Source organism: Acipenser ruthenus, chromosome 10 (genome assembly GCF_902713425.1).
Source record: "Acipenser ruthenus chromosome 10, fAciRut3.2 maternal haplotype, whole genome shotgun sequence".
In the NCBI taxonomy this organism is placed as follows: domain Eukaryota; kingdom Metazoa; phylum Chordata; class Actinopteri; order Acipenseriformes; family Acipenseridae; genus Acipenser; species Acipenser ruthenus.
In genome coordinates this window covers 13,920,228-14,167,662 of record NC_081198.1, presented here as the reverse complement: position 1 = coordinate 14,167,662, position 247,435 = coordinate 13,920,228, and the positions used below count along the sequence as shown (strand labels likewise).

At 37.1% G+C, this 247,435-nt stretch overlaps 5 protein-coding genes across 13 annotated transcripts; 1 reads left to right on the top strand and 4 right to left on the bottom strand.

Moving 5' to 3' along the window:
- Positions 1 to 9,546: 9,546 nt before the first annotated feature.
- LOC117413695 (carboxyl-terminal PDZ ligand of neuronal nitric oxide synthase protein-like) lies at positions 9,547 to 118,932 on the bottom strand. 7 transcript variants are annotated; one of them, XM_059031827.1, is made up of 12 exons: positions 118,320 to 118,931; positions 117,871 to 117,942; positions 77,166 to 77,273; positions 70,184 to 70,242; positions 46,689 to 46,797; positions 41,723 to 41,864; positions 41,424 to 41,581; positions 26,164 to 26,325; positions 21,531 to 21,696; positions 21,173 to 21,322; positions 12,036 to 12,360; positions 9,547 to 11,472 (listed from the first exon to the last, which is right to left on the bottom strand). In XM_059031827.1, the coding sequence occupies exons 1-12, from the start codon at positions 118,422 to 118,424 to the stop codon at positions 10,926 to 10,928; spliced, it is 2,103 nt and encodes a 700-aa protein (XP_058887810.1). In that variant the 5' UTR covers positions 118,425 to 118,931; the 3' UTR covers positions 9,547 to 10,925. The 7 variants fall into 7 exon arrangements, 6 of the variants coding, with proteins under 6 accessions (XP_058887810.1, XP_058887809.1, XP_058887812.1 ...); XM_059031826.1 differs by having other exon boundaries at positions 70,184 to 70,260; positions 77,181 to 77,273; XM_059031829.1 differs by having other exon boundaries at positions 77,181 to 77,273; positions 118,320 to 118,930.
- A 38,561-nt stretch (positions 118,933 to 157,493) lies between these two features.
- Positions 157,494 to 163,642, top strand: LOC117403050 (regulator of G-protein signaling 4). The gene is made up of 5 exons (XM_034004911.3): positions 157,494 to 157,635; positions 159,460 to 159,564; positions 160,437 to 160,498; positions 161,546 to 161,712; positions 161,996 to 163,642. Exons 1-5 carry the CDS (start codon positions 157,592 to 157,594, stop codon positions 162,245 to 162,247), a joined length of 630 nt encoding a protein of 209 aa, XP_033860802.1. The 5' UTR covers positions 157,494 to 157,591; the 3' UTR covers positions 162,248 to 163,642.
- A 10,264-nt stretch (positions 163,643 to 173,906) lies between these two features.
- LOC131738138 (regulator of G-protein signaling 5-like) lies at positions 173,907 to 193,701 on the bottom strand. Its single transcript, XM_059031825.1, has 5 exons — positions 193,508 to 193,701; positions 188,251 to 188,364; positions 187,032 to 187,093; positions 177,384 to 177,550; positions 173,907 to 177,085 (listed from the first exon to the last, which is right to left on the bottom strand). The coding sequence occupies exons 1-5, from the start codon at positions 193,549 to 193,551 to the stop codon at positions 176,927 to 176,929; spliced, it is 546 nt and encodes a 181-aa protein (XP_058887808.1). The 5' UTR covers positions 193,552 to 193,701; the 3' UTR covers positions 173,907 to 176,926.
- Positions 193,702 to 209,278: 15,577 nt separating this feature from the next.
- LOC131738137 (regulator of G-protein signaling 5-like) lies at positions 209,279 to 212,260 on the bottom strand. Its single transcript, XM_059031824.1, has 5 exons — positions 212,148 to 212,260; positions 211,511 to 211,603; positions 211,064 to 211,125; positions 210,330 to 210,496; positions 209,279 to 210,046 (listed from the first exon to the last, which is right to left on the bottom strand). Exons 1-5 carry the CDS (start codon positions 212,195 to 212,197, stop codon positions 209,831 to 209,833), a joined length of 588 nt encoding a protein of 195 aa, XP_058887807.1. The 5' UTR covers positions 212,198 to 212,260; the 3' UTR covers positions 209,279 to 209,830.
- A 20,261-nt stretch (positions 212,261 to 232,521) lies between these two features.
- Positions 232,522 to 245,387, bottom strand: LOC117404288 (regulator of G-protein signaling 8-like). 3 transcript variants are annotated; one of them, XM_034007127.3, is made up of 7 exons: positions 245,119 to 245,387; positions 242,259 to 242,341; positions 239,887 to 239,975; positions 236,809 to 236,919; positions 234,858 to 234,919; positions 233,476 to 233,642; positions 232,522 to 233,283 (listed from the first exon to the last, which is right to left on the bottom strand). In XM_034007127.3, exons 4-7 carry the CDS (start codon positions 236,907 to 236,909, stop codon positions 233,089 to 233,091), a joined length of 525 nt encoding a protein of 174 aa, XP_033863018.1. In that variant the 5' UTR covers positions 236,910 to 236,919; positions 239,887 to 239,975; positions 242,259 to 242,341; positions 245,119 to 245,387; the 3' UTR covers positions 232,522 to 233,088. The 3 variants fall into 3 exon arrangements, with proteins under 3 accessions (XP_033863018.1, XP_033863012.1, XP_033863027.1); XM_034007121.3 differs by lacking the exon at positions 242,259 to 242,341; XM_034007136.3 differs by lacking the exon at positions 242,259 to 242,341 and having other exon boundaries at positions 245,130 to 245,387.
- Positions 245,388 to 247,435: the final 2,048 nt, after the last annotated feature.

Below are 247,435 nucleotides of genomic sequence, written 5' to 3'. Positions count from 1 at the left end.
AAAGGCACAGTCTTTCAAGCTCTATCATTGTCTCCTGTCACTATGCTTCTGGTAGAGCTCCCTCTTGAGTTGTAAAAGCTTCAGACAGCCCGAGAACGGGTGGTTTAACCTGTTGATACTGAGAAAATACAAATGAAGAAGCTTCAAATGTAGAGGGGACAACAGAACTCAGGGTAGTGTTGAAGCGTTTTACATTAATTAATTAATTATTTCTTAGCAGACGCCCTTATCCAGGGCGACTTACAATTGTTACAAGATATCACATTATACATTATTTCAGATTATACAGATATCACATTATTTTTACATACAATTACCCATTTATACAGTTGGGTTTTAATTGGAGCAATCTAGGTAAAGTACCTTGCTCAAGGGTACAACAGCAGTGTCCTCCACTGGGGATTGAACCCATAACCCTCCGGTCAAGAGTCCAGAGCCCTAACCACTACTCCACACTGCTGCCCATGTTGTAATTGGTTTAATTCATGTTTATGGCTGTGGATGTAAATACTATTACAGCTAAAAACAAACAACAAAACACGTCCTTGCTTGTAACCAAAACCATTTTCTAGAGCTGGGCTGACAAAACCATTTTCTAGAGCTGGGCTGACAAAATGTTTTGTCTTGGCTGGAAGCCATTTTTACATGATGTTTACATGCTAACCTGAACTTAAGTCAGTGTCACAGAGATTTGTATGCCATTCTACTAGAATATGTATCAACATATGTATGGATTCATATAACGTTTCAATGTAATGAGGATTGCTGCAAACACTTATGTATTTATCATAGTGACTGATAAGGGATTTTCCTCAACAACATTTGGCAAGACTATTACTCAAGATTATAGTAACACAATTGCTAATTGAATGCTGGGCTTTCTTGAAGATGATGTTATAATGCAGTTGAGGTAGTCAAAGTAAGTAGCTTCAATTATCTTTTCAATGTTTTTTTAATATTGCCTTTTTATGATTTGCAATCATCCTGAGTGCTTCTTATGGCTACTTTGTTAAGGTGCTTTGGCTTGAGTTCAGGAGATCTAGTTGTTCTATTCTAGTTGCCTACTACAGACATAGCCCAGTTCAATGCACACTTTTGTCACAATTAATCAATTATGTTGTACACACTTTCGTATTACTGTTCTACATGCATAGAGTAAGTTCGCTTTGGCATGGTGAAGATGCTGTGTAGATGAAGCTGCTGTCTCCTTCAAGAGGCTTTCAAAACTGACATTCCATTGATATGCCATTTCAATGCTTACAATGCAGTTAGGTACTTTCTAAACAATGATACTGTTATTTAATAATTAGACGCTACACATACCACAAAGTGGTGCTGGCCAACATGTAATTGCCAGGTCAAAGTCCTGCATAAAAATACAAAAGTGACATCTGGCATGGGGCTTGTAAATGACATACGGGTTGGCAAACCTTATTTGAAACTCACAAATATAGGCTGTTTTACCAACTTCAGAATTATCTAAACACTTGAAGGATTTACACTTTCTGATATAAAATACAGGTCTACACTGCAATTCCTTTAATAGCCACAACTGCTTTCTGTTTGGTGCTCACGGAGATCAATTAGGATATCTTATATTAGAGAACTGTTAAATACCTACTTCAAGCATTATCTGTGCTATGTTTGTATTATTATTTTTTATTGGCATTTTGAGATTTGACTATGTGTAGAAGGAGCCAAACGGTTGGCCTTGTTAGTGTGATGTACCTGTCACATTGCTGCCGTTTTGAGAAGTTTGAGCTCTGAGTGATTTTCATTGGTAGCTGGCTGTCTTTCTACATATTGTACAACTGTGTGTGTGTTAGTAAGGTACATAATAGGTACACAAGCAGTCTTTTGCACTGTTTTTGTATATTATGGAGTTGGAGAATAACATACATGTTTTTAATTGCAGACAGGATTTAAACATGCCTTGCTGGTACTGAAACATATAATACGCATATTGTAGAACATTTAAACAATATAGTTTGGAAACTACTTTTGTATGTAGAAGTAAAGCACACATGAATCTTAGTTCAAATCATGAGACCATTATTATGTGAAGGAATGACTCCCTACTGGAGAAAAAGGCATACTGATGCATAATCCAATGCTAGAGGTTTGCATTCTGAATCACACCGGACATGCTATTGGACTAGTTTACTGCACAACTTTGCGCTCCATGTTTTACCTCTCATGTACAGTGCTGGGCCTCTCAGTTTAGTAATAGAGTTGTTGTTTTATCATTCTGAAAAACTGGCATTGATATCAAACCCTGTTTGTGACTGATTTATAAACAAGTTTCCTACACACTGCATCATCATTGTAAAGCTACCTGTTAATAATATAACTCTGAACGGAGGTTACTGAACCTGGAAATTCCCCTTTTTTATAATGCATGACTACTACCAAATGGAGGCTGAAATGCAGTCCAATGCATAACAACATTCTCCATGATTAAACAACAAATGAATCAGGTTTAAAAAAATGGCTCAGCAAAGCTGTTTTGCAGGTTCTGGGTTTTACATCAACTGCTGTACCAGAATAGTCTGTGAAGCAAGTAAGTTACAATAGACTCTTGCTACTCTGACCCCAGCTAGTTTTAACTGACCTCTATTTCAAACCACACTAGCACACAGCTGTAAAAAAAACAAAACAAACATCACAATGGTACAGGTTACAATCTGAAGGGGATTCAGTCTGCTGTATATAATAATATTCAATTACTGTACACAATGTATTGTTTAGAAGGCTTGCTGTGCCTTTACTTGTTAGTACTATCTTAGTAATTGTAAATATGCTTACTATTGACCAAAAATTGTCTGACCGCTCTTTAAAACCAACGAACAGAAGGTCCCAAAGTCGTGGCCATGACTTCATTTAGTTATGAAACATACTTTGATTCTATTTTGTATTTCAGGTGTTTCCCAATTATACTGTCTGCAGTCTAAAAATGTCTTATGGAGGCTGTGTGGTCCAGTGTTTAAAGAAAAGGGCTTGTAACCAGGAGGTACCCGGTTCAAATCCCACCTCAGCCACTGACTCATTGTGTGACCCTGAGCAAGTCACTTAACCTCCTTGTGCTCCGTCTTTCGGGTGAGACGTAGTTGTGACTCTGCAGCTGATGCATAGTTCTATTTGTACTAGTCTCTGTAAGTCGCCTTGGATAAAGGCGTCTGCTAAATACATACATCTTATTTGTTTATTTAATACATTCTGTTCTGCTGTCGGAAATATTAGTTTTTTTTTTTTTTTTGTAAAAACAAAAGTAAGCTTTCTAATACTGCTGTTCTGTTGTAAATCTGAGCATTTATTTGGAGAAAACTGAAGTGGTGAAACCCCTTTAATTCCAGGGAGCATTGCTTTAGAAATATGATGTGATCAAATATGTGAAGGGCACAAACAAGAAGACAGAAGTGGTCTGAATCGTTTTCTACGGATATTCAGGTGGATCTAGAACGTTTGCACTGTGACTCAGTTACAGTTAGATTTATCAAACATTTATCAAAGTATTAATGTTTGTCTGTTTTTCATGTACCCCATGCAAACTAAACAGCATCTATTTATTCATTCAGTTATACACAGACATTCTTTCATGATGAATGCTGATTAAAATCCAATCTGGAATTCTGTTCACAATGTACAATTCACAAACGAACCTCAATAATATGACATGTATGCCAACTAGTATCTCTCAGTGTTTTTTACACTTGAAAAGTAGCTTCATTATTCTCCAATCGCTTTTTAATAAGAATTAAATTGACTGGAAACAGAATGATGGAGTCTGATGCTGAATAGAAGATCATTTCACCCATAAGATCTTTGAATGCTTGTTGATTAGAACTGTACATTTTCTCTTGTTTCCCTAGCAATCAGCAGAGGGCAATGGGGTGAAGCAGAAAAGTTCACAATAGTTTCTTTGTACTCTGTTTTTTATTTTGCATAAAACTTGTGAAGTGCAAATGAAGGGAACACCAAATACTTATAAGAATAGTTGTAACAAGTACAGAAGAAACCTATATAACTAAAAACACTGGTATCCAGTTTTCCATTCACGAAAAATGCTCGTATCCTTGGCAGTCTGAAATAAATATTGCTAGAAATGGAATTATATCAAGTTGTCTTTGGCTAAAATTAGGGAATGTATACATCAGTGGAGTGTGCTGTGGTGACAAGCAAAGAATCAATGAGAACACATTATTTCATTATAAACAAGATTTATTTAATTACACCAAAAGACACATACAGTACTTTGAAGACATACTGTGCCGTACATTTCTATTTATTAACAATGTAGTAGTGTAATAGAACCACTAGAGGGCAGCAAAAGCAAACTGTATGTTGTCATACATATAGATACACATACTGACATTTATATTGGGGACTGGAGGTCCAATTCTATAAGTGGAAAACGTTCTATGCAAACAAGCAGCTATAGCCACAGTACACCTTTATTACATGCTTAATTTATTCTATTTACCACCACTTAACTCACACATCCATAGATGGTCTAAGGACCCAATTCAATGAACTTTTAGTTCAGAAAAAGCGGTAAGTGAAAATATAAATGCACACATTGTACAGAAATAACGTGGAGCATTGTTTTTATTGTCACATCATCACAAAAGCATAAATATCCAAAACATTCTACCTCCACTTATTGCATGAATCCAAATTTTCCTAAAGAGCTTGTTCCTAGCTAAAAGTTAACTGAAATGGGCACTTTGATGATATTTGGTTGTACAAGTTTGAAAGAAGTAAAGGAAAAGGCAAGCTGTGCTCCACTAAGACACCCCTTCACTGGAAAACAGTAAAGTGCTTGTGCTGTGACACAGAGACTCGTGTCAGTATTGTCCACTGAGCAGCGATGATTGGCCTAACTTAGTGTTCAAGTTTAAAGAGGTCACAATTTCCAGAAATGGCAACAATGCAAGCCTTGTCATAGGCCTCACCACTTGTTTTTTATTGTGTGAATAGATTGAGATCCAGGTGGTAAAGGAGGACAATTGTCTTTCAGAGCTGCTGGGGCTGTGTATAATTATTGTCTTTGAAACATCTTAGTTATTAAAGGAATGTAAAGACAATTTCGTTTTGTTTTATCCTTGACATTATAGAACAAGTTCTTATCCATTTTTGGTTAGCTGCAAGTAAAATATGCCACTATCCACATTTCTTGTATTCCTCTTGCTCTTTGTTGTATAGTTTGCAGTGCTGCGCCAGAGGGCTTGCAGGTTAACCTTTTGCAGCTGAACTCTCCCACACCAAATCATCCCACATATCTGATTTTTCTTAAATTGGTCAGATCGTAAACTCCTTTGAGACACATTCTGAATCAGGGTCTACCTGAGTGAGCAAGATGACTACTGCCACCTGATTTGTGGTCACTGGCCACAGAGGTTCATGGTACATCGGAGCGTGACATTGTTTCCGGGCTTCTAACCCACTCATTTTTATTTCTGTCCTTCAGACCAGCATTTTGGATGATGTTAGTCGTTATTGTCTTTACGAGACATATTTCAGTTACAGGGTACTTTCATACATTGTTACCAGACATCACCAGGTAATGACCATATTAGAATTGTACTTATTATAATTAATAAAACACACATGGTAGTGATTATAAAGGTGATGCCAACTAATACTACAATAATTGCCCAATGGGTACAATGATACTATTATTACAATGTCCTTTCCAAACTATTACTCTGTAAGTACTATGCTATGTACTGTATGCTCTCAGGTGCCTTTTCCACTTCTGCTTGGCTCTTCACAGAAAGTCTGTTATGTTGAACATCAGCCCTTCTCACTAACCCTGTAGATGTGGATCCTGGCTCCTGGAGACCTAATTATTATCTAAACCTGCCCATACAAAGTACTAAATTATTAACAAATATTACACATATTGTTGGTAGCTTTAGGTACACTGCTTTTGCAACTGATAAAGTTCACTTGCTGTTACAGGGTTACTGAAACGGACCTGACACTGTTCTGTATTACTGTCCTCCCGTTGCCAACAAGTCACCTTTGGAGTACAAATGTCTGACAAAACTAACATATCTTCCTGCTGCAATACCACTAAAATAGTATTTGTTACGTTCCTCTGTGCTAATGTTCAAAATGATAGAAAGCCACACACCATTGTCTGTACCTTGTATTAAGCCAATCGCCTCTCTACAACGCATCCTCCGTAAAGCAGGGGTTTTTACCAATATTTAGAACCTGCATCTTGGATAATGGCTCCTTGGCCCTCAAGGGGCAATAGCCTAGCATTTTAATATTTAATGTATATTGCAGAAATGATAGCTCCAGAATGTAAAGTGGTCAGTGAGTTGTGTGTATGGTTTAAAATGCATATTCTCAAACAGATCCAAGCTCCAGACACATAATTTAACATCAGTACTTTATCCGATAATCTTTTCCAACTTTTATTTAAGATACATTGCACCAACATTTTTTACAGAGATTTTAGACACTCCGTAATATGATTTAATGTTAAAAGTAGACCAATTTAAGTATAATTCATATACCGATCCATTAAAACCAGTTTCACATTAAGATGTCAATTAATTCTACAGCATTTCCTTTATTTTTATATTTTAGATAATAATATAATCAAATATTAAACAAAGGCTGCTTAAAATATATTTTGTATAAAAATGCACATTAAAATTACATCACTGGGTCAAATGTGATACCTTTATCTTCAAATAAAATTATATTAAAAAGATTTTTGGAATCATACTGGCTCATATATTTTTTATATTTTAAGTAGTTTTTCTTCAGGATACTACATATAGTTATTAAAAACATTTTTTCGCCTACTCTGGCTACTACTATGTAATTAAGTATGCTTTTGAATAATTTGGATGAAAAAAGGTTATTTCTTGTGGCTCTGTAAAAACATTCTATTCTAGTCAGCAGCTGCATCAATAGAATCAACTGCTAATGTTTTCTTGTATTGAGAATAAAGTTAATTTTAAAGCACCTTTAAAAGATAAACAATAGAATAAAGACTTTAAAGGACACCACAGGTAAGTAAAAAGAAAAACACATATACACCTTCCACCCTCAAAATAAAAGCCAAGGCTGCATGATTCAGCACAGTGGACTGTTAAAGTTTATTGATTCATAAGATTCGAATGTGTCTATTCAAAGGTTAGCAGCAAGGTAGTGAGTCAATCACAGTGAGTCTGGAACACTGGAATAGAAGTTTCCTTGTTTACAAGCTAGTCATCCGGAACACTATAGAAAATAAATAAATGAATCCATTTACATGTGCATAATTTCATCTGGTTTACAAACTGCGCAGTGAGCTGGAACACTCTTTACAAATCTGCTGTGGAATGTGACAGAAATGCAAAATAATTCAAATATCTCCTGCCGATTTGAAACCGAAACCCGAGGATTAGAAGCTGCACTGACAGAAGAATGCCAGTATTGTTCCTGACTCTATTGGAAGCCTGGGGCCGACTCAACTTGTGGTTCCAGCCAATGCTTTCTTAATGGAAAATTATCCATCTTTCCAAAGCAAAACGTCATTTACTAGTACCTGGTCACGAAACAAACTTCATGATTACCTTTTACAAAGTATTATCAAAAGCCTGTTTAAATCCCATTTAATCAGGTAGAGCTCAGAAAAGCTCACGATGCAGGTGGTCAGTTCAGTAGCTTTCTCCTACCAGACTTTTTTTTTTTGTTTGTTTCCTAAAGTAATTGTTCATTCTTTAGGGTTTTAAAAGGAACAGTTCTACAGACAGGTGGTCTGCAGGTCTGTCTAAATTCAGCACTTCCCTTTTTAATCTATGTGTTTGGAATTCAAATGTAATAAAGTACAATATGAATACACCTGTTCATGTGCTGTATACTAGAGCCACAACAAGCATCCAGCAGAACTGGAATGGGATTTGTAATGCCAGATTTAATAAACACAATGAGGAAGCAGGTCTGTTCCTGGCTTGTTTACACTGTCTGAAGCCCTTTTATTACTCAGCATTCATAATTTACAAAATAAATGCGTGCACACAACTGTGCATTTGTATAATACATATGAATGGGGCAAGGCTTGCAAGTTGCAACGTCAAACAATACTGTGCAATGAGGAACGAATACTAATGCATTCCATGGACGCAGAGGTAAAAGTAGCGTGTCCATATTTTATACCACCAGATGCTGTCTACAGGTGCCAAACAGGATTTGGTGTGATGTCAGCTGCCATGGTACTGGCTATTACCCAACAAGACAATACATTCTTCTCTTATTGTGGATAATTAATTTTAGACCCCTTTTCTCCCCAGTTCAAAATGTAGATAAATTGGTTCTCTCTGATCCAACTGCCAAGCTATTTGCAGAGACTCATTGCGGATGTGGGTGAGATACCAGTCCCTGCAACAGTACTGCAGGTGTCTGCTTGAGATCACCAGATACTGGGCTGGTAAGGGCGTTGTAGCAGTGAGGTGACACAGTCTGTTAGAAGTTGTATCCCCAACCAAGAGAACTTGGCACAGCCTGGACACAAACCCGCCCTCTCCTGACTGCATGACTCAACCCTGGGTCATGCCTTTACTAGGTGAGCCCCTCCGTGACGACTGTTTGCTATCACCATGGCAGTGCACCTTTGCAAACAGACACTAACACTAATCAAGTCAACTCTTGTTTTTAGTAAACAAGGTGAACTACATTTTACAGCATCAAAACATCAAGAAATACTCTTTTATTTAACAATACTTCATATACAATATTTCAAATTCTTCATCAACTTCAGTATTAAAATACTAAACACAATGTTATACTTCATTTCAAAGGAATTCCACATTCAGACTTTTCTGTCTCTAATTAGCAACCTGTAAAATGTATGAAAGAATTGCTCAATTTATATATTTAAGAAATGTTTAAACTGGTCTTCCCTTAAGGCATTTTTGTTAAGCTTTTGTTCCAGTATATTTTGGTCTATAAGAAATAATCGGCTCCTGTTCAAAGTGGTTTAGACTACTTTGCACTTGAGCAAAAGCTTAGTAAGGCTGGACACACAAATTAAGGGCGAAACAAAACAAAAAAATCTTACACAAGTTAAACGCCATTTACATGTAATAGTGTCATTCATGTAACAATAAGAATGGTTCCTGTGGGGCTTGTGCACATCATTCATTTTGTTGGCCCAGTAAAATGTACACTTTCCATTAGTTGTTGTTGTTTCTTATGCTACATGCTATGTTGTGTATTTGTATTAAACAAAATCCACATTTCACTTGCTTGCAAAACACTATCATAAAAAGTGACCCTTAAAAAAAAAAAGTCTTGTAATGTTTGATTTCCAGCATTACATTCTCGCATAAAACAATTTTTCAAATTCAGATAAAAAAAAAGATATATTCTAAATTTTATAGATAACAAATATTAAATTTAAACAGTGTTGTAGTGTTAATATATCTAAAATAGTATTTATTTCTAAAAACTAAATTCTCAATTATATATATATATATATATATATATATATATATATATATATATATATATATATATATATATATATATATAACAAATGTTGTCTGTATGCACTCTCCCTTCATATAAAAGATGCAGTATGCATTTTTGGGGTTAACACACACAATGCTGCTGCAAGATCAGTGTAATTGACAAAGTGATTGTACTGGACATACTGATGCACATAGTGCAAAATCAATATAGCACACAGAGGAGACAAATAATTAGTGCTCTGTATGTAGGACAGTACATTATGCATATCCAAAATGATAGTGGTGTGAGGAAATTTAAAAAGTTTTAGTTAAGCAAATATTAAAAGCATACAATAAACTGGTCCTCATTTCATTCAGTACACATTTGCTAGTGGAGACTTCCTAATATATTACACCTTCAGAAGACCAGGATGTAATAGGTTTCACATGGAAAAGGTCTAGGGGAAACATAGCCAAAATTGATTCTAGTAGTCTCAACGAGAACCTTATAAAGGAATAAAACAGTGGTGAGAACTCAAATAGCAGCAGACTGATCTGTGGAGACCAGAGGAGATGTGGAATGATGGCAGCACCAGCCATCAGGACTTGCTACAGTCAGTCCACTGATTGCCACTAAACATGCACAAGATGACTTTCTGGTTGGTGACATTGAAATGTAGTCGTTTGAAGAAGGATACTGCATACCACATGGCATCACTGACACGTGCATTGTTTGATGATTGGACTGATGATCCCAGTCTGCACCCAGCTATACCACACAGAAAACCTTACTCTGAGACTGCAATGAGATACTGCTCACTTTGGTTAACAGGAAAAATAATTTGGTCCATCAGTTTCTTTTCTGGTGTTGTACTGGCATGATTTCCAACTTGTAAGACAGCATCATGACGAGCCTTCCCACAAAGCTGAATAGTGAATATTCAATGAATTAAAAACAGCAGCTTCAATTTTCTATCATTTACCAACTGAATGATATTAAAAGAACTTGCACATCAGCTTGCATTCTCTAAATGGTCTATTAGACTCTCAGTAATATCTAAATTCAACTTAATAAAAAACTTACCTTAATATTTTATTCGCAAATGAATAATGGAAACAGCCATCTAGCACCCCTGTCAACTTAAGTTGCCATAAAATTGGAAGTATTCCAAATACACACTTAAGTTTTCAAAACAGTTCTAAAGCATATTGATATATAAATCATCTTAATTAATTCCTTTTTTTTAATTAATTGTTAGAGGGCAGTTCACAAAAACTGCCCATACTACATTTCTAATAATTTTAGTAAAAAATAAAAGATAATAGCAGTGACATTTAGTTGTAAAAGCTGGCATTATTAGAGTGTTAGATACAACTTTGTGAGAAGGCTAGATTACGGGAACAAAACTACTCCAAACACCACAATATTAATTTAAAGTCAATTGATAATTGAATATTGTACCAGTGAGTGGTTTACTCAAATGACAGCAAGTCTGGATGGTGCTCCTCATTGTCAACACTGGAGCACCTTTGCCTGGGCACTCCAGAGTCTTCTGAGCCGTTCAGAAGATCATCTTCACTGATGCTGAACCGTAGGCCTGGTTTATCACGACATGGTGTGGAGGCCATCCTTATCTCAGGGCCTCCAGGCTTCTGCTTAAGGTCCAGTGTATCTTTATGGATTAGATCAGGAACTGAGAGGAGAAACTGAGACTCCTCCAGGTTCTCCACTGCTTGGCCAGAGATACAGACCTTGGAGTTTTCCTCTTTCTTTTCCTCAAAGTTGAGTTTGCTTGTCAATGATGTCATCGTCGTCTCCTCCTCCTCTTTTGGCTTGTCATTCTTAATTAGTGGGGTCTTGTCAGGGGATGCAGTGTAGGTGTCGGATACCTCAGGGGTATTGACCACTGGGTCAGAGGAGATCATCATGTCTTGAGTGGTTCTCAATGCACGGGGCATGCGTTTCTTGGCTGTTGGTGGTGGTGGGTCCAGCCTGGGAAATGTCTCAAGTAGTTTTTGGCTGTAAGAATGAAAAGAATATTCTTACAGCAATTGCACTCCACTAACCTATTTAAAATTCAGCACTTGCTTCTCATCAGATGCCTCAGTTTCAGAGTTTCATTTATGATATTACTTACACTGAAGCTTCTTGTCCTAAACCATTCTGGACCATTAACAAGTGTCATAAAGCATACAGAGCAGAAGAAAAACATCTCCAAATACTAATGGCAGGGCAATCATTTGTCTGGGCAGGACTCAGACTTTCCACGTAGAATATTCACACAAGAAGGCAAGTGAAGGCAATTTAATCCGATAGGGAAAATTTGCACACAAGAAGGATATCAGATGGCTTCTGACTCAGACAAGGTGTGATGGGATGGAACGTCTTACAACATTACATTATGTAATAAACATTATGTTAGCAACAGTACAACTTGATCCTCTAACCAAAAAGGTCACACTAAGTTTGTATTATTCATAATATTACAAACCAGAGCAATTTGAAAGGACTTGGAAAACAGTACTGAAAATGGCTTTCATTCCTACAGAATCATCGTGACACATGTAAAGTATCGACTGTACCTGTTGCCACTGGTGCCTTGGCTGGTATTCTCTGTGCAGGACAGGATGGCTCCTGCGTTCTTGTTCACTTCAGTGACTCCGATATCTCCCAGGCTGGTCTGGTCCTTCCTCCTCAAAAGGTCATTGACCTTTGCTCCCATGGCTTTCCCCAAGTTAAGAGCGTTTTTCAAGTGTTGATTGCTAGCAGACTTGGGGCCACTCGCTGTAGATTCATTAGCACTGACTGATGTAGAAGAGGTAGCCGCCATCCGCTTACTTAATGCAGAGACGTGCTGAAGCTTTGGCGTGTGGGCAGTGTTGGAGTTCTCAAACATGCTTTGGTCAACTGCAAAGGAAAGAAAAAACTATTAATCCAAATAAATTGCAGTGGCAGAAGTAGTAGTTTCATCAGTTACAGCTAGTTATTTTTTAGGTTTTAAAATCAAGGTTTTAAAATCTATTATATGATTTTTATGAACTGAATTTATGTAACAAAGCAAGTAAAGAATTAAAAGATGAGAAAAAACAGTGGTACCAGTAATACAGTTAATAAAACGAGTAAGAGGATTTAAAAAAAATGGATTGGTTAGAAATGCTTTAAACAACAAAATCTAAATTCATGACGGTAGATATTAAATTTTACAAAATGAACACACCACTACTGAAGCAGGGGAGGAGGGGGGGCTGCAAAAATGAAAACATTGACTGTCAAAAATTCAACAGTTAACTGTAGGACAAAATTATAATTAAAAACAAAACAAAAAATAGCATGCTGAAGCAACACAGTACAACACAGCATATCACAACAGAAAGCGATGGCCAATAGAGACAACTTTTCAGAAGAATCCTTACCTCACAAAGAATATAGTAACTCGGTAAGCATTTTTATGAGAGATAAAAAAAAAAAACATTCATATTTTTTAATAGGAGACAAGTTAATATCATATAATATCATATCACAATGTAGTGTGTCTCAGTGTGGAAATAATTATTTAGATTAAGTAAATAGAGTACCACACTTAATATAAAAAATATCAGGTTAAATGAGGCCATAACTTAAATTGACAGCAGTTCAATGACATATTAACATAGAAGGCAAGAGAGATCAGCATTCAAATTTGAATGTTAGACACTAGTAATCAAGAGCTTGTGTGGGTTCAGGGTGAAGTAATAGACCCTAATAGCATTAATATACTCTACAAGAGGTACCTGTTTGGCTTTTCTGAGGTCCTCCCCTTTGGCTGAGGACTCTGTAATCAATTTTCTGGTAAGTAATGGCAACAGTGTGTTTGGTAAGACACAAGCCTTTCCTTATCATGGCACTGCACTGGGTGAAAACCGAGAACATTGTAAACAATAACTCATTCTTGATCAACAAAACACAAGCCCCATTAGTTAGTCGATGCCCTTCAGCGGTCTCTTCGCAATCTATAAAGCCTTGAAGAAACTGTTATTGAAGAAACACGAAGGGCGGGGAATCCATGACAGTGTAATTTGTCATCCAAGTGTCTGACCACAGCAAAAACACGGCACAGAAAAGACAATGCACCCGTATATATCAATCTAATTATTCTAAACAATTATTTTCCCCAATTACTTTTTTTTTTGGGACAGGAACACCTCTGCTATTTCTTTTGCCATCAGTGTAATTCACAACAATCACGGATTTGTATTCAACCTTATTCACGTGCTTGTGACCTTTATAAGGGAAATAAATGAGGCAGCCATCCGGCATGTTATTAGTCCACCTTGTACACTACATCATTTTCACTGAACAGTGCTGCAGCGCTCAAGCAAGACACGCCAATTAATGCGAAATCAGCTGCAGGACCACAAACACATTATGCGCCCAAAGAAATGTTCTGACTTACCACCGTCACTCTTGGTATGTCACATTCGAGACATATAAATAAGCAGCTATTGGGCTTATCTGACAGAAGCATTAGATTTCAGCAGATAGGTGTATGCCCGCTTGTTACATTATGCAAGCAGAAAGTGACATTTCAAATATGGCGCTCATAACTTTCATGAGCTCGGATGAAAAACAAGCAAAAAAAAAACAACACCTAAAAATAAGATGACTTGTTTGTTGAGGTTCTGGACCTGTCTGCATTTGGATTGAAGTAATCTTTTATCGACCTGGCTGTCAAGTGGGTTCAACTAACAGCACTGGGATGCGATTGGCGCAAGGAGAACTGTCTAAAAACGGAAGCAAGCAAAGCTTCACAACTAGTTGCTACATGGTTGTCACTCACAGTCTGTTCAATTTAGAATACATCACCCAGAGTTAGTTTTATTATACTTGGACTCTGTTCAATAAACCAAAAGCACTCAACACATCATCATTGTGATTATTTAACAAAATAAGATAAAATTGTAAAACCCTTTTTTTATGTATACCTAGGTATGTCCTCGGCCCACTCATATATGTAAAACTGTGTCGCTCTTGTGATACAGTTCTTATACAGAGTGTTGAAGAGCTGGCCGTTGGAGCAAACAAAGTAAAGGACACTGATATTGTGTGCTCATGGGGCAAGTGTCCAATACAAAATGATCACTCCACTGGTAATGACCGATGGGTTAGACACCTTTATAGTACCTCCTTCCTCCTTAAACCCATTTCCACTGTCTCTCAGACATCACGACTCCCGAAAATGCAAAAAACGACTGTCTGAGCGTGTTCGATATGGATGAGGATGGGAGAGTATGAGGACTAAAAGGCTACCCAGCTGTACAGCCCACAGGTGCAATTTCAGAGCAGTAATGACAGTAATTTATGTGAGTTTATTTCCTCCTCCGTGGCTAGACATAACAAAGACTTGAAATGATCTACGCAATTATAAAGGAACTTCTGAAGAGGTCAGGACTATTTATAATGCAATGCTATTTAGGGTTGGTTTATTGCATACCAATCATTTTCACTGCCAGCCTTTGAGACATACCCCTTTGATGGGAGGAGTATAATTAACCAAGCACTACAATGCTGAGATGCAGTTGAATACTTAATTACAAGGAGCAAGTGGGACTAGTGATGTGCTGTAGAATCAGCCGTTTGCACTGGTAAACTGAACCATGCAAGTTGTTGCTTTGCACTTTCTCTTACAGCATCTTTTAACTTAAACAATCAGTTACTAAAATAATACACTTACTTATTTATGATGTATACATTTAAACGAGAGATTGGTGTGTGACACATGAGTTGCATCCACTTAAATACAGAAGAGGTCTGAAAAGTTTACAGAAATCAGAAAAGAAAGTTTATTCAGCAAAAGCAAGGTTAGTGACGATACAGAGTAAGTACACTTAGCAGCAGAGGGCTTGTTTTACAGGTCTCCAGTGTATTGACAAAAACTATTCATGATCCAGAGCCCATAAGCTTTAATTAGTACACAGAAATCTAACAATACACAACTATCATGTTATTTTTTTTTTTCAAACTCCATCCTTGTCATAGACACTAAGCTTCTCTAAGCGCTGTGACAGCCCACATTTAACAAGAAGTTTCTGCTGTCATGCTATGCCTATAAGTATCCTACAGATTACAAATGACTGAACATTAATTAACCAAAGAGTAAGATATTAGCCATTACTGTAAAAGACATATGAAACAGTACTACAGAAAGTAAAAGCAAGATAACCCAAAGTGTGCCACTGCACCATGGACACAATGCAATAGTATGCATTGTAAAACAAAATGAAAATTTATTTGGAAGAACAATTTAAACCAAGCCAATAGAAGAAAGGAAAGAAAAAAGAGAGGGATCTATTTTGGTCTGTTACTTTTGGGACTATGAATAGAAACAGTTTAACAGATGGCACAGCAGCAACAAGCTGCTACAGCTTAATGCACCACAGAACTGCACCATAAGAGAATGAGCACTCGAACAAGACTGAGTGCAAGGAAATGAGAGTTTTATGATTCAGAGTGGACAAAACCAAATTTGAGCTCCTCTCAGTTGCAGGCAAAGTTGTTGCCTGTTAAGGTGACAGATAAGTCAGCGACTGGATATTAACGTCTTTAACTGCTTTACCCCAGTCCCAGGCAATTCTTCGTATACAGTATTAAAGTATAACTACAACTTTTTAAATACGAGTTTATACCAGAATGCAACTGTATCCTGATGAAAAAAATACAGACAGCCTTCCCCACCTGTTAAATTATTTATAAAGAGCAAAGTAAAAAGGTCCTCCCATCCCGACTCATGAGGTGAGGTGCACAGTTAAATATAAATAAAATACAAGGGACAGGCTGAATAAACGTTTAACAACCATGACTGTGGGGGTCAAATCCAATAGCCAATTAGCCATACTAAGATTCAGTCTACAAATCAACAGAAGTCCATCACATATGTATCTCAGAAACTGAACAATGCTGGTTTAATTTAATAGTAATGAAGATTTGAGATGCAGCAAGTGCTCTGTGAAAGTTAGAAAAATAACTTTGCCCTGCTCCGTTTCAAAACTGATTCTTTTGTGTTCTCACTGGCAAGGAAAGAGAATAAAACACAAATCAGTAACAGGCCAATAACAGAACAATTTCCTCTCACACTTTGCCACACAGTAAAAATTACTTAATTGGACCAATTAAGCTTCTAATAAGCACTTAATTGGTACAGTTGATACAAAAACCAGGGGGGACTCTCTTTCAATCAGTCGACAACACCCACAGTAGAGAAATGTTCATTAATGAGCAAGAAAATTAAAATATTTTTTTTTTTTTTTTTTTTTTTTTAAAGTAAAACTGGTACATTTGTATCTCAGAGAAACTGGAGAGGAACGGGAAATTAAAGACATTCCTGTCAATGATTCAATCACTTGACAACATCCACAATTTGTGTTTTTTATGCACTTAACAAATCTGTCTCTGTGAAGATTTACTATCATCCTTCACTAACTGGAGGACCAACCAAGCGAGTGACACAAATCTTCGACTCTGACAGCGACAATAAATAAATAAATAAATAAATAAATAAATAAATAAAAATACCCCACTGAAACACATTTTCCATAAAATGCATTATTATTTGCAGTTCATTATCTACCCAGTTTAATTCACCATTCCTGAATTATCAAAAAGAAAATTATATTTAAGATTCTTTAATATTGACTTAATGTACATGATTATTATTCATTAAATTCACTTGCAATTTGATCCTTAACACCTGTTCACTTTTTTATTTTATTTTTTATTGCAGATACTAATATCCATGTATTATAAAAAAATAATAGATGTGCTTCAGTGAGTTAAATTAAAATAACGGTCTCGTAGTTTATCACATCAACCTTAGATGGAATGCCTTAGGCGTACTGGCCATCATTGCTATCAATGAAGTATGCAGTACATGTCTGCAACAAAGAGACACTGATAGTTGGATAGCGCTCACTGACCCCCCTGTGACAAGCAGGACTGGTCGATCAGGACAAATCATTAGAAAACCTTCCAGTCTCCAGAACAGGTTCTTGACAAAGCTTTGATCAGATTTACAATATTTTGACAAAAGGGATCAATTGCTTTGTATCTCTTTTTATTATATAAATTAAGTCTTCATGAGGTTAGCTCCTGTGTTATTCTTTAAAAGACATAAGATCAATAGCAGTTTCTCTTCAAAGAGACCTAATCCTGAACCCAGCCTGTGTCATTAAGAACATCTTAAAAAATGGACTCAGTTGTGTGCAAGATTTAAAAAAGGCACCCAACTAAATGTGTACAAATATTTGATTTTAACATCAAAACTCTTCTGAGAGCATAACAAGACATCAACAACTGGATTTACAATTATGTTTGACATCCTAGTCACTTACAATTTATAAATTAATAAGGGCTCCATGAGATTTTAATTAGTGTTTCAATAGGAAATAGACTAACAACCTGACAAAAAGTGGGCCGAGTTACGTGGTGGTTTTATAATGTTCCACAAGGAGCTATATGAGACCACCAAACTCATTTCACTGAGCCAGATTCAAACCCTGACCTTCATATGTGAACTGCATGCAAGTCTGTTGCATCTATTTAAGCAATAGCATAAGCAATAGAAAATACTGACAATACATATGAAGAAGAATACATTGGGTGCCTAGAAGATTAGGAGTCCTTGCATTGTGCTGAATTTTGATGAACAGTGCAAGCCACAGATTCAGTTTCAACAATTACACTGAAAGCATTGTAACCATTTTGCGTTACATCAAATAGCAATGCATGTTAGTTCTCAGCACATCATGATTCCTCAGCTTGGGAGAAGCATCATGTTAGCAAACTGAAATTGTTTTTCTTAGCTTGTATGGCTTTTTTTTTATTTATTTTTTTTATAACTTTTTTGAACTGTTGGTTAAGAACCAAATCAAAATCTCAGAAATAAAGGGTTGGTCTACACATCAAACCTTAACCATGCCACTTGAATCTTATCGTGAAAAACTGGCAGCAGTGCAAGAACAGGATTTGATTTTAGATTTTAATTATGATTCAACACAAAATGCCTGAAGGGACCACATCGGTTTTAAAGTCTGGTAGTGATGGAAGGTTGCTTGTTTTTGACCAAGCCCCAAGATAAAATGTAGAGTTCTAATCAGCTGTTTCCAGTTGAAAACCCCAGTAAATCTACCCTGTTCTCTCCTCATTATATGCATCATAAAACAGCAACACGCACTAGAAGAAGGAGAAATACTGGAGGAGGTCAAGAAAACATGACATAACTGGGGTTATCAACAACATAAGACTATGAGTACAAAAGCAGCTGATCAGCTTCAAAGTATATTGCATCTGCAGTATTCCACAACATGAAAAGCAAGCAAAAAGAAAAAAGGAACACAACCAAGCATAATGACACTCCCCCTTCTACATAATGCCCTGTTACATTTTCAAGTCTTATTCTTTAGCACTCGATTGACAGTATTAACATGAATCCAAGTGCAGTTCTGTGTTACTGGGTTGCAAAAAGTACAGCCTGTCATGTTTTGTTTGCCTCTGCTCTCTCTGGCTTGAGCAATGACAACTTACTCAGAGGAATGTCCTTGCTACAGATGATGCAAGTTCAGAACACGGATACAAGCATGCTGTCACTAGCACCACAGAGGAAACAATTCTGACTGAGATTGTGGGGAAGAAAAGGCTGCATTGTATTTTTAGTCTCCCTACTGAGCAGGCTATGGTGATGTTTACAACTTGTTACATTAGTACACTTTAACAGGCAGACACATTTAAATAACAAACAATTGTATAAACCTCCACAGAACCACTTACATGTTGAATTAGAAGTACAGGGAAAAGCTGTCTGTGGATGGTGGGGTGAATGATAAATTCATGCACTTAACAATTTGGCACTAAAAATAGAAATCTATGGGATTTCACCATTATTATTATTATTATTTATTTCTTAGCAGACGCAGACATGATGACAATAAAAAAGTGCAGTTGGTATTTTTTACATTGTTAATATTTATAGCTTTTAATTCACATTGTTTTGTTAAGGATTTGGACACTGGGACAGGGCTGCAGCCATGTGGAAATCCAAACCACATTTTGCTTGATAACTCATTTCTTTAAAGCATTTGGGAACATCAGTGGAGTTTTCTACCTACACTCCTAACATTACGAAAGCTGACTATGCAAGTACTGTGAAATGAAGAGCCATTTAACAGTAAGAGTGATGACTAACTATATTATTGGTATAATTGTGTCACCTCAGCAGCAGGTGACTTCCTTGAAAATAATTATTCTGCTTCACTATCCCCAGTGTATCCCGCAGAGTAGTCCACATTGCAATATTAGTTATACTTTAGATTGATGCGTACAGACTCATTAACCTTCCAACATTCACATCGTAAATTCAATTGAAATCATTCCCTTACTTACTGAAGCATCCTGTTGCAGCCTTCTTGCCTATTGTGGTGTTTTAAACCCCTAACACACAGTGTTAAATAGTAATCAGTCTCAGGCTAAAGTAAATTCTGAGCTAGAAAGGGACTCCTCATAAATAAGCAAAGTATAGTGGTATTGACATACAACTCATTAAATCTAGCTTTCTCTGACATTTATTCCATACCCATTTCTATTTGGTTACAGGTTTAAATAGACAGTCTGTCCCTTTGTGGATTATTTTGAATGATCCAGTGCTCCCGCTTGTGCTCAGCTAATCTGGATGTTACTAATGTGTGAGATGCACAGGTCAATATCCTGCACAAGTTTAAATCAGCCAATGAGATTTAAAGTAACAGATTTCAACATATGAAAATGATTTCTCAGGTACTGAGATTTCTCAATATTGGCTGCTATGTATATATATATTCTCAATACAATCAAGGCATTTTCACCTGTGTGTGGTATGTTACATGTTAGCATCTGAACAGATCTTCTAGCACAACACCTTATGGCACTGTTATACAAACAACAAAAAATTCACCCCAAGATCAATATCATGGTGGTTCTTTGTCTACCATAGAACACTTCATTGAAATTGATACAAATGTCATGTTCTTGAAATCCCAGCACTAGTAACTGAAACATCAAAGTAACCTCTAGAACAAACACAACTGTAAAAACACATGTGGATATCACACTGTGCAAGTGGAGTCACCATCTGTTCCTGTGATTTAGTGCTTGAAACACGCATGCAAGACCACTGAAATATTTTCCACCCTAATATCTAGACGCCTGGCTTACACACTGTGCAAGTGTAATGGCATAGTCTTCCGGAAACAGGCGGTCCTAATGTTATGCCTGGAATGTGCAGACTGAAGCAAGAGCAGTAACATGGTGCAGGTGGTGATTGGGGTGACATTTCACAGTTTAAAACACAGAGGTGGTTTGAATGACCAGCTGGACTATTGCTAAAGCTTAGACCAAAATGGAAAATTTACACCAGGGATCTAGATCTAGACTGCAATCTCATCGTCCAGGCAGTCTGGCGTGCTCTCTTTGTACAGCACATTGAAGAGCCGCAGCGAGCCGTCATCATGACCCCAGCTGTCCAGCTCATCACTCTCGTCTGTGTTTGACGAGTACTCCGAGGCGATCCCCGACTCACGGAACTTGAGGAACTCCAGGCTGCCCAGGAACTCATCCCGGGACGACACAGGAGGTTGCTGCTCTGGGCCCTTTCCTTGCTGTGGTGGGCCGGAGAGGAAGCGGAAGCACTCTAGTTTTACCAGGCAATTGTCCCTACCTAAGGGGCTGCCCAGCGGCATGGAGAGCTGTGTCCCATCACTGAGCTGCGGCAGGGTGACATCCTCTGGCTTCGGGGTGGTTGGGTCGCACAGCACGGGCGGCACGTTTGCACGGAAGGTGATCTCTAGTAAGCTGTCCTGAGAGCCCACTGGGGGTGAAAGAATTGGAATACAAAGTTAAACAACAAAATGACTTGCAAAAACATAGATTAAGGCCTTCACTATAACATTACCTTTTACCTTGATTTTATAACTTTGAAAACTGTAGATACAGCTTTTACCAGGTGATCCACTCAGGGACCGCAAGCATAACTTTTAACAGTTACGGATATCACATCTGCTGGGGAATCCACTTACTTGAGTCGTGTCCAGAGAATTTCAGCTCCAGCTCCTGCACTTGCTTCACCAGAAGTGAGATGTGCTGCAACATGTCCTTGTTTTGCAGCAGGAGCTGGTGAACCCGGGCCTGGGCCTCAATTCGGGCTGCTGCCTCTGCCGACAGCTGGTCTTTCAACAGGTGAACCTACGAAGAGAGGGAGGGAAGTTCACATCTTCAGCACTCAAGTGAAGACATATGGAAAAGATCCTCAGAGCACTGATAATATTTCACTTTCAGTTGTAAGTTGTCATGTGAGATTTAACCACTTCTTCTGGTTATTGTGCATAATTAAGATTAGTCTGGTAAGTGGACGTTGAATCAAATATCGGATAGGAAGGCAGCATGTGCTATGTATTGGAATATTGTTTTCTATAGGCCAATATTTGCATACTGGTATTGAAAATACACTGTTAGGCTCAGGTAATACTGTTAAAATCCAGCCGGAAACACCTTTCTTTTATTGAAATTATAACCAGCTATGTGTTCAAGATCAAATGGCACTTACTGCCTCGGACTTGGGATATTGTTATTTGTTATTTGTGACTACCTTGTTATTACAGGGTACTGTTTAACCACTTTATGGTTTAAATTATACTAAAGGCTGACAAGACCAAACAAAAGGAAACCACAATGCCATCTGACACACATCCTTCTTAACCACTGGACCACACATTATGGGATCATCCAAATCGGGTCTACAAGAGTGAAGAACTAGAGAAGGTCTAGGAATTAATTCTCTGCTAGCAGTTAAAACAGTGGAAATCAGTTATGTTTAAAGTGTTACAAGTAAGTGGACACCCACACTAAGCATGTTTCTTGATATCCCATTAAATATCCCATGCTACTGAATTGTGATTACTGTTCTATTGCTACAGACCACCTAGAGTACAAGATGGGAGGCATACTATAGACGAATGTGATCATTTCTACAGGCAAGTAAAGACAATACATTTGTTTAACTACTATTGTGGTTTATAATAATATGGAATGGGCATAACATGATAAGAGGTGATGCCAGACAGACATGTAACAGAAGTAAATAGGCGGGCTAAAGTAAAAATGCTTTAGGTCTGTCTATTAAAATATGGTAACAAAAAATACATTTAGTGGCTTTTTACCAGCAGACACCATTAATGAAATTGAACAACAATTGAAAAAAACACTTCACTATAGATACAATTTAAAATAAATAAAAACAGCATTTTCCCTTCAATAGTAAATATCGTAATTTTGTTTCCTCAAACTCTTATTTAGTGACTAATTGTCACTCAATTGGCACCCTACCAATTGAGATTTCAACTAGTTCTCACTAGCACCAAGTAAGTCATTTAGGATCAAGTGCTTGCTGAACTACAGTACATGTCTCGGTTAAAATACTTCACTGCATGCAGGAAGCTGTGATCACTGGAACAAAATGTTTCCCTTTTCTTTGCAAGAACAGTCCTCCTGCTTTGATCAATAGAGCTTAACCTATGAGGTAGCTACATTAAGGAAATTGTGGCAGGATTTTACTTAGAGATTGAATGAAACCCTAAAATAGACACTTATGAAGGACACAAAGTGAACTCTAATCAAGCCAGCTTGGTCTGAAATAAAAACTTTCAATGCTCAGCAAGGCTTATGTCAATGACAGACTATCCATTTTAAAGCACCTAGCACCTATTTTGCTCAATCCACGATGAATGTATTTGTTATTCCATTCAAAGTATTCCTGCTTTCTAGATTAAGAAAAGGCAGACCCAAGATCCATATATAGTTGATCTCCAATAACTGAAGTCTGTTTTAATGGAAACGTACAAAGAAAGATAAATAACCTTTCAGTGAAAAATGTGGGTCCCTGTTTGTCTATCAGGACTTGTGGGTGCATACAGTTATAAAGTACTGTATATATACCCTTGGATGGAAACCATAACAAGCTTTGCAAGCACATTTTTATTGTATTGAAATTGCAGTTTGTCTACATGGCGTGGGGGTATAATTGTATGTGTCTGTGACGGGGTAACCCCCACCCCGGGGTGTAGTTTCGTTTCTCCCGACTCTCTCTCCCGTTCTCTCCACACTGAACACCCCACCCTGAGTGAGAAATTTTTGCTGCTTTTAAGCAGCTGTGCCGGGACTTGATTGCTAATCATTCAATATGGCCCTGGCACAGTCTGCACGTGAAGTGATTGTGACTTCCCCGTGCCCACATACCAACATATATTTTAAATCACCCATGCTGCATAACCCAAACTATACAAACTAACCCAAAATACACCCTGGGGTGGGGGTGTCCATTGTCCATTGCACAATAAAGATGATCAACAACAATGACATTTAACTGAGCAAAAACGCAAAAACAGTAGACAACAACACTCGTTCCTACACAACCTAAGCCTTTACCAAGTCTACAAATTCCAGGGAACAGAAATGAAACAAGACAAGTACCCTCAATTTCTTTCATTCTTTAATGGCCTATTGGGCACCAAGTTCAGGACCCTGAGTCCATTCCTCCTCCACTTAGCTGCATAAAAAGTTTCAACAAATTGACTTTCAGCTTCTTCCTTTTTTCTTTGCAAACAAATCTAGGACATTCAACAGCAGGTTTATAGTTTCCACCGAGCAGTTCTTTTGCCCTCACAAGACAATCTTTGCTTAATGTAGATAATGAAGTTATCTAATTCATACTCCAATACAACACTGACCCAATTTCATTATTAAGTTGGTGATTAAGGAAGATTTTAATATAAGATGTCATAAACTCTTTGAACGTAGACTTTGAAAATAGACTTCACAGGCATGTGGTTTGAACCAGTGGGCATTATTATAGTCTGCTGCTCACAGCTCTGTGACAAGTAAGACAGCACATACAGTAACACACTCAATCAATATCATGTGACCGAGCAGTCTTCTGTGATCAGTGGGGCCATCATTTACTTCCACTGGAACAAGCTGACACAGACTTAACTGTGCCTTACATAATCATTTTGGGCACATAAATGAACTCTCACTGAATGAACAGTGGTTTGACTGAAGAATGTAGTAAAGCACATAATACTGGCTGACGCAGGAAGAATTTAAATCACGACACCAAGGTCATACCATGTTTAATGGTCATTGTACTAGCCCTATATGTGATGTTGTAAAGCACGATGAGGACACACACACAACTTATGGTATAAAATGAAGTACTGATGACACAGAGGCAGTGCGTTTGACCCCATTGTGAGGACACCTATACTTCACCTCTACGAACAACTGTCTTTAAGCCGAGCACTCCCACTGACAAACAGAATCTGACACCAATTTATTATTTTAAATAAACATTTTTTTTTTTTTTTTATATAGACCATTCTGTGTGCACACCTGAAAGTGTTCACATTTGCACTGGGACGTCACTTCTCAGATGGTTAAAGGCACTTGGCTCTGCCTCACTCTCAGTGCTGGTGGGTGATTCATATTCTTTAGTAGTGTTACTGGCTTACTGTGACAAATGACTGCCAAAGGCTCAGGTGAGACCAATAAGGCTCTGCAAGACATCACTATGGACAACCTCACTGACCTAATCCACCTGTACACATCTTGCCTACTCTCTATTCCACTGACACATGGCTTGCAAGGATCAATTAACCCTACAGTATAGGACACCTCCAATATCTTAAGTGATCCACTCTCCTTTTAATAGGAGGAGAAAGTGCAGGAAAGAGGATTCCGATTTAAGTAAGGTGTTTCATTTACAACTGGCCAGGTTTTTCCGTATTTTGTGTTTAAAATCTGTAAAATAGCTGATTTGATGAGCAATTGCATTACAAAAAAAATAAAATGAATACCTCTCTGGGTAAGGGTTTCCTTCACTTCAAGACCAGGCTGGTTAGACTGTTAATCTGCTGCATTAAACAGTTTGTATTCACAACACTTTAACCTTCACTAATGTGACGTTTAATGGTCAAATTCACCTCAGCCTGAAGCAGCCAAGGGTAAGTTCAGTTCACCTATCTAAATTCGGTAATGCTAAAGATACTGATGGAAAAGCCTTTGATTTTGAGAGATGAGAAAAGGGAGTGATGGAAATGACTGGAGGGTCTAAAAGCAAACCTGTCACTATGAATCAAGAAACTATGGGATGGCTTAAACATGGAAATAGGATTTCAGTTATTACCTTACTGTTTCAATTTGTTTGAATTTTTTTTCCTGCAGAAAATTAGGTGCCAATACTGATGGGGCCAAAAGTGGAATGATTTGGTCAGACTCATATTCATCAGAAGTAGATATTTATTTTTCTACGCTGCATTTTCATTGAGTCCCAGGGCAAGACATGCTTGATAAGTTATGCAAATACAGCAACTTCTTAAGCCTTTCAAACTATCAGCAGCTGAGGCAAAAAAACAAAACAAAAAAATAAATAAACAAAAACAGTTATTTATATAATCCATAGAATGTAACAATCTACTTTCTTTATCATGACATTTCTGCCTCTGGAGATCTTATCATGAGTATGAACTACTAACTCATTATAACTGTAGTTAGGGATAGAAGAATTATAAACTTGGAACTGATTGAAAGAAATGGTAAAGTCCATACTCTTATTGGGATTCTACCATGTATTATAATTATTCCTGGCTTCATGCTTACCTGCGCCACGGACACTTGTGTCTGCTGTTGCTGCTGCTGCAGTTGTTGCTGGAGGAGCTGAATTTGGTGGTGCACCGAGAGGGGAGTTCCTGCAGGAAGTTGGCTTGATGATGGTGGCAGCAACATCTTGGGAGTTGCCAACAGAATGTTCTCTTCTGAGATCTGAAAATGTAGAACAAGGTAAATTGTTTTCCATTAACATTCAGCACTGCTTGTCAGAAATGCCTGCAGAGGATTTTTTTGTTAAATAGCAGTGAGACTTTTTTTCAGCAAGAATGAAAGTATCAAGATTACTTTCTTTGGCCTGGGGAGGACAATTAACTTGGAACCCCAGGATTTATGCATTCGTGGTCTATAATGAATTACCTACATTGTGTGAGGAAGTTCGACAATTTTACATGTAATGTACATATGATTATTTACATACAATATATGTGAGAAGAAAACAAGCCAATTACGTTTTTCTTAACATTAGGGAAATAAAAACGAAACAAAAAAAGTCAATTTAAATAGAAAATTGACACTTCTTATTTAAACTACAGAAGCAGAAGCTTCAAGCATGATAATGCTCACTCATGGGGTAACAATGGATTCCAGTGATTCTGCAACAGGCCCTTGAACTGTTCAGTTGATACAACAACTCGCCCAATGACACACATGTAAAGCTGGACAAAAAGAGCAGGTAGACTCAAAAGTCTGTAAAATTGGCGATGTTGCACAGCCAGCGAGGGGGATCCCTCTAATGCAGACTTTGGGTATGTTTGAAGGACAGCTCAGAATACCATTGTGATAAAAATAAAATGACTTTAGTATACAGAAAAAACGGGGATATTTTATTTTCACTCTAAGTTGGTGGCCTGAGACTGCTAGGCAGATTGAGACCTTAAATTCAGAGATCAAAAATAAACCTGCAATAAAAATTCATGGGTTGCTTGGCAGTGACAAATTAGTAATAGTCTTCCTTGGTGTGGGTCATTTATTTCCCTTGTCCAAGATAAAAAATATGGTAATATACAGAGCCCTGAACTGAACATCTAATACATCTTGTGAAGGCAAATCTATTGAATTTTTTTATTATTATTATTATTTACCAGAGGTTAAGTGCGATATGCAATAATTGACCTGTGCTGTTTTTATTTAGCTCTGTATATGCATGCATGTGTACAGGCATCTGGAATGCAAGCTGGTCTACAGACATGGACAATCACACCCAGCTTGTGGTACTTTAAGCACCCAATATCACCTTTCCAAGGCAGTAGGATCCTCAAAAGGATCCCCAGCAGTCCCAATAACTTGCATTGATTTATATTTTTTCAAACTCAATTGGACCATCTCTTCCACGCTGTTATATATTTAACTTCAACACAAAGAAGAATACTAATAATAGTACTGTCTTTAATCTTAATCTTATTAGTGTTTACTAATACAATTGCCACTTAATTTCAGTGACTTATTTAAAATGTTATAATTTTATATAAGCAAGAAACATGTACTTCAAAGCAGGGAAAATATCATATCAGCAATAAAGACCAAAGGACAGCACCCAATAAATATTCAATTTCCTTCTGAAAATGCTTCAAGTTTTTAATTAATTAATAATTTAAAAATCACACTAATAGTTACTTACAGGCTAGTATTCTGTTTACTGCTCCAGTCAAAATGTAAGCTACTGGCTAACTATTTATTAAATTTGAGCTGTACCGCCTAACATTAATAATTTAATGAGAATAGTTACAAATTCTGCCATTTCTCATTGCATAAGTAAAATATTTGCAGGCTTTTATCTGGTCATTTTTTATGGGTATTTACCATATTTACTCGAATTTAAGTCGCACTTTTGTGACCAAAATAAAAGTTCAAATTTGGGGGGAGCGACTTGGATTCAAGGTTTTTAGTTAGGGTACCAATTTAAATTTGCGCGTGTCAATTATTCTGGTGCGCTTGAACAAGACCAACTGTATACAGTACTGCCCACTACAGATATTAGTCTTACAGTACCGGTATATTAAAAAGGCTGCACAACGGACTTCATGAACATTTTTTAATGCAGCTTTTAAAAGAAAAGTAATTTTGTTTGCTGCAGAAAACAGAAACTGCGGCATCTGAGATGTGTCAGAAGATGGAGACGCAATCGAAAGGCTATGCAATGTTATAATATTACCAGTATAGTACTTGTTGAAATGGTCAACGCAGGTCTGGCTTCAAAATGAACAATCATTTATTTACATATCTTTCTTTCTCTATCTGGAGGAGCACAAGAAACAGGAACACTAAAGTATGTACTGCTTAATGGCGGATTCTCCATCGCTCTCTGATTCTCTAAGTTACTCACTGTTATTATGGTCTGTGCCTGGTTTAACTATGGGAACCCCACTAGTGTAAACTCCAAAGTCCTAACTCAAACTTAAAATGAACTACGCATTTCTGTCTTACACTAATTTTGTTTGCGAACATGACAGAGTCACGTTGCCCAAATGAAACAAACAAGGAAACAGCAAACTGAAATAAAGTTCAAGGTAATTTGCCTTTTCCCAGCTACCATAAACTGCAATGACTGTCGTTCAATACTGAAAGTATTGTACATATTTTCTTTTGCCATTTGCATTTGTAATATAGTAGGTATCATACTCAGACGCTTTAATGTACAGTCACCTAGAAATTAAAAAGTAATTTAACCGTTAGTCATTATGTTTTTTTCATTTGGGGGTTCGACTTGAATTCAGGGGCGACTTAAATTTGAGTAAACATGTTACTTGTACACAAATAACTAAGCATTCAAATGCTGTATCATCCAGTTGGGGGCGCTCTGGAGTAAGGCCATTTGTGGAGAGTGAGAATCACCAGATTAAAAAACCAAACAATAATGACAGACTGAATAATAGTTAAAACCTCAGATTTACAAAATATTCAGTAACTATGTGATTTAGAATTAATATAATCCTTCACAGCGGGCATAACAGGTCTTGTTAACATTTGTTACAGCCTATTTAGTTAATATGTGTGCGAGTCATTGTTTTCATCTTTGAAATCGCTTGTTTCACAGGCTTTTTAAATGAAGCCGCTTTCCAGGAACTATAAAATTCTGCAGCATGAACTGGTGCTCTGCCGCAACAGAAGCATCAACTGGGGCATTCTAATCTGTTTGGGATTGGTTTGTTTGAACAGTATAATGTAGGTCACACCATAGTCCTCTAAATTGACAGCTACAAAGATGAAATACCAAGAGGTTAAGCAGGAAGGGATCTAAGCCTCTACACACCACTGTGAGCCATTCCGAGTTTTAAATGGGAACTTGAGCTTTCCTCCTGTACTTAATGAAGCTGGATCTCATTTTCCCACCAAGACCGACTCTCCGCTGCCTACTCGTCCAATCCAGAAGAGGTTAATCTGGCTACCCTTCAGCTAGTCTCATAGAACTCATCTCTGACCTGTTTCTTAACAGAAGCTAACCTCGGTAAATTATGATATAGTATAGTGATATGAAAGTTCCAAAAGAATCGCTAGCTATACTTTGCTGGTGAATGTATCTAAACAAAACTATTGAATTGACCCTCACAATGTAGCTGTTGCCTTAAAGAAATTATGCCGATGGATTTTTTAAAGAAATAAAAAAATAGTGCTGTGAAGGAACAATGACTCAATTTTATCATAGGCTACTGAATCAGGTTTTGCACCATTGTTCTTGTAATGAACCAAACTTTCCCTTAAGAAGACTGGGGCTTTCCACAAACTCATTTTAAACAGAGGACACCTGTGCAGTATTAAAGAGTTGCCGATTCATGTGCTATTCTCCCAACTTTTTCTTACTGAGAAACTCGAAGTGTCATTTAAGAAAAAAACAAAAATAAAATATTTTTACACATTGCTTCAGTTGTCCAAAATACTATTCTTACATAATTCCTTCAAGAAACATATTTAATTTTTATAATTGGGGATAATTACTTTTATGTTACAGCTTTCAGGCCATTTTATTAACAAGGTGACTAAACAGACACAATTTGTATATTGATAAAGTATGTGGAGCACAATGAGTACAAATCAGAATAAACGCATTCATGTATCATCTTTTTGCAATCTCAGTTGTTTTCAAGGACAGAAATATTGATTTCAATTTTATGAGTGTATTAGACGCTACTCAGTGCTTTCAATATCTATCTAAAAAAAAAAAATCATAATTAGACAGTGGCAAAGCCTCATCAAAAAAGATGTATGTGCCAATGCCAACAAACTTGATTAAATCCTTTATGTATGTGTCTATGTGTTCTACAATCAACAGATGCTAATTTATTTAGTGTAGGAACCCTGTACTGTACATAAACACCACCTGTTTTTACCCTGACCACCTTTTTCAGGTAAAAAGGCCATCTGTTAGGGACTCATTAAAAGCCTGATCTCAGAATAGACTGCACTTTGATGGTGCACTGTTTTTGCATTAGTCTTGTACCACCAGCTTTGAGTACAAATCATTGCTCATCCATTATACAGGGTGTTCACAAAAATGAGACACTCATTGAATTTTTCCTGGTAACAAAAAAAAAAAATACAAATAAAGGTTTAAATAAATAACACATCTGAATCAAAGAGATACCTCTTTGAAAACTGGTAACCTCACTCAATATCTTATAAAAACGTATTCAGACAACTTCTAAAAATTATTTAAAATCTCCCCCACTGCAAGACAAAAAAAAAATTAAACCGTTTCCCCATAGTAATAATAATTATTTTTTCCTTCCACTGCCTGACGAATAGATGCAACTGCAATTACAGTATATAAACGCCTTTCAGAATTAGCCTTCTGAATCACTGTGCAATCATAAAAACTGATAAAGAATACCTTCGATGACCTGGTTATAGACATTCTTAATGCCATTAGTCTGAAGTATGCAGAGGGTAGGTATTAAGCACTGAAGTTATAACATGGCCTGTTAAGTGCCTAAATCACACAGCTTGTAATTTAATTTCCTCCTGGAATATTTATCACAAAGTTAATTTCTTCCTGGAATCCTCATCACAGAAGGACTGGACTTCAGGGTATTTATTCAAAGTCGATCAAAATGCTAAACTCTGCCAGAACCGCATACAGCTGTGGTCAAGCGAAGGAGGGATGTTAATCCCATTCCAAGAACAGCAAAATAAGTGGTTCACCAACTTGCAATGTAGGATTTGTGGGCCGTTTGACAGCTCTGCAGGACAAGCCCAGATGTGCAAGGTCTAAAAACCAAAAAGCACTCTGTACTACAACACGACTTGCACTATAGTGTAATGTGTTATCCCTTTGGTTTTACACTGAATTGTATTACATACAACACATACGTCTTTGTTACAATGTGGTGGCATTATGCAATAATTAAAAGCAAACAACCTAGCTTCTCATTACCTCATGTATGACCACGTTTTAACAGTGAATTCACATAGCCCACCCCGATTGATGAATACATCATAGAGAAAACCCTTCAGTGATCATTTTGTGCATGCTATATATTTAACTGCACCGTTGTGTGGAATCCCTGAACTGTGATGTGAAAACATCCCTTTTGCTTATGCCAGGGAGAAGACCTTAACAAACGATACTGTCAGTAGCAGCGTAAGGGTTGATGAGTTGTAATAACCCAGGGTGTGACAGACGTTTCGTCTCCCATTTCTCAGTAGCCAAACCATTAGGAGTTCTGCTGCGCTATGCAGGAATTCCACACCTTTCAGATTAACAAGTTCTTTTGTAATCGGTTAATCAGATTTTTTTTTTTACTAGTGAGTTATTACAGCAAAATGAGTTGTTAAAGCAATAGGAGGTTATCAATCCATTCCAACAGTCTTCACATTTAATATTCAGAAAGTAAATCTAGTCATCTACAGCTTAATGTTGTTTTAATTTCCCTGTGCCTGGTGGGCATTTAGTCTTTCACCTATTATGAGTTTGGGGAAGATTAACATTGTTTAATATTATGTCTGAGGAACTATATGACTATAAATATGAAAATGAATATGAAGCAGAGATTGAAGTCTCTCTACCGCATATCAGATGTAACTGTCATCTCTAATGGAAATACAAAAATGTATTTTATTGAAGAGCCACATTGATTTTTATTCCAACCAAAGCAGTTTCCAAGGACACTGAATTCCTGGCCTAGACACAGTGCCTTGAGGATTAAGAACATAAAAGCTGATCTAAAGCTTCCAATGCATGATAGTGTAATGTATTAACTGTATTATTATCCAATCTACCTGTAGGGTACCATGATCATATACGCAAGTTAAAGGTTTTAAAATAATTACTTTAAAGAACAGCAAATAACCTAGACGAAGAGGCTGTCTATTCCCATTTCACAACATGCTTTGTAAATAGATGAACGTTCCTACTTATACTCTAGAGCAGAGGTGTCCTGGATGGCCACATTGTCTTCTGGCTTTTGTTCCACCCAAGCTGTCAAACACTTAACTTGTCTAATTCTTTGATTAATTGCACAAAATGTAACACTTCTCTCCAGGGCTAAATAAGTTTCATAGGTAGTGTACCTTGAATCAAGTGCATTTTCTAAACCATCAACTGTAAAAGATCTCAAAAAATATACATATGTCCAATTGAACAAATAATTAGATCAATTATGTTAATTGAGAGCTTAAGTTTAGAATGAAAACCAGAAGACCCTGCGGCCCTCGAGGACTGGAGTTTGACACCCCTGCTCCAGAGGGTTGAGAAGACACACTGAGCAGGTGAATGCTCACTAAGCATTTCAACCTAACCTCTCAGATGCTCAATTTCTGCTAGACATTTGAATCATTTCATACCAAAAGGCATCTAAACTGAGTAGTCACAGTGTATAACAATGCAAAAAGAATAATACCAACCGTTTTTTAATCTGGAGTGTAAGGCACCAAAGAACTGGAGAAATTAACCTGTCAGCAATGATCAAGGCAGTCTTAAATTGATATTACATCTTTATTGGACTTCAAAATAGTTTTTTTGTTTTTACTAGAAGCTATCTAAGATATCTCTGCTACAGTATAAGTAGACTTAAGAATTAATTTAGGAGCTTTACTTTCTGAAAATACATTTTAGTGGGAGGTACACGGCTGTGCCAAAAGGCAGCACATGGTGTTTGGATTATAATTTTATCTAACTTTTTGGAATACCAAACTACCATAATAAAATTACTCACCTTCTAAAATTACTTATTTGTCCGCCTCCCTCATTAGTCAGTCACTTTTGTTTTCTCAGACTCACAAAATGTTTGTGTACAAACGTCTCTGTAAATTGAAATAGGAGTCTGTTCTCCACGGGATTCTTTCCTTCTTACTCAGCATTTTGACTGGAATCGTTTGTAGCAAGTCTATCTATGCTTGTTTATTTATTTAGTACCCTTTTAACTTCCTTGGCAGTATTAATGTGGGCAATTTATCAGTCTAGACAGGCATCCAACACAGTGACAGTTTATAGCAGAACATGGCTAGACTGATCACATGCTCGGTTCATCTGTTTACTGCTACCGTATTGCTAAGGCTAAAATACATATTTTTTTCTATTACACACGTTGCCAAGTTCACATTACAACGGGCTCTAAACCCTTAAAGTAGCTCTCCTGGGAAACAATTTATTTTGGTTATAAAGCAGAAATATAACCTTGAGGTATGGTTACTCCAAATATATAATTCAAACACTTAAATATTAGTTGTGAATTTTGATTTGGTACCACATATTTCCAGCATAGTAAGCATAGAAAACAGTCAACTTAAATAATTGCACATTTTTTTAAATTGTATTTACAGAGCAGTGCATTAATAAACCCCAGCAATCTTACCAAGGACGGTTCTTTTAAATGACCTAATATTTAACCTTCACTGAAGGTTTAATATAAGCTGGAAAATAAGCTATTTTCAATTACCCATAAAATAAAATTGCTAACCCTTTTCAGTTATTTCTATATTCCAGTGACACAGTGTTTAACATAGCTGCTGTAGGTATGGGAGGATTCGGTATCTGCGAGTAGTTTGTTTGTTTTTCATTTTCCAATAAGTTTTGTTATTCTGAGATATCAATTCTAAAAGTCACATCAAAAACTTTGCAATTTATTGAACCACACAGCTGGGGTACTTGGGTTGGAGCTCCTGTCATCAGTGTACATAAAAAGAGACAAGTCTGTTGTTTTTTAAGGAAAAGTTGTGGGAGGACAGCTGGTTTTAAGGCATGCTGTCGCTTAATGGAATAATACACTTCTACAAAATGTAATTAAATACATTCCCAAGAAACTGCCAGTGTCATGCAGGCATAAGAATGAATGCAAAGAGGACTGACATCATAACATATTTCTTGGAAATTGATTTAGAAAAGAAAGAGGTGATGCTCCGTGCAATGCACTCGGTGCCAGCTCAAATCAAAGCACGCTGCACTGATGATAGAATCCATTATTGTTTAAGTAACCTGGCACAATTGTTTGAAACAGATATGAAATATTACACTAATAGGCAAGAGAAGAGGAAAATCACAATGTTTTAAATGTTAGATCTTCAACAGGTCATACTGGTGGCAAAGAATAAAGGGCAGTTCTGTAATGACTCTGGTCAAAGTCTTTAATGTGTGTGATGCCAGATTTATTATTATTATTATTATTATTATTATTATCCTGCGCTTCGCTGAAATATCTTGGTAAAAAATGCTTTGCTTTAGTGGGGTTGATATTTACACATGAAAGAAGCTTATCTTACTCAAACAAGTCTAAGATGGTGGAAGTACCTGCATATTAATGTATGTGTAATTTACTCATGTGGCTTTCTTATTGCATCTTTAAGCATGTATACTCATGGTATGGTACAGAACTCCCCAGCTTAATGAGAAACATGTGTTACTTAGACATGCAATTTAGAATACCTTTAGCTTATAATAGTGGGTAGATGCAAAAGGGTCTTTAGGGGAGTTTTAGAAAAAAAAAAACAGGTTATAGATATACTGGCAAACACTCTTCCAACATAATCCATTTCTTAATTCAAATGTGTTTCCATGCATCTATTCAGTTAAATACAATTTCATATATATTTCTTGCAGAATCTAAAATTCTGTATCGAGGTAGTGAGAAAAGAAAAGAGGAAACAAATAAAACATGATTGCATGTGAAGCTCCTCACTTTATCAATAAATAACCATGGTTATCATTATTATTTCATATCTTTATAGACTATTCATATTTGTGGTTGTTCAGGTCAAGGGTTATCAAAACCCCTAAGGCCATGCTGCACAGATCAATGGAAATACCATGAACTTATGGGATAAGCAACAATCTCTCCCCCCAAAATAGGAGTTTGAAGTGCAGTGAAATTGTGGTTGCTGTCTGGTCCACTCTCTAGGTGCAGTTTAAGGTATTGTGTCAAATGCCTAAAATCAGTAAAAATCAGACCCGCGCAGGACTCTAGCCTATGGCCCTGGACTTCTGAGAAACACATCAAAGTCAAGACAAAAATGTATTTTCTACCAGTCAAAAAGGAAAGCTTAGTCATGAATTCAAATGGTAGAACATCACGGATAGAGATGCGTAATTGTCTTTTTGCCTTTAAATCTACAGATTGACACCAGTGTTATTATTTTTTTTTTTTAAATGTACATGCCCATTGTGAAAGGACAATTCTTGAATTTCCAAGTGAAAATTTGTGCTTTAGGGTCTGCCTGTAACATAATGTAGATTTACCTAATACATCAAGAATACCTTTGATCCATTGCCTGTCACCTCAAAAGCCTTAACTTCACATTTCTTAAAAGGCAATTACAGTACTCAGACAATAGAGTATCGTCATTTTTAACCCGTTTTAATCATCATTATACTTGAGTAGTTCTGCAGGGAGAGAGTGTGAGGCATATGGGTTCTTGCAAGAAAAGATAACTGTAAGCCACAACATGGGTAGCACAAACTTAAATAAGGACATTTAACAATTTTGCCCAGCAGAATCATGTTCTAAACAAAAGCATGACAAGGCTATAAAAGCTAAAATAGGAAACTGCGGCCAGTTTTAACAAAGCACTTCCAGCAGCAGTCTGCTAAATCCAGTTTCAATCAAATAAATAATAAAACGCATTTATCTTTTAAATCATATAAACTCGCCAAGCTGATTCTACAAAACTATCCTGTTCTGTTCTGAAATATACTTTCGTGAAACAGATAGATAACGCGATAAATGGTTTGTGCAACTGGCCCTGAGCTTTTTAGTTTTGTTTAACCAGGAAAAACTCTGTTGAGGTTGAAGACTTCATTTGCAATGGTGTTAGAATATTAATGATCGTACAATGATGCTAACCTAAGGGATATCAAAAGGGAGATCCAAAAGAAAGCGGCCCCAAAATCCTAAGATGTTTCACAGACAACATCAGCATAATAATTAAAAGGTTTTTATAGTTTGTGCTACTTTTTTCAGGCGAAAATACATTGGTAAAGCTTGATGATTCAGCAAAGTCTCTCATTAAAAAATATTATTAAATTAAAAAGACAGTCCTGTATAGGTTTAAAAATATTTAAGAACAGTATTTGCTGTCAGCGACAATACAGTAACCACAATAGCAACTAGTCTCCAGTTTGAATGACGAGTTGAAATCAAACAACTGGATGCAGTCTGATTACTTTCAGCAATGTTATTTCAGCATATCACAGTAACAGCACAGGACATTGTTCTCTCCTCTAACAAAGCCAGGAAGGAGGCTTTGAACAAACTTTAAAACACACTGTGCACAAGTTACTGAACAAACAGCATGATCAGCATTAACACATGTAGACAGCTATTTTTAATTACTATTTTTCTTTCTTCGCTAATACATTTTAAGGCATGGAATTCACATGGAATTCTGAGCAAACTGCATTACTCATGAAGTATTAAGGAAAACCTTTGTATTCATTCACACACACACACACATATATATATATAACTATATCATTTTTAATGTATCCATTTTCTAACAGCAATATGACCCTTATAAAAGAGGGTTTTACCATTCTCGTTATTGCTTAATTAATGCATAATTCTGTTATAAAATGATTAGTTCACCATTTTCTCAATACATGAGAATGCCATAGTGAGGAATGCATTGCTTACTCCTTTGGATGTTTATTTCTAATCGCCACATAATCTACTCTAATGATGTGACTACTAAAAATATTTAGCAATTTCCCAGTAATTCCTGTTGTGTCTTTTACAGAATTGGAATGAAATAACAAATAACAGATGCCCCATGAAAATCGCAGGTCACAGAAGGCAACCTCTACAGAATATAGAATAGCAGCTCATAACAAATGCCCATGCGCTGATACATCAGCACTGGATAAGCTCCATTCCCCCTATAGTAAATCCTGTCCCAAGGTCTTCCTCACTGCTAACTAAAGTACACAACAGAATCAGACATGGGGCTTCTGCCCTTTGATTATCAGGTGGCATTTACACACATATATTTGGTCAGCATGTGGATATTTTTACGGCTGTGTATTTTATGTCTACAAAATCAGTCACCATGAAGCCAATTATCCAGGTATAAATAAATTGTTATTGCTGGCTAATCAGCTGTTAAGGACACATATCAGGAGAATACAGCCAATTAGTGGTACGTAAAACAAATTTGCACTTCAAGCCCTGACTGACCAGTGATCTATCAGGTTATGATAGCCTCTTGGGATCTTGACAAGGTTGCAGACTGCACGTCTGCAGTATTTATCCAACAGTGCAGACCTTCACTAACAATTCAGGCTTTAAAACAAGAGATCTAGATTTAGATAAATCTCTCTTATTGTCCAAGTCACAGTTTTACTGCAATATTATTTCAATAAGGAATGCATCATACATACTGTGCCATGATAAAACATAGCATGTATTTAAAAGGCATGGCACATTACCAACTGTAGAAATGGAAACACTGCTGACATTATTTGCTTTATATAAAAAATGTACCATACTGTGACGGAAATATAATGAGTTCTGGTTGTAAATCTCCCTCTCGACCTGTGAGGATACAAAGCAGCGAAAGGGAAAGGCTTTGGACAGGTTGTCCTGACAGTTCATTCCCTGGGTCGGGAAGTCAAACAGCCTGGAAAAAGACGAGACTCCAGTGCGAGAATGTATTGACCTGGAAGGTAAACGAGGTAGCAGCTGCAGGCAATAGAATCAGCTGCAATCGTTTACCAAGGGGTCATGCATAATCGCATAAAAGGGGCTGGAGAATTGTAAATCTTTTCCTTCGCTTGGGTTTTGCTACAAGGAAACTGGAAGGACCGGGAGATTGCCCAAAATAATTAAAGAAAAGAGTTCGTGAGTGTTTTGTTTGTTTGTTTGTCTGTTTAGTAATTGTCTGTGTTTGTTATCACTAGACGGCTAAACACAAATCCGGAGCTGTCGCCGAGGGCCAGCACGAAACCGGATCACCACTGCACTACCGTCACGAATAAACATTGTTATCAGCACTTGTTTCACTAATAGCACGTATTATATTGTACTTCACCACAAGCACTGAGAGCACTCACTTTGGAACAGTGATCGTGTGTGTCTAATTGTGTGTGTTTTGTGCCGTGTCTATTATTTGCGGGACTGCAACCCTTTGTTTCATTACTGTGCAATACACATTGTTGTGTATTGCCAGCTCTTTATTATTTACCGGCGGGTCATCAGACCATTGGAATTATACACCATTAAATCAATCATTTTCACCCGTACTTTGTTGTCTGTGTGTTCTTGGAATTACGGTATACACACTGCACCTGCTATACACCTGCTACCACTTACCACTTTGCCACACATACATATAATCTTTTAACAATTTTGAACCCAACGACCCTTAAACTCAGAGCACTCCACTTATGAATTGAGCAGGAATTATTTCCTTCCGTTTTCTGTGAACCCTCAGATATTTCCTTTTTTGTACTCGGTGATGTGAATGCAACCCTATGTTGTAGCTTCAAATAACATTTACATGTCCCCTGATATAAGCATCAAATCCCTCACCCCAAAGGGACAACCACATTGCTTCACATTTACCAAAACTAACATAATGACATGTACAGAAATGCCTGTGTTTTCCTATAAGAGGATTATCAGGTGGCTTTTGTTTTGCCTCCAGCACAATGTGCTGTGCTGTGCTGCAATGAAGCAAACACACTATGTAAATCAGCCTGTGAAAATATTAACTAACAACCTTCAAATGCAGAACATAATATAAAAAGTTGGATTCTTGATTTATTCATCAAGGATCATTATTAGCTTACAAAATGTATACACTTGTAAGGTCCTTGACTTATTAGAAGTCTAATGATTGCAACATATAATGTGATGTTTTTCAGTATTACTTGTAAATGTATCCTCATTTATTTATTAATTAATTAATTTGTTAATGACAAGGTGGGTACCTATAGCGGTTATAGTGCTTCAGTAAAATATGTACTCAATACCGAGTGTACAAGACAGTGTAAGAGAAGTGCTATGGCAGAATATGTTTGAAACATATATGCTAACATTAATAATTTTAATTTTGAAAAACTGAGCACCATCCGCCCCTCCCTCCAGCTCGTGTTGTCCAGCGGCAAACCTTTCATTTCTTCATTCGCCATCTCGACAGCAATGCGTTGTATAGCATAAGCTGTACTTAAAGAAATGTCTCTGGGCATTTAACATTTTTTGTTAAATGCCCAGACGACCAAAAAAAAAAAATTGTTGAATGCAAACTGTGCAAGCGACTGTTGATGTATCATGGAGACGCAATCAATCTCTGGGGTCACATGACAAGCGTATATTCATTATTATTATTAGTACTATTAATACTTTTAGTAGTAGTAGTAAAATGTAACTGTGACTGATAACCTGTTTGAACGGTGACTGTTAAGCTTTATTTTGCCTAAGTCCGCTGTATGCAGCTGTTACTGCTGCAATGCAAGCTTATCGCAAGGAGCATCAATTACGTGCAAATATACAATGCACATTTTTATTTAAATTTAAAAAAAAAAACATGATTACTAGTCTATATAACTTATTTTTAAACTACATGTGAATGTTTTATTCCATTGATATGGATTACCTGTAAAAGGATTTTCAATCAAAAACAAGTAGCTATGATGACGTCAATGGTAAATTATGCAAATTAGTACCATCAAAGGTTTGAACCTTCCTTTGGTAATGTGTTCCAAACCTTCGAAGGTCAAAATATATTCTTCGTTGCAGCCTTAGTTAGTCTAAATAAACATGCAAATGGTAATAAAATAAGTGACAAAACCACATCACCCCTTTCTTTGTTTCCTGTTATCTCTGGGTTTTGTCCCAAGAGTCAGTTCCTGAACTCGAGGTATTAGACCTCATCACTCGCATTCCCTTAGGGAACTTCCTATTACGCTAACTTGAAGACAGCAGCCAAGTTCAAGTGTCAGAATCCTATATTGCTCCCAGTGCTGGAATCCCAGTGGAGCTGACCTGCCAACTCTAATTTTACTGATATATGAAGTATGAACGGGGGAAATAATAATGAAGGCTTATAAATATTGCAGTGCATTAAAACCAAAGGCAAATACCATACCTATTTTCCTTTGATGTTACTTTTTCAAAACTACTTCAGATCTTCTTTTAAAATATTAATAGCTGCTTTATTTTCAAGGAGAAACTCACTGTCATTATGATCTCACTCTCTCAGTGTATGGTTCTCTGATGCTCAAAAGTAGAGCGTTACAGCTGCCAAAAAACCCAGAGCACGGTGTCCTTGTTTAAAAGAGCACACACACACACAGGAGCACAGTATTGTTATTAAGATTTTACACTTTGTGTTCCATCTTGGCTGATTTACTTCTAAAAATTGGAAAGATTTAGGACTACTTTCATAAAAGCACCATCTCGCCTGTCCATGAAAGCCTTCATCTAATTCTTTAATGTAACTGGAAATAGTCTGTTTTGATCCAATGCTGCAAGGAGATTCTATTAAATAAGAAGTATAGGGGAAAAGTGAATCTCAGTGTTCTGCTTAGATTAGGAAAGTTATTAATTAATTAGATGGGCAATACAGTAGACAGGATACGTTCTTACAGAACAGGTTGGCATTAAACTGAAAACGCTTCTACTTTTCAAGAAGGACTGCAAGACTAAATGTCCAATGGGAGATAATTAAAATGCACATTTCATGGAAGCTAAAATAATGGATTAAATCAAACATTAAATCAGGGAACAAGCCAAACAATAAGAAAACTCCTCCTAGTTCTTCAAATTACCACCTGTGTCCTCCGCTAATCTTGGTTTGATATCTATCAAAAGCAGATGAACCCCCACTACCTTCTTCTCATTACAGGTATCTTGTTCAGTCTTGGCAGCGTCCAGATCAGTCACCCCGCGGTTGAACTCATCAACGGTGCTGTCAGGTAAGGGCACTTCCTCTGCGTCAATGTCGGTCTCCTCTGCAATGGACTTCTCCGCTCCTGTCAGCTGGCGAGCTGAAGGACACATTATGTTAGAAAAACATAATATTACAGGGGAGGGCGATATTCTTAATAGAGTCCTGCCTGTACCTATAGCACAGCCTTTCCCTACGTTTCTATCTAAATGAATCAAGACATGACTGTGCCTGTCAGTACCTGGAACCCCCGAGTCATCGCTGTTCTTTTCACTGTCCCCATCTTCCTGCCCGTCTGCGTTCTGCTGCGTGTGCTGCAGACTTAGTTTGTGGCAGACCTCAAATGCCTGCCCCACCGTTCTCACAATCCTCATGGCTTGACTCTAGGGAGAGAACGGGAAACACATAAGCCTTAACAAGTGCTGGATCTCTACTCTAAACTAGTACCTAATTAGCAGAGGTAAGATGATCTACTTTAACCACAAGTGCTGGAGCACCATGGATGTTTACGAACACATGACTGAGTAAGCATTCCGACTTCTTGGCCCTCACTATGGTTAACCTTTCTAAAATAAACCTCAGTTAAAGATCACATTTATAAATTGCTAACATTTGTTCTCAGAAAAAACCTGTAATGCCTCACCTTCCTGTCACATTACAGCGTCTTTAATTTGCACTCGTGGCTATGCTTCTCATGTCTAAGTCAGCAAAATGCTTCTCATGTCATTACTAACCAATTTGACAAGATTAATTAATTTATATAAAAAAGAGCAAAATCACAAACAGTTGCTAATCAATTTCAGGCGCATAATTGCTATCTGATTCTTCAGAGTGGAGGAGTGAAGCCCTACAGCAAACAGAGGGGTTATGAGAACCAGGATTGTGATGCTGAAAAGAGGAAGAACATTGTTGAAATCACTGCAACTGCAACTGGGTCATTCCACGCCAACTCAACCAGAGCCATTCCAACCTTGTCAGATTTTGCTAGCAAAATTCACCTTGGAGTTGTTCGGGCCTGCTGACCAGAAGACTTTAGTTTGTAGTTTTTAAAATGCACCTAATTGAGGTTTTGGTAGTTTCAAATGTGTCACTGTAACAAAAGAAATCTAAGTTCCAAATGCAAGTTCATAACCCCTCAGCTCCAAGCTAGTGCCACTGGAAGCACATCCTGTCACTTTTTACTCTAGATCTAACCCCAGACAATGCAACATTGAAGAATGACGCCAGTTCGGTTAGGACTGTGTGGTACTTTAGCCTGGCCACAAGCAATGCTCGAATGCATAACAAATGCAACTTCAAAAATCCAAAATCTGAGGATACCAACATGTTTTGCTTGATTCTTGTAGATCTCATCAGCATCTATCCAAAAATATCTTTGGGTGACTTTATGGAGACCCCCCCCTCCCGTGAGTTATTTAGGCCTAAACTTGGTAGAAATACCAAAAATTTCAGAGGGGGTTAATGACCAGTGGGGGGGACTTGAAACCAAAAGTGTTTCACAACATTTGGAAGAGTGGTCCCTAAGGTTCTTACAGAAAAACTAACATTTTAGTACCCGCATCCCCTACAGGGTAAAGGGTCGGACTGAAGTTCGAATAAAACTCGTCACTTACCCCTCGTCTGGCAACTTGCCAAAAGTGAGTTAGGTGCTCCTGGTATTTTTTTCTCAAAAGCCCTATTCATTATGAGTCGAACGAGGTGCTACACATGATGGTAGCGTCTAAGTTGAGCCCAGGGTGATTTTTCTGTTCTGGGTCACTTTTTCACTTTAGGTTGACCTTTGTCTTGAAGAAGAAATTTAAAAAATAAATAAATAAATAAATAAATAAATAAATAAAATTTCAAACTCAGCGGGCCCAAAACCCCCAGGTGAATTTTTCTAGCAAAATCTGAGATGGTCGGGCAACAAAACACGCCTTTTCTGGTTGAGTTGGCGTGGAATAACCCAATTATAAAAAGGTACTTCCATATATTACACATAACACTTTATATCTATCTATCGCACCTAATACTACCATGATAGTCCACTCTCAGTGGCAAAAGTTAACAACTGATTGGTGTATGTGCAGCCTATAGTGCCTAGCAGCTGATACAGGAAGATGATGACTGAAGATCGATGTGACTGCAATCAATATGCATAATAACCCAACCACTAAATGCAGATAAGTAAGCTGTAGTGTGGTCACTTTATTTACAACAAGGCGTTTCCCTTTAATCAAATACATTTTTCTGTCTCACAAAACTGTGTAATGCAGACCAGACAGAAAAAAAAACACTACCCACAAATAGAGCTTGCCATACAACACTGTGTACATAGTAGTACATAGGAATGGGGTTTAAATGTATTGTAAAAGAAAAACATCATTCTCTAAAATGTTTATATATTCAGTACGTGCTGTAGCATTGGTTCAAGTTCGTCACACAGGAGCAGTGCTGGCAGCAGTACAAGCCCACTGCAGCAGGTAGCTATTCAAAGCACACACTTGGAAATGCAGGTGCTTGATCAGCTTCTCTTTTGAACAGCTGCTATCTGCATGAAGCTTTTTTAATGACATTGCTAGTCCCCTTGGTTTTAACTTCTGTTAGAAAGCGCCTCTATGGAACCTTAGGTACAACTATTGTCAAAGTACCTTAACAGGTTGCACTGTTCATTATTTTTTCCCCTTTACAATATTATGCTAACTAATTACAGAATACAACATGAAATGTGTTGAGAATGTGGTGTGAAAAAACTGCAGCTACAGGGAAACAAGACACGTGTATGCTGCTGCTGCAGTTATGAGCTCTCCCAGCAGGTATGACTGTGGTGGTGTAGGTGAAGTGGTGGGGGGACTGCTAGTTCTGGACCTGTTGTCACTGATAACTGATATGGTAGGTATTACTTCCATTATACTTTTTTCAAAACTTTTTTGGATAGGTCATTATTTCAAAACCAGGAAGATGTATACCACTCTGCTGGCCTTCGGAAAACAGAATCCATATTTCAGATAGAAAAAAAAATAACCATGAAGAATTATTTTCTATATCTAATTACATCAAAACAATGTTTAAAAACAAGTCACTAATAAAAAGTGATGTCTTCCATGTGGAGTGAAGTAACAAGCTATCTAATTCCTGGGAGCAATTTCCTCCTGTGAGCCGTGGTGAGGAAAAGCATTTGCATCTAGATTACCTTGTCCTGTTAATACATCCAAAGGGTCACAATCAATATGAACCGTGAAAGCCTCGCCATAGTCACTCTCTTTTATTGATGGAACAAATCCAGTATTACATTTCAAATCGTATATTGTACAATCACGATTTTCCTTTGGTCTTTCTCTATGATCAGCATATTTGGAGCTTGGAATGCATTTATTTTATTTATGTGTTTATTTGACAGGGACAACATACAATTTAACATTTATGACATGTCAAGATGCACTGCGCCCAGATTTAGCTATGAGCTAATTTTCATTGGCAGTTCCTGGGCAGGTGTATAGAAAGGAAGAAAATAAATGAATAAACAATAAAAGAAAATACAAATAAAAGTAACATTAACAGAAGGAAGCAATTTGCAATTGAGAGTTTAAAAAACTTTAGGTTATCTCCTCAAACATAATGCAATTATCCCCTCTAAACAAATACATAGTTATAATAATGAAAAGAAAACAGCTAAAATTCATAGTACCATAATAATAATAATTACTCTCCCACCCCTGATTTTAATAATCGCAGTGTCAAATAAATACCTTCCAGCGGTGAAACCATAGCAAGGAAAAAAGCAAGGCAACTCCCATCCGCAAAATCCAAATCGCTAGCAGATATTTAATAAAACAAACTTTATTCTTACATTAACATATTAAAATAGTTTGCTAACGCGTTTCAACAAAAGCATGTCTTCATCAGAGCAAATGTTAAAACAGGTGCATCTTGGGCATTTAATACATCCCGCTCCTGACAACAATGGTTAATCATTGGTACTGGTAATTAAACACACAGTCTTAGTAAGTTTACTCAAATAAGTATTCAACGATCACCAATTAAATGATGTAGTACAACAGAAATACATCATTAGTATTTTACATCTTACTTGAAGTAGTTCTACAATTATATCACATGTATAACAGAGTGATATCGTCAGTTAATCACATATAATGTTCATCTATATAGTGGTAAAGACTGCAGTAATGCAGGAAACAGCAAATAGTATCTGGCAGATGGTGTCTTTTTCTTAGCTTCCAACCCCCTATCTGATGCTTGGATACATATTAGCATTCAGGAAATTTATAAAAGCTGGCTCGACACAAGCCTTATAATTAACACTCCTAGGTGCTGGTGCCATTCTACATCAGGTGATAAGGAAGACAACAATTCTTCTTCCCATAATCCTCTTTTTCACCCCACCTGTCTCTGAGACACCCACTATTTAATCCTATCCTAATTACAAACAACCTTCTACATTTCCAGAGTGAAACCCACAACCATGGGCTTTGAAAAGACAAATACGTCAATTTAGTTCTTAGAAAGCAGTGCTATTTGCTGCGCTTAACTTAAACGATTATGGTTACGAAAGAACCACAATTCACTAAAGCAGTGTTTCAAGGAACATCTTTTCCGGTTTGCTCCATACTTACCTGATTGTTGGAATCACAGGTGAGCATAATCTTGTGATTTATACAAAACCACCTGCACTGCCTTCTGTAGGAGTCACATGTTTGTGCGATTCTCACAATCCAGGACCATCATGAAGACATGGCACAAGCTGAAAAATGTTCTATCCAAAATGTCCTATTACTATCATAAGGTTCTACTGCATCTTAATGTCCCCTTACTATCATAAGCAAGAATTAGACAAGGGACAGTGAGATTTCCTTTATCAATCTAACTGCAAAGACAGCTTTTGGCTCAAGAATCGAAACGTCAACTTCACTGATGTTTGGGCAAGAAGATATGGCTCTTCTGAGTTGTGCTTTACAGCCTGAAGCTCATCATCTACCCATGGGAGCAGATCCATTATCAGACCAGACCAGATACAAGGTGTAACTTATTGGAAACAGTAAAGAGGCAACCTAATAAACAGCCTGGTGGTAGAAAACAAAAAAAAATATTCAGCTGGAAAAAGTAGCACCACAGAAAATGTGCACTGCCACGTACAACCACTAAAGGGTACTAAATAGCAGGCAATACATTTAGGATGACATGGATTTTAAAAAAGTCAACAAAAATACCTTTTTCTTGGACTTGAAGACATTACACCGGAACACGTTGCTTGCACCATCCCTGCCAATGTAGCTAAAAATCTTCAGGTCTTGGGAATCATGGGATACATAGAATATCCTAAAATAGGAAATAATTCAAGTTATTTTGTAGAAAAGGGAAAAAAATGGATGCACATTGCCAAAATTGAACCAACTAATTCAAAACACCTACAAAATAAAACACTTGTGTAAATGGGCTGTCCCTCACATTAAGCATTGATCTACAGCCCTATGTGAATTGCATCACTGATATGTATTCTCTCATGTACAAACCATGCATTTGCCTGTTGCATGATGGTTTCAATCACAATTACATACAATATATACTCACTTAGTACTGCATAAGCATAACTGGTAAAATTAGTTGTCCCTGAATCTGCCTTTACAATTGCAACTGGATATTGAACAACATATTTCACAACTGAAAAAAAAGTATTTGTCCTAAATACAAATAAAAGAATCCTGAACATATGCTTGATGGGCAGCTTGAGAATACATAATCCATAAGGAATCGCTGAACATTTCACTGTATATGCAATCTGGTTAACAAAGACATCTGGTTAACAATATCTACATTTCTGCAGAAGCAAACAGGCTAGGGTCAGAAGATTTTACTTTAAAAGCAAAAGCTGTTTGTCAAACTCCACTCATTCATAGAACCATCAGTATCATCAAACACTCATAGATTTAACTGAAGGTCTCCAGTCCAAGACCTCAATGAAACTTCTTTCCAGAGAACTTCATTTTTTTCCATTTTACCTGACAGGACAATCAGGTTTCAAATCCCTGAAGTGAAGCCTTGCTTTTCAATTAGACCATCCGTTCCTGCGAGTATTATCTCACATACAAAATATTACTTGAGGTATGGTACCAGATTGCTAAACTCAGGCACATGACTTTGTTTTAGAAAGACAAAGTAACAAAAACTGGAATAGTAAAGCATTTTCTACAGTCTCAGATATCACTTTACTAACATGCTGTACTCTCTTCTGTGAATAGACACGTCATTCATCTTATGATTTCCATTACACGAGAGCAGATGTTAAAACTTCATGCTGATTTGAACTCGGCTCTCGCCAAGATAAGCACCAACTAAGACGTAGCTTTACAGTAAACTAATGTGATCCATATGTGTCTCCATCCATTTACGTTTCCTTCCATATGATGATGTAGATATCCTTCTGTCTGGTGTTAATGGCTGAAGTGTAATGCTGGCTCCAGGGATCAGCATATTTTGCCTCCCTGGCGCATCAGCACACACAACGGCTGCGATGCTGGCTCCGGGGATCAACCAAAGTGCGGCCTCCCCAGCGCATCAGCATGACAACCATCTGGATTGAGCTAAGTAGGGTACATCTCTGGGGTTTTCAAGTGGGCACCTTCCATCCTCAGTGTTTCGTCGACTAGCCCACGACACCTCAAGAGGGCTCGACGGTGATTCTGGCGTCCCAGCATCACCCCCCTCCGTCCCCCACTCAACTCAGCCCAGCTTACTTACCTGTCCCCAGCCAGAATCTTTCCGTCTCAACCACAGCCAGTTGCTGCTCCTCTCTGCTGCTTCAGATAAGTTCTTCACTGTGCGACGCAACTCTTGGCCACTGAATCCGACGTCTCTGAGAAACCGGGTTGTAGAGTGTGCCATCAGTACTCCACGGATGTCAAGTCTTAAAGTTTACCCGTGAAACGCATGGTTTTTCAGAATTTTTAGTCTCGTGGCCGTGCAATGGAGTCTCGCGTTTAATTTTTTTTTTTTTGGGGGGGGGGGGGGGGGGGGGGTTCACCATGAAGAGGTGCACATTACCATTCTATATTCCTGTAGCTGCTACGTAAACTCCCCCCTTACTCCAAAGATAGAATTGCCTTGTCTCAAACTGACGGTTTGTCTGCGCAAGCCTTCTATGTTTCTGTACGCGACATGTCATTACTTGGACAGAGTCGAAGGAGAGGCTGTTGGACTGTCAATGTCTCGTTCATGCAGAAATTACCACAGAAATAAAAGAGAAATGGACATCAATGAGAATTTAATTCTTAAAGTCGAAAAATATAATGTTCTTTATGATGCCATTGTTAGTGGTTCTTTATGATTCCATTGTTAGTGGTTATAAAGACAATAAAAAGAAAGGCGCCATATGGTAAGAAATAACAGAACAATTGGAAATTGACGATACGTCTATCTCTGTTTATTTCACCTTAATTTTTGTCAAAGTGACGGGGAGCGCCACACACTGGTTTCGTAATTCCGTAAAATGACGCTTCTTTGTTTTAATAATGTTGACCAATAATAATAAATCACATTCACACTCTAACTGAAGATTTTATTAAAACTGAAAATTAATAAAAAAATGTTAACTAATTTACAAAGTATTTACAAAGCAATGTGTAGATGTACTATTTTTGAATAATTTACATGTTAAACCAGATCACATATAAACATTCACTGTTAAATATCATTTTTTTAGTGTGCGGTGTACCCAGACTATTTCTTTGTTTTATTTATTTGATTTCGTCTCCACAAAAGGAGCAATAGCAGACAGTATTTTCTTTTCATGACTAATTACAGTTGTGTTTTTTTTTTTAATGTACTCGTGCTGTATTCGTGTCGCTTGCTTCGCTCCCGGTGTGCATAGCCCTTAAGTCTAGGTCAGTGGTTAAGGTTTTTCATCAATCCCATGTGGTTGACATATCTGGTACTCCTCCCACAAAGCCTTGGTACAGCACAATTATACTTTCATAACACCGTTTATTAAAAGGAATGATTCAAAAATCACTACCTTTGGTGACCCTAAAATCCAATTTGTATACTGCGGTTAAAGGGTAGTTTATATATCTGCTATTCCTAAATGTAAAAAGACCATTTGTAACACAATAAAAACACTGCAATCCTACTGACACCAATCTAAATTGCCTTAGTTCCAATAACATTCAATCCACACTAGTGGATTAGTCTGCCAGACTGAAAAGCTGACCATTTTTGACTACCTCGATTTTTGATATTTACCAGCAAGTCATTCAGAATCCAATATGCTTCCATCTGTTGTAAAATGATGCAGTACTCCTGTGCCATTGCATCAGGAAACAGGGACCAAATCCACACTTGTTAAACAACACAGCTGCTTGACAAGTGCAGAAATGAAGATGCCCGTGCAGCTATGGATTCAGAAACGTAATTAAACCAAGAGTGAACAGGGTGCCTTTCAAGTAATCAGCACAGCAGATTTATTATTATTAATTTCTTAGCAGACACCTTTATCCAGGGCGACTTACAATTGTTACAAGATATCACATTATTTTTACATACAATTACATTTTTTTTTTATTTTTTTTTTTTTTTACATACAATTACCCATTTATACAGTTGGGTTTTTACTGGAGCAATCTAGTTAAAGTACCTTGCTCAAGGGTACAGCAGCAGTGTCCGACACCCAGTTTGACTTCATTGGAGAACTGCTCAATGCATGTCCTTGAAGGTCCTGTTTTTCTTAATGTTTTACTATTGTGCTGCAAATGATGAAAAATTGCCTGCCACTGGCTTAATCGCTGCAAATCAAATGCTTTTTTACGGTACATAAATTCTGTATAAAAGGTATTATTTCCAAGTCGATGCGCAAAAGCTTTTGCCCAACAAACATATTGCAGAATTTAAAACATGTAATCTCTGTGGTGTTAATCTACCCTCTGTCCTCCAGCATAATCTTTTGTTTTACTCTATACCATCATCACCCATAACGTCTGATGAAACATCTTGTAGAGAAATGTCTTTCTGAATATCTTTATAACCTGATAATAAATGTATAGTCCTCCAAAAATGACACACTTGCATTTGCTTTATATATTTTGTGTTTTACTTTGTTCCAAAGGAAATGTAAATTACAGGGAAGAAGGAAATGTGAATAATTGGCCAACATCATGACATCATTAAATAACTGAAGAGAAGAAAGTGTAGAAGAACTGAGAAGAAAAAACATTAATCAACTGCTCTGCAATTACAAACCAGGAGGGTGCAGTACATTACCGAAAAACTACCCTCACACTCCCTCTGAAATTGACCTATTGAAAAGGTACCAATCTGTAATCTGTTGGCTTGTGTTTATTCATCGAAGACTACTTTATGCTGCAAGCCACCCTCATACATTCCTTTTAGACACCAGTGGGTAAATGGGTAATCAACTCAGACAGGCCAAAGGGCTCAATTTAATAATGCAATCTGTCGTAGCCTGTCATGATGCCCTTAAACTTTCAGTACCCTTGTCGTTGAACTATAATCCAACATAAAAGAAACCAAACCGCAAATAACCTGCGACTATTAAAATATTGACAATCGTTCTTGTTTTCTTTTTGCCCGACTGGCATCATGCCGTTTGTGGTCTATTAATTCAATATAGGCTAAATGTACAAAATTTTAAATGGGTATATATGGGTTTTAATTTTGGCTGCCTTGCTAGCAACTAGATTTCATGTACTTCATACACGGCGACCATTTAAAATCAAATGTTGATTACACCAAATAACCACTTCCTAACTTAGTGGAGGAAACAGAAAGGGAAGTTATTCATGGAGTGAGGGGAAAAAAGCATGCTCTGTGTTTCCCAGAAAATGTAATGCTGGCTACATTACAAAAGTTTTCAATATCAAGCCCAACACTTTGAATTTGTATGCCTGAGATACAGTATAGTATATTTAGACTGAATCACAAGTCATGCCAATTTATGGGACACCAATAGCTCAGTTTAACACAGAAATCTAGAAATGGCTTCCAGATTTCACTGTTATCATCTATTCTATCCTGAGCTGCATAACTTCTGGGGCTTGGGCCAATGTTTAGTGTGGAGTGTAGTGGATATACACTATGCTACTAAGACAACAGAACCACCACTGAGATAACACTGCAGGGTAAATACAAAGGCAAAAAACCACATTGCCATGCTCTTCCCCAATGTGCTGAAAAAAAAACTTACAGTTAGATAATTCAGGACTGAAAGGGTAAGTCATGGTTTATGTCCTAAATTGCTGCACTCTCCTAATTGATCCCATCCATTCCCCCTGCTGACAAACGTCAAAGGTACAGTACTGTTGCATTTGTCATTAAGCGGAAGAGAGACAATCTAGTATTTCCACACACACACCATTGTTGAATAAGTAGGCTAATCAATTATCGCTTTCCTCAAAGCCCCTGCAGTCCCTGGATTTTAAATGCAGATTAGTGTAATGCTTTGGAGGAATACCTTTTATATTGGTACAATACAGTTATACATTTTATAGTATTCCTGAACTGGAATGAAGTAGTCACTACAACTTCTTACAAAATGTTTGCCTCTACTGTATGCTCATATAAGGCATTATTGTCAATTACATAACTCATTGGAAGTATTTAATGGCACACAGTTTGTGAACACCTTCAGAATGCAAAGACTGAGCTGCAGCTTTGGCATTTGTCTCTGATCCATCTACTGTAATGTATACCACAGGGACTATAAGGAATGACAGGGAATAGACATTTTTAAAGAAAAAAAACTCAATTTATCAACTATGTTGCCTTCAAAAAGATGAGACAGCACCAAAGGGAATCTCAATAGTGAAAGAAAGAGAGGATAAAAAGGTTTGTGACAATAGTAGAAAGGATTACAAGGCTGGTTTACAAGGAGATACAAAGAGAGCGTAAAGTATACTTTACTGTTTATATCTCACATCTCAAATTACCCGATTTAAAACTTCCTTTGAGAAACACACAAACACATGAGGATTCGAGAACAAATGAGCCCGAAGGCCAAGATACTTCACAATATTTCAAACTGGATATATTATCCTGCTACTTACCTATTTAGTGGTAGCCAGGGCTCACAACAATAACGTATGAATGTCAAGTACATCTGCAGGTGCATTTAAGTTTAGCTTGGTTAAAATAATTGAATTATAAAATGGAAAATAATTACTATAGAAAGTAACCAGAATTAGGAGCAATATTTGTGAATCCTAAACTTATGAAACAAATAATTTCTAAGATACAGGATAAATGAAAACTGGACAGAAAGCAGAAACTGTCACCAAGGAATTTAGTGATAAGAGACAAGACAGAAGAGAATGTGTACTACTTTTGTTCAACATGGTATTTTCTAAGCTAAGAAGCGTGTGACCTATTCACCTCAAAACTGGAAGACACACCAAATACTCACCTAACACATACAGTACATACTGTAACACTTTCAGAAAAAGAGCCCACTGTACTTTTACATGAATCAAGAATCTCAAATTCATTTGCATTATTCTACATTATAGTAGATGCATTGTTTCATGGTAACAATATATCAGCATGCTATATTAAGGTTGTGCAGTTTACTGGGGTTAAACCAGGGACTGAGGCAGATAAGTTCCTGCTTCAAGTAATTTTAACTAACTACATTTGGTGACATTGTAAGGTGGTGTTAGAATTAGCTGAGTTAGTGTGTGCTTAGTACCAGGTGAGTGGCTAAATTGATTAGCAGTTGATTTTGCTATTTGATTGGTTTCCACACAGTTTAGCTGGTTCTTTTGCCAAGCAGTTGTAACATTTAATCAAGCAGCTTATTTCGGCGCCAGCAAGAAGCGCCAGCAAACCGAAGAGCCTCAACAAAAGAGCCGGGAGTCTAGCTGTGGGAGTCTACAGGTAACCAGCGTCCTGAGGCAAGATAGCTTATTTCAGCGCCAGCAAGAAGCGCCAGCAAACCGAAGAGCCTCAACAAAAGAGCCGGGAGTCTAGCTGTGCGAGTCCAGCGAGGGGAGGCCTGCACTGAGACGCTGTTCGCATATATCCAAACCTAACGGCGCTCTAGAAGAAGCCATCTACTAGTCAGGTCTGTAACCGCCACCCCACTGCTCCTACTGTGCCTGTTGTCTTGCCTGTCCTGCTATGACTGTCTCTCACATCCCTGTTCTGTCCTCCTGTCCTCGTCCTCTGCCTTCCCTCCGCTGCTACTCCTCCAACCCCTCTAACCTCATTTCTCTGCCTCTCCCCCCCTCCCGCACACTCTCTGGTGCACTCTGGAACTATCACTCTTCTGCTAAAAAAGCCGATTTCATCTCTGCCTTTGCCTCCCACCTCTCTCTCAATTTCCTTGCTCTCATTGAAACCTGGCTGTCCCCTGATAACACTGTTACTCTTGCTGCCCTGTCCTCTCTCTTCGTCCTGTCCCATACCCCGCGTCTCACTGGAGGGGGAGGTGGGACTGGTCTTCTCCTCTCTCCCTCCTTACTCTTTTCTGTCCCCTCCGATCTCTCCTCACTCTCTGTTAACACCTTTGAATTTCATGCAGTCCAACTAACCTCTCCCTGTCAACTCCTGCTCATTGTTCTGTACCGCCCCCCTTCACTCATTCCTCTCTCCATCCCCTCCTACCCACAAAGCTGGCCGTCAACTGGACCTCACCTTCTCCAGGGCCTGCTGCCCCTCCACCCTCTCTGTCACCCCCCTGGACCCTCTGATCACTATTTCATCTCTTTTTCTCTGTCTCTCCCCCCTCTCCCTGCTCCTCCTACCCCCACTGTCACCTCTCGCCGTAACCTCCGATCTCTCTCCCCCTCTGTCCTTGCCTCCACTGCTCTCTCTCACCTCCCTCCTATCGACTCCTTCTCACAACTCTCCGTAGACTCTGCTACCTCCACCCTCTTCTCCTCCCTCACCTCCCTCTGTTCCCTCACCTCCCGACCTGCTCGCCCCTCCCCTCCCCATCCCTGGCTCTCCTCTGCGCTCCGCTCGGCAATAATCACACTGCGATCTGCTGAAAAGAAATGGAAGAGAACCAAACTCCCTGCTGCCCTAGACCTTTACCGCACTCTCCTCTCCTCCTTCTCCTCTACTCTCTCCTCTGCTAAATGTACTTATTTCCAATCTGTAATCCAAGCCTCCACTAACAACCCACGTAAACTATTCTCTACCTTCTCCTCCCTCCGAAACCCTCCCCCCCTCCTCCTCCTTCCTCTATCTCCCCTGATGACTTTGCCTCCTTCTTCTCTTCTAAAATCTCAGATATCCGCAAACTCTTTAACACCTCTCCCTCCCCCGCACCCCCTCCTGCTCCAACCCCTACACCCACTGCATCCCCCTCTAACTCGCCCTCCTTCTCCACCTTCTCCTCCCTGCTCCAGAGAGGTATGATGCTTGGTTGTGTGGGGTAAACTCCTTTCATGCACCCTGTCTAAAGAAAGTGGCTGTGCAACCCATTCATCGATTTACAGTCCAACCAACCACTCCATTGTACCTGGAGATGACCCCTTTTAAAATTACAGTTCCAACAGCATATTCAATCCTTTTGGAGTAATTTAATAGAAGGTGTAAGAGATGACATTATGCATAAAGTATTAATTATGTATTTGATTATGTTTCTTTACTTCTATGTTAAAGTTTTATTTTCATATTTTGATATAGCTTAAAGCACATGTAACTAGCTAAGCAAGACATTTGCAGTCTCTCGTATCTTGGCGTCTGGGCAGACAGCCAAAGTTAGCAGGTGTCTAATCAAGATAGGTGGAGGAGTGGAGACACAGTGTGAAAACAAAACACCACAAACAAAGGACTAGTTTGAAACAGTTTCTAACAGAATAGATTAAGTCTGTAAAATGCTTAAATGTGACACACTATCGAATGTGATAGATTTGGCCGAGTTTCCCCCCTTACCAGGAGGTGTGTTGAAGGTGTGTGATAGCAGGATGGATCCATACTGATTGGAAGAAAGCATAAGAAATGGGGGTGGAAATGGTAATATATTCATAGTATTTAATGTTTTTGTTTGTATCGTCAGTCAATTCTTTGATTTGACATGGACGTCTGTGTTATGATATAAACGTATACATTAGGGCATGCTGTGACCTGCGTGTCTTTGCTTGCTTGTATCTAGTGTTTATACGATTGTATTAACATTCGTTTATTTTATACATATAAAGTATTTTTGATAAAAAAAAAAATCATTTGTCAAATTTATTTCCCTACAAAGGCGTAATGTTTCATGCCATCAGAGTTGTCAGTAAACTCCCCACAGTCATACAGGAAACTCCTTCCCCGGAGATACATTTTGCTTGAGCTGATCCTGAGCTGTTACGCAATCTGTGCCAACAGTCAGGCAAAACCAGAATGACCCACAGTCGGAAATCATCTGCTAAACCAGCATCCACTGTGGCTCATTACTTGAGCATAAGGCCACGTATGGCAGTCTGTGGAATGCCGCTGTCTTCATTCTGTATGTGACCAGAGTGAATTCTAGAACAACATGTTTTATAAGAAAAGTGACATTCCAAGAACTCCAATATGAAGCTATTTCCTTTCTACAGCTGTCCTTGGTAGGGTTAAAGTAAAATCTTGTCAAAGTTTGACTTTTTGATTCTACAAAGCACACTGAATAAGAAATAATTTCATGTTCAGGACATTGAATGGAAATATTTTTGGCTGAAACATTGATTTTCAGTAACTTCTAGGAGACTTCATTGCCCGTTTCAATTTGAGAAATCAGGGAAGAAAATTAGGAACCTTTCAACTGCGACAAATACAAAGATTGTAAGGCTAAACGACCAAAAATAAAGCGCTGACCACATCGAACTCATAGAATACATGATGGCGTTTCTTGTGTCAACTATTCCTGTAGAATGATTTTCCAATTGCAGCCTTTATAAAACAGGCCATACCTGTAACTATACTTTGATCCTTTTGCAAGAAACTAATTTTTTACATTTGGTAATTATCAATCAAAGTAACAACATTTGAGCAATAAAATGGCTACAGGCATGTGAAATATCCATAAAGAAATAACTGATAGCAATGGCTAAGGATTAAGTATCTCTGTTGATTGAGTTTTTTGTTCAGCTGTTGCTGTAATCTCTTATCCTGAATCCCACACTGTTCTCTTGTTTTCTGAAAGAAAAAAGAAAAACTACCTACCTATTTCTATTTGAGGAAATGATACCCAAGAGCACACAAAGAGGTCACAGCTATACTGCTTAAAAAGAATTATTTTCCTGGTTCCTGAAACATTGGATATGTGAGGTGCCTCTTTTTCAATCCAGCTTTTGCGTCAGCAATTCTCTTGTTTAACTGTTCTGTTGATGAAAATGCCTGCAGAATATGATCAACGGTGTCAATACCTCACCAAGGTCATTGTCTAGCTTGTTTCGAGATGCAGGTTTAAAAAGGTTAGATGCGGCCAGCAAGTAGAAACTATATTTGATTGTGGCTTTCTACTGTTGATGAGATTTCTGAGAGATGGCAGATTTGATGAAAGTGAACACACAATGCAAAACTGCTTGCAAAATGTTTCACTAGTGAAGTGGAAGCAGTCACAGCATTGTTTTCGACCTGCTGCAAAGGGGCAAGAATAAATTTTGTCCACAATAGAAGATTAATTGATGGAGATTGATGTCACCATGGACTGTACCTACTTAAATCAGGACAGACTAGTACCCCTATTGGCATGAAATGGTATATAAACCACAGAGAGAGAGACAGTTAATGATAAAAGCATAGCTGTACCTTGAGTGCAGTTAAATGGATAATACACTAGCTGTGAAGAAAGCAATATATTTGTTTCAGGTGCAGTCTTCATGGGCCAACTTTTATTGTTTTTTATTATTTTTTGTATACATCACTATTGTAGATGAATTTAGTGAATAATAATGTAAAAAATATACATGACAGAATAATGTAAAAACAGCCAACCCCCACCCCCCACCCCCCACCCCCCAAGGTTCTTTCCTGGAGGTTCAATTAACCAGGCCACAGTATAGACTCTCCCGAATAAACATCCTTACTGGAACTTCAAAGCGATTGTAGACATAAAGGGTTATAGAAAAATGCATTTTCTTTTCTAACTCCCAACAGGCAGCCAGAGGAGGAACGAATCCCTCAAGCAACACTTTGAACAGCTTATCATTAGCTGCTCCAGCAGTTACTAAACTACAGTCAGTGCCAAAAGAGGCACATATTCAAGTTAACAGGGAGAATTTGCACAGGTCCAACTCCTACCACTAATGTTTTTATGACAAACAGATCGCTAAAATCTCTACTGGATTAAGCATTTTTTGGGGGGCTGTGAACATTTATTGGAGACTGTGACAAAGAGACAGTGAACTCTTGTTTTAGATCTCCCTTCCGACCGGTGAGGGCACTGGGGAGGAGGAGCAGGCGGAGCCGCGGTGCGCAACATCACAGACCCGGTCGGGAAGCGCGGTGGCAATCACTCATTGGCTGACGGCGGTTGCCCTCGCTGACCAATGGGGACGGGATGGGGCGTACAAAAGGGGGTGTGGCCCGGGGTTCTGTTCCTTCTGGCAAGGTACCGTGCGTGTGAGAGAGAGAGCGCGAGACAGAAACTGAAACTAAAACTAAAACTAAAACTAACTAATAGAGAAACAGAGGAAGGGAATTAAAGGACGGAACGTTTTGTGGATTGAACTGTCCTGCTAACCCATCTACTCTTTGTATTTTTAGAGCACTAACGGGACGCTCCGGGAATACGCTGGAGGAGCGACAATCCGGAAGTACTGAGTTTTATTACCCCGTGTTTCCCGTGCTTGGATTGCACAAAGAAGACGGACTATTGTTTTGTTGTTGGTTTATTTTGGGACTGCAACCCCCCCGTTTCTTGTTATTTTGTCGGGTTACACATTGTTGTGTATCCCGGCTTCCTTATTGTTTATTTAATCTATTATTATTATTTGTTTTGGAGCGCGTTTTGGTTGCTTGGGTAAAGGGAAATAAAAACCAGGCGCTTAATTGTAAAACTGGACTGGAGTCTGTCATTTTACACCACACTACGTTCATCCTGTCACACGTGGTGTCATCGTGGGATGGATCCAGCTACGTTGGCAGCGGTCCTGGAGGCTTTGGACAGCCGAAGGGAGGCCGAGGAACGGAGGAGGGAGGAGCGCTACACAGCCCTCATTGAGAGGGTTGGGATGGGGATGTCATCGGCAGCGTCAGTGGGGGCCGTGATAGTGGCCCCGAAGGCCCGGGCCCAGAAGATGACGGCGGAGGATGACCCGGAAGCCTATCTTGTGGCGTTTGAGCGGCTGGCCACCACTGCAGCGTGGCCCCTAGAGTACTGGGCGAGCCAACTGGGCCCCTGCTTAATTGGGGAAGCGCAAGCAGCGTACCGGGCAATGACGGACGTCGACGCTGCCCAGTATGACCTGGTGAAAGAGGCTATCCTCCGCCGTCTTAATATCACGGGGGAGACCAACCGGGTCAGGTTCCGGGAATTCCGGCGGCCACCGAACACCCGGCCCAGGGTGGTGGCGCAGCGGTTGTGCGACCACATGGCACCATGGCTGAACCCCAGCCAGAAAACCAGGGTCCATATGGGGGAAGCCATTGTTATGGAGCAGTTCTGCCATGTGGTCGGGGCCGAAACGCAAGCCTGGATTCTCCAGCACAACCCCACTACCCTGGATCAGGCCGTGACGTTGGCCGAAAATTCTGAGGACGCCCTCATGTCTGCCCATACCACCCTGCTGAACTATCCCTCTCCCTCCGTTGCCAAACCACCATCGAACCCCCCTGGACCAGGACCTGCCAGACCACCGACCCCATTGGGCCATCCGGCCCCCTTACCATGGCGGCAGAGGTTGGCCCCCAGCTGGGGTAGAATGGTTTCCCCCGCCCCGCTGTCATACCAACAGCGGGACAAAAATGTACTGCCTTTGCCCTCTGCCCCACCAGTCTGTTTTAGGTGCCAGCAGCCGGGACACATCGCCAGGTACTGCCCGGCAGCCATGGAGTGCGACGTGGCTGCGTGTCACCTGGCATCGGAGACAGGTAAGGAATGGGGAAATGGTCGGGAGGGCCCGTGTATGGTTGATGTTATGCTGGGGAAGGTGAAAAAACACGCGTTAGTGGACACCGGGTGTGAGCAAACTTTGATTCGGACAGCTCTCCTAGGCGGTGTGTCGTGGCAGCCACAAGGACAGGTGGTGATCTCCTGTATCCATGGAGACACGGAGACATACCCCACCCTAAAAGTATATTTATCGGTAGGTCCGATAAAGCGCCACCTGGTAGTGGGGGTGGCCGAAAAGTTACCACACCCGATTATTCTGGGTTGAGACTGGCCGCAATATAAGGATTTAGTAAAAGTATCGGCAGCCTCGACCACACGTGTAGACACGGCAGACCCCCGGGGAAAGGAAGTAATTGGCACCATTTTTCCTTTCCATGCAAAACTGTTTTCTCCACTTTTTCCTAGGAAAACACACAAGGAGAGACAGAGGGAAAAGTGGGAAGGCGCATCGATCCGACACGGTTGGGGTCTGGCGGGGGAAGGTTCTGATGGTCCCAAACGCAAATCGAGGGGGGTGGGAACACAGTGTGACGGGGCGGGTGAGGTTACTGGACCCTCGAGGGTAGAGACTGCTCCAGCCCCTGTCAATATCCCGGACATGTGTGCCTCAAGCGTGGATGTAGTGTGGGAGCAGAAGAACGACCCCACACTGGTGTACGCTTGGGAACAGGTTCAGTCTATTGAGGGTAAGGATGTTGACGGCATCGGGACGCTGGTATATCCTCATTTTGTTGTAGAGGGGCACTTACTATATAGGGTAAACCTAGCCCCGGGCACAGGACAGCCTGTCAAATAGTTGATGGTTCCCCTGTCTTGTCGACCAGAGGTCATGAGGCTGGCGCATGACGTTCCCTTTGCAGGACACCTTGGTGTCGACAAGACGAGGGACAGAATACTGGCACCGGGTCGAGTGCGCCCCGCCCCTTTGGTCCCACTGCCTATTATCTCCACTCCCTTCGAACGTGTTGCAATGGACATAGTTGGGCCAGTGCTGCCTTCTGATTCCGGGTACACACACATATTAGTGATGGAGGATTATGCAACGCGGTACCCGGAAGCAGTTCCGTTGCGGTCCACTAGTGCCATGGCAATTGCGAAAGAATTGAGTCAGATTATGGCTAGAGTAGGGATTCCCAAAAAAATATTAACTGATCACGGAACAAACTTTGTCAAAAACGCTACAGCAGGTGTACAAAATCCTAAAAATACGTCCCATCAGGACATCTGTTTATCATCCCTAAACGGATGGATTGGTGGAACGTTTTAACCAAACATTGAAGCAAATGTTGAAACGGTTTGAGAGTCAGGAGCAGAAACATTGGGCTACTCTTCTTCCTTACCTTCTCTTCGCAGTGAGAGAGGTGCCTCAGAGCTAAACGGGATTTTCCCCCTTTGAGCTGTTGTATGGCCGGCAGCCATGGGGCATCCTTGACCTGTTGAGAGAGGGTTGGGAAGAACACAAAAGCTCCTCTAAAAATGTAGTGCAGCATGTGCTCCTACTGTGGGATCGCCTTGATTTAATTGGTTGATTGGCTCAAGACAATCTTAGATCGGCTCAACGTCGGCAACAGCAGCATTACAATACTAATGCGCGAATTCGAACCTTTCGGCCAGGAGATAAAGTAATGCTGCTTCTTCCGTCATTGGAGTCAAAACTGTGTGCTAAATGGCAGGGGCCATACGAAGTGATACGGGCAGTAGGACTAGTAAATTATGAAATTAGACAGTCCGATCGCCGAAATAAAACAGAAATTTACCATGTCAACTTATTAAAGCCCTGGAAGGCAAGGGAGGTCTTATTCATAGCCCCAGGTGAGCCGGAGGATGACTTAGGACCCTGCATAAAGGCCCCTAGCCCCAGCCAGATTTCAATGGGGGAACAGTTACTTCCGGATCAGCAGGTAGAATTGCATGTGTTGATTGGGAAATTTGGGGATGTGTTTTCTGATGTGCCCGGCAAGACTAACATTACCAAATATGCTGTTATTACTCCGCCAGGGGTCACTGTTCGGGAGAGGCCCTAACGGATCCCAGAAAGCCGGCGGAGTGGCGTCCAGAACGAGGTGAGGGCGATGCTTGAACTTGGGGTCATTGAGCCTTCCAGAAGCGAGTGGTGCAGTCCCATTGTTATCGTGGCCAAGAAGGACGGCACTAATCGCTTCTGTGTTACATCCCCATCGTGAATATGCAGCAGCGTATATTGACGATGTGGTTATATATAGCTCCAACTGGAGAGAGCATGTAAATCGACTTACAGCCGTCCTTCAGTCTCTAAGGGCTGCCCGGCTGACAGCCAACATGAGGAAATGTGCGTTTGCTAAATTAGAAACCCAGTACCTAGGATTTATCATGGGAAACGGACGGGTGAAACCCGTGGCCACCAAAGTCCAGGATTTGGTGGACGCGGCGGTCCCCAAAACCAAGTCCCAGGTGAGGTCACTATTGGGATTGGCTGGTTATTACCGCCGCTTTATCCCCGAGTATGCCACCGTGGTCAATTCCCTGGTAGACCTCACTAAGAAGTGTGCGCCAAATTTAGTCAAGTGGTCAGAAGAGTGTCAGGGGGCGTTTGAGACCATCAAGCAAAAACTGTGCCAGGCTCCTGCGCTAATATTACCAGATTTTAGCAGGAGATTCCTCCTCCATACTGACGCGTCAGAGGTTGGTTGGGGGAGGTCTTGTCCCAGAGGGTTAACGGGGTGGAGCACCCCATTCTCTACATTAGTAGAAAAATGCTTCCTCGGGAGCGCAATTACTCGGTTGTGGAGAAAGAGTGCCTGGCCATTAAATGGGCTACCCACTCCCTCAGGTATTACTTACTGGGACATTCATTTGATCTAGTCACGGACCACGCCCCACTCAGATGGTTAAGCACCATGAAGGATAGCAATGCCCGAATAACTTGGTGGTATTTGGCATTGCAGCCTTATATGTATCGTATGGTACATCGGGCAGGGAAAGATCACCAAAATGCGGATTATTTTTCCCGGGAGGGGGGAGTAATGGGAATGGTAGATTTGGCCGAGTGTTCCTTCGGCTCCACTCTGAGCGGTGGGATATGTGACAGAGAGTGAACTCTTGTTTTAGATCTCCCTTCCAACCGGTGAGGGCACTGGGGAGGAGGAGCAGGCGGAGCCGCGGTGTGCAACGTCACAGACCCGGTCGGGAAGCGCGGTGGCAATCACGCATTGGCTGACGGCGGTTGCCCTCGCTGACCAATGGGGACGGGAAGGGGCGTACAAAAGGGGGCGTGGCCCGGGGTTCTGTTCCTTCTGGCAAGGTACAGTGCGCGTGAGAGAGAGAGAGAGAGCGAGAGAGAAACTGAAACTAAAACTAAAACTAACTAATAGAGAAACAGAGGAAGGGAATTAAAGGACGGGACGTTTTGTGGATTGAACTGTCCTGCTAACCCATCTACTCTTTGTATTTTTAGAGCACTAACGGGACGCTCCGGGAATACGCTGGAGGAGCGACAATCCGGAAGTACTGAGTTTTAGTACCCCGTGTTTTTTCCCATGCTTGGATTGCACAAAGACGACGGACTATTGTTTTGTTGTTGGTTTATTTTGGGACTGCAACCCCCCCGTTTCTTGTTATTTTGTCAGGTTACACATTATTGTGTATCCCGGCTTCCCTATTGTTTATTTAATCTATTATTATTATTTGTTTTGGAGCACGTTTTGGTTGCTTGGGTAAAGGGAAATAAAAATCAGGCGCTTAATTGTAAAACTGGACTGGAATCTGTCATTTTATACCACACTACGTTCAGCCTGTCACAGAGACGTATTTCACAAGTTTTGCTGTTGATCTAAATGTTTTCACTTTGACTCAGGTGAAGACTTTGACTTCATGCTACACTTCAAGTTCACATACTCTGATACAAGCAATAGCTCCAATACCTAAAATTGGTTGGAAAACCTGGTACAGTAGCTCAATCAATACCTGCATTGGGAGCCACTGGCCCTTGTAGTGGCCGTATTTAGGAAAACTGATGTCCCGTCAACTTGTGGACATTGAAGATCCCTGATAGCATTTCAAATGATGGCCTAAACCTGAGACCCCACCCTCACCACTGCAGGTTGGTATACTTATAAAACTATTACAACATACAAACAAAATATAAAATATTGCTCCTACCCTTGAAAGATAACATTTTATCCAGGCTATTTATGTTATCATGATTATAAATGTGTATCTTTTACCATAATTATTGTCCTTGTTGTCTCAAAATGCACTTAAAATCCCAGCTGTGATGGTAAAAGCAAACCCACATATCTAGAGCAAAGAAGCCCTTCATTGTGAGCTTCCTCTTAAGGTCACTGTGAGAGAGTCACACTCCTACACATGTTGCCTTGTTATCACTGCATCAAAGAATGTGTGAAAATGTTCTTCGTCACTTGTGTACAGCACTATGCTTTCTCTTGAAAGTGCCATTCATAAAACCAGAAATACTGTCATCTGTTGAATATTTTGACTCTAGATTTTTAAATTGGTTGCTCCTGGTCCATAATTAGAAATGGCCTGCACCTGATTTATTGGACTTGTCCTTAATATATCAGAAATGCCAAGGGAAATGAGATAGTTGCCACACGACTACCAAACTTAAAATGCATTGGTGTGCAGAGGCGTTCCAATGTAACTAGGTGTTATAGACCCTTGTAAATGAGCTTTAGCAGAGGAATAAAACACCATAACCTACTTGAAACAGCTCTGATATCCCAACACATAATAATTATAGATACTAATGCGATTTCTGTTTAACGTTACATACCGTGAAAACTTTTTGGTGGCCAGCAGGAGTCAAGTGCAAACTGTGCTGGGATTGAAAGGCATGGATAATCTCAGGTCAGGATTAGGGTGAACTGGTGGAAAACCACAGGCTAACAAATAGGCTGAGCATTATTTTGTTAATTTAATTTATATGCATTAAAACACAATTTTATTTATATATATATATATATATATATATATATATATACACACACAGTGCCCTGCAAAAGTATTCAGACCCCTGACAAATTCTCTCATATTACTGAATTACAAATGGTACATTGAAATTCCGTTCTGTTTGATATTTTATTTTAAAACATCTAAACTCAAAATCAATTATTGTAAGGTGACATTGGTTTTATGTTGGGAAATATTAAGAAAAATAAAAAAACTGAAATATCTTGCTTGCATAAGTATTCAACCCTCACACATTAATATTTGGTAGAGCCACCTTTCGCTGCAATAACAGCTTTAAGTCTTTTGGGGTAAGTATTTACCAGCTTTGCACACATTATATATATATATATATAATATATAATGTGTGTGTGTGTGTTCACTAATTTGTAAATATGCTGTTTTATTGGATTGGCACTTTAGTATGTTATTAACTGTGGTATATTAGTAGACTTTGACCATTGTTGTACTGTGATTATTAAAATCAGGGGTGGGAGAGAAATTATTATTATTATGGTACTATGAATTTTAGCTGTTTTCTTTTCATTATTATAGCTATGTATTTGTTTAGAGGGGATAATTGCATTATGTTTGCGGAGATAACCTAAAGTTATTTAAACTGTCAATTGCAAATTGCTTCCTTCTGTAAATGTTACTTATTTGTATTTTCTTTTATTGTTTCTCCAGATTACAGGCAGTGAGTCCTTCCTGCACAAGTCTTTTCAACCAACTAAAATATGCCCAGTCATACAGGCAATGCTGATAAGAAGTTACTACATCCGGCTCCTTAGATTGGTGCAATTTTCCATTCCTGTGATGTTTTAACAGCATTAGGGAACAATTAAGAAGAGTAATACCAAGCTGCAGCAATGAGATCAGGGGTTACAATCTGATTTCCAAAATTGGGACTGCCTTCAGAAAAGCCAAAGCTAATCTGAAGAAATGTTTCACAGTGAGGAACATTGTTCTAACAGTATAACAAAGACCATGCCACTTTGTCAGCATGGGGTGACTGGTGCTACAGAGAGTGTAAAAAACTGTCATGATCTCTGCCAAACTCCTTGAAAGCTTACAGTACCTAAAAGACTAGCATTATAGGAACACCTTCCCCCAAAAGAGAGACCCTCTTAAGGTCACAGTTAGAGAGTTGCATTCTTTCTCCCACTCAAGCAACCTTTAATTGATAACCTTACACCATTGCTTAGACTATCAACATCTGGATTTCCTGGAAATGGGGAGACATACAGTACTGGTAACAATAACCTGTTATTCATCATAATTGCTTGTTCACACTTCCAGAAAACCATTCTTGTTGTATATTAACTTGTAAAATGGTCTTTGCCTCAGGTTACATGGTACATTTACCATTTACCTCATGGAACTGTATAAAACCGATGCACATTTCAATATATTTTGCAGCTCAGGCACTACAATAATCATATATTCCTCCCCTACAGGTGGCTGGCTGTTTGCCTTAAAAACTCTCTCTTGGTGTCCTTTAGCACAATTAATTTCTAAGCTCCTTGACAGTTCTACAAATGAATAATACAACTTTTCAAACTAACTTGTGATGGTGACTTCTGCACTTTGCTGTTAATAGTACATTTTTGAGTGGCAGTCTCTTATTATTAGTGTTGGTTGTGCTAAGGGAAGGATTAGGCCCAGAATAAGGGATAAAGAGGTCATGCAAGCACTATTTTGTTGACCAGAACATTTTCCTAAAAAATGTACTGTATGTCCTTGAAGATGAAATGTATTTTATTTTTATGTTGAACACTAAAGAAATATAAAATATAGAATAAAGAAATAATATAACATATAAAACTTGCTAGAGCCTTGGGGAAATCTTCTATAAAAGATAAAAGAGAAACTTTAAGAAGATTGATGTCTTTGCCAGCTAGCTTCGACTGGCTGCTATCCAAGACTGGCAACATGACCTTCACTCACAATGCAGACGGAGAACATGGTCAGACACCTCTGAACTGAAAATCATGCCAATGCTGTAATAAAGGTAGTCAATAATACAGAGACCAACGGCTACCGTAAGTTAATCAAATGATAATTATACATTTAATAACAATTAGACGGTAGTGACCTTCTAATAATGACATGTTTAGCAAATCTGTGTGTGGCTTCATAGAATATTTTTCTTTTACACTTTTTTAATAAAATTTTATTTGAGGAGGCCTGTTGTCATTTCTGCTGTATAAGTCAAATCTGTCATCTCACAGCCAAATTAAATTTGATTGTGTAAACTTCCAATGCATGATAAAGCCCTCTTTAGCCCCTTTCACATTGGTGCTCCTACTCCGTTCCCGACCAGGGTTCTGGCTACCTGGATCACAATCCCTCATAGGTGTAAAAGCACGTACCCGTTCACCCACCTCAGGATGTGGGTGGACACGCTTTGACCCAGGTCGAGCGAAACAAAATGCATGATGGCCGATAGTAAGCGGACCTCCACAAGGAACATTTCTGTTTAGTCTGTTTGGCCATATTTCTGTAGATGGAGACACATCATAAACCAGATTGCAGCAGGGATGAAGAAACATTTTCTCTAATCAACATTTGGGCCAACGATTCAATCCAGAGAAGCTTGGATGGAGTGCGGTTACACAGTGTGTATTTGCTTCTGTCAGCTAGGTCAACCCTGCTTTTTCAAAAAGAGGTGTGAAATCGCGTAGCCAAGGTGCATGACACCGGGTCACGAACTGGGTAGGGTCCGAGACTAGTAGAGCACACCAGTATGAAAGGGTATTTTGATCCCAATCTCATTTGTTGTAGAGCTTCAATGAAATTTTACATTGATCAACCATGCTTTGTCAGTGAAAGGGCTGATTTTGTCAATACTTACCTAACAAACTAATTCAATCACAGCTCCAAAGGGAAATATACTGTAGATCTGTGTTAATATATACTTTAAGATTGGCATTCCAGTAAATCTTTACTTGTCTTGTTTTTATGCCCTTAACTATGACTACAGTGTAAACTCTCCTATTTGTATTCTAAATGTCAAGGTATTTACAGACTATCTTACCGAATAAGATTTATAACACGGAGATGCTCTCCACATATTGCTGTCATCCAAACACCATTGCACTCACTTTAGGAGAATCTCCAATTCACTTTGCAAATTGTACAACTCTGCACTGCCTTTCAGACACTTTGTTTAGAATCCTGACAAGTCATTAAGGATAAGGCCATAACTAGATTGCATAGAAGTTGCTGCTCCTTGCCTTTTCCAAAACATGCTATAGACCCTCTAACAAAGATAGTTTGTTTACTAATGCATCATTCTTTGCTGCTGCCAGAGAACTTAACTTAACCGTCTTTACTGCATCATTGTGTTCAGTATTCAATTCACTTTGTGGGGACTGGGGTGTGGAGTACTGTATTACCATTCTATTTGTGTCAGAACAAGATCAAACTCAAATTTGAGCTGAGTAGTAATAACCTGCATGCTAACACACCAAGTTATCTTTCATAGGACTTAAACAAGTCCCCATGGCAATGTGGTATTCAGTTATTGACCAGGCAGCCAAGCAGACAACACACACCCACAGCACTTATTACAAGTTTTCATACAGTATAAATCCAGTTGAGGACTGACCTTGTGATCTCCCTTCGTCTCAAGTGTCAAAACCACAGGGTTTTTCTTAGCTTTTTGCAATGGGATGTTTTACCTTTAGGTTTCAACCCAAGAGAAGAAAAAATATACATGGCTGTTGTTGTCAGTTATTGACCAGGCAGCCAAGCAGACAACACACACCCACAGCACTTATTACAAGTTTTCATACAGTATAAATCCAGTTGAGGACTGACCTTGTGATCTCCCTTCGTCTCAAGTGTCAAAACCACAGGGTTTTTCTTAGCTTTTTGCAATGGGATGTTTTACCTTTAGGTTTCAACCCAAGAGAAGAAAAAATATACATGGCTGTTGTTGTCAGTTATTGACCAGGCAGCCAAGCAGACAACACACACCCACAGCACTTATTACAAGTTTTCATACAGTATAAATCCAGTTGAGGACTGACCTTGTGATCTCCCTTCGTCTCAAGTGTCAAAACCACAGGGTTTTTCTTAGCTTTTTGCAATGGGATGTTTTACCTTTAGGTTTCAACCCAAGAGAAGAAAAAATATACATGGCTGTTGTTGTCTACGTGAAACAACAAAAGACACAAAGGATCAGCCAGTAGATATGTTTTAAAATCATGTTTATAAAATCATAACATATTACCATGCATACTGTGGAACAAGCAATACAATCTAATTTACCATCACACTGAAACTTCACTAAAGGCGACCAAAATCATTTCATAGCCATTTCAGCTGAGGCGTGTAATAAAGCCCTACAGTATGCAAACACATGTTTGTTTGTTTTTTTGGACAGCTCTGGGATGTGCTTTCCACAGGGTGCACTCTTAATGAGAAGCCATTACTCATTAGTAACCTGCAACCAGAGGGATTTTCTTTCTACAAGACAATCCTCAAGGTTCAGTAAAATGCCTTTTTCTAGAGAATAAGGCACAAAAACCACAGTCATAGCAGAGTTTGTCAAACATATCACCATAATCCTTGCAGCAGCATGCTGGACAAACAGTAAAAGACAGTTCAGGTCAAGCAGTTATCTTGATTTTGAGTTTCAGCAGATGCACCTAAAAGAAAAACTTCTACAAGACCAATGGAACTGTGCCCGACCTTCAAAATGGGGGAGGTGTTCAAACAAACTCTCTGTGAGCCACAGTGCTAATAAGAAGGATTCACTCCATTTACATTCAAGACATATTCTCAACAGTGACATGCAGTATCTTAAATAATCCATATCGAAAAAGCAGACAGGCAATCTCAATACAGGGTTTTATTTCCAACAGACATGAAATCATATTTACAGTCTAGAGGGTGGAACGGACTGCGGCTACTTTGTCGCAACCCTTTTAACGACAGCACTGCTGTGCTATTGAAAAATAAGAACATAGGAAAGTTTACAAGCAAGAGGAGGCCATTCAGCCCATCTTGCTCGTTTGGTTGTTAGTAGCTTATTGCTCCCAGAATCTCATCAAGCAGTTTCTTGAAGGATCCCAGGGGGTCAGCTTCAACAACATTACTGGGGAGTTGGTTCCAGACCCTCACAATTCTCTGTGTAAAAAAGTGCCTCCTATTTTCTGTTCTAAATGCCCCTTTATCTAATCTCCATTTGACATTTAACCTCCTCTTTGAATGTTCCCTTGCTGTTATAATATTGGAAAAACATTTTATAATTGGTTTTAGCCCCCTTAGCAATATTGATTTCTCTCTCTCTCTGCCTTTCTAACTTCCTTTTTGACTTGTGTTTGCAGTTCCAAGTACTCTATGTGTACTTTGTTTTTGGTCCCTTTTAAACGCTCTGTGAAGTGCCTTTTTTCGCTGAATATTTTTTAAAATTGATCTATTAAACCATTTTGGCCATTTTGTTTTAGATTTAGATTTGTCTACTTTTGGAATGTAATTGTTTTGCGCCTCTAGTACTACATTTTTAAAAAACAGCCATCCTTTTTCTGTGGATGTTTTCTCTATTTTACTCCAATCTACTTTTGTTAGTCTCTGTTTCATACCTTTATAGTTTGCTTTTCTAAAATTGTACTTATTACATATGTACAGCATGAACAGGCTCTCAGGATTTAGGAAGGTTTACTCCACATATCAGTACATTCAGCCCATCGACTCATTCATTTGTAGCCGAGCACTTACCTGTAGATGGGGTCCTGCATCACCAGCATCTTGCTCTCATCCCAGGTCCATTCTTTTTTCTGTGAAAACATAGGAAGCTACAAGGCTTAGACCACTGTACCTGACCCGATAACCATAAAACAATTCAAAAGACACAAACTTGACAACAAAAACGCTAATTAAATATCTGCCTCTACTGTAATATTTGAGCTTCTGGTAAAGGGCAATATTTTATTTATTTCAAACAGTATCAAGTAGCGTATTTGGGGCACTTTTAAAACAGAAAATGTAACCTCAGTCGCAATAAAATAGATTTTGTCAAAAACTCTTTTCACATATTGCCCTATATCCTTCATCTATTCTAAAACAGCTCTCACGGGTCTGCATAAAATCGATTCCCTGCCAAAATTGAATTCCTTTATTAAATCTTACCTGTTAAGATGCAAGTGTCAGAATTCAGAACACCTTCAACTCACAGATAATACATGTCATCTTATGGTAGATCAATAGCATATGGTTTGGAATAATTCCATTTTTTTTTTTATTGATTTCAGTTTCTGTGTGTTTTGTATTACACTGTATGAATCACATTTATTTGGAACGGCAAAGCGATCAATGGAGGTAAAAAAAAAAAAGCTGTTTAAAACCAATCACCACATAACAGGTGAGCAAATATATTATCATGCATTGTTGAATTGTGCTTAAATTGCATGCAACCCAATAATAACTTATATTATTATTATTATTATTTTATTTCTTAGCAGACGCCCTTATCCAGAGCAACTTTACCATTTTTACTGGAGCAATCTAGGTCAAGTACCTTGCTGAAGGATACAGCAGCAGTGTCCCCCACCTGGGATTGAACCCACAACCCTCCAGTCAAGAGTCCAGAGCCCTAACCACTACTCCACACTGCTGCCCTATAATTTTATATATTACAGTAATAGTATTTTCTTTAAAAGGGGTTTTCTCCACCCCCCCCCCCCCCCTCGATACCTGCTTGCCAAAATACCACTCTAAGCAAAATAGACCTTTAAATCTCCAGTATACAGACCCACCCCGGTACTGGAAGCTATTCCCAGTTGGCTGCTGTATCATCATGCAGATCACAACTTTTTCACACTAGCCTGTAAAAACAAGACACAATGTTCTCAATCTTCAGTTTAATAGGAAAAAAAGATAATCTTTACTTTTGATGTACTACATCCAGCGGTCCAGATACCTGCCGCTTTTTATACATTAAAAAAAAATCAGAAATATGCACTTAATTTAAATTTAATGCTTAAAATTATGCACGGCAATTTGGCTGCACAGATCGTCTGCCTCCCCTAAAACTTCCACGAACAACTACATCTTCCAGCATATAATGTCTTCAGTTACTAGGAAAGGGCGCGTTGTTTTATTCACCATTTGCTCACCTGTTGACACTGTGGTCACTGAACTGTTGTTAAACCTCACCTATGAGCCACCAGACTCACTGGGGTAGAAAGCTGGTGAGCGTCACCAAAAACAACATGGACGCCGCCTGTCAATGTGGAGTGTGGGGAGACCAAATTAAACATTTTAGGTCGACTGACAGCAAATAGTTTAGGAAATGGTAAATGGAAGTCCTACCGAATCCCATTCATTTATGAACTTTTCCCTTCCATTTAAGTAGTCATATCCAAAACCAAAGTCATTTGAATTTAAGTTGATGGAGTTTGTAAAGATGACGCTATTTTTATTATCTAACCTTGGTGTTTAAAAAGTACTGCTTAGCATAATAAGTATATATATAAATTATATATACACATATACTTACATATATATATATATATATATATATATATATATATATATATATATATATATATATATATATATATATTAAAAAAAACACGTCAAAATGTTTGTATGAATTTACTATTATATTTAATTTAGCATGTTACTATCTGAAGAAGTTAATAAATATCCACTTTTATATAACCCCTCACTTAGTTAATATAGAGACGCCCAAATAATAGAAACAGCGCTGGTGTGTATTATTCAGAAAAAAAACTAGAAAAGGACTGGAGAGAATGTAAAGCCCCATGGAGAAAACTGCGTGATAAATTTGTGAAGAGCAATAAAACCCTGAAAAGAGTAAGTAAAGAGTGGAGTCGGAAGCTCGTGGTCACACTGCTGGGAATTGCCAGTTTCTAGTATGTGCAGTGTGACTGCAAGTCTTTCTGCAGGTGTCCCTGGCATCGCATGTGTATTTTTGCGTTGAAGCAACGGTCCCAATCTGCAGATCGTCAACATTTTCATCTGTCTGTCTTTCTGACAACAGTAAGTCTGTTACAGCCTTGCCTGCCGCTGCAGCACAGTTTTCTCCTCCTACTAGTCCCAATATTGATGTCGCCAATCCAGTCACCGGTGCATGTACTTCCGCCTCACCAGTTTCTTTGCAGCAGTGAATAAAACAACGCGTCTAATGTCTGTACACAAGAAAAACCAACCCAACAAACATTAACCAATCTCTGGCTAGCTGTTGTCTTTGCAGCCACCCCAGTCCAGCTACAAATCCAACTGGAACCATCATCAGAGGCAACCGCTAAAAAAAGGAGACTATAATATCAAACTAACTGTTTTATAAAGTATTCATGCATTTCCTTATATTATTTATCTGTATGGCTTTATATTGAAGTTTTAACATGTTCACAGAGTTTAAGAATTTAATGTTAAAATATAAAATTAAATTTGCAGAGTCAGTGTGATACCTCGAAAAATGCCGATAAAGAACCTGAACACACACGTGGTTGTACAGTAGTTCAAAGTAACATCACAGTTAAAATGGAAGGCTCTTTTTAAATGCCTACTCCATTACCATCAAAGATAGTACAGTATTTACAGAGATTACTCATGACTTCAAGGTAATGTTGTATTTTACCCCCTGGAAATACATTTTACTCTCCGTGTTAAAATTAGAGGGTAAGTTACTCCCAGACGTAAAACCTTATCTGGAGTGCTGACTACATCTTTACTACACCTCAAAATCCCAATTTTAAAGCAAAATAAACCTAGTAAGAAACTACTCAGAAATATAATTGAACTGCTACAACCAAGTTCTTTGCTTCTTTTGTGCTGTGTCAATTTGTCTGTGCATTTACATTTGACAGAGAATTGCCATGTTAAAAAAACAATAAAATGTGTTATAATCAGCTGATAACAAAAACAAAATGGAGGGTTAAAGATTCCTAGTAAAAAGTTATATGCATTATTTTAAACCCCAAAGTGATATTTTGCCTATTTTGCCTATTACACATTCAGAGTGCATAGCTTTTGTAAGAAACATCATTCTTAAGTTTGTCTCTCTTAGATTGGTACTCTTATTGCAATGCTCTGCAAAGTACGTTGTGACTACGTTATTTAATTTGTCGACAATAAGTCACATGCATTTTCTATTTTATTTGACCTTAGGTTTGAGCATTACATTTATATCTCGGACAAGCACAACTACAAAAAACAATTTAAATTCACATCACAGTTGTGTATTGTGTTTCTTAAGATATACATTTCAATAGCTCAGTGATAACATCAAAACAAACCTAGGATGTGAAAGGGCAACTAAAACTATTTTGTTTCTGGTTTGTACTCTCACTTTCTACTAGAGTTGCAGCAGACATACACTGCAGTTCAAAACATTCTAAAACATTTCTTTATACCTATACTGCACTGCAAAATACCAAATGTCAACTCTCCAGTAAACCTTAGTTGAATGGGCATTTCATAACCAAGAAATAAAAAGTCTAATATTGAGTGTTTCTTTTGAACAAAGACTTTCTAATATAAATAGCATGAGCCCTTACTTCCTTTTTATTGCCGGATGGTAATTTGTAAATACTTCTGGAGACTCTTAATTACAGTGTACAATCCTGGGCTCTGTCCAAACCCATCACTAGTGTTCTGCTTTAAAAAAACTGAAGTGATGGATGGAAACACACTCTTCTACTGTGTGCCAGTAGGTAAACTATAGGTGGCATAAACCGTGCAACACTTTTTAGGGCATTAAAGCACCAAATTTGACTTGGTCTATAAGATGTTCCTTTCTTCTGTCATTAACCATTATATTCTGAGATCATTCTTCCTACATTACACCAGGTGTGGGTTTGTTTAGATAGGGCAACGCAAAGGTAACAATCATGAGATTGGACAGCACTGCTGGAAGGAGGGACCAGGGCAGGAAAGCAAGCAAGCAAGCAAGCAAGCAAGCATTCACAAGCCAATAGGTCTCCACAGACGACATGGTTCAGCTTAGAAGTGAAGTCATGTGTAAAGTGTCTCTTTGTAAGGAAGATGTCTGAGTGCAAATCCTGGCTTCTCAAACTGTTTCTTATATAACCCTACACAATGAAGATTGTACTCAAGAATTAAAACGTAACATAAAAAGTGTTAAAAAATGGTGCTGTGTGTTCTATGCACAGGATGCCATCTTTAAACAGTATAAAATTGGATTTTGACAACTCTGTATCAGATTGGTTGAATTATATATAATTTATAAATGTTGTAGAAGTCGTCTCCGTGTATAGGAACACCTCCTAAGAGAACACTTTGCCTAAGCGAACCCCCTTGTGGTGAAACAGATTTTTCCCATTGTAAATGCTCCTGCTAAAGGAACAGGAACTTCGCTTAAAAGAACACCTTCTTGGCACCGATAGTGATTCGTTCACAACGGTTACAGCACTGTTTTGTAACCCGATAACTCCTCATCATCGAACTTAAATTAAAATGGTAATCTTTTCAAAAGCAACTTGTCATCCCGAGAGTGTCTTGAGGCACACTGATTGGTTTATTAAATCTTTCCAGAAACGCCCTCATATCATTGAATTGTTTGTATTGTGATTTCCACGAGTGCACCTCATCGCTGCAAAATGGACATGTAAACAAACGGCAAAATGCACCGCTGTTTCTCTTGCTACAAAAAGCTGGAAATTGTTTGAGCTCTTGAAAAAAAACCTGAATCAGACACAAGTCACCGAGCAATTTGGTGTTTCCTGTTCTGACAAGTTGCTTCACCATTCATATTGCTGCAGCATTTTTTTTTTTTTTAACTTGTGTAGGGGTGCTGTGTGAATTTAGTTTATTAACGTTAGATAGTTTTACTATTATAGTTTATTAACATACACTTGCCTATTGCTTTTCTTTTACTTACTCAATTTCATATGTTGATGCACGTGCGTCATGACAAGCAATACATATGTATTTATTTATTTATTGATTCCTATTGCGACTGGTGGCTAACATCGTCTTGGAGAACACTTTGCTTGCTTCCCGAGGGGTGTTCTTAGCCAGAGACTACTGTATTGTCATATTTATTTAATAAATACACTGGGTTAGTTACACAACTTCAAAATGGTTCCTTTTTGAACAGCAATATGAAATACTGTAGTACAGAAGAGTCCTAGTGCCAATTTAAAAAAAAAAAAAAAAAAGTAAAAAAGTATCTCCTACTTAGGACTTTAGATCTCCTCTTTTTAAAAAAAAAAAAAAAAGTCCTACATAGCAGCTACTTTTTAAAATGTTATTACTATTTTTTTTAATTGGCACTAGGACGCTTCCATAAAAAATAGTTTCTTGCAAGAAGAATCAGAAAACTTTAAGACCATTTCAAATGATTTTTTTTTTTTTTAAATAACCTGCTTAGAATAAGTGGAAAGCTTAGTATTTTAATTAAAAGCTGTATAGGCCATGGATATCTGGAGTTTAATTAAACTTGTTAAAACTTCCTGCACAGGAATTTTTAATAAAACTAGAACACCCATTGTCCTTTCAGCCACACCTGACTTGAATTCCTGGATAGTGCTGCAGGAAGAACCAAGACTCAGGCTGAAAAATTGATATATGGCTTGTTTGTGTGTTTCAATTTCTGTTCATTATCTTCATCCATAACTGAAATATAAAATCGAGTTATACCTAAAACTAAAACATAAAGAAGCATGTATGTGTATTTTATGCCTACCCAAGTTACCCAGGAGCAGTGGCATATTTGCTTTCTCCAGACTAAAGCATAGCAAGGCACTAACAGTTTGAATTAGTGTACTTAGTGTATATCCTGTAACCATGAAGTTATCAGTTGAGAAATTAAAGTTACAATTGAATAAAGAGAGAACATATGCGTCTCCACCATTTCAATCGCCAAGTTTGCATCCTGGATCAAGAAAGTACCGTAAAACAGTATAATATCTGGTTATCGAATGCAGATTCGCAGAGAGACATAAAATTTGTCTCAGGACTGCATTCATTAACATTACCATCTTCACATTTTAAAGTGAATATTGATAGGTATGAAAGTTTACTTTTGTTGTACACGTTTCACATTTTCTCGGATGTAACGTTTGAACATTAAAATCATGATATACCTCCCTTGTATCCAAACACCCCAGTTTTCTTCACTAAACATTGCAGTACACTGCAGTTTTTTCCTCAGACACCAAAAAAGGTCCCCTGAAGAAACTGTTTTCCTCAAAGCAGAGCGTGATCTGTCCAGACCAGAGAGCGACGTGTGGCGCTCTGCAACAATGCATCCCTTTTGAAAATACAAAAATACAAGCACTGATATTTTGTAATTTAGTCTGAGGTTGTTTATATTACTGCTCACACATTCACACCTGCTCCTCTTACTTTTGGATAGTGTCCCCTACACCTCCCATTCTAAAGACACATTCCCTTTCAATCTCCCCCACCAGGGTACAATAATGGAAAAGACAAACATGGGTAGCTTCAATAAAGGCAAAGGCGCTAACATGTTCCCCACCGGATAATGGAAATTAAGCCAATGAGAGTTGAGGTCACACTCCCTGACTACCTGTGATTATCCCCCCAAAAATACCCCGTCAATTGCTTTCTGAAGTGTATAACAAGTGATTGGATAGTATGAAATCTGAGCTTGGAGGAAGATTGAATGACCTGGCTGGCTAGCATATTATCGGTTGCAAATTCCACCTTGATAATAATAAATAACATAGAGAAGAAAAAATGAAAGCACCTTAGTGAGACTCACCTTCTTCTTTTTTCTCAGAACGACTTTGACCCCGTCCACAGATACCACTATGTTGACTTTTTTCTTCTTGATGTTCTTGGCTTTAAATTCATACTAAAAAAAAGAATGAAAGAGAACTTTAAAAAAGATAAACACCACTGATGACTAACATCAACATTACAATGTTTCGTGAAAGTAGTGTTCATGAAAAGAGAGCGTGACTCCCCAGAGAGCCCTATCAATACACCTCAATCCTGGATTAACCTACTGTTCCACATCGCCCAACATAAAATGTAATCAAGCAAACTGATTTGCGGAAATTGTTCACCCACGGTAAGGATGGGTGAATATTTTAGGATATTTCAAGATGGTAGCATTGAACTCTACGTTAAAACAATCTGGAAATATTTCATATACTGAATTTAAGTGATAATACAGTATGCCTCTTTTCTATCTTAAAGTATTTTTTTAAGGAAGTATCATGGATTATATCCAAACCCACCCTCAAGAATAGTGCTTCCACCAAAATGAGGTTTAATTATTGAAATGTAATTTTCAATAACTTGGACAGCATGAAATGTAATTTTCAATAACTTGGATAGCATGAAATGTAATTTTCAATAACTTCCAAAAAAAAAAAAAAAACCAAACACTTGTTTAGCAGGCTAGATTCATAACTGAAGAAGCCAACTTGTGGAGATGGACTCCTGGTTTAAATCTGTTATTTACACAAACAGGCCCAGAATAATGGTTTCCTGTTTTTCTTGGCTCAGATTATCTTGGACCCCCCCAAAGAAAAAGATGGGCGAAACAGAAAATTTGCCTCAACACAAGACAATCTAAATCCACAACAGATGGACAGCAGGGTAAAAAAAAAGTTTTGTTTTGAACACAAACAAAACAATGTGGTGGTTTTTTTTCACTTTGGAAGAGTGCCTAGTGTGTTGACTGTTTGTTAACTGATAAGAATGCTGCTCGACTGCCTGGCTGACCAGCACGCTGTATTCAATACAGCTTCCTATAGCACAGCCAAGGATTAATAACGGGGTAAGACACAAAATGGTATGTTCATTTCAACATCCACATTAAATAGATTACATGCTTAAACCTCTGTTATAAACAGTCATTTACCATGTAAACTACACTATACTAGGAGTAGACTTCACTTTAAAATAGGCTTATATTTTTATTAGGACTGGAATAGGAATTTTATAACGCACTTTGTTAATCACACTCCTCTGTCTTGTCCCTCTTACATACTGTAATTAATTTCCTGTGGCACCACCGCATTACGTAGCAAAGCACTCAAACAGCAATGAAAAACATTTGAGTAAAGGAAAGTGATCATTTTAAATGCAGTAAGGTGAGTAATAAACTAACTCCATTGTGGTTGATGATAATGATGATGATGATATCAGTAAAAAACCAAACTTAAATGAGATGGATGCAGTATATGTATCAATTAAATATGCGATTAAAACCAAGATTAACTCAATTTTATTAATCTCAAGATTCATCTTGATTAATTCTTTTAATCGCTTGACAGCCCTAATTTTTACTTAACCCAATACAGTATTCCATAACAGTGATTTACAATGTATTTAGATACTGAAATGATGTCACTTTTTCAATGAAAGTTAATGCATAAAACAGGGAACAGTGTAGCAAAATACTGTGCCAACAGGATCTTTGCCTTATTTTGAACCGCTTTTGTTTAATGCCATTTTAGATGTGCTTAAAGGAAGTGGAACTTATAAAATAGAGTGCAATTAGTGGATTTTCTATCTACACAAAATATTGAGCACTCAAAAAAGAGGTTTGTCCTATAGCTCCAGACAGATCTCAAAATACAGAAATATAAAATCTTTGTCATTATCCTAAAATGATTTGCTCAGGGAGTTTTACAAAGCTCTCCTCAACCATTTCCACATTCAGAGCCCTGGAACAACACTGCCAAAGGAAGCCATAAAAATGATAGCCGTGTCGAATAAAGAACACTGCACAGAGTATGTTCTTATATTCCCTGTAAATCACGCAGGTTTAAAGGTTTGTTTTTCTGTGTAAATATCATTGCAGCTCATCTGAGATCAGCCACAGTGACCTTGCCATGTGTTTGTAATGCCTCATATTAAAATCAAGGCTCGGCTACTGAACTCTCTTCTGACAGGTAATCATTTAGTGTTGGGGACAGCATCACATCCTGTGTAGGACCGATGATTGGCACCTCAGATTTTCTTTATCGCTGTTTCAATTTACAGCATGCAGAGCTCCTACATTATGTACAGGGGTCTCTTATTGTGTAAGAGATGTCATCACATTGCGAGCTGCGCAGCAAAGCAGGATGCTCAAACTGTGAGAAAATACACAATAACACATTACACAATAAGAAGAGACATCATAAACACAACTTATACACTTATATAGCAAAATATGAATATCGTACTCAGGAATTGCTATTAAAAGCATAAAATATTTTGATTTGTAATTGTTATTTATTTAATTGCAGACAGCACTACGAGTGGTCGAATGGTTCTTTTTTATATTTAATGTGTTGTTAAAATAAACCTGTCCCCTAGTAAAGTACACTAGTGGAAAAGAAAATATGGTTACAGAAATATTGGTTGAACTATGCACTTATGTAAATTTTATTGGACAAAATAATGCAACATTGTGAATAAGTTTCACCACTTTAAAAGGCTGATGTTACTACAAACATGCAGCAGTCATGCAATGGTTTATAGGCAAATCATGTGGGGAAGAGGGTACATTTAACCCTTTTTTGAAACAGTATACTTAAGCCTTGTCACAGAATGTTGGTCAGTGGATTGTTTTTTGTGCAGGGTAAGGCAACGTTTAGTGTTCTCATGGCCAAGGAAAATATCCACAACGTGGCCAAAATTCCTGAAAAACTGACTTCTTTATTTTGCTCAATAAAATCTGGATGTTTATTCTACCTTTTTATTAGTGAATTTGCATAGTTAAACATAACTGGGACACCTGTTCTCATGGCACTATAGGCTCCATGCACTACACAGACTTTTTATAAATGCTTGTCCAGCATCTTCAGCTGTCAAAGCATCTTCCTCTGGGAGCTTTTGAAAGCACTTTGTTACAAGCTCAGATTGTAACTTTAAATTAAAAAAAAAAAAACGGGTTTCAAAAGAAATCCCACAAATTAACCAAAAATGTACAGGAACCTCACTGTGTGCTTTACTAAACAGTCGGTTCCACATCGAAATGCTCAGTGCACTAAATTATCATATGATATTATTAGTCTGTGGCCATGGCTACTGAAGACTCCAGTGTTTCCATAGCGACACAGCCTGCCAATTACATTATGCTACCACCTCTTTATCCATTGAGGCTCCAGAACCTAAGCACAATGATTAAAAGAACATGTTTTATGACACACAGCCCCACCTTCGGTCAAAACAGAACACATCCAATATCAACTACCTACGATAAATTTCACAAAACTGAAGAGAGAAGTTTCTATATGTTACGAGAAAAGAAATCCCTTTAATATTAAGGGTTCACTAGTTGGTGTTTGACAATGACAAGCCAGGGCTAATATTGATTTTGCCAAGAGTTGTAGATGTACAGAACAGACAAACCCTTTCTGAATCAATTTGAATTTTTATTTTGGTGCTGATCTTTTTGTTTTGTTTAAAGGAAACAGGACTGTCGAATCTGAATGTAAAATGTAATCCAATGTTGTCACAACAAAGGCACTATAGATAATAATGTAATGTTGCATCAGCATTGTACATAGTCTATGACACATTAGTTCAATCCCAAGTAACTTTCCTGAAGATAAAATTAATTACGTAACAGTATGCACATATAATAAGCCTTTGCTTGATTTGAGAGTCAAGTGATACAGCACTAATTCAACAGATTGCTTGCCTAAGGTGAAGTATTACACTTATTGCACCCTGTTCTGTCAAATGATACAACCTCCCTCTGAATTTCTGCAGAACCGTTTTGTTTGGGGCTGGTAGATTAATTGGTGTGTTTTTATTTTTCAAATGCTATTCAGAATGTTTAATATAGCCTTTAGAAACCCCAAGGAAATGTGCTTAGTCTACTCCTTTGAATAGCTTTCCCATGGTATGTATGCAGATGTAAGCACGTACTGTTTGACTTTACATCACTGCTGCTTTATGTCCAAGCACACATTCACTATGCAAATACACACGCTGAAATGTGACTTTAAAAGGACACATTACTGTACACTGGCATTCTAGGCAGGAGGTAGAGATAGACAGAAAGCCAATGATGCACAGGGCTACCTGAAGCAGCTCAGCAATCAGCAGAAAATCAGATTCAATACCTCTTTCTAAATAGCTTGGTCACTCACTGGTCATTATTGTTTTAAACTGAAGCAGTGCATTTACAATATACACAATTGTGTTTTGATCATACTTTCCAGAGAACATGACCATGAATATAATGCACTGCATTTACTTACACCATATTGGGTCCTATTCACAAAAGTTTAAGTTGTTATGAACATTTTATTTATTTATTTATTTATTTTGCCGGAATGGACACAGGCTATCAACAACAGCTCAATTCCATCACACAAGATGTCCGGAACGTGTACTGAAAGAAATACAATGTTAAAGTATTTGACAAAAAAGAAAGCGTCTGTTCAGAGAAAGCTGACGACAGTGTATTATTGTAAAGAACCAAAGCTGGGCTGTTATGCAACGCATTTTTTGGTACCCTTTTTGTTGTATGTTTTTCTAGGGCCAAAACATAGTTGCTACAACAATCACATCAAGGTTTTAAACCTCTCCAAAGAAGATTTTGACTTCCTCTGTCTAATACCATCTGAGCATTAGGTATGGGGATTGCACTGTCCTTCAGCTGAGGAGTAAAACTGAGGTAGATTAGGAATGTGTGCTTGCAATGACCTGAAAGGCAATGGTTCGTGTTCCTGTCCAATTTCTATTTCTTTTCATCTCTGCAGGGGTACGTGGCTCCTTTGAGAACAAGAATACACACTCAAAAGAGCAACTCTCCATAAATATATTCACACAAAGACATCAAATAGATATGATTTTCATAGTTGGTATTGGTTGCCAGGGAACATTTTTTTGCCCTCTTAAACAAGTTTACATCTGACAGCTTTATACTCACAGAAAGTAAAAAAAAAACCTTTTCAGCAGAGGTGGGTTTGGAATTGGACTGTCTCAATTGTCAAAGTACATTCTGTAACTGGCAGATCTTTTAAGCCAACCAGGTTCTGAATAGTTACCACACTAATAGGATGCCTGCTTAGCTAATTATTAGCACCAGAGCACAGTGTATTAAAAAGGTTAACCTACATTAAAATAATCTTTGCAAACGTGAATTTCTTTCCATTTTGGACTATAGATGGTTTTCCTGATGTATTCGTTTTTATCACCTCTAGCAAGAAACTCCATCCACGCAATTTCTTTAAAAGTGCCTTAACTTGGGAAAATCGAATTAAAGATGTCCCCAATTTCATTTTTTACATCCAATAAAGCAAGGCAAGTGTTGCAATAAAATGTAAATCTAATAAAGTTTTCAAATCAGTGTCACCATTAGATTTATGTGCTGTTCTGTTTATATTTCGTGCACCATAATGTATTAACCAGTGAGGTTCTGAGAACCACAACTTGAACGTGTTCATGTGAAGGGATATTGTGGTTTTAAAAGGATTTGTTTATCCAATAAAAAAATAAAAAAAAGTCAACACTGCCTTATTCTGTTTTTAAAACTCTGGAGCAATAAGGCTAAGATAATAATTTAAATATAATATTTTGACATTGTCCTATGCTGTCCGTTCATATTAACAGTGGATATTGGATCCAGGTTGTCAGCAGGTTTACTTGATGTTCTGGGTGAATACTGTACTGTAAGTGTGGCCTTCTGGTTTTGGAAGATCCCCAGCTTTAAGTGACAGATATCCAAACAAAAGGAATCTATAGTCAGTGTGTTCTCCCACCATGGTTCTCTGCACTGCTGCTACTGGAACACAATGTGATTCCTTCATGACCAGTAAGTCGAGTTCTTTCAATTACAGTATGTCCCCTGGCTTTTACTGGTGACATACTGTATGTCACAGGTTCTTATAATGTGGCTGCACAGAGTATCTTTATTTAATCAACATCCCCACTGGGGATAAAGTGGGGTCAAATCGAAGTACAACACACATATTTTTATATGTGCATACATTAGAAGAACAAAACGAAAAATCTACTTTTTCACGGTACTTCACAGCTCTAATATTAGATTTAGAGCTCTGGTAGGAGAAGCATGTCATTAAATGCCTTTATAGTGGTTGGCCTAGTGGAATTCAAGCAGTTTGATCACATTATTGCAACCTGTCATGTATATTTTTTGTATCAATGGTTTCAGTGGTGCAAATGCATGTTTATGGTAATTTTATATAATACGTATTACAATTCTCCCTTCAAAAAAAACAAAACAAAAACGTGTTTACAAGCAAATATAAACTAGTATGCAAACAATTTCACTCTGCCATGGGTTCAGTCCATTACTCATTTTTCAAGATGCTGCTGTCTTTCAGGATCACTGCCAACCGTTCTTCCCAGGGGACAGAGGCATTCCTGTGCATCATGCCTTGCAGAAACGTCAAAGATGACATGTTTAATATCACACAGGAGCAGCTCTTGAGGTACAGTACCCAATTACCAGGCCTCCAAAGGCTCAGCCAGTCTGTCCTGTCTTCTCACAACACTCTCCACATGCATTTGCATATCCAAATCTCTGATATTCTAAATATAAAGCATACCCCGGGACTAAGGAAAGACAAGACCACATTTATGTAACCAAGGAAAATCCCTTGAGATTCTCTTATCTGATTGTGTGCATGTAATTCAGGCTGCTTTTCAGAAGTAAAAAACATAATTCTTTTCCATAAAAAAAGTGTTTGGTTTAGCGATTCAAATAATACCAAATTAAAACAATAAATAAAAAACAGTAATTCTGAACAAAAGGAAACCATGAAAAGAACAGCACATGCAGGAAACTGTGCTTCCTGACCTGTTGGAGGTCCTCACAGCCCAGCCTGAGGCACAGTGTACAGCATTCCCTTTGCACAACACTTGGCTCTGCCCTGACCAAGGATATGGGGCTTGTATCCAATTCTACCAATTACTCACAATTGTAATTGTATATTGTAACTGTAATTATATATATTGTAATTGTAATTATAATTATTCTATATATATTCTTATATTAGAGCTGTAAAAGTAGATTTTTCGTTTTGTTCTTCTAACGTATGCACATATAAAAATATGTGTGTTGTACTTCGATTTGACCCCACTTTATCCCCAGTGGGGATGTTAATTAAATAAAGATACACACTGCAGCCACATTATAAGAACCTGTGACATGTGTGACGTATTTTGCTCTTATCAGCCCCTATTTTACTGCATTTAATCCTGTACTTCAGAATACTGTAATCTGCCAAGTTTTTAACCTGTAGTACTTTGTATTTAATCACATCCTGATGTAACTATCACTATTTAATCATATCCTGATGTAACTATCACTATTACCTGCTGTATTATTGAATTGTGGTTTGTCAAACTTGTACTTTGCTTGAACAAAAGTTATTGTATTTCTTGCTCTTATTGTATTACTTGTATTGTAACGCTTGAAATGTTTTTGCTTACGATTGTAAGTCGCCCTGGATAAGGGCGTCTGCTAAGAAATAAATAATAATAATAATAATAATAATAATAATAATAATAATAATAATAATAATAATAATAATAATGTCACCAGTAAAAGCCAGGGGACATACTGTAATTGAAAGAACTTGACTTACTGGTCATGAAGGAACCACATTGTGTTCCAGTAGCAGCAGTGCAGAGAACCATGGTGGGAGAACAAGCTGACTATAGATTCCTTTTGTTTGGATATCTGTCACTTAAAGCTGGGGATCTTCCAAAACCAGAAGGCCACACTTACAGTACAGTATTCACCCAGAACATCAAGTAAACCTGCTGACAACCTGGATCCAATATTCACTGTTAATATGAATGGACAGCATAGGACAGTATATAAAATCCATTTTCATCTTCTTCCTGGATGATGAAACAGCTATCTTTCCATCATTTTCTCAAAGAAGCCATTCATCAAAAGTCAAGTTCAACCGAAGCCTGAATCTCAAAACAAATTGAGTCTCCTACTCCTAACAGTGGAACAACTGGCTGAACAATATACTCAGGTGACAACGGGAAAGCGAAATTTGATGCAAGTGTGCCAGCAAAGATCCTGTAAACCAGGACAACTTTTATGTAAATTTTTATGTAAACTGCATTACTGAATATGAGAGAACACAGCAAAATTAACCACACAAGACTTATATTTAGTTTCTAACATAATCCACGGAGAGGCAGTGGTAAACAAACTTAATCCAATTCATTACTCTTTGTTTATTCCTCCATAGCAGTGTTCTGCTTTTAGGACTAGCAGACTCCAAGCTTTTAGTACCCGTTTATTAATTTGAATGGTACTGCAGTACACAGTGTCAGACAAACACGTTCTTCTGATGGACCGGTCTATAGAACACCTCCCACTAGGGTTGCCACAGGGCCCCATAATTCCAGAACACTTTGGGATGGGACAGGGTTTTTAAGATGCCCTTAAACTGAAAGAAATAAACGTGTAACTTGAGTGCTAAACACTTGCTTAATTTATACTGCTTCTTAATTATCCGAATCATTGTGATTAATACAAATCTTACAAAATAAAAATAAAAAAACGCATCATGAATAAACGTGTGTGTAAGTTTATTCAAGATACTTTTTTTATTTTGTAAAATTAGTATTTCAGTTATCAATATTTAAAAGTTGCTATTTATATCCTGTTAATTAGTACTACATAGTGCTAATTTACATTGACTTCCAATTAAATAATAACACTGATCAGGTGTTCACAATGTCTGGTATCAGGAATAGTGAACAGCTGGTCAGTATTAATGATCTGAGCGGGAGAAGGCGATATACTATTAGAAACTATAAAAAAATATACTGTATATATTTTAAAAGTATTAATAAAATAAATATGGATGATGGTCCTTTATTTATTTAATTTGTTAAAAGCTACATTGTATTGTCATGCTGCCTCGAGATAATTACTCAACAGAATCAATTTAGCAAAGGTTTAGCGCTCAACTGACATGTTGATTTCCTTCGGTTTAAAGGCAACTTCAAAACCCTGTTCTGTCTCCCAGTGTTCTGGAATTATGGGGCTAGGTGGCAACCCTACCTCCCACACACCCAACAACAAAACAATTAGGTATTGAAGACTTAATTAATAAACCCTATTCTATAAAACACTCACGTTCATGTTTGTACAATTCTGTTTATGAAAATAATTTAGTATACAAATAAGATGTGACAACAAAAGTCATTAACAATTCTACAGGTAAATTACTCCAAAACATAGTTGGAGAACATGGTTCCTCTGGGATTGCTGCTTTGATGTTAGGAAAGAGTTTTAAGAAGCTGGGGGTTAGGTAAAAGCAGAAAGATAAAACAGTTTTTACAGAGCCTGAAGTAAACATTTGTTTCAGGTGGATTCCAACATTTCAGTCAAAAGAAAGTTTTGAAAAAAAAATACTTTGTTCTGCCCTCAAAACAAGCTGCTTTTTATTTGACTGTGGAGAACAGCAATCAGCATTTGTTTGACTTGGAATGGTAAATTAGCCTGAGCACCACCAATGACCCTCACCTGTGGACAGCTTATCTGAATAATCATATAGGTTTGTGCAGTTATATAGGATTGTGCAGTTATATAGGACACAAGCAGCATTCAGGTTCCAATTATTTTTTGCTGATTATACGTAGTTGCCCGACATAATTTATGTTTCATATTCCTAACCAGCATTATGCTCTGATTATTGTCTTTGATCTTACACTCTTGTGTGTATCTGCTCAAACTTATTTTACATATAATTATTTATCTGTCTATATTTAGCCTGTGAAACAGCTGCAATTCAGGTTCCAGCTGCAGTTAAATTCTCACTGTGCACTTAATCATTTCACTGCCATGTCTGCTATTACCGAGAAGCAGGGGGAGCAGTGAAACAGTTAAAAGTAATGCATTTCACACACTGAAAACGCAGAGGGTTATATTTATATTTCATAGTGCCATATCACACATCCACCTCAAATCAATGATTTCAGCCTGCCTTGCTTTTCAATACTTTGTTTGGATGCCAGCTATTTTGTTGCTATCAGTTGTTTAGACAAAGAAAGAAATGGTGATGCATGTGTTCCACAGACTGTAGGTTTTCAGGGTTTCCCTTTCAGTTCCGGGACTCATGTGATAGAGAGACACATCAAATCCTTCTCTCCAGCATGACACACCTGTCAGCCTAATGGTTTAGCCTAGGGGTAGGCAACCCTGGTCCTGGAGTGCCACAATCCTGCAGGTTTTATAGGTATCTCTTAAATCATCAATTGCTAAATACCTGGAACGCATGGTAATTCTGACCAATTAAGTCAATCACTAAATCAATTAGGGCTTGGGTAAAAGTAATTGACTTGGTAAAATGCTCAGCTTCACTGGAGACTAACAGGTAGAACAGATGGAGAAATGATACTTAAGCAGGCCAAAAAACTTGCTCTGTCTAACATCTACTTTGCAAGCTGAGCCACAGTAGAGTTCAGAGGATTAGTGTTCTACATGTAAATCCTCTTTTATTCAATATGGTCTGAGCTTTATGAACTGAAAGTTACTATGGAGATGTACATAATGTAAACAGAAAAGCACATTTACCACTATGTGCTTGATTTGATTACCAAGTATGACAAGATGAAGGGCTGTTTCTCACTATAGTAATATTATTCTAGTTTTTGTATGGTACATTTGTTAAATGGTTATTCATAGCAAGCTGTAACTGTAGACAAATGACTGCACATGGCAGACGTGCTTACCAGAAATATTTAATGTTTTTTTACAAGTCCTCTGAACTATACTTTTTACTCTGGAATTGCCCTTCATGTAAACAGTACAATGCACATATTGCCATTAACAACAAAAAAAAATCTGCTCACCAATATGCAATAAACAAAACAGAATTAGTTCTCCATCTATTTGAATAATAAACTTAAAAAGGTTCCTTTTTCTGTTTTTATGGGGGGGGGGGGGGGAATGGTTCCCCGATTTAAAAGTGCAGATGAACAAGCATATTATGAAATAAAAATACATAATCTACATACAATACATACATACAATACAACAGTACTGGTCACAGCTTCCTGAACTGTACCAACTTTATAGGCGTTCTAAGAGAAGTATTCTGCAATAAGCACTTGTATTGAACCACAGCTTCATGAACAAACAGGATACAATTGTTCATTTTGCAGCAGGTTCCATTGAGATTTCTCTCAAGAAGATGACGACAAAATATATATATATATATATATATAGTCATTGTTTGCTTATAAAATTAGTCACGTCACGGAACTGCATTATGTAGCAAAGCACTCAAACTGAAGGACATGTGAGTGGTACATTTATTATTTAAAAACTTTCTGATGGATAGAAAGTGAGTTCCAATATCACAGAAGTGAATCTAGTCTGCTGTACCACCTGCGTGCTGCTAAACATGCTTTCACTTCTCAAAATACACTTTCTAATAGTTATTCTGCTACAGACAACAAATAAAACCTGTCAGTTTCGAGAGAATACTCTTTTAGGAATTCAGGATCGCTGCAAACCCATGAATCAAGCCAAGTACGATACTAAAACCAGTGATGTTGGATAGCTACTGACTGCAGACCTGTTAACATTGTAGCTTTGTTTTATTTCAATAACCACATTTATTTTAAATGATATTATTTACAATTATGGAGGATATAACCTTTACTCAGTGAATGTTTTATTTTATTTAGGCAATTTCAAGCTATTAATAAAAAAAGAGAATTATATTATTATTATTATTGTTATTGTTATTATTATTATTATTATTATTATTATTATTATTATTATTATTATTATTATTATTATTTAAAAGAAGACAAGTGTTGAATTGACAACAGAACTGGAAGGTGGCACAGGTGTCGTTGTCCATCCATCGACAGTCCAAAGCACCTATCTTATCTTCATCCTTGTTAGACAGCTTTTTGCAGGGTTGAGGTCAATTCTGAATGGAATTGGAATTTGTTGGTAAATTCCAATTCAATTCAAGAATGGAATTGGAATTCAAAAAATCAGGATATAGAATTTGAATTGGAATTAAAGGAAATATAATTTAATTCCATGAAATTCCACTCATTTTAAAAAGTCAAATGCCACATGTATTTTATACATCACTATAAATAATACTGATTGCAGTAGCATTAATATATACTTTCAAACACTGTATCTTAAGCATGGCTCAAAGCTTTCAAAACCTAAAACATTTAAAAATGAGTGGCATGTAAAACACAGGAACTGGGGTGCAGAAAATTGGCAGCATGTGCTCTGGACTGATGAGTCAAAATTTGAAATATTTGGCTGTAGCAGAAGGCAGTTTGTTCGCCGAAGGGCTGGAGAGCGGTACACGAATGAGTGTCTGCAGGCAACAGTGAAGCATGGTGGAGGTTCCTTGCAAGTTTGGGGCTGCATTTCTGCAAATGGAGTTGGGGATTTGGTCAGAATTAATGGTCTCCTCAATGCTGAGAAGTACAGGCAGATACTTATCCATCATGCAATACCATCAGGGAGGCATCTGATTGGCCCCAAATTTATTCTGCAGCATGACAACGACCCCAAACATACAGCGCAAGTCATTAAGAACTATCTTCAGCATAAAGAAGAACAAGGAGTCCTGGAAGTGATGGTATGGCCCCCACAGAGCCCTGATCTCAACATCATCGAGTCTGTCTGGGATTACATGAAGAGAGAGAAGCAACTGAGGCTGCCTAAATCCACAGAAGAACTGTGGTTAGTTCTCCAAGATGTTTGGGCCAACCTACCTGCCGAGTTCCTTCAAAAACTGTGTGCAAGTGTACCTAGAAGAATTGATGCTGTTTTGAAGGTAAAGGGTGGTCACACCAAATATTGATTTGATGTAGATTTTTCTTCTGTTCACTCACTTTGCATTTTGTTAATTGATAAATATAAACTATTAACATGTCTATTTTTGAAAGCATTCTTACTTTACAGCATTTTTTCACACCTGCCTAAAACTTTTGCACAGTACTGTGTGTGTATATATATATATATATATATATATATATATATATATATATATATATATATATATATATATATATATATATATATATTACACACACATATACATACACACACACCCTGTGCAACTGTACAAAAATGTAACAGTCCTGTCCACAAACTAATCTGCTATTCACTGCTAGCTCTGTGCTGCACTGTACTGCTCCCTTCCTGTTTACTCTAAAGAATTGTAATCCAGAACGGTGACTAGCAAACAGAAACATTATTACACTATTATGTTGTAGTTTAAAATAAGAAATAAATCATAAGAAACAATTTTTTTTAAAAAAAAGAAAGACTTTACCCAATTGTTTCAAGTCATTGTTTTAAAGAGTGGTCTAAATACCAAAATGTTCTGCCTTGTGTGATGCTTAACAACAAAAAAGCTGGCTCCAGTGAATGGTCTTTTCTGTTGAAGTTACTTGCAACTGTTCACAAAAGAATCTTATTTTTGGTACCCACAGTTCTCCAACCATGTTTAGGCAAAACTTCCTGTCCAACTGTAACTGCCAAATTCGATAGTGGTTTTTGGAAGATTGAGGTTAAGAAGCCGACTACATCAAATAACTCCAAAACATGTCTATTTCCAGGTGCTGTACAGTCGAAGTGTGAATCATGATAAGTAAACAGTTACTTGAAAACTAACATTATAAAAATTCCATTAAAAACTTTTAACGAGTCTGATGCCGACAGCTCAACATCTTGAACGACATTTTCATTAACATTGTCGGCAGTCACATTGTTACTACATTCGGAATTGTTGCCCCAGGGAACCATTTAAAATGTACACTTGCTTGAACCGCAGGATGTGTAAGTAAAGGTCTAACCAAGCTATCTTATCTCTTAATGAATTAAAAACATTTACAAGGTAAAGCACTACAGGCACCCCTGTCTTAGAGTAGGAGACTTTTAATCAATCCGGCAGCAACTCCATCTGATAAATTAGTAAATTACCAAGTAGCTACTGAGTTCCATGGACATTTCCCTTCAGCAACAACCTCCATCCCTCAACATAATGCCAAGCTGGATCAGAGATGATTAAAGTGTAAAGCAGATGGCTGCACTATACAGCTACCTGCATGCAAAGTCTATGCATGTTTTCAGTAAAGGGACCGGCATGAATAACTGATTTATTAGTAACACCTGAATGTATGGGCTGTACTGTAATTGCTGGGCTGCAGGAAAGAGCTGTTAAACAAATTGCACTGAATAGGGATTTAAAAAAAAATAAAAAAATGACTGCAGCTAAAAAGAAGCTAGCACTGCATATTAATATATTGAGGAAATTGGATAGAACTTTGGAATGCCTTCAGATGCCAAACAAGCAGTGATTCTGAAGAACCGCAGGGCCCCAAAGTCCAAACAATATCCAGGAATGTCTTAGCAGATGTCAAGCTTTAAATATTCAATGTGGAGCCACTGAGAAGGCATGGCAGGCTGTGAGGGTGGTAAAAGGAGAGGATCTTCAGCACATGTTAACTTTGATACTCCTCAACATACTAATGCATTGAAACACACAGCTTCATATCATACACACACAAACACAGGGGCACACCATCACAAATGAAGACATGGGGGAACAGACATGCACACACAAAACAGCATCACAATAGCGCAGAGAATGATCCTGTCCATTCTGCAGAGATCTGAAAATCCACCAAGGCTGACATCAAATCCCAACCTGATCGATACAAGATTTTGAATGGAGACGGCAACAACATACAGCACTGAAGGACTACTTATGCCAGGAAATCATTTTAAATACCTCAGCTAATTTGCCCTGAAACAATTCTGGGAGCGTTACTGTTCAGACAACTACGATTATTTTTTAACCTAAATCTCAGGGAGCAAATCTCTAATGAGAAGTATGTAAATCAAAAGACTTGAAACTCTTATCGCTCAAGGAACAAAAGTCCAGAGGAGACTACAATAAATTTTGCAGTTAAATGTTGTCCCTTTTTTTGTAATCTATTTTCTTTTATCATACCTAGTGAATGTATAATAACTTCAGTAAAGGACAAATATTTATCAAAACTCATAGCTTAATATAATAATGGTAACAATTTACTCTTATCTGATGAAGGCAATCATCATTTATTTATCTTATAAAATACACAAAAATGCAATTAAAATGGGATGTCCATGATGATTTATCCTGCATTATTGCTGTTGTAATTAACAAGATGGTTATTTTTCAGCTTGCCCACAAGTGACTAAGGGGGCTTTTTCCTTTTCCTCCTCAACAGCATGTTGTGTTATTTCAATGTGTGTTTATTTAGCGACAGCTAACAGTACAGTGACTTAACAAGAGGTTGCCATAGCAACTCTCGCTATCATATTGCTAAATCCTTGAATTTTGAAGTGTTTTTCAAAATCTTTAAATGTATACAATTTAATTTGCTTCATCAAGAAAAAAAAAAACATTTTATGAACAGCTATGTGCATATCTGAAACACTATTGCAAGCTGGTATTTTTTTCATAGCTTCATGTACACTGCTTCTTTTACAAGATAAATCTCAATATAAATCTTCTCAAAATGACGGACTAGAATTTACTTGTTTTAACATGTCCAGGAAATAATAATAATAATAATAATAATAATAATAATAATAATTATTATTATTATTATTATTATTATTATTAATAATAATAATAATAACAGGTAAATGTACCATTCTTAATAGAAACTATTTCGATGCATAACTAAAGGATTTTTTGTATAAAGGGGCATTAAAACCCCCCAAGAAGTGGTTGAATTACCAACAGTTTGGGCTTTTGGCATAACAATAAAACTAGAAGTTACAAATTGAATGAAGGCTTCACTTGAGTCCATGTCTTCAAATGTCACAATGCCACAAACTCCTAGACATAGCTTGGTCTCAAACACTTCTTGTATATTTCCCATGCAGTAAGTTTCTCAGAGTACGCCTATTAGGCATGGATGATTACTTTAATAAATGGAAGTTCCTGATATATGCATGGTACTGTATGCAATATCTTTTGCCAGCTCAGTGCTTGGTCCTGTTATTTGCGTGTGATATGCAGTGAAACAGAACGTGGCTGATTTAGTTATTGGTATACTGCAATCAGGTAATATCATAAGAACAATGGTTAACAACAGCTTCATTAGGATTTGAATATATTTCTGCTGTGTCACTAAACTTCCATTTCTAAAAGAAATGATGACCTGTGCTTATTCACTTATTCTGCAAAGAACAGGCATTACCCATTTAGTTTTGCAGTTCTGAGTTTTACTTTTTGGAGTAACATCTTGAAAGGCAATTTGGATGTTGAAAGCTGGTTTACGACACATCCATAGTGGTCTTTAAATATTTGTTTTGCACTTTTCCTGCATAACTTCCTATTTGCTCCCTGTTACTTAGCAACCACAAAATCAATTACAATTTCTAATGTTAAAAAAATGTCACATCTTGCTCACAACTTCCTAGTTGCGGTCAATGGATTGGCTGTTTTGGTGTCTGGAATCAGCAGGGAATAATGAAATTCAACAATGGAAAGACTATGGGGTGGGGTGGGGGGGTTACTAACAATGTCAGTAAAATAAAAAGGCATACTTTATTTGCTGAGGAACAAGGCTGTATTCTGAAAATACGGACAAATGAGTACTTGAGGGTGCTTTAGAGCTCAACATAGGAATAATTAAAAGGCACCTGTGCTAGGCTCAACTAAGCATCTTATTATCTAAAACACAAAGAGGACACCCCTTTCAAATAAATGTCAAGCAAAGCACTATTTTTTTGTAGACCAATATCATAGTATAGAGAGGCTTCATTAGTATTTTTGCATTGACAATAACAGGCGCATTTAAAATATTCTGCAACATTTATTTTGCATCTCTCACAAATCCCTACAGCTTAAATGAGAGGGATGTATTTGCGCCCTGTTGCTTTACTGACCAGTGTTCTCCTTTATCTGAGAATCGCTGTGTAATCGGCATTTCCTTAAAAAAAATTATGGCAATTCATTAGGGCAAGGTTTGGGTCCTGCTACCAAACTTAACAATTCCTTACATGTTCCCCTCTCGATTCTGGCAAAAGGTTATTTAAAAAATGCTTATGGTGCCTGTGGATTTGTTACGTGTGTGTGTCGTCACTGAATAACACTGAGGCAGACACACAGCATTGGGTGTCGACACGCCACAGATTTAATTAACAACACAGGCCCGACGCTAAGGTACCAACAAAGGTAATCCTACCGCTGGATTTAATAAAGAAAACAAAAGCTAAAAATAAAAGATTGCCGCACAAAAGGCGATCACTAGCCCCACCACAAGGAACGTTGCGCTCCTGGAACCTACTACACTATACAAATCCTCTCTATACTATTTGGGATAAACATCCCCTAAACTGACCTAATTCTGGGCTCCCGGAGTCCCGTCATTATCAGGTCACCTCTGACCTCTTCAAATGGAAGGGTTACATGTAGTAGTTCTCTCCAAGGGGCAGATGCTGTCCTTCTCAATGTAAACACAGCACCCGTCTGTGTAGCATGGCGGTGCAGTCGCCTTGAGCTGTGGCGCAGACGCTTTGAGCTGTTTGCAGCCTCCCTGGGCACAGCCCCCAGCCAATCCGGTCCTCCCAATCAGCTCAGTGCCGGGCGAGCCTACCTGTTATATTGGTTGCTGCTCACATCCGAGTAAGAACCAGCGAGAGGGCTCTCCCTGTCAGTGTCTCATGTTTTGCCGATTGATCTTACTGTTATCCATTAGGAAGGTATTGACTGGTGCCTCTGCACTCTGCACAGTTGTAACAGGACATTTCTGCAGGTAATTATAATAGAATTTGTAACATTTGGGTTTAGTCTTCAGGTAATCTCTCAACTCTTTCAGATGCTGCAGAAAAGTAACCTCAAGGTCCCAAACAAGAGGGATGGACTTGTCAGCTGGTTTATGTGATTAGCTGTACAGCTGTCCTGTTGACTAATCAACTGCACTGAAGTTAACGCTTGTGAATATGTTGCCATGTCATTATCATCATTATGATAGACAAATAGACTAAATGTGATGGATGTCCCCAATTCCCACAGTAAAATGTGACCTGCATTACAGCTCAAGATATCTGGACATACTGGGTTGTTCAAAAGGCTGTTAATTAAAAGCTTCAGAGTACTCTATGAGGAGGTGCCAGCTGGAATGAATTAACACAACACTTCACGGTTCCAACCAGAAAGAATATCACTTTTTGGTGGTTTTGGGAGACATCTTGCATGATTTTGCGCATGAACCAAATAGATACTCATGCCAGTATCCATGGCTGTGTTTTAAAAATACATGAACATTGGCACTTCTTATTTTTGGAGGACTTGGAAATCAGATCCCATTCTGTGGAAATCCTTAGGAAACATATAAAATGGATAGCAGTGTCTTTCACTTTATTTCATCTGTTGAGCCGGTGTTCAGCTATGTGTTTGATGCTGACCCAGAGGCACCCCTGACTGGAAACAGGTAGTAAAGAAATTATTAGTTAAGCCCATGACGAGGCTTTTAAAACAGGAGCTTGGTGACTGACAAGTAAGCCCTTAAGAGGATTCCAGGAAATTACTAGGGATAAGCCATCATGAAAATGCAAACAAATACAAAAGAATGGTGACTGAAGCCTAACTCCATCAAATCAAACCAAATATAAAAAAAGCACATTTTATTATTTACAATTTTACACAAAAAAAGGACATAATCCCTCAAATCTCAAGCAAAGCGTGGCATAAACAACTGAAATCCCTTTGATGCTCAATATTGGCTCTTTGGAAATACAGCACAACGTTGCATATCCGACCCCCTGTGCACTGGGGTATAGGCAGATATGTGAAAGTCAGATTTGAGAACATCTATAGAAAAAGCATTTATACATCCATAAATAGGTTAGTGAACAAAACAACACGCAAACTGCTTTAAACATGGGGACATTTTGCTTTAAAAGTAAGCAAACATAAACAAGATTAATTAGGCTACAAATACAGTGTTACTACGTGGTTTGTTATAGCCATCTCCATGCAAAGCTTTAAAAAAAAAATACAAAACAAGACAGTAAAATGTAGAGTAACCTGCAACTGATGGCTTCTTTCTTAACTATAGAAGTCCTTGCCTCCCTGGTTCTGTTTTCTAAATATCTCTGTCAGTACTTTGTGCTCTTTCTTGACATTGCCAACAGCCGATAAGCAGCTCAGTTTGAATGTTGCTTCGGCTATTTTAAACAAACGGCCGGTAAGCATTGCATTTATGAAGCTTGCTTTGTTTAATTCAAATGCATTTAAAAGCTACAACACGCTGCCAATATCTGCAAGCGGTCGCTCCATCATATAAACACATTGCACAAAAGAAAGCTTTCTTGACTGGTGTATTGAAATGTCACTGCTACACGCAGCTGACTGACACACACACACACAGCCCGCCTCTCTTAAAGGGGAATGCACCAAAAGGCTGATTGCTATAACACTTTCTTTCTGTTTCCATCGCGGAAGCTGCATTTGCTGCCAATGCCATTACTCTCGTAGCCTACTTTTAATATTGATTTATTTATTTAGCGAGGCGGTTAACTGATGAGGGTGGTTATGCGACGGTCGGTTATGCGACGGTCGGTTATGCGACGGTCGGGTATGCAACGTTCCACTTTAATACTCTCAGGATCAAAATCATTATGTGCTGTGACTTTGCTGAGAAAAGGTTAAAAAGATTCCTATTTTTCAATTTGAGTGTCATTCGATAAACATTGCTATAAAAAATAAAAATAGAAAACAGTTTTCATTTCTAATAATATTGATCTTATCACTTTGAGCATAGCAAAAATAGCATTAATGATTGCAATTTGAACGGTAGTGTGTGAAGACTGTAACCTATATTCAGAATGAACATGACATTCCCACGGTTTGTGGAACAATATTTGTACTGTATATTGTACACAATAGTCACTTGAATATTTCTATGCAGTCTACAGACAAACTTGGTTATAATGACCACTCAAATGAGCCATATGCAGTATAAGTGGTCTTTATATAGGCCTACAGGTGGTTTAACATGGGGGATACTGCAGTCCCAGGACGCCACCTCTCCTGGGCAGATAAACACTGCACTCAAAACATATCTCACAATACTGTCCAGAGCGACATTGTTGAACATCAAGCTCTAAATGCACCTTCCCCTTGCCTTTACACTGTTAATGTGTTTCACGCACTACACTAATTCCCATCAAAAAGGTTAAAATGCCAGCCTTTCACTTAACCATACAAAGAATTGTGGGTGCAGTGACATGCATTCCACGGAATCAAGAGCTTCTAAAAAGGGGGGAGAATTCCATTTATTATCACACACAGAGGCATCTAGTGAGTATTGGGAAGGCACTATATATTACTGTTGCACAGTAACATCCTTAATAGGTTACAATTCTTGTGTTTTCAGGACATAACCTTTTTGCCTTTTCATTTATTTTAACAATATAAAAATTGTGCAGCCAGTTTATACATTGTGATGCAAGCCCACTAAAACACTTCATTGGTTCAGGAAAGCCATTTCACTTCTTATATAGTCATGGTTTGGCCATAAACTGTACATTTCTTCCAGTCACTAAACAAGTCCTTGATTCCTGATCAATAAATAGGTCTTTATATCCCCCCAGACAGGGTTCAGTTTATGTATCAAGCAGCTGTAAAGTTCGACCAAGACTAGTTAAACGGGCCCTTGAGTTTACGGGTTACCTATTAATCCTTTTCCTGACTCTACTGTACTTGCAGACATAGCTAAACAAAACTTCTTGAAGCATAAGAAAAACAGATCGTAACCCAGACACATGGGTTAGAGCTTTCAGCAGCTAAATTGGTTTCACTTCTGCAGTTCAAAGGCTTTAATCCCATTTCATTCTATGCTATACTTGACTTTTAGATGCATGGCTTCAATGTGCCCTTTGGGACAGCTGGCTGAGAGAGGAAAATCCACATTAATTCTGCTGAATCTTCTCCTGGCAAACTATCTGGCAAGAGGTGTTTTATTTATGGCAATATGATATCCCCTTGATCAGTTACAGCCAGAACTACTGTACAAGGAGTATCCAAATAGCTGTAAAACAACAACAAGACCCTGTAATGATTGGCACCACTAAAACATGCTCAACAGTAGTAAGGAGTGTGTGTGTAAAATGTGGTTAAATAGCTGTTTAGGAATAAGAAGTGGTACTCTTACTCAGCACAAAGTGTAAGAGATAAACATGGTATTACTGTTGGATCCAGCTGACCATGCAACAGCATAACCAAGAACCACATAAAATAATTATTAGGAACAGTGTCATGAACAGGTCACAGGTCCCTTATGCCAAGGGACAGTGTGAATTGATTTATGTGTATTTTTTTGCTGGAAAGCCCTTGAAACAAGGGACACTTACCACTATCTCACAATGTGGGGAATTAGTTACACAGCTTTTCTTTTGCCTGGACACACCTACCTTGGAACCCTTTTCTCCACCACATACAGTATGGTTATTGCATCATCAACCACAAATGGAGGAAATATCTCCACAATGGCTCCAATATAACAAAACATGGGAACTTTCAACTTCTCAATGTCTATAAACATTTAGAAATGAAGCTTAGGTATATACGGATTTGTGGTTCAGTAATAATTTATTGTTTCACTAATTTGCATCAGTTTGACTTAGGCGTCATTGCTTGATATCTGTAAGCTAGGTTTATATTTTGCAAAATTAAATAGCACAGCTGCAACTGATAGTCCTAGATTGCACATCAACTGTTTAAAGCAACAATGCAAATTGCTATGCTACAGTATTCAGCAAAACTGACCCCTGATGTTCATCCTTTGATTTAAAAGCTTGCACACTCTGGGCAGCATCTCCCTTCATCATCTTTTTGATTACAACCCAGTAGCTGATTTGAAATGGTAATACAGAATTACTATATTTATATTGTTCCATGTATTGAAATCCAGATTTAATCTGTATAACTGGATTTGAGTTTCGGGGCCATGGAAAGCAATCATGAGACTTTAAAGGGGATGACAAATAGCCCTGATGAGACTGTTGTTTACGTTGCTCTATAATTATTATCATACATAATTTATAACCAAGGGAAATGGAATTTCTTTGGTGCTCTAAAACCAGGCACCCAAAACATGCTCAGACAAATTAAGAGTAATTAAAATGTGTTCACTTTCAGAAGATGCATTTAACAAGTTACACACATTTTGAAAATTATTTTACATATTGGCCACTGTATCCCTTAATGAGCATAGAGACAAATGCGCAGTTCTATAAAATGTACACAAATGAGATTACCCATAACTCCTCAAAGCCAGTCACTGAACAGACGGCTTAAATTTATAACTAACCATGACCATGTCAGATCACAGAGTCTGGTCTAGACACCTGTATTGTGCAGTTTATGGCTTAGCAAAACTGGCTACTGACAGGAATTCTGTTCTTGTTTTGATCCAGTTGGTTCACAAAAAATTCCAACAAGGTTTTGTCAGGATGTAAAAAATACCAGAGAAGAAAGTTCCAGGTAAGTCAGACACACTTAAATGCAAAAATGAAAAAGAAAGATTGGTTGAAATACGGGAATAAATAACTGAAGAGCATTTGATAGAAATGTGATGAAAATCCATTATAGGACAGTTTCTCTGCTCAGAACTGTATTATGCAATGAAATCTATCCAGTTCCCTTGAATGCTGGAGTGTTTATGGTTGGAGGAAATTAAGCATGCTCCGTGGATAATGTGTTATGCAAACGCAGAAAACCCAGAGTTTAGTCTGTGAAATTCTAGTCAGCTGCTCTTGGGCTGTTTTCTCTTCATCCACATTGCTGAGCAGAATGACAGAAAATAATGTCTAGCTTTGCTGTACTGTAAAAATTGTGACTGACTGATACAAAAGGTGTCTATCAAGGTATCGTTAAAGTTTGCCGTCTTCTACCCAACCTGTTTTTTAACCATCTGACATTATTATTATTATTATTATTATTATTTATTTCTTAGCAGACGCCCTTATCCAGGGCGACTTACAATTGTTACAAGATATCACATTATTTTTACATACAGTTACATTATTTTTTTTTTACATACAATTACCCATTTATACAGTTGGGTTTTTACTGGAGCAATCTAGGTAAAGTACCTTGCTCAAGGGTACAGCAGCAGTGTCCCCCACTAGGGATTGAACCCACAACCCTCCGGTCAGGAGTCCAGAGCCCTAACCACTACTCCACACTGCTGACATACAGCTATGTCCAAAAGTTTTGCATCACCTAAAATTGTAGGATTGAGACAAAAAAAAAAAAAAACACACACCACACACACAACTTTTATTTAACATCATGTAAATCAAAGAAACTACAAAATGATATTGCAGAAGTCTACAGGAAGCCATAATAGTAGTACAGTATTTAGTCAGATTTCAAAATGTCAGATTTTGCAATTGTCAGTTTTTCGTTAAGTATATGGAAAACTACAAAGCGGATAATGGAACATTATTCTGCATGTTTCATTCGACTTTATGAAGCAAAATGAATGAATTCTATAGGGTAATACAAAACTTTTGGTAGTTGTACCCTTTGAATAACCTTATCTGCAGTTAATCATTTCTCAAGTTAATTTATAAACTCCAATTACGAGACCCACTTAAGATAGTGTAATAATGTCGCTTAAGGACACTGGCATATTAACACTAGAAGAAAACAGATATGAGCAAAGACATAACAGTAAGATACAATAACTGGTTTTCATAAAACAAATGTCAGAAGCTTATCAGAGGCAGCACTAAGTACATTCAAACAAAGAAAGCATGCATGGACAATTAATTTCACAGTTTCCAAAGGCAGTTGACAAAACATAACCTGTTCTTCCAAGGCAAAGTTGATTGCAGACAATTTTATTCTTAACACACAAAGTACACAGCTAAAGCTCATTAAAACATGTGCTCAGATAAACATCTGGGATTTAAAATTGAGATTTGATGGTCAAATAGGTGATGCTCCAGATGGTCACATATCTAAAACCTCAGACAGGCTACACTTATGGCCACATATGAGCATACTTGGGTAAGCAATGTAGGGGTACTGTGCCATTGAAGGCATTACCATTGCAGTGTATTACAGGTTCAACAGCACATTTGATGAACAATTAAGCAACAACATCCAATACAACAAGCTTAAAGCCTCATAAAAAGTAATACTATTATGCAAATAGGCTTGCTTCATCTCAGTTCTACTAGATACAGTTCCTCTATCCATTGAGCTACATGTCTCCTTCTCTATGGAGTAGTAGTTACATTTACAGACAAAAAGGTGAAGGATTATCCCAGTAAATGAAACTCCAGCCAAGCAGAAAGCACAGCGCCAGAAGACAAGATGAAGGCATTAAATTGGGGGGGGGGGGGGGGATAAACTATAGGTATAAAGTCCCTCATTTACACATCAGTACTTTCCATTAGCAGAATATGAATACATTATATGGAGCTACCTTTAACAAAATAACCCTTAGAAGGCTGTCCACAAATGTACTAAAACTGGCAAACAATGTCTATGTAGATTAACTTTTCTTTCCCTCTGTGCTTGATGAATCTTGCATCTCTTTTCACCAATAAAACCAATACAGACTGCTATTGCTCTTCATGTTGAGCCCTGCGGTCTAATTATCCTCTCATTTCCTTTTGGTATTCCTTTGCCTGCCCTTCCCTGAATCCAATTCACAATCTTATCAAAACCTCTCTCATAAACATTTACTGCCATACACGGCTTAGTGCAATTACTCAAATGAAAAGCTGTTAGTATATATGGGACCAGAGCATCAGACCGAACATCAGACAAAGGTACAAGAGCCATAAACAACACATACATGTATATGAAAAGTGTTGAGAATCCAACAAAACATTAATATAACCCATCTTCAGAGCACCTCATGATTCCAATATTAGACTGAAGGTTACAGGTACATATATGCTCAATAGTGCCTGTCTTGCTTTTTGCTTCGGTCAACAGAATTGTATTTTTTATTTTAGTACATTCCATCACACCAGGCTTAAATAACTTTATAGACTCAAGAAAACACCCTTTGATCAATCCACTTTTGAAGCAATCGATACTGCAAGAGCTCTATTATTAGTACATACTGTGTGGGCTTTTTTTTCATTTTTATTGGGCTTTTCAAACAAAACATGACAAAGGCTGAGGGTCTGGAAGAGTTACTCTGAACTCACTGCCCCCAGCAATTGAAAGAACCCTCTTTCCTCCCACTCTAAAGATCCAGGTTTAAGAGACAATCTGCTTTCAGGCATTGGTAAGACTATTCCATTTCTCCAGAGTGGTCCTAAAGAACTGAACTAGAAATGTGAACCATATATAACAGACTGTGGTGGGAGGTGAAAGGTTATTGTGTGTTGTCAATTACAGCAGGCTTTCTCGTTCTGCAGTGTCCATCAGCTGCCTGATTCTATGAAGTAGACTCACTCTTCCTACTGCAAGTCAGCTGTGCACAGTGGTTCGAAGACACTGGGAAAATGAACCCTGTAATGCCCAAGCATTTTGGAAATGAGAAAATCCACTTTATTTACGTAACTAGATACCGTTTCTTATACGGAACACATTCTGTACTGCATATGAAGAATTCTGGCTTGTGAGGCTAGGTTTAAAAAAAAAAATAATAATAATAATAATAGAGAGGTGGCTAAGAATTTTATCATATGTGTAGTGTTCCGCATTTTCGGTTTTTATCTTTAAGAAATGTTTCCGGGAATTTATTTTACTTATGTTAAAATAGGGATAAAATCACTAAAAAAAATGTTTTTAATTGAAACATTGGTAAAAATCTGGGGGGGGGGATCTCAGTATACACACTACACGTGGAATAGAATGTGTAGCAGGTCTGGTCTCTTATTAGGTTTAATGTTCCTGGCAAGTCTGATAAAGCACAATCTGTGCAAGTCCAAGCCACATTTTCCCATGTTAACTGGTACTTTGCAAACGATTGGGCAGTCGCTGCACTGACGGAAAACAGTATCTACAGAAGGTATGAACATAACATCAGCACAAAACAAGCCAGGTTTATTCGCCTTGAAATCATAAAAATAAAACAAAACTGACAGAACTGGTTGGTGCAAGCCATCAGGAGACGCGTCAAAAATCACACCGGACATTTCCATCAATGCGTTCCATGTAAGTTTACCAACTAAAGCATCACCATTTTCTGTCAAATATTTATGATTAAGATTGTCGGCGTTAGGCAGTGTTTTAGCTGATGGACAGACAGTACTGTCGCACGAAGTCACCGATACATACCTCTGCAATAAACAGTGGCTGTCAAGCAAAGCACAGCGCTCTGACAAACTCATTAACACAGTCATTCTGTGCTCTCTTTTTATTAAAGCGTGTGTAAAAGCTGCATAAATGGATTGCTTTCCTCTCTGTTCACTTTCTTGTTTTAGTTTAATGTGTTACTTATTTTTTAGTATGTTCCTTTATTTGATACTCTAACATCTAAACATCTGCTGTATCCTAGGATACAGTGTAGGGCTGCTTATTACAATGTCGGAGTCAAAATAAAACAGCATTTTAATCAAATTATTGTGGATTACCTAGAAAATAGTACTGGGATAATACTGAATAATAGCCAACAATTGGGTATAAATCAGTAAAAACTGACGTCCAGTTAAAAAAAAAAAATTCTGTAATATTTCTGTAAAATTCGGAATAAACTGGAAACGTAGAACTCTACATATGTGAGACAGAAATGGGCATTACAGGGTTCACTTATTTAAATTTGGCATCTCACTGACCGAGAACTCGGTCCAAAAGTTATTTTAGTCAAACAAAAAACGTAATATTTAAAATTAACAATTGAGCGAGATGAATAATGCACGATATAGTCAAAGTGCATTGTATCCATGAAGGGTAAAGTGTACTTTCTTTGTTTTCTTAATTAGAGCAAGTGTAAGGAGTTTTAATTTCACATAGAGTGTGTACTTCTTTGTAACTGGATTTCTTCCTTTGATCTGGTAAATCAGGTATCAAGTGAATTTGGCTCTGAGGACTGTAATGAAATCACCGCACTAGCTGTTTTTTGTTCACATAAAGATCTGGGTTGCCACGACAACAACCGGATTTGACACAAAACCGTCAATTGGCTGTGGGTCTTCACAGACGCTGAAAATATACTAGTGGAACAAATTAGTTGTTGACAGAAGAAATACAATGCACAGGTAGAAAAAAGTTCATTAAAGTCTTAAAAGGGACGTCACATCATCCAGATGAATGAACCACTGTCCTGTTATGTCAGGCTAAGTGGCCACAGGGATAGGAGAGAAATGGTAGCTGTCATGAACTTGAGAAGTCTGGTCTCCCAGCTAGAAATCCCAGTACTGAGCTTTCTTAAGCAGACACTGGATAATGTATTTTGTACCAGTATGATATTTCATCAATCGAATGAATACACTTACCAAAGCACTCCTAGGACCATCAATATGAATGTGTGGTTCTATAAGCACAGTGACAGTGTCCCAATGGCTATACAGGAAGCCAACAACATCAGTTGGAGTGGGATTATATAGGCACGCACACCATTTTTTTTTTCTTTCAGCAGAACCTTTAAAGCCTTAATTACAATCCCAGAGTACAGACTGCTTTTTTTCCTAATTGACATTTTTCATAATGCCATTTTCTTGTTTTTGACATTACAAACTATCTGGCTTTTTTGCCCAGACACGGACTTTCCCAAACTTTCTATTATGGCTAAATTTAAACACCTTTAATCCAACACACATTCATTGCAAAGCACTTATTCTCATTTAACATATGAAACATTTAGGGCAAGGGTTTAAATTTTAAACAACACGCAGGATTCAGAACCATGCAAGGGCAACCATATACCAACACTAATAGGGAAGAAAGCTCAGCAGGCTGTCTCTATGGGGGTGGTGAGGGGACTGATCACACTGCATAAAGATGCTACAATGTATCATCTAAATTTATCATAGTCTGGTAAGATCAGGAACAAGTTTATTTGTACTTACCTCCCAATATTTAACCACTGAGGATCTCACCACAAATACTTCCAATGGTTTTACAAAACTACACACAACCTTGCTCCTGGTAGAGTACAGGGTTTCAATTAACTGCAGATGCAAATTGTTATTATTTTCTTTATTTCTGCACAAATGTCCAATTAGTAACATACATGTTTTTAGAACCAGCCAGCATAAATGTTTTAGAATATGCCTCCTTTTTTCAAAATGTCCCTTTCTGGGTCCAAGGAAGGAAGGTTCTGGTAATCTATCCATACTCATTTTAATGCTTTTGCTTCTCATCTGTCATGTGACCTCCACACTTTCTGGTAGTCCAAGAGTGCCTATATTTGTTTTATAATCCTATACATATTCAATACAAATTGTAAAACAATTGAAGAGGGTTTAATAGAAAGAAAAAATACACAGTATACTAATGCATAGGTTAATTAATTCATGCCTACTTGTATGAGCTCTTTTCATGAAATGCTTTTAGGCTTAAAACATTGTAGTCTTTGAAGTACTGAAGGTCACAGATGCCAGTTTTTGGAATGCTGCTAATAATCAGGGTTGTGCAAAAGGGGTTGAACAGCTTGTCAATTTGAGGCTAATATGTAAAGACTTTTACATTCATTATTGTATTGATTTTTATATTGAAATAGTACTTAAAGAGCTTGATTTAGTCTAACTGCAATTATTAAAGTAGATAAATACCAGCTACTCAATACCCATACTGATGATTGTTCCTAAATTAATCAAACAGGCACTTTCCTCCAAGGAGAATCTATAAGTATTCTCAGTCTTTTTTTTTTTTTTTCTTCTACACATGGTTTTTGGTGATCAAAAGTCTTAAGAATAGAAAATCATCTGAATGTCAATCTGTTGCTTATATAATGAATCATTTAGATTAGGTTACTGATATGATAAGTATTTATTTATGAAGAATTATTTATGTTATGAGGTGGCAATAAACACTTTCTACAAATTTAATTTCTCACTGATCAATAAAGCTGTTATGAATAACACAACCCACAATTAGTACAGAATTCATAAGCAATGTTTTTAATAAAATACAGCATTCCCTTTCCATGAAAGTGCCCACAGGTAATTTGGAGTTTTATGATCAAAGAACTTGACATGTGTTTTCCATTTCCATTTGTTATTGCTCTCTTTGCAATAAAAAAAAAAAAACATCTTTAAAATCCAACCCTCATATGAAAAACTGATCAGTGAAGGAGATGTCCGGCTCCTTTTCAGACGAGATTAAATTGTAAACACTGTGTTGGTACAGTTCTTGTGTGGACAGGTCGCAGCATTAATGAGAAATCAATAGCAGAGCCATTTAGCTGAGAACACTTGCGGTTTAAGAATGCAGCCTCCTCTGACCTGTGGGGGTTTTGTTTTCACAGCTGGAGGACCGAAGTCTGATGACAAAGCTTTCAGATATGTGATGGCATTTATAATGATGCTGACCTAGCTGCAATTGATACATTGCTGTTGTAACCATCTTACCACTGAGTAGACAAATCTATACACTGTTTTAGATCATGGGGAACTCGCCTCTACCTCTCCTGCTGTATATTCCTGATTGGTAGGGTTATAGAAGGGTTTCCCCAAGAACACAATATGATCACACAGTTATTTAATAATACTCTCAATACCACAATCATGTTCCAAGGAAAGAAAACACCTAAAAAGGAAGGCAAGAAAAGACGGTTCAGTTACTACAGATACACGCCCAGTTGTTTCAGTTAACAGCCTCTCCTGATAATTTAGGGAAACTTTCAGGTCTTTTATTTGTTCTTTTCGACTCTCATAGGAAAACGGACTGCACAATCGTTATGGGTGGTTTTAAAATGGCTTTCCAGGTTGCTCTGTTTCTTGACTGACACGGCCTTGACAGCCTCCTTATTTCAAATTAGACCCTCCAAACTATCACCATTGTACTATAGCGCGGGAGCAGGCTCGTGCTGGTACTGTTTTGACTGGCTGATTAACGTGTTATACGGAGACCACTCCTCGATTCTGCGGGACACATAATGAGGAACACTGCCCACAAATTACTTTCTTTAGTTGCCTTTATTATTGATCCAAGGACAGTTTGCAGACTTGCGTTAGAGGAGTCTTTGGAGACACAATTGCAACGGGAAATATGCACACAAAGTTGTATGACTGTCACCCTGTGTAAATACAGAACTCAGGTTTTTGAGGAGAAACAAAAATGGGTTTGTGGGGGGATGATGAAATTCCCTGGAACGCAACTTCCAAGAATCACACACAGAAGGACATCAGAAAAACAAGCAGCGCTTCAAGTTCACTGCTGCTAACCGAGGTGATATTTCATCAGATTTCAATTTTCTATAATCTTACGCAGCAATCAAGTTGATGGCTTTGTGATTAGATCCTGCCCTAGAAACTTGATATAGGGATTAAGTAGTGCTGCTATCCTTCAGAAATAATTAATATAATGTTCTCAATATGCCTCTTGGAATTCTGGTTTTAAAGAAAAGAGCAATAGGTACAAAATAGATCAGATATGAAGGGGGGGTGCTTTTTTGTTGTTATTAAAAATATATATATAGCCGGTTCGAGTCCAGGCTATTCCACTGCCGACTGTGAACGGGAGCGGTGGAGGGGCAGGCTTAGGTTGGCCAGGGTGTCCTCGGCTCACCAACGACCACTGTAATCTGGTCGGGTACCTGCAGGCTTGCCTTTAAGCTGCCCAGAGCTGCATTGTCCTCCGACGCTGTAGCTCTGAGGTGGCTGCATGGTGGGTCTGCAGCTTGAAAAGAAGCAGTCAGCTGACGGCACACGCTTTGGAGGACAGCGTGTGTTCGTCTTCGCCCTCCTGAGTCAGCGCTGGTGGGCGGTAGAGGTGAGCTGAGCCTAAAAATAATTGGCTATTCTAAATTGGGAGAAAATTATAATTAAAAAAATTGGCAAATACTACATTTATTTTTTTTAAAAAGACAAAAAGCTTGTGTTTTAAAACTTTAAGATTTCATGAAAAAAAATGTATGACAAGCCTTTCCTTCAATTACAATTTTTAAGTTAAGTATCGAGGTTTGGAATTTATGTGGTAGTGCAGAAATACAAATGTAGCTGTAATCTGCAGTCATCTCAGACTGTAGCTACCCAAGGGATGCCATGTCACTGTACATTTCTTAGCCATGTACACAGGAGAAGTTTCAAGCTGTAATGCCCCAATTGCAAACCCTACCCTAATTACTCAATTTTTCAGAAAATAAATTACTCTGCAGTAATCAGCTAATTTTAAATGCTGGACTGCAGTCCTTGTTATTAAAAGGGTAATATCAGTGGTTTGTTACACAGAGAAGAAGTGATGCCCTCAGCATCAAACGGCTGTGGACTTGTCCAGACATTCAGGTGTAACTTCCATTAGAGATGGGGTTGGAAGTTCATATCCTGGGGAGAAACAGAAGATTGGCAGATATATTTTCTATCCCCTAATAAGAATAAAGTACTGAAAGGCACAGGACAATTACATGTTTTCTTCAGCTCCTCCATACACCACCTCATCTTGTTAGTTTTGCTTCCAATGGGATTTGTAGTATTTTAGACACTGTGGCCGTCTGTCCATCTACTGAAGAACAAAAACCCAATGTGTAGGCAAACCTCACATATATATCTGAATCATACAGTACCTGCCTCAGCTGTGACTCATTGGTAGAAATGCATTACACAGTACTACGCATAAATGTTCTAAACAAGAAAACCTGTATGTTATTCCACAATACTAATATATATATATTATATATATATATAAACACAAGTAAAATACCTGTCAGCCAATGCAATATTCAAGAAAACAAACATCTGCTAAACTGTGAAATAACTATATTCACTAACTTCAGCACACAATAGCTATCAATTCAAATTCATTGGCATCTTCCCTGGCTCACATCCTATCTAGTTTTGTTCAGTGTCAAACTTAAAGGTGGAAAGAGAAATCATCTGAACCACCCAGTCTCCATTCATTCTTTTACCTGCAGAAAACAGGAGATGTTTTCTTATTTGCTGGCTACTAGTTGGCTAAAACAAAAAAGTAAGGATGTAAAATAACAATATGACTCATAACTGTACAAAGCCCAGTAGTCTTACCTTAACTTTTGCCAACCAATACCAATTATCGGAACGATAAAATTAGTTTCGGTTTAGAATATATCGATACGATAACACTTTCTATCCTAACTCACTTTTCAACACCAGTACAAGACTGATACTTTTGTGATATACCTGTCCACATCTAAGCTGATTTATATTGATACACTTACAAAGATATTCTGTATTACACCAAGATACTCAACTCCACTGATTCTCTATGGGGACCTCCGTCACGCTGCAAGCAAAGGGTTGTGGGATATAGAGCTCGCGAGAAGATGTTCTATTGACAGTTAATGGAGTGCTATCAGATTGAGCTGCTTTGAGCTTATTTTATCGATGTTAAAAAATATAAAGAACTTGTGAAGTCTATTTTACTATTGACCATAGTGTCTTGACAACAAACATGGTAATGATGACATAGCGTAATCTAGATGAAAAAATGCACTTTTCTGAAGGTTCCGATCGCAACTGTACCGGTACAAAAAACTTGCTCTTGTCTTAGTTTCGTATCGATACAGTTATACTGGTACGACACCGGTATAAAAATGCAAGTGTGAACAGGGCTAAACATATATAAAATTACTAAAATTCCTGTAAGGAAAACAAAATAGAAAATTCAAGAGTACAAAAGATTGAGGCCTAGATTAAATTTTTGCTACAATGCAAAATTTTGTGACATAGATGGAATATTTTTTTTTTTTAAATAGAAAATGTCCTTTAGCAGAGGGCTGACAAGTACAGTATGACACACAGATGATCTGTACTTTAGTCACTGTACTTATTCAAATCTGTTTTTAACAAGTCATGCAGAACACTGTCTGACAGTGTGGAATGCTCCTCTCCTAGGAATTAACATACATCTTGAAACATGTGCGACCTATTCAGGACAGTCTCAGTCTAGGTTGAAACATTGTTATACCACAACACAAAGGTACTTTCAATGTTAAATAAAGCCAGACCAAAACAAAACTTAAACAATGCAAAACATCTTGAAAACTATACCGCACAATTACCCTGTCTCTATAACCTACATATTACAAATAAGTATCATCAGAGTTTTCTTTTTCTTTTTTTTTTTCCATTATAATGCTTCCGGACCAAGTCAAAACTGCACAGACAGGACAGAAATAATGCGAAACCTCTTGCAAACTAGCACACAAGTCTCTATAGTCCACATGTCACTCTGGTCTGGACAGAACGCACTCTGAGAAAAGCACAATTTTATGGCAATGTTTTTTATGCATAGTAAAGAAAAAGTGGGTGTTTGGATGCAAGGGAGATAAAAAAATGATTTTACTGTTCACACAGCAAGTAAGAGACCAAACAATACATCGGAGAAAAGGTGAAACGTGCACAAATCAAAAGGTAAGCAAAGCAAAAGTAAGCTTTCATATCTATCAATATTTCCTTTAAAGCCCATGGCAATACTAATAAAAAAACGACCTTGTAATATATATCCCCCAATGTGGCATATATAACGTATACTACAGAAACTTTATAGTATGTGTTTTCTCCAAATCAAATATTGTGCCTCCTAGAATCACGGATAATGAACTGATGTTTTCTCCTGAATAGCACCGAGATATCTGAGCAGCACCTCATCAGGTTAGGGAACTGCAGCTCTCCAAAGAGTGGCAATAATGATTCATGGGTGCTTTTCATATGAAAGTTACCTGGAGGATTAGTCATTAGTCAATCACTGTAGAGCAGGTAAACAGAAGGGCCTTATAATTAAACATGAAGATAAAATAAATTAAAACGCCCCCTTAACACCCTCTTACTCAATACATTTTAAATAAAGCCATGATCATTATTTCATTAGGATTACCACAAAAAAAAAAAAACATTTTAAAATTAAGAAGAAACAAAATTGTGTCAGTTGCAAGATTCATTCCTTGGCTTCTATGTCAATGTGGTCCAGAAAGTCATTAAAGTTACCATGGGGAGGGAAAACACAATTAGTATGCACTCCCAAGTAGGGATGCAAGTCGGTTATAATTGGTTCGGTTTTTCACCTGACATCCAGTCTTTTTTTGTTAAAAAGGCTGTATGGTCCAGTGGTAAAAGAAAAGGGCTTGTAACCAGGAGGTCCCCGGTTCAAATCCCAGCTCAGCCACTGACTCATTGTATGACCCTGAGCAAGCCACTTAACCTCCTTGTGCTCCGTCTTTTGGGTGAGAGGTTGTTGTAAGTGACTCTGTAGCTAATGCATAGTTCACACACCCTAGTCTCTGTACGTCGAATTGGATAAAGGCATCTGCTAAATAAACTAATAATAACAAATGTATTTTCTTTCAATACGGTTTTGGCCAGATTAGCATCATTATAAAAAAGAAATTGTATTAGGTCTACACAGAATAATTTAACAGACGCGACAGACTCAACCATTTTTTTTTTAACTCAAAATTACAGCATCAGCTTTTTCACTTCTAAAGGGCTATACACACTATAGCATATATTTGCAGGGTTTTTTACACCCGACGTTTTGCTGCTATTTTTGTATTCAGACTTGTGCGTCAAATATCACAGGCAAGATGGGGGAACGTCTGATTATAGCAGTGCAGAACATCTTGTTCTTTATGACAAGCAGCACAAGAAATATCTCGATAAAAGAATACAAACAGAAATAATGAGAAAATAGGAGGAAATCGGAAAGTAAGCACTATTGGTATATTAAAATAAACAAACTGGTTTTGACTACAGGATTTTGTTAGGAGTGTAGCTTCTAGTGCCATGAGATCCGCGGGCCATTATTACATATATTCCACGCATCCTATAGCTGTATGCTATGGTGGTGAAGGAGTCGCCAGTAACAAGGTATCTGTGAGAAATCAAAAAATAAAACATCAGAATGCACTGAAATGATTGCGTTAGGTAGTCCTATCTATTTTGTTTAAACAATATTTTTGTTGCCAATAACTAGGCTTGCTACTATTTGATTTTGATTTTTTTGCCAAATCGACGATTAATATCATTTATTTTATTATATTTTATAATGATAACTTCTTGAATTTCATAACTACGTAAATACATACAACATAATTTGTCGTGGCATCCGGTGTGAATAGGCCTTTATTGGTATTGTTCAGTTTGGAATTTTACGAAAATGTCGGTTTTGGTTTAGTAAAATCATAACCGTTACATCCCTACTCCCAAGGTACTGGTATGTATTATTAAACTGCACTTGTTTAATCAAGAACAGGTTAGCACATGGATTTGCTTTGGGAGATAACTAATCAATTAGCTAATCACTCAATAATGTACAGAGTAAGAAAAGGGCATTTGATTATCAGTTTCCAGCAATGTCACTGACTTCTCCCCCTATGTGACACAATTACAACTTAACAGTAAAAAAATGCAAAACGATCCTTCAAACCAAACAGAAATGTTTACTTACCTTTAAAAGTATTTCATGGAAAAGCCACCGATTTTAACACAAATCCACCGCTAAATCCAAACACAGGTTGACTAAAGTAATGTTATTTTAGTGTCACTTTCATGTCAAGTAAGGTGACCAAAATATAAAACATTAGCTCTGTCAATTCCTTGAACATGAGCAGTTAGTCAACTTACGCCGATATTCAACCCTTGCCAATGAACCACCACAGTCCTCCTTCCAAACAAAAATATAAGGAAGGCGTAATGTTTTCATTTAACTAACATGGCTTATGATCAAGAATGAAATGCTAAATCGCAGGTGGTTTTACAATATGCATGCACTTGTTTTGTGAATTATTATTTGATCGGGTTTGCAGTAAACATCAAAATCTTTTGCAGCTTCTTATAAAACAATACATGTACCACAGAACAGCAACCTAGTACAGCAAAATATGTTTTCTAAATCTTCAAACTACAGGTTAATACTCTTCAGTGCTTTCACCAGTAGTTAAAAGTTATACTGAGAAACTAAGCATAAAAAGTACTTTAATGTGTATTATCTATCTACCTATCTATATATAAATGCTTTAAAGATTGATCATTCTTTAAAGCATTTTTTTTTTTTTTTTTTTTTACATTTGAAGGAAACAACTTGTGGGAGACAATAAGAAATCGTAGTTACTGTAGCACTCCTTTAAATGTCGTTTTAATAAGTGTTCAGATGGATTCAGATTACTTTGATCCTCGTTTTTTCAGGGTGAATATAACTGCCTGCAAAATATTCTGGAAATACGAAGTAACTCGGACTTCCACAACATCAATACCCTTTTATGTCCTTGCTTCTTGGTATTTGCAATAATTGAATGTTGGTGTATTTAAATTCCACATCAAAGAGCTTCCTGCAAAAAAAGCATGCACTGCTTAACAGAGCTTTCCCCAAGTCAATTATTCTGAATTTAGACACTCCGACCTCCACAGTCTCATGGGTGGACCCAGTTTAAAGCAACAGCAGTCTAGAAAACTTCCCCCGTTTTATCACAAAGTTAAAACCGACAGGCTGCACACCGTAACAGCAAACAGAAACCTTCCATGTTAACCTGAAATGAAGATTTCAGAAGCAGCCTGCCAAAGAACTACTGACAACAGTTACTTCTCAAGGGGAGCTGGTGAAATATGTACGTGGCGAACCTCGGTTCCCACAAGCAGGGGCTTCTCAGAGGTGGAGGTCGGACGTGAACCCAGGACCTCCGCTTTGAAGCATAGCACCGATACTGCTGTACAAAAGAGCCAGGCTCCCTTGCAGGAGCAGATATCGGGCTTATGTCTGCATGTTTTAGATTGCATCACCTACCAGCCCTGACCCCTACCCCTGTGCACGTTACATATATAAGGGCTATCAAGTGAAAAATTAATCTTGAGATTAAAAAAATGAATCAGAGGGGATCCCGAGTGGCGCATCCAGTAAAGGCACTCCGCGTGGAGTTCAGGATGTGCGCTATAGCCTGGAGGTCGCCGGTTTGAGTCCAGGCTATTCCACTGCCGACCGTGGACGGGAGTTCCCAGGGGGCGGCGCACAATTGGCTGAGCACATTATGTAGCAACGCACTCCAACTGAAGGACTTTTTAAAAACATTCTGATGGTTCATTGGATAGAAGAAATGCTCTTTTAGAAATTTAAGATCGCTGCAAACCCAAGAATCAAGGTAAGTACGATACTAGAACCAGTTATGTTGGCTATCTACTGACTGCAGACCTGTTAACATTGTAGCTTTGTTTTATTTCAATAACTACATCTATTTTTAAACAATATTATTTACAATTATGGAGGATATAACCGTTACTCAGTGAATGTTTTGTTTTATTTAGGCAATTTCAAGTTATTAATAAAAAGAGAATTATTATTATTTAAGCGGAAATGAAAAACATCAGTTTATGAGTAAAGGGAACTTTAAAGACAACTGATAATTGTAAATCCAGTCAGGTGATTAATAAACTGACTCCACTGTGATTTTGCTGTTGGATCAAACAATTTAACAACAATGCTGGATTGTAAATAAATCTAAAACGATAAAGAAAATCCAGAAATAAGAGAATTGGGTTGTTTGATGATGATGATGATGATGATGATGATAGCATCAGTAATAAAACAAAATTAAATGAGATGGATTCACTAACTGTATCAATTAAATATGCAATTAAAACAAAGATGAACAGATTCAGCTTTTTAAATCAAGATTAAATTGCTATTAACATTATGAATCAGTTGACAGCCCTAAATTTATATATATATATATATATATATATATATATATATATATATATATATATATATATATATATATATATATATATATATATATATATATATATTATATATATATATAGACGCACGCACACACAATAAAAATGCAACAGTCTAAGTTTTCATCAATAGCTCATTGGGCACATACATAATGTTATTTACATTTTAAATAGTGAGCAGATATATTTGTTGATTGTTTGAGTAGTATTGTTCCTTGGGATAACAAAATACTGAGCTCAAGTCATGTGATTTCATAAAAAGGCCAGGTGCTTAGTGTTTGGTATTTGAGTTAATTGCCAAAATGAGTTGATTAAGAATGTGTGTAAATAGTCATTCGAAAAGACATGATTTTAATTAACACAAGAACAGCGAAAGATATGACCATGCCCCGCTTGAGTAATGAAGATCGCCTGGTTGCTATCAGCATGATTGAAGGCGGCCTGTCTGTGAGAGAAGTTGCCCAGAGAATGAGATGTTCTGCTTCAACAATCAGCAGACTAGTCCAGAGAAACCAGGAAACCGGCTCTGTGAGGGACAGGCCACATCCTGGAAGGCAGAGGGTCACCGACCCAGGACCGTCACATCGGACTGAACCATCTGCGTAATCGTTTTCAGACTGCTGTGGCTACAGCATGAGAAATCCCAGGAAAAAATAAAACGCGTATCAGCACAATAAATGTAACTCGCCATCTGCATGAAAATGATTTGCATGCTTGGAGGCTGTTCAGGGGTAACATGTTGACAGCTGAGAGACGAAATCGCCATCTTCTGTGGGCCAGATAACATCTGAGGTGGTGGCAGAGAGAGTGGTGGAGTGTTTTATTCACCGATGAATGCCGTTTTGCCCTTGACAGACCTGACCGAAGACAACGTGTGCAAAGACGTCGTGGCGAGCGTTATGCTGACTGTTGTGTTGTTCAAGCCAACCAGCTGCACAGGAAGAGTGTCGGAACATCCCACAGCAGTCTATCCAGACGCTGATCAGGTCTATGCGTCAACACTGCCAGGATTGTGTTAATACTCAGGGAGGCCATGCCGATACTAACTTTAATGTTTTCATTTTGGCAGTGTGTCACGTTTCAGAATAAAAACTTATCATGATTCTTTGATCTGGCAGAAAATCCAGAACTGGGTACCCGCCGAGAAATACCCGGGTCTTTTTCGGGTAATGATTATTAAAAAACAAACAAAAAAAACCACATATATTAATGTTTTTACTGCGTGATACATATTTAAATACTATGTAGTATACATACATTTAGTCCCTTCAGATCTGTCGACTTGTATAGCCTTTATAAGCACTGAACACATAATAATAATAATAATAATAATAATAATAATAATAATAATAATAATAATAATAAAATGGCTAGCTTTTTTTGGAAGCTAAAGGATGAGACGCTGCTAAAGAAGACGGCATTGGTCGAATCGTTTGTCTACTTCTTATAGTTTTCCCTCTGAATGATAGGAGTATTTGCAGTTTTGGAGAAATAAAAAAACTGAACTGAAGAATAGCATACCCAAACACAGTAAGTGAAAGGGCAGATGCAGTTACATTCTAAACAGCAGTAAAACATCAACTATGGTACACTGAAGACACACTAAACACATGCATTATTCTGCATGGTCAGTAAACAGGACACTAAACACATGCATTATTCTGCATGGTCAGTAAACAGGATACTGTGATCAGGTCTGGTCTCTAGAATTGCAGGGAATAATTTAAAATCCACTGCAGAGACATTTTAGGCATTCTTGGACTGTTGGGAGCCCTAATTGTAAGTTACCTGTACAAAGGATATGTGGTTAATGGATATGCAATGTGACGCTTAAATTATGCATTAGAATTGCCTATTTTTTATACTAAGATAAGATTATGTATTTTTAGCAACATTTATACAAATATTAACTGATATAAAATCTGTGTTACAGTGACTAACATGTATAGGCTGTGCATTTGAACAGAAACAATGATTTAAATATTGTACTGAATAGTACAGTGTTATTCCCAACTAAAACATTAGTACTGTAATCTGACCAATATGTTGTGACAGCTGGGTCAGAGTACAGTTTTGCCCACCCATACCGATGTAGCCCAACACTTTGCTTAGAATAAGACAACTGCATTTCAAGTTCCACGCATGATTTCTCAAACAACTCCTACCAACTTGTCAAAAAATATAGAATAATAATGTGTATATTTCAGATTCCTCCGGTATGTTACATTTTATTGAATTACGGTATTGAAGGAGAAAAAAAAAATACAAGTATTTACGCAAATATACACCGGGGACCAATAAATAAACATTAAGCATTATGGAGGCCTCAAATTAAACACAATCACATCTCAGTTAAAAAAAAAACAAAACAAAACAAAAAAAAACACACAACAACAACAACCAAATCGAAACCTTTCTTGTTGTGCCATCACGCGAAGAATGCAAGCGTTTATTGAACTGTCCATTACGGAGTTAGAAAGGTGAGTGGTCTAAACCGCAGCCAGCCCATTTCCCTTCGCATGCACAATTCCAAGCTCAGACAAAAACACTTCCTTGAGCCGCCACCTTATGTTATATTTCCCTCAATACATAACGTACTCTGTCGTGACTCGTTTCTGGGACTAAAGTCCTAGATCCAACTGTGTTGTACAACTTTTAGAATGCTTACCCGTATTCGTCTCATAGCAGCAACTATTTCCACCCTGCTGTTTGGTCTGGGCACATCCAGACTACCAATGTACTGGAAAAAAAAGAAGAAAAAAAAAAGATTAAAATCAGATAATTTCCTCGTATTAGTGAAATTCTGAATATTTATAAGCATCAGCTATACTGTGGTACTAAGAAATTTGAGATTACTGCACACAGTACTGGCACAGTCTGGTGTTAATCCCCTGTTTTCAGGATACACATGTATGCTACATTTAACTAAAACTATTGAAACTCAAAAGCGGGAAACAAAAGTTATCGAAAGTGTACCAAGAAAAAAGCGTCAGGTAACAGCAGTTGGCTAACAACATTCAGGGTTTTATTAATTTCGTTTCAAACTCAAATGTTTATTTTACTGCTGTTTTTTTTTTTTTTTTTTTTTTTTTTTTTTGTAATTTATATGAAACATACCTTGGCTTCAAAATTGATCCCATGTTGGAATGCCTCTTCGTTGTGTAAAGGAATCCTTAAATCGTGACCATCATCCACTAAATTGTATTTGGTTTTAGCTGGCATGGTCTCTGTAAGGTGCTCCAGAGTCTTTAAAACCCCCCAAAATAAATACAAATAAAAACAAAAAGCGTTTAGATGCAAGCAACAGGGTCAAATTAACCTAACAGAACTTTTTAACTCCAGCGGTCCATTGCAGGGAGTCTCTCAAAGGTCACCGTAGTGATATCCTGTCCAATACAGGTACCCTTGTAACTTTGTAGCAATTGTAAAACACACAAGATGACTTGCGTTCAGTTGAATAAAACAGTTATGTTGCTTCAGTAAACAAGGTTCTTTCTGGTGATTATAATTCCTTTGAAATAGAATATGTGAGATGATTTTCCAGCGTATAGACCACTGTGGAATTGCAGTGTTTTCCTTGCCCGTGTTTCTTCCATTTACAGCAGCGCCATGTCTGGTTTACACACACACACTCCGACGGATAATTCGGGAAGAGACGCCGATTGGTCGGATGTGGGAATTCCGCCTGTTTCCATTGGCCAGAAGCTACATCATGGATTTGTGGGTGGGGAAACTGACTCCTTTTCCTCATTCATTTTAACCTGACCATCAAGAGACACGGTGTATGGCACCTAGTGGTACCAGGGCCCCTGGAAATGAGGAAAACAAATGTTAGCTCTTCCCAAAGTTGATAAAGTGGTAAGACAGAGCTGTTGTCGGTGGTTTAATTGGGTTATTAACCTAAGAACAGCTGCACTTGTGTTGAGCCATTGACAGTCATTTTTGTCCCACTGGGAATAATAAAGGGGTATTATTTAACATTTTCTCTTGGCATTGCACTGCAACGAGTAAGTATAGGGTTAGGGAAATTTTGGGCAATGAATAAACAAATAATGTTTTTATGTTTGTTTCTTACACCTTCAGTAGGCTACAGTTTATAATCTACCAATAAGTGACTGACAATAGAGCAGGTATTTGTTGGTAGAATTTGTGAGCCTCATGCAAGCTAAGAATGGAACTAATGTTTATCCACTGTTGTGTTTTTGGTCTATTAATCTTTCATTCCTACCAACAATACACTGATGATATTCATAGATCTCACCCAGTCTCTTGAGATCTCAGACTTGTTTGCTATCATACTAGGAATCTTCTCATATTGCAATGCTCAACCAGTAATGCACCAGTTTCAGGGTAAGCAAACAAATATCAAGAGAAAAGAAAAGAAACACATAGCATACAAATCTGTTAACAATGTGCATTATTGTGGGACTTTGGCTATGTTTCCAATGACTTAGAACCCAGAGTGGAACATTCTTTTTCTAGATTTCTGATGTCATCCTTCAACTTCAAAACAAATAACAGCCAGGGAAAGGGCACACAGCTAGTGTGCATCAATGTTTGCCGTCAATTGTCAAATGTACATTCCCAGGAATTTCACACCACTAGTTCCCTGAGTAATCTCATACTAATTGAATCTGTTTATACATTTATTTATGAATACAAATTACAAATACATTATACAGTCGAGATATACACCCCTCCTGACTATGTCTCATATTAACCACTGAAATCTCAGCGATAAGCAAAGTCTCTGAGCAGCTCAATCAAAGACCTTGGTAAAATCAATATACACTGCAGAAAATAGGTTGTCAATCTCCTATGCAGTAGCAGTGAAACTTCAATACAAATCAATAAGAACAGTTTGAGTAAAATACCTTGGTTAGACTCTGTATTAAAACCAGGATTTAAATCAGTTTAAATAGATAATCAATTGATTATGAACTAATGTTGGTTATGATGCCACAAGAGCGTGGGGCAGTGAAATAAGTAATTATTTGGAATGGAATTGTCACTAGTAGCATATTTAATTGGTTTTCAGATGGTTGTTTTTATGATTATCACATCATTGTAATACTGGGAATTTTTTCTGTATTGGTTAAATAGTGACAATATCCTTGCACACTTCCAAGACTAAAATTATAACTTACTGAAATCACCAAATTTTCTCCTCACCATTAATTGTAAATACACACTTGATAAAACAATTATTCTAAAAAGCTTCTCTTTATAGTGAATTTAAGGAATATAGACAAACTGTACATTACAGAAAACATCTCAGTGGGTGCTGTATTATATGAAAATTAGCCATTGACTGTTTAGTGTAAAAATATGTCATTGTACTCCTTTCCATCAAAGCTGATATACTGAGCTCAATTATATATATATATATATATATATATATATATATATATATATATATATATATATATATATATATATATATATATATATATATATATATATATATATATATATATATATATATATATATATATATATATATATATATATATATATATATATAGTTAATCTGAGTAAACTTTTCTCAGAAACTAGAGATTTCCAAGAGGGAGAATTCTGGTTTCCTTTTTGGACTGGAGAGTATTTCTTCTGAAGACAACACTGCCTGTTAGTGGTCATAGCTATAATGCTTCTGTGGTGTACTGTAGACCCCTAACACTTATTAATATTGATGGACTGATATGAAAAATTGCCCTAAATAATGGTCAGATGAAAGAGGAGTGCAAACCTGACATCATGATGGCTTATCCTGACAAACCAATAAAACTGTCATTTAAAAGCAGCAAACAACTTTGAGCCTATTTAGTAGCTGTGACTCTGAAATGTAATTCTGTCTAAGCCGTTGAAACAAGAATTGAAGCAGAGCCGCACAGATTCTTATTCCTACGATTCGGCGGCACCTCTAAAACTTTGATCTGGTGATGCATCATTATAGAAACATTGCACAGAGTACATTGTCACATGTATTTACTGAGGACCGCATATTGCCGCAGTTTCTCTGCGCAATCTAACCTTGTACTTCTCTGTGAGTGATCAGTCACAGTTACTCGGGCAGAACCATGCAAAAAAAAATGGACTTTCTTGTTTGTCGCACTGTCTACCGCTGAGAAACACTGTCTTTCTTAAACTATGATGAAGCTTTTTTATTATTATTTCTAACTTACAAGACCTGAGCTCTCAGTGCTGAAAACAATATAGTATACAGTTTGTATACGAGTCACAGATGTTGACAGCTACAGTAACAGGACATATGCGGTTTACCTTACAGGTATGATCTTTTCTGTCATGTATAAATCATAAAGGGGTCACGAACAGTAACCCGGTCGGACTCTGCAATTCAATTTTATTCTTTTACAGGAACAAACAAAACAAATCCAAACAAAACAACATGTTTACACAAACTACTAAGACATCAACAACTTGCGTTAGATCGTGTTTAGCAACAGTACACTTGCACTGCTTCACAGTTGCACTTATATTTAACTCCAGTCGGCAGAAGTGTCTCTCGCACAGTCCAAATTCCTCACTGCAACCAGCACAGCACAGCACACGCCCACGGATCGGCCCAGGTACTCGAGTCAGCAGGTAAACAATCCAGCAGCAGGGTTGCTTGTATAGAACAGATAGTATAGGTAAAGTGGCTATCCCTTTCGTTTCGTCTTGTCTCTCTGCGTCTCAGTTACCGGTCAGCGAATTCCCTCTGTGTTCTCTCCCCTGTGTTCTCCTTCGGACAAGCGGTTTCTTGCTTCTTTATACAAATACCGTATAAACATTTTCACCAAACAATATTTATATAGCTCTTGGACATAACATGATGTCCCAGGTTAGTGAAGACAAGAAGCCAGACTATCCCCCCTGGGTTCTGCAGTCTGGCAACATCTGCCGCTGCCAGCAGTTTGGTCTTTTAATACATAATAATTATAGCAGTTTCTCTTACCCAATAAAGCACATTTGAAAGGCTCATATGCAACACACTATTTGACACGTATTCTTTCCCAGACAGTTAATTAAGCACTGGTTATATTGCATTTGCCTTGGTGCAGATCAAATGCTCTGCGTTAGCATTTTTCTGTCGTCTCATGCAATGAATACATGACTAGAAACATATTTGTTTAATCTCAATGTGTTTACCAATGCCTAATTTAATATGTATACAGTATGTGTGCCACTTAACAATAGGATCTATAGTATAGAGATGCGTTTCATTGCATTTTGTAATATTAATAAATGTAGGACAATTCTTCCTCTGTTCCTCTGTTTATTACTTTATACATTAGGCAGAGCTTTACTCCTTTTTCAAACGTTGGCAGATACATCAAAGTTTATATCCTGAGGCCTTGCAATATCATATCTGGACCTGCAACAGTCTTTGACAGCCTTGACTAACCAGCTTGAAACACCATGTAGCTTGGTACAAAATAGACATTGTACGCAACAATAGAACCTGTTTCTATTATTATTTCATCATCATATTTATGTAACCATTACAAAACAAATAATCCCCCCAGTTAACCCTTTCAGCATGATGTAAATATATTTAAAAGGCAATTTACACCGTAATTAATTATTAATGAAATAAATCTTTAGAAATCTACAGTGCTGAAAAAATTGAAGAACCACCTTCTCTGACTTACATTATGATGTCCTTGAAATTTAGTTTAGATAGCACAAATTCATGAAAAGAGAAACATTTATTTTACGTGTGGGCTTTCATCTCTGATATGAAAGTGAATACTTTGTGAACCAGTTTTCAGATTTGCATGCAACCTGAAAATACTAAAGTGCTTTCAAATAGTGCAATGATCAGAAATGCTAAAACTTGTTAAGCTGTTTGCAATAGTTCTGAGTGGTTTTACTGTTGGTGCGCCCCAGTTTTCCAAAGCAAACTAGGAGAGTTTAACAGAGTGAGGTAAGCCAACCAGTCAAAGTCAGAGGTACCTCACCCTGTTAATCCCCAGACATTTACCACTGTAGAAAGGAAAGCTAGCACATGCTGTTACAGACCTGCTTTATTTTGTATCACATGCAAACCTCATCAAACTCCAACCCCAACCTCAACCCTAGCACTAATATACATCTACATATATATATATATATATATATATATATATATATATATATATATATATATATATATATATATACATACTACCGGTCAAAAGTTTTAGAACACCCCCATTTTTCCAGTTTTTATTGAAATTTAAGCAGTTCAAGTCCAGTGAATAACCTGAAATGGTACAAAGGTAAGCGGTAAACTGCCAGAGGTTAAAAAAAAAGTTTAGGTTACCAAAAACTGAAAAATAATGTACATTTCAGAGGAACAAGTAATGGGTTAACAACTTAAAGCCGTTCTGCAGCAATGGAAGTAAATTAAGCCTTGAAAGTTGATGCTAACAATTCCTACAGGTGTCCCAACTTTTGTTGATTACTTACCAAACCTCTGTCTGTATAAAAGCAGTGTTGGAACAGACTGTGTTACTACACCCTCTTAAGCATTATTTGGACAGTATTGTACTGCAGGAAGTAGTATATTGCTCTCATAATGGCGAGAAAAAGGCAATTAACAAAGGAAGACAGACAGACCATTATAACCCTTAAAAGTGTAGGTCTTTCCTTTAGAGAAATTGCAAAGAAAGCCAAGGTGTCAGTGAGTACAGTTTCCTACACCATCAAAAGGCACTTGGAAACTGGAGGAAACTCTGACAGGAAGAGGTCTGGCAAACCCAAAGCCACAATAGAATCAGAAGACAAGTTTCTGAGAGTCAACAGCTTGCGTGATAGGCGGCTCACAGGACAACAGCTTCAAGCACAGCTTAACACTGGTCGAAGTAAGCAAGTCTCAGTTTCAACTGTGAAGAGAAGACTTCGAGCTGCAGTTTGACAGGTCGAGTGGCAGTAAGAAAGCCATTGCTAAGATTGCAAAATAAGAAAAAGAGGCTTGCCTGGGCCATGAAGCACCGCCAGTGGACTACTGAAGACTGGAAGAAGGTCTTATGGACCGATGAATCAAAATTTGAAATCTTCGGTTCATCACGCAGGGTTTTTGTACGCCATCGAGTAGGCGAAAGGATGGTTCCTCGGTGTGTGACACCAACTGTCAAACATGGAGGAGGAAGCGTGATGGTCTGGGGCTCTTTTGCTGGATCCAGAGTCGGCGACTTGCACAGAGTGAGTGGCACCCTGAACCAAAACTGCTACCACAGCATTTTGCAGCGCCATGCAATACCCTCTGGTATACGCCTAGTTGGTCAGGGGTTCATCCTACAGCAATATAATGACCCAAAACATACCTCCAGGCTATGTCAGAACTACCTTAGAAGAAAAGAACAAGACGGTAGGCTTCAAATCATGGAATGGCCAGTACAGTCTCCAGACTTAAACCCCATCGAGTTGGTTTGGGATGAATTGGACAGAAGGGTGAAAGCAAAGCAACCTACAAGTGCAACACATTTGTGGGAACTTCTGCAACAGTGTTGGGAAGAACTTTCCAAACAATATTTGATTTCCATTGTAGAAAGAATGCCACGAGTGTGTTCGACTATTATATCTGCAAAAGGTGGATACTTTGACGAGTCAAAAATTTAGATTAAATTTTGTTAAACAAAACGATTCCATGATTTCTTTTTTATCTCCAATTGTTTATTTGTTCTATGCTTTAATTTCAGAGTACATTGAGACATTAAACTGCGTAAATTTCAATAAAAACTGGAAAAATTGAGGTGTTCTAAAACTTTTGACCAGTGTGTATATATATATATATATATATATATATATATATATATATATATATATATATAGCACCTTTCATACCAAAGTATCACAAGGCACTGTACATAAATACATATAAAATACAATAAAATACAAAATATACTAATAATAATATTAAAATAATCATTAAAAGCTAGCAATTATGTTGCATTAAAACCACTAAGATTTTTATAAAAATGTGTTTTAAGTTTAGACTTAAAAATACCCACAGACCCAGCTTCCCTAACACATGGAGGTAGAGCATTCCATAGTTTAGGGGCTCTAAAAGAAAAAGCCCTACGTCCCGTATTGATTTTATTGACCCTGGGAACAACGAGCAGCCCCGCTTCCTGTGATCGAAGAGTGCGATTTGAGAGATACGCGGTCAGGTGCTGCTCCATTCAAGGCTTTATAGGTCAATAATACGATTAAAATCAATTCTATATAGTACAGGGAGCCAGTGCAAGGAGGCTAAAACAGGGGTGATATGCTCATTTTTTTTGGTTTTAGTCAAAATTCTAGTAGCGGTATTCTGAACAAGCTGTAGGCGGGACACCACACGCTTTGGGATGCCAGAGAGGAGTGCATTACAGTAATCAATTCCTGAAGAAACAAAGGCATGTGTTAGTCTCTCAGCATCAGATAAGGAGATAATAGGTCTCAGTTTGGCTGTTTCTCAAGTGATAGAAGGATACTTTAGAAACTTCCCTAATATGAGACTCAAAGATAACCCCCAATTTTTTTATTTCAGTTTTAGGATTTTATAAAAGACTGCTAGGGTCAACATGCAATCCTACATTTTTTAGTTAGTTATGGTGGGAGCCTACAAACATAACCTCTGTTTTATCTGAATTCAACATTAGGAAGTTTTGAGACATCCAGCACTTGATATCAGCAAGGCAAGCAGCAAATAACACCCTGTAACAGGGCGAGGTGCCCTGCACATTGTTTTGTTTATTTATTTTTAGAACGGGGTCCCCCTCCACCACTGTGTTATTTTGTATTTGATTATTATTATTATTATTATTATTATTATTATTATTATTATTATTATTATTATTATTATTATTATTATTATAGTATGTATTTATGTATTTATGGGTATTGTTTTGTATTTATGTACTAGGACGGCATAGCCGATTTGTTTTGTTTAGTGGCATAGATGGGTAGCCCCATCCACAGTAAATTAATAAACTCGTGCAGATTGTGGCCGAGGGGTAATAGAATAATCGCTAGCTAGTTAAACCCCTCGGCCACGATACATAAGCCTGCAGCTCGCTGCACTCGTGGTGGGTGTTAGAGAGGAGAGAGCGAGCGGAGTGAGAGGAGTGAGAGGAGTGAGAGGAGTAACAGGAGTAACAGGAGTAACAGAAGACGAAACTAAAATTAAACATAGGAACAGTGAAGGCAATCTGCCCAGCCTGACCTGTTTTATATATTTTGTGTTTGTGATTATTTTTGTTTACTGATTTATTTTTGCTCTGTGAGCACAATGTTTTTGTTTAAATATTTATTTTATTTTTGTTATTTTAAAATAAAAAGACGCATTGCGTCATTTACTTTAACTGCAGTACTTGCCTGGTGTGTGTTTACCTTCCTCCTTCTGGCCTGACGTCAGACGACTCAGCTACCCTGCCACACACCCTGACAGAAGTATCACCAGGTTTTAAAGACAAATACAGTTAGGTGCCATCCACATAGCAGTGGAAGTTCACACCATGTTTCCAGATGATATCACCCAATGGTAACATATATAATGAAAATACCAATGGACCCAGAATAGAACCTTGTGGAACACCGCAATCAACTTTGGTCCATGCTGATTTTTCCTCCCAATAGAGACAAATTGATAGCTATCAGATAGGTAAGATTGAAACCAGGATTAGACAAGGCCAGACAGTCCCACTAAGTATTTGAGCTGATTTAATAAGATGGAGTGGTGTATGGTGTCAAAAGCAGCACTTAGATCAAGAAGAATTAGAACTGATGGAAAGCCAGAGTCAGAGCTTATCAGTAGGTAATTTACAACTTTGACAAGTGTTGTCTCCGTACTATGTGCAGCACGAAATCCAGACTGAAATTTCTCAGATTCACCATTAAGAGTTAAAAAACGTTGTACTTGAAATGCAAAACCTTGTCTAAAAATGGAAGATTGGAGATGGGCCTGTAGTTATTAATGAGTTTAGGATGCAAGTTGTGTTTCTTGAGCATTGGCTTTACTATAGCTATCTTAAGTGCTGAGGGAACAATACCAGAAGAAAGATAACTTTTTATAATCTTTTAAATGTGGACAATAATAACTCCAAGAGCATTTTTTAATAGTTTCGTTGGAATAGGGTCAAGAGAATATGCTGTAGTTCTCATGTGCTGAATCAGAGCTGACAGCTCTTGAAGGGTAATCAAAGAAAAGACCTCCATAGTAGCCTCAGAGGCACTAATAGGTAATACTGTGCAACAAGCCTCCTTAATAGAATATATTTGTGGAATCTGCTTTCTAATGTGCAGTATTTTATTTTTAAAGTGATTTAAGAAGTCAATACAGCTAGGAATAAAACCAGTATCAAGGGCGGAAGTATTTGGAGAACAATTAATTAATTGATCAATTGTAGCAAAAAGAAATCTAGGATTATTTTTATTAGTTTCAATTAAGTTAGAGTAATAAGTTGATCTGGCCTTCCTATATTTAGCCAGATGGTCCTTCCATATAGTGTAGTGAACATGCAGTTTTGTTACCTGTCATCTCAGTTCTAATTTCCAACCCTCATGTTTCAATTTGCGAGTAGCATCATTAAACCACGGTGAGCTTTTTTTAAAAACACCCTCCGAGTTTTGACTGACGCTACAACATCTAAGATACCAGTCAATGAGGTATTGTAGGTATGCACCATCTCATCTACAGATAAGACCTCCGGGATTGATAATAAACTCAGTATATCAGAAAATTTACCAGCAGTTAAGGAATTAATATCCCAAGATGTAAGTGTATGTTCCATGGATTTTGTAGTTACTGGTCTGCTGACCTCAAAAAGAATAGCAAGATGGTCAGAAATGGTGAGATCTGTTTTTAACAACTAAACCATGAGAGATTACCAGGTCTAGAGTATGGCCACGATTGTGTGTGGGACCTTTTACATGCTGGATATAATCTAAGGAATCCAGGAGCCTCATAAATTCCACAGAAGTGGAGTCAGATTCTGTATCAACATGTAGGTTAAAATCACCCAGTAGAAGAATCCTATCATAATAGACTGTCAATGAAGATAGCAAGTCACTAAATTCACCTAAAAATAATGGGTTTGACTTATGGGGATGATAGATAATTACAATATGAACAGGTAGTGCACTATTTATTGTTAATGTTAATAGTTCAGAAGATGAATAACCTGGGACAGTAACCTGATTAATTCTATGTTCACTACAGAAAATAGTAACACATTTCACAAGCAGAGACAAATACGCCAAGATGTTTGTGGAATGCAAAGTATTCTACTGCAGTGTAGACCCTGTGGTTTAATAGGATCCTGCAATGATGCATAGTCCCTTTCCAACTGGCGTGGACTGCTTGAGTCTGAGCTGTGCCTGTTACAGTAATTTCTTCTGGTTTCCAGCCCTCTTGCTGTGTTTTTATTTTCATGGGCATCGGAGTAAAGAGACTTCAATCAAAAACCCAATATGACTTTCATTTAACTCTTTATTCTATTTAAATATATCATTTTAGGCTACACTGGGTTTAGTTTTTTTTTTTTTAATTGAAAATAAATATAAAACTAGTTTTGCTTCTCATGGAAATGTTTTACACTGACCCTGTGGTGCTGTGCTTCTGATGCTGTAATTGAATTCAAGAACAGATCTTCATATTATCTGATCTTCATATCTCGTTCCCCTTTCTGATTTGTATGCTAGTGAGTCTGTATTTACATAGTCAAAAAAGAATACTGGGGATAATTATTGTAGGCACGGAACACAGGCCAGATTGTACATTCTCTACACTGTTGTTTCTCTGTTACCAGTGATAATATTCTCTGTTAAACCAAAATAAATAACTAAATAAATAAATCAGACAATTTTTAAACACTTCTATGTAGAAGCATGCCCCTAACTTCTTTGCATAGGTCAAAATGGGCTTATAGCCAAAAGTCCCCAACAAAACATTTATTGAAGCACATTTATTGTTATCGTTTTTTTTTTTCATTTTAATTAGCCTTTTCTTTTCTTTTCTTTTCTTGTTTTCCAACCATCCCCTAGGTGTCACTTGTGCATCAAACTAGTGATTGTAGGTACCCTATTCACAAATGTATGGGTCATTTAACGATTTTTACATTTAAATCACCAACATGTTTTACAGACCTTTGTATGTGCTTCACCACCAGGTGGCAGGCAAGTGCCACCAAATGTGATTTTGGTTTCTTTGATCTGAATATTTGGGTTTGTAATTATTATAAAAATGCAGCATAAATGGTCCAGGATTTAATTAAATAAAAATATTCCTAAAGTGAAGCCAAATTAGCTATTCATGGAATATCCGCAGGCAGCACTAAAATGTTAAATTCCCTTATGCTGAAGAGACCAAAATTGCTTCTTTCTCTTTGCTCGCCACGTTTAAAATGGAACTGAGCTGTTTCCATTGTGAACTTTTACAATTCTAAGACAATTCTAAGACAATGCATCAAAAACAACATGTACCTGTGTATTGCAGGAGACCTAGTGTTAATAAGCTGTAATACTTATTAAGTGCCACCAGATGTCACTGAACTTCTGAAATTATATATCATGTCCTGTGCATGCATTTTAAATATAGACCCTTTCTTTGCACAGCCACCACATATTAAGTTGTGCATGGAATCAAATATGAAATAATGTATCCAACATGCTTTTGGCCAGTGATAAGATAATATGTTATACATGTCTGACCAGTAGCTGTTGATTTCCTATTTGAAGTCTGGTATATATTGACTAGAACATCCCAGTACCACTGTTTGTCCAAATACACCATAGATCGTTTGGCACTGTCCATACTTTGAATTAATATTGTTAGCAGAATTTACTAATGCTGCTTCATAAAGTCAAATTAAACCTGCTGAATAATATTACATTACCATATTGAATTAGATGCCGCTTTGCAGTTTTCCACATTTTATAGGTTATTTGATAACATGATGTTAAATAAAAGATCTAAATTATGTTCATACAGTTTTCTTTTTATTATGTCTCAATCCTAAAATTCTAGGTGATGCAAAACTTTTGTCCATAGCTGTATATGTAAATATTACTGGAAAGGTTTGAGTTCACTTACAAAAACATGGTAAAAATGCTTGATGTGTCCCCAGTGAATTTGAATTTTACATATTAGTTGCAGCTTGTATTCCCTTGCTAATATACAGTAATTAAGTTGTGTTCTTTGATGTTGTTATCCTATGTGATTAAATATCTCCCTTTGTGCATTCAGGTAACTACTCTGACTTGTGATTAAAGAGAAAAGGCCACAGCTGAAAAGATACACAGATCCTGATAAATACTAGACAATCCCTGCCTATGTTTTACATTTATCATAAAAAAAATATTACTGCAAATGAATATAACAAAAATGGTAAAAAATAAAATTTCCTCCAGGAAAGCATAAAAAAGCAGAGCCATATAGGCCACAGTAAGAAAAAAAAAGAAAAAATTCAAACTCAATATTTTTTGACATGTATTCAGATACAAAAATCAGATGTTCGTATTCGCTATAAATGACAAAAACACCTTGCACTTATTTACCGTCTCACCAGAATTTGCACGACAGTTTCAAAAAATGGCAAATGAAAAAGAGCTCTGTGTGATATGTGAGATTATATATATATAAACAACACTTTACATTACACGTCCCTAGCTGTTGTTGAAGCTGACACCCTGGGATCCTTCAAGAAGCTGCTTGATGAGATTCTGGGATCAATAAGCTACTAACAACCAAACAAGCAAGATGGGCTGAATGGCCTCCTTTCATTTGTAAACTTTCTTATGTTCTCAGATGTGGTAATATAGTAATTATATTGCAAATGCACAACCAGATGTTGAATTACAAAAGACTGATAACATGTTCCAGTTGTGATTAAACATGTTGTTGCATTGTAACAGCACAACCATGTGTAATTACTGTGATACAACAGTTTAATTACTGTGTAGTTAGAGACAATTAAAAGATAGTTGCACAACATGATGTGTGGAGCCTGAATCTGGTAATGCTTTCTGTTTGTTTCTGTGTGTAATATGTTTTATTGCCTTTATCATTCTATTGTCAAAAGAAATAAAAAATACTTATCTGAGCTGTCAATCCACAGACTTCAGGGGTATGGTGACTAGAAGCAGTGCAACTTAATTGCCACTTAATGGTTTACAACCCAATACCTTTACCCCTGCATAAAAGGGCTGTGAAAATATTTACATTTGAATGATTACCTACATATCTGAATGATCAATGACCTACATGTGGCACAGACTATTATAAGAATAATGGGACTCAACAAGAAGCCAAAAGGTAAATTAAAGTGGAATACAAGCCACATATTTGATTTAAACAGCAATTTGGAACTGGAATCTAAAGTCTGAGAAATGTTCAGATCATGACTAGCATGGTGCTCACAAGAATATAAAATGGAGACCTGACCTGATTCTAAGCAGGAAATAAGACTGCATTCATTCAATGTGCCGAGCTCAGACTTGTCAGTTAATGTAACTGAACAAGATGAGACAATTAAAGGCTATGATAAAGTTGAAAGTAAATAATCAAATTATTTATGAGTGTGGCAGGGCGATTGCCCTGCACATGGGGAAATTAGTGTTGGTAATTAATAAGGGGAAACAGGTTTGTTTTGTGTGCTTTTTGGAGTTGTTATGTGTGATTAAATTATTGCTTACAGACGGGCGCTCGATTGAGACTTGCTGCCTGCTAGGCTTGGTTGAGGGGAAGGGCAGCAAGTGATTGGCTGTGCCGGTCCTCAATCAGCAGGTGGGCGGGTCTCGACTGAGTATCCATCACCATAAAAACATGCAGTGAGGATCGCTGTGGGCGACTGCACCGCCATGCTACAGAGTGGAGAGTCCGCTCTGCAGGAACGACAGCTACGCAACCCTGAAACTGCAAGCAGTGCTTGTGAAGAAAATGCCCAGCCAAGGCCGTATGAAGCAGCAGGAGTCGTCGTATGAATACCGGCTCATAAGTAGGTCAGTTTAGGGGATATTGATCCCAAGTTATGTATAATGAGGGTTACGTAGTGTAGCCGGTTCCCGGAGCGGGATGCCTCATTTATAAGGCTAGCGTTCGCCCTGTGTGGCACCTTTTATTTGTAGTTTTTGTACTGTGTTTTATTTTGCCTTTTGTACAGCCTGCTGTATGTGTCCTCTGTGCGTTACCATTGTTGGTAGTGTCACATGACCTGTTTATTTACTTTGTTTTGTATTAATAAATCCTGCGTGCCTGTGCTGGCGTTTCAACTCCAACTCCCATGTCTCTCTGTATTGCCTAAGCAGCGGCTACCCGCACAGTGACATGAGCACCCTGTCACAATGAGCTAATGATTTCCATTACATGAGAGTAGATGTTAAAACTTCATGAGATAATACTGGATAGCTACAGTGCATCACAGGACAACGAACAAACAAAATGTAAAAGGGCAAAATATTTTAACCTTGCATTGTGTGCCTTGTAATCTAAATCTAAAATGTATTTAATAAAATCTGTAGATTTGCTATTCCTACCTATCGGAAACAACTATTGTATGCATGCAGTATATTACATATATGGTTATTATATACACATTTAAAAAAGATATTCCTTTTTAAAGTACTTAAAAATACAGGTATAGGCTATATACTGTTTCTGTTGGAATTCCTCGATGGACCAATATAAATATGCGATATGTAGTGACTTTAGAGCTCTATAAACGTAAAACTAATCAAACATATTTAAACATTGTAAGACAGACGTGTAGTGGACAAAAAATTGTATCAATATATTTGTTTTGCAATTGATGATTACTGGGATAATCTTACATTGATTTCAAAACTGCTGCAGTCATGATTCGCACACACTGTCCTCATAGGGGCAGAACCCGATCACGCTCTGTTCGCCCACCGTATTATAATGGCGTTTATTGAAAAATGAGCGAATATCTGAATGAATATTTAAATTATTAGCGAATATCCATACATGAACATCCTGTGTTCGTCCCAGTACTAATTTAAAGAGCAACACAATCTATATATACACACACACACACACACACACACACAGGGTGATTAGAAAGTAAGTTTACCACATCAACTCACCATATCATTGATGTCATAAACTTACTTTCTAATCACCCTATATATAAAATTTATTGATGTAGCAATGATTTATCAAGTTTTATTAATTTGCAAGGTCTAAGTAAAGATAATCACCCTCACTTGCCAATGCTCTATAGATCTGTGAATATGGTTAGAAAAAGACTTAAGGCTGATAAGAAGTGGCGTAGTATATTTTTTGTTTTAATGTATATTCAGATAAAAAAATAAAAAAATCCAACAACAATTCTTTCTGAAGGCTTTGCCCATGTGAGCAGTTCTCATAAGAGTACTGGTAAGCATAATTACTCTCTTTGTTGCAGAAAGGAGAACATTTTATAGTCACAATGTTTGATAAAAAAAGGAAAGGGGATTGGTCTCTGCACTGGTAGTCCAATAGATTATTTTGTAACATTGCATTGATTCTGAATTGTGCACCTCATCCAGCATCGTACCTTCGATATGATGGGTGTCAGGTTCACACAGTAGTATTATAAAAAGTGGTTCACACGGTAGGACTTATCTCAATGCAGCTTGCAGAACAGATTTATAGCAAGTAAATCAAACCTGATTTTTGGCCAAAAAAAATAAAGGTTTTAAAATAGTCAAGAATGAGCTCACATTTTTGTAATTATAACTTGCAATAAAGCGTGCAAAAAAACTTGCAATAAAGATCCTGTTAGTTATACAATTCAGATATTGCAGTTAACAACACTTTTTATTTCTGTAAGGAGTTTTTCATCAGTGTACCAAATGCGTTACCTTTATAGATGATATGGACTTAAATTGGTTTTCAGACATTTGATGATTCATAGTCAATGAGAGCCAGAATAATACCTTAGTGTCCTTTTACTTGCAAATAATTCAATATTAACATTTTTTGTTGTGACTGTCACATACAAAGCTTGTGTGCTCTTTGTTAGATTTATATTTGCTTAGTTTCCCCCATAGAGCAATCCTATTGATCTGGAAAAGCTCCTGTAGTTTGCTAACATGCCTTAATTCAGACTTAATTCATGTCCTACCACATTGCTGCCAAACCAAACCAAGCCATGCCTCATTGATTGTAAGCACATATGCCAGGCCTAGGGCTCCTTCCTTCCAAAAATGGCCTACTGTACAATATTAACCTCATAGGTCGTCTCAACCAATCAGGTTTCTAAAAGGAATTTAGAATCTTGAAACACACTATAAATTGTGACAAAAATTTCCAGCAGCCTTAAAAATAATGTCTTCATACCACAAAATACTTTATAATGGCACTAATATCCTCTGTAGTGGCACTTACCTGTAGATAATTGACCTCGTCACCGCAGTCAACAATCTAGCAGGTAATGGCCTCTGTCTGTTTTTCACTTGACAAATGCACTCTATAAGTGCTCATAATTAACTTTTGCTCAGCAAGACTCAATGTTTTATTCTGGCAAACTGGCGCTCTAGGGCTGTTCTTTTGAAACATAAACCTTGTTAGTGTGGTTGCACTCTCTCCCCGAGAGCCTGTTTCCTTAGATAAAAGCATGGAATCCAGTAACTTGACGACATCTGGTCTGATAACTATCTGTACCAGTGTGATGTGGCGCACGTAGTAACTGACATTTGTTTTACCTTTAATTCAATTTGTATCATGACCTAGGAGAGTAATATACTTTTAACATCCTTGTTTCTTTCAGGGACTTTTTTTATTTTGTATTTTTTGCTTTGCAAAAAAGAGAGGTTTTACATTACTGTTGCATTGCTATAAGCGCAATGAACACCCAGGTGAACAAGGTTCAGTCTCAACTCTGGTTAGCAAGTGCCTACTGTATATATATATTGCTTGCTTGAAATTAAATAATTTGACTGTGCATAATTCCAGTAAATCTAACAATAGTTCGTCTTGAACATTCTTTAAAATACATTCGGATTTTGTTTAATCAGGAATGACAAAACAAAAAAAAAATGTAAAGCATAAATGTAGCCTAATGAAACCTAAGTTATATGCACACAGTGCCACTACTGGCCATGTATTTTACATTGTGAGGTTGAATGCTGTAACTATGGCTAGGGTCTGTTCTGCACACCCTTTTTTAAAAGACAAACCTGCTAGAATAGCAGCAAATTGAGATTTAGAGAAATAGGGTCTACCGATTGCCTAGATATATTTATACTAAAACAAAATATATACTATACCAGTACAATATGGAAGATGAATGACCTTAAAGCTAGGAATTCTAATAGTGTTTATTTTTTTAACCTATTTTATATCTATATCTATTCTTCATGGAATATGAAAGATCGTGTGAAGTACATTGATCAGCCTCTTCCCATCACGAGCTACAGTGCCTCCACCTCCCCTATGCAGCGACACATTGTTTGCTCACTGGAAGATCCTTGTCACAAATATCCCAGTGACGTATGTTTATGGCTAAATAAAACTTTTATGAGGAATGATTTATGTAGTCCCAACTGAAAATTACCTCTTTACGTTATGCCTTTTTGATCTCTGCGCCTAATTCAATCTGTATCAGGGTCATTTGTATGTGACACAGTGTTTGAGTAAATCTGACCTTTATAAGTCTGCGTTGACATTATTGCCCCATGTTTTGTAACATGACTATTAAAGACTTTGGTTCAAGGCTGTCAACGTTTTATGGGCTAGATAATGATATGTTTACATATTATTTACAATAGAAAGCATTCTCATTTAGTATATATTCTCTAAATTACTAGAAAGTGCCATAAGCATTGGTTTCATTGATGTGGCTGAAATGTCAAACTATCCATACCAAGTGTTATGCATATTTGATATAACTGTATAAATATAATTGCTCTCATTCCCTGTTTAAAGTATGTATGCAACTGAATGACTGTCACAGAGAAAGAATGAATCTTGGTTATAAATCTCCCTCCCGACCTGTGAGGGTGCTGTGTAAAGGGAACAGAGTGCCCTGGAATAGATGGTCTGACAATTAATTCCAGGGAAAGGTGGAAGTCGGCGATCTAGAGAGCGGGAGGAGCTACGGTACACCAAGTCATCGCCCCAGAAGGGAAGCGATGTGGCAACCGCGGATTGGAAGAGAAACGTTGCACTCGCTAACCAAGGGGGCATGATTGATGGTACAAAAGGGGATGTGGCTAAGCGATCTGTTCGTTTGTTATGGTTGCGAGTGAACCGCTAAAGGAGAACTATAATTGTACCGTGAGTTTGTTTTTTTTGTCTTGTCTAATTAAACTTGTTTGTTTATTAGACGGCGAACACGTACCGGGAGTTGTCGCTTAAGGCCAGTACCAACCCGGACAACACTTCACAACTGTACACAAATAAATTGTATTTTACCAGTTGCATGTTAGCACTCACTCTGGACTAGTGATTGTATGTGTGTCTTTGTGTGTGTTTATACTGTGTTTATTATTTCGGGACTGTTTGGATCGTGAACTTTGTTGTCTGTCTTCTGTTTCATAATCACATCACCTCTACACCTGCACACTGCAAACCACTTTGCCACAATGACGCAGGCAAGATTTCAAGTATTGCCAATATTACAAAGGAACTGCTCAACTACCATTTTACGTTATCTGGTTGGGTGATAATTACCAAGAAGGAAGCATCAGCACATGTTGCATAGGCTTATAAGGAGCTTTCCAAACTGGGTCTTTTTGGGGATTGTTGTGTTCAGCATAACTACAATGTAATGTGTAATATAAAATAGTGCAATCATCCTTTTTTCACATAACAATGCTACAATCTTCATCTACGAGTCCTGACCTGGAGTGCCAGGCAATAGCACTAACATTTAATTAGAAAATATATATTTTTGTTACTATTAAAAATAAAATAGTATTAAAGATAGAGATATGATTGTAAAGCCTCATGACTCATTTTAAGAGGGACTGATTTGACAGAAGTTTAATTGTACACAATGACACACTAACCCCAAGGCCACCCTTAATAATGACAGTTAATTTAATGTAAAAGGTTCCCTTCAATGTCTGAACAAATAATGTTGGGCTGATCGGCAGTGTTATGAAACAAATTAGATGTATTTTTGTTATCTAGGTAACACAATATCAGGTTATGTGCCATTTTGCTATAAATTCGATTTGCCATGACAGTAATGGTAATATTTTTTAAAAGATTACATCATTTTACAGGGAACAGCCGGTTAGGATTAGAAATGTCACGATGCATTATGATATCAGCAAAATTGTAACGGGGTACTTATTTTTTGTTTTGTAGTTTTGTACTTGTTTTTTTTTTCTCATTTTAATTTCAATGAGATCCTAAATTGAACCTACAGGTGGTGTTGCTAGAATTGAACATGGTGTGGGGTTGGGGTAGTTACTTTTTTTTTTTTTTTAAAACCTGTTCTTGATATTCTGTATCTGTTTATATAAACAGATACAGAAAACATGTATGCGTTTTGGATGCCACGTAACAGAACTATCATTTGGATTTTACTCTTGTTCTGATTTCCATTGAAATGATAATTGATATCCATTACTGCTTTAAATAACCGGGGTCCTTTTGTTTTCTGCATTAAACACAAAGGGCTTTGTACATTCTGTTATACGATTTGTTTATTTAAAATATTCAGTACACGTACTGCACTAAATTGACTTTGTTCCTTTATTATGCTCTGTGGCTTTACAGCACATCCCTAGAAAGCCTTTAGAACAAGCTTTTGTTTTTTTCAACACACAAGCAAGCTTCTGGTTGTGTTTTTTTTTCAAAGAAATGTGCCGTCGGCTGTGAAGTGGTAAATTATATATGCTAACAGTCGAGCTATAAATCATAAATGTGTCTGCCCTTTGAAACCACTCAGTGCCTAGGGTATGTGTTTTCTTTATAACACTTATTTTACTACATGTAGACTCTCAGTAGGGGATTTTTAATTGTTTTAAGATGTATCGATTAGGAGCACAAGTTAGCTTTAATCGATTACTGCTTTTATTAATGCTGAAGTATTCTTGTGGTGGAGTTGTGTGTGTACACATGTGCTGTTTATTTTTTATAATGATGCAGTCAGTTCCAAGCTGAGACCACATGTCTTGTTCAACCTGAAGTCGAGTCGTTTAACTGAGGGAAATGAAGGGTAATGAAATGCAAGTGCTGTGCACATCTTAACAACAGATTGCCTGAAGATAGTCACTGAATTAGGCTGACATTAAAAAATGGATGCATCAAAAATGTTCTTGTTCTGAATTCGGATAAAACTGAGATCATGTTTCTGGGTTCCCGTCATCAGCTTAAGAATATTGCTTTCCCAGGCTTTGCTGTCGATGGTTTCCCATATATTGCAGACTATTTGCCAATGGAGATAAGATAATGACAGGACAGTAACACACCAACACCTGACAGATATAATGAATATCTCATAGAATTGTTACTGACTAGTTTTTATGTTCTGAGAGTTTCCAAGCTTGTTTTACCAAAAGGTCAGTACATCTGACAAATGCAAATAAGTATTATCTTATAATTCATTATATTTTTGGAATCATTATGATCTACTAATAGAAAAACTTTCCTGAATTTAACTAAGCTTAGTCACAGAGAATTGTAGGAGTCTGGAACCAGCTCACCAGTAATGTTATTGAAGCTGACACCCTGGGATCCTTCAAGAAGCTGCTTGATGAGATCAATAAGCTACTAAGAACCAAACAAGCAAGATGGGCCAAATGGCCTCTCGTTTGTAAACTTTCTTATGTTCTTATGTTCTTATTTGTGTATGAGTCACACATTTTCTTTGTACTGCTAATGCATAATTTATATCTTTGGCAGGGGATGTTAGTGTATATATATATATATATATATATATATATATATATATATATATATATATATATATATATATATATGTTAGTATATGTTATGTTCATGTCCTATATTGTTCATATATGAAATACATACATTTATAATATTATTAGAAGAGCAATGTATTCGTATAAGGTTCTAAATAATAATAATAATAATAATAATAATAATGAACACATGCATTGTGATGTTTTTCTGTACCTCTTTCAAACAGAGGATGAGGCTTGTGCATGGAATCTCGATATGTTTCAATGAGCCCTGTATCCCATTCCTGCAAGATCATCCTGCTGATTATTTGGGGAATTTGGGAAGTACATTTTTTATTAGACCAGCTTCAGTTAAAATCAACTTGTGAAACTGTGTTACTCTGTTTGATTCATGAATCGGACTACTTACTGTCCATGCCTCATTGTAGGAACATTACAAATGGTATGCTACCTTTGCTTGTAATGGCACCCAGGACGATAGCATTTGGAGTCTTGGAGAACAAAAAGGATATGAATGTGCTTCTAAGGATGGACTGTATTTGGCTTTTGATTACACATATCAATGATTAATTTAAAGGCATAGAATGTGCAATCCTTTAAAATCAACGGAAACCCTTTAAGTATCTTATAGTCTGTTTATAATGAAAAAGATCTCCATTCTGCTAACAGCTGAGAAGGCTATTTCTCTGCAGACAGAATACATGATTTATGCAGCAAGAGAAACAGGAATTAGTTCAACAGTTCAAATGCAAGATACATTTAGATATTACCTTTGCTGAGCTTGTTCACGTTATCAAAAATTATTCATCTGAGCTGTACTATTTCTAAATGATATACAGTACATTTTTATATTTTGCTTTTCTATAATTTTATAGCCCTCAGCTGTCTGCTTCAGGATATATGCTTTAATAAATATTTTGCTTTGGGACCATGATGTAGTGATATTGCTTTTTATTATAGTGAAAACTGAAGTTAATGTGAATAAACTGGAAATGATGGAAATCAGAAGTTTGAAAACCAAAGTTCTGTGTAATTGGGACCCACAAACAGCCGACCAGACGAATATAATGTCAATTTTCTATATCCCTAACATAAGAAAACCTCAGTCTGCAGAATTGATGTAATTCAGCTAATCCCTCAATCTTCTTTCAAGTGACCGCAGTGACTGCCTGTGAGATCAGAAACCTTAAAAAAGGTTCAACTAAAAATAAGATATGAACGGAATGGATGTGAATCAAATCTTTTGTGTATTTCCCCAGGTATCTGGGTTCACATCCTGAACTCACCTGATTCCAGACCATCCATCTACAATTTCACTCTTGCCCCCTGTTACCTGCTGCTAAAGACATTTACATCTTTATAGGTTTCTTTAGATGGCTTTCTATAATTCATGTAAGTAAAAAATGTTTTTGAAATGACTTACATATTGAATGCTGATTTTTGCGTGATCTCCTGAAGGGAGTAGCCATTTCGGACCCAAGAGAACTTGTTTCTTTACAAACACTGACCCATGTGGTTTATTGAGCCTCTCCTGCTATTGCGTTTATAATCTAATTCCTAGAAGTACCCAGATCTGGACATCTCCTCATTAGATGGCTTGCTGGCTGGGACTCTGTGGAATACATTACTAAAATAATGCAACTAGTCAGAAGCCAAGTTTTAAGTACACGATATAGCTCTTTCTTGGACATGCATTTTAAGCTATAACAGACAACCACCATGACTTTACGAGTTTACAAGCAGCCGCCACAAACTAATCTTTTTTCAGTGCATGGAGGCATATGTTAGTTCGTGAGGGAAATGATGATAGCTGGTGGCTATAGCAATTACCATATATATATATATATATATATATATATATATATATATATATATATATATATATATATATATATATATATATATACACACACACACATATATTAGCTTGCGAAGGGAAAGGAATAGGGAAAATAAACAGTTTCTGAGGTAACATGTTTTCCAAATTACACTATACTTTTTGCTAAACAATTTGAGTGACATTCTGCTCCTTGTTGTATAAAGGGATGCTGTTCTTAGGATTTACACCTTGTTTTAGTTATAACACAGACAGACAAGCAAATTGATAAATACAATGTTATATAACAACTGTATGGAGAATGGGCGGCACGGTGGCGTAGTGGTTAGCGCTGCTGCCTCACAGCGCCAGGGTCCTAGGTTTGAATCCGGCCTAGGGTACTGTCTGTGTGGAGTTTGCATGTTCTCCCCGTGTTCGCGTGGGTTTTCTCCGGGTACTCCAGTTTCCTCCCACAGTCCAAAGACATGCTGTCCAGGTTGATTGGTCACTCTAAATTGCCCTCTGTGTGTGTGGTGCCCTGCGATGGACTGGCGTCCCGTCCAGGGTGTAGTCTCGCCTTGCGCCTTGTGTATGCCGGGTTACGCTCTGGCTCACCGCGACCCTGTAAAGGAATAAGCGGATAATGGATGGATGTATGGAGAATGGAATACACATTCCCATATTAAAACGAATGTATATAAAACATTTGTTTACTAATGTACTTTTAAAACTCAATGCTCCCACCACTAACCCTTCTGAAATGTTACTACAGTATATTTGTACAGTCATTTTGCATTTTGCCTGGCTAATATGGTGGCTTTATTGTGCTTTTCTATGGTTAACCATGTTTTATCCCATGTTTTACCAATCATTTTCCATGCTTGGCTGTGCTGTATAATGCTTTCAGTAGGAATTTACTATGCTTTATGTGCTTGTTTTGCTGTGCTTGTAGCACTGTTTATTGGAAATATAAGGGGATACACATATGGTATATAGAAAAAACTAAAATAGTTAAAATAGTTACTGTTTTGTAACTTTTGATACTTATTCTTCCAAAACATGCCAGCTCCTTTGTGATAAAATGATGGAATTCATGAGGTGATTTCTGTAAAGTGTCACATGGTCCAGGCAGTCTGTCGTCTGTTGGGAATTGGCTAATGTTAACATTACTTTGTGAAGGCAGGGACAATAATTTACAGCATTTAAAAAAATGTATGTGTTGGTAGGTGACTTTCCTAAAAGAGTATATTGAGGCATGTATGGTATTTACAGTACACTTGTTTGTTACTTGTAAGCACTGTAACCTACTGCTTTTTAATGTGTAAGTACTGTATAGAAAATAAACCATGAAGAATATTAGGAGTTTTAAAAAAATACAATAAACCTACAATTTACAAAAATGTTTTTGACACATTTGAACTGGTTTCTAGTATTACGGTAACTCCTTATGGCAGCCTGGCTTGACCTTCAGTAATGCATGATTATAAAGTGATTGCAAAGGATTTTAGCCTTTTTTGCGAATTAAGGGAAGTATGTTGTGACATTCCTGAGAATGTGCTTTTAATAGTTGTGGGGAAGCACTGATGTAGCTCTGTGCCATTTCCCTGGTTGGTATATGTGCCAGGGCAGCAGCCCTGCCCCTGTAAGTAATGTGTGTAGGGGAATGTAAGTTTGCCAGCAATCACAGGTGTGGCCATTCCCCAAATAGGTAACTGGTGCTAATTGGGGAGTGGGCAGTTTTTGTGTGGATTTCTGGGTTTTGTTTAATCTTTTATCTGCAGCTTCTGTCTCGGAGTCTCTCTTCCTGCTGGTAACATCTAGTTTCAGTGGCCCTTGCATTATTTGTTTGGAAGTTGTATGATAAGCATTTCTTAACACAATATTTGCAGCTGGATTACAGGAGATAAAAAAAAGTGCATTTCTGTCTCAGTAAGATGACTATTCTTTCATTTGTCCTTGGAATTTGACCAATTTTGACCCATGGAATGATGTTAATCATACCAAACTGACATGATTAGTTCAATTGAATTCACCTCCAGTTTTTTAGAAATATGGTTGATAGTGGCTTGGCACAATTCTTGAATGGAGCCATGAAAGCAGAAATGTGTAGGGGCAACTTCTTTAAATTATTAGAATTTCATTTGTAAATATTTTTTATAGAATACCTCTGGCAAAATGGTTGAGTTGTGGTGAATAACATTATCATTGCCTTTTATCACATTGCAAGTGAGACAATCTCACTGCTAATGGACATGGATCATTTTAGTAAGTGTGATACAGACACAATGCTACATACAGTTGGTAAAAGAGCTGTTTTGCCTTTTATGGATTGTATTTTATGCTCCAAGCTGAAAATTAAAAATAACTGGTAAAGGGTAATGCATGTCTCGACCTTTAAAAAGATGTCAATGGTGTAAGCCAAGCAATACAAAATACTTGAGTGGTGACATAAATCACCTTCAATATGATTTTGGGATTGTTTGTGTGTTGATGAGAACCAACTTGTAGGACAGTCAATTGATACGCTTATGGCTAAGGACAGAATGGCAAGAACTGTGTTGATTAACGTCTTTGATTATTTTCCTCAGAAAAACTACTTGTCGATAGAGGCTGCTGTTGAAAAACAACTATACCAATGATTACCGAACATGAGTTCATAGGAGCAGTGCAGTATAATAATCAAGGGCAAATACACTTTAGAGTCCTGTGATGTGTTACATAAGTATTTAATTCCTTATGGGGAATTCATTCAGTGACCAGCATTTATTTATTAAGATCAGTTCTATTGCTAGTCAACAGCTCATCAGGAACACTTTTAAATGATTTAGAAGTTCTATTATTTGATCATACTTTATTTTATTATTATTTATTTCTTAGCAGACGCCCTTATCCAGGGCGACTTACAATTGTTACAAGATATCACATTATTTTTATATACAATTACATTATTTTTTTACACATTATTTTTACATACAATTACCCATTTATACAGTTGGGTTTTTACTGGAGCAATCTAGGTAAAGAACCTTGCTCAAGGGTACAGCAGAAGTGTCCCCCACCTAGGATTGAACCCATGACCCTCCGGTCAAGAGTCCAGAGCCCTAACCACTACTCCACACTTCTGTGTCTAACTCCACACTTCTGTGTCTAATTTTAGGAGACACATTGATTCTTGTGTGTGCCAGAACATAAAAATATAAATATAAACAAATGAATTACTATTATGAATGACTTTTAGATTTACATTTTGAAACAAGTTGCTCATGTCCTATTTCCTCCCATCCGGTATTGTAGATGCCTCATTAAGAGAAGATCCCATAGCTCTGTGACTCATGGTTCCATGGATTAACCTTGTTTAAATGAATCTCTTCATTCTGATACTTGTTTGTAATATTTAAACACATCTCCGAATTTATCACGTTACCATTTGAAATACATTATTTATTTATTTATTTATTTATTTATTTATTTACTAAATTAACATTATAATTGAGATTTTTCTGTTAGAATATCCTGTGCCTTGTAATTTGTCATTTTCCTGTTTCTCTAGTGGTTAACACTGTATTACTGTATGTTACAGAACAAAAATGCATTGATTGAAAGTGCATTATATATATATATACACACAATCATAATAACTGTGTTTAGGAAGCTTATTCTCTGTAACATACTGTATCATTTATCTTTGCATCTGGCATGTATATTGTCAATCTAAAATATATACAATATTTAATGTATAAACAATAAGAAAGGCACACTGTATTACTTCAGACATTGGTTTACCATTGTTAAGCTACAACTGGTTTCTCACACTTTCAAAAAGGTTTCACGAAACATTGGTTAGTTTGAATGATCATCAGCTGCAACATGCAGTGTTTCGACTAACATGTAAGTTTCTTTTATTATTTCTAAATTCAGCGCAATTGAGTGTTTAATAGTTATGGAGGCTAGGCAGTGTGGCTTCAGCATTTCCCATTTGACATACAGTAGCTTTTAAAATGTGCAAGATTGTTTATTTATCTAGCACTGTGTAAAAATCAAGGCAGTTCCCATTTTAACAGTTATTTCCTAGAATTGTACATTTAGGAGGGTTATGTAATCACTGAAATAACAGTGCTGTTTTAAATGGGACTAATGTCTAATGAAATGATAGCTACTGGAATTTTGATTAAACGCAAGACAATAATAATTACGAACAATGGCTACATTTACAACGGAAATAGAGGTAGCACGCTATGACTTACTTTTCTTGAAAAAAAAAAAACCCTACTTGACTCTATCCTGTTTTATTATGGCATGGGTTTAACTAACTTTTACCACACCAGTGGATGTCATTTTATGGTAATTAAGGAGGCGCTATGCTAATATTCCGGGTGTCAATCTTCAAAAAAGCTGTGCTATAAATTAAACAATGATGTCAATCATATCCAACTGGCACTGGCCTACTACCAGGTGTTCCACGCTTGGAATGATAATTTCCAAAATCTAGAAAAGTATAGTATGATGATGGTATGATTACATCATAATTCTAGAAAAAAATAATAATAATTGTGTGTGTGCCATAAGTCGCTGTACATGTAAACATAGCCATTGTTTCCCCAATGTACAATATGTATTTATTATTATTATTATTATTATTATTATTATTATTATTATTATTATTATTATTATTATTAATAATCACTTTAAAAGAGATAAGCTGCAAGAATTAACTTTAGACATACATGTACATCTTTAAAATATAAGCACTCACAAGGGGAAAAGTCTCATGTGCACACTAGTGGAGTGTTATAAATGAAATTTATAATTAAAGTTCGGGAGGAGGGTCAGACACCAATCTCCGCATCACCAAATTGAATCATTCAATTTACACATTAGCTAATTTAAATTGTTAGCACTATAAATACCCTCTTCACTTATCTCTCAGTTGCGTTTTGATTTCATCGTAACCCACCACCTCCCCATCTCCACCTTTCTTAATAACAGTTTTTATGTTTTATCAAATGGGGGTCTCAGCCTCGTCCAGTTGGCCAGGCAGCGAACCCTCAAACCAAGTTAGGTTTGATGCCAAATGAATGTGTATATACAGCATACTTCTGTTAAATCGCATACTCCGCATTCTCTACAATAAATATTTGTACTAAAACATTTTGTGATTGGTGTTTGTCCCGAACTACTGAACTATAGGTTACTGATTTTGATTGAGCAATTGAGTAATGATTGAATTCCCCTCACTTAACAAAAACAGCTTAACAAAACTAATATTGTACGTTCTGCACTTCCATTTTCAGAATGATTATCAATTTAAAGAAGAAATTAAAACTGAAGTGGACTGGCCCAGAAGACTGTGGTTACCCACAAAATATTCTACTGATTACCTCATTTCAAAGGATATGATATATACTGACATTAAAGAGACTAGTCCAAACTTTAGTGAGTCTCTGTATGTCTATCAATAACAGACCCACCATAAATATCAGTGATAGCCTTTTGTTGAGGCAGATTTCATAACTAATTCCCCATGATATTAATGATAAAACTCTCAGAATGCTACATAGGTCAGCATCATGATTATCAACATATTTGAACACATGCACAGTATAACACCTTTGTGTATTGTATGAAGTGATAAGGGCTATTTAAACAGATGTTTGATGACTGGATTTGTAAATAAGCACTGAGGAGTAATAAAGTTGTTATAGTCACGGCACAGACAATTATAATTATATTTTTGTTCCAACAGCCTGAGCGTTGTTGTATTTTATTGTCTAGAAACTGCAATTGTATGTTGCTTAATTTTTCAATACGGTAATTATAAAATTAAAAGCAGGCAGACTACTGTAAAACAATAAATATTTGCGAGCCTTTTATGCATTTTTCACGTATGAAAAAAATCTGCAAACATTTTTGGCACGAAGATCAAATTCCACTAACAATACATACTTCATATACTGCAACAGGTTGACAACATTTCTGGCGCAAAATAGGTTTTATGGGTGTGAATCGCCAAATATTTTGGTCACAAATATTTATAGCTTTACAGTATTTGTCAGGATGAAGGCATAAGTCAAAATGTTTATTTATTTTATATTTATTACTTTATTGTAGGTTTACCTCAGGCATACAGTTTTAGTGAATAGATTTTCACTAAAGCTTTTCTGGTTTTTCTTTTGGATGTGACATGCAGAGGCCCACGTTTGTTTGAAGTACTCCCCACATAAGAGGTTTAGCCCTAATCAGTCTAATGCTTTGAATACAGCTAAACATTCAATGTACTACTCCTCTGAAATGTTTTCAGTCCTCAAATGGGTGTGTTGAAAGGAAGACTGATTTAATTATGCTACCTCTGGACATACAAATCAAATTGGGGTATAGGATTTGTCGTTTACAAAAGGTTAATAACATTGTATTGTTGTGGGCATGTTTCTGCTAATGCTTGTATTTTTCAAGGCACTTGGACTTGTTATCCTTTGCAGTCAGATCAGTCTGAGAAGTATTTCCAACACGTACTTGGGCTGTTTTTTCAAAGAATGCTTAAGGTTTATGGTATTTTCTGATGGAATGGACAATACCGGCAATAATAAAGTGGTACAGAACCGGGGTTCCGAAGGGAGCGTCGCATTGGCTCTGGTGCTCACGTGGGTTAGGGAGGACTGTTTTTCCTCATCACGCTACAGCAGAGCCTGTTGGCCAGGCACCTAGTGAGCTCAAAAGCGGACACCTGCCACCTGTCCTTTTATGCGGTTGGTAGCTCGCTGACATCCGTTCTCGAGCTCATGGGTGTAACAGAGGAAGCTGGCTCAGTTGTGGGATTGAAGGACCCACACTGAACCTTCAGTTCTCCTGACCGTTTGGGGAATTGCAGCAGTGAGGAGAAAAATGATTGGACATTTCAAATTAGGGAGAAAATTCGGGGTAAAATAATTGGGCACACTAAATGAAAACTAAAAGTGTTACAGAACCTTCATTGTTTACAAGAAACACATTGCTTTACCTTTGTTGTATTCTGTGTGGTCCATAGCGCAGTAACTAGGGAATTACTTGTTTTCGGGAACATCCTCTAAACTTTGTAGCATATCCAGTTCAAGCTCCATCCTGCAGAAATGCTGCCGCTCCGATTTAAATGAGTGCCGTATTGTGGGAATAGAAAACCAGCATTAGTTGCAGAGGGACTGTGATCTGGATACACTGCAATTCTTAAAATATATATTTTTTCTCCTGGCGAACACTCCAGAGTAAATATTGAGAAAGGTATTGCCCAGTTGATTCGATGTGTGATTAAAGTAACATGTTTAAAAATATGTTCTGTAACACTTGAATTAGTTTAATGTCCAAAATGACTGGCGGACACTTGGTTATGTACAGTAGTTCCATTTTATAAAGAGTTTATAATTACAGTCATATGCCCCTTGAAGAATATCATGGGAGTCAATATATAATATCACTTTGACATACAACTCAGCACATATCTGATGGGTTACAATACATTGATTTTTTTTTAAATATATGTTACAATGTGTGGTAGACTGCATATTGAAATAACACAAATATTAATCAACAGCATTCTCATCACTACAATACAGAGCACTATACTTTGCGTTTCACAGCAAAATATATGTTGTATTGGTTAGGGTTCAATTTGGATTTAAGGTTACATTTCCATACATTAGGTTTAGGGTTAGAGTTCTGTGGATTAGGGTTAGGATTTGTGTTTGGCTAAGGATTATATGAGTTTTAATACTTACTATTTAGCCTGGGGAACATCCTTAAAGTCTATTCTGTTCTTTGTCAACATGAAAAGCATTTCTTAAGTGAAATGTTGATTTAAACATAAAAAAAAATCAAACAAACAAGCAAAATCAACATACAGCTATGGTATTAGGTAGGATTCAGTCCATTCTAATTCTCAAATATAGCCACGCTAACAGACAAAGACATAACACAGATATAAAAAGGGTCATTTAATGGTCCTCCTTTTTAACCTGGTGAGAAAATGTATCACAATTAAATTATGTGTAATAGCAAGATAACCATTATTAAGTTGTTATTGATAACAGTTTAGTATGTGGCTGTTAAAACTCCTGTACTACTTGTAACAGGTTTTGCAATAGTGGAAAGTAATATATTTGAAGTTCGATTAACTTTAATCTTGACTTCTTGTCAGGTCAAGTTTGATGCTTCAGTGTTATAGTAAATCAAGTAGATTTGACTGACAGGTATTATTGTGTATTAGGTGATGAGAGCGTTGGATTAAAAAACATATAGATTCCACATATGAAGGCCAAATGAAACATAAATAATTAATCAAAATGGTCAGCCACATGTGAAATACAAAGTGTACCTCTTTCATGATGAACTCAATAGAACCTTTAACACAATGGAGGATAAAATAATCACAAGACACTGCTTTATTACACAGGTTAAACTCCATCTCAGTTATATAGCTTAATAGTTGGGTGTTGTCTGATAACAGCACTGTGTCAGTTTTTGAATTATTTGTAAACACGATGCTTACGCATTTGTACCATAATTTGTTATAATATTTCAATAAACGACACCAATAAAAAGAACAAGGGGATATCAACCTGCCATAACAAGACATAGTATTAATCTACATCGACATTCATTCATTGTAGTTATGCTTTTTTGCCACCAGCCAGTCACCTGATCAAAACCTCTCCAAAATCAAATCAGCACATGTGGCAGAGTAGTGTTGTGGTCAAGGCTGGCCAGCAGCAGGAATAGCAGACACAGAGGCGGAACACAACAAAATGAACGAACAAACAAATCAAAACTGCACCCAAGCTGCGTTATCACAGTGCTAGAGCAAAGAGCACATCCTGCTGCTCTCAGTCCTTCTCCTAAACTAACCAACACAGAACAAAGGCACTGACTCTTCTTTTAAAGCATGTGGCTGGGCTTAATTGATCACCAATTAATCAATTAAGACCCAGACACATTCTGCACATGGATTTGACAGGGATGGGGTTTTAACCTATTAAAAATATATAGATTTCCGGTAAAGGAGCTCCACGTGGAGTGCAGGATGCGCCCGATAGCCAGGACGTCGCAGGTTCAAGTCCAGGCCATTCCACTGCCGACCGTGGACGGGAGTTCCCAGGGGGCGCCGCACAATTCGCTGAGTGCCGCCTGGGGGGGAAGGGCTTAGGTCGGCCAGGGTGTCCTCGGCTCACCACGCACCAGCGACTCCTGTAGACTGGCAGGGCGCCTGCGGGCTTGCCTGTAAACTGCCCAGAGCTGTGTTGTCCTCCCTCTGAAGAAACTTTTTTGTTAGTACTTAGACCTTCACACTTCCCTGTGGTATTTATAAAAACCTGGTTGTTACAATTAAAAAAAAAAAAAAATTCCCATGGTGTTGTCTCCCTGTCACCTCCCTGTCACTTCTGACAAAACAGCTAATTCAAGAATATTTTGCACTGGGAATCGCAGATATGTCATTATAGTCATACCTATAACATGGTATCAAATTTTGAAATTTGAAACCAAATTTTAGGAAAGTTTATAAATTATTAATATAACTTTAATAGCGTTAATTAATGTTCTGTGTGAGTCATTACGGCTAATAAATACATATTTAATTACATTAAAATATAACCCTGCTGAAAAAATCCTATAGGAAATTTTATAGGAATCCTTCACAAACTGAAATAATTCCTCTCGGATCATATAGGAACTTTATAATTATTCCTATAAGATTTTTTTTGGAAAGATTAAAAGATTCAATTGTAAATGCACCTCTGACATCACTTGGAATAGAGTTCCAGACGGGGGATGCAACAACTAAGCGACAGAACAGCAGCTGCCATTTCTGATTTAGTGGGAAATGAACATTGTATTTGTGTGTCATCAGCATAGCAGTGAAATCCAAGGTTGTATTTAGCAATGATGGATGCAAGGGGGAACATATATATGCTAAACATCAAAGGGCCAAGCACAGAGCCTTGTGGGGCTCCGTACTTCACATCACCGGTTTCAGAAAATGAATGACCTAAAGAAACAAATAGGTCCCAGTGTGATAAATATGAGCAAAACCACTCCAAAGCAATGCCTCCAATTCCAGTAAGATTATTCATTCTCTCCAATGAGATTCTGTGGTCTACAGTATCAAAAGCGCCCAAAAGATCCGGTAAAACTAAAATAGATAATTGACCAGAATCAGCAGACCTAAGGAGATCATTACAGACCCTTACTAACGCAGTCTCTGTGTTATGTCCTGAACGGAAACCAGACTGAAACTTCTCCAACATCTCATTTCTATAGAAATAATCCTGGAGTTGGACAGCCACTACTTTTTCTAACAGTTTTACAAGATATGGGATGTAATTCTAAAGTTCTTCAGGACAGAGGTTATGTTTCTTCACTAGTGGTTTAACTACAGCCAGGTTTGCAGCAGAAGGAACTCTTCCAGGTGTCAATGAGGAATCTACAATGCAAGATAAGGTTGGAGTCAGAACAGGAAGGCACTCCCTAATAAGCCAAATAGGTCAGGGATCTACAGGTTGTGGAATTAATTTTCAGCACCACAGCCTTAAGCTCCGCCTCAGTCACTGATGTAAATTCCATAAAACTAACAGCTACACTGCTAATTATGCAGGACTCTAAAGGAGCACAAACAGTTGTAGTAGAGGACATCTGAACTGTAATCGCTTCAATTTTGTCAGTGAAAAATGTAATGAATTTATTAGTTTGATCATCCTGCACTGAGCCTGTTGCTTTAGGATTAAGAAGTTTCTTAATTGTATTAAACAGAACAGCTGCATGATTTTTACCAGATGAAATAACACCCGAAAAATAAGATGCTTTATCATTAGTCATTGGTGTCTGATATTGTTTGATATGTGATTTCCAAATATCAAAGCCAATGCAGAGCCCAGATGTTTTCCACTTCTGCTCCAAACGACGTCCCTTAATTTTAAGATCTTTAAGATCTTTAGTATACCAAGGAGAGAGGTGTTTTGAGAGAATGGTACGGGTGCGAAGTGGTGCTACTGCCTGAATTATATTGGAAAGGGTGGAATTGTATAAATCGACTATCTTGTTATGTTATAACTATCATAGCTGGTGCAACCCGTGAAAAGTTAGTAATGTGTAAAATCAACGTTAGTAAAGTCTTATGCTTTAACTGAGCTAATTAACAATTTACACACAGCTGGTGAAACCCAGCCCAGATATACACATTAAATAAGCAATTTTAAAGGAGAACATTTCTCAAAATCACTAAAACATAGTACACTACAGTATATAGAATACTATAGAAGTCTGTGAATAACACACACACACACACACACACACACACACACACACACACACACACACACACACACTGAATACTCCAGGAACATCCACACATAACCCTAATCCTAGTGTTAAATCCAAATGTGACCCCAAATTCTTAACTTAATTCTAATCTTGAACTTACTATTCAGTCTCCTAGCAGGACAATTAAAACATATTATTCTCTACAAAACCTACACTGTTTATAAAGCTTTTACATTAGAAAAAAACCCATTGTAAATCACAGGTTACAATTCTTCCTTTTACACTTCATTATAAACATGACAGGTGTTGACAGGCAAACAGACTGTGCATTCAATGCATACTCATATTTCCATAAAGCCACAGTGTTTGCCAAGTTGGACATTTGCATACAGAGAACTTTGCAAATGATGTTTGGTGTTATGTTTTCAGAAACACGTCTGTGCAAATGTTTTTTATTTTTTCGTCATGTTTTTTTTCCCCACTGTTGACTTGCGTCAGTAGAACTGTCAGCCTGGTTGCAGGAAAAAAAAACAACAACAAAAACTGTATGTCCTATTGCGTCTTTAATGCTAAAAATAGATTCATATTCCCCAACCCTACATCAAATCAGCTGATGAGTTTAAAAGACAATTGGGATAAGCTTTACTTAACTCTTGATGAACAACCACATTCGACTAGTCCACTATACATAAACAGGGAGGGAGGCTGAATAAAGGTCCAGGCTGTGGTTGATCTGGGATACTCTCCTTAGTCTATCTGGAGTATTGGTAGTGAATGTCTGCATATCTTATTCCAGCCCATCCCAAGGAAACTACTGGGCATAGGATTTAGGTCAGGTGACATCTACACACTCCTATGACTTCATTGAAGTTTTGTTCACTTCCGCAAATCCTTTCTTGGAGATGTTGCTGCACTGTTAACATGATAAAGCCAGCTTTAGAGGTGTTCCAAGAATTATGACCATCAAGTACAAATAGTGACAGGGAAATAGATTACTTAATTATATATTCTTAATTATGTGCATTATCCTACTGGAAAATCAACACTTCCGGATTGGCTTGCAGGAACGGAAAAACTGTTGCCTTCTTCAATGTATCGCTGAGCAGTAAGGTTGCCCTCAATCTGCACCAAAGGCATTCTTGTGTTAAAGGAGATTTCTTCCCACATCATCACACTTCCACCGTCCCACCGGTTGGCTTGAACAACACAACAGTCAGCATAATGGTCTTGGGCCATTGTGGTGACCCTCTGCCTTCCAGGATGTGGCCTGTCCCTCACAGATCCATTTTCCTGGACTAGTATGCTGATTGTTGAAGCAGAACATCTCATTCTCCAGGCAACTTCTCTCACAGACAGGCCGCCTTCAATCATGCCGATAGCATCCAGGCGATCTTCATTATTCAAGCAGGGCATGGTCGTATCTTTCACTGTTCTTGCGTTAATTTAAAATTATGTCTTTTCGAATGGCAATTTATAGAGATTCTTAATCAACTCATTTTGACAATTTTAACTCAACTCAAATACCAAACACTGAGCACCTGGCTTTTATGTGAAATCACATTACTTGAGCTCAGTATTTTTTTTTATCCCAAGGAACAATACTACTCAATCAACAAACCTATCTGCTTACTATTTAAAATATAAATAACATTATGTATGTGCCAAAATGAGCTGTTGATGTAAACTTAGACTGTTGCATTTTCATTGTGCATCAGTATATAATATTGATTACTTGATTAGTAGGTAAGTATCAATATTTGTATTGAAAAATACTGAATACTGAATATAATGTACTATACACAAACCCAGAATAAGATAGTCATCTGCCAACCATTATTATCATTAATATTTTTGTGTGTAACAGGTGGTAATAATTTTGGACTGGATGCCAATGATCAGCATGCCAGAGTGTGCCCAGCTGACTTGGGGAAAATGACACTGAACAAACACTGCCAGAGAATGGTATATTCCCAAACATTGATACTGCTAAAAATAGAGATCATTATTTTCCTCTGCTCTTGAATGTCACAAATGTGTTTTGTTTATTTGATTGATCAAGTTTCCTGGCTAGAGAAGGCCAATGAAATGCAGTATGCATTATCTTGCTTTCATGGGTGCATATGAATTTTAAAAAAATGTATATAAATATATTTAATATAATAGATTTAAAACTGCCATACATTTAAATATATCATTTTTTAAATTTTTTTGTCTCTTTCATGTGAGTATATTATGTTTCATTAAAAATATATATATATATATAAATATATACACACACTTTTCTTTAGAGAAGGCATAATATACTTACATATATATATATATATATATATATATATATATATATAATATATATATACATATAGCACTACGATCTCCATTTCCTACCTCAATCCTGTCTCAATCCAGTCCTCCCGCGTAGTTCTGGGTAGCAAGGTTCTGCCTCTGCTCCTGAGCTCCGTCTTGAAACCTGACTCTCAAGCTGCGCCCCGCTGATTCATCAGTCCCGGGTGGGCAGAGCGGGAGGTTCTCTTTGGCTATCTTATCTGTCAATCTATATTCACCTATATAAGCACGATTCTAATTCCGGTCTATGTCTTGCGTTTGTTTTCTTCCTCCTCCTCCTCCTCTTCTTCCATACTGCAAGCAATGCACAGGGCTCCCTCTGGGGGGGGGGGCCTCACTCCCCCTGCCTCGGGTTCAGCTGCACCGCCCATACGCCTACACGGCAGAGGTTCTCTCAGGGGCCAGAGGGGACCCCTGGCCACACACTGTACTTTTGCAGCTTATGCGCTTTTTGCCCCTACGCGGGCCCTCTACCCTAATCGTTCTCCTCTAGCCAGACACGCTGAGTAATTTAAATTTTAAAAATGAAAACAGTCAAATTGACACCCTTGGTGGTTCTAGTGTTAAGAATGTATTCATATGTTTCCCTGAAATGTAATATGATGCTAATATGTGATGTTGATCTTAGACATTGATTAAACATTAACTAAATATATACCATACAGTACATAAATTATATATTGAATTGTATTGAAACATGTATTTACCATTTAATATTTATCAATATATTTATTATACAAAGCATTAGAACATAAGAACATAAGAAAGGTTACGAACGAGAGGAGGTCATTCAGCCCATCTTGCTTGTTTTATATATGTATTTATCATACAGTATATGGATCTTGCCGGAGCAGACTCATGTAAATTAGTTGCTTGCAAAGGATGCTGGGGGTTGGGATCTTTGTGTGGAAACTGCGATTATTTGTTGATTATTGTAAATGTTTGATTACTGTTTTTGTGATAATTGTTCAAGTTATTGTTTAACATGTTTATGGTTCATTTGGGAGTATTTTTGTGATTTGTTATAAATTGGTGAAAATCGCCCTGAGGTATGTGCATGTGTTTGTGTTAGTGAGCGGTGAGTCACTGCTCTTGGCAATCCCTGCCAAATGTGTTATAAAAAGAGTTGTGTTGCTACCTAAAATCCCAAATAAAAGAGTATTTATTAATCCATAAAGGTGGTTTTAAGTGCCCTTCTTGTCTACAATATTTTATTATGTGGCATACACAAGAACATACTGTATATTAAATGTAATATTTCATATTTCTCATATGAATTTTATATTTCTCAATATATTTACGTTATATTTTAAAAGCATTAACAATATATTTACCATATATCTCATATATTTTTCATATCTAGAAAAGGGGCCAATTTTGGTGTATTAAAAATGTATAAAATGTCTTGATAATATATTTTTATTATATAATGAGATTATTCAATAATGATGTTGGGAAAATATAAGTTTCACACATTTCTTATTACATTTTTTGTTCCGTATGGGTGACAACTGTAATATATTGTATGTATATACGGTGCAGTGCCTTAGGAACAATTTTGTCAAGCATAAATATGCTAGACAGATGCTAGACTTGAAATAAAAATATTAAAATGATAAGACTTAATATAAATAGGAAATTAGCTTTCCTGATTAATATAATGCCACAATTGGACAGAATGCTATTACCCTAAAAGCTTTGGATGGTTAAAATACAATATATTTATTTTCTGGTCAAAAGTCAAATTCACTTTTTTCACTTTTGGAGACCAAGGGTAATACAGTACTGTATGCCAGTAAATGTCACAAATAAATAGGTCCCCAGGGGGTACTTTTAAATGATGGAAGTTAAATACGGGGGCTACAGATTTCATATGGTGTTACATATGAATTATGTGATTCTTGCCAACCTGAATCCATGTTTTCTGAGGTGGAAAAGTGGTTAATGTAGCGAAATTAAAAAGGAACCTTTTACAATTACAAGCTCTGCATCATGTAGAAGTTTAAGATTGAGAATTAAAAATAAAATCATTTTATATATATATATATATATATATATATATATATATATATATATATATATATATATATATAAAACATAATTTCGATATTTTATTTACCATCATAAAATCAAAGAAACCACAACATTAAATCGCCTTAATAGTAGTAAAGTATTTCATGTTAGACTTTGAAATGTCACATTTTTCAAGTTTTTGTCAGTTTTTCGTTGTATGGATATGGAAAATTAAATAGTGTTATGTAATTGAATATGTTAACGTAACATTATTCAGCAGGTTTCACTGGACTTTATGAAACAAAATGTGTTCATTCTACAGGGTGATGCAAAACTGTTGGCCACAGCTGTACTGCAGGTTGTCTCTCCCAAGTTAATTTATAATACGGACATGTTTAGTTTGCTTTCAGAAATGAGTGCAAATTCTTCCATTGACCAAAGGTTAGCCAAATACCTACCACATTGTTCACTAGCTGGTGTACATACAGTACAGTAGACGTATCTGTCATAACACATTGAGTACTGTACCTACACTGATCCTGTTAATCTGTATGTGGCTGCAAGTACACTCAGGGCGCCAAATGGAATATCATTTCATACCTGTGCTCATGGCTTATGCGTGCCGGACATTTTTATGTGTGTTGAAGTCTAAATAATGCCAAAGCACATTTATTGGCTATGCAATGACAGCTTTGGAAGCTTTTGTTTGATTTTAAATACAACCCCCCAAAAAGTCATAATACGTTGAATCTTATAAGATCATTCTAAATATTTTTTATGTGATAGAAAGATGTTTTAATCAAAGCACTCTTAACAGCCCTTCCTTGGGCACTGACAGGCTATAAGTTCAGTGACATGTTTTCTCATACTGTGTCTGCATAACTCTCCTTCCTCTACTCTCTGCTGTCAGCAGAGCTTTTTTTACTGCATACACATGATTGGCTAGCCAGCTGGCCCCAGCCCAGAGACTATAGGCTTTAAAACCAAGCTGACTGAGTGGGGAAAGATAGACACAGCAACAAAACAGTGATAGACACTGGGCTTACCAGCTAACATTTGACATTTAATTTTGAGAATTATAAACAACAAAATGTGCAAGGGACTTGCTGCATTGCCTGCAACATGCTTGAGAAGGTATGTTTTTTTTTTCTTTTTTCTCTATTTTTAATGTTAATGGTACTGGTGGTTTGTACTTTGCATATTTCAGTAACCAGTATTGAATTACTAGATCAGTCGTGTATTTATGTTAAGCAGTGTACAGCATGCATGTTTGACTATAAATTTCAAAAACTTTTTTGTCCATTTGTATGTCTTATTACAGAAACACGCATAGTGTAGATACACTATTTTGTAAATGTGTTGAATTGTTTTATTTTAAAAAGCAGATACATCCTGGAAAGTGTGAAACTTCTGAATTATTAAACAGTGTCTGTCCCATATGTATTTGTAACATTTTTTATTTATTATTTATTCCATACAATGATAGAAACAGTTTCACATCTTCGGGAGTTGATATGCAAAATATAATTCTCCCATACATATTCGAAACCTTGGCATAGCCTAAGTAATAGAATTCTTAGAGTCTAAACTACTAAACTACAGCCAATGCTAGTCCTTTATACTCAAATAGAGAGGTACCAAGCTTTTAAAAACCGTTAACACAAAACAATTCCAATGGAACAGCCAACGGTTCATAGGTGAGTCAGCCTAGTTGTATGCACAAACGACAATGACGTGTCAAAGGTGAACACTCTCGAACAGCGGTTCTCAAACCTTTTGGGTCACTCCCCCCTTTCTCTTGTCTGTGGTATTTGACACCCCCCACCGGACTGCTTTTAATGTTTTCAAGCAAATGGGCTTCATCAGTGCCATTCTCATATCCGCTTTGATATCTGACACATTATTTCTCTTGTCCAGCGCTTCTTTAATCTGTTCTGTATACCAGTCTGACAGAGGGCGGGATCGCAATGAGTACTGTATGCAACTCTCTGATTGGTGGAGGTAGTATTGGCGATCCAATCAAAATGGCCAGTAAAGCCCAAATAAAGTACCCGCCCATTATACGTTATAGCCCGGGTTAAGATATAATTAATTGTATCGTTTTAAATTAATATAATTAATTTATTGTTTTAAATTAAATGTATTGTTTTAAATTAAACAATAAAAAAAACCTTGAACCTTTTAACGCCCCCCCAGGATACAGTCCACCCCCCCCCCCCCAGTTTGAGATCCGCTGCTCTAGAACAAATCTGCCACATGAATTAAACAGTACATCTAATGTATGTAGAGACTGCTTACAAGCAAACTGGTAAATATAATCGCCATAATCCAAAACAGGGAAAATATCAGCAGTCACTTTAATTAGAAAGGGAAAAAGCCTTCCTGTTCCTAAAAAGAAAACCTAATTATTTAGGTCCTATCTTTAAAACCAATTTATCAACAGGGTAATTAAAAGTAAGATGCTCATCAATCCATATACCTAGATATTTATAAAAGGAAACTTTCTCTAGTAACGTACCATGTAATGTAACAAGAACCCAAGACAGATTTCCAATCTTCCGACAGAACAATATTGTTTTTGACTTTGATACATTCAGTAATAATCTGTCCTGAAACAGTATATAAATATTAAATGCATCCTGCAATAAATATATATTATTATTAGCCAAATCAAGTCCCAGGTAATTTGTATAGAGGGTAAAAAGGATCAGTTAAAGGACTGAAACCTGAGGTACCCCCTTACATAGAGGTTCAAAGGTGGTAATACTCCTATCAGCTCTTATTGTTCAATCTTTTCGCTAGTCCTTGAACCGCTCCACAGCCCTTCTAAGCAACATATATTTTCTTTTACACAGAATTGTATAATCTACTCTTTAGTTGTGTATTTACTAAACTCAAAAATACTTTTTGCAATAGCTGGAAATACAGATATAGGTTTAATTGTTTTTCTTCTCCTAGTGCAAAAGATATGAAGCACCGTCTTGGCTTCTTTTTACAAAAGCCAGAATCGGTATGTGATCCAAACGGCAACAACAAGAAGGAAAAAGCAGCTGGTGCAAAAAAGTGAGTGCTTAAATAAAGACTGGAAGCTACAGTATATCTGTAACAATGTTGTTTCCCGTTCATAATAGACAGAGGTAACAGATTCACATTTTACCCAGTGTGTTTACAGGATTAGTTTGTACAACACCTCAACATGATGTCGTAACATTTTACCCCTTCTTCTAACAATATATGCCTTTTAAGCCTACACATGATTTAAGAACAGAAATAACTCCCCCTACAGTAGCCTATACATGATTTAAGAGCCATTTAAGGCATATAGGGGTAGATGTACTACAGTGTTGCGGCTGTTGCAATAGTCGCAAACCCGTTGCCAATGAGGCGAAAGTCTAAGGTGAAATGTACTAAACAAGCGCAATGCTGTTAGCGACTTTTAGGGAATGCTTTGCGGCAGCAGTTTTTCTTTGCGGTTCAGCCTCAGATGAATATGTAATTCTGGCCGTTCCTGCATAAATTCGCTAACAAATTTCAGTTACATTTCTGGTTTCTCCAAGCTAAAATCATTAACATATTTCATATTTCATTAACATATTTTCTCTTAGTACATATGACAAAATGTATACTTTGTGAATTGTGGCTATGAAAATGCAAATTGTGGTATGTTTGCGCTGTGACAGGCTCGTCTTAGTACATCTACCCCATAGTGTATAATGTCCAGAAATGTATGTTCAATTGAAGTTGTGCTTAAAATATAATTTCAATGTAAGATAATTGGAAATTATAATTAAAGATATAGCTGCAGTCATATCATTTTGGAAATCCTTCATTCCACACAAAATTATCAAACTAATTATTGTGATTATACACATCCATGTTTGTTGCATAAGTTTTAGAAAACCTATCTTTTTTTTTTTATATATTTATATCTATAGGGTCAGTGCTGTAGAAGTCCAGAAATGGGGTGAATCCTTAGAAATCCTGATAAATAATGAGGGTAAGTATTTTGAATTGGACTGAATAGATGATGCTTTGTGATGGGAACGTTCTGATATAAAGGCCGTGTATGTAGAATCTCATACAGTAGTCCTCAAATTCATTGTACAAATATGTGGTTGGCTTTGGTAGAGAAATGTTTCAGTATTTACATAGTCGCTGATAGGTGAATTGGACAAACAATAAAAGGTATCACCTCCTTTTCATTCACTATTTATAGAAATTCAGATGATACATCTCATCCATTAGATTGCATTGTATTATACATTGTTATTCAAATTGCTGTCACTTAATCAGCTGCTTTTCTCAGAATGACCATTGTGTAAATAATATAACGCGTCAATCAATATACATTGGTGTAATTGTACCACTCAAATTACTATGGCCCTGTGTAAAGAGATAAGGACTAGTTTTGCAGTAGGATGACCTTATAACCTTGTAGTAAATGAGTTTACAATTTGAATATACTGTAAAATGGGAGTAATATCTAGATGTTGGCAAATAAAATCTTGCTTTATAGAGTCCTTGTCCTCCCAAAATTTGCACTGGTAAAGTTCATTTTTTCTATAGTAAGACAGTAATTGCCCTCCTCAATCCATTGCTATAAAGGATCTCTAGAACTTTCGACCCGAGTTCCAGTGGACCTGTTGGCCAATTCTCAAGAGAGAGGTTCTCATGATCTTAATGGGTAGTACGTGTCCACAGTCAGTCCGGGGTGGCCCTAGAAGGAGCTATTTGTTTATACTGGCAGCTTTTCAAATAGAAGCATGTGGGGTTATGTTACAAAGGATCACTGACCTCCTGAGAAACATTCACGTGGTGGCCTTTCCATTTCAGTGCTCCCTTGATCTATTAGCTTTAAATCTCTGAGATATAGGAAGAGGTCTAAATGCATTCCTTTTACATTCAAAGGCTTTCATGGTTTTAGATTTAAGATAATGCAATCTTACATTACTTATACTATCATTCAAAATGAGACTTTGCAAAATACATACAGAACCTTTGGAGTTTTCTTCAGCAACTTAACATTGATCTTCTTGTCTTTTAGATGGCCTGACAGCTTTTATCACTTTTCTGAAGACTGAATTCAGTGAGGAGAATATAGAGTTCTGGATGGCCTGTGAGGACTATAAGAAAATTAATTTGCCAGCCAAACTGGCCCTCACGGCAAAGAATATTTACAAACAATATGTTGCAGTTCAGTCTCCAAAAGAAGTAAGTATGTGTGTTCTCATAGTAATAGTGAAACTCAGAGTTAATCAAATTAACATCCTAGTCCCACTTGGTTTTCAAGAGATAAGCCAAAAAAGATCTAAGACAAAATGAACTAAGAATTTATTTTTGCTTTCTATTGCTATTTAAGTTTTTTTCACTTAGATTAATAAAATAAAAATATGTAACCTTTTTATTTAAGTAAGTAACATTCTCAAAATAATACAGTTGTGTAGGGCTTCTATTTTTATTTGTACTAAAATGTTTAATGTTTTTGCATATAAAGGTCAACCTTGATTCTTCAACGAGAGAGGAGACCAGAAGAAACCTTTTAGAACCCACAACTGTGTGCTTTGATGAGGCTCAAAGGAAGATTTTTCTGTTGATGGAAAAGGACTCGTACCGAAGGTTCTTGAAATCTAAGATCTATCAGGACATGTTACAGCAGACTACCAGCAGCAGCAGCAGTTTTGGGATCCAGAAGAGAGGAAAGAATAAGGCCACTGAATTCAACCAGCAATTTCCCCAGTGTGGATAAATCCTTTCCCTAAAAGAGCTTCAATGTACATTACGTTGCTACACAGCCAAACACAGTCATCCGAAAATGAGTTATCTGAGCTGTCAAGTTAATCAAGCAAAGACCAATAATGTTAACCTAACTGGGGGAAAAAATAATAAGATCACCCCCATTCCCTCTCACAGGAAATATGCAGGTCTTGTCCTTTTTGCTTGGATTTTCCAAATTCAGCTCAGAGAATCCTTTGTAAAGCTTTGCTATTGCATTTTTCCCTTGGGGTACGACTGAATTTAAAACAATTCACTGATGCTGTTAATAACTTCAGGAAACCCCGAAGTTATTAACAAGCATAGATCCAAGCCCGTTTAACCCAGCCAGTTCACAAATGTAAAACTTTGTGCATATAGCAGCCAGTGCACTGATAAAACTCATTTGTCAAAGCTTACATTCTTTATTTTATGTATTATTTTATATAATGTCTTGTATTGCTGTCAAGAAACCTATTACCTGCTGTGATGTACTGTGTAAGTTATCTATGTATAAATCTGAAAACAAAACTTGTACTTTAATGAAACCTGTTTCTGTCATGCATTATATGTTATACGGAACTTGTGTATCAAATTACCTGTTCTTTGTACTGAAGCTCATATTTGTCTGAGCATGTACAAAATATTGAATGCTCTAATTAGTATTTATCCTGTTTGCTGTACAGCGGGCAAAATGTGCTATAAGAATTTTTTTTTATATATATATGTTATTTATCACTAAGTTATGGTTTCATCTTGCATCATATTGGATTCTGTTTTTTTTGCATATGTATTTTTATATTTTGATAAAGTTTATGTTGAAGTAAATTTGCATTATTATTTTTTTTTTTTAAATGGCAGTTCTGCCTTTTTAAAAGCACTTTTAAGAATAAACATGTGCCATTACAAATCATGGACCTTTAAAAAAACAAAAAACAAAAAACAGGGTATGGTTTTAACATACACAAGTTAAAGCTACATTACGGGAGGTTGAACATTTTACAAAATCTAAATCAGAGAATTTCAGAAATGGGTTGACTTCAACCTGGCTCAGATGTACATTCAATTAAATTAGCTGAGCCCTTGAGAAGTGATGGAGTTTACAGCAGAAAACTGCCATTATATGATTTTGTGCAACATGGGAAGCACAACTGCAGCCATTACCTGAACTACCATTACCTCCTCACAAGGTCTGTTTGTTATCCTGATAGAGATTTCATGCTACTTTACTCTACTGCGTTTCACAAGCCCAATGTGATGAATTGTAAGTGCTATTGTGCTTAAATGTTAAATGTTACAAATTGCTAGAGCTTGACTGCCATTCTGACTGTACGTAGGGCTCAATTGAATTGCAATCTGGTACGAAATAAAATTATGTTTTTCTAATACAGTCTCAGCCAATACCTTTCTTTATTTTAACAATGTCAGCTGTAGATAATACGACTATTTATACTAGTGTATATCATATGCACAAATACCTCACAAAACACTCATCCTTTTTTAAGCATACAGGAGATGATCAGTCTAGCAAGAATCTGAAGTGATCTGCAGCATCATTATTATAATATCAATGTAAATATCTATTTATACTGCCGGTACAGTACTTATGCACTTCCAATTATAATGATTCACTACTCTGTATCAAACTGTTATACAGTCCTGTTAATTTTGTATTTCTTAATATATGTATGAAAGGTTGAAAAATGAAGACCTGACTGCGCAACTGGATAAATGTTTGTTTTACCTACTGCTGTTAAAACATGTTTTGAATTGCAAAAAGTTATTTGGACAACTGTTTTGATCAGACAGCTCTTCCAAACTTCTTTTTAATGGCGTATGGTTTTGTTTTGTTTTCTATTCCTTAGTGGGGGTCAAAAAAGGGCTACAGAACATATTGTTTCATATACAGTATAAGTACATGTGACCTACTGAGGTGGTGGGTGCAGGAACGTCATGTTATTTTTATTTTGAAAACAGTGACGTTGAATGTGCATTTCCTTTTCAAAATTTTAAATCTGCAATGTACGATAGCAAATCACATGTGAAAAAAGGACTTGGAACCTGGAAGGTTTTCCATTGAGCACAGCTGCAAATATGTTGTATAACATGGGAAACGTAACTGCTGTAATTCCCTGAATTACCGTTACCTCCACGAGGTCTGTTTATTATCTAGTGTGATCAACTGGCTTTCCAAAGCCTGCAGTCACAGGAATACTGCAAGCAGAGTTAGCTGTGCTTGTTTACGTAACCTTTCCACATAAGAGGGGAAACATGACCAAAACCTGGTTTAACTTTCTTGAATTTTTTATATTGTTTTTTCTTGTGGCTTGGTTGGTGTGGCAGGCTGGACAAGTGAAGCTGATGAGGAGGGAAGTGGTCTTTGGGCAACTAAAATTGAAAGAGAGAAGGTAAGTACAGTCAGCAATATTAATCTATTAAATATTAAAATGTGAGTGACACAAGAGGAGTAAATATTAACCACTGTTATTATTATTATTTGTTTATTTAGCAGATGCCTTTATCCAAGGTGACTTACAGAGACTAGAGTGTGTGAACTGTGCATCAGCTGCAGAATCACTTACAATTACGTCTCACCCGATAGACAAGGAGGTTAAGTGACTTGCTCAGGGTCACACAATGAGTCAGTGGCTGAGGTGGGATTTAAACCGTGGACCTCATGGTTACAAGCCCGTTTCTTTAACCACTGGACCACACAGCCTCCACTGTTATGCAATTGTATGCAGTTCAAAGCAAATTGTTTATTTTATTTTTTAAAGCACATCAGTCCAACCCTGACTCCTCATCCCTTTTACGTCGCAAGCCGTTTCACTGTTTAATCTACTTAAATGTTGTCTATAAACAAAGGGGTACTGCCCCTCCAAACAATCCCTCCAGTTCTGCAATCCCCTTAATGACATAAAAAAAAAACAACAACAGATATTGGCTTCAGGATAGCCTGTCAACCACAACTACTGTATACTAATGATGTAACTTCCTCTAATATGCAATGCTAAACCCCTACATGGGGAATACATCAGTGTTGGTGACTATTCCTTGGAATGCTTATTATTCCCATTGGTCTCACATCAAAACTCAGAATATGCTGAAAGTGTGCAGGCTGTTCTAGAAATCTGCTTTAAAATCTGGAGTGTGTCCACCACTTAACAATGCTATTTATTTCTACATACAAACAAATTGTCATTGTTACATAGTTTTTCCCGAGGATGAGAGTCACAATTTCCTCAGATTTATTCAGAAGAACTAGTTTCTTTAATACTTCTCATCAATCACTAGAGACTTAAATACAGTATTCCAGGTGCTGCGTAGAGCAGATTTTATATTTGTTGTTATAATGACTTCATGTTTTTCTCGAGTTTCACACTATCAACATTTCCAATAGTTACCTTCTAGTATAATAATTCAAAAGGCCTAACACAATGAGGAATAAAACCATATACGTCCATCCAATAAATTAAACTTGTTGTGGAAGCTATAATCCTCTGCATATATTTAAGTTGAACACTTTTGTCTACAATATCCATGTGGAAAAAAAAGCACTTTCTGTCCTTTGATATATATGAAAGCAGAAAGACCAATTACATTAAGTGGTATGCATTTACATTAAGACAAGTAGGCTGTGCAGTTACACAATGCAATCAATATTTCTTATCCATTCTGCAGAAAACCAAACACCATGAGAAAGGTCAAGGATTAACTTGCATTTTCCAAAGGTCTTTCTCATTCATGTTTGCCAGGTGTTACTTGTCAACTGAGTGATTTAAAGAGTATGTGGGGAAGGTGGATAGTACATGCATTTGTAAAGGGCAATATTGTGTGATGCACTGCCGTTACAGTTTATTTCCCCTGTCATGAGTTTATTTGAGGTTAAAAAAAAGCTCTATAGCCACGAATGCAGGCAGGCCCTTCTCTTTTGCATACTGGTTAAGATGCTCGCTTGCGGTGTGAGGGGTTGCCGGTTCGTGTCCAGCCCAGTACAATTATTTTGTTCTTCAATAAAGTTTGCATAAAGCAGGTGCTAGCCCAAGCCACTTGGGTCCTGATACAAACCCCTAGGACTAACAAGCAAATTAAGGATAATAGGCCACATGCTCATGAATGGGATCTCTTTCGGGGTTTAGTATCCCTGGCTCTGAGAAGGCCAGCAGGGATTTAAATTGCACAGATGAATTTGAGCATTTTTAACAGTTCACATTATCATGATTTTTTTGCATGATATTTTTAAACAAAATGACATGCATGTGGGTGTGACAGGGCAAAGGTCCTACACACTAAGAAAATATGTTTTGTGGCTGGCAGCCATCTTGGCTCTGGTGCAGAGGAACTGCCTGGGGCCAAGATAGCCAGCCACCTTTGCACAGCAACATGGTTTAAATGGTTTGGTAATGATTCAATATTTACTTGTTTAATGGAAAAGTGTGGAATGTGGCCAGGGGGGCATAGGTGGCATATCTGACAGGATCCAGGCTGGTCTGCGCCCTTGAAATAGTAAAGTCACTCAGAAAACTGCAGTTCAGCGATTTGGCACACTTTCATTATTTACAAATAAAACAAAACAAACACGGTATCGAACAAAAGGTTGAAACAAATTAAATCATTGAATAAAAACTCTTTGAAGCACAGAAATATCTTGTTGTTCTCTTAAACCTGCTGCACACAGCCCGACTCAAGCCGTCCGGCCTCATCTCATCTGAGTATGCACAGATTTTGTGATCAGTTTTGTTCAGTTTTGGTTTGACGTTACAGTTCAGTTTTTTACGACTGGGTGTCGCACACTGCTAAGACTGAATTACTGACCACAACTAGATACTGGTGATTTATATGTATGCAGATTTAATCAATACTGCCCTGTACACATTTTTGTATTAACTTAGCCCAACATAACGACCCTCATATTATGCATGGCATCGTATGCTGATTAGACAGTGGAGACAGCGCCGCGAGGCAACCAAAAGAAGCGCTTAGCCTATTAATTTAGCTGTTGACCATTTACACCGTGCAAACATTTCAGGCAGTGTTTGACTTTTTGTATAGTTTGTCTACTACACTTTAGCCTGTGGTAAATAAAATCCAACCTGTTGATTTTTTTATTTGACTTTTGCTTTTTTTTTCTCAGCGTGTGGATCTAGGGGCTTGTGATTTGTGACATATTGGAGATCGACACACCGGTTACTTCTGTTTTGCGCAGTAAGAAAATATAGGCTGTCAGTAGATTGATAATAAAAAGCTAAATTGATAATTTACCTTTGATTAGTAAACGCCTAAAAAACGATTCAAATGTGCACATATCTGGTATTTTTTTTTTAATTCGGGACACTCGGAGCAATTCAAGACTAATGTATTTTTACCTGTGGAGCTAAAGCTGTCAATATTCCACCATCTTGTATGACAAGTTACATGACAAGCTACGTCACTTAAACCTGCTTCACCATTGGTTGACACCCTTATGGCTAATCGGTCTCAGGCAGTCTTGGTCGGCAACCGCCGCAAACAGACAGACTGATCACATGAACGAAACTGCGTCTGAAAAAGATTCAACATGTTCAATCTTCAAATCTGAAGACATCCCGACTGAAATCTGCATAATCTTGGTTTTAAGTGCACGCACACTGATACGATTCATCCAAACTCTGTACGGCCAGTTGAGATGAGATGAGTCGGGACGGCTTGAGTCGGGCTGTGTGCGGCGGGCTTTAGTTACTCACTGTTCATTGTCGTTTGGGTATTTCCAGTCTCACTTACCCAGTCCACTTTGCAAACGTTTTTTTTTTTTTTAATTTATCCCTTTAATGCATGAATTATGGTAACCTTAAACAAGATTTTTTTCAAATGGTTTTTATTAGCCTATAAAAACATAAAAAAAAGTTTTGTTTTTTTTTTAGTACAAAATTGAAGAAGTTTTACATATGTCCACTTGACTGGACAACATGCATGTGTAACATAACAAATTGCCCTATTATATTGGAACAGCATATTATGACTGAAAGTCTTTTTCTTTTATTTGGGAAAAAGTAGGCTAATACAAAATGCAAAACTAAATGGCTGATACCATTCCTGATATGTATTTGAATGTTTTCTCATATTTTCTTTTTTTTTGACCAGAAACAAAAATGTCCTCAAATTTGAAAAAAAAAAAAAATATATCTTTTATGCTGAAATATGGACTTATTCACCCAGAAACAAAAATGTCCTCAATGTTTGTAACAAAAATGTCTTCATTGTTGAAACAATAATATTTTTTTTTACTTCAGTGTGTCATACACACCAAGTTACCATTCTTCCCTCTGTAGTGAACTGAATTTGGCTGATTTTAGCGCTGGGTGTGGAAGTTGGCAAAGCACCCAGGACACAATGGCTCAAGACACTGCATGCAGATGTACTTAGTTTTCCGTGTACAAGCCTCATCATGGCACCTGTTAGCTTTTTTTTTGCATCAGTTAGCTTCAGCCAGTGATTCCCCACTCCTTCAACTACTTCAGCATCATCACTATCCTCGTCTGTTTCACTGCCACTTTCACTGCTGCTACGCGGGCTCCCTGCTTCCTCTCCCTGCGTGTCTGGCTGCCATTCACCATCATCACTATCACTTGATTGTGATGGAATCTCCTCTACTACCCTGGAGCTAGATGCTCTTGATGTCTGGCTAAGAAATAACAATACTACTAATAAAACTGCGACTACTACCACACAGCTGCTGCTAATAATAATTATTCAGAAAATTCATTTTCAATTAAAAAACAGTTGAGAGAAGATAAAATGATCCAAAAGAGCCTATTTATGGACCACACTGCAATATATAGCTCTTATAGGACAAAAATATTTAGCATAGGCCTATAGAACAACATAGGCCTAATGTGCATTATGAAACTTAATAGTGCATGATGTCCACTTAAGTGGACATATGGTTTAACATAAACTGTGAAAAAAATAAAGTGACTATTAGAACAAAACATATACCATATTATTCCCTAAACATTACTTTCTTTGAATATTTTTTTTTTACCTGCTCTGCTCTTTTTGTGTAAAAGGATTTTACAGAAATCCCTGAGGTGCTCAGTGCTGCTGAACTTTTCTATGCCATTGTACTGTCACCTTTGTAGCACCTATCAAATGCCACCAGATGTCAGGTGTTTCGTTTTAATTTTAGTAGACCACTGAAGAGGATACCATGCATCAGTGATGTCAAAACAGAGTTTCTATAGGGGATACTCACTTAAAAATATCTGTCCACTGTAGTGACCTCTATGCGTGAAAGGGTTATTTTATATTATCGGTCCGTTATGATTTCCATTACACGAGAGTAGATGTTAAAACTTCATGCTGATTTGAACTCGGCTCTCGCCAAGATAAGCACCAACTAAGACGTAGCTTTACAGTAAACTAATGTGATCCATATGTGTCTCCATCCATTTACGTTTCCTTCCATATGATGATGTAGATATCCTTCTGTCTGGTGTTAATGGCTGAAGTGTAATGCTGGCTCCAGGGATCAGCTTATTTTGCCTCCCTGGCGCATCAGCACACACAACGGCTGCGATGCTGGCTCCGGGGATCAACCACAGTGCGGCCTCCCCAGCGCATCAGCATGACAACCGTCTGGATTGAGCTAGGTAGGGTACATCTCTGGGGTCTTCAAGTGGGCACCTTCCATCCTCAGTGTTTCGTCGACTAGCCCACGACACCTCAAGAGGGCTCAACGGTCATTCTGGCGTCCCAGCATCATCCCCCTCCGTCCCCCACTCAACTCAGCCCAGCTTACTTACCTGTACATCAGCGTTTCTTTATTTCTATTGTGCTTGAGATCCCCAGCCAGAATCTTTCCGTCTCAACCACAGCCAGTTGCTGCTCCTCTCTGCTGCTTCAGATAAGTTCTTCACTGTGCGACACAACTCCTGGCCACTGAATCCGACGTCTCTGAGAAACCGGGTTGTAGAGTGTGCCACAAATCCTCGACAACCCACTTCCACTGGGTAAACCCGGACTCTCCATCCTCGCTGTTCCGCTTCAGTGGCTAGTTGAGCATACTGCAGTTTCTTCCTCTCATACGCCTCATCTACAGCATCCTCCCATGGCACTGTTAACTCTACCAGGTGAACAAGGCTTGCTGATCGAGACCACAAGACAATATCTGGTCGAAGGTTAGTGGTGGCAATCTCAGGTGGAAAAATAAGCCGTTGACCAACATCTGCCAGCATTTTCCAGTCTCTAGCAGCTTCCAGTTGTCCTGGGCGAGGATTGGTTTTAACACCTTTTCTTTGTGGTTGCTCTCCCGGGCGGAGGAATGTTGTCTTTTGTGTGTAATGTTTTGATGGAACAGGTGACAACTTATTGGTCATGTTACGCTTGTCTTCCAATGCTAAGGCCAAACATCGCAGCACCTGGTCATGGCGCCAAGTAAACTGTCCTTGGCTAAGAGCCACCTTACATCCTGTCAAAATGTGCCTTAATGTTGCAGGTGATGAACACAAAGGACATGAGGGATCCTCTCCTACTCTGTGGTGATGGGAGAACATCATATGTTGACCTGATGAGGAAACTGATCCTGCTCTGTTCCATTGACCATAGGTCTTGCCAGCCAATCTTGCGTTGTTCCACACTCTCCCATCTCATCCATTCTCCCTGCTTGGCCTGGGAAATGGCCTTTATACACCTCATCCTCTCCTCCTGTTTTTGCACCTCGTTAAGTTTTAGAACTAAACTAAAATGTATTCAGCGTTATTTTGCTATTCACTGGTTAGCGGGATCCGATTACTGAGCATCTATTATTAAAAAAGTCACACACAACACCTACCCATGTTGAAATGTAGTAGTAAGCTTCAATATTTTAGCATTTCCATTCATCGTCATGAAGCAAACATTTTAGTAGAATAAAACAAGCAAATAATAAAAAATGCAAAATAGGTCACAATATTGAACGTGACTCAGGACACATCCTACTGCTCGTCAACAAATTATTTTGTGTAAATCCCTCATCCTTTGAATATTTCAAATGTCAGACCTATTTTTGGCAAAGCAGACCACAGTCATGCTTGAAAGGTCTCTACACCGCACAACAGAATAATAGAACAGGTCAATGTGACTTTGAAACATCTGGCAATTACCACAGCATAAGAAACATTCCTTGGATCCAAGTTATCCACTTGATCCCAGCTGGTTGTAACCACTCAAGACCTGTGAACATGTATCATGTATATATTTTTTATGTATACTCAAGTGGATTAAAATGCATTCACTTACAACCCCAATGGAAACCAGTGGGACTCTTTCTTTTAAATTTTAACCACAACGATGGTTTTAAACAATGATCTCTAATACATTGCCGTTACTGTGATTTTGATAGACGGACCATCACATTTTCACAGCAAGGGGATTTGCTGGGGTTATGGGAAATCCGTTATCTAATGTTGACAGACATTTCAATGAAACCAGTTTTAGTTAAAGTTAATATACCAAAAATGTCACCTGTATTTTCAATAATTTACACATTCGATTTGCTGTTGTTTTAGGTAATTAAAGGTTATTGTGGACGTGAGGTCTAGAAATGACACGTATTGGTGCTCAGCCTTTTGTTCTCAGGTAATTCTATCTCATCATGTTTTCCTAGTCTATTATCTGTCAGTAAATCCAATTGGCACCTATTTGTGCATATTCTGTTGCATCACAGTTTGTGCACCTGGAGAGCCTGCCACCCACAATGGTGTTTTCATTCCACTATATGGGGAAAACTACACATGGTAGGATAACACACTACAGCATGTTAATTATCTACCGAATTAAAAACAAATTAAAAAGATATTTAAGGATCTGCTATAAACAATTAATAAAGCACATGTGTTGTAAAGAATGTCATTAGTCAGACCATAATAATAACTTGCTATAACAATTCAATGTTTAAAGAAGGTGCACAGTATAAGGAGAGTACACTTGCTTTATAATTAGGGTTTCTGTTTTTCAGTTTTTATCTTCATTTTTCGGTGCTTATTTTTAGCATTTGTTTTTACATTTTGCCACAATATGCAATTCTGTTTTTAATTCTTTGAATCTTAACTGTGATACAGTTTTATATCCTGCGAACAAGCCTCCATTCCTAATTGTAATCTCGTTATAAATCTCGCAAGTCGAGTCTCCAATAGAAATGTAGGAATTTGCTGCCACTCAGTAGTTGGGGTGGATTTAAAGTATTCAGAACAAATCAATCATATATACAAGTCAGGAAGCAGGGACATTGCCCAGTAGTAGTTTTTATTTTAAATGGGAAATGGATGAAGTCAGCGTGAACTGAGTAACTGTTTCCAGTGTTTTTTATTGTGTTTTTTAAGTTTATTGGCTATACATTGATTTTTTTCTTTGCATCGGGAGTGTTTTATCAGTTTCTATTGGTTAAAACTGAAAATCAGAAGCCCCATTTATAACATAGCATAGCAATGCATCATTGAAATGTTATTGTAATAATCTGTAATTTGTTGTTAACAATTCTTTAATAATACATCTGTTACACACGTATCTACGAACCATGGAACTACAGTCTGATCTGGATCAAAGTTAGAATAAGAACTGTAATACACATTTTAACATGTCATGTTAACACATGTTAAAAGGATGTATATTCCTTTTCAAAGAGATTTTTTTGTATTTTATGCGATTAAATTGGTTAGCACATTAAGGTGTGTATCTCTTTAAATGGCACAGTGTTATAAACAAACCTTGAACATGAAAGTCATCCTGGATAGTGTATGCCATTGTGTGGTGCTAGTCCAGCAGAACTACATTTATTTAGACATCTCAAGGTAAAACATTTGCTAACCTTCTGTCAAAAGCAATGGTGTATTTGTGTGCCAGAACCCAGCACAGTCCCCTTACTTGGACATTCTTGGAGGATGATTATGTCTCAGACCCCTGCTGCCACTCATTTGAGGAGTAGAGTGTTAGTTTGGAAAATAAGCCCAGCCTCTGGGCAACGCGGTTGTACAGATTTTACATAGATGCACATTTTAAATGGTGAAACTTTCAAAATTAGATGACTTCAGGTCTTGGGAGTCGTGTTCCCTCATGGAATGATGAGGAAAGGTAAAAACGGAGTATGCAACAGTTTAACATTGTTTACTTTAATTTTATGCTAAGCTAGGACACTTTTAAGGGGACCATGTAAATAAAATAAAGCAACCCATAATTCATTTTCTAGCAATATGTTTATCTCTATATCAATATTTCAAACAACTTGGATGTTTTTGGTTTAATGTCGAATAGCTTCCGTATCTTCTATGGCATAAATGATATTACAGTCTAAGAAAAAGGGAACAGCCGTGGGGATCGTCCAGCAGTGGTGATCGTGCTTGCTTCCCCGAAATGAGCGTGAAAGAAAATGAGTCATCGAATGAGGAAATTAGTTCATTATTTTCAGTTTGGATAATTGGGATACATCGAACTTGCCAGTTGAATCTTGTTAGTTAGTAGGGGAATTACATCAACGTATGTGTTGTATAACCTGTAGTATGTTAACAAGACATGATTTATTTATTTTTGCATCTTTTAAATTAAACAGTTTATATTGCTGGACTTCACAGGAGTGTTACTTTAAGAATGCACTTTTACATATCATAAATACATAAATAAATAAATACATCTTGAGGAAATGATGGTATTAATGCATCTTTATATTGTTGACTATAATACAAATTACATGCATATGGTGTCATATAGTTTCAGCATTGACCCAATAAGCCCTTAATTGCATTTATTGTCTTGAGGGATGGTTTTGATTCCAAAAGGGAAGCAATATGGTCAGGGCACTATTATTTTTGTATTTTAAGAATTGATTTTAATTGTCTTTGTCTTCTGAAATACTATTGCCTTTTAATGGGATTACATAATTAGACATTTACATGTTTTTCTTTTGGGTGCATTCCAATTATAATGCAATCTTTTGGGGTTGTCAAATAACTGCATCTTCTACAATTTAAATTTCTGACCTGCAGTGTTTATTTTTTTAATGGGATGGCAATAAGCACTTAATTGATGTCAATGCTATGTTTTAAGTTTGATTTATACCTTGTGCAATAATAAGAAAAAAGACACATGCATAACATAGTATATTTAATACATAGGTTAACATACATGTATATTATATATTGGTAAAACAGTGAAAGAAAGAAATAAAGAACTGAAATGTTTATTTTCTTGACATAAAGATATGTGTTAATAGGCATTAAGTACTGTAAGCATTTTTTTAATTGACATTTGTCATATTATATTTTTTAAGTGTGCAATACACTAAAAAAGGTATATATAAGTGTGTTTGTTAAAATAGCAGTCAATGGCATAAAGATTTATTCCACAGATAGATCACCACCCCATTCACAAAGGCCCTGTTCACAACAATTATTATACATTTTTAAAATTTAGTGTGCCCAATTTTACCCCCATTTTCTCTCCAATTTGAAGGTTCAGTGGACGTCCTCTGATCCCACCACCGAGACAGCTTCCTCTTTTACACCCAGTAACTTGAGAGCGGATATCAGCAAGCTACCAACCTCTGGAGGACAAAGGCCAGCCCTGCAGGTGTCCGCTTTTGAGCTCATTGGGCGCCTGGCCAGCAGGGTTCGCTGTAGCGCGATGCAGAGAAACAGTCCTTCCTGGTTATGTTTCCCTAACCCATGGGAGCACCAGAGCCAATGTGACGTGCCCTTGGGAATCCCCAGCGAACATGCGCTGTATGACTCACCCGGCACACCACATGTCTGTGCTTTTACCAGGTGAGCCACTCGGGAACCCTTCACAAAAATTGAACTCATAAATATTTTAGCAAATGTCTGATATTCATAAAACATGTCTGTGCTTCTTTAACAACAGCAACAAGGCCCAGAGGTTTAACGCCCTCAGTCGACTGTGCAAGAAAATGGATGATTGCAACAGCATTTAAATTTTGAGATTTACTTAAGACAAATAGTTGTTTATGTACTGAAATTAAGCCAACACATGTGAACTGGACTGTAGCCTAATGTGGTCATATCTATTATTAGAAACATGTTTGATTAATCCTAAACTATGTGGGTAATGTTACATCCCTACTTAATCATTATTGTAATTTGGAGCAGAATGCATTTCATTACCTGTAAATAAAGGATTTGGAAGGATTTGGAACTGAGCCTGGATTGCACACTCATCATTTATCACTTTAAAGGATAAACTTCAACGGACAAGTACAATTTTGATTTAGTTCCACTCCTACTCAATCTTCCCAACATATCCACTTGAGCTTTAGTGGTGATTGTGAAACTACTTAGCATATCCGCAAAGGAAATCTGAAACTTTCTCAGGCATAGTACTGGCATGGAGTGGAGGCTTAGTTTGCTGGTGCTATAAATTGAAAAGGTAATTCGAACTTGTCTGTTTACTGTGAGGCTTCCTGAACTTTACAAAGTTCAGTTTTTCTTGGTATGCAGCTGATTGCTTTAGTATTGCATTAGAATCTTTTAAGTGAGTTTCCCAAAGATGAAATAGGAATTGCATTTACCATACATCCTCCCCAACACAACCTTTCAAATGTTAAGTGTATCTATTAAGAATGAGGGGCATTGTTTAACACCAGTTCCTTTTGAATAAAGGGCAACCAATTCTGTAAACATGTAAGATGTTTTGTAACCTAAACACTGTGTCTGGAATATATAATAGAACACCTGACAGTTGTTAAGTTAAGAGGTGAATCGTGCATTAGAACAGGTTTTGTAGAATGCTGACTCTTTAAAATGGTTACCATGCCATTCCTGAACTAGATCTTCAGAAGCATTAAGCTTGTTTATGAAGGGATTTTGACAATATTGTTTTATTGTATAATTCAAACAGAATTTTTGAAAAACAGGAAAATCTATATTTTTGATGATGTACACATATTATGCTTTATACACATTACTTAGTATAACTACTACAGTACTTAAGGGAAACTGACAAACACGTATTATATGGAAGGCCAAGGTTAACAGCAATGCACTGTTTGCTTAACAGCTCGTTTGCGATATTCTGTGGGCTGTGTAAAGCCATCTTGAAGCAAGTTGGAAAAGGCTGTAAAGAATCAACACGGGTTGTAGATTAAGGTTATCTATCCATATTTTTGGGCCATATTCCTTGCCATGTCTCAATTGAATTATGTACTATTTGTAAATCTAACATGAAATACTGTACTGTTATTATGGATTCCGGTAGACTTTTGCGATAGAATTTTGTAGTTTCTTTGATTACATGATGTTAAATAAAAGGTCTAAATTAAGTTCAAAGTTTTTTTTTTTAATTATGTCTCAATCCTAAAATTTTAGGTGATGTTAAACTTTTGGCCATAGCTGTACACTTCAGCTGTCAGACCACTGAAATGCTACATCTTGTCTACCTAGGCCACTGTTTAGTTATTCCTGTTTAAAGATTAGGCTTGTTGTGTACATTATTTCATTTTGTGAGTTAGTATTAAGAAAACTATTTGTGTGTTACGCAAACCTGGAACAAATCTCAAATGATAGGAAACAGTGGCTTTTAAATAGTTGGATAAACAACCTAGAAACCAAATTATTACACTTCATTATAACGGAATTTGTTTGAAGTCAGAGATGTTAAGAAAAGTTTACTGAGATTTGGAAGATGAGATGCTTTACACAGCCCAACCACATTGCTATATCAGTTCCTGATATTGCTCTGACCGCAAAAACCTGCCAAATGAGTCCTTCTCCATAAGGGCATGGATCCTCTTCTGGGCCAGTTCAAAACTGGTCTGTGAAGGCTCCACAAGGTTCCTGATGGTCACATCTTTGGTGAAATGGTCAATGTTCACCTGTTGGTCAAAGATAGCTGGTTACCATTTAGAATAATTATCAGTTGGTAAGCAATGGCACTTGTCACAAACAGATATTATTGATGCTCTAGTTAATTTTTCTTTAATAATACATGAGCTGTAGCTCCTGCAGTAAGATGGCCTTGTAAGACCTGCATTATTCATCATATAATGTCTAAAATAAAAGGTAACAAAAGAAAGTATTTTAAGAATTATCTACAAACCTCTGACAATCAAACCAAATAGCTAAAACCAGTACCCCAGTAAGAAATATGCAATCAGTATTTTTGCAACCAACCTCTTTAGGAGCGTCTTTCAGAATAAACTCCTCATAGATCTTTTTAGCCTTGGAGGCCAGTTTCACTGGGGACTTGGTCTTTTTGTAGTCCTCACAGGCCATCCAGAACTCGATGTTCTCCTCACTGAACTCAGACCTCAGGAAGCTCCTGAAAGTGGCCAGACCATCTGTAAAATAGAACCGATGGAAAAATCAATTTCTGAATTTATTACTGTACTGTATGTAGCAGAGAGGAATCAGATGCGACATATGAAGCCTTTAAGCCACTTAAGCTATTGTGGGGTAACTGAAGGACAAATCTGGCCCAAATTACTTTGATGTCTGGCTGTGTTGGGGCTTTATGCCATATAAGACAGTCTTGATCAAATCTTTACTACAAAAGTGCTTGTGCGTCAGTAACAGGCTGAAGGCATTTGGTTTGAAAGACCACGAGTCAAATAAAGTCACACATGATTAATAACTTCTTACAATGTTTAAAAAAACCTCACTGGGGTCTAAAGTGTTTTTGACAAATACCAAGATAAGCTGAAAACAAGGAAAACACAAAAACAATATGAAAATACTTAACATTCCTTCAGCCCTTGCTTGTTTGAAGCTAACATCATGTCCAGCTGACATGCTTCGAAAAACATTTATATTCTCTATTCTGTTAAACTGCCAAACATTGACACATACTATCTTTCAAGGAAGAATATTAATATACATAAACTCCTACAAGCAGCTGGAAGAAAAGACATGCTATGAATTCCCAATACCTATTTCATACTTGGATACTGCTACAGATTTTTAAGGAAATATTACTGCAAGTCCTTGATTGTATTATGTTCAGGCTATATTAAACAAGGTATAACACTGACTGTCAACTACGACTTGTTCTATATATAAGCTTTACAATAATCTTCACAGAAATTTTGTTTTTCACACCTAACATATTTTATTGTAAATACGTTTCTGTTCCATAACATTTTTTTTTAAAATTTGTCTCATTTGTTTTTTAATTGACATGACTTTTTCAACTTAAGAGAAACATCTCGGCAAGTTAATGGATAAATAAAGTGTATGTAAAAAAATAAATAAATAAACAAAAAAACTCCTTATGGAATATCAATGGTAATTAGAACATTTGGTAAAGAGAGCAGCCCTCATTCTATGGATGCCTTGCTATTAAAAAGAACAGGTTATCCTGAAGTGGATTTTTAATTTTTTTTTGCCTGAGGGGAGGTCTCATGAAGGGCCTCAGTTTGGCAAATGAATGAAAAGGCCTCTATCAAATGAGTGCCATGGCATAAGCGTGGCAGTGTACAGCTGTCTTTCTGCTTAGGAATCTACCCCTAGAGACTCATATGTAAAGGGTTTTAACATGAGCACAGGACACTTTGTCATAATACATACACTTTGTCATAATACAGTTTATCATAATACAACTTCAGAAAAAAATATATATTTTAGGCAACTGGTACCCAAGCTCTTGAGGATCGTGGATATTTTTTGTGTATGCATTAGCTTAAGCATGTCCAATTCATATTTTGCAGTGTATTTCAATTGCTTAACTACATTGTCTTTTTTTCTGTGGCTATGGCCTACAACATTACTTTCCAAATCTCTATGTTAGCTAAAATTGTAGGGTATGCTGCTACCAGCTTTCCAATGTTTTGTTATACTGTAGTTAGTATACTTCTCATGGATGTGTGTTTTAAAGCCAAACTATGGAGGTATTATGATGTACCAGTAAGTGGATGATACATGATATTGCTAAGTGTATTATACAAAATTGCTATATATTTTATCCCACTCGTAATTCAGTACCAGTATCTGTATTTCACAAAAAAATAAACTTTTATCAAAACTGCAGTGGCTCTACTCCTTTAATTTGCATGCTGATAAAAGTGGCATTGTGCTTTGTTGCTTAGATGATGAGATTGTCGCCTCACTCATGCACCATCAATAAATGAAAGATAAATAACCTTTGACACTTATTGTCTCCAACATTAGACAAATGCCAACAGTATTTGTTTAATTTTCTAACAGATGGCAGCTGTGTTTGGACAGAATAAATGTATATTCTGTCCAAACACAGCCATCCAGAATAACTTATTACCAAAATCTGCGTCTAATCTTATTGTTGAAAACCCTCGCTGTAGCCGTTTTTATTTACTTTGTAAAATTCATAAGCCTACCAACCCAGGCCGTCCTATTGTATCAGCATGTTCCTGCCCCACTGAAATAATTTCCAAGTTCCTTGATGATGTCTTCAGACCCATTGTGGAATCTCTACCTTCATACGTTAAAGACTCTAACCATTTTTTGCAAATAATAGATAATTTTTATTTAAATGGTAACAGTGAAAATATAACTTTCTTCTCAATGGATGTCAAAAGCCTCTACACAGTTATCCCCAACAGTGACGGTTTACAAGCACTAAAATACTTCCTTGATAAATGGACAATAAAAGAACCTGCAACCGATATTCTTTTGCAACTAGCCCAACTCGTCCTTTCTTTGAATTGTTTCTCCTTTAATGGAGACTTTTATAAACAAATTAGAGGTGTCAGCATGGGAACAAAAATGGGGCCCTCTTATACGTCTTTTTATGGGATGGATCGAAAATAAAGTTTTTCAACAGTACAAGGGACATACACCAATGTTATATCATACATTGAACACTAATGAAGATTTAATGGATTTCATATATTTTATTGACCAGTTTCATCCAGCTCTAAAGTATACATGGAACATTTCTAAACAAATTTCTTTCTTAGACATTACCATCACGGTTTCTAATTGTACCATCAATACTACAATCTTCTAAAAGAAACAGACTCTCATTCATATCTAAGATACGACTCCTCACATCCCAAATCTTGTCACAACTCCATTCCATACTCCCAATTACTAAGACTGAGATGCATTTGCAGTGATGATACTGCTTTTTTGAATAAAACAAATGACATGTGTGCATTTTTCAAAAACTGTGGTTTTCCAGACACTATACTTAGAGAAGCTCAGTTACGAGTATCGACAATAAACAGAAAGGATGCCTTGTACAAAACCAAAACACAGAATACCAACAATCGTATTCCCCTTGTTCTTACATATCATCATATGACCAAAAAAGTAGAACACATTATACAAAGAAATTTTAGCATTCTTCAAGATGATCCTTCTACAGCTCCTATTTTCAATAACCCTACTCTAATGTCATACAGAAGAGACAAAAATCTAAGAGAGCATCTGGTCCAAGGTAACATTCGACCCAATCTTAAGAGTATGTTTCCATGCAATAGGTCACGATGTGCAACTTGTAAATACATTCACAGCAACACAGTAGTTAAGGGAGCAAAATCCTCATTTACTATCCATGATACTTTTACTTGCATTAGTAAAGGAATAGTATATTGCATTGGCTGCATCAAATGTAACAAGCTATATATTGGTGAAACAAAACGACGCTTGGCTGATTGCTTCGTGGAACATCTGAGAAGTATACAAATTAACACCTCTACCTTTCCTGTCACCAGACATTTTAACAGAAATGACCACACTATAGAAGACATCACAATTTGTGGGATGGTTCAATGCTATGGAACTAATGCTGTCAGGAAACAAAAGGAATGTGAACTTATTTTCAAACTAGGCACTTTGGAGCCATTTGGAATGAACATTCTATTCTGAGGTCATCATCATCTCATCATCAACATTCTTGAATTTTGTTTAAAAGACTACTTGTTTGTTTTTTATCAACTTCTTAAAGCACTGTTTTTTTGTATTCAGCCGATGAAGGACTTGTAGTCCGAAACGTCCTGATAATTGATTTGTAATCAATTATTCTACCTTTTTAAGTACCTGAAATATCCTTTTCTTTTTTTTCTTTTTCCTATATATATAAGAACATATGGGGCTCCCTAGTGGCGCATCCAGTAAAAGCACTCGCTAGAGTGCAGGATGCGCTCTATAGCCTGGACGTCGCCGGTTCGAGTCCACTATTCCACAGCCGACCGTGGACGGGAGCTCCGAGGGGGCGGCGCTCAATTGGCCGAGCGTCGTCCGGGGGAGGGAGGGTTAGGTCGGCCAGGGTGTCCTCGGCTCACCACGCACCAGCGACCCCTGTAGTCTGGCCGGGCGCCTGCAGGCTTGCCTGTAAGCTGCCCAGAGCTGCGTTGTCCTCCGACGCTGTAGCTCTGAGGCGACTGCATGGTGAGTCTGCAGAGTGTAAAGAAGCGGGCGGCTGACGGCACACGCTTCGGAGGACAGCGTGTGTTCATCTTCGCCCCTCCCGAGTCAGCGCAGGGGTGGTAGCGGTGAGCTGAGCCTAAAAATAATTGGGCATTTCAAATTGGGGAGAAAACAATAAAAACTGATTGGCAACGACTAAATTTTTAAAATAAAATTAATATATATATTGTGGCAAAGTGCCCCGCCCCTGTGTGCATTTGTGTGATCTGTGGTGTATGTTGCGTGCGTGTGTGTGTTAATGTTGGTGTATAGATTGGTACACGGGATATAAACGGGTCTGTGTTTCACGTATATTTAAAGTGTAGATTTGTATTTAGGCACGAGGAGAGCACAAATCACTTCACGTGCTGGTTAAATGTAATGTGTGGCACGGGGTTGCACGTAATGAATTCACGTGCTGGGATTCAAGTGAGTAATTAATTAGTAATTGAATCCCAGCACAACAGTATATATAGATGCACAGTTTCACTCAGTCGTGGTTAGGTGTTCGGAAGAGGAGAACGGGAGAGAGAGAGAGGAGAGTTAAGTTAAAGATCGTAAAAGTGAAGATAAGTGTGTGTACTCACCGTGTTTGTTTGTCTCCGAGCACCGTTTGTGTTTAGTGCGTTTTGTTTGTCTTTTTACTTTGGCGTATAGTGCCGTGTCCCGTGTTTTGTGCTGTTTTCAACCCTTTTATTTGTTAATAAACGCTGAGTGCAGCCATTGCACTCAGCTCATCATCAACCACTGTCTTTGTTTTGAATTCCTGTCTGGTCTGACGCCACCCACTCTGGCCGTCTTTGTGACACGTGGTGTCAGAAGTGGGATAGCCGCGCCTCCAAGCGTCAGACCAGGAGGGGTATGGATTAAAAAAAAAAAAAAAAAAAAAAAAAAATTACAAATATTGTTTTGGGGGAAAAAAACAAAACAAAACAAAAAAATCAATGGCAGAAGACGCCATCAAACTGCGGGGCTGGTTCCTGGAGAATGCTGGGCTGGAGGCCCAGTCTCTGCCCATGGTCGTCCGGGCCCTGTGGATGATGGACAGTGAGAGATGGGAGGCCTTTCAGGAGGAACACACCCCAAGCACCTTGGAGGAAGGTGTGGAGTTTGTCCTCAGCTACCTGGAGGCAACCATCAACGGAACAGCAGCCCAGGTAGCAGGACCACCAGCAGAGGGTGAGTACCTGCTGTCCCCATCTCCACCAGCAGAGGGTGAGTACCTGCTGTCCCCATCTCCACCAGCAGAGGGTGAATGCCTGCTGGTTTTGCCTCCACAGCCCAAGTGGGAGGAGCCTGAGCGTCCACAGCCCAAGCGGGAGGAGCCTGAGCGTCCACAGCCCAAATGGGAGGAGCCTGAGCGTCCACAGACCAAGCGGGAGGAGCCTGAGCGTCCACAGCCCAAATGGGAGGAGCCTGAACGTCCTACGCCTGAGTGGGAGGAGCCCGAACGTCCTACGCCTGAGTGGGAGGAGCCCGAACGTCCTACGCCTGAGTGGGAGGAGCCCGAACGTCCTACGCCTGAGTGGGAGGAGCCCGAACGTCCTACGCCTGAGTGGGGGGAGCCCGAACGTCCACAGCCCAAGAGGGGGGAGTCGGTGCGTCCACAGCCCAAAAGGGAGGAGTCGGTGCGTCCACAGCCCAAAAGGGAGGAGTCGGTGCGTCCACAGCCCAAAAGGGAGGAGTCAGTGCGTCCACAGCCCAAAGGGAGGCAAGTCGGGGCTTCCACAGCCCTGGGACCCAAGCCACCAGCAGAGGGAAAATGCCTGCTGGTTCAGCCCCAAGGGCCGGAAGGGGAGGAGTTACAGGCCCAACCCCCTGGAAATTTTTGGGGGGGAGAGGGGCAGGAGGCTGGTGTCCCCCAGCAGCCTCTATTCATGCTGCTGAAGGCAGCACGGCGCGCACCAGCCCAGCCGCCACAGCGGAGGGAGCCAGCGCCGCCAGGAGCAGAGGAGCTGCCTCTGCCTCCGCCACCTCCACCGCTTCCTCCACTAGGAGCAGAGGAGCAGGAGCTGCCTCTGCCTCCACCACCACCAGGAGCAGAGGAGCAGGAGCTGCCTCTGCCTCCGCCACCTCCACCGCTTCCTCCACTAGGAGCAGAGGAGCAGGAGCTGCCTCTGCCTCCACCACCGCCAGGAGCAGAGGAGCAGGAGCTGCCTCTGCCTCCACCACTTCCAGGAGCAGAGGAGCAGGAGCTGCCTCTGCCTCCATCACCTCCAGGAGCAGAGGAGCAGGAGCTGCCTCTGCCTCCACCACCTCCAGGAGCAGAGGAGCAGGAGCTGCCTCTGCCTCCACCACCTCCAGGAGCAGAGGAGCTGGAGCTGCCTCTGCCTCCACCACCGCCAGGAGCAGAGGAGCTGGAGCTGCCTCTGCCTCCACCATCTCCAGGAGCAGAGGAGCTGGAGCTGCCTCTGCCTCCACCACCGCCAGGAGCAGAGGAGCTGGAGCTGCCTCTGCCTCCGCCACCGCCCGGAGCAGAGGAGCAGGAGCTGCCTCTGCTGCCCGTACCTCCGCAGGGAGTACGGTGGCCGGAGCCCCAGAAAGGGGAGCTGCCGGCCACGAAGAAGGGGGACGAGGTCTGGAGACCACTTTCCCCAGCAGCAGTTTCGCTGCAGGAGTTCTTGTGGCCGGAGCCCCACAGGAGGGAGCTGCCGGCTACGAAGAAGGGGGAGGTCGGGGGACCACCTGCCCCCGCAGCTTTTTCGCTGCAGGATGGGACCAACAGGCTGTCAGCCGTGCCACTACCGGCAGGGGTGCTGACAGCATTGCCAGCCAAGGGCCCACTGAAGCCTCCCTTCCCAGCCCGAGACTTTGTTCTGGACTGCTGGGTTTTTAAGGGGGGAGGTGGCCGTTGAGGCCATGTGTGCTGCGCACAAGGGGGGGTATATGTGGCAAAGTGCCCCGCCCCTGTGTGCATTTGTGTGATCTGTGGTGTATGTTGCGTGCGTGTGTGTGTTAATGTTGGTGTATAGATTGGTACACGGGATATAAACGGGTCTGTGTTTCACGTATATTTAAAGTGTAGATTTGTATTTAGGCACGAGGAGAGCACAAATCACTTCACGTGCTGGTTAAATGTAATGTGTGGCACGGGGTTGCACGTAATGAATTCACGTGCTGGGATTCAAGTGAGTAATTAATTAGTAATTGAATCCCAGCACAACAGTATATATAGATGCACAGTTTCACTCAGTCGTGGTTAGGTGTTCGGAAGAGGAGAACGGGAGAGAGAGAGAGGAGAGTTAAGTTAAAGATCGTAAAAGTGAAGATAAGTGTGTGTACTCACCGTGTTTGTTTGTCTCCGAGCACCGTTTGTGTTTAGTGCGTTTTGTTTGTCTTTTTACTTTGGCGTATAGTGCCGTGTCCCGTGTTTTGTGCTGTTTTCAACCCTTTTATTTGTTAATAAACGCTGAGTGCAGCCATTGCACTCAGCTCATCATCAACCACTGTCTTTGTTTTGAATTCCTGTCTGGTCTGACGCCACCCACTCTGGCCGTCTTTGTGACAATATATATATATATATAAGAACATAAGAACATAAGAACATAAGAAAGTTTACAAACGAGAGGAGGCCATTCAAACAATCTTGCTTGTTTGGTTGTTAGTAGCTTATTGATCCCAGAATCTCATCAAGCAGCTTCTTGAAGGATCCCAGGGTGTCAGCTTCAACAACATTACTGGGGAGTTGGTTCCAGACCCTCACAATTCTCTGTGTAAAAAAGTGCCTCCTATTTTCTGTTCTGAATGCCCCTTTATCTAATTTCCATTTGTGACCCCTGGTCCTTGTTTCTTTTTTCAGGTCAAAGAAGTCCCCTGGGTTGACATTGTCTATACCTTTTAGGATTTTGAATGTTTGAATCAGATCGCCTCGTAGTCTTCTTTGCTCAAGACTGAATAGATTCAATTCTTTTAGCCTGTCTGCATACGACATGCCTTTTAAACCCGGGATAATTCTGGTTGCTCTTCTTTGCACTCTTTCTAGAGCAGCAATATCCTTTTTGTAACGAAGTGACCAGAACTGAACACAATATTCTAGATGAGGTCTTACTAATGCATTGTAGAGTTTTAACATTACTTCCCTTGATTTAAATTCAACACTTCTCACAATATATCCGAGCATCTTGTTGGTCTTTTTTATAGCTTCCCCACATTGTCTAGATGAAGACATTTCTGCGTCAACATAAACTCCTAGGTCTTTTTCATAGTTCCCTTCTTCAATTTCAGTATCTCCCATATGATATTTATAATGCACGTTTTTATTGCCTGCATGCAATACTTTCATTTGCCATGTGTCTGCCCAATTCTGAATGCTGTCTAGATCATTTGAATGACCTTTGCTGCTTCAACAGTGTTTGCCACTCCTCCTATTTTTGTGTCGTCTGCAAATTTATTCTGTTCACTCACTTTGCATTTAGTTAATTGATAAATATAATCAATTAACATTTTTGAAATCATTCTTACTTTACAGCATTTTTTCACACCTGCCTAAAACTTTTGCACAGTACTGTGTGTATATATATATATATATATATATATATATATATATATATATATATATATATATATATATATATATATATATATGTTTCCACTGTGGATAAACTTGTGCAGCCATTGCTTTGCCATTGTCCTGCTAGAGCATTGCCATTTAGAAGAGAAACTCATTTCAAAGTAAACCTGTAAATGTCAACTGCTGTCTATTTAACAAATGGAAAATAACTTGTGAAATATTCCATATAAAAATACTGCACCAAAGCCAGCTGGAAGTCAACGTTCATTAGTCACTTTAAAAGTCAATTGCTTTTACTGAAAATCTGTCTTTAAACATCTTTGCAAGTTTAAATAGACTAAACATTCCATGCATACCATAGAGAAACAATGTACTCAACTTCATGTTCTTGGATTTTGCCATACTATAAACAAAATGATAAATGAATCAGGGTAGCAGTGTGGAGTAGTGGTTAGGGCTCTGGCCTCTTGACTGGAGGGTCGTGGGTTCAATCCCAGGTGGGGGACACTGCTACTCTACCCTTGAGCAAGGTACTTTACCTAGATTGCTCCAGTAAAAACCCAACTATATAAATGGGTAATTGTATGTAAAAAATAATGTGATATATTGTAACAATTGTAAGTTGCTCTGGATAAGGGTGTCTGCTAAGAAATAAATAATAATATGTTTCTATTATCTTTTGTTATTCGGGGATGCAAGAGGTTCACAACACTTTTCCTTCTTTTAAGAGAAGGCATTGAGTAGTGTGATGTAACCTGTAGCTGTTTGACATTTAAGGACAATATATTCTGCACAAATAAATGAATATGATTCTGCAAGTAAGCTTACTTTAAAGTAAAGGTGTATGCTTAATAAGATTGTATCAGCAGGGATTTTGAAGGTACCACATATGTTAAGATAATGGGATGCAGATGCAAATGACTTACAGTTGTTGAGTAACACTTTATCCAGGGATTCACGCCACTGCAGCGCTTCTTCTGGTGATGGTCTGTAAAATAAAACACATGGGAGGTTGACAATGGGCAGTTTTCTATGAAATTGCATTTATCAGAGTTGTATATAGAAAGTTGATTAGATTTATAAGTATATCTGTGGGAATGCATAGGAGAGATTGCAGGTTCAGTACAAATCTCCCAGTTGCTACTGTACACATTAAAGGATAGGAGTGCCAAGCACCCATATTGGTTCTAATTTGTTTATTCACAAAACTTTATTAAGACTGTTTTAAGAAATGCTTTCCAAGGGCATTTTTAGAAAGGTGTTTATAAACTTAGATCAAATCATGCTTTAATCATGCTTTTTAAAATAACAATACAACCTAAGCTTTTGTAAAACCTCTAAGCCTCTGTGAAAAGGTTTCATTACTTGATACTTGAAACAGTCCTTAAAGTTATCTAAATAAATCACAGTTTAAACACAATAAGTAACTTTTTAATAAGTGCTAAGGTCATATACTAATTAATCTATTTTACCTTAATTAGCAGGCTTGAAACCTCTAAAGTTCCCAGTTCTATCATTAATTGTAAAAACATGATCTGTTACATGGCAGTATAACAAAGTACACAGACCTTTGTTGAATAGGGACTGATTCAACAGCAATCATTTATGTGGCCAGGGTAACGGCCAATCATAAGAGTAAGACATGCTCTTATTAAGTACAATCTGAGCGTTTTGCTCGAGGGCTTTAATCCAAATTAAATTAAGTCTCCTAATGATGAAACCATTTATAAGAGAACAGATGGGCGATACTGAAAAAGGCAGCACAGTCTGTCTTGTGCCACTAACATTAATTTATGTCAGTTTGTATCCATATGAGTAGAAGCTGTTGTCACTCAATTGAAATTAAAACTTGAAAAACAGAATTTTATGGTTCATCTAAAAAGGGTATTTAACATTCCTGTTTATTGTGCACAATTCACATTACTGTTAAGAATAGTACCCTCTTGTCTGCTAACCAACTACTTCATAATAGAGCCTAAACCAAATAATCAATTACCACTACAAGTGCTGGTCAGAAAATCTATTAAAATGTTTTCAGGGAATGCTTTCAGTGTCCCTGACACAAAAAAACCCAGAGAAATAATACAACAAATCTCACATTTATGTAGCCACCAATCTAGATTTGAATGTTGTAAAGTTACTTACTTCTGAAACTTCTCTGGCTTCTTCTCAGGCTTTTCTGGGTAAGGGATAATAAGGTCAATGGCATTTTCAGGTTTTTGGAGGAGTGTCCCCAATTTAAACTTGATCTCCTTAGCCCTATAAAAAGAGATACACACACATATGACATGGTTATATCATTGTATGCATTCCCAAAAACATAAAAAACAGGATTCAGGAACTCATTAAAAGCATTACATATGAACAAATACGTTTGTTGTAAACTATGTACTGTATGTGACTGTGTATGGGATATTTCAAAGCTCAGTGACATATTTAGATGATCTCATCAAAACATTGAAAATGTAGTAATTTAATATACAGTAGTGAGTGATGGGACTGGAATAAACCTATGATTACAAGTAATTAAATAAATGAGATGTGTTTATACAGTTGTAGTCAAAAGTTTACATACCCCAATGGAAATTTATAATTTCTAGAAAGTTCTTGAAAACAAATAATGATAGGAAAAATCTTTTGTAGCAAAAGTTTTACTTTTGTTGATGAGGAAACAAAGTTACAAGAAATAGACGTCTACAATTATTTATTTCAGCAATTTTTTGGCAAAACTCCAAAAATGCTAATTCAAACGTATTCATACCCTGACAAGGAAAATTAAATTAATAGCTAGTTGAGACATCTTTAGCAATAATAACCTCTTTTAAATGATTAGGATATTTGTCAATTAGCTTTTGGCATGATTCATTAGTGATTTTTGACCATTCTTCAACGCAAAATTGTTCCGGTTCATTCAAAGTTCGAGGACTTCTCTTGAGCATTCTTCAACTCATACCAAAGATTCTCAATCGGATTTAGATTGGGACTTTGACTAGGCCATTCCAGAACCTTGATTTTATTCTTTAACCATTCTGAAGTAGATTTTGAAGTTTCGTAGGAGAGGGTTTCAGATGATTGGCCAATATCTTTTGGTATGCTATGGAATCCATTTTACCATGTATTAGAACTGAATTTCCTGTGCCATTAGAGGAAAAACAGCCCCATAGAAGGATATTACCACCTAGGTACAGTAGGTATGGTGTTCTTTTCTTTTTATGCCTCACCAGACTTTCTCCAAACGTAGTGACTATCAGTGTGACCAAATAGCTCCATTTTTGTTTCATCACTCCACAAAACCTTTTACCAGAACTCATATCCATCATTCAAATGCCATTTTGCAATCTTTAAGCGATTGTCCTTGTGACGTTTTACTAAGAGTGACTTTTTAACCTTGGCCTGCGACCATTGAGACCATCACCATGCAATACTCGACCTATGGTTGAAATGGAAACCCCAGTCCCACTTACAGCTAATTCACTTTGAATATCTTTGGCAGTCAGTCTCACATTGTTATCAACCTTCCTCGCAATTCTTCTATTTGTTCTTGGTGAAAGAACCTTCTTTCTTCCAGACTGAGGGAACATTGTGACAGTACCACGCGTCTTGTACTTCTTGATAATAGAAACAATAGTTGAAATTGGGATACACAAATGCTTGGAAATCTTCTTGTATCCTTCTCCAGCTTTATGACAATAAATATTTTTCTGCCTTCAGATAGCTCTTTACTTTTTCCCCATATTGACAGCAATCATCCTATGCCTAACCCTTTTATACTCTCTAAGAATGTTCACCTACAATCCAGCATTTTCTAGACTTTGCTAGAATTAGGTTCTGCATTATCATATTGAAATTTCTAGCACTTTGCAGACAATACTATCATAGCATCAAAGAGTATGAATCTTTTTGAATTAGCATTTTTGGAGTTTTGCAAATACATTTCTGAAATAAATAATTGTAGACATCTATTTCTTGTAACATTTTTTCCTCATCCACAAAAGCAAAACTTTTGTCACAAAAGATTTTTACGAAAATTCTTTGTTTTCGAGAAATTTCTAGAAATTATAAATTTACATTGGGGTATGTAAACTTTTGACTACAAATGTATATGCATAAGTGAAACAAATACTGTTTCCTATTACAGTTCATAAGGACATATTTGTGATGAATGAAAAGACAACAAAACAAATCATGGGGACCTTATATCATGTTACTGTCTGAAATAAAATGAAAAAGCAGAGATAACCATGGTAGGTATTTGATGCAATCCATGGTTATTCCCTAACACTGTGAAATAAAATCCAGCAGTGGCTTATCCCAGTGAGTTAGGTTGACCCTAAGGATATCAATATATGTGAACAAGTAAAACAGTTAGAAAACGATCCATACAAGATAAAGTTGTAATCATTTTCCTTGATGCAGTTACTTGCAGTTCCACCTACAGTACAACACCAACAACACTACTGGTAAAAAAAGAGAAATCATTAATTCAGCACTCAACTGTTCTGGTACATGTACATCTATTACCTGTCATTATGAAGTGTGACCATTTAATTAAAACCATTCATTTACTTGCACAACCATTGATTCGCTAGGTTGTGCAGCTGTCTGTGTTGAAAGCACATTTTCAGTCAACCGTTACTGATTCTTTGGTTGCGTATTGGTCTAACCCCATGCTGCAGAGTGAAAATGTACTAAGAGCTCAGACCTAACCACAACCCTCTGATTCTCATCACTATCTAGACAGCAATTTCTCTAAAAGTTCAACAGATCATGCAGTGTCTGTACTACTTAATATCTAGTTTTATGTAAGAGGACAAAGGGGTTCTTAGATGCATACAAAATCTAGACACCACATGACGACATATGGTTTTCAAATGTTCTGGCTTTATTGTAGGCAATCCATATCAACAAGTTTTTATTGGAAGCTTTCTGTTATCTCATTTCTCAACAGCTAAATAAATGGTTGTTGAAAGCAAAACAATGTTGAATCATGTTTGGCTCCTGACAGAAGTACTAGACAGTGACCATCTGTTAAAAATACTGGTAGAGTGATACTTCAAAATTACAAACCCTACAAATTAAATAACCGGTCAACCAAAAACACCACTTAGAGCTGAAAGAGGGCTCCAAGGTCTCAACTATGAATTTTACTGTTTAAACACTGTTCTCCTGTCATATTTTAGTTTTCTTCTTCTTCTTCTTCTTCTTCTTCTTCTTCTTCTTCTTCTTCAACATGTAGTCATGTTTGGTTTTCAGCCTTATGAACACCCTCTTTACTAATGTATTTGCAATGTTGGGGTTCTACTGTATTTTGGACATACTATGTAAAATAAACACATGTTTCAAAGTGCTTCATTGGAAGGGTGAGAGATAGTTCATAGCTTTCCCTACAACATCATATTTTCCTATTCCCGCAAAGCATGAGAAGATGATGTACTCTACCTAGCATTCTTGACCTTCGCAAGACTAAGCAAAGTACTCTGCAAAAAGGGTCAGGAAGATTAATTAACCCTTTTTTATATGTTGTACAGATAAGCCTGTTTAAAATAACAAAGGGATGGATATGGGTAGACTAGAGAAGACATGATTGGTGAGCTTTGGGTGTTTTACTGAATGATGCACATCAACTTGTAAAGATAACTAAATTAGGTGCTACTATTATGTGTTTTTAGGCTCAGTGTATTTACAGTTCAATGAATTTTAGCTTGATGAACTTAATGTTGTACATCTGTTCCTGATCCGTTTCTTACCCATTTAGGACAATGACAAGGCAGTGCGATGCAAGAGAACACCATTGTGATAGAAATCCATTTGGTAATTTTTAAAAATGGTCATGTTAGGAAAATGAATACATTCTTGCAAAAAACGAGACTTGTTTTGATTCGATAAACATGCCATCGGTAATGAAAAAAATAACAACATAATTTGCTCTGTTTATTGCATTGTATTTTCTTAAAATTATTTTCCTTTAATTGCAAGTACAGTACTCAGAAGGTAGAGGTTATTAACCTGTATTAAAGCACAGGCAAGACAGTTTGGGTCAGATTAATTATTATTATTATTATTATTATTATTATTATTATTATTATTATTATTATTATTATTATTATTATTATTATTGCAATACGCATTGCACTAAAGTTAACAGTATTTACATACCTTCTTATCTTATTTACAGTACTATGTGTTCTTTTGTTTTCTTTAAAATGTTAAAAGTATACACATTGGAACTCTGTTTAAGTAGGTAAAATGAATAGTAAGAAAAAAAAGGCAGCTTGCCAAAGAAATACTGTACCAAGCATTGACTAGATATTTTATTGAAACCTGTTACAAATATCAGATTTCCAACACACAGAATGAACTCAGTTGTAAAACTGCATAGTTTTGGTCTCAAAGGTACAGATACCCAGTTATAACGAATTAAAGCTAGTAGTCTAATGATTTTCTACACGATTGCAACCGTGATAAACTGTAGCTTATATCATGAATAGACCAAATCACAAAACAAACCGATGCTTCTCTGAAAGAGCCCATTTTAAACCGTTCTCTAATAATCATGACGGAGATAAAACATTCTTCTCTCTAGCTAGGACCAACGCATTTCCAACTAATAATAATAATAATAATAATAATAATAATAATAATAACTTTAATTTGATATAGTCACTGCTGCCTTATAAATGAGGTTCTTCAGATAAAAGCCTGCCTATATTAAAATAAATCAGTTATCAGATATAAGCTTTTCATTGATATGAAACAGAATGATATACACACTGTAAATATGCTGTTTGTTTAAAGGCTGGCAGATGTTATATTCTACCAGCTGAAAGAGACTGTACATCATCACTTTAATACATACTTGTTAAATAAAAAATATGTTTTGTTCGTGGTCCCCATGGGTTACTAGTAAGTATACTTTTCTATAACATTGCTAGTATTATATATGTATATATTTGCTGTATGGTGTTTAAGAAAATTCCCAAGCTGGTTGAAAGTTAATTACAGTTACATGCTCCTGTAAAACACATATTACACTCTTTAAGACCACGTTTTGTCAGTAACCCAAGAATTAATATGCAATTTCATAACCATCTAAATATTTTATTGAAGTCTTCTGTGTTTGATATTCATTTTATCTGATGCTTTACTTGTTTAGTCAAAGCGAAACTAAGATGTTCTTGATTTAAATATCTATTATCTTTTAGGATTCGTCACACTCAAAAAGTTCAGCCATATAGCTGTACATACAGTCCATCAATAAATACATGTGTAACTAATCAAACCATTATACTTTTGACAATTTGGAAAATGACTTCAATAAGAAAATACAATATAAATCACTCAGCTCCAGTGCTACTGTGTAATAGAACTGTGTTAATTCAAAGAATATAAAAATCTTTCTCACCTTTCCAGACATGTCTGGGGTAAAGCTGCTAATCCTTTGCACATTTTAACAAGTTGTTACAGTCCTGTTCTCTCTCACAAAGTGCACAGTGAAGCTCTCTTTTTTTGCCTCTGTCTTATAGCTCTTGGGGTTTTATAGAGTCTGCCTGCTGGATCAAAGCCAGCCCAAAGCCCAGTCACAGGAGGACAGTGCTCGTGAAGGATGCCAGAGTCACTGTGAGGATGTTGGGACACCGGGAGCACAGAAGTAGATCAGTTTAGGGGATTTAATCCCAAACTAAGTACAGTGAGGGTTAGTAGTGCAGTAGGTTCCTGGAGCGGGACGTTCCTTTTACTGGGAGCAGTGCTCGCCATCTGTGGGCACAATTTTATTTTTTAACTTTGTTTTCTTTTGTTTTCTTTATTAAATCTGACACTAGGGCCATTGCTGGTACCCTAGTGGCAGCACCTGTGTGTTAATTAAATATGCGCGCCTGTGCGGCGTGTCAACACCCACTGCTCTGTGTCTGATTCATTATTATTCAGTGACGCCACACGTAAGTAACATCGGCCTGTTACAGTTACATTGAAATCTTCAGTTTTTAACTACAGGATCATCATCATTGGTATATGATTGCTTTTAAAAAAAATGATATTACCTCTAACCAACAAAACTAAAAGCACCAGGGCACACATGATCAAGCAGAGAAAGACATGGCTATTCAGTGATTATTTTTTGTTTTATCTTTGGGAATGAATGTGCCATATGTCCCATCATAACCCTAACCCTAACCCTAACCCTAACCCTAACCCTTGATTTGCCAAACTGTGTCTACTTTCATGAATTTTCTGACTGTATTCTCATACTAGCATACACCTGTGTGGCAATGCGCCCCTTAAAACCAAGATTATACAGATTTCAGTAGGGATGTCTTCAGATTTGAAGATTGAGCATGATGAATCTTTTTCAGATGCAGTTTCTTTCAGATGTGATCAGTCGGTTGCCATCCAAGACTGACTGAGACGGATTAGTCATAAGGGTGTCCACCAATGGTGAAGCAGGTTTAAGTGACGTAGCTTGTCATGTAACTTGTCATACAAGATGGCGGAATATTGACAGCATTAGTTCCACAGGTAAAAAAGACATTAGTCTTGAATTGCTCTGAGTGTCCCGAATTCAAAAATACCAGATATGTGCACATTTGAATAGTTTTTTTAGGCGTTTACTAATCAAAGGTAAATGATCAATTTACCTTTTTATTATCAATCTACTGGCAGCCTATATTTTCTTACTGCGCTAAAACAGAAGTAACCGGCGCGTCGATATCCAATAGGTCACAAATCACAAGCCCCTAGATCCACACGCTGAGAAAAAAACACCAAAGTCAAATAAGAAATCAACAGGTTGGATTTTATTTACCACTGGCTAAAGTGTAGTAGACAAACTATACAAAAAGTCAAACACTGCCTCAAACGTTTGCACGGTGTAAATGGTCAATAGCTAAATTAACAGTTAAAACAAAAATGTGTACAGGGCAGTATTAATTTAATTTGCATACATAGTAATCACCAATATCTAGTTGTGGTCAGTAATTCAGTCTTAGCAATGTGCGACACCCAGTCGGGAAAAACTCAATTGTGACGTCAAACCAAAACTGAGCACAACTGACCTCAGAATCTGTGCATAGATGAGATGAGTCGGGATGGCTTGATTCGGGCTGTGTGCGGCAGGTTTTAGATGCAACAGGGTGACTCAATTCTGAACCCCATGGATTCAGCACATAACATGTGACATGATTATCTCTCTATTATGGATACTTTATAGTGCGCTCAGTGTCATGGAAATGCTTGAGAATGGGTTGCCCAAGTGCTATAGGGAAAATAGCTAGTGAATATAATTTTCTCATGTGCTCCTAAATTAGGATGTACAGCATGTCATGACATAAAGGTCCGGGTTTCTTCATCTTCAAATGTTTCCCTTGTACTGTAAGCAAGTGTTCTCAGAAATGAGGCCAGTGACTCATGCAAAGCAGTAACAACTTAAAAGACAAGGAGACAAGATTACCCAAATGGTTGACTGACCAACTAGAAAACTGAATTTAAAAAACTTCAAAACATGCTGTGCTCATCCATTGACCCAAGGACAGACAAGTCATTTCCAGGCTATAAGGCTATGGTTACTCAGTGGTTTCTTGGTATAATAGGATTTAACTTATTATAATACTGTATGTGGATAAGCTCTATTACTGTGTTGTAGCCAATATGAATAAAATAAAATCTGAGAGTGAGAGAGAGAAAATACTTTGATCAGTCAGGTTAAAAATGTCAGCCAGGCTGTTTTTTCTTTTCACTGGAACCACACAGTGTATATTTGTGTTTTTCCAACTTTAGCAGTTGCAGAAGGTCCCTGATCCACTGAATATGTGATGGTGAGGTAGCCTGATTCTAACCAAGCAGTATCCGACTTCTAGCCAATAATGTCTCAAAGGCCAGGGCATTAGATTGCATCATTGACTATTGCACAAAAAAGAACAGAGGGGTGGAATCAATGGAAGTTAGTTACTGCAAGCGATCACCACAAACTATAATTTGCAAAAACCACAGACACCTGAATGGAATGGAATTTGGTTCTAGTGTTGCTGACAGTTTTGAAACACTGCAATGCAACCAGACATGTATGTCTAAAGTAGAAATTACAATCTCAAAGAAGTTCAAATACTTACAGTATATTTTTGTTGTTGTGTACTCCCTACCTCAAAATATTTCTGCTGAAATAAACATTGCATTTTTTCCTGTTAAGTGCTGTTAATTAACACTCATTAGAAACAAAATGAAATTTTACATTCACAAAATCTCTTCTTTTGTTCTTATAAGATATCTTCAAAGAATGGTAAGCAACTTTGCTGAATAAATACACTGAGATTAATTTATGCAATTTAAAAATAATCTATTCACTGCACTCGGGGAAGATTTTAGGATGTATTATAGTTGCGATTATAGATTTTATGGGGAAGTACTACTTTAAATATTTAAATTGATGTATACAACATGTTCATCCAAATAACAAGCTATTTTAATTTGTGTATTTTGGAATGCCAGTTTCAAATAATAGGCATTTGTAATGGTTGCTGTTTTCTCATGGGTAAAATATAATTTGGCAGCCAGACAGGGTGCATTTGCGAAACAGGAACAGGAAGTCTATTATTAAGACTATTATTGATCTTTAACTCCAGGCTAATCAAAACTGCTTGGTCTGATGCCACAACGGTGCAATCTCCTCTCCATCATTTCCTCTGCTACAATATCTGCAATGGCAGGGAAAAAACATGACACCACTGAGCTCCATATTTTGTAGAGTGGAGTAGATGTTGTGTTTTAAGAAAAGCAAACAACACTCTGGTGGTGTCTTATCCACACTCTAACTCCCCTTGTTTCTAAGAATCAAATCTACTTATTTACCCCTAGGGTGCAATTTTTTGTACATTTTACTAACATTGGGTAGATGTTTTATAGTATTGCTAGTTTTCTTTTTCTTTCACAAAACAATACAAATTACCACCTAGAGTCGGATATTTTGATGTAACTACATAGTACATTATGTATTAAATTACTTTGTTTATACACTACAATTAATAACATATTTACAGATGCTTTGGGACTTACATATGCAAACAGAAACTGAAAAGCATAAAATCTTTCTCTTCAATAGCAACTTGCATCAATGCTTGTATTTTGTTAGTTTGTTGATTGTTACTCTCTTTAATTTATATAGAAATTCCCAAGTAGTCCATGCCTATGAGCATAATGCATATTCATATCTGTCACACTGTACATGCTGGACACGATAACTGCCTTGATTTTGAATCCAATCTTCACCAAACTTAAATTTTATTACACACTTCCAGCCACCTATAGAAGTTTCCTATTGCATTTGACAATAATCTTTCACACAATTATGAGGACCCTCTGTATGTGCCTGCACTGGTTAGACATGCATTGAACTTGCGGAAAAACAAAAATGTAAACATTGGCCCCAAAACAATTATGTGACTTGCACACAACACTTTAATTGTGAACAGGCAACAAATGTTTATTTCAAGAAGAAGAAATCCTGCAATGTGTTGATACTTTGTATTGGTAATTGCCCATTTAAACTGTTATAGCCACTTGGTAACTATATGTTCCATATAAGCTCTTATTACACTTCACTTCAACTAGCATATTGAAACATTTTACCTCCCCTCCACTTGATTATGTTTCTTTTATTTATATGCCAGATCAAACTTACTCTTATTTTAACCTTTGTTATAATCTCTCTTTTTTTGCCAACAGTGGGGGCTGATTTTGCATCCTTCCACAGACCACAACATTTTTTTGACTAGACTTACTTGAGTGATAACTGAGAAATCAAACATCTATCACACTTATCAATCAGTATATTGCTGCAGCATGTTTATTTTCAGAGGACAAACCATTTATGGAAGTTATACCACATTAGTTGTTTTATGTAACTGGCAGGTCTGAATGCCCTGCACTTGTAAATAGTGTGTTTTTGTTTTTGTTTATATACATGAACTATGTGTTAGATATGGCAAGGCTGGGGTTACAATCCCCAGCCAAATTGGAACATGTGTAGAATGTGGCCAGGTCTTAATTGAATAATTGATTCTCAATGAACCCTGGCCACCTGCTTAAAAATGAGCTGGAAAGCCAGTTCCTTTGTTCTTTGCAAGCTTGGAGATGAATCTGTGGAAGAAATAACCCTCACAGCTGCACGTGTGAACCAGGGTGAGCAACGTGTTATACAGTAGCTATTCATGAACCATGCTGAAAAATAATTAAGAAATAACTGGGTTAAATCATTTGTACAATATATTACAGTTTTATGCATACAGAATGCCCCCAGTGTATAACGTGCATAATATAACATAACTAATATTGCAATTGAGTGTACTGTTCACCTTGCATATGACACACAGCCTATTAAATAACAGACATGTTCTTAAAGCCTATGTTAAGGTTAAGTTGATTGCCTTTGCTAGTAATAAAAGAATGTTAAAAATATACAAGTGTCTTGTGGTGTCTTGTGGACTCCTATTGTTTAACCCATTACTTTAATTATCTAAGATATAACAATTGATAGCCCCATTTAAGTTAATTATTTTTTACCATTAGTTTTGGAAGATGAAGCCTGGGTACACAGTACTGTGCTAACCCTTATAAGGCTAACCCTTTGTAGTCCAGAAATTGGCAGTATAGTAATGGTTCCAATTGTATATCTCATAAGAAGCTCAATATTTCACATGCAAACAGAGAGATTTAGGTTTGGAAAAACACAAATAAAACACTAAAATAATCCATATAGCCAATAGCAACCTTTTTTGGGGTAGGTTCAATGAAAATAAGAAAGTGCAAAAAAAAACAAAAAACTTTTTTTTATTTTTTTTTATTTGTTCAATTTTAAGTTTGTAGAATAAATCACTGTTTTGGCACTGAAAAATTGCCTGTCGATGAGCTGCTGCTGTTTATACAACAAAGCCACCTGGCACACTGATACAAAAAGACTTTCTGCCCTGAACGACATGTTCATATTTTGGCATTATTATTATTATTATTATTATTATTATTATTATTATTATTATTATTAGTCATTTAGTAGATGCTTTTATCCTAAATGACTTACAGAGACTAGGGGTGAACTATGCATTACAACTGCTGCTGCTGAGTCACTTACAATAGGACCTTGGTTTTATCCTCTAAATTAAGGACAAACACTTGCAAAGGAGATAGTTTACGGCAGCTGTTAACAGTTTATAAAAGATGTTTATGATACATGCAAAACATTAAACTGTGATACCTTAAATAGAAAGGAATCCATGGGAAATAGGAATCCTTTAGCCCCTATGGAACTGTCATTATGCACTATCTTGAGCCAACAGTGGATGCTGGAATACACAATGTATTTATTTTTACAACTACATTGCCAAGTTATATCTAGCATGTCCTTAAGAAATTTGATTGTGTAATCTCATTTGAAAGCTTCTGTAATCACATTTTAAAATTTGGAGAATAATCAAATTATTCAAGGGACAAAAGCAGGGGCTGCATGGAGGAAGAACCTCAGTAATTGAAATAGGAGAGTACGTTGCGACTTGAAAAAGCGGACATGGTTTCCCCTTGGCTCATGGAGAGCTGCTCTTGAGGAGGTGAAACTGAGGCTCCAAAACTGGGAAGCAAGTGTTACTTCCCCCAAGAGGAACTTAGAGTGGGCAGAGAACGGGAAAACAAAAGTGAGTTAGGATAGACTTGGCCGGGGAGGTACCTGGCTCGCGGAGAACCTTCTCAGAGGGAGACCATTGCAGAGATGGAGCAGCATAGTGGAAGAGGAATGGAGGATGGAGGAAATAAAAAAGCAAGACAAAGAATAAGGGACACTAACAGATATTTTGTCAGGACAGAACAGAGGAGGAATCCTACCTTTTCAAGACCCCCCCCCCCCAAAAAAAAAAAAAAACACGAAAAACTACCTCCTTGAAAAGAGTTATATTTTTCTAATGCTAAGGGTTATTTTGGTTTAACTAAAACAGAAAAGGAATATTACATTTAAAGGCATAGCGTCACAAGAAAAAAAATCAACACAATGCATAATGAAACAGCAGGCTAAAGTGATTACAAGATGCATGTACATTCGACACCACATCTAACAACAAAACAACTACAAACACGGAGATACACGATTGCCTTTCTTCCCAACAAGATGCATTGAAAGCACACAGTAGCAGTAAATGAGCTTTTGTTTATGTAATACCCCTTGCGTACCCCTTGGACACTATACCCAATACTATAGCCCACACACACCCCCCCCAAAAAAAATACCCCACAAAACTGAAATACCAACACAAAAACACCTTTATAAAGTATTCATTTTTTTTCTTTCACAAAACAACATTTGTTTCATGGATGTCTGCACACTGACATAATGAATAACCTTTAAAAAGGTCTACAATCTCCAAACAAACCTACTATGAACTAAAAAAAAAATACTCGATTGTGCTTGTACTCAGGTACACCCCTCGTATTTATATTCAGGTTCATTAGAAACCCCTGCAATGCTGAGCTAATGGTCATTATCACTTGTGAAAAGCAGACTAGAAACATGTATCTTTCCTTGATACTTTTTAAAGACAACACAAGTTTCTTGGATAAAATAACTCATGAACATGTTTTCTTCAGATGGGGTAGCCTTATTTCAAATGATGACGAATAGTGGTATTGTAAATAGAAATTATTCCAGTGTAGTTGTTTTGTAACTTTTATAACTGAGAGTTAAACACAAATATGAAGTGTATCTAGTATACATCAAGTCTTTGATTAAAAGGAGGCCCATGTAACCTTTGTGTACCCTTTGCATTAATCAGATAAGAGGTAATCACTGGAAATGTAAGTAGGCCTCCTTGATTAAAGGAATAAAAAGCTAAAATAGACATAGAATTTGAAGTAATTTGCATCAAATTATAAATGCAAACAAGTTCTGTTCATGCAGTATATGTAAAGAGAATTTGATTGTGAAATCACACTTAGTTATGATTTATCCAAATACACAGTTTATTTATTCATTACATGTTTTCATTGCTGTCATGAATTACAGTCAAACCACAGTTTAGATTGGTCAATCACATTCTATATGTTGTGGAGACGTCTCAAATCAACTCTAATTTACTTTCGTACTATCTTGCCCACTACAAAGAGATGTTGCATGTACATACCTCTGTATATTGAAGAACGGGTCAAGGCTAATGTTTATAAAGCAATGCCACATCTGCTTATGCAGAGGTGAGACCGAGCCATTCGGCCTCCAAGGCTGGGAAGCATACTTCCCCCAAGAGGGATCTAGAAGACAGAAATGGGAAGATGACAGTGATAGATAAATTGCAGAGAACCTTCCTCGTGGAGGACGAAGCCAGCACCGGCTGGGCTGCTAAGCTTGGGAAGTAAGCTTCACTTACCTCCAAGAAGGAGACCATTGCAGAGGAGGGTGCAGCTGCAGAGGTGGAGTAGCCTAATAGACGAGGAAAGCGTAGTGGGGAGGAGGAGAGTATGGTGGAAAACAAAAAGGAAGTAGAGGGAGGAGCCCTCGTTCATGCCCCCCGAATAGCACACAAATTTGCAGTTCACTGGATATGATTGAGGGCTGCATGGAGGAAGAGACCTCCGGAATTGATAATAGAATATATGTGCTTATAACTTAGAGAACCTTCCTTGCGGAGCACGAAGCCAGCGGCGACTGAGCTTCTGAGATTGGCAAGTGAGCTTCACTTACTCCGAAAAGAGAGCTGGTCTGTTTTTGAAATTCATAGAAAGAGAAGATAGTGAGATTTGGAGACTAGAGTGAGATTGCAGAAGCAAAGGCCAAGGCATGGAAAACTGGAAGGAGAGGAGACAGCAAATTCTGAACAGCGTAGAAACAACCTTGGCGGAGGATTGTGACTAGGCTAATGAGAATATCAGTAGTAATTGGTAGACAGGAGGTGACAGGTGGGGAAGAACTCTTTGCTATCCCTCTGAGAAGAAGGTGGATGGCAGGGATTGATGAGGGGGGTGGGGGGGCATAGGTATGCTGAATAGATGATATTTATATTGAATGTCTGCTACGTGAGTTTTGAGGGTTCCCAAGGAGAGATGTAGATTGCCTTTTGCATGAACTAGGAAGGAGATAATGAAATCCTGATTGAAAGAATCTGATTTTGCTTGCAGAAGGTTCTGAAGGAGACCAGGTTGTGAAGGAGACCAGGTTGCATAGGAGAAGCAGGTAGAAGGAGCGAGGGCGGTGACCATGTATTCTTGAGCTGATGAGAGCAGATGAATTCAGCTGAAAATCAGGTTGCTGAATTGAGGAACAGGCAGGGGGGATAGATGAGCCGTGGGAAGCAACTGTCTGAATCTGGGAATCTGTAGGCGAGAAAGAGCATCAGCAGCATTATTGTTGATACCTGGGAGATGCGGAGCTTGCAAAAGGAAGTTGGTAACAGATATCCATAGAAGCCGACAGAGAAGTTGCATGATTATAGCCTTTGTTAATAATTTGAACAGTGGCTTGATTGTCACAGAAGAGTAGGATGGATTTTTTAAGCCATTAGTGGGCCCAGAGGGAGGCTGCGACAACGATAGGAAATAGCTGATTCCAATGGGGAATTCTGATTCCGATGGGGAAGACAGATGCTGCTGGTAAATAGTCATTTTCAAAGATTATTCTGACTTGAGTCTGTATTCTTGAGTCTGCAGGCTAAGTAGCAAGGCAAAAACAAAAAATGCAAGACAGAGAGCAACTCAAGGCTTGGGGTTTAAGTAGGGGATTAGCAGATGTTATTGGTAAAAAGGAAGTAGGGGGCGGAGCCCTCCTTCATGCCTCCTGAATAACACACAAGTTTACAATTACAATTAATCTTTAAAAATTGACTACTTAATTAGTTGAACAGCACACAATACCAATTTGCATATGAATTTTCAAAGACTTGTCCTCCCACAATAGATGTGTAATGTGTAAAATAATGGAAGAGCTATTGTCAATAATATTCTTAAAAAGATTTTAAAGGAATCCTTATCACACAAAAAGCAAATGAGATCTGGGTTTAATATCTTTCAATTCCTCAGTTGCTAAGGGAAAGTTAATTTGCACTGCCCAGGCCAGGTTTTGTCTTTATCTTGCTTTTAATGTTCAAGAACTTCATGAACATGTTTATGTGCTACCAGCTCTATTATAAAATAAAGTTTGGGGGGCTGGAGTCAGATACCAATCTCCGCGCCACCAAATTGAATCATTCAATTTACACATTAGCTAATTAAGATTGTTAGCACTATAAATATTCTCTTCACTTACCTTTCATTTGCGTTTCAATTTCATTGTAACCCACCACCTCCCCATCTCCACCTCTTTCAAAAATGTAGGTTTTTGTCTATGGGGGGTCTCCGGCTTGTCCAGGCGGCCAGGCAGCGAGCCCTCAAACCAAGTTAGGTTTGATGCCAAATGAATGTGTATATGTAACACACTTCTGTGTAATTTTGCATACTCCGCATTCTGCTCAATAAATATTTGTACTAAAAGATGTATTAACCTTGTTTGTTGATAGGACCAGAAGCCTGATGCTACAGGCATATTTTACCATTTTGTAAGACAGACCAGGTCAAGCATTCCCAGTTCTAGACTGAACAGAAGTAGCATGCTTTAGCTGAGAATTTCCAAATTTCCCTTCATAAGTGGTGTTTAGTCTCCAGGGAGCTTGATTCCAACATCCATGCTTCCATTTATATAAAGCATTGCAATGTTATCCAAGACTGACTGGAAGTTAAAACTGCTTAAGTTATACACACTGCTTATTATTTTAGCACATATTTCAGTTAATTATACACAAATACTAGGATTACAACACTGGGGATCTACATCCATTTTTTTTATTTGCCCATTAGTGAATATTTGCTGTTGCAGCTGTGCTTTTCCAACCTTAAAGTTTATTGACCCTGCTTAATGGATGTGGAAAACCTACTATGAAATTTGACGTCTCCAGATGTTTCCCCATGCTTTCTTTGACTGAAGTCGGGAAACTGGCTTATTTTACAGGAAAAAGCAGTAGCAGGGCAAACTGTTTGGATGGAAAATTAAACATGAACTCATGCCAGTTCGGGTAACAAAGGCACACCTGAACCACACCACGGTCCTGTCTTTCCCTACTAATACAATCCATAAAAGCTAATGAGTTATATGATGACATCCACCTAGATAATGACAATATTATTATTGCTGTTGTTATTATTATTATAAAACAAAAAAGAAAACTTACTTTACTATGCAGCTGGATTTTTACTTTTCAGATCTTTCAGAAATTAGAAATAAAAGGGTTGCTGTGGATTTTGCTTGCAAGAAACCATTTTAAAATTTGAAGGAAAGAAAAAAACTGTTTGGGATCAAGGTCAGGAGTCAATAATTACTGAATTAGACTATTTTTTTCATACGCTACCTTTTGGAACATATTGTATGTGATGGGTGAAACCAAGCTAAAGCCAATATAGCCATCCCTTCATTAAACAGAAACATGAAGTCACAGAACTGCAGTAAAATACCATGTCACTGATAACTGTATACAGAGTACATTGTCCAGGGAGTCTGTTTTCTAGGCACATGATGGACTGTAGACTTCAGTTTCAGTGTTAGGTCATTCGATAATGCAGTACTTCTCTATCCCAAGGGAGGGGAAACATCAGAACCACAGAGATACGTTTCCCACGGTTGGAGTCAAGCCATAATGTTGCTTTCTTGGGTTTGTGGGACCAGAATCATGTATGAAACCAGCCAAAATGTTTTAAAAGGAAAGCAGGATTAAACCTCAATACCAAGTCTGAGCATTCAAATGTCATCTGAGAAAGGGCAACATAAGTTCATGCAGAAATAAGAAGGCACATTTCTACCTTATTCTATATACCCAAATCAAGGGAGATTTTTTTCTTGAGGTTGTGGTAAAGTATTTTTACACAAATTGTTCCAGTGATGTCCATTTAGTTTCATTCATTTTTAGGAACCAGTAATATCAAGGATTACCCACCATCCTATCTGAGCCCCAGGGGTCGACAACTTGTCCATACACGGACACCCATGTCCGTGGCAAGAGTCATCAGTGTCCGTGGCAGTGAATATGTCTAACACACACTTGCATGTAATTGTATATATCTTCTGTTTTGTTTGTCCGTGGCCAAGATGTTGTTCCACAGTTCACTGCGCTGCTAGGAACTGTACCAAACTATTTTAATAGTGTGTGTACGCACTAAGCCAGACTAAACATGAAATGGTACTTTAGTGTGGACAGTTTGAGCTGGATTAATTAAAACGTTTTTTGAGTATGGTTCTCAATGTTGGTTATATAGTGTGGACAGGGCCTAAGCTGCCTCAAAGCTGGCTTAAAAGTGTCTAGGGTAAACAGGGTAAAAGAGACATTATCCCTCTATTTGAGGACCACTTTTATGTTTTCTTGACCTCAAAAAGATTTATTTTTGTATTGTTATTTTTTAAACACTTGATATAAGTTTTTTTTTTCTTTCTTTAAACTGTAAATATTCATAATTTGTTACTGAGATCAAATAATTACCTTTAATGTTGAAAACAAGCCTCTTCCTATTATAAAGCAAAAGAGCACCACCAAGTGACCTGACATGGTATAAACCCAGTAGTTTATTGCATGCTCTGGAATTGAACATACATACAATAAGCCAGTTCAGTGTTATAAAGAGCACTTTGGAAATTGCTGTCTACTTTCTAGCACACTAAATACAAACTAAAATAGTCCATGTTTTCAGCTTAATGAAGCATCAATTCACCCATACAAAATGTTGGCACCTGCAAGTAAAGGCAGTAAAAAGCCAAACAACAAGATTGTTATACTCATAGAATACCACCAGATGGCATTATTTCCTTTCATGAAGTCTCATTTTTATTGGTTTGATTAAATTGTCTGCTCTCTGTGTCCACACTATACCAGTAATCTGCCATTGCATCCAGAAATTGGGACTGGGGGGGGGGGGGGGGGGGTGTATACAGTATATATGTGTAACAAATATGGTATATACATATAAGGAGGCTGTGTGGTCCAGTGGTTAAAGAAAAGGGCTTGTAACCTGGAGGTCCCTGCTTCAAATTCCACCTCAGCCACTGACTCATTGTGTGACCCTGAGCAAGTCACTTAACCTCCTTGTGCTTTGTCTTTCGGGTGAGACGTTGTTGTAAGTGACTCTGCAGCTGATGCATAGTTCACACACCCTAGTCTCTGTAAGTCGACTTGGATAAAGTTGTCTGCTAAATAATAAAATAATAATATAAAAGAGCAGGTGGCATAATTATGCAAATAGCAACTATGAAGAGATTAACAAACTATAAAGGCAAAGCACATTGATTAAATGGCTGTTCACCTGGAATCCCACTATTAACTTCCTTGCCGCTAGTCTCAGATACAGATTTCCGCCTAGTATCAGACACACTTTTTTGTATCCACAAGGTTGAAATTGGCCGGGCAATGCCTCCCCCCAACCCCTGTGGCGCTGGCCCTGCACCACTGCCTGTGTAAATCAAACTTTCTGTACTCAACCATAATGATCAGACACATAAGCATTTATAACGCCTTTATTAGGGCTAATACAGACATTTTTAGACAAATAATAATACAATCTTAATTCACCATTTAAAACCATATCTTATCTGTAAAAGGCACTTGAGCATTTTACATAATCTCTTGGTTGTAGGAAAAGCATGTCACTTGCTTGGAAAGAAAGAGGGTGTTATTCACCATCAAAAGGCCCTTAATAGAATAAATTCCTACCTTGATAATTATATTCGAATTGTTACGCAAACACATATTTCTTCACAGGTGCCATATATTTAAATAATTATCAAACACATTCCTCAGTTTCAAAGTAAGTTTGCACAATATTACCCTGTTTACGATGTTTTGGTGAGTTATTTTGTAAACAATGTGAGTGAATATTTTTATGTCCTTAAATAGATGTGAAAGTGTATGTGTTTTTTATTTTTCTCATCAGATGCTAAAGGAGTAAAAACTGAGACACAGTTTTCAAACCCTTCTATAGGTTAATTTGTGTAATATAATTCACAGCCAAGAACATCAGGTTCCCTAATTACAGTTAAGTCACAGAAGCTCAGAAGGGAGCTTCACATGATGCCCCAAAGCCAGATGCCCCTGTATTTTAATATCCTTGGATGGAAGTGCTAGCGCTTGTGCACTATTGATTTCTGGGACAAACCAACAGCTAGGGAATAAAACCACAGATGCAGCTTTATAAGTGGACTTAAATGACCTATTACTTGAAGAAATCACTGTTTATCATATTAAGCTTTAGGGGACAAATGAACAAACAAGCACTCTGAATTAACACAGGACATCTGGCAGGTCATATAACACTCCATGCTGAATAGCTATCGGTTCACTATAATGTTACCTTGTGTGTTATCTATTGCATTCTTCTAACATTGAGAAACACTACAATACTTTTTTGGTTGTGAACAAACAGTGCTTAACAGATAACAGTCTCTGGATGAACAAACAATTACATGCAGTCATTTATCTGGATAAATTACATGACATTTGCAGCGCAATGCAATTGGGTACAAATATAACTGAATGTATTTGCTTAGCAAGCAACACTTATGTGTTATTGAACCTCTAAAGTTAAAAAAAAATGTTAAACCCAATTGGCATCTGTAAATGAGGCTGTATGTAGAGATTTGGCAAGAGAGTCTCACTGGTTTGGGGGTGGCATCTGGTTGTGATGCAGGTGTGTGATTCACTATTCATGTCACCCACCCAACCTAGAGGACAAAGTCAAATATCTCTTCAGGATTTGCTTTGGTCTAAAAAATGTGAAAACATTTTAATGTGGTTGGATTTGCCCGATAATTGATTAAAGTTTTTTGGTGAATAGCAAACAGAATTGACATTTGTGATTACAATATGTTTTTGAGTCAGTTAGCCAGTGATTCATTTAAGCAGTTTTCAGCCAAAGTTACTAGAATTCTCTGGATTCAGGTGAAGATTGAGAGTGTGGTTTAACTTCGCATAGAATTACCTTAATAAACTGTTAATAATAATAATAATAATAATAATAATAATAATAATAATAATAATAATAATAATAATAATAATAATAATAATAATAATAAAACAAACTATTGAGGCACCAGTTGCATACTATATGTTTATGCAAATACTGTACGTGTTTACTTTAACACTCAATCAATATAATAATCTCCAAGGCTCCTCCAAGCCCACAAAGATAATGACAATGTTGATTCAGAGTAGGCTGATGAGTAGCAATCCAAGCAATCCAAGCTCAGGGCTGAGCTGCATGCTGTGACTCCACTTATTTATACTGCTGTCAATGACCATCTGCTGTTTAACAGTGAGAGACAAGCAATGGATGGAATTTAAACCAAATACAATTGTCACCTGTTAACCTTTCTTTAGTTTTTTTTTTGTTATAGGCATATCTGTTTTCAGCCTAAATAAGATATAGTGATGTCTTCTGTGAACAATTAAAAGGGGGGGGGGGGGGGGCTATAGTTTGTTACTGTACATATTGACTAGTTGTGTTTCAAACCCAACTTATCTCCACCACAATAAAAGGTCTGTCCTTAAATTGATTTTATGCTTCCACAGATCATTAGTAATGTTATCAGCCTCAGAGTAGATGATTTCCCAAGTACTCTGACCATGTGTTACTGGGAAACGCTATTTTAAAAGTACTGTGGTGGTTCATTTAACGCGACAGAAAGATACCTGGTTTATTTTTACTCTAGAAAGTGGCTGGAAAATGCAAAGGGTCCTTGACAGGAATGCATTTATAACTGCAGTGGTATTGAAGCATAATAGCATAAGAATTGTAAGGCCAATTTGATTTTTAATATGTAGTCTTCCACATCTGAAATGTCATAACCAAAACCAATATACTGTATATGCAAATGTTTGATTGGTGCCATTTACTGGCTAATGTTTTTAAATGACCAGCAAACATAATTGAATAAGAAGTGTTTTTACATTTTAGTAATTCAAATGAAGTTACATATATTACCCCCCCCCCCCCCCCCCACACACACACACACACATATATATATATATATATATATATATATATATATATATATATATATATATATATATATATATATATATATATATATAGGAACAGTATATGGTATGTATGTATGATGCATAAAAAAATAGAATCCATATAGGTACAGTATAGAATATATATTTTTATTGAAATGCCTTTTGTTTCATTTAAATAAAGTTCGTCAGAATTGCATTTTAGTTTCACAGGACACCTTAGACAGCATTTTAAATAGTATAAATTATAAGTTAGAGCTTAAAATTAAATAGTTGCTTAAAATATATTCTTACACCAGCAATAGGGTGTGGTTAAAACATTTTTAGTAAGTGTCACAGTACTTATGTCAAATTATGTCAAATGTCAAATTTCCTATGACATTTGCATTACATAGTCAAAGTAGCTCAATATAGTACAATAAAATGTCTAGAGCAAAAAAGTGACTACTTTAGAAAGTTACTTTCTCTGCGTCATCTCCCACAGTTCCACTCATAAACTTTATTCTATAAAACAAGTTTATCTGGCCTGAAGGCTGGGCGGGCGTCTGATAGATATGGTTGTATCTAACCTAGCTCTTTTGGAGCTCTTGTCCATGTGACTTCTTCATGCTTGCCTCCACACTGTATCGACGAAGCTCTTTTCCTGCAATCCTGTTGTTTCCCAGTTGTTATATCATTGGATGTGTTCATGTGTGGGAATTCTGGCTGGAGTTCTGTTGCTGGATGCAGCTACACATGGGCTTCTTTGTCAGCTCCTGGTAGGTAGATGATTTTAGAAATCTCGAGTAAGAGTCTTTCTCCATGAGAGTATAGATTTTATTCTGTGCTAGGTCGAAGCATGAAAGTGAGGGGTGTAGAAGGTTATTCTTCGTAATCTTTCTTGTTTCGTGATCAATATTGACCTATAAAACAGACAGAAGAGATAGATATTTAATACTAGAACATATGTAACCATGCCTACTCTCAACATAATTGTATCATAATTTTATATATATATATATATATATATATATATATATATATATATATATATATATATATATATATATATAGACACACACACACACACACACATACACATATGTACATGTTAACAAACAGATCTACGTCGGTACTTTTTCAAAGCAAAAATGTTTGGCATTATTTGTCTGGATATTATTAATAAGGTATTATTGTTTAACTAACCTCTTTTGGTGCATCATTTTCAAAATATTCTTCATAAATGTTCTTTGCCTTGGATGACAGCTTTGCAGATGACTTGGTATTCTTGTAGTCCTCACAGGCAAGCCAGAACTCAATGTTTTCCTCACTAAACTCAGACTTCAAGAAAGCTCTGAAGGCAGCCAAACCATCTATCAAAAAGAAAATAAATTACATTATAGATATAGATATATACTTTGCACTTCTGAAAATAGAAATTACCATGTGGGCTTCTTGCCCAAGAACCCTAGCAACAGACTCATAGAATTAATTACAGATATGATTCATCATTAGGTACCTGCATTAAAAAATGTCTGAACCCTCAGATCCACTTAACCTTTCTGATCTGATGTTTTCCCTGATAGATAAACGTGATTTACATAATAGTTGGAGAGTTGGTCTTAGTTACTGTATAGAACTACATTTTGTCCAGTAGGAAGGTCAGTGACTTGAATAAATTCAAATTGAGGGTTCTGTTGAGTTGCACTAAAAAAGTGTTTAAACAAAGGTGTTAAACATCACCTAAAACCAAGTGATTTTGATCTTGAACCCAGCTTTCTATGTATAATTACTCATCTTATTGCTTAGATACCACAAAACAGAAGATATGTGGAGATTCCGTAATGAAGTAAACTCTGACCTCTGGTTACATTTGACTGGTCAAGCATTACGTAATCTCCCCAGGCATTTAAGCTGTAAAAAAATGCTATTAGACTTACGTTTATTTGTCAGGAGTTTGTCAAAAGTCTCTCTCCACTTCAGTGCTTCCTGCAGGGAGGGCCTAAGGAAAAAATGATAGCCCAGTAAATTACAGAGTTTCACAATAAGTGCATTTTCCTGTTGCCTTATGGGTTATTGAAGACTAATATTGTGATCTAAATTGTACTATATTAAAACTATTTTCTAAGTTGCAGATAGTGAAATTAGCACTAGACTTATACCCTATGGTTGTTATTATTGTTAACACTTTTTTTTTTTTTTTTTTTTTTTTGCTGCATATATAAATGAGTTATTCAGCAGCAGGCTCTTGAGTTTTTTGTGGCTGAATTTAACCGCCAATAACTTCATATTTAATTTCATATTTAGACATATTTACAATTTTTACAAATAACAAATACAAAATATCAACTTGTATTTCTATCAAATGAAAAACAAAAATCTCTTACCTGAGTTTATCTGCTTTGCTTGAATGTCCAGGGTTGCTGGAAGCATCTGGCTTTTGAAGAAAAATGCTCAAACGAGTCTTCAACCCCTTCGCCCTGAAATAAAGAAATGATGCATTTATTAGATCAATCAAGAAGAACATATTTAGAAGTTATATAATTATTTTGTTAATATTTTATACAAATTGATTACACATTTTTAAAAAATAGTTTTGCGATTTATGAACTGTGCATTTGGTATAAGCATTATTAAAACACATATAATCCAAGTTCATATAAAATCCTCTCTAATGATGATATGTGATTTTGCAAAGCAAATTGTCTGAACTTCAGATTTCAAAAAAAGGTATCGAGTGCTTTAGGATGAAGTGAAACCTTTCAGTAATACCCCCCTTCCCCCCATACTATTACAAATATATTGCTGGTACTAGTGTTAAAATGATGTATATGTATGTTAAATGACCTGTTTAAAAGACTTAGCAATAACATCAACCAGTTCACTATGTGATACATGCTCGTTATCCATTACTGAACTATATACAATATATAATTAAAGCGCTTGTTAGTACTGTAAGTTCACCTTTTCTTAAAATAAAATCAGATTTATTAGCACAATTTTAAAAATAAAAAAAGAACATACCTCTCAATGCAATTGTTTGGTAGAGATTCCAATCCTCTGCACATTTTCATAGAAATATGACAGAGCTTTAGGTTACTTTGTGTTGTTTAGCAGTAAGAGAGCTATATCAAATGTGGTTTCTGAAGGCTGAGCCTGGGAATAGTGTCTTATATGGAGAAGGAGGCTTGACGTCACCAATGCAGGCAACCAATCAGTGAGCAACTCTGGGGGAGTAGACAAGGTTAGTGCAAGCAAGCAGCTAAGGTAATTGCTCAATTACTGAATGGATGAAGTTGTTATTGTCTATGGTTTTTCCTATCATTTTGATTATTTTTTGCAAAGATAACTGTCCCCATTTTCTTTTCATTGAACATTTTCTTCTGAAGCAGTACAGACTTAATGTTGCTGTTTTATAATAACATTACATGTGTGTTTAAATAAACATGGCTTTTGTCCTTAAGATAAAAAAAAAACAGTGTTTATTATTAAACAGGCAATAGAATAAAACATGTTTAGAACAGTCTAACAAATCCCTTTCCATTTTTAAGATTGTATTTGCATATTTACCCAGCAGAAATCCATTACTCCTGCTACAGCACTATATGCTTGATTGAACTTCTCATCTCCACTGCTCCCCCATCTGACTCCCACATACCGGTAGTTTATTATTAACAGTTGATGGGGACAGGAGGGATATTATTACCTTTAACACAGAAAGAATCATTAAAAAATAAAATAAAAAGTCTAAGAAACAACAATAACTGCAGTGAAACAACACAGGACCAATAAGAATTTTGCTATGCTAAATGCAAGAAAAGGGAATGTTTTGAAAACATTTTAAGCATACTATTGAAAACTACAGTCAATGGTCAATGGATGCTAGTTGTCATTTAATTAATTGTTGCACGTTTTACACCCAAAGTAGCTAGATTCAATTATCAAGTGTTATCAAACTTTACTGATAAAACTGAGTTTGCTGATCAGTCGTTTCACTTCTTAATGAAGGACAAAAGCAGTACTAAATGAAATTTATAATTAAAGTTCGGGAGGAGGGTCAGACACCAATCTCCGCATCACCAAATTGAATCATTCAATTTACACATTAGCTAATTTAAATTGTTAGCACTATAAATACCCTCTTCACTTATCTCTCAGTTGCGTTTTGATTTCATCGTAACCCACCACCTCCCCATCTCCACCTTTCTTAATAACAGTTTTTATGTTTTATCAAATGGGGGTCTCAGCCTCGTCCAGTTGGCCAGGCAGCGAACCCTCAAACCAAGTTAGATTTGATGCCAAATGAATGTGTATATACAGCATACTTTTCTGTTAAATCGCATACTCCGCATTCTCTACAATAAATATTTGTACTAAAACATTTTGTGATTGGTGTTTGTCCCGAACTACTGAACAATGTGTTTAGCACTATTTAAAATTGAAGAATTGTTACGTATCTGTTGAATGAAAGCATTCTGAATGATTAGTCAAATCACTGGAGATACAATCCACCTTACTGTTGCTTCACTCAAAAGTAAGATGGAGTAATGCATTTTAGTATGATTTTGCATGACCCCAACATTTTAGTTTAAATATATTCACAATTTAATATTTGTGGGATATATGTAACTGTTTAGTACTGTATGTAAATACTTATCAAAAAATAACTTATAACTAAGGCTACGATTTTGGCACGATAATTTATAGTACATTTCACTGGCGAGGTGCGGCAAATCCAGCAGCATTCACATAAAGTTCACCAAATAATGTAGTTTTAACTACATCAACATGCACAAGAGATTTGAAACAGTACACCAAAACCAATAATATAAAGACTATTGCTTTTAACTACTGACCAGTTTAAATGTTACTTTAGATTGCAAAATTTACAGTTCATACTTCAGACTCAGACATATTTTCGGAGTTGAGGGCCTCCGACCATGTGCGAAAAGTCAGAAGTACGTTATCTACTATCTTGACATACGTCTTTTTTGGAAAGGTGTACAGCCTTAACAGATTGTCAAACCTGTGTCATTCTAAATTACCTAAAATATCTCTCACTGTCACATACCCATGTTGTACAAACAGCATATTGTAAAAAAAGCCTCTGTAAGTTGGTAAACTTCTGTTCTTTGACGCATTTGTTCTTCTGTCTTTACAGAAAACAGCTCACTCACATTTTTTTTGGTATTTTAACTGTCACCCATTTACATGCTTGCTCGCTCAGCTATCTCATTTGATGACCTGTAGCTATACGTAAATGCTGTGTGAAACAGCCAAACAATTTACAGATACTCGCAGATTTATATTTTCAGTTCATGACATACTGCATGTTTTAAAGGAAATAAAGGAAGCACCTTTATTTTTTACATCCGTGACAAAATCCTAGCTTTACTTATAACTAGTGTTCCACATTTCTGGTTTATTCCAAATTTTACCGATTTATTTTATTTTTTTACTGATTTATACCCGATTTTTGTGTCTACTTTTCAATATTTTCCCAGTATTATTTTCTAGGAAATACACAATATTTTTAACAAAATATTGTTTTATTTTGAGTCCAACATTGTAATAAGCAGCCTTACATTGTATCCCAGTACGTTTAGACATCAGAGGATCAAAAGATGTTCAGACGTCGCACATTGGTTCTGTGTTCACAAACACATTATCACCTGATTCTGTTGGCCAATCAAAGTCTGATTATTGTGACAAGTGCTGGGTGTAACTAGCTTGATCAAAAACTAAATTAAAATACTTACACAAAAATATAATATTTTTAGTGGATGAGGAATGGGGAGAAAACATAAATCAGTTTATGAATATTCAAAAGAAAACAAATGTTTTGAAGTATACAAAAAGCCAAATAGCAGAAGTGGGTCAGATGAGTCAGAGGATGCAAATACTACTGCACTGAGGTACATGTTCGCGCTGACAGAAAAAAAGAACATACTGAAATTAAGCGACACATTACACTAAAAGTGAACAGAGACAAGCAATCCATTTCTGTGGCTTTTACACACGCTTTAATAAAAGCGATTGCGCAGAATGATTGTGTTAATGAGTTTGTCAGAGCGCTGTGCTTTGCTGGACAGCCACTGTTTATTGCAGAGAGGTGTGTATTGGTGACTTTGAGCAATAGTACTGTCCATCAGCTAAAACACTGCCTAACACTTACAATCTTAATCATAAATATTTGACAGAAAATGATGCTTTAGTTCGTAAACTTATGGAACGCATTGATAGAAATCTCCAGCGTGATTTTTGATGCGTCTCTCGATGGCTTGGGCCGACCAGTTCTGTCAATTTTTTTTTCTTTTTATGATTTCAAGGTGAATAAACCTGGCTTGTTTTGGGCTGATGTCATGTTCATACCTGCTGTAGTTACTATTTCCTTCAGCACAGTGATTGCCCAAATGTTCTCAAAGTACCAGCTAACTTGAGAAAATGTGGCCTCAACTTGCACAGATTCTGCTTCATCATGCCAGGGACATTAAACTTAATCAAAAACCAGAGATGCTACGCATCATATTCCACATGTAAAGTGTGTATACTGAGAATTTTTTCCCCCCGATTTTTCTCGATGTTTCAATTAAAAACAATTTTTTTTTACCAATTTTATCCCTATTTTAATATTTGTTAAATAAAGTTTTTAAAGCACTATACACTATATTGACCAGAGGAGTCTTTCCTTAGATTCTTTACTGCTTACATTTACAAGAATATTTGATTAGTCATATTTCTTTTTTAAAGGGATTTTTGTGAATTCACCCACGGCAGCTAGAAACCTACAATGACGATGATGTCAAGACTCATACACATGTAGGCAGTTCTTGTTCTGAAAGTCATTGTTTTACTGTATGTTCAATAAAAAGTGAGAGAATCATGTGTAATACACAATAAAGAAATCAAGTTGTCCTTGAGCACCTAGATCTAACCAGTAATATCAGTTGCTTGTTGTCACCACTGTTGTCATTGGCAATTCATTTAAGGGACACCCCCTATAATATTCTCTCTCTCTTTCTTTCACTCTCTGTCTCATTATCTGTTTCCAGTGAAAACAGTAGAAAGGGAAGGAAATATGGACACATTTTAGCAACAAAATAGCCCAGCACAATATGACAGGATTGTTCCTTCAATGCACTTGTAATTTTCAATATTTTAATGTAAATGGATATTTTCCAGACACCTATGAAATTAGTTTGTTTTTTTATTTCTCACCTCAAGAAGTGACCTTTCTGGTTTCAAATGCTAGTGTATTTTATATACATATTCAACAGATAAAAGGGTTAGGGTTCACCAAAACTTCAATGCTCTTCCAAACTTTTTTTTTTTTTGCCTGTGATATGTGTAAACATAATCAATTCAGCCTAGACATAGACTTAATATTCTACAAAACTGCCAAAAATAAGTGGCATCTACTGTAAACTGAGCTCTGCTGAGTAAAAAATATCCTAATAAAAACAGAGTTTCTGTAAAAACATGGATGTTTATGTCTTTTTTTGTTTGTGAGTTGTCTGTGCAGTCTACTTTCCAACAGCTTTTATTTCCCATTACATCACAACTCAGCTTCACTGGGTAAAAGGGAAATGTTTCTGAGACTCCCTTATCATCCTGGGACCATTTTGTACCCTTATTCTTGAAAAACAAAAACATCCCAAAACAAATCATAAACCTCTAGTAGAGCACATGTTGTCAATGCATTTTTACTGCTGTTGATATTGCTTTTATTGAAGCCTTATGATAAAAGTGACACAAATCTACATCAATCAATTCCCTTGTTTGTGTACTGTATATTCAGCCTGGTAATGTGTCAGTTTGTCCACCAGTCAAACATATCTACTAAATGTATTTACTTCTCTGCTCTCTGACAGTGTTTCTGTGGTCCAAATCTGTTAGTTTATCTTGGAACTTAAATAGATTTTAAAGGGACTTTATACATATGTTTCAGGTTTTACACACAAAGTAACTAGATTACCAAGTGCTGTTGAACATAACTATATTACTCCAAATTAATAACATTGAGTTTTCCTTTTTTAAAATTAAGGAAAAATAAGTACTAATGCTATAAATAATTATCTGTCTATTAAGAGCCAGCACCATCAAGTGAACAGCTTCTGTGGTTCAAGTTTCCTTATCTATTGCTGCCCATACACAATAAAAGTGCATTATATTTATTTTCTTTTCTGTTACTGTAAATAGCTCATCATGGGGTCTGTTTTAAGAATGGCAGACCTTAAACCACTACCTTAACATAAATAAACACGGGTTTCTAAGAACTTAATTTCACTGTATTTTTTTATTTTATGGAGTAATGTTTATGGGTCCCTAAATAGCCTGTCTGGAAAACCCTATCTGGATTAAACAGGTTTTTAGATCATTACCCCTATGTATGTTTTGCAAAATTCTGTATTGCTGTTTATGCTTAGATCATAGAGTAATGAATTCAGTATTTTGCAGGCATTTGGACTTTAATTACTTTGATTCAAATAATGTGTTCTCCTTATTATGTAACACCAATTTAACATTACAATACTTGAATGATATACACTTGTCATCAATAGATTATTTTTATGAACAGGAAATTCCTACTTCGGACAGTTAGGATACAAATAAACAAATATGATATAAATGTCTACACACAGGTATGATAACGCAGCTATCCACTGACACACACACACACACACACACACACACATATATATATATATATATATATATATATATATATATATATATATATATATACACAGTTGTAGTCAAAAGTTTACATACCCCAATGGAAATGTATATTTTCAAAAACAAATCATTATAGGAAAAAGTTTTGCTTTTGTGGATGAGGAAAAAAAGTTACAAGAAATAGATGTCTACAATTATTTATTTCAGCATTTTCTTTTGCAAAACTCCAAAAATGCTAATTCAAAAGTATTCATACCCTGACAAGGAAAATGAAATTAATAGCTAGTTGAGGCACCTTTAGCAATAATAACCTCTTTTAAATTATTATTATTATTATTTATTTCTTAGCAGACGCCCTTATCCAGGGTGACTTACAATCGCAAGCAAATACAAATACATTCAAGTGTTACAATATAAGTCATACAATAAGAACAAGAAATACAATAATTCTCAAGTGATGATTAGGATATTTGGCAATGAGCTTTTGGCATGATTCTTTAGCGATTTTTGACCATTCTTCAATGCAAAATTGTTCCAGTTCATTCAAATTCCAAGGACTTCTCTTGTGCACAGCCTTCTTCAACTCATACCAAAGATTCTCAATCGTTGTGTTTTAAACCAAGTTTTGTAGCAGAGGGTTTCAGATGATTGGGCAGTATCTTTTGGTATGCTATGGAATCCATTTTTACCATGTAGTGGAACTAAATGTCCTGTGCCATTAGAGGGAAAACAGTCCCATAGAAGAATATTACCACCTCCATGCTTGACAGTAGGTATGGTGTTCTTTTCTTTGTATGCCTCACCAGACTTTATCCAAACGTAACGACTATCAGCATGACCAAATAGCTCGATTTTTGTTTCATCACTCTACAAAACCTTTGACCAGAGCTCATATCCACCATTCAAATGAGGTTTTGCATTTTCCTTGGCCTGCGACCATTGAGACCTTCACCATGCAATACTCAACCTATGGTTGAAATGGAAACCCCAGTCCCACTTGCAGCCAATTCACTTTGAATATCAAAGTTGTCAGTCTCAGATTGTTAGTAACCTTCCTCACAATTCTTCTACTTGTTGTTGGTGAAAGAACCTTCTTTCTTCCAGACTAAGGGAACATTGTGACAGTACCATGAGTCTTGTACTTCTTGATAATAGAAACAATAGTTGAAATTGGGATACTCAAATGCTTAGAAATCTTCTCTAGCTTTATGACAATAAATCATTTTCTGCCTAAGGTCTTCGATAGCTCTTTTTCCCATTTTGACTTATTGGTAATGACAACAATCAAGAATGTTCACCTACAATCCAGCATTTTTTATACTTTTCTAAAATTAGGTTCTGCATTATCATATTTAAATTTCTAGCACCTTGTAGACAATACTATCATAGCATCAAAGGGTATGAATACTTTTGAATGAACATTTTTTGTCTATCTATCTATCTATCTATCTATCTATCTATCTATCTATCTATCTATCTATCTATCTATCTATCTATCTATCATTAATTAATGTAATGTGCACCAAACATTATAAAAATACTGTACTCACTATTTTTCTTGTCTTGTATGCTTTGTCTTACTGGTATACTGGTATATCATTTTACATGCACCCTGTTTTTACACAGATAAGGATTTTGACTGTATTTTATGAACAGAAACTAAATCTTACGACTTAATGTAAATGTGGTTCCCTGGGGAGTTGAAACTATTTATAAATACAAGAAACAGTTATATAACATTGCTTTAGCCTAGTTTCCTGGGAAATGTGCCAGGTTCAAATGAAAGATAAAAGGTTGAAGTATTCCTGATGGCAGCTTGTCACATAAAGCTTCGAGGCGACAGAGATTTTGGCATCATTCATTAATCTATGACTGCTGTTGTGTAAACCTGACAGTATTCATCCTTTGGAAGTAGTTATTTAAATGGTGCAGAAATCGTAAGATTTTTCAGAAATGTGTATTCCCCCTTTGGACATGTTAAAATTGCTCATATTTAGTATTTTAAATTTAGTTCATTTAGACATTATATATACATAATATACCAATATTCTGATAATAATAATAATAATAATAATAATAACAAATCAATTTAAACTAACTTGTGTGATTACTTGATTATTTACTCAAAAACAGGCTTAGTTTTTTTGTAGTTGGTAACAACTCAGATGTCTTCAAATTGATTGTTTGTAAATATTATTCAGCATTATGAATTTCTGTATCATTACCTCTGTGTTATCAGACATCCTAAGTGTGAATGCAGAGATGGGCCAACTGAAATGAATGACAAGACAAAGCAACTATTCATTTTAAATACTTTAATATATATTGGTTAAAAACTGTAACATTTTGAATTTCAATTGCCCATGTCCTTGTACAACATTGTTTTGTGTTTAGAATGTCTTAATTTAACCTGCAAAATATATAATGTTGTATTATGCCCATATTGTGTGAGCAAATGTGAAATGGCCATATGTGGAAATACCATTCAGAATGATAAGGTTTGAACTTATAATTAGATGATGATACTTTAATCCATCGTCATCTATCCAAGTTTTACCTATTTAATAGGTGGCAAGCCTAACATCATTGTTAGTGCTGAAATATAAACAAAATGCATTCAAAGTTATGCCATTGGCCAGGGTCACGCTAAGGAGTAAGACTTGGCAGGCATATAAGAAGGTATTTAAAAAACAATTAGAGCTGAATGCTATTGTTTGTGTGGGAGAGGAATTCTTATTTGATGTATTGTATTTGAATGTTCTGTGCACGTACAGTAAGTTTATTGAAGTTCTGGTTGTACTATACAGAGTGTAGTTTGAATGCCTTTCCAGTAGGTGCATCTTTTAGACATTGATACACTGATTCAGTGCAAGTACATATGGATTCCAAGTTTTTTTGTTTGTTTTTTTTTTGTTGTGAAAAAATGACACGTAACCTTTTCAAGGACCAGGCGTTTCGTTATGTCATCAACCTTTTATATGAAGAAAACATCAAAATTCTATCTGCCAGGGTATATGAAGGTTGAAACCACTCACCCCAACTGTATAGTAGCCAAGGATACAAAAAGAAAGGTAACATGTTTTGGTGAATATCGCTTAAAGATAATATCATGGTATATATATATATATATATATATATATATATATATATATATATATATATATATATATCTGTATACAGAAATGCAGTCATATTTCCGGTGCCCATTGTTTCATGATAAACAGTACACCCCTGCAGTAAACATTTGGAAATAGGCTAAACTTGTGGTGATCAATGGAAGCAAGTGAACTGAGATTGCATGGCCTGCTGCATGTATGGAATCTTATCTTGATTTGGGTACTGTGTTAATGGAGATGAATATATTATTTTTTTATGAATTTTCTATTTTTAGCTGCTGTATTATATTTAGGGCTTCTGATTTTCGATTTTAACCGATAAAAATAGATAAAACACCCCCAATCCAAAAAAAATGAAATCGGTGGATAGCCAATGAACACCGGAAAATCTGTTGCTTTTTTCAGTCTTTAAGCTACTGTCCTAACCTTTCTGAAAAAGGCCCTGGGTTTCCTGGCAACCAAAGTGGGCAGCCTGGAAGGCAGCAACATTTGTATTCAAGGTCAACATGTGATATGTTGCTATTAAAACATTGTTATTTAGTGCAGTGTGTTGGGTTGGAAATGTACAAAACACATACAATAGAGGAGCCAGGCAGATTCCCTGCAGCATCTGCTGAATGGTGAAGTATTCCTGTAATCCAAAATATAATTTTGTTTCCTTGTTTATTGTGAACAATAGCCTATTGAAATAGCTCCATATATGTGAAATCAGATGTTTTTGTACTATTACATTCCCAGTACAATATGAACACACATTGTCAAATTGACAGCAGATTTTTTTTTATTTATTTTTTACAGTATTTTGTCAAAGTGACTGAAAAACTAAATTCTAGTAACTATCTTGTTTACTGCAGTCCATTGAAGGCTCGTAACAAAGATATATTCCTCTCTAACTGTGGTTCACATTTACTTTAATGAAATATATTGTTAATTTGATCATTTTTCATTAGAAAATGGCTTGGGAAAAAAAATAGATCTTGTTTAAAATTGAATATTCCAAGTGATTTTCTTTTTCCTGATATTCAGATTTCATGGGTGGTGGAAGTCTTTTTCTCAGTTGTTGTAATGGGGCTTGTCTTCTTTTTGTGATAGAGAGAGAGTGATAGAAAAATAACTGTACCTCTGTATGGTGGTGATTTATTCAGTGGTCCTAGTTCAATTGTTGAGAATTTTTGTAATTGTTTTATTTTGGTCGGTTGAGTAACAAAGAAGATCTCCACCCATAACTTCAAAAACAAATAAAGCTAATACACATAATGGTACAGCAGATGACCTTTTACTAAAGCGACTTCCTCAATTCTTCTCAACAGTGTTAATTATTATGCTTCAGGAACCCCATTTGGCACTTTGTCATTGCAAATTGATTCCCCAGTAAGACAGTCAACATCACCTGCAACATGTTCCAGGGGACAGAATAAGGTATGCTATTTGAAGGTTTGGCATCAATACCAGACAAGGCTGTGCAAGGTCACAGCTCTGCTTTGGAATACACCTAAAGGGCCAAAGGCACACAGCATGTACATTCTCTGATCTTCTGAAATGGAAATATGTTGTCTAAGACACTTACTTGCACAGCAGTGAGTGACAATGAATGAATCTGCTAAAATAACTTATTAACTACCTTGTTGGCTAGTTGCAATGGACGCATACCAAATATGCAATATATTCAATAATTGGGGTAATGGAAAATTCACTGGAGGCCTGGAGTTCAAATCAGGTAAAAATTGAAAAGACTTTCAATTACTCCCAGTGACATTAGTCCACACCACAAACTTGCCACACACACAGCTGTGTCTGTTTGAGAGAGGCCAGGTACTGAATGATGGATGTCACAACTGAGCTGTGTTCAAATATATGTCTTAAAACTTAATGTAAGTGGTGCCTGGTAGCACTGTGCCACACTTTTACCAGTGTCATGGTGCCTCAGATTTCATGAGAACTAACTTCAATAGCACCAAAATAATTTACATATTGTTTTTTTACATTCTTTTTATTTTTAAGCACTCCTTTTTCCATAAATGTCATAAAGCAACCTTGTGAACCTTTATAAGAGGCTCAATTTGTGTAGGTTGAACAAATTATGTTCTCTAGATGAACCTGACTTTATAACCTACTTTAGAGTGAATCATACTACTGGATGCATTTGGCCAGTAGAGAAGTTTGTCTAAAAGCTGACCTATATTCCACATTTGGAACAAAAACAAAACAAAAAAATGACAGAGCAGATAAAGACTAATCCCAAGCTGTTCTGCTAATGTTATAGCTTCTCTTTTTAAATGTAACCCAAAGTAAGATGACAAGTTTTTAAGGACAAATTTTTTTTGCCAACTATCTGCAATAATAATGATAATAATAATATCTGTGATCCAAATTATGTATTAACAAACATATTTCTTATTGAGTTAATTTAGTGCTGCATGCATTCATTTAGGTTAGATTTAACACTTACTCACATTGCTGGCATTTTAAAATATGTGATTATTCATTATTAATGTTAGTGTAAAGGAGAATTTGTTTAATTCATTTAAATTTATTATTAAATCACGCACGTGCTCATTACATTTTAATTGTAGACATTTCATATAACATGTTACCCATAATTCAATCTTGCTTGGTAGAAAGCTAAAAAAAATGATTAAAGTTAAACCCTCCCATCCACCACAAACAAAAAACAGTTTCCATTGCAAACCTCTGGCACCTGTTGCTTCAGGTCTAAAAGGGGGTGCATTTTTCAGATGGCATGTTCACCACAGTAGACTAATCATGATTACCCTCAAACCCACAAAATACAGCCAAAAAACTCCAATTGTTTATTGTAATTGATTCCCTCCCTACTCCCATAGTGCATAGTGACCCCCAAGTGTCAATCATGTTCCTCCAGCTGTCAACAGTGAGAAACTTGGCATCACTTGAACTAAATTATATACAACATAAGTGGGATGATGAGGTTACAATGGGCAAAGGATATTGATTGTGATTTAAATTAGGACTATTGTAAAGCCTGAAGGTCATTAATCTGAAGCGTTTTTTTTTTTATGTAGCAGGTAGTATATGCGATCTAGAAATGAAGTAATAAACCAAAACTCAGCTATTAAAAGTAATTTGAAAGGTTTAGTCAACAAAACAAAGTCCTTAACACTTAGAAGCGATAAAATCCTATTCCTGGCAACATAAAAAAGGTCTGGTGTCTAGTATGATGGAGATGCATTATGCCTTACTCAAAGTCAATCATGTTAGCTGGAATAGCAGCTAAACAACATTAACCCCCTATTTGATATTTCCACCTCATTTGACAATCATGGTACCAGGTATATATATATCTCTGTGGTGTAAACAGGTTCAAAGTTCATGCCTTATCAAAATGTAATTCAGCTTGATATACCCTTGCTTTAAGTCATGAGTTATTGGAGGAATGTTCTACTTGTAATGTCTTACTGCATATACATATTTATACCACAAGCGTGGGTATATCTAGCGTAGGATACATTTTTGTTATTCAACTAAAGTGGAGTAACATGCTTAGCGGGTCTAGTTTCGAATGTGTCTTTGCTTACATTCCAATCCAGTGGTGTGCTGCTGAAATTGACAGACTGAGCTCAAGGTTTTACCTAAAAAGATGGTTGTGAAGAGGCCATAAACATAAAAAGCATAGTCTGTTGAAAATGAAAGTAAAGATCCACCAGGTAAAACAATCACTGAATTAACTGATTTTTTTCTTGAAAAAAATACCTGGGGGCTTAAAATACAAAAAATGGTGCAAACTGCAGTTGAAGTATAACCCTAAATCTGGACAATCAGTTATGTGTTTATTGTAACTTGACCATGTAGACCTGGAATTTCCCTTTAAATGCTAGGGTCTCTTACTTAAAGTAAATAAAAAGATTTGAACAGTTCAAACCAATAAACTACTCCGGACAATAATTCAATAGGTCCTGACTGCAACCAAGTAGTTTTGTGTTACATTAGGGACAATTATTTATTCCTCTCAGAAAAATAGCATTTATTTTGGCCTCTAACTATATTTAACAGCAGTGTATTTGTGCTACATAAACTGATGGATGTGACTCTATTCACGAAGAACACACCCGATCCATTGCTTTGCTGTCTCAAGAGTTCATGGCTCATTAACCCAGAAATAAGAACTCAAAAGCATTACTGTGTTGTTTTCCACTAAAGAAGCCATGCATTTTATTACAATATTTTTGTTTTTATGAATGTGTATGTTTTGCCAAAGCTTGAGATTTGAATGATATTGCTAATTGCCAAAGCAAAGGTATGATGTATACTGTAGGAAGTATTTAGGGTAAATAAATGTACAATACCCAATCAAGACTAACTAGCTGATATGTGTAATGGTTTTAATTAATTAGCACTCTGAACTATCAATTACTTCCAATCAAGCTCAAGATCTAGCAAATGAAACACAGTCAATCAATAACAACACAACACAGTTATGTAGTCTATACATTTTTATCAAAGAGTGTTAAGTAATACGGTACAAAAGCCAGAAAGTCAATTAGTGTCAAAATAATCAGTACATTAAGTTTAGCAATGGATAATATTCAGCTTCAATGTGACATGTCATTTAGAAGTAAAAGCAACATTCATCAACATGTGTCTTTCTATAATAGTAGCAATGTTCTTAAATCAATAAGCAAATAGTATGACTATAACATATTAATAGGATAACTGTTTGACTATATATGAGTCAGGAAAAATTTTCAAAATACAAACCAGTAAATTCTAATTAATAGGACATTACAAAATCATAATCAATTCTTTAGAAATCTATTGTTTAATTATATATCCCTTAATTAGAATCCATGGCACCTAAATTTAACACCCATTAAATTTGTTCTTATTCATTCTGCACCAATTTCAATTAAGTAAATCGCTTCAATTATGTTCACTCTGACTGTTAAATTGTTTCCATCAGCTATTTCCCTGCCCCTGGCTTATACAGTACCCTGTTAACTCTCTCTGCTTATACATTTACTACATTCCCACATATAGATTCTGTCAAATATCTTTTAGTCGAACTGGGAATACTCAATTTGGGTCTGTCAGAGTCGCTGCAAGGTATGATTCAGTGTTTGTGGTTCTACTTGCATGAGAGGGCCGACTTGCAGTAGAGTTTGTCTGTAGTCCTAGTCAGACAAACCCAGACTCGCTCAGTGTCTGGTGGGAATCTCTTGCAGTAGAGTGTGTCTGTGTTCCTGGTCAGACAAACCCAGTCTCGCTCAGTGTCTGGTGGGAATCTCTTGCAGTAGAGTGTGTCTGTGTTCCTGGTCAGACAAACCCAGTCTCGCTCAGTGTCTGGTGGGAATCTCTTGCAGTAGAGTGTATCTGTGTTCCTGGTCAGACAAACCCAGTCTCGCTCAGTGTCTGGTGGGAATCTCTTGCTGTAAATTTCCAGTTGGTCGAGTTCTCTTTACGTCCTTTTTGTACTCTTTAAGTTTCTCACAGTTTTAACCACATTCTGGGGTGTTGCAGTTCAATATTCTTGGGAGTTCTCCGCTCTTCTTACTCTGCTGGGTAGCTCACTTTTCTCTGACTGACTTTACAATTCACTGGAACGAAGAACAGCTTCTCCCATAATTAAAATTATTCTTTTTGCAACATTCGACCATGACAACCAGGTGCAACCATTCTTGGCTATATCTTGCTTATTTAGGGGCCTTCAAGGCTTAGGAATTCGGGGGAGCGGTCTCCCCCAAAACTTATCGGTTGTTACCATGGTGACCAGGCCATTTCATTTCATTATTTATCCTCAAATTGTCATGGCAATATTAGTCACTGATTATGATAAAGATTATAAATAGACTGCCTGTGTTCATGGTTTCTTTATCTGGTTTGTTTAAAGCATGATCATTAGAGTTGAGCGTCATATAGATGATAAATAAAACTAGGTCACATAGGTAGATTTACTAGGTTAATGAGGAAGCAGTTATTTATGTGCAGGAAATTGCCCGTCTACTTCCTTTTCATTTTGAAGATATTGGTTCATCTTTAACAACTGTGTTTTTGTTGTATAACATTTCATCTATTTTTTTCAATCTCTAACGAGCCATCTTCACAGTTGTTGTTTTTGTACAAGGTGCCTAAACACTGTAATAGTTAGATTTGTCAATGGCAATACCATCCATCCATCCATCCATTATCATTAACCACTTCCTCCTTTACAGGGTCGCGGTGAGCCAGAGCCTAACCCGGCATACACAGGGCGCAAGGTGAAACTACACCCTGGACGGGACGCCAGTCCATCGCAGGGAACCACACACACACACACTCACACAGAGGGCAATTTAGAGTGACCAATCAATCTATACAGCATGTCTTTGGACTGTGGGAGGAAACCGGAGTACCCGGAGAAAACCCACGCGAACACGGGGAGAGCATGCAAACTCCACACAGACAGTACCCTAGGCCGGATTCGAACCTAGGACCCGGGCGCTGTGAGGAAGCAGCGCTAACCATTACGCCACCGTGCCGCCCTTAATGGCAATACCACAGTAGAGTTATATATCTAATATCAGATAATCTTAAAATATAATATTGTTACCAAGTCAATGTTCACAATATCATTAAAATAAGTAGAATGTTGTTTGATCAGTGTTCTCTGTATGTGTTGCCTTGGATAAAGGTGTCTGCCAGATAAAATAATAAAGTAATGCATGTTTGTATTATTCTCTCCCGTGGTACCTGATTATGCTGTCAAGCAATAATCTCTTTATTATAATGTAGATGTAGGCCAATACATTTCAGATGAACTCCTTAGGGTAACTGCTTAATGTTGTTACATAAACAAACAGTATCCAAAAATAGATCATTATTCCCTACAAACAAATGAAGTAATGTTGTGACTACAAACATTTTCTTTTCCAGTGCAGGAAGACAAATTCTCCCCTGGAGAGGGTCCACAAAACATACTGTCACACCTGACAAAGCAATGCTGCTGTTAGATGGTTTATTTACATTGTCACCTATCAGTATGTACCATTATACAAAATGAGGTGATTAGAAAAATGCCCGATTCATTTAGTAGGAGTTCTTATGATGCCTTCTGTTATGATGTAAGTCTAAAGTTTCAAAACACAAGAGCTGCAGCTAAATCTTCATCTCTTGAATGTAGAGTATTCATGTGAATAATATACCCTCATTGTTCTCTCTGTGTATTACCATTTGCTCACATTGTGACCTCAGTAACAGTGTCATTTACTTTTTCATTGGTACTGTTTTGTTTTTAAGGTTCTTAAAAGTTTGGTACCTTCTTATCTGAAGGTTCTGGTGGAAAGGATTAACACTGGCTATAGTTTACGCTCTCAAGATTCTGTTAGTTTGGCAGTCCCAAGGGTTCGCACACATTTGGGAGAACTGTCTTTCACCTATCAGCACCCAAAAAGGTGGAACTCTTTGACTTATAGTATGAAGTTGGAATTTGACAATCTCAACTTTTCTGGCTATAAAGATCGTATTTGGGAATTGCTTAGAGCTTCTTGCCATTGTTTTTCCTTTAGTCCACATTAACATATAGATGTGTCCTATTTATGTTGTTCTTTTTTGTAGGTTGCTGACTAAGTTTGAACCACACATGTATTTATTGTGTTGCATATATTTATAATTGTTTTATTGTCAAACAGGACACCCTTGTAAATGAGGCCTTGGTCTCAATGGGTAAATCTTCTGTTTAAATAAATACTTTTTTTTCAGATTGTCCATTTCTCTAATACACAATTACTTTTAGGTCACCTATATACAGTATCTAACTGAGTTACACCATTCACCTAGATTTTCACTGTTGTTCTCCAGAATTCAACCACCCCCTTTCAACCTCCAAGTCAATTACAGCTGCAATGTTATGTCCTTAGCTTCAGGGAATTGGGTTTTAAAAAAGGATGGCTTCAATCAGTTTTCCCTTTAGTATTATTTATAAAATGGTGTTATTATTCATGTGCCAGCATCATGCATTATACCATGATCTACTGGTTTATCAGTAATTCTGTAACACTGTGATATATGACAATTGAATTCATATAGAGTAAGCCCCATGCCAAACCCCAAATATACAGTACAGTATAATTATAAATATACATTAATATTATTGTAGCAGGGTAGTGTCAGTAATGAGACTCAGAGGCTTGGACTTGCAGTTTAGCGCTGTCACGCACTTTTAATAACAAACACAAGGAGGGATGACATGATGGCAGTGTGCTGAAAGGAAGTGTCCACATCAGCTCCTTAAGAATCTCAACTAAATCCTTTTTAATCCTTTGTTAGAGACAACAATATATATTACAGTGTTTTAATTTGTAGTTACTAGTACCTAAGTACTCAGTTTTTTACTGAATTATACAACTATGCCACCAGGAGAGACACCTTCCTCATCCACGGATGAACTGACAGACTTGCCTTCGCCCCCTTTGTGGTTCATTTCTGAAATGGATAAGGGCATCTGCAAAATACAAGATACCATCGACACCTGTCTTCATAAAATTGACAGCTCAATTGAAAAGGTAATTCATGAACTACAATCTACTAATAAGAGGGTATCAGAGTTGGAGTCAAGAAATGGAGACCACAGAGTTGACAATATTGGACCTGCGCCAGGAAATAGCCGAATGTAAGAAGAGCAGCGATGTAGCTATTTTGGAACTTCAAGACAAAATTGACTTATGTTTATCTATACTCTATGTTTCTAACTGCAGATTAGACTCTGGGAACTGATGCAATGTAGTGTTGTTTCTTTTTCCACTACATTGACACATCTTAGATATGGATGTTAAAATATTCGCAAAAGCTGTTGCCCATCGCCTTGAATCCATTCTTCCATCTATCATTTTCCAAGACCAGATGGCACTACCTAACTTCCAGCTTTATTACTGGGCTGCTAATATTCATAAATTGTTGTATTGGCTCCAGCTACATTCACAGCAAAACCCTCCTAATTGGCTACATATGGAAGAGGCATCGTGCAGATCTTGATCTTTATTCCTTGTGCTCCCCACTTCCACTCTCCACTTCTCAATGTAAATCTAACCCTCTAGTCTGTCATTCTCTTCGGGTCTGGACACAGTTTAGGAGATGCTGTGGTCTGCAATCCATATCGATTTTTGCCCCAATTAAAACAAACCACCTGTTCCCACCTTCTCTTCTTGATTCAGCCTTTGATATTTGGCATGGTCAAGGAGTTATGTTAGTCAGGGACTTGTACATCAATTACACTTTTGTGTCCTTTGAATAGCTTTCTGGACATTTCAGTCTACCTCGCTCAGACTTCTTTCGTTATTTACAGATTCGTAGTTTTGTTCAAATAAGTTTTGATGGATTTCCGAAGCTGCCACCTAAATCTCCTGCTGATCAATTGCTTGAACTCAATCCAGATCGCAGGGGCATTGTATCAGTCATTTACAGTTCTATTCTCTCCCTTCATTGCCCCTCCCTTAATATACTAAAAAAACAGGATTTAGGTTTTAGATTCTTGGACAGTATATGGGATTCTATTCTAGGGATGACAAACAAACAAAAAAAAACACTCACCTACTCCCTCTCTCCCACAAAGTACTTCTGGTTGATTTTTATACAGGTGGCCACTCCCCAATTAGCACCATTTAACACTAAATGGAAAATGGCCACATCTGTTATTGTTGGCAGAGATCAAAATTAACCCCATCCCTGCCAAACCTATATTCCCAACACCCACACACTTTTTACATTTAGGGCTTTCACCCTGCCACAATTATCATGAACTGACACGCAGGGACTGTATTAGATATAAGTGTTGAATGGTTCTGTAATTAATGGCTACATCATAGGAATTCATTATGGATGAAATATTCAAGTAGAAAATCAGGTGTAATTACATTGCTAATAATAAAACGTATAGAAATAAAGTAATACCTGATTTCAAATAAATCAGTAAAAACATTTCAATAGGGCATCTTTGAACCCTGCCTTTTATTCACTATGTTCAAATATCAAGTTTAAACACATGACAGCCTTACACTGCAGTAAACCTTGACCTCTAACCTCACACATATGCAAACAACTCACACTGTACTTTACATATTGTTGATGATCAGTAAACTGTGTTTGTTCCCAATCCCTAGCTTTAATTGGTATTGCAATACAGATTGTAAATTAAATCCTATCCAAGGCAAATTTTACAAAAAGGGTTCCATGGAAACATTCAGAATACTGCCTTTGATGAGGTTCATTCTAGTTTCAAGGTGCTGAAGGAGACTTTCACAACTTCAACAAAGACTCTGCAATCTTCAGCTATATAATCTGTCTATAACTTATAATTTTAAACAAAGACACTATATAAGAATTTTTTTCACTACTGTATATAGTAAATGATGTCCAGCATCACACAGTCAGTATGGAAAGGGCAGGTAATCACAGGTGAGGGGTCATACTTTAGCAGCTGAACTGCTGCTCACAGATTTACTGCACTACATTTGTTCACCATGGCAGTAACAAGTTCAATATTATTACCTCTTCTTGATACCATGCTGGTTGTCCTTTATCATTCTGTGTTTGTGTTTAATAAATGTCACTTCTTCCTGGGAAGTTATACCTACTATGATTTCATTGGGAAATATTATAATGAGGACGGCCAAACAAGCTGGTTGCAGGGATGATTTTTTTAATACCTAATGCAGGAATACAGTGTTTGCCAATTTCTCACACTTAGAGGTTACATATGGTGCTTTATAAGATTAATTACAGAGTAGGAAGAACAGATATCCAGGTTGTAATGTAACATGTTAATACAGTACTTGTTTAAAATTGGCATACATATTTGTACTACTAACTATTTTAAATATATTTTTTTAAGATATCAACTAGTGTATATGAAAAAAACATTGGATTTTTCATTAAATAAATAAATAAATAAATAAATAAAAATCAGCAGGCCAATTTATAAATAGTACTCCCAAGTAGCCCAAGTATTATTGCGCTTATTGCAGTAACTTTCTGGAGAAACAATTTCTGCGTTGTATCATAGTCTTAAGTAAATATAAGATGGATGTTTGTACTGCCCAATTGTGCTTTAATTGGTTATAAGCCGATTTCAATTATTGCTCTGAAACATATATTGTTCTGCAGCCATCTGCTCAGACAGTATCACTGTGACTGTAACTTTCCATGTCTGTGTTGCCCATCAGCTTTCTGTTTGCAGGATACCTTTAAACACTGATCATGTACACTACACAGAACGGAACATGAATAAGGCCACGTGTGTATTTTTAACCATTAAAGCAGTTGAAAACTGTAATGCAGTGTCTGGCTGCTCATATACTGTAGCTGAGTTGAACTATTGCTGCTCTGTGTTTTCTCACATACATCTTCTTACAGATGCCTCTAGTACTAGAATAATTTATTATGTTGTGATACGAGAAAAAAGAGAACACAGTGTTCTCAGAGCGCACTGAAGAAAAAAGAAACAGGATGTTCATGGTGGTTATTAAATTAAAGTGTTTACTTTATTGCTTGTGTGGTTCAATGTACATATTACACAACACCATATTATTGTGTTCTCAAGACTGTATTGATCAAATACATTGCAGTGGAGGCAATATAAACTCATACGCTAATACTTGCTCTTGTTTTTTTTTGTTTTTTTTGTCAAGCTGCATCTCCCCTTCCATGGTACAATGTATCTCTATGATGTAACCTGCTTTCTCAATGTTTGGATATGTTCATTAGGTGTCTCGATGAATGTGGAAAGCAGAAGGTATGATATGAACTAGACCCCCCCCCCCCTCCCCCCTCCCCCAGCAACCCTAAGACTTGAGTTTGAATTGAGTCTGCAAGGAGTAGAGATTGAGACACAACCCCCAGCGGTACAGAAGTGCAGGGGTGGTGAAGAAGCAAAAGAAACTCAGTCAAATATATGAGGTATACCACAGGGTTTATACAGGGATTTTAGTCCAGTACCTTCACATTTTTTAAACTTCAAACCCATTTGTCTGAAGTAGGGTCACAATAAGTCAGGGACCATAATTACAAGTCCATGGAGCTGTACATTTACATTGTGTAAAACCAGCACAGGAAAGCACCTGATGGTCTCATCCCATTTTCAACCTTATAAACCCCTTGGGTTATTTAATACTATTTACAAATATTCAATTAAGAGGTGCATGGATGCAGTAGAGATAATGCTGGTCTCTCTAACTAAACCTCCTCTGGGAGTGGGTTTGAGTCTGGTTCAATAAGTCCATGTAGATTTTAGATCTCAGGAACCTGGGGTATGAGTCTTTTTCCATAAGGCTGTGCACTCTTCCTTGGGCATCATCAAAGCATGAGGGGGTGGGTTCCTGAAGGTTTCTCCTTGTCATCTCTCGTGTCTGAAAGTCAATGTTCACCTGCAGGAGGGGAAAATCTCACTGACTCACCAGTCTTTCATGTTTATCTACAAATAAATCTGTGCTAAAATGAAGAAATTAAATACACAGAGAAAGTCAAATGGTTTCTTAAATCTGAAGTCTTACTGTAACAAAACATTTTCATCTACAAGAAATAACGGAGGCAGTGCCATCTTAATTTACATTACCAACCTCTCTAGCAGCTTGAACATCAATAAACTCCTCATAGATCTTCTTAGCCTTCAAGCCCAGTTTCGCTGTGGACTTGGTCTTCTTATAGTCCTCACAGGCCATCCAGAACTCAATGTTCTCCTCACTGAATTCTGTATGGAGGAATGCTCTAAATGCAGCCAAACCATCTGGGAAAGTAATGAAAAAATGGGAGTCATTATTATTTTCCCCTCCTGCTGGTGGTCATTAACTTTAATGTAGTCCCATCTTGACTACTACAACTCTCGAGTATACTAGACTTTACTGCACCCAACTGTATCAGTACTTGCATCATCTTGTACTTGCACTTAAAATTATTATTATTATTATTATTATTATTATTATTATTATTATTATTATTATTATTATTATTTAAAAAAAAGAAAGGTGGTTGCAAAATATTCAACCTTCTATTCTTCTACTTAAAAATAGTTCTAGCAGTATCATATAGTGGGGATAGAGCAAAACATCTTAGGTGATGTGGGATATGTTAGAGTATGTTACAGCTTATATAATTGTGTATCACACTTTTACAGTAATTCTTATCCGTCATGTCTAGTGAGACCATGGGCTTTCTTTAATTATGTAGATCACAGACAGTGGTAAGTTTCAAAGTGGTAACAGGGCAAATGTGACATGTGTAGATTGCCAGAACAATTTTAATTCCCATAACTGACTGCTAAGAAAGGGGTTTTTCGTGACTCCAAAATACTCCAGGGGCATTGCCTGTGAGAGGCTTTCCTTAGTTTCACAAAGAATTCCCTTGGCTGTGATTTTCTTTATGTTTATGTTAGGCAGCTGTTTGTACTTGGGAAGGAACTAGAAGGGAAAATTCTATGAGACTGGAACACCAAAAACTTCTTCTGGACAAATGACCTGTTTCTGACCTTTTCTACTTACTTGGCAAGACATTTGTTTTTCTTTTAGTTCAGCATCTTTCCTTTTATTTCAGAGCATGACTTGTTTTTGTCTGTCCTATACCTCTTGGTGATGTTAATTCTGTAGACATAGCCTGTGTCTGAGTTACTCTTCATTTACACTATTTAATTTCTAGAGAAAACTCTTTTCCTTTGGGATTTATTATTATTATTATTATTATTATTATTATTATTATTATTATTATTACTGCTTGTTTAAATAAATACAAATGCCTAGAATATTTCCATATCCATTTTTAAATGTGTTTTTTTACATTGAAACAAAGACAATGGTTGCTCATTGGGCAGAAAAGGATAACCTCATCACCCTGACATTTCAATCTGTATCTTTGTAATCTGTTTAGTTGCTTTATTGCACAATGTAGGAATATGTAAAGATTCTTGGTCTTGTTTTATGCACACCATACTGTATAACGTGACACTTACATTTATGGGAAAGAAGAATGTCAAATGATTCTGTCCATCGTATGGCTTCTTCTGTTGATAACCTAACAAGTTGAGAGTTGGAATAATGTACATTAGATACCTCAATAAAACATTTCTTCTGAACTTTAATGTGTTTTGCAGTCTTACACATTGTTCATGTTTTGTCATTTTATATACAGAATACAAGATAAATAAAGTAATAATCCTGGGACCTCCTGATGAGATGACTCATCTGGCTAAATAAACAAACATTCTTTGTACTTATTCTTCACACTTTGTAAATCATCGAGAGAGAGAGAGAGAGAGAGAGAGAGAGAGAGAGAGAGAGAGAGAGAGAGAGAGAGAGAGAGAGAGAGAGAGAGAGAACTGACAGTATTACCTGAGCTTTAAATCGTTTAAATTAGAAAACAGAACAGAAATGTACTGGTAAAGGGCTAGGTTGAGAGAGCTGAGAAAGTAAAAGGCAAATATGGGGATGGGGTGGGGGTGGGGGTGGGGGGGGGTGACAGTGAAAATGACACATTATTAGATATCATTGACTACACCGTGTAACAATTTTTATTTTTTTTTGGTTCCTGGGTAGTAAGTGTTATTTCCTAATTGCTTATGCCTCAAAAGTATAGAAAATGGCTATTATTCCCCAAAAACTTTGCTTTTGTGACCAGGACAGTGATATTTTGAAATTTCCAATGAGAAAACGGGCGAATTTGTGTCTTTTCGTTCACATAAAGTCCGAAAAAAACAACATATGAATCCAAATTAACATGTATTTATACTAAAGTAATACAAAGTGACTACAAAAGATTTAGAAATGAGTAGTTTTTCGAGATTTACGATTATACTGTAAATCACTTTCACGAATCAACCCCCAAATGTAGTCTCCCATCATGTTCTCGTTATACTGTCCTTGGTAGCGGCGTTCAAAGTCCAGTATATCGTGGTGGAAGCGCTCGCCTTGCTCCTCCGAGTACGCTCCCATGTTCTCCTTGAATTTATCAAGATGAGCATCAAGGATATGGACTTTGAGGGACATCCTACAGCCCATTGTGCCGTAGTTCTTCACCAGAGTCTCAACCAGCTCCACATAGTTTTCGGCCTTGTGATTGCCCAGGAAGCCCCGAACCACTGCGACAAAGCTGTTCCAAGCCGCTTTCTCCTTACTAGTGAGCTTCTTGGGGAATTCATTACACTCCAGGATCTTCTTTATCTGTGGTCCGACGAAGACACTGGCTTTGACCTTTGCCTCAGACAGCTTAGGGAAGAAGTCTTGAAGGTACTTGAAGGCTGCCGACTCCTTATCTAGAGCTCTGACAAATTGTTTCATAAGGCCCAATTTGATGTGCAGTGGTGGCATCAGCACTTTCCGGGGGTCCCAGCCGTACTCATCATACTTCAAGGCGTCCAGCAAGGTCTTGATGCTGTTGTAATCCTCTTTGAGGTGCACCGAGTGAGCCAGGGAAAGAGACGGGTACTTGTTACCATTATGGAGCAGCATGGCTTTGAGGCTCCTGGATGAGCTGTCAATGAAGGACAGTATAACGAGAACATGATGGGAGACTACATTTGGGGGCTGATTCGTGAAAGTGATTTACAGTATAATCAGTAAATCTCGAAAAACCACTCACTTCTAAATCTTTTGTAGTCATTTTTGTATTACTTTAGTATAAATACATGTTAATTTGGATTCATATGTTGTTTTTTTCTGACTTTATGTGAACGAAAAGACACAAATTCGCCCGTTTCCTCATTGGAAATAGGTCAATTTCAAAATATCACTCCTGGTCACAAAAGCAAAGTTTGTGGGGAATAATAGCCATTTTCTATACTTTTGAGGCATAAGCAATTAGGAAATAACACTTACTACCCAGGAACAAAAATTGTGTTACATAGTGCTATAAAATCCAATTTCAATCAGAGGTAGAGAAACTCTACAAAGGTTTATTACTCTTACTTTATGCATCTGGTTGACTTTTCTGGTACAGAAGGAAGAAAGGCAGTGAAATCACTGTATGAATCTGATTTATTTGATAAACAACCCAGTCGGTTCTTCATGGCTCTGGTTCTGAAAGAGAAATACATGGTTCGTCTACATTCTTGTTTTAAACTTTTTTTTCATGAAAGATAAATGGGTAGTTCTTGGCCATTGCAGTGAAAAGCAGATGTAAACAAACAATCTCACAAGGTGCTGAATGTCCCTGTGGAAATTCAGCGTTGAAAACTCTCCTTCGGGACAAATGAGCTTTAGAGTATATTGTGCCATCAAAGTCCTATCAAAGTCCTGTCAAACTCCTATCAAAGTCCTTGACATTTACAGTAAAGCGTCCCCAGTGATGCTCAGAAATGATCTAATAATTGTGTTGCCCATTGTCTGGTGCCTCTACATGCTAGTATTAATGCCCTGTTTTTTTCAAAGCAGCAGCTAAAAGGAAATGGATAAAAATGAGGTTAAGCCAGGTATAACTGACACCTACATGTGGCAAGGAATGATGTAACACCAAATAATTATCTGACTAAGCCCTTTACGTTTTTTAATTCACTCCTGTGACTTCCTCCGTGTATCTAATTTACTATTCCGCCTACGAATACTGTATTATTTGAAGAAAATGATTTAACACTGCTATCAATGCAGAGAATATAATCATTTAGCCCCCATTTGATTGTAAACTGATTCTAAAACATGGTGCCCTTTTAGTTAATGAAAGACTGTAGTTTTATAAATTAGGTTACTCCTCTGACATGAATTATGTTGTTTACAGTAGTATCTCAGCATCAGCAGGAAAAGCACTAATGAAGCTGGTCATGTTGGTTTGGAACAAAAAAGAGAATTTCTAGTATGATGCACAGGCATATGCAAGTTCTGATATTAGATATCTATATTCACAATGGAAAAAGTGAGCTTTTTAAACAGGCAAATTTGTATAATAACTTGGAACTATTTAAACTGTTAAATGTCCATATTCTGCCAAAATGAAAGTCAACTAGAGCATACCAAGATACAGTGACATCAGCAAGACTGTAATGTGTAATAATAAGCAGGAAGTAAAGCTGAACTGAAACTACAAGATTTCAACAGAATAGAAATACAGCTCTGATTTTTTTTTTTTTTTGGGGGGGGGGGGGGGGGGGTTTGACTAAACACATTTTCATCTGGAATTCCCAGAGATTTCTGAAGGATCCATCTGTCCAGTAAACAGTTTGTTTCTGATAGAACGTTTATAGCCAACAGAATTCAAAATGCCCAGATTTGTCAACATCACAGTATGGAAGTTGAACCTCAAGGCATAAATTGCAGTTAGCTTATTAGAGTGTGTAGATGTCATGACTACAAAATAACCATATTCTTAAATTTAGTGTCACCAGGGACTTTTTAAATAGACTTTTAAAAAGCGTTTTCATAAGAAACTTAATTTTTTACCATGTCATCTTCATTGTGTCTTAAAAAATATAATTGAAAAATATTGTGGGCTGTCGAAAAAAATACCTTTTTGTTTTAACTTTAAAGAGTTTCAGAAATCCTAAAGAAGTCTAGTGCTACCAAAATACACCCTTGGTCAAAGGGATCAATCAGAACAATAAAGTTGAATGTTGCTGTCTAAAGGCAAAAGGCAATAATAATAATATTTCTACAAAATAACTTTATTTCTGGACATATCTCACATATCCTTAGGTTTCTGGAATTTCAGCTTCATGCAAATGCCTTACTGTCAGGTTCTTCTTCTTGTTGTACACAAGATCACAGTTTACAGTTGGTTTAATTTTTAGAAATTAGGTCCACAAAATATGTTTATGCTTAAGAGTCATAAACATACAATTAAAGAAATTCAACACTGCTCCCAGTCACTGCTACTTATCAGTTAGCATTCCTTTGTCATCTGTGAGTTCTTACATTGGTTGTCAGAACCCCTTTAATCCCGGTTATCAAGTTACACATGAGATATAATCTATGCAGGGGTTATTTTGTGCCGGATCGCACAGGACCTCAGATCTGGTACCTTTTTGTCTGACAGGAGAGAATTATACAGTTTGAACAATATGAAAAACAAAAACAAAACAAAAAACACCTTATTTTTTGTTGATAAAAAATAACTCAATATACATAACATGGTATAAAAAATGCATTCCTGTTCTATAAATTGAATGACAAAAGTGTGATGTGTGATGTAACAATATATTTTAGGATGCCACATCTATGAGTAACGCCTGTTCCTCAGATTAGTCGGCCCGCCACTGGTATTGTACCATCCTGAAGATTATTAAACATGGCTAGGCAAAGGTGGCATGCAGCTACCAGCAAGCAGATGAGAACTGAAAGCATATAAGGAAGCTACTGTAAGTGAAAGTCAGTACATTAGGTCTAGAAACAAAGATGCTACAAAATGCTATCCCTTTTTCTTAATTATAAGATCCGGTGCCTTTTTATTTTTAAATTAACCCCTGAATCTATGTGACTTTCTATAAAGAATAGTGGGACATACTTCATGCAGTACCCTTCAACAAGTATTTGGACAGATGAATACATGCAGGACTGGGGTGGGCTATTTGATGCCTGTTTTACACCTTGCTTATTAAATACTTAGGTATTACTGATAGATACAAATGTTTACATTTTCTGGGGTCATTTTGCTGTTCAGTTTACCCCCAGAAATTGTTCAGGGTTGTCTTAACTTGTTAATGACTTAAGATAATGAATACTAGTGTTATCCAATTACTGTATCTACATCCTTTCAGCATTTAGAGGAAATATTATCATTAAATCAAACAACATAAATTGCATGTAAGACATTGCATAATATTAAAATATGAGTTACAAAATGGCAATTGTTGTACATATGTGGACATTCTCAGCTGGTCTACATTATGGCTGATAAATCAGGTGCACTGAGTTAATGGCATCGATGCAGATCAAAACAGATTAAAGCTTACACCTTGCCACATGTTACATAGTGCGTATATTACAGTGATACTGGAATACAATGATACTGGGTGAAGCAATAATGAAAACATTCCTATTAAAAACAAAAGGTCTTACTGTCTTTTGCTTGTTGTCTTCTCACCCTGTTTGTCCTCCTCCTCCGTACAGACAGAAGAGCTGTTTGCAGATAGGTGAGACAGCTTGATCTATAACAAGAGAAACACAATACTCAGCTCTGGTGCCTCACTGGATATTTGTATTCACCCACCCTTGTAAAGCACTACATTACATGTCAATGGACCTCTTAATAAAAACAGCTTGCCTAATCAGTATACAATTTGTCTTCCTATTATTGTATAGTGTTTGTTTACAGAGCTCAGCTGAACTTTATGAAGAGTAATTTGTTTTTCTCCATTGACTTTGGACAAAACACCCAGATTTCTCTGATGCTGGGAACATATTTAATAACAGAATACACATAGCGTATTATTTATAGATGCTTTCTTGAGTAAGAGAACATTAGATGAGATTATACTTAAATATATATTTACAGGCAATTCTGATTGTTGTTGTTGTTGTTGTTTTAAAATGAGAATGCCCAATACTGGATACAAAATGTTATACATGTTTCCATAAGAACAGATAAAAAGAACACAAATATGGGTTGGGTTAGACAGTCCGCTCATGTTTTTCTTTAAACACAACCCTTTAGTTTTATATTGTATTTATGGAGCTTATAAAATTTCATTCATTAGTAAACAATGGGGCTGATTTTCAAAGCTTTTACTCCAATATGTAACAACCTTAAATGCCTGCTGTGCTTATTTCTAGTTGTGTATACAAATACATATTGATATTCATGAAAGTTTCATGAATATAAACTAATGTTATTAAAATAAAAGAAAAAAACATGGGGTCCTAAGTTGTTATTCCTGGACATCCCATGCATGTATTTGGTCTTTCACATTCATTAAAATCCCTAACTTGTCTTTAAGGTGCAGGAAAATATTTTTATTTTTGTGGCACTTCATAGGGTGATTTAATTAATTATTATTTCAATTACTCTTAATGAAGTCTATATAAAGAATCACTGTTCCTTGGCCTTACAAGGAACAAGCTTAAGCCCATATCGCACAGGACTAAAAAGCACCGCATAAAAAGGTGGTTTCGGAATTTTTACTGACATTGGTGAAATTTTGTCCTGTGCGAACCATCCATTTCTTTTAATCCCAGAACATGTTCTCTGATTTTTTTACAGGACATAGGGACCTTATGTAAAATTTCAAACTTGGGCAACCTGTGTTTTTTTCTTTTACTGCCATACAAATTGACCATGTCAGAGTTATGTTAGAATTGATACAGCATTTCTGGGGTATTCACCTCAAAGCAATACCAGCATTTACAATAAACCACAATATAATATTACAATTGATATGATCTGTCCTGAGATTCTACAGTTCAGTAAAATGCAACTATTGGGCATAACCAAATTGGGGACGGGCGAAAATACAAAACATAATCCATAAACAGTCCAAAGCACCTTTGACCATTGTTCCATAGTCCAATTTCTGTGTTCTTGTGCATATTTTAGCCTTTTAGTCTTGTTCCCCTTTCTTAACAGAGGTATTCTTACTGCAACACATCCTTTAAGTCCTGATTTCAAGAGTGACCTTCATACTGTTGATTTGATGGACAACGACACCTATGCCTACTGCCAGTTCTGTTGTCAATTCAACGCTTGTCTTCTTTCTATTCCTTAAGGATATTATCTTCAAGTATTTCTCATCCTTGTTAGACAGCTTTTGGGGTCTTCCAGTCCTGGGTTTGTCAATTACAGATGATGTTTCTCTGTGCTTGTTGATTATGCTTCGGATACCACACCTTGAAAATCGAGTGATGCTAGCTATTTCACTCAATCTTTTTCCTTCTTTATGCAAGTCAAGGTTGATATAATAGTAGAAAACACTAGTGGAGGCTTTGTGTAAATTACTGATGCTCATAATGCATCAGAGTAGAAAAATGCAACATGTCTAAGACTTTTGCACAGCAGTGTATATATATTGTAAAGAGTTATGATGGTTTCCATCATTCATAAAGTGTAAGTGTATTTAATTATTATTATTATTATTATTATTATTATTATTATTATTATTATTATTATTATTATTATTACAGTAATGATAATGGGTATGTATTTTGTCATTTTTGAGCCATAACATTACAAAAATATATTTCTGCAAGAGGATACATTTTTAATCACCAGTGAATTTTAGGAATTCACAATAATCATGCATGGCAGAACCAAAATAATGAATTACCTAACCCATACCGTTATTTAAAGTGGAACAAACCGTTTTTTTATCTGAACGCTGCAATCTCATTAAAAAATGTATGACATTTGAAATCATGTTATTCTTAGGCTCTGTTGAGCAGGAGGCTTGATTAGAATACATTTGCAGATCAAGCCATGTGTCTTGTTATTTGCACACCTCTTTTCTGAGAAAGCATCGAAAGAGGATGTCATCTCTTATTTTAAATTCCACTCAGTCATCCAGCAACAGAGATTGAAGGCCTAGAGGGAAAAGATTGTGCATTAGTGTCCTCTGTAAAGAGCAGTCGGCTATAAAGGTTAGGAATTGCTGAAAAAAAATGGACTGGCATTTCTTGCTGGTAATGTTGCTTTCAATTGTTTGTAGATTTTAAAAATAGTCTGTAGCACTGCAGATGTTGACGTCTTTGAGTGTTCCATTCTCTCCTGACTATTTTAGTTTAAAATGTCATAAACAGGACTTCACCCTGTCATTGCTGGGGCCATGTTACTCTGTGTGCTTTAAGAATTTGGTAACATTGGGATTCAACTGTTTAAAACCTAAATAATTGTAATTTCAGGTACCCCATGGCAAACCAGATCTAAAACATCTATTTACAAGCCCCTACAAATGTTTTTTTTTTTATTTCTAATGGCATTTTGGGTTAAAGAATCCAGACAGACCAAAGCCAAATCACAAGGATGTTCAAATTCAAATTCAAATCTGTAATATATATATATATATATATATATATATATATATATATATATATATATATATATATATATATATATAATGGCTTATGAATCATCCTGTATACAATCAATTATTGGTTTTAAAGACCAATTTAAAATGACCAACATAGATAGTACTGAGGGGTACTGGTGATTTATTTTTCATGGAAAGCAGCAACGTATGTGTTTTTTATGATGATTAACAGATAAATGGACTCATGGATTGACAAGTTGCAGTATTGTATTTTTCTTTAAAATGTGTGGTTGTTTATATAGCATATTTCAGAAAACAACATACAGTATGATCAAGAGCCAGCTGTGTGGTGTCTGCAATTATCACTGATTAGGTACAAGCAAAATGAGGCTTGCAGGCAGTTTGTTCTCATACAAAGGGTGAATTAATTAGCATGCTGATATGTTGGTCTTTCTTGTGCTTTGTTTATCTAAAAATAATTAAGACCAAACATAAAACATTTTTTTCCCTATAGTGGGTGGAAATCTCTTAAAAAGCACTGTCCTGGAGGCTATGTGCAGTTGACACATTGTTTATGATCAATAAAGACCTCCACATATTTCACAAGAACTGTTAGAAAACAAATTAGTCAAAATCAGCAATGAAATGATCCTTTAGATGTAGTGAATACACACCTGTTTCCATTATGTACTGCTTAGGCAAACTATTTGAAATGATAATTACATGATCTTTGTTCAATTGTTAGCATATAAGTGTTTGTATTAAAACTGATTGTACTGAAATAACATTTAATATATGGATTAAGAGTCCACCCTGTTGAATGAAAATAAAAATGGAGTAGATGTTCCCGTGGCACAAGTGGGTGGTTTTCAGACGTCTTTATTGAAAAATCAGGCTTGACCAATCTCTTTCTGAAGCCTCAGGAAACTGCATACAATAATTCATGACATTAGCTCTCAGCAGCATTATTAAAAAAAAAAGGAGAAGGGGGGGTGGGGGGTGTTGGGTAGAAGGTTGCAAAGACATTCCAATCATTGGGGCCCTGTAGACTGGCCTTTTTTTGTTTCAATGTTGGAAGGTTTGATAATTTGAGGGATTGAAAAACAAACAACAAACACTTCTTCACAAGTCATACATTCCTAATATGCTAATGTACCTGTCCTCTTTCCATGGCTAATGATCAAGAGCCGTTTAACAGCTCCAACAACTCTCTTCAGCTGACTGGTTAGAGCAGGGGTGTCAATCTCAGTTCCTGGAGGGCCGCAGTGTCTTCTGGCTTTTGTTCCAACCGAGCTCTCAATTACTTAATTGGTCTAATTATTTGATTAATTGGACAAATCTAACACAAATCTAACAAGGTAGTGTACCTTGAATCAAGTGCATTTTTGAAATCATCAACTCTTAAAAAAAGACCTTGAAAAAATATTAAATATATCCAATTGACAAATAAATAGATCAATTAAGTTAATTGAGAGCTGGAATGAAAACCAGAAAACCCTGCAGCCCTCGAGGACTGGAGTTCGACACCCCTGGGTTACAGCATCTGTCTGCTGTATGTAGAACAAGGTCAAGTCTGCATTCACCAGCCACCACTATGTAATATGACATTTAAACTGAAGTTGAAATGTTTTTTTTACGGCATAATCCTTAGACAACAAAGAGAATGTTATACATTAGTAATATAAAATCTTTAACATGTTTATCATTTTGCTATTATCAGTTATTTTGGTATTACAATACCTAAATAATAAGGTTCATCAAACAATTGCAAGATGTTTGTCAAATCCAAAAACAATACAATAATATTATCGATCAGATCATGTAAAATGTAGGCTACAAAATACACCTTGCAAATTATGAAACACCAAGGTGTTAAGACAATTTGACTAGGAATGGTCTTATCTCTTTTGGGTTCTTAATCTTTTCAATATATCCCCAGATTGGCCTCAAATGATGAATTAAATTACAATTAAGGAATACAAATAAATGGCTGTGTCTTGAAATGATTACCAATGATTTTGAATTATATTACAGCAACCCTTGTGTTACCCCTTGTTATTCTTATTAATTATTCTTTGCTCATTTTCTGGTCTCCATTGTTGATTCAGATACCTAAGAATAAAATTGTTACAAACAGTACATTCATGTCATTACGGTCTTAACAACAACAGCCTTTTGTCATTGCCTTGTCTTATTAAAATATATCTGAGGATGTATTGCAGATGGATGTCCCATAAGTATGGAACTAATGCTGTGGCATTGCCACTATCCCACCTGTTCACATATTCTGTTATGCTCTCTGATGATTCCTAATTAAATAACAGTATCCTACCTTATGTGTACCTGCAAACAAGGAGAATAAAGCCTTCCAACAATCTCACACGTTGCTGGTGACCTGGCGGGGCACTGCGACTTTTTCAGGGCGTCCCTCTGCTATCTGTTGGTACATCTGAGGCAGTGATGACAGCCGTCTCGTCTTGATATCCTCTGTTCTCCAAGAGTAGCAACAGAAATGTATGTTTGCCAGTACTACAGAGAGAGAGAGAGAGAGAGAGAGAGAGAGAGAGAGAGAGAGAGAGAGAGAGAGAGAGAAGGAAGGAAGGAGAGTCTATTGCAGCACTGTAGTCTCTCAGGCATACTGTACCAGGCTTCGTTAGTGAAAGCTTGCAGTAAAATGATGGATTCATTGCTTTTTTTTTTTTTTTCTTATAATATATATATATATATTAGAATATATTAATTTTAAATGTATTTTCTAGGTTGGGGGGGTGTGCTTGAGTACGCAAAGCAGGGTCTGTAGAACAGAGATAAGAGGCAGGCTGAAAGCTGTTTAATCATTTCAGTTGAACAGATAAAAGGACAGGCTCACGCTGACCAGTGTATTAAAGGTCCTTTCATCTGAATGTGTGTTCACGTTCTTAAATACCTACCAGACACCCACTGTTATTTTAATAGGGAAAAAAGGAAGTCTAACGAGGTACAACATGCATTCATTTTAAATGATGCCAGATGTTATAAAAATGTTAAATCATAAATATCAATTGATTTGCACTCGGCAGAAGCAAATTAATGTTGACTGATAAATATGTACATGAACAGAACATACCGCTTTTATAGGTAAATGTTTATCCATGCATCCTTTGGCTGGGCTATTCGTCTGTCTGATGATTTTTGGAGATGGATCTAGTAGACGTAACTGATATGTTCTTTGGTTTTGATCATGGTAGAGGGGGGTAAAGAGTCATCAACAGACATCTGAGAATTACTCCAGACTACTTGGGAACCCAGGTAGAAGTTGCTGTTCTTACGATGCTCTCACAATGTTGGTTAGGAAGTAGCTTTTGAGAAATGACCCACAGGTCAGAGGGTATTTCATCATCCGAGTAAAATTCAGTGTTGGGGACTCTACATTAGGACACAGTTCTGTAATATGTGCTGGAAATAGAACCTGAATCTTAGAAGCTGATGGTATTGAGTAGTGTCCAATTATCTGCACTTTCTGGTGAGAGATCACTGACCAAAAACAATATTTGTATTAGCTTGCTGTTTCATCTTCTGACACAAACGATTTTTTAAAAGGCTAATGAAAAACATTATATTTGTAAACCTGAAACAAACTTCTACTCTTAGGCTTTCCTATAATACATTGTGAACAAATGAGAACTGCTTTACTGGCAAGGGTTATACAGCCAAGGTCTCTTAGTCTTGCCAAACAATTGTGAAATTATGAAATGCCAAGGATACCTTTATTGTCCTTACTTCTAAATCAAATATATGGTTGCAGTGACTAATACAAGCTTGCTGTATGAAGGAAAACTTCATACAGCATCAATCCAATTTTTGTTAATTTTAGTTTGAATTAACTTGATAATTTTGTTATATTACTGATAGATAGACAGATAGATAGATAGATAGAGATAGATAGATAGATAGATAGATAGATGTAATGAATTATAATGTAAAATGTGGCTTGTTCACATTAATTTTTGTACAGTAGGCAGACTCTTAAACAGCTGAATTAATCAGAAAGTACACTTTGTCCAAAGATGAAAGACAAACCGTCAGGTCATAAGATATTCATTTGTTTTCTGATTTTTTAATTTATTTTTTCAATATGAAAATGCATGATCTAGCTATTTTACATCATTTTTGTACACATTGTTCTTTTTCGTCTTACTGTTTTTTTAAGCTACACCCATTGTTTTAGCTGAATACAGCCTGCATCCTGTTGTGACCCAAACAGTGCCTATTAAACTGATAAAAAAAATTGCAGATGTACTTATCACTCTTTTGTGACAAAAAGTGAATTGTTTAAAAGGACCATGACCAATATATTGGCACTTTCTTAAAATGCATATATGATAGACTTTAAATAGCTCTTTATATTTTTTTAAACGGTATGGCTATGGTCACATGCATATATATTACATCTTTTGTAAATATAAGGGAGATTGAATAACACTGAAAAGAGTTGAGAATACCATTGATGCTTACAACAGTCGGTGTGCACTGGCTTGTGATTAATCAATCTGGGATGGGCCTAAATTCAGACCCTACATTTCTAAACAAAGCAGAGTGTAAGGACAGCGCAATTCAAGGGAAAGTTCAGTAATTACTCAATTTTTTCAAATGTATTTAGCATGCATAAA

What these genes read in the sequence shown, in the direction of transcription:
- LOC117413695 (XM_059031826.1), bottom strand. Translation starts at nt 118,424, where the DNA reads ATGCCAGCTAAAACCAAATACAATTTAGTGGATGATGGTCACGATTTA. An exon ending in CTGCTATGAGACGAATACGG is followed by an intron (nt 77,274 to 117,870) that starts GTAAGCATTCTA and finishes TCTTTTTTTTAG; the next exon opens with TATGAATTTAAAGCCAAGAA. An exon ending in CAAGGCACCAGTGGCAACAG is followed by an intron (nt 11,473 to 12,035) that starts GTACAGTCGATA and finishes TCATTCTTACAG; the next exon opens with CCAAAAACTACTTGAGACAT.
- LOC117403050 (XM_034004911.3), top strand. Translation starts at nt 157,592, where the DNA reads ATGTGCAAGGGACTTGCTGCATTGCCTGCAACATGCTTGAGAAG. An exon ending in CCTGCAACATGCTTGAGAAG is followed by an intron (nt 157,636 to 159,459) that starts GTATGTTTTTTT and finishes TTCTTCTCCTAG; the next exon opens with TGCAAAAGATATGAAGCACC. An exon ending in AAAGCAGCTGGTGCAAAAAA is followed by an intron (nt 159,565 to 160,436) that starts GTGAGTGCTTAA and finishes TTATATCTATAG; the next exon opens with GGTCAGTGCTGTAGAAGTCC.
- LOC131738138 (XM_059031825.1), bottom strand. Translation starts at nt 193,551, where the DNA reads ATGTGCAAAGGATTAGCAGCTTTACCCCAGACATGTCTGGAAAG. An exon ending in CCCCAGACATGTCTGGAAAG is followed by an intron (nt 188,365 to 193,507) that starts GTGAGAAAGATT and finishes CTCTTTTTATAG; the next exon opens with GGCTAAGGAGATCAAGTTTA. An exon ending in AAGCCAGAGAAGTTTCAGAA is followed by an intron (nt 187,094 to 188,250) that starts GTAAGTAACTTT and finishes TTTATTTTACAG; the next exon opens with ACCATCACCAGAAGAAGCGC.
- LOC131738137 (XM_059031824.1), bottom strand. Translation starts at nt 212,197, where the DNA reads ATGAAAATGTGCAGAGGATTGGAATCTCTACCAAACAATTGCATTGAG. An exon ending in AGCAAAGCAGATAAACTCAG is followed by an intron (nt 211,126 to 211,510) that starts GTAAGAGATTTT and finishes TTTTTTCCTTAG; the next exon opens with GCCCTCCCTGCAGGAAGCAC. An exon ending in CAAACTCCTGACAAATAAAC is followed by an intron (nt 210,497 to 211,063) that starts GTAAGTCTAATA and finishes TCTTTTTGATAG; the next exon opens with ATGGTTTGGCTGCCTTCAGA.
- LOC117404288 (XM_034007127.3), bottom strand. Translation starts at nt 236,909, where the DNA reads ATGAAGAACCGACTGGGTTGTTTATCAAATAAATCAGATTCATACAGT. An exon ending in AAGTCAACCAGATGCATAAA is followed by an intron (nt 234,920 to 236,808) that starts GTAAGAGTAATA and finishes TCAACTTGTTAG; the next exon opens with GTTATCAACAGAAGAAGCCA. An exon ending in ATGTTCAAGCTGCTAGAGAG is followed by an intron (nt 233,284 to 233,475) that starts GTTGGTAATGTA and finishes CCCCTCCTGCAG; the next exon opens with GTGAACATTGACTTTCAGAC.